Below are 243740 nucleotides of genomic sequence, written 5' to 3' on the forward strand. Positions count from 1 at the left end.
TTTCACATTTCTGAGAAATGTGTTACATATTAACAAATGGAAGGAAATCTTGCTCTTCACACGTAGAGAAGGGTGATAAAAGATTTTCATATTTTTTCAAATATCACAAACACAAAAAAGAATTACAGTAGTAAAGTTGAAATGTAAGAATTTACCTCAGCTTGTAAATTCCAAATTAATAATAATTATAATTTTAGGACTAAATAATAAAACAATTTAGCTAGATTTTAGGAAAATGAGCAGTGTAAATTCTTTCAAACATTTAGAAACAGTTATTAAAAATTATTTTAAAAGAACTGCAAATACCATACCTGGAAATTTGTCCTTAGAAAATAATTCAAGGAAAAAATTATATATACAAATGTACTCATTGCAATTAGATGCAATATAGGGTAATGGATCAATATGATCATTATTAATTAAACTACATAGTACTTGAGAGACATTTTACTCAAATTTATTTTTTTGGACTGAGTTGTCTCCTCTACCACTGAGGAGTTGAAAATCCATTACATAATCACTTTACATTGAATTTTCTTCATACAAGTTTGTTTGAGATGAATGTAGGATTTGGGTTTTTTTTGGGGGGGGTACAGCAAGAGCAATTGTCACCCCTGTAAATATCATAACAAAAGTAGTACAAAGGGAAGAGTAGTGGCAGCCTGTAGGGAAAATGGAAGAGACGTAAATAAAGCACATTTAATAAATGTTTTTAAAAGTAAAAATAATGTCTATTTGAAGCACTGTTTAGAAGTTACATAAATCATCGCTTATTTGGTTTTATAGGTATGTGTATGTATGGCAGAAAGTTTGAAGAGAACAAAAACTAATTTGAGTTAGCAGCACATGCTTTTCTTCTTAAATTTCTTTAAGGCTGCTATATATTCTTTTTTTGAAGTATCATCAACTTACAATGTTGTGTTACTTTCTGGCGTACAGCATATTGATTCATTTATATATATATATATATATATTCCTTTTCATATTCTTTTCCATTATAGGTTATTATAAGGTATTGAATATAGTTCCCTGTGCTATACAGTAGGACCTTGTTGTTTATATATTTATTTTTCTGATTTAATTCTTTTTTTTAATTGAAGTATAGTTGGTTTACAATGCTGTGTTAACTTCTGGTGAACAGCATAGTAATTCAGTTATATATATATTCCTTTTCATATTCTTTTTCATTACAGGCTATTAGAAGATACTGAATATAGTTCCCTGTTCAATATTGTAGGATCTTGTTGTTTATAAGGCTACTATATTTTTAACAAAGATATGAAATTAGTGTTTGTATTTTTTATTTTTACTTCACTACTCAAACATTGATGATATTATTCCATGAAAACACAACCCTCTTCCCTTTATTAAAAGAAAATTACAAAGAGTCGGATTCTTCTCTTTAATGTTTACAGTTTACAAGGTCAATTTCTTATGCTGGGGTAGAAGTGGTTAGTTCATCTCTACCTAAAGGACACGTAACAGTGTATTTTTTTTTAAATGATTTTAATTTTTTCAACCAAATCACAAAACTTAATATATGTTTATTATTTTATTTATCAAAGTTAATAACAAAGTTTCTGTGCTTAGTAATACATTTGAGGGATGTGTGTCACTGTACTTTAGGGAGCCACAGGCCAGAATTAAATAAAACTTCTAATGGTATTACATTTTGTTTTTAATAACTTTAATAAAACTTCATTGTTTGGGATATTATGCTTCAGTAATAAGTATAGAGAAATAATTTTTACAGAAGTATGAGTCCTTTTTGATTTTATAATCAATTTAAATATTAAATATGTTTAGGAGTAAAGAGAGCTAAAGAATGCATTTTAACTACAAAAAAATTACAAGTATATAACTAGTCATTCAATTGATACCATCTTTACTTTCTTCTTTGGCTTTATTCATAGACAATAAAAAAATAAGTTTTATTTTTCCAACTCACAAATCATTTCTTGGTTTATAGTAAATTAGTACAGAGAAAGACAGCATGCCTTCTAAAGTCTCAGAAGAAATTACTATTAAATTTTAGATCATCACTCTACTTGAAGACAAAGGATTCCTAATAGTTTACCAGTGGTCCTCCTGAAAACTTTTTCTGTCACTATTTCTCAACTGGGTACATTTAGACCTGAAATTTCTCATCTAGTATTAATATTAGTAAATTATGACTTTCATTCTCTGATACTTTTTATCCAAGAATAAGCAATCTGAGGTGCCTTATACCTTGTTAACAGTGCTTGAGATATTTGAATAGTGATTATAAAATTTGCTAAGGTAGCATGAGGGAATATTGATAATGTGGTTAGACGCACAGATTTTGGAGCCAGACTGCCTGTATTAGAATCCTGCCAGCTCTGCTTACTAGTTGTGTGGCCTTGGACTTAACCTGTCTGTGCCTCAGTTTCCTCATTTGTCAGATGGGACTAATATTAATACCAATCTCGTAGGGCTGTTGTGAGGATTAAAATCATGAGATAAATCTGTGATGTACTACAATTAGGATGACAATAATCTCATCATATGAACGAAATTTTTTTCTAGACAAAAGATTACTATACCATACATATAACAAAATGTTCTTATTGACAAGCATATACATATACAACACACAAAAAGCTGTCCAGTTAAGAAGAAATGGCTTTTTCTAAATATTCCAGTTAATATTTGCTACTTACTGATCTTGACTCTCTGTTAAAATTTTAAATTATTGAAACTTCATAAAGGTAATTAATTATTCATTATATCTCAAATGCATCCCTTTGTATTTCAAAATCAAAATGCATTCATTATATTTCAAATGCCTTGTATTTCAAATACAGTAATTAAAACAATGTGGCATTGGTGAAAGAACAATGAATCAGAAAAGGCACATAGATCAGTGGAACAGAATAGGGAGCCCACAAAGAGACTCATATAAACACAGTCAACTGATTTTTGACAAAGGAGCAAAGGCAATACCATAGAGAAATGTTCCAAATAGTGTTGAAACAACTGGACACATACCTGCAAAGGAATGAATCTAGGTACAGATTTTACACCCTTCACAAAAATTAACTCAATATGTATTGCACATCTAAACGTAAAATGCAAAATGATAAAACTCCTAGAACATAGGAAAAATTGAGGTAATCTTGGGTTTGGCAATGTTTTTTAAATATAATTCCAAAGGCACAATTCATGAAAGAAAGAACTGACAGGCTAGACTTCATTAAAATAACAATTTTATGCGTAGAAAGACATTGTCAAGAGAATGAAAAGACAAGCCACAGACTGGGAGAAAAACACATATCTGATTAAAGACTGTTATCCAAAATATATTAAGAACTCTTAAAATTACACCCTAAGGAAACAAACAACTCAGTTAAAAAATGGGCCAAAGACCTAAACAGACACCTCACCAAAGAAGATATTCAGATAGCAAATAAGCATATGAAAAGACACTCCATATCATATGTCATCAGGGAAATGCAAATTAAAACAATGAGATACTACAAGACACCTATTAGAATGGCCAAAATCTAGAACACTGGCAATACCAAATGCTGGCGTAGGATAACAGGAATTCATTTATTGCTGGTAAGAATGCAAGATAGTATAGTCACTTTGGAAGACACTTTGGTGGTTTGTTACAAAACTAAAATACACTTATCATGTGATCCAGCAATCATGCTCCTTGGTATTTACACAAAGAAGTTGAAAACCTATGTCTATACAAAAACCTGCATATGAATGCCAAAACCTGGAAACAACCAAGATGTCCTTCAGTAGTTGAACGGATAAACTAGTAAAATCCCATTCAGACAATGGAACTTTATTCAGCACTAAAAAGAAGTGAGCTATCAAGCCATGAAAAAACATGGAGGAAACATAAATGGATATTATAAAGTAAAAGAAGCCAGTCTGAAAGGCTACATACTATAAAACATTTTCAAAAAGGCAAAACTATGGAGACAAAAAAAAAAAAAAAAAGATCAGTGGTTGCCAGGAGCTAGTGGGAAGGGAAGGACAAACATGTACAGAGGGTTTTTAGGGCAGTGAAACTACTCATATGCTGCTGAATGGTGGGCACATGTCATTAGACATTTGTCCAAATCCATAGAATGCACAACACCAACAGTGAACCAAATGTAAATTATGGACTCTGGGTGATAATGTTGTTATCAATATAAGTCCATCAGTTGTAAACAAATGTTCCTTCTGGTAGGAGATGTTGATACGTGGGGGGGTTCTGCATGTGTAGAGGCAAGAGGTATATGGGAAATCTCTGTACCTTCCATGCAGTTGTACTGTGAACCTAAAACTGCTCTAAAAAAGAAAGCCTATTTAACAATTTAAAAATAAGTGGATAAAAGTAAATGTTTTTATTTCTTAAATATTTATCTTTGATTTTAGAGTCAGAAGACCTTTCTAGCCTTAATTTAAGTTGCTGCCTCGTATACCTCAATCATACTACATTACTTGAAAGATGCCTAGGGAAAACTATTATTTATCATTGAATCTTCTATTCCTATTAGTAGACTAGCATAAAGGGGCTACAAATGTCTAACAAATAAAGATCTCAGGATTTGAATGCTTGGTTTCTAATCTCAGCTCTGCCACTTAATAGGTAATTTAGGCAAATCATTTAATGTCTCTGAATTCCTCACTCACAAAGCTTACTGTGAGAATCAGATAATATGCATGAAAGGACTAAAATTGTTATAATGACACATACCTATAAATTGTTTTCATTATTCTAAGCTGTACAAACTATTTTGCTACCACTTGGAGGTCCATTTGACCAGTCATCTTACTTTACTCATGAAATTTTACTTGGTATAAAGCACTAGAGTATCAACCAGAATCACCTCCAAAGGACGCAGGCATTCTCCACAATCACGCCCCTTGCCGTGTCCCCTTTTCAGATCTTCATCCCTGAATTTTGGCCTCTAAGTGTTAAAAAAAAAAAAAAAAACTGTTCTATATCTTCCCCCATAATAATAACATTTCTATATTACTTTACAGTTTATCAAACACTTCCATATGCTTTCTCATATGTAATCTATATATACCCATGCACATCTGATGCTGAAACTAGTGATAAGATTTTTTCAATGGCTAGCAATCTAATAGTGAATTAAGATATTCTTAATACTTAACTAGACATTGTTCCAATTTTAACATAAACTTAAGGAGTACTGTGTCTGTTCTAATATTTGGCCTGCTTTTTAGATAATATCAAATTATTATATATACTCAAACTATTGGCCATCTAATAAGAGAATAGATCTTACTCTACATGTTATACTTCCCTAAAATTCCTTCAAGCACTGAAGCATCATTATCATAGATTTCTTATAGCAAATTGCTTGATTTAAGTTTGGAACTTAGACTCTATATTTTCAATCCTATGAAAAGGCTTCAGACTTTGAGCATAAGTTCTAACACCTAAAAATTTTGTCATGGTTACAAATGCAACCTTATCCTCAGGGAAAAAAATTAAAAAATTTTGAAAAGATTCATGTCTTATTCCAACTAGGTTACAAAAAAAAAGAAGTAAACTTAAGGCAAGTGTCTTTAAGACATTAAACTCATCAATTTAAAATTACATTGTTCTTGAAACCCTGTTTTTTTTTCTGACTATAAATGTCCTTCTTTAGGTAATTACAGTAATTTGGACTCATATTTGGAAGTAGGCAGTCAATAATAGCATTTGAGTGCCCATTTTATAGTAACTGATGGGTACTACAAACTTGTTTTAAAAGATGAATGTCATCATAGGGAACATTCTCCATGAATAAAGTATCTCAATCATTCAGCAAATATTTACTGAGTGCATGCTATATGCTATAAACTAAATAGACAACATCTTTGTGCTCATTCAACTCACATTCTAGTGGGAGAAGACAACCAATAAACAAGTTACTAATGAAATAATATAATTTCAGATAGTTTGAAGTGCTTCAAAGAAAAATTTTAAATGTTGCTCAGACAGAGATTTAAGTGGCTACTTTAGCCAGGGTCATCAGGAAAAGCCTCTCTTTTTAGCTCTGCCTTAAAAATTATACTAAAAATTGGGCACTAAAGTATGTAGTTATTTTGGCTAGAGGAAAAGAGGCAAGTCTGAGTATCACACTTTTTTAAAGATAATGCTTATGGAAAAAACAATTGCACTGGTAAGAAATTCTTAATGACTCTTTTGACTCTATTATCAAGAAGAAATGTATTCAGCTCTCAGCACCTTTTCCATTTATTCCCTTTCCCTATATATACAAGTCTGTACACATCCCTGCAAATCTATAGCTAACAATCAAATTAAATAGTTCAATACAAAGACAGTAAACAATTAAAGGCCAAGTAAGTGTTATGTAACTATTATAGGAGTTAAGGGATCATCAAGGCATAGAGGAAAAAGCATCAGATTTGGAACAAGAGAATTTGGTTCCAGTATTCTTAGCTTTGCTACCTAGTATTTATACAGAGTTCTGGAAAAACCAGATATTTCTCTGAGCCTCAATTCCCTTATTCCTCAACATGAGTAACATCATCCACCTCATTAGGTTGCCATAAAGAATGGGAAAATATGGAAGGGGCTTTACAAAAAATACTATGCAAACGTTAATTATATGTTCATCTTGGGCAGAGTGGTGGGAATGGAAAAGGTTTCAGGAAAAAATGTGAGCAGAGTCTTGAAAGACTGATATAATTCAGAAAAGAAGAGAGGAATGGGGAGGGTTTGTGATTTGGATCAAGAACTCAAAGCCCAGAGCATAAAATGTATTTGATACAGCAAAAAGAACGGTCAGATTACAGCACGGGATTTAGGAAGGCTCACTTTAGGAAGCTGACAGAAGAAAGTTATGGTCAGGTTGTTGAAAGCTTTGAATGCCATTTTTTTAACTTAATGACAGCTCTTTCATGTTCTTCAAAAAGTCCTAATTTGTTAGATCTTTGAAACAAACTATTTTAAAAGTTTGCTTCATTTCTTAAGCCTCAATTTACTTTGAAGCTAATGGAATTACTTTTTAATCACTATGGTTATATTAGTAATTCCCAAAGTTTTCAAGTTTTTATTCTGTGTCATTGCTTAATTTTATAATACTTTTCCTGCACAAAGCACTATAATAGAATATACACATTCAATGTGATTAAGTCTTTACAAAAAAAAAGACTTAAAATAAAATTCAAACAATTTTAGAGTATGTACCTTTAAAAATAGGTAAAATAAAATTTCTTTACAAATTTTATGAAAATTACTAGTTATCTGGAGACACACAGGTACAAGAAATATTCTATGCTTTTTAAAAAGCATCTCATTTTGGGGGAGTGTAGAACTGATTTTATTCTGTGGTGACATTAAAATGTCTCTTAATAAAACAGCCCTGTAACAACTTGCCCTTCTTTTACAGGAAGTCACTGAAAAGCTTACCAGAGGACTAGTGAACATACAGTGAGCTAACATCATACTTTCCTAACATTTTAGAATTAAAGTGTTCTGTATATTATTTTTCAATATTGAATCAGAAAGCCAAAAGAAACTATAAAATTTCTAGGTCATTTTAAATGGGTCTTGTAAATTGGTACTTGATTATGTTGAAAGATCACATAATTTAGAGCAGAGCTGTCCAACAGAAATATAAAGCAAGCTACAAATGCAAACCACATATGTAATTTAAACATTTTTAGAATCCACATTTTAATAAAAGAAACATGGGAAATTTTAATAATGTATTTTATTTAACCCAATGAACCTATTATACACTGTAACATGTACTCAATATAAAAATTATCAGTAAGATATTTTACATTCTTTTTTCACTCTAAGTCTTCAGAATCCAGTGTGAATTTTACACTTACACAGCATCTCAATTCAGATAGCCACATTTCAGGCACTTAGCTTTATGTGGCCAGTGGCTACTGTATTAGACAGTGGGGATCTGAGGTTCTTTCCAACCAGCAATGCTGTGACCCAACTTTTCAGAAATCTTAACCTATAAACTACGGATGTCACACATACACATCTCTGACATGCACATTTAGGAAAAACAAAATCTTAACAGATGAACACTAAAGAAAAGTTCATTTTTACCCATAACAGTATTCCAGTGCTCACTTCAGCTATACATATAATTAGCATAAACAGACAATTAGCATGGCCCCTATGCAAGGATGACATGCAAATCTGTGAAGCATTTCATATTTTTTAAAAAGATAAATATGTAAGGTCAGGGGTTGTCAGTTAGAGGAGAGGACTCCTTTCACAACGTATACATATATCAAATTATCACAATAAACACTTTAAATATCTTACAATACTGTCCTTATACCTCAATGAAGCTGAAAACCAAAATATCCCATTTTTCATCCACAAAAAAAGGACTTTTTTGTGGGGACTTTTTCAAAGTAATATTTTACTTTTAGAGTAAAGTAATGGGGATGGTTCTATTTACACATGCTCACTCAGTATACATCTTCACAATGACGAAAGTAAAGACAACACTAGAAAATAAGGAACTTATGTGATTTTCCCATTATTCTTTTCTAAAGTTTCTCCTCTCACAAGTAGCCAGGGAAGGCATCAGAATCACCTGAAAAGCTTAACTGGCCACCCAGAGAGGGGAATAGTCTGTTGCCAAAATGAAACCAACAGCTCCTCAGAATAAGACTAGTAGAAAAAAATGTACGTAGCACAGAGGTAAGGCAGGAAAGGAGAGGGGAAGCTGCCGTTTCCCTGAGCTGTTAAGCTCTTAGCCAACACTGCAATAAACTGATTATCCAGCAAGTATGTTTAGCTCTCCAACTGTTTACAACTCAGTAAAATGATTTATTTTAAATTTAAGTCAGTACTTAACCTTAACTGTGAAATATCCTTACAATACATTGCATCTATGAAGGCATACATAATTAAACCACTGCTACTGTAGAAACTTAACCATGATTCAAAGACTGGATTGCAACCTACCAAATAGGACACGTATAAAATAAGCCAGCCTTTTCTTTAGTATTCACCAACTGCTATAAAATTAGGCCACTGACTGCCAAACTTCAAATAAAATGAGCCCAAAGTACTATAACTGCTTAAAGGAAGATATTTATAAATAAGAGGAAAAAACAGAATTTCAAGAATAATTTAATTTTAAATGGATGGGTTTTAATGTTTGAGTTTTTAATATTTTTAAATAGAGTCTTTTTATTATCTAGGCTAAATGAGCAAGTCAAGTTATTGAGATCCTACTGTGTTACGTGCCATGAAGGATAAAACAGTACGTCATGATCCCTTCCCTCAGGAGTTTATCATATAAACATATAAAATAGTACCTATTGTCAGTTGCTGCTTTCACCAAGTAGTGGCAGAGTTGAGTAGTAGCAGAGTGTGGCCCACAAGCCTAAAAATATACTGTTTGGCCCTTAAGAGAAAATGTTTGCCAACCCCCACTTTGTACAAATTATTCGACTAGAGGGAGAGGGCAGGCTAAAAAAGCACTGAACACAATAAAATTTTATTATATCTAGCAAACTTTTTTTTTTAACTGTAGTTTTCACTTTAAATACATGGCTTATAAAACATCAGCTTGGCTGATGGTAAAATAAAACTTGTAAACTAAAATTCTCAACTGGGGCATGTCCACTAAAGGGAATATATTAGAATATTTAGGGTAATGAGGTGAGATGTTTATCAAAAGAGGGGCATTTATTTTAAAAGTTTGACAAAACTGTAATAATCATACCTCTGTATTGTTCAGCTTGACACCCAACTAAGCGTATCTGGCATTAAATGACTGGCTATTTCCCCAAATCAGATTTATACTGAAAGTAGTTGATTTATGTTATTTACCATAGTTATGTTTTATAAAGTTGCCATGAATGCTTAATAAATGAATATTGAATCACTGCCCCTAAGGGAAATGCTGGGTTAAGTCAACTCATCAATCCATCACATTGTTTCACGTGTGTTTCTGCTTGAAGACACTATTTACTATAACATTAAATTCATGGCCTAACAGCACTATAACTCATACCTGAACGAAGCGTAACACATGTATTCCCTCCAGAAGGCACAACACAGCCTTCTTGTGCTTAGGAACATTAGAGAGCACTTCAGCCCTACACTGGAACATCTCTTTAAACAGTGAAATCACCCCCTACCCCCCCAAAAAAAGGTGCAAAAATGCACTACATAGACTACAAAGACATGTTTATGAGAGCTGAAATAAGAAAGCCAGGCACTGCCTTGTTGGACATCAGCTGGGAACATAGGGCTCAAATATTTTCTTGCTGCTCTGCCATGCACATGCAAATGACCAAAAAAGCACACTGAGTACCGATTCTGGAGTTACAAGTAAATTTTAGTGAGTGGGCAAATTTGAAAGTAAAGAATTGGTGACCAATGAAGGATCAACTGTATAATGATGTACCCATTATTACTGATCATCTAAATTAATTATGATCAGTTAAAAAATTATTTTTGATTAACAGCAAAATGAATAGCTACACAGTCACCCAAAGTAATGTCTTTGAAGTGATATTTCTTTGGTGTGTATAAATTGAGTGGTATATTTCCCTCTTCCCTACTCCAAGCTCAGCTTACTGAGTTTTGAGACTCAGTCTCTAATCGGGCAAATCTAGCCCTCATCTTGGGGTAGGCGCCTCTGACCATGAGTTCTCATATTTTTTCCAGTATCTCCACTCTATCACTTATCACAACTACATAACCATTTGTTGGCTTATGCCTTATTCACTGGGCTGTAGCCTCCCTGAGAGACTCTTTTTTTTTTTTAAGAACTTTTTCTAGTACAAGTTCTTATTTATAATACATGCTGTTCAATTAACTTTTACTGAGTGAATAATTCAATGAAATGAGAAAGTACGAGGACCTAAAGTATGATGACTATGATATAAAAAGACAAATGGGTTAATGTAGTATAGAGGTAGAATACATACAATTTGCCAACCAACTTTATGTGGGGATTTGGAAGGAGTTTAGATTGCTCTTGTTTCTAGATTGAACAAAGATGTGGACACTGAGCTACTAATGAAAGTACAGAATATAGAAAGAGTCCATTTGAAGAAAAAGATGAGTTCCATTTAGTTGCCTATAGCCCTATTAATGACACCCCTTCATCTATGCTATTTGTGTACTTAGTAAATTTTATTGCCTAGTAAGACTGCATTCCTAATTACTACCTGCATTGGAATACTTGTTTCAACTAAAATGTAACATCATACAGGGGAAGAGTTTATTTAATTTTTGACTCCCAAAAACCCAGCACAACAATATTTGTTTGGATTGAATGTGGATGAAGATGTCCAGTAGACAGTTAGATATGCTAAGCTGGGGCTTAGGAAAGAAGTCTTAGCTGGAGATAAAGATTTAGAAAAGATCATAACACACGTGGCATTTTAAAGAGTAAAGGAAGAATAATTTTGAAAGAATCAAAGACAGAACTTTGGGATACCAGCATTTAGGGGGTACATCAATCAAGAGGAAACAATGAAAAACACTAAGAAGGAGCTATCAGATCAACCAAGTGAGAATGGCATGGCGGACACTACTGATTACAAACAAAACAGCCATTCCTATCTTCTTTCAGGCCAAGACATATCTAGTTTCCTCCAGAATAGAGTAACAAACTCAAGGAAGGTGGGAGCCTGGGGAATGAATCATGGTTAGTTTATGTCAATCATGGTAATTACATTTCCTTTTGTCAGTGACTGGTATAAGGGTGGCCAATGGGATGTAAGGGAAATGCTCTAGGGAGCTTTGGGGGACACTGTCTTCGCTATAGAGGTACCTACCCAGGAGAAACCCCAGCACTGCCGTTCTGCTTTTGGATGATGAAAATAAGTGCTTGCTCTCTTACAACCCTGAAAGTAAACCTCTGTGACACAGTGAGAATGCTAGAGTACAAAGAGCTTGGGTCCTAACATTGTTGATTCTCTGAATCAATCTTGGAACTGTCTTATCATTGGACTTATTGTTAAAGAGATTCTGGCTACTTGGAGCTAAAAGCATCCTGATACTGGTGTCCCAAAACCAAAAGAAGGACATTCATGAAGAATATAGGGAAGTCAAGAGGGTGATAGAAAAGCATCCACAAGAGTGGGAATGATTTTGGCTTCAGCAGTTATAGCTCATCATGGTAAGCACTCAAAAACAAATATTAACTATGTGCAAGCATTATTCTAAAAACTTAATACATATAATCTCATTTAATCTCTCACAACAATCCTGTGAGGTAGATGAAATTGTGGGCAAGGAAAGCAAAAGCCAGAATACTGTAAATTGTGCACTAACAGGAATATGAAAATGGAATAGTACATTTAAACATTTCAAGAAAGCCATCTGAGGGAAAGAAGAGAAAGCTGTAATAAAGTAAGGGTAAAAGAAGGGTTTAAAATGGTCAAGAGAGAAAAAAACAATATAGAGGAAAATGAGATATACAAAAATACATACAAATACATAAGAAATAATTGCTTAAGTATGGTCTCAGAAGATAGGGTTTGGTACCAAGATAAAAAAACAGATGAAATTTCAACAAAATTAGAAGTGGGGCTCTAAGATTAAGAAAAAATAAATAAGGAAAAAATTATAAATTTGAAGGTAAGAGGACTGGGAAGACTAAGAAGTTCATAGATGCTATCAATCCCCTTAAATAATTTTTTTTTTAAAGGACATCCACTATTCAGAAACTGAGAATAAAAGTGAGGCATCTGAAAGAGAATGGTGATGGTTTGATATAGCAGGTATGGTAAGTAGGAAGGAAACTGATCAGAAACAAGACAAGGATTACAAAATGTCACTGAGGACCCAGCCAAAATCAGAAACAATGATGTGATGAATCAACATTAATTTCATTCATTTCTTCACAAATATTTTATTAAGGATCTTCCATATGCCAAGGCAGTTTTCTAGGTACTGGGGATACAACATGAACAAAAAACTCCAGCCTTATGTGTACTTTACATTCTAATGGAGAAGACATAATTTAAACAATTTTTTTAATAATTAAAAATATTCTTCAAAATACTATAAGGAACTATATTCAATACCTTGTAATAGTCTTAATGAAAATAATATAAAAAGGAATATATATATATATATATATATATATATATATATAACTGAACCACTATGCTCTACACCAGAAACTAACACAACATTGTAAACCAACTACACTTCAATTTTTTTAAAAAAGTTACAAAACATACTGTATGAAATGTTAGATCATGGTAGGAACTAAGGAAGATAAAGTAGGAAAAGGGAGGGGAGAATTAAAATTTTAGATAGGGTAGCCAGAAATGGTTTCACAGGGAAAATGACATTTATACTATGACCTGAAAGAGGAAAGGAGGAAAGCTGTATACATATGTGGGGGTAGAACAAACCAGGTAGAGGGAAACATCAAGTATAAAAGCCTAGAGGTAAGGGAATGCCAGACATCTTTGAGGTTCAGTTGTTTAAGAATGATGGGGTAGGGTGGTGAAGGGATTGAGAGATGATCAGAGAAATTATAGGTGCCTAGATGGTACAGAGCCTTGTAGGTCATTAAAGACTTTAGCTTGAGTTGAGGGAAGATGAGAAGCCATTGGATTGTTTTATGCAGAAGAATGATGGGATTGCTTTGGTTTCTATGTTAAAAATAGAGGGGAGGAGGATGGTGGGCAAGGAAGGAAGACCAGCAAGAATGTATTGCAATAGTTCAGGTGGTTTGGACCATGATGTAGCAGTGAAGGTCCTATTTCATTTATTTTAAAGCTAGAGTCAATAGGATTTCTTGATGAATCAAGATGTGGGATGTGAGAGAAATCAATAATGACTCCAAGGTTTTTCAACTTCAACAAACAAAAACAACAGAATTGCTACTTACTAAAATAGGAAGATAGAAGAGCTGGAGGAGGAAATTGGAGAGTTCAATATTGGAAATATTAAATTTAAGATGCCAGTTAAACTTACAAATGGAAATGTCTAATTGACAGTTGGACATGAGTTTGGTACTCATAGAAGCAATCCAGAGGGAAGATAAAAAATCAGGAGTAGAGGTAATCTTTAAAACCACAAGACTAAGAGAAATTATACCAGAGTGACAGTAGATAGGGGCAAAAAAGAATTGCAAATGTAGTAGTAACAATAACTCTTACTAATAAGGTGGGGCCTCTACCTTAGCCTCAGGAGATGAATCTTAATCATTCAAAACCAAGTACGATACTTGCTAGAGAAATCCAGTGATTCAGCTCTGGTCAGCATAAGGTTAGTCCAATTGATATCCAGGAGAAGGGGATTTTTTTTTTTTGCTTTTAAAGAGAAGAAACTTTCTTTTTCCACTTTACAATCGTGCCTGCATAACACTGGGAACTGTGGCAACGATTATGCAATCATTAGGGACACTAAGCCACATGCTGAGGTTGGCAGAGGGCAAAGATGAAAAAAATATGGATACTTCATATGCTGTGGAGCTGCTAAATCAGCCAGCTCTAGAGCCACTCTGCGCCTGGATTTTGGGGTTATTATTTAACAAGGGTTTTCATTACTTATAAGCAATAGTGTCTGGTTACCATAATCTCATTTAATTTTCATAACAATGCTTAGGGTACAAGCAACAAAATGAGACTCAGAAAAAGACTAACTATGGCAAGGTTAAATAACTTGGCACTTAGGTAGCAAATGGTAAATTGAAGCTTTTCTAATGCCAAGGTCTATTTTTAGTGATTCAAAGTGAATTTAAAGAGTGAACACAACTGAAAGATAAGGCGGAATGGGATTTGAGAATTTTTTTTTAACTTTTTTTTTTTGGAAGGGAGAGGTAATTAGGTTTATTCATTTATTTTTTTAGAGGAGGTACTGAGGATTGAACCCTGGACCTCATGCATTTGCTAAGCATGCACTCTGCCACTTGAGCTATACCTTCCCCCAGGAGCTGAGAATTCTTGAAGTGACTGGCAGGTAAGGCCAGGAAGTAACAGATTTAAAGAAAAGAGAAGTGTCAAAAAGACTATAAGAACAGATGGAGGATGTTAGTAAATATGCTAAAATAATGAGAGAACATTAGAAATGAATTTTTATTGTTTGAGTAGTCTGGATGAAGACTAAATGTAGGCTGTAGCTATGAGTAGGGAGAGAATTGCATTTTGAGTAGTCAAGGATTGATTTATTAATATTTACTAGCATCTACTAGTTGGCACATTATTTTATGCACTTAGGATACAGTGGTGACTAAAATAGATCCTGTGGAGCTCACACTCTCGTGTGAAGAACATACAATAAACAAGTGAACAACTATAACTTTGGTGTGTACGGAGTTTTGGGCCAGCATTGTCAAAGGCACTCAGTGGTATCTGATTTTCAATAAAGTCCCCTGATTGTGGCCTGGCTAGCAACTGAGGCCTTTACTCAGAGTTACAATTAGAACATTTTACTCAGGGTTACAAACAGAACACAAGAATTGAATGACATGCTCAATATCACTAATTATCAGAGAAATGCAAATCAAAACTACAATGAGGTATCACCTCATACCAGTCAGAATGGCCACCATTCAAAACTCCATGAACAATAAATGCTGGAGAGGGTATGGAGAAAAGGGAACCCTCCTACACTGTTAGTGGGAATGTAGTTTGGTGCAGCCATTATGGAAAACAGTATGGAGATTCCTCAAAAAACTAAAAATACACTTACCATGTGATCCAGCAATCCCACTCCTGGGCATATACCCAGAGAAAAATAAAATTCAAAAAGACACATGCACCCCAGTGTTCACAGCAGCACTATCTACAATAGCCAAGACATGGAAATAATCCAAACATTGATCAATAGATGACTGGATAAAGAAGATGTGGTACATATATACAATGGAACACTATTCAGCCATAAAAAAGAGTAAAATAATGCCATTCGCAGCAACATAGGTGGACCTAGAAATCGTCATTCTAAGTGAAGTAAGCCAGAAGAGAAAGAAAAATACCATATCACTCATATGTGGAATCTTAAAAAAAAAAAAAAAAAGGACACTATGAGTTCATCTACAAAACAGAGACAGAGTCACAGACATAGTAAACAATCTAATGGTTACCAGGGAAAAGGGGTTGGAAGGGATAAATTTGGGAGTTTGAGATTTACAAATGTTAGCCACTATATATATAGGTTTTTTTTTTTTTTTTAAGTTTCTTTTGTATAGCACAGGGAACTATGTTCAATATCTTGTAACAACCTTTAATGAAAAAAAATGACAATGAATACGTGTGTGTGTGTGTATATATATACATGTATATATATATGCATGACTGGAACGTTGTGCTGTACACCAGAAATTGACACATTGTAATTACTTCAATTAAAAAAAAAGAATTAAATGACAATCAGGATAACAATGACTGGCAATTATGTGATTATTTCAAATAATTTTACATAGTCACATTAGGAAATAACTGTTTAAATGAATGGAATATCTGATCACTAAGCTCCCATTCTGATTCTTCAACCCGTTGCTTAATAAACTATAGACTATTCTTTTTTAGTCTGATGCAAATATCTGAAAACAAATAGTCTTTGCAAAGTGATTCACGGTTTCATTCAACATTCACCCACTAGAATAAGCTCCATGAGGGTAAGGATATTTGTCTATTTTGTTCACTACTGTATCTTCCAACACCTAGAACAATGCCCAGCATTTTTGCTGATAAATGAAAAGATTAATAAGCATTCACTAGATGCCAGGTATTACATTAATCTCAAAGGTAAGTAAGATTGTCCCTGCCCTTAAAGAGTTAATCATTTAAAAGCTCTAAGATAAAATCTCTCAATCTTCACTTACATCAAAGTACAGATAAGTGGGGGTGGACAGATAAATTGGGAGTTTTGGATTTGCTAACTACTAAATATAAAATAGATAAGCAAGGTCCTACAGGGAGCTATATTCAATATCTTACAATAGTCTATAATGAAAAATAATATGAAAAGGAATATATATATATAAAACTGAATCACTATGCTGTACACCAGAAATTAACACATTATAAACCAACTATACTTCAATTTTTTTAAAAAGGGGAAAAAGCATACAATTAAAGAAGCAAGGTTAAGAATCTAAAAGTAGTATCTGTCCTGGATAAAAGGGATTTATTGTAGACTTCATATACTTTTAAATAAAAGATAAATAAACTACCATTCTATCTTGAAAAATTAGTATTTGTATCATTAGGTACTATAGTTAGATAATCTGTTCTATACTATAATTAATCTGTTCTAAACAATATTATGATAAGTCACAGGAAAATAGTAATTTCAGATACTTCTAAAAATTTTCAATCCTTCATTTCCTTCTCAGGTCCTTTCAAATACATTTAAAAAAAAAAATGAAGTGAGAATATCAGTTAATATGAAGCAACATAAAAGAATAAACAGAATCAGAAGGCAAATTCCAAAGAGATCACTGCTATAAATAGAGACATGGAAATGTCAGGACAGAGAAGCAAAGTTCCACTAGAAACAACAACAAAACTGCATGCCAAGTGAGTTTTACACCTCACACCCACCCATCTTCATTCAAGGATTTCCTCGGCAAAGATCCTCCATCTTCTAATAATCTATTCCAAAAAGTAAATGTGAGTAAAGGTACATGTCCTGATTATAAAAATCAAGATGTTTTTGGTTCTGCACAAATTTTTCTTCCCCTTATACCTAAGAAGCAGAAAACCTCCAACTGAACCTTAACCCAATCATTGCTGCCTCAAAGAGAAGTTATTTCATGAAATAAAGAGAACTGGGTTAGGAATCTAGTCTTGGCTCCAGTCTTGGAATTAATCTTGTCACTCTGTACACAGCACTCAAGCACTCTGGGTCACAATTTCCTCCAACATAAAATGAAAGAAATGGACTAGATGATCTTCAAAGTCTTTCCAAGCCTGATACTCTTAAGAAAAGTTTGTGTGAAGCTACTCTTCAGGGCCATCTAGTCTCAAAGACCCCCAACATTCATAACCACATATCCAACAATTTGTTTTTAGCTCTAGCTCTGCAGGAAAATAATAAGTAAGATAAAACAAAAAATTCAGTTCAGTATTTATTGGGCTTTTACCAACAGAAAAGCACTAAGCCATACTGGGCAAACCAGAGTAAGATCCAATCCTTGATCAGCCTCTCTTTTACAAAAGGGAAAGATGACAGGATGAGATCTCTGTATTCAGAATACTTACTACAGTCTAGCTGGAGAATCAAATATTAATTCAGATTAATTATGCAAATATTTATTAAATACTTCTTGAAAAAAGTCAGTTTTCAAACTTGAATGAGCATAAGAATCTATGATGCTTATTTTTTTAAATGTAGATTTCCCCAAAACTGATTCACTAGGTCCAGATGGGGTCTAAGTATCCACGTTTATAAAAAGCACCCCCAGATGATGCTGGTGGCCCTGGTAAAGAAACACTGCTGCAAAATAAAAAAAGAAAAAAGAAAAGAGAAAGAAAACAGTGCTATAGCCTAGATCAACAAGAAATCAATAGGGTACAAAAACAAAATGTTTCTAGAGTTGAGTTTTCAAGACTACATGCCTATAACAACTAGAGAATAAACTGCAAGGTTATTAAAAACAAGCAAAAGTCTAACAGAGCATATACCCTTTAGTTATATTTCATGGTTCTCAAGTGTGGGCTGCAGTTTCAAAATCACCATAGGAAGTTTTTACAGATACAGATACAGACCAATTAAACTAGTCTCTGAGACCGGTAGTTGGGGCTCAGCCTTCACACTTAAAAGTGAAAGGAACTGATGTATAAATAAACGATCTAAGTAGGGGAGGAAAAAATAAACATGCCTTTGACCACAAAATAAAGGGAGACTAAGAATAGTAAATGTATGGAATTTATTTTAAATATTTTGGTTCTGAGGCAACATGCAAAATGAGTGTTGGAGTTATTTAGCTGCAGACACAAGTTTGGGAATGTATTTGGAGAGTAAGCACAGGACCAACTTACAGTAAATCATAAAACCATACATTTCATATATATTCTGCAGTTTCATTATATATGATATTCTGCAGCATTATGTATCAGCTTTATTATAAGTTACTGGAATGCATGCTACAGAATTAGCTGAAATTACTCAAGAACTGGGTGGTAAAGGTCAGTTTGAGACAGCTGCTTTCAAGCGTCTCAGATTTTCAACCAAGAATTACCCCTAAAGTAATGGGAAGCTGCAAATGTTATGGCTTACCAGCAGGCAGCTCTCAACTTTTTTCACTAAATATTGATATCCAGTTTCCTGTGTACTCTATGATGCTGTATTCTATCTCCTATCATCCCAGTAAAAGGACAGATCCTGCTTATAGACAAGATGCCAAAAGATGTGTGCAACAAGCCAAACTATGTACATTCAAAGAGGTCTTTTATATGATTCAGTAGGATGTTCTTTCTCTCATTAGATTTGAAGAACCCTGTAAAGTTAGGAATGGCACTTCAGCAAACCCCATCCTCCTCCCCCATATGCCTTCCGCCTTCTATGAAGAGGTCCTCAAGAGCAGAGAAAATTTATTACATTCTCACAAAGAACCTTTGTATCAAGCCTTTATTATTCTAAAAGATTAAACTATAAAGATTTTACTTCTTTCTCAGAAGAGTCTAATCTAAAAACTCTTGATACACTTCTTTTGGCAGATAGGTTATTTTGTAGAGGAATTCAACATGCATATAAACAGTACAAACATTATCATAGGTGCTGTATGGTAATACTGGGGAAAAAATTAAAGTTAATTCTATCCTTGCTTTAAGAAGCTTACAATCTAGTGATGTGGACTACAAACACATAAACCCCCTGAACAATGTATTTGAAAAATAACATTGATCATCATCAAATATATAAGTATATATGTATATATATACACACACACCACAAAGCATTGTACAGTAAGGCAATATCCCATCCAATGCAATTAGCAATACAGAAAAACAAGCTTCTATGTTATACAACACGTTGGTTCTTTAAATTTTGTAAGTAATCTATTTTTATTACCTTACATTAAGAGTTGCCTTCCCATGAAGAATTTTGACTTAAGTCATGATTGAAACTAATGCTAATAAAATCCAAGTAAGAAATACTAAACTGTGATCCATACCCTAGAAATTACAAGGAGATACATTTCATTACTTGACTTTTTATACATTCTTCCATTCTTTCAAGTCAGGCTGCCTGGGTTCAAATCTCAGCCCTAACATGCAACCTTGGGCAAGTTAACTTATCTGTACCCCAGCAAAATGGAGATTTTAATAGCACCTAGCTCATAAAGCCATTGGGAGAATAAATGAATTAAATACATGTAAAGCTCTTAGAACAGTGCCCAGAATAGAGTGTGCTATGTAATAAAGACACAAAAAGAAATAGCTCTCACTGTCATGAACCTTACGATCTAATGGGAATTCTAAATAAACAATAAATGATATTATGGTATTATTAATAAGGTACATGAAAACAAATAGGAATCCCTAAATTTGAGAGTTCAGATAGCATTTCTGGAAAAATGGAAAATTTTCAACAGGCAACAGTAAAACAGAAGAGGTGAGGAAGATACGTGCAAAGGCCCAGGGGTCCTACCGTTACAAATAGGTTGGGATGACAAGGATGGCAAAAGGCTGGATTTAGGGCGAATCAATGGTCATGAGCGATTACCAGTATTTGTCAATCTTCTAATAGCCCTTCAATCAAGACACACTATTAAATCTGACATTCAAATCAGAGAATACGTTTCTAATAACTGGGGGTGAGATACTATGGTAATTTCTGAAACAGAAAACAGAAAGTACTGTGTAAAAACATTAGACTTCTTATCCTTTACTGTTGACACTTTTCAAAATCAGATTAAACTGCCCTTTCTTTTTGGTATGCTGGTAAGAGGAAGAAGTTGTGTGACTTACCAAAGGGCACATGGGTCAGACTTGAATCTAGATCCTCTAGGACCAAGTCCAGAGTCCTTTTTACTATACGAGGTGGCCTCCAGTTTCAGACACTGGTCAAACTGTTCTCCACAATGTTACCAAGTTATATTTGTGTTAACAACTTTGTCCTTTATAATGCAAATATTTTCTGCTTGCATTCACACCTTAGTCTGAAACAGAATCCCAGAAACTCAATCAGAAAGCATATAAAAGTAATTAAGACCAATGACTAACCTAATGATCAAATACCCTGAAACAACACTCCGGACCACTTACTTTAATTTGAACTGGTCCCTTTCCTCCTTGTATCTAACCTGAATCTGTTGTGACTGTGCACTGAGAAAACACAGGCCTGGTTTAAATGACACACACAGTACAGCATGAAGTTATCAGATCCTTCTGACCAAGAGTTGTTAGGAGTAGGTGATGGGTATAAAGGTGAGGCAAGAAGTATGTACAATTTTGCTACTCTAAAATGCCTATTCAAAAAGCCAAAATGGACTGTTTTTTCTCCAACAGCTATAAATAAGAATCTGTTAATATTTCACACAGATTTAACAAACCCAATAGTGGAAAGTTATGCTGAGAAAAGAATCATCAGTCATTTGGTAACCAATAAATCAGAGGGTAAAATGAAGAACCTTGCCAGTACATTTAATAGCCCAACTTTTATTATTTTTACTAATCTTTTCATTCTGTTATTTATAAATCTAAATGCCTCTGCTAGATTTTTATAAGCTTGAAATTACTTTTTTTTATTCTGAGGATGAAATATGAAATACTAATTTCCATGAAAAGAGAATGATTATGAAATATAATTCAGCTGAATATTTAGCCAATCTCTCAAAACATAACTAACCAGTTTTAGATTATTAGCTATGATACATCCACTTTTAAGAGGACTTATATTGCAGAGGAATGAACTGTCAGGAAAAGTCTTATTTCATCAGTTACAATGAACTTACCTAGAGTGAAAAGCGAAGTACAAGTGACCTTGAGTAGACTGAGTGGATTCAGAACTAATTCACACACAACCAAATCAAAAGTCACTGGTTACAGTTTCCCCACAATTCAGTTGCTGTTACAAGATCCTAGATTTTACCAAAAGTAAGATTTGAACATAGATGTTTAATCCAAAAAACTTACATAAGTGGAGTACCATGAATTATCCATCCTTTCCTAATTATTAAATACCAAAAGCCAAATTCTATGGTTAATAATACTGATTTCCATTTGTATAGCACTTGCCAGTTTCTGAAGAGCTAATGGAGATACCTTATTCAAGGACAGCAAGGCAGGTTACGATCATTATGTAGATGAGAAATCTGAGACACAGAGTCTAAGTCACTTGCCCAAGGTCACAAAACTAAATGCAGAGGTGGATTTTTTTCAATATTCATTCATTCAACAAGCATCTAGAATGCCATGACTATGTGTCAGGGACTAGTTAATGGTAGAGACAGACAAGGTCCTTGCTCTCCAGGAGTTTACAGTCTAATAGGAGAGAGACAATAAACAATCACACAACATAATTTCAGATAAATGCTATAAAGAGAACATGGTAATTGGATAGAGTGATTGCAGAATAGCATAACCAGAGGTCAGAGATGGTCTGAGATGACATCTGAACTGACACCTGAATGATGAAGACAAATCATCCATGTCAGGGTTTATAAGAACATCTGAATCTGTAAGTGGAAAAAGCAAGCATAAAGTCCCAGAGGCAGGAATAATGCTGGACAGCAAGGTGGCTCAAGTGGAATGAGGAGTGTTTAGATAATAGCCTGATTATATGGCGCCCTTAGGCCATCCCAGGAGATAAGATTAAAACTGCAAAGGAAAGAAGAAATAGGTGAGATGATGTGACTTATGTTTTAATGAAATCTTTCAAGCTGCTATATGAAGGAACAACTGTAATACAATCAGGTAGAGGCACCCTTGAGCTTCAAAAATACTGGTCTATTCCTCAGAGAACATTCCTGTAGATACACCTGTAGGGTGCTTGTTACTTCTGAGCTCTTACATATATACTACATACTTTTCTATATAAAATTTCTTAATTTTTAAAAGTAAATTGTGAAGATGTAAGAGTAGAAGCAGAAAAACCACCTAGGATGCTACTGTAACAGTCCAAGACTGAAGTGACAGTAACTTGCAAGGAGTGGAGGTGAAAAGTGATGGAATTTGGGATGTACCTCTGAAGTATGGTAAACAGGTCTTCTTGATGGAAAAGCAGGGGCAGGAATCAAGGCTGACCAGTGGTTCTCACTGTGACCTTGCCTCTCAGGGGAACATCTGCAGTATCTGGAGACATTTCTGGGTGTCACAATTGGTACTGGGAGGTGGGAGTGTTGTGATATTGGCATCTATGGGTAGAGGCCAAGGATGCTGCTAAATATACTACAATGTACAGTAGTGCTACAAAACAAAGAATTATCTGGCCATAAAGTGTCAATAGTAATGATGTTGAGAAATTCTGACCTAGACAGAATCCAAACGGTTCCACTGTCTGAGAATACCCACACTTCTAGGAGAATCTACCAAAACACTAGAAATGGAGGTCCTTACTTATTTTCAATACTTAGAGACAACTAAAATTGTGGTACACATGAAATAAAGCTTTATTTCTTTTAAGATAAATTATATCATTCTGTGGTTAACACTGTGTTGACCAGGACTGATTGGTATACAAGTCTAATTATTAAATTTGGAAAAAAATCAATTACTAACAAATGCCTTTATTGGGTACTTTCTCAAAACACAATTGAAAAAATTCTATTTAGCAATACCACTCAACACTACTTTTAGTTTTTCTTTTTACCAATCATGCTTAAATCTGTAGTCCAATACATTCACTGCTTTTCCAAATACAAATTCCTCTCAAATTTAAATAGATAGCTATGCACACTGAAAAGGTAATTAGACCTATAAATACGTAAGATGGTAGGCAAAGCTCATTAGGGGAAAACGATGGTCCACTTGCATCTAGGTGCACGAAACTGTTTAGCTATCTGACTTACTTTGGGCCTTGAGCAAGTGGACACATTAATTTTTGGTATCAGGAAGACTGCAGCGCACATCTCTCTCAATTACTGAGACTAGCAATCGGAAAAGTACTCTTTTGAGACTTAATTCACAAAACAGAAAATACTCAAAGTTGGTAGAGTTCATTTTACCTCATTCTTTGTTACCTAAAGGAAAAGAATTTGCGGGAAAAAATTAACTGTGATCAACTCCTAATGCATCCTAATGAGTCTGAAACTACTATCATTAATGCAGTAAATTACGTGCCACGATATGCTCTGGAAGGTCTGAAGAAACGTTGGAAACTACCTGATACTTGAAGCAAATAGAAAATTAAAAAAAAAAAATCTGGTCCCGGGATAATAACACAGAACATTACATTTGCATTCTCACAGGTTGCGGCTGGGGAAACTAATTTCTTAGAAGCCGCAAAGTCAATTTTAGTCAAGGAATGGATGCAGTTCTTAACGGTAAGGACCTCAGTAAAACTGGCCATGGACACATACGATGAATCTAGGTTACTAGGTCTGGTTAAAACTGATTTTGCAAGAATCACGCTTTTTAAAGGTAAAGAAAAGGGCAGTCATATTGCTGCAGCCTCATCAACATTATCTACACAGAAACTTCGAAATCAGCTCGAGAACTGAGGCCTCCAGCCTGAATTCATCCCCACTTGTGATAAAAATGTAAAAATCTGACAATCTAAAAGTAAAACACAGGGACACTTTACTTCATCCCTATTCGTGATAAAAGTTTTAAAAATCGGACAATCCAGAAATAAAATATAGGACACTTTACTACCCTGAAAATCACGCCGAGTTCCCGCTACGCCGGGCGGACGGTTTCGGGAGCATCCCCGCGCGGCGACACGGGCGCTTCTCCGAGGCGCACTCCCCGCTGCAGCGCTCCCGAGACACTGTTGCGCCGTCGTTACGCCCGTTGACGTCATTCCCTTCCTCAAGGATACAAAGAATGACCCTCGGCTGAAAACCTACCCCGCTACCTCCATGAGGCTGCGACCGACAAGAAACAACTACTCCTTTTCTTCAGGCTTTCAAAAATTCACGCAAACCGCGGTCGCCGTGCCAGCCTTACCCACCACCCTAGTGGAACAACGGCACAACCGCAACCCAAGAATGCACAGAGAGGAGGCACCAAAGTAACCTCCATTCACGCGTACGCTACAAACAATTCTCGCGACAACTCGAGACTTTTTTCCAGCCCCACCCCCCCGAAACACCAACGCGTTGCTTCAAAACATCGCGAGATTTTCTTCTTCCAGTCTCCGCCCCTTTACGGCACGATGGTCGCACAAGAATGTGATACAGCCTCGACGGCCGCCATTTTCTTTCTTTCTTAGCAGTTGGCTGAGAGGTCTCTGCGAAGAAGCGGTGGTGGCCACTGTAGTGTAGGCATGGCAGACTATTCAACAGTGCCTCCACCGTCCTCTGGCTCAGCTGGTGGTGGAGGCGGTGGCGGCGGTGGTGGAGGAGTTAACGATGCTTTCAAAGATGCGCTGCAGAGAGCCCGGCAGGTAAGGCTGGAGCCCGCGGCGGGATCCCGACAGCTCACAGTAATTGGCCGCTGGCTGAGTAGGCCGCTACTTCTTCGCGTATGAGGAAGAGGAAAAAAGTGCCCTTCCGGGCTCTGAAATGTGAGGAGACTCACGTTTCCCCACGTTGGTAATACTGATTAGAGTCTGGAACTGGGTTTTGTGTTCCTGATGTCTAAACTGCTTTGAACCCCAACGCGTCTTATGCGAAGATGGCTTTAGGTTTTTCTCCCGCTTCTGCGGCACTCGCGCTTTTTCCTTCAAGGAGTTACTATTTTCCTTTTCCTCAGAGTGAACATCCTCCTCTATGGGATAAACCGCGCGTAGTTTTACACAATAGCATGGAAGGTTCTGGTAATGGGAGTTTGGGAAAGGGCTAGGGTCTGTCCTCAAGCCATAGTAAGGGAAGGGATCTGTCATTAAAGCAGCCTTTAGAGCTTCCAGCCCATTTGGGCTCTCTCGCAATTAACCTGTCGGTAGAATTCACTTTCACACCTTCAAGGAAGAGAATTAAGAGAGAACTAATATCCCGAGTTGGAATCCCTTCTCAGGGCGGGATTTACGTGTGTTCTACCGTTCCTTCCCCCTTGTTTCTCAAAATGGCTTCAGGCCCATTATACCCGAAGTTTCAATTTGAATCTGCGTCTGTATTCAGAGTCGTAAACTGACCAGACCTCTTTGTGTTACATAGGTGTGTATATTTGCCCTGAAGCCACTTTTTTCCCAAACGAAAACTGTTAAAAAAAAAAAAAAAGTACGTTGTATTCCAGAATTTAATTTGAACTTTATTTAGATAATCCTTTGATTGTAACTGAAAAGTGTATGATGTTGGTATGGGCTTGTGTTTAAGCAAAAGAATCTTACTCTCCTATGACAAGATGCATGTTAGGTGCTAGACATTTTTAGAGTATAATGTTAAGTTAATGGTAATCAGAAACTAATTTTGTGGTATGTTTTGGTTACCTTAGGAGTTCACTTCCCCAAAAATCTGAAGTGGTGTAGAAATAATTTGTATTTTTATGGGAAGACATTATAAATTAAAATGTACCTGTACTTATTTATACTCAGAAATATTCCAAGGACTCAGCAGAGTTATCATTAATACTAATTTTTCGACTTCTTCACCTAATTTTTATTACTTCTGAACATGCTTAGAATAGCGACTGAAACATTTATATGAGGACAAACTCTTACTAGATGGGTTTGGAAGACTCACCTGAATTATTTTATGCACCTAGCATATTGAATTAATTTGCTGCACACTGTACTTAGATATTGGAGATCTAATTATGTTAATTGGATGTCTGCCTCCTAGGAAGCTATGATATAGTCAAGGAACCAAATGCAAAAGAATAGTATCTGATTAATGCTTTCAAGCAGTAGACACAGTATGGGCACTGTTAATTCATTTGTTCTTAAACGTTTCTAGTTCTTCTGTGAATCAGGCACTATACCTAACACCAGGGAGTGGGGTACCTAACTGCCAAAGTAAAGGACTGATGTTCTAAGCAAGGCATTAAAGAATGAGTGAAAGTTTGACCAGTGGAGAAAGAAGCAGCATGTGCAAAGGTATGGGGTTTAGAAGATGAAAAAAACCTAAGAGTGAAGTCATTGGAGGATAGAATTGGGTAGGGGAAGGAGGGTGGAAAATGAGGTGAGAAAAGGTACAGATGGATACAACTTCTAGGCACAATTTTCTTACTAAGTTTGTCTGCTTTTTTAATATAGAAATTGTCAAAATATGGAACTTCTTGCTTTCTGTTTATATGTCAGTAGCTCAACATGCCCTTGCTGTAATATGATTTACAAATGTCTTTGCTGTAATTTGATTATTTCTACGGAATTGGTCCTAAATCTGAGATTCTCAAGGTTAGCATTTGAGTTGAATTATCCCTTCTGATTGCATTTGAGAATGCCTCCATATATCAGTTGTAGTTGCTTGTCTGATTATATAAGTGGAGTATAGGGAGAATTGCTTGGACTGAAGGAACAAGTTAGGTTAAATATATGAACTGCTTTTTTTCCTTATCTATATCAAATGGATACTGAATTATATTTCCAAAATCCCCATCTAACCTTACATTTCTTTTCTTTGTCCAGAGTATTGTGCTATGCTCTTTGGAAGGAAGAGGTGTAAGGACAGCTTCTTGCCCTCAAGGAGCTGTGTGCCAGTGGGACAGCTATTGGCATTTTAGCTGGACAGTTCTTTGTTATGCAGGAAAGCAGAACAAATAATTAGGATCCCTGGTCTCTATCTAGTAAATGCTAGTAGCATTTACTCTAGCTGATTGTTGCCATCTGGCACTTCAGGCTGAATTGTCCATTTTTTTCCCCAGAGAATTCTAATAGTTTATTTTTTTTTATGTGAAACTGCCCGATTTTTATAATATTTTGTGTGCTAAATCCAGCACACAGACATCAGATTGCTTCTCTAGTTTAGGGTTTCCAACCTGTGTACTTCAGAAATTTACGTTTGTGTATTTTACGCTGTAACTGCAGAGAGTGAGGTTGAAATTCTTAGATCTTTAGTGATCCACTAATAACAAGTTTAGTCTCTGAAACATTGGGAAATTAAAGTGTATCTACTTTTTTCCCCCTTACAGTTATATGAAGATAGAAGTAAATTAGAGATTGAGACCAAGTAGAGTGCTAAATCACAGGATAAACAAGAATATCAACCTTCATCACTTCCCCTCTAAACAACTATTATTAGTCGTTAAGTACTCAATTCTTGACATCTCTTCCCTGGTCATTGTGAAAGTAATTCAAACTGAATTATGTTGTTTGAATGCAATGAAAAATTTATAAAATAGAATTACTGACTTTTTAACTTACCATTAATCTCTTCAGTAAAAACTAGCATTTGAGTGCTGTTGCTGTTTAATGTTTGGAGACAGGGTAGCAGAGCTTGATTTTAATAACCAAAGATTCCTGGGCTGTAGAGAGGGGACAGTGCTTTCAATTAAATGATAGCCTAGTAATATTTCTAGCCTCTTCACATTTCTGGTGCATAGGAACTGAATCCATTAGGACTTTGCCCTTAGTATTCAATAGTTATTAAATTGAATCAACAGGTAACTTTAATTAAGTAGTAATGTTTTGTTTTGAAAATAACTGTTCTTCAAAGTTTTTGGCCAGGACAAAAAAAAAATCAGTTAAAAGTTTTTAAAATCAAATATTTTAAGCCTTATGGACCCTGCTTTATGGTTGAATTATAGTTTGCTGATTTGTTCATAATAACTGGCAGTTTATATGCTACATATTAGGCTCTGTGCTAAGCATATCTTGTAGTATTAATTTACTTCTCACAACTATCCTATAAGGTAAGTATAGAAACTGTCTTCTTTTGTACACAAGAGATGAGTGGGGCACAGATGCTTAAGAAGATTTGGCACAAAGCAGTAAAACTAGAATTACTGCCCACCCCAAATCACAGTCAGACCCCAAAGCCTAAGGAAGCATGTAGTGAATGTACTGAAAATTAGGAGTTAGTCATTTTTGGCATTTAGGTAATTTACTCCGGAAAATCAGCCTTTAATGTGTTGTTGTTTGTTGTTTTGTAATTGTCCTTTTAATCTCCAGAATCAGTGGTATGACTGAATAATCTCTTAAATTTCCATTTAACTCCAGAATTCTTGGATTCTAGGAATAATCTATAATGAAGAAAGGTGGAAAATGTTAAAATAATGAAAGCACAAAAAAATTTACTCGTTTAAGTATGGAGGGTCCAAACAGAAAGGTTGAATTTTTGTTATAAATTAAAATCAGAGAAATTACCTACACTTAATTCTACTAGTCTCATAAGAATTTTATATAGTTAGAGGTTGATTTTAGGAATTGTTTCTCTTAAATTAATCCTTTGTAGTGACCTAGGAAGTGTAATATTTTCTATTGATTTTTGAAAACTAGTCACATCTGTTAGTATTTTTACCAGAAGCTCTTTTCTGATATCTTTGTATTGGTTCTGAATTTTTGAGATGATGTTAACTGGTTCTTCTGAGTGAACTAAGGATCAACTATGATTTTCATTTGGATAGTTTTAGAACTATTCAGTGAACAGGGGAGTATAAATAAGTATCCTTTCTCTGTGCAGAAGTTCCTTGGAGTTGGAGGAGTGCTGCTCTGCAAACTCGTAGTGTTTATAAAAGCTAACTGCAGAAGGTATTAACGGCCTAAACATTTTCCTTCATTAATAGTACTGTTTTCTCTGACCTGAAACACTTTCCTTATAACATCAGTGCCCAGCAGTGTATTTAAGTTCCTGAGGAACAATTCAAGTGCTGAGTGCTTTAAAACTGAAGGGTAGAAAAACAGTTTCAGGGGTAATGAAGAAAACTTTCAGAAAAGAAAATAAGATTTTAATTAGATCAAAGATATGAACAGGCTTTTAAGAAAGTGAAAGATGATTAAGGTAGGTTAGATTGACCAAAGCTACAGAGAGTCAGGAAATACATAATTGTATACTTTTTTTATCAAGCATTTTTATACTTAATCCAAATATGCTTTGTGATAGGTGTTTGCATTTACAGAGGAGGAAAAGGGAAATCTAGGAACCCTAGGAAGTATAGTCAGTATGTGGGAACTGATATTTCCATATATATAGGAATTACATGATGCATATTGAATTCAAGTTATTGAATACTCTTATCCTTTCCAGTTTTCTAATTATAGTGAAGCTTGAGGCACTTGGTTTAATTCCACATCAAGATTTCTTTGGGAGAATTCCAGTTACCAAAAGCTTTATTTTCTGTTTAATTTATCATGGAAAATTCCAAACATACTCAAAATTGAAACAATAATATAATGAAGTCTAATAAGCCCATCACCCATCTTTGGTGATTACCCCTTATAGTAATTGCCATGGAAGTGTACAGAAATTGGGACTTATCTACTATTGACTTACTATGCAACCTTAGTTAAGTTACCCCTTCGGATTTTTTTCAGTTACAAAATGGATATCTATCTCATTAAGTACTTTCTACCTCACATAGTTAGGATGATTCAGTGACAAAAGGAGTGTAAAACATTTATTATAATGTAGAGTTTGGCCTTTGCTGGCATTCAGCAATATTAGTTTCATTTTCCCTTCATAGAAAAGTGCAATGAATATCTCCTAGTTATGGGGTACTTGTGACTTGAGGCTGGTATTTCTTACTTGATGTTTATTTGATCAAGTGCAAGCAATTACTTTCCTCACTCTAAAAGGTAAAAGTCTCCAAGAATGAACTAAGTTGTGGTTCTATAGCTGAGACTTTCTTAGACATACAAATTCCCAGGCTTGTCCCCACACCTCCCCATGTTTCCTTGGAAAAAGATTGTCTAGTAGAAATAAAATGCAAGTCACATATTTTATTTAACCCAACATATTCAGAATACTAGCATTTTAACACGTTCAATACAAAGATTTTTGAGATGCGTTGCCTTCTTTGTATTTGTTCTAAGTTGTCAATATCCAGTGTGTATTTTACACTTCAGCTATATCTCAGTTTGGACTAGACGTATCAAGTACTCTAACCAAATATGACTAGCGTTTACCCTATTAAGATAGCACAGCCTTAGCGCCCCATAAGGTGATCACATTCTCTGCCAACACAGATCTTTTGAAGAGCCATGGGAAAGAGCTGCAGAGAAGATAGAATTAGGATCCAGATTTTCCCCAAAGCTATTTAAGCAGTCTTCTAAAAATTTATAATTGATTATTGCTTTATTTTTACAGAGATGTATCAGAAGCTTAATTCCAGATGATGATTGTTAACTCTCTGAAGTTATTAATGGTAGTAATAAATTGAACTGTAATTTTACTTCATCTTTCTACCAAATTAATTTGCTTATCTGATAGATATTTAGCAAACAAATGTATTAGAAAATATGTGAGGAAATTTAGTGCTGAATAGCTATATAGTAGTTATGATGCTATCCTTAATGATGGTTTGTTTCTGTTTTTTTAGATTGCTGCAAAAATTGGAGGTGATGCTGGTACATCACTGAATTCAAATGACTATGGTTATGGGGGACAAAAAAGGCCTTTGGAAGATGGAGGTAAGTTATAGCAATAAATGTTTTGAATTGTTTTATACAGAGTTTAGATGAAGTGGATTTCAATATTTTTAAGTGTTCTTTTTTTGAAATACTACTTTTATCATAAGTTTCCTAAAATTGTAAGGTTTATTTTGGCTTCAAGGAGAGGGAGGGAAAAGAGACCTAGACAAGGTAGGTAAAATTTGAGTCAACCAGCCAGTTTTGTCTTACTAGAAAACATCATTTTCCCTCTTTTAGGATTATGCCAGATTCACAGTTTGCACAGACAACTTGTTAATATACTGAAGAAAACAAAAATATAAAATGCTTAGGAGACATTTCACTGGTTCTTCTCATCATACATGAATTAATCTGAGATGCTGTTGTTTCATTATTTTGCTATTTCAGATATCACTTTAAAGGTTGAAGTTGCTATAGTTTGCTACTTTAGAGTGTTGCAAGTTATACCATTTTTTGTTACTTTTTCGTTTGTTTTAGTACCTTGTTTCGTGTTTTAGGTTTAACTCAAAATGTGGCTTAAAACAGTAGATATACAGTGCCTTGTATTTTTTAAAAAACAATTGTTGAAGCTTCTGAACTTAGAAGTCTGCACGTATTTTTTGTTTTAGATTTGATATATGAATTTTGATACATTTTCTTTTTGTCATTTTCTTTTTACTTTTTTTAAAAGGAGGATTCTGAATGAGCCTATAGAATGTATTTGTAGCTTTTGACCAGGAGTATTTGGTTTCCTTTTATTTGTCTTTCACATTAATAGTGAGGTATTAATATACAAAAAAATGAGCTAATGATGCTTCAGATGTTGTATGTAATGTATTCTTTTTATTTTATGTGTAGATGGCTCTTGGACAAGTCCGAGCAGTACAACACACTGGGAGGGAATGCCCTCTCCTTTTAAAGGCAGGAGTTTTTATTTATTACCTGTGTTCAGTATGTAAACGTGAAATAAACCAGTGGATTCTTAAATGAACACAAATATTCCTTGGATTATGTGTCTGAATTTTTGCTGCACAACATTCTGATGTTTAATCATTAAGTTTGAAGGGGGGAGGAGAATGTAGTACTTTCAGCTATAGGTTGCCTACTCCAAGGTATGCATTGTATTCTGTGTAAAGGATGTAGATAAAGATGCAGTCATGTAGTTGTTTGAGTTTCTGCTGAAGTTTATGCTGTGAAATGTTTGGTTAGGAACAATAGAAGAGTTTAGATTGAGATTGCCTTGTAATGTGATTTTTTATTTATTTATTTTGCATAGCTTTGTGGTCACTGTCAGATACACTCAACTTTTGATATGTCAAATTTTCACAGTTTGATAGTTTTTTTTCCTTCCAGTCTTCAGTTCCAACAGTGGGAAGCATCATTAGACTTTAGCATGTGATATTTTGCTAGTAACGGACTAAATACTTTGTCATGTATCGTTCTAAAGTGCTTAACATACACTAAGGTCAGTGATTTGATTCAGTAAAAAAAAATTTTTTTAATGTCTGTGCATCTTTTAAACATGAAGAGAATGAAAGAAATGCAGTTTTCTTTCAATTACTAAATGTTTGGGCTGAGTTTTGGTGGTTGGGTTCAAATGATAAGCCATACCCTCAGCTTTTCAGTAAATGTTTATATTGGTATTCTTGCTTGGGCACGGGGGAGCTAAGTCTTATATTTGTGCTTATTGGCAAAAAAAAATTAAAAGACTCTTAATTTTGCAGATCAGCCAGACGCTAAGAAAGTTGCTCCTCAAAATGACTGTAAGTATTTATTTTAAATTGGGTTAAAAGCTAAAGTAATTGTGGATTTTAATCAGGGCTTTGTTTTCCTATGTTTATTGGATATCTTTGAAGTTAGTTGAAGGCCATAACTTCTTTTTGAATGAATTTCTTTATAAAAATATTTTTCCTGTATTTATAATCTCTCACTTCAGTTATGGCCATGTATATATTAATATTTGGTTGCTCAATTATTTTACATATATATTCAGTTTATTTTATACTTGCATTTCTTAATCTTTGCTTATGCCACTTGAAAAAAGACCATTTTTTAGTGTGCTGTTGCTAATGTCTGCCTTTTCACTGACTTTACTGCTCACTGTCAGTTTTAAGTATTCTGCATAAAATTTTGCTCTCTTCAAGGTGTTATCAGGGAAAGATTTTAGAATTTCTTAATATGATTGTATTAAACATGTCAACTTAAATTTAAATTTTTCATTTTACTTAATTTTTTGGTAGCTTTCGGAACACAGTTACCACCGATGCATCAGCAGCAAAGGTATAGTCAAATAACAACTTTTCAAAGAGTACTTTGCAAGTTTTAGTTGAACTGTATGTGAAACATAACCAAGTTAGTGTATAGTGAATTTGAGGGGTGGGGGTCATGTGTGTGGTTCATTTCCTTTGATTTAAACTGATCATTCTCTATCACCTATTTTCTTTTTGAATGAAATATATTTGTAACTTGGAAGGATGTGTGGAATTAGAATTCCACATTTTAGAAAAACTAAGGTGAATTAAAGTTAACTGTTAAGATGAAATTTCCTGAACTCTACCCCAGCTTCTTTGTGTTTATGCCTTCAAACTGTTCTGACTATCATATGCTCCTTATTTGATATGTCACCTTAATTAAGATTCTGACTTTAACTACTCAAGCCCCATATTTTGACTTTTGAGCGTGTTTCTAGAAACCTAATTTAAGCCATCAGATTTCCATTTTTATGTTTACCTTTTATGTAAACAACTTACCTTTTTTTGAAGGAAAATGTTCGTTTCTGTTATTTCTTAGCAGGTCTGTAATGACAGAAGAATACAAAGTTCCAGATGGAATGGTTGGATTTAGTAAGTAACCTAAGTTTTTAAAGCTTTGAAAACATAATCAAAGCATACTTAAAAATCTTTCAGCAAATATTTTCTTTTTTCTTACTAGTAATTGGCAGAGGAGGTGAACAGATCTCACGCATACAACAGGAATCTGGATGCAAAATACAGATAGCTCCTGGTAACGTTATTCTCTTGCTATTTTCATAGTGACAAGAAAACTAGCATATTTTTTAAATTGCTAGTGAAAATGATACTATTAATCTTTTCTTGACCTCAGATTTTTTGTTTGTTTGTTTTTAATTGTAGACAGTGGTGGCCTTCCAGAAAGGTCTTGTATGTTAACTGGAACACCTGAATCTGTCCAGTAAGTATGAAAATCATGTGCCAGCCCTTCCTTCTTACTGAAGAATATTGTCCCTGTGATTGAACCAGCTTTCGCCTAGACTATTAATTTTCCCCTTTTCTAGGTAGTTTCTAACACCATACAGACATGCTTGAAAATTCCTTTATTTTAACGAAAAAAAATCCCACATTTCTATTTCTTTGCTCCCTTTTGCCAAAAAAATCTCCTTAAGAGTGGTAGCTCTACTTGCTGTATCATCTGCCTCTGTTTTCATTTTGTCTTAAACTCACACCAATCAGGCTTTTAATTCCCACTGTTCCATGAAATTGCTCTTCTCAAGATCATGAATGGCCACCACATCATTCAGCCTTTTAGCTTTGTTTAACACAGTGGACCACTTGCTTAGAGATAGCCACCATCCTGGCACATCAAGCATGCTTCCCATGTGAGTCCCTTCAACTTCTCATTTCTTCTCTTTGGAACATTTTCCCCTCAGGTCATTGGTCTGTTTTGCATAAAATAACATCATTGCACAGGCGCACGCACACACACACACACACACACACACAAACATTTTGTCTTGCTTTGATTTTCTTCATAGCACTTAACAAATGACATGTTGTTTATTTAACATGCTGTTTTTAACTTAATGAAGTTAAGCCATGCCAGCAAGAACCCTGTTTGTGTACTTCAGTGCTGTAACCCTGCTACCTAGAATAGTACCTGACACACGGTTGACATTTCTTGAGTATTTGTTGAATGAACAAATAAATTTTAACATGTGAATAACCAAAGTGGAGGTTTAAAAAGTAAATACCTCATTTAATTTTTAGAAGAATCAGCTTAATTCTGAGATAACTTTAGAAGTAGGGTGTGTCTTGGAAATTTCGGACTATTCTCAAAAATATTGAAGATTATATACCTCGAAAATTTATTCCATGGTTTTGATCTTTGACACTGATGGTATCTTTTAATTAAAATCGTTATAATTTAGTTTTCAGACACCTAAACCTGAATTAGGATGGGTGAAGTATCTGATTATATTATTTTGCATTGACTATTTGTTAACAGGTCAGCAAAACGGTTACTGGACCAGATTGTTGAAAAAGGAAGACCAGCCCCTGGCTTCCATCATGGTGATGGACCAGGAAATGCAGTTCAAGAAATCATGATTCCAGCTAGCAAGGCAGGATTAGTTATTGGAAAGGGGGGAGAGACTATTAAACAACTTCAGGTATTACTATGTTTGTAAAATGATTAGTTTTTGTCTGTTTTGAAACCTGTTCCTTTCTGTTAATACATACAATTTCTATGATTAACAGGAGCGGGCTGGAGTTAAAATGGTTATGATCCAAGATGGACCTCAGAACACTGGTGCTGACAAACCTCTTAGGATTACAGGAGACCCATACAAAGTTCAAGTAAATCTAAGTTTATATTTTACAAAGAAGGTTTTGGGGTGGATGGCAGAGTGGGCAAAAACATGCATGAATGATTATAGTGTTTTGAGACATGCCTTCTAAATTGGGTAATTTTTTCTACTTCAGCAAGCCAAGGAAATGGTGTTAGAGTTAATTCGTGATCAAGGTGGTTTCAGAGAAGTTCGAAATGAGTATGGGTCAAGAATAGGAGGAAATGAAGGGATAGATGTAAGTAAAAATACCATTAAGAAATGCTTGGATGCTTATTCATAAATAAATGGGTTTTCCCTGTTTTGTGTTATATAGCCTTCTCTAACTTTGTATCGTCTTTTCCTCCTCACTTTCCACCTTAGAATACAGAATGTATATCTTGTGTCTTGTTAACCTATTTAAGTATAGTGCTTTTATGATTTGAGGGAGATTAGTTTTTCAGGAAATGACTTTCCTAATACTGTCTTTGCATAAGGTCCCCATTCCAAGATTTGCTGTTGGCATTGTAATAGGAAGAAATGGAGAGATGATTAAAAAAATACAAAATGATGCCGGTGTTCGAATTCAGTTTAAGCCAGGTAAGTCCATGTATTTAATTTTTTTAAGTGTTGGCAGCAGTTACTTTTGACACGTTTAATGTTAAATTAATCCTATTTGTTTTCTTTGCTTTGAAGATGACGGAACAACACCTGATAGAATAGCACAAATAACAGGACCTCCAGACCGATGTCAGCATGCCGCAGAAATTATTACAGACCTTCTTCGAAGTGTTCAGGTTTGATAGAATGTTAATGTTTTCGTTGTTTTGTTTTCTTTAAAAAAAACGTTTTCCTTCATTAAATCTGAAAATATATTTTTTTAACTAGAATCTGTTTGATGATATTTTATTAATAGGTAGAAAGTTTAAATTGCTTTGAGGTAGACATCTTGGAGCAGGAAAGCAGCTACATAAGTGCACTACCTTATTCACCACAGTATGAAAAGAATGAATGGTGGTTGCCACTTGCTGATTATTTGGGCTAAGGCATCTCCCAGTGTCTCTAAATTTCTGATTTTGGAAGATGAAAATAGACATGTAATAATTTTATGGTGGAAAGAAGAATATATTTCTGACTTTGTCTTTCCTTCTTGTCCTTCTTCTCTTTAGGCTGGCAATCCTGGTGGACCTGGACCTGGTGGTCGAGGAAGAGGTAGAGGTCAAGGCAACTGGAACATGGGACCACCTGGTGGACTACAGGAATTTAATTTCATTGTCCCAACTGGGAAAACTGGATTAATAATAGGAAAAGGCAATATATTTAAAACTCTTAATGTTTTAATGTGTGGTTAAAAATTAAACCTTCATCTAATTTTTCTGGATGCTATTTCTGTTGCTGTTGTAAATGAGTAGCAATAATTTTTTTCCTTGGCTGTGTTTTAGTTGAAAAGTGTTAACATCGATTCATGACAACTGAGACATAAATGAAGGACTGTATGTGTACTTAGAGAGTGGGATTTGAATTACACTGGCTTCTAGAAAAGGGGACCGATAGTTTAATTACTAGTGTTTCTTAACTTTTCTTCTGACCTAACAAGAGGTCTGAGTATTCTTACTTACTTTGCTTTTTCCTGACACATGGTTTTAAATTTTTGAGTTTTTAAATAATTGTGTTAGTTTATGTTTACATTGCTTATTAAAGCAATTTCTGTGAAGCAGGTATTTTGATGTTATCATTCATTTTAAGGTTAGGTACAGACATTAAGTTATATCTTAAAACTAAAATGTATTTTAAGAGAAGCATGAAATGCTTTATATAAATTGATCTAAACTGTGGAATAAATGGAAACCCCTTATAGAATATTGGCAAATGGGATGCTGGTCAAAACTTCCTTCTTAATGGCCGTAAGGTGACCGGGGTTCCTTTGAATAGCTCCCCTTGTTGAATCTTTAGAGAAATTACTGTGTTTTGCTTTTAGGAGGTGAAACCATAAAAAGCATAAGCCAACAGTCGGGTGCAAGAATAGAACTTCAGAGAAATCCTCCACCTAATGCAGATCCTAATATGAAGTTATTTACAATCCGTGGCACTCCTCAGCAAATAGACTATGCTCGGCAACTCATAGAAGAAAAGATTGGTGTGAGTATGCTTTAAGCTTTCAATTGATAGTACAGACCCTGTAAGTTAAATACAATGTGAATTCAGATGCTCCTGTAAGTGCTATACAGAAAAATGTCAATTTCTACTCTAAAATTACAGATCTCTTCACATACCAGATGCATGCAACATAGAATAGATTGTCCAGCTATAAAAATAACCCAGTTAAATACACAGGTACAGGTGTTCTAAACCTTTTTTATTTGAGTTTGGTAAGTAAGAGAGGGTAACATTACTTGAAGTTAAGACAGTAGGGTGGGTAGTGGGTTGTGGAGTGTACTTGAAGGAGATAGTTAACAGGAATTTAGTATTTATTAAGGGCTTACTTGCCTAACCCTGGTGAGTGAGGCAAAGGTGAATCAGATATATCCCTCCCACATTAAAAATAGAAATTTACAAATCCTAATTCTTAGACTGGCTGAGAGTCATCTGGGGAGTTTTAAAATGCAGACTACTTGGGTGCTTTCCACCTCTACAAATAACCGTTCCAATTCAGAATGTCTGCATTAGGCCCAGCATCTAATTCTAGAAGGATGTTCCAGGTGATTCTGATGCATGACCAAATTTGGAATTTTTTCCTCCAGAAGAAGTTTGCTGGTGGTAGTACCAAAAAAGTGTGAAGAGTATTGACTGTGCTTTCTTGTGAATGAAGCAAATTGTGCTTTACTGTTTTCTCTTACTGTGAAGAATTAACATGTGTGTGAGTGAGCATCTTAAATTATTAATAATAATTAGAATTTCTTAGGAAAGTTCTCCTTGATGTTTGCCATGCTGTGAATGGAGTGTTTCTTTCTGCTTGGGAACACAAAAAATAAATGTACAAAAGACACTTAAGAATATCTTATAAAAAGATACACAAGCATTCTAAGTTCTGTGGTATGGAAAGTAAGTGGAATTGTTCAAAAAAAATTAAGAAAATAATTCGTCGGACTCAGTAATGGCAGGAATTGATGCCAGAAAAATGGATGATGCATCTTGGTTTTGTATTTTACTGTTAGCATGCATGGATCAGGATTGCTTCTGGATTAATGGACAAACAAGACAGAAGGTTCTAGAGAAACATTTAGGTATAGTGGTTAAGATCAGGAACTCTGGAGTCAGGCCATTTGGGTTCAAAATACTCTGAATCATTTACTGACTGTGCGACCTTGGAGGAAGTTGTTTATACTCCTCTTTGCCTCTTGTTCCTCCTTGGTACTTTATATTGTAGGGTTATAGGGATTAAATGAATTATGTATGGGCCTGGCACAAAGCCCTGTTAAAAATGTTGCTTTTTTTTTTATTTTTCCAGTAATTTTTTTTTGCTATTTGGGAAAGATAGGTTATGGATAATAGAAGTGAGGGATAATGACAACAGTTAAAGGCTTAAAGAGACAGGTTAATAAAGGAACTTTTAAGTCATGAAGTTTAGCTTTATTATTTTATAGTGAGAAAATTGAACAAAAATACTTAATCTGTATTTGGTTGTCAGATTGTCACATGGTTAATATTAACTTCATGAAAGGAATGTTTTATTTTAAAAGTTAAATCTAGTGGTCTTTGCAAGTTGGATTATCAAAAAAGAATTAACTAAGCATTATTAATTATGATGTGGCATGAAATGGATTTGAAATATCCTGATTTGTTAAATCAGTTAAAAGAATCTTCATGGTACTTAGAAAATTATGATAAATGATAAGGGAGGAAATGAATTTAAATAAATTATTGATTCAAATGGAATTTGGTGACAGGCTGTGAAGAAGACTTTAGAGAGAGACCTTGTTACATTATTGGTGAAGTAAGTGTTCAGTAGCCATTTCACAGCATCAGACCTAAGCAATTTGTCAAGACCTAAGACTATATTGTCAAGATGGTTCTCTGATTAATGTTAGGAAGATAGATGTGGAGTAGATGCAGAAAGAGAAGAGCTAGAGATAAGGACTTGACATTTGATAAACTTTCATATTTAGATGATAAAGGGATAGTAAAAGTAGGAATTATAAAAGGAAATAATGGAAAAAGGAATAGTCTGAAAAGAGTGGAAGGTAAAAGAAATGCTTCATTTCTTTGCTGATGGTATTGATTTTAATTTTACATGTCCCACTAATACGATAGAGTTAAGAGATTTTGCGACATGAGTGAGGAAATGAAGGAAAATCATAAATTTTAGATTGCTTGTAGGTATATAAAAGGGTAGAAATGAAAGATTATTTGGCCTTTGAAATGCTTAACCATTACTGTCTTTCTGATTTTTTGTTTGTCTTTTTGCTTTTTTGCAGGGCCCAGTAAATCCTTTAGGGCCACCTGTACCCCATGGGCCCCATGGTGTCCCAGGCCCACATGGGCCTCCTGGGCCTCCTGGGCCTGGAACTCCAATGGGACCATATAACCCTGCACCTTATAATCCGGGACCACCTGGCCCTGCTCCTCAGTAAGTTTTTAGTTTGGTTTTAGGCTTCTGAAAGATTCTAAATTTTGGTAAATTGTATTTTTAAATTGATTTCTATTTTCAGTGGTCCTCCAGCCCCTTATGCTCCCCAGGGGTGGGGAAATGCATATCCACATTGGCAGCAACAGGCCCCTCCTGATCCAGGTAAAAGATGCTTATCATTTGTGTATAATCTGTGTTTTTTTGTTTGTTTGTTTTTGCCACTCCTGTTCTATGCATACGTTTTCTACTATTGATTCTATATGGTGTGCATTTTCTGCACTTGTTTCACTCCTTCAGCAGGAGTGTGAGGTACTGATTCTACCACAGTGTGTAAGACTGGTGTGAATATGGTCTGTTTCCTGAAACTTTCTATCTGCATTTGGCTTTTTCTACTTTTGAAGTGACACAGCAGAATGCTAAAAAAGCGAAAAGCAATAGGAAGAAGTCCTAGATTTTAGATGTTAGGGCCATCAAATGTATAATGTGTTAATTGTGAATTATCTATGAAAATATAGTTAATTAGTTAATGTACTTTTAAGAGTCTAATGGAGTGTTAATACGTGGGGATTAAACTCCCAAAATCTCAAATAAGGTATATAAATTGCCTTTTAATATTAGTAAAAAACAGAACTGTAATAAATACGTGCATATTAGAACTCTAAAAATTCATTTAAATATTTTCTCTGTTCAGATCTGGATTATATATGTTACATTTTCTTCTATTCATGAATCTTTTCCCACCCTGTAGTTTTCTTTCCATCATGGTCAAAGGGGGCATTCACTGAAACCAAATAACTTTTACTTAATGACCCTTTTTTCTCACTTACTACCTATGTTTTAGGCTTCTTTCACTGGAATAGTTTCAAGGAAGGTACTAAATTCCTTTTCACATTAGTATATTTATTTTTTAAAAAAACAATTTGTTTAAATGTAATTGTTTTAGTTTTATTGAACATTCTGGCATTTAAGGGTGGCCCTATATTATAATGTACTTTAATTTCATAGGAAGTTCGCTCTTTGGAATATGACACAACAGAACAGTTACCAAATAACCACAACTCTCAACACATTCAAGGAGCAAATTGTGTAAGAGTTAGTCTTTAAAAGAATGGAAGGTCTTTTCTTTCCCTCTTGTAAGCTAATTGGTATGGTGTGATTAAGTAGAAGAATCATGCCACTGAAGAGATTAGAGTTTGAGAAAAATAAGGACAGATTTATATTGGATAACTTGGACCTGCAGGATTGCACCTGTGGGCTTTGTTTGGGTAGGTAGCATGACTGAGAAGAATGATGGGAATAAGTGGTCTCTGTATCACAGTCTCTTTTTCCCACTTGGCGTAGTGGTAAAGTCACCACTGTTAAGACTTGGTTAATGACTGTGGCTTTTAGCACTGTCTTTGAGAAAGAAGAAACCTCTTTAGCTAAAAGATAACAGCTAGGGTTAGATATTGCTTATATTAGAATTAGCATTATGTAAAAATCAAAACAATTGATTTAAATGAAATTGTTGAGTGACTTTGTGTTAACGTGTTAATTGTCAGTGTCACTCAAATCTGGATGACAATTGTGTTTCCTCAGGGGTCACCTGATCCACACACTGGGCAGTCAACGTGTTTAAACGTCCTGGTACTTAAATGTGGCCCTATATTGATAATAAAAGTCAGTATTCTCTGAGATAAGATCTGTTTCTGTTAAAAAAAATAGTGGCTTGTTACAAGGTTTATGTAGTAATCAAGAACTTAGACCTCAGAGTGAAACACCTGGTAAAGTCTAGTCTTACAGCTTACTAATTATGGGGTGGCAAGCAAGTTTTAAACCCATCTCAATCTGCTTTCTTAAGTATAAAATGATCAAAGTTCTCTATGTATTGTATGTAGTTATGAGACTGGTTTTCATATATAGTCCACACATTTACAAGTACAAGTATCAATTCCTAAAGTCTGTTTAATTTCAGTTTCTCTATTCAGACATGGTCTCAAATGAAATATATATTTATTACTATACAGGTAATGATACTATTAAGATAAATATACAGCATAGAAAAGCTATACATTTATTACTTGAGAAAGATTTGGAGAGTGGTATAATGCCTTATAATTGTATCACCTTAGAAATTGTATTGCTCTAGAAATCTTTATTTTTTCCTCAAACTTCACTAACACTTGCTTTATTAAGCAGCTGAGAATTGCTGCCTATTTGGGATGAAACCTAAACAGATTACATATAGATAAAAACTCTGACTTAGGAAATTACATTATTAAGGATATAAACTGAAAAAGATAGATCTTTATTAGTATCCTGATACTCCCAGTATAAAAGACAGAATCACCAAGAGGAGTTCTGTTTCTGACTGAGAAGTCTCAAACTGTTAACCCATCAGTTGATTGATGAGTGAGGGTCAGCCACATGCAGAGGAAGTATAACATGGTGAAAGACCCAGATATGAGCATGGGGACTTGAAAAGTGCAAGCAGTTTAATTTACTATGGCCAGAACTTGAGTATTTGAAAAATATCGACAGTAGGGAGATGAGCCTGAAAAGGAAAAGTATAAATGAGAGTGTCTAAATATCTTGAAGATACTGAATGATAAAATGCTGTACTTAAAAGTCCTACTAAAGACTCCAGGAAATAATTGAAGAAGTTCAAGTAGAGCAATGACATCAAGTTTATCTTTTATAATAAACAGTGAAATATGATGAGATGAAATATGACTAATCTCTGTTTCTTTTTCCAAGATTTTTAAGTTTTCTCTTCATTGAAAGCAAGACAGGACAGAGTTCATAATTGTAAAATAATTGTTCCTTTCTTGTACAGGTTAGTCCCTAGAAATCCTTTCCTTTAGTCATCTGCCACATGGAAATGTTTTACTTGAGTCAAAAGTGGTTTGGAAAAAAACAAGGGCATATAATGATTTGAGACAAAGCATTGGATTTGAAGCCAAAGATCTTTATTCCTGTCCCAACCCTGCCACTCCCCAGTTTTCTAGGAACTAGGAAAGTCGCTTAATCTCTGAGCCTCACTTTTCTATAATAAAAACTAATGATGACAATAAAAATGCTGGAAGAATTTAAAAGTTTACACTTACTATTTATTTTTTATGCCCAGTTAATATTGGAGTCTGTATATTTGCTAGAGGGTGTGTGTGTGTGTGTGTGTGACATTGATGATGGACTAGGTGCAAATGTTGAATTTGTGTTTATTCTAGCTAAGACAGGAACGGATCCAAATTCAGCAGCCTGGGCTGCTTACTATGCTCACTATTACCAACAACAAGCACAGCCACCACCTGCGGCTCCTGCCGGTGCACCAACGACAACCCAAACCAATGGACAAGGTAACTACGGTAACTAAAGCACTTATTTTGTATGTGCAAGTGAAAACTTGAGTTTGAACGTATAAGGTACATCAATGTATAGTATCTCCCAAAGTTCTAGTATTACCCAGTTACAGCTTCTGTAAGCAGCCTTTGCTTTTTAAAACCAAGTTACTTTCAAATAACTGCAAACTTTAATGAAAGTTGTAAGATACATTACCAATAACACCCAGATAACCTAGCTGTTAATATTTTATCTCTGTTTGTTCCATTACCCTCTTATGTGTGTCCCTATCTATTATCATTAGTCTTTTTCAGAACCATTAACCAAGCTGTAGACGTAATGCCCCATTACCCTTAAATACTCCTTTCTCTATTGCTCCAAAAATACGTAACCATCACACAGCCTTCAAAATCAGTTAAGGTTAATACATCATTACTGTTGCAATGCACAGCCCTTAGATTTCATAACAGTTTCTCACCAATCAGGAATAATTCCTCGGTCTTTTTCATGCTATGAAGAGTACAGACTTCTGTGAGATGATGGTGCATCATCCTAGGTCCCTTCAGCCTTCTCTCATGAAGATAAAGCATGATCAGGGTTCCTGCTTACAATATGTCAAGAATACCTCGGAAATGAATGCTGTGCTCTTGGTGCATTACAGGAGGGGTCATACAATGTTGGCCTGTTTTATTCCCGAGGCGGTACCATGGTCACTCAATCATGTTGGTGTCTGCCAGGTTTCTATACCGTAAGGTCACCTTTTTTCTCCTTGAAATTACTATTTCTGGAGAGACTGAGATCATACCATTATCCTGTTCCTCGTTGAAATTCTGCCCATCTGCCTTAGCTGTCATTGATAACACCTGTCTGATTCCATCACAACTATGATAATTTCTACTTCCATCATTCATTCTACATTTACTGGTTGGTATTTTACTATATGGAAGAGGTTTCCTTTTCTTCCTGTTTATTGCTTTATGTCAGTGGGGATTACTGTTTTATTCAGTAGGTTGTATTTTAAACTTAACCATGTTGTCCATAGATTTGGCCAATCAGGAGTACCTTCATGATGGCTGCTGTATCCTTTGACAGATCTGTCATTCTTAAAGCACTTTCTTACTTTCACACAATAAGAAGCTTATTTTGTGCTTTCTGGGCTCCAGCCCTAGAATCAGCCATTTTTCTAAGGAGCTCTAATTCCTTTTAGTAGATGATGATATTTAGAAACCAGAATATTGTTCATTACTACTGAGGTGTTACTGCTCTCTCCTTTCAGCATACAGAGCTAGGAAATGAGTTTACATATATGCATACCTACATACACACGTGTAAAAAAAACACAAGTATCTATATGTGTATATATTTTTTAAAGTATATTCATACCACTTGCAATTCTATTCCAAGACTTCAAGGTGCTTTCTAGCTTTTCCCGTTTCCATGCCTATACATGATGAAAGAGCTGGTATCCTCAGTGTGTTTTCGTATTTGACCAGTGAATTTACTTAGATGTGCAATGTAACTGCTCTTCTAAATACATAGACCTTCTCTGTCCACCATCTCTGCCTCCAGCGTCCTGTATCTTTGGCACCTGCAGGGATGCCACTATCACACAACACCTCCCTCCTACCCTCCCTCCCCATGGCAGGCCACTCCAAACTGCTCCACACAAAAACATGGAAGGAAAGGGTCAACTTGCTTTTTGAAAACCTTAATCTTATTTTTTTTTAATGCTTTTCTTTTGAATAAGGAGATCAGCAGAATCCAGCTCCAGCCGGACAGGTTGATTATACTAAGGCTTGGGAAGAGTACTACAAGAAAATGGGTATGTTCTGTTTCTTTGTTTGTACATTTAATTAAATTGAAACATTTAGTAACTATTGCACTAAAAGGTTGAAGATTTTGATAAAAAGCATGTTTGTATCATGCTTTTATTTTATTGCTAAATGCATTTATCAACCACTTACTAATGAAGCTTAAAGTTTCCCCACTGGCACATAGGATATTGAGTGTTACCTCTACTTTTGTCAAAGATTGTTACATATGTTAATAACCTAAATAGCATAGGTAAAATTATAGAGCATCAAGCAAAAATTAGTTGTGTGTGATACTCTTTTGCTGCAAAATAAGCAGGTAAGAAATAACCTACAGTGACAGAGAAAGTTAATTACTTAAATAACATTTGCATATATGAAAAAGGAAGAACAATCACCTAAAAGGGCTGTTTTCATTCAATAACTGTAGAGCATATACTACATGCCAAAGCATAGGAATAGATACTGAGAATGTGATTGTGGGCATAACACTAAGAGCCCTGTCCTTCTGCTCATTGTATTCTAATGGAGTGCAGTTGTTAATCAAGCACTTTACAAATACATTACTCCAAACAGCTGTGAATGAAAAGAACTGTACTGTGGTCCCCCCTTATCCATGGGGGATAGGTCCCAGAACCCCCCAGGTGGGTGCCTGAAACTGCGGGTAGTACTGAACCTTACATACCCCGTGCTTTTTCCTATACTTATGTACCTATCACAAAGTTCAGTATTTAGGCTTATTAAGAAAGTAACAACAGTATTAATAAAGCAGAACAGTTATAACAATATAGGGTAATGAAAGTTACATGAATGTGATATGTAATGTCTCAAAATATGTTGTACAGATTTAATGCTTTTCCATCTTAACTAATCATGCACTATGGCCATGACTTCTGTTTTGAGATGTTACAGCAAAACTAGCATGAAGTTCTTTCTCTTCTTTCACAATATCATAGATTTGTTCTTCCTGTAGATCTTAGAACCTCAGCATACAATTTTTTTTCTTACTAAGTCAACGAATTTTTACCTTTTCACTTAAGGGAAAAGGCTTTTTCTTTGGTATATCCAAATTGCCAGCATCAGTACTCTTTCACTTTGGGGTCATTATTGAGTAAGATAATGAACACACAAATACTGCAGTACCACAACAGTGGATCTTATAATCAAGGTGGCCTGAGTGGCTACTGAGTGACTTAATGGGTAGCATATGCTCTACAAAGGGACAGCATGAGATTCCATCATGGTACTCAGGGTAGCGTGCAATTTAAACTTAATGAATTGTTTATTTCTGGAATTTTCCTTGTAATATTTTCAGACCACGGTTGACCATAGCTAACTGGAACTGCAGAAAAGAACAGTGGACAAAGGGTGGGGTACTGTCTGTTCACTGACACTTACATGTACAGATTGGAAAACAAGTCCTAACAACTACGAAGTCATGGAACCAGACTTTGAATTCTTAGAAGTTCTAAGTCCCAAGACTGTCTCCTAAATTTGCATCTTTCAGGGACCATTTTGAACCTGATGTTATACTGCCAAACAAATCAGTTTTTTTTCAGATGCTTATTTTCTCTTAGTCATTTAAAATTAACACTTAACACCATAGCCACTTACCACAAACAAAAGCTAAACAGATAAACTTGACCTTTGTTCACTGATACAAAAAGTACCTATAGATGATAGAGTTTTGTCATAAAATACAGTCTACTTGTGATTCTCAATGTAAATTTCACCATTTTCTTTGCCAAAGAATGTCATTTTCCACAGAAAGAAAAATTTCCACAGTCGTGATTATACTAATCTTCTTTGTGTAAAAGGATGTATACCTAGTGATAAGGATGTTTTACACAGCTGGTGATATTTAAAAAAAGAAAAATAATTTTTCCTGTTAGAATGACTACAGGAAAGTCATGCTGCATGTTAACTTCTAAGGTTGTAAGAGATTCATTAATTTATGTTTTTGTGACCCAGTTTATCTTGGGCAGGTCTACAAAGGCTAAAATTCTACATAAAGAAACTTTTAAAAAACTTTAACCTCCAACAGTGTACTCTAATTAGGATGATCACATAATTTATTGCCCAAATTGGGATACTTTTGAGAAGAACTTTGGGAACGCTATTAATCATTCCTTGACGACATAGTGGTCATAACCTTAGCTCTTATGGTGACGTAGCATCACCGTTTTAAAGATTTGAGCATGTTGAGGTTAAAAATCAATAGATCCAGCTTGTATTTTCACAATAGGTAGTATGTTTTAGCTGTTCCCTACATTGTTACTAAAACTGGGTGAAAACAAAGGCCTATTGGTAGACTTAGGTATTTAATAAGTATACTATTTAGCCTTTTTACATTTTACCTGCCCAGAATGAGTGGGTATGTTGAATATAATCTACAAGGTCTAACCATTTAGATTTTTACAGAGTAGACATTTCACCTTGTTTTAGAGTTTTTCATTTTCTTCCTTTTTCCTGCTGACTACTACTATGTAAAATTCTAATTTAAGTACTAATATGCTGGACTGTCTTTAATCCTTTGTGGAGAAAAGTGGTAAAGAAATAATTTAATTAGATAACACCATCTAATCTTGAAGATCTTCCTTAACCCCCCACCTTCTTTTCAGTTGTATGTTTTTCTGTAGGACTGCAATGATCAGCTGTTTTATGAGCAAAGTGAATTGGTTGATTCCCCCTTATATGTAAATCCTAAATGTTAGGTTGTCAGGTCTTTAAATGATACCTACAAGGTCCTTTTTTTTTTTTTTTTCTGTAAGTTTTTTGTTGTTGTTGTTGTTTTTAATGATTGGTTGCTTAACTATTGTGATTTTTTTTTCTAGGTGCATTACTAGTCCTTAAGATCTTTTTAGGATAACTACAAATAAGAGACCTTAAAGGATAAAACTAATCAATTCAGTTTTTGAGCTTTTTAAATGGAAGGAAAGAAGGGGGTAATAAAATATATTATAAGGGAAAGATGAAGATCTTTATCTCCAAGTCAAACTCCTTTATTTGGAGAGATTGAGTTTTGCTCTTCCAGGGGGCAGAGGTGGGATTTCCTAGGACTCTGGATGCCTGATTTCCAATCCAGTGTCCTCTTCATCAAACTAGGAAGACTGTCTCAGCTTTTGAAGCCTAATTTCAGCTTTTTCTGTTAAGAACAGAAAAATCCCCAATCACACTATAAATTTGTTAGTTTGCTTTATTAGTAAATAAACCTGCATTGAATTAATTTTGTTTTCTGAAACAGTTCTGAATTGTCTATGATTAACACAAAGAGAGAACTTAGGGGGAGAGATTGTTAAAGATGAGATTCTAGAGGGTTAAAGAAGAAATTTCATATTTTTGTCACATAAGGAATGGCAGCAATTTGGATGTGGGTGTTTTTGAAGCTAGGATGAAGGGAACTTTTGTAATAAATAAACACCCTAAAGAGAAATAGGGTTTCAGAATAAAGACAGGCAATTTCTGTTTGGAAGAGAGTAAGTGAAGGCATTTTGGGTTAAGTTTGACTTGCGGGAGGCCCCTATAATGTTAAGCACTGATGTAGTGAACCCTGAACCCTTAGCATATGATACCTTAAGCTTAAAAGAGCCAAGAGAGTGGTTGCGGGAAAGATGCAGGTGTATGGAAAGACAACTGAGGGTGAAATCTATTCAAGAGAAAGCTGTCTTTTGGGCTGAAGTAGAATGTTGCACATAAACTCTAGGGCAAGTCTTATCTCTTGAATGCGATGAAATTAAAGTAAGACTTAATTAGTCTTACTTAAAAGACTTAATATGCTGTAAAGCTATATGAAAGTATTAAGTAATATTCTACTAAAGTATAAACTGTCTCACATCAAAACACTTTCTGAACTGAGAAGAATAAAGGGAGCAAGTTAAGGACATGCCTTTATAAAGGGCAAGAGGCTAGGGGAAGAGCCAACTCGTAAATAGATGAGATAGGAAGAGTTCTTCCCCTGCTTTCAGCTGGACGGAATGAGTCACATTTGCCCTTTAGATAAGAGAAGTGGAGTGAGTTTTTCTTTGGATGCTTTCAAGATTGGAATGTCAAGTGTTGATGGGTTGATGACTTACTTAACTGAGTTTATTTTTCTTGGAGTCCGACATGTTTACTTGCAGCTTTCTACAGGGATGTTTGAGTTCAGGGGGCTGTTTTTGGAATGAGCATTTGAGTTTGACAAATTTTCTTGATGTGTCCCTGATACTGTTATTTTTATCTCTAAAATATCAGTATCTCTTAACAATGAGAGTCTGTTTGTAAACCTGAAGTGGAAATTGTTGCTGTCTTAAGTTTGGCCTCAAGTCAATGAGTTTTCAAGTGTGCATTTTATAAGAAAACTGTGTGTGGTTTCATTACTATTGGGACCTGGATATTTGGCAGTTGTCTAAATCTGAAACTGGTTTCAGATTTATTTGACTTGTGTCTCCTCATACAATCAAAATGTTAAACTCACTTCCTCTTTGAGAAGAGTTATGGAAAATGAAAATAAAAATAAGAGAATTTTGTTTATAAGTGTGTGGGATTTCTGCTGTTGCTCATAGAATTAGAGGGAGTTTCTTGCATTTGTAAAGTTAGTGGTAAATCTCAAATTCTTATTTACTCATTTGCTTTTTTTCCTTGACCAGTTTTGTTATTGTGATAGACAACATCTAACATAAGACAGCTTTCTGCCAGTATTTTTTTGTCTGGCTGTAATTTCATAAAGCCAAATGAATTATAGACTAAATAAAATTCTCTTTGAATATAGGAGCTAAATAGGAAAACACATGTCCTCTTTCTCATCAACTTACCAATTTTTTATACCTTCAGAAAGTCGGGAAAATAGTACAGCAAACACTCATACTCATGTTTTCTACCCAAAATCACCATTTTTTTTTAAGTTTGTTATATGTACTTTGTGCCTTTTTTTCCTGTGCCTGAGCCATTTCAAAGTAAGTTGCAAAATATTTGCTGTAAATAATTTCAGTAATATCAACATATTTAAATTTCCTTGGTTGTCAGAAAAAAATATCTTTCGTAGCTGTTGGGGAAGGGGTTTTTTTTTATTGGTTTTAATCTAGAGCTCATCCAAGGTTCACTGCATTTGATTATGCCTCTTTAGTTTCTTAATTCAGGAAAGTCGCCTAGGAGAACTGGTTGTAAAAGCTGTTGAGTTTTGTGTTTCATTGATCTTGTTACTTAGAACCTCTTCAGTAGTAATTATTATTGATATTCATCATCAGGTTATTTTTAATAAAATTGTAATTTGGGGACATCATACTAAGATTTTAAATGTTATTAAAAGATATCTTAAAGATTAGTATTTGTGCACATGGTTTGTAGGTTAATCAGGAAACAAAACTCTTGGCCAGATCTTAATTAATAGTCTTTAAGTAATAGCTTTTAAGTGGGTTTTTTATTTCTCAAAAATGTTCTTTTCCTTTTTCTCAGTTGAAGATTAGCATTTTATTTAAAACTTGTAGTGTAACAAATCCAAATGGATAAGAAGACCACAAAAAATAGTCCATCCATTCTCCCCAGCATCACCATGGGGCAACCATAGACTTCTTGACGTACTTTCCAGACTCAGTTTAGAAATTAGTACTTTATAAATTCTGTAATTGAATCAAGATTATGCCTAAATGTTTACCTTTCTTAGTTAAAACTGGGGGGGGGGGGTGTTTTTATTACTCATGATGCTCTAGAACTAAAAGTTATGATTAGTATAAGGCAAAACGAAAATAAAGAGCATTCGGATTTTTTTTTTAATTAGTTTTCTGACACTAATGAATATTTAAAATAAAACAAGAGCAATCCTGACCCTCTGTGCTTTTGTCTTTATAACCTGTACTTAACAGTGGATATAATTTTGTATTAAAATTTAGGGGGTTTTTTTTAGGTCAACAAGGGCAGACACAAGATTATTCAAAGGCTTGGGAGGAATATTACAAGAAGCAAGGTATTGTTTTTATTAGAAACGAGATTCTTTGAGGCTTTTAATTGCGGTTACAGCAACAAAGTTGTTCTGTTTTCTCAAAGGTCAGGCAGTTCCTGCTCCTACTGGTGCTCCACCAGGTGGTCAGCCCGATTATAGTGCAGCCTGGGCTGAGTACTATAGACAGCAAGCAGCCTACTATGCCCAGACAAGTCCCCAGGGAATGCCGCAGCATCCTCCAGCTCCTCAGGTACAGTAAACTTGCCGATGTGCTGATTTCATCTCCAGTCATGTTCTCTGCATGTTTACTGTTGTCTGGGATTATGTTTGCCTTTTAAAATTTTTATCTGGCAAAGTATAACTAAATGAAGTATTGTATGGTATATTGTTCTGGGTTTTTTGGTTTGTTTTTTTATAATGCTTTCTGGCATCTGAGTGCTGAATATTTCTATAATGCCTTTGATTTTAAAAATAAATTTTTTTCCCCCAGGGATTTGCAAATCATGCAAGAAGCCACCACCATTTATATTAACCAGTTTTTCTTTCTTAAAGGACTCACTCCTGAGTTAGCTCCGTTTAAAGGATTTTCTTTAACTTTTTGTGTATTTCTTATGTATCTCTTCTGCACAGGGCCAATAATAAGAAGTGGACAATACAGTATTTGCTTCATTGTGTGGGGGAAAAAAACCTTTGTTAAATATATGGATGCAGACGGCTTGATGAAGATCTTAATTTTGTTTTTGGTTTTAAAATAGTGTTTTTTCTTTCTTCCTTTCTTTCTTTTTTTTTTTTTTTTTTTTTTTGAAAATGTACAAAATATCTATCACTACTGATAGGAGGTTAATATTTCTGTGTAGAAATGAAAATTGGTTTGTTTTTAGTATTTAGTGTAGATGTACACATTCCAGCAAATGTATTTGCAACTATTATGTGGTCAATGCTTTGTGATATAAATGTACTTTTTCAATGTATACTTTCACTTTTAAAATGCCTGTTTTGTGCTTTACAATAAATGATATGAAACCTCCTGTGTCGGTAAGTTGGATATGTGGGTATTTAAAGGATTCGTAATTTCTTAGCAATGATAAATTAAGATACATATACACAAATATGTAAGCTTTCCCCATGAAATATTATTTGAGTTTTTAAACCACTGGCATGTTTTTTTCCCCCTTGCAGTATAGTGGTAGATTGGAGGATCTTTTCCATTTATTGTATTTGGCTGTTTCAGCACAAGTAATCCTGATATCTTCATTTTTTTTCCTTCTGTTTGATTAAAAACTGCATGTGTATACAGTGATCTTTTGGCATACTTCCATTGCATTAACAGTGAAATTTCCTTTTATACATGACCACTGTTTGAGACCTGTACTGCTGCTATAACAGTTAACCTTTCTATTTTTAATCTGATAATTACTTGATTTCCAAGACTGTTTCAGCATAACTAATTTTAAACAGTTTTCAGACAGTGAATATGAGTAGTCTATGATAAGTTTTTTTCATGTAAAGTAGTTCTTTCAATGTATACAATATTAGTGTGTTTCTTTCTAAATTTAGGGTAGAAAAAGTGAGTAGTATGCAAAAGTCTAGCTACAGTGCATCTGCCATTGAAAACATTATTGGGGTATGAAAATGTTCAAGCTTTTTTTTCCTTTTTTTTTTCTTTTTGCAGTATAGATAAGCTTTGTTTTGTAAATGCACAAGTCCAATCATTGAATCAACTTAATTTTTTTATGTACTTGAAATCATTTTATTGCTCTATAACACTCATGCTGAAGTTCTGATATTTTGTTGAAATCCATTGTTTTACTCTTTGCATATTTGTTGGCTCTTTGCATATTAATATATTAGACTACATGCAAATACAGTCTGTCTTGCCATTGTCTGTTGAAGTGCAGGTTTGATCCAGCCAGTATAGAACTAGCTCTGTAGGGGTGAGGAGGACTGTGCTGTGTATCATCCTTGATTGTGTTCCTTCAAGGAGCATTGCACTGTAAGTACATCAGAATGACAAATTGATGAACTGCAACAGTATCTTTTTGTCAATGTTCCACATAATGTAAATGCCATACTTTGTGTGAATATTATGTTGGAATACAGTGCTGATAATTCTGGAAAACCATAACTGCTTCTTAATTTAATATAGAATAATTCATAGGTCTGTATTTTTTTTAAAGTGAGCTTAATGGGTAAGTATTTTTGATATGCTTTAGCTATAGCTAAAGAAAATTGATCATTGACAAAGTTGATTAGTATTTACTCATTGGTGCTCCTAAAATATATTGTTTTTCAGTGTAAAATATGCATATCTTATATTAATATGAAAGACTTGAAATGTATCAGACAGCAGTTTTCAGTTTGCAAATATTAAGCAATGTAGCAGTTTTAACACCATTTCCTAAATATATATGCTAGCTCTTGCATTGGTGGAGAGCACCATTTGTTGTTCTTAATATTTTATAAAGAAAGATGTACAAGGACATAAATGTTGAGATTACTTTAGGGTTCATTATAGATATTTTGAAATGTTTTTTTGACTGTTTATAGTATCCAAAGTGACTTCCCTTACCCTTACGTAGATACGGATATGTAGTTCTAGTTTGAAGTTTAATAGTTAAGGAGCTAGTTATCTGTTATCTTTAAGAGTAGGGTATTGACGTGAACAATTTCAGTATTTTGCATGAATACTGTTTTATAGATGACCTTTTAGGAAAGTGGTGCATTTATTAATTAAAGAGATAGTTTAGTTGGATTCAGTATCATAACTCACAAATTGGAGGCTGTTGATTTTGATTCATTTAAGGTTTAAAATCTTTATTAATTGCAAACAGTGCAATTATTTATACTTCACAGTGCCTTCCCAGACCTTCCACCTTAGGTTCTGCTGCAAAAAGCAACAGGTAAGCACAACCTAAGGACATATATAAATAAATATTTCAGTACATTAATGTTGTCCCTGTGAGGTTTTTGTGGTTGTGTATTCAAAGGCAGTCTGCTACTGCTTCCCCAAAATGTATTTTGTTCTCTATGCTACCATTTCAGTGGAAAGTCTGTAAGTTGTTCAAACAACTGTTTACATTTCTGGGTAATGTTTTTTATTTTCTTCTTTTTTTTTTTATTAAAACAAAGAGATGATGAGTAGATTGCTGCTGTAATTGAACTACATCCAAACTTTTTATAATCTTTTCCCAAATACAGAAGAATTGTTAAAAATTAAAGGACAGTTACATAGTTTTCAAGACTTAGGAAATCATTTGGTCAGAAACGTCAACAGCCTTCACAGTCTGTCTTTGATTGACGAGACATTTACTGTGCCCTCCACTACTGTGGAGTCTTTATTTTTTTTCTTATTCTTGAACTGTAGTAGTTCAGTAAGGACATTATGGGTTAGAATCTTGTTATGACTTTTTTTTTTTTTAAGACAATTCAGTTCTCATGACTTTAATATATATACTGAAAAAGGAAAAAATTATAAGGAATACTGGCAGTATGTTTTGATAAGGCATGTGCATCAGTGAAATGTTAACTGTATAGCAAATAACCTTTCATAATCTGTATAGCAACCAATATTTTTCTGATTTATAATACTTTAATAACTGACGCTGCATTTATTTTATTTTTTTGCCAGTTTAAAATGTTTGTGTGTTCTTAATAGATGATTTTAACTGGTACATATTTTGAGTTAAGATGAATGTATTAAAGCAGCATCATACCAGTTTTGTTTTTACTCGATTTCTAAAATGTGCTGATCCTTTTAAAACTCCTGCTTATCTCTACAACAAAGAAAAATATTCAAAAATACTGCCTTCATTTTCACACACAGTGCTGAAGATGCTGCAAGCACCAAATCATAGCTCATAAAATCAGGTCCTGAGATAGTTGCCCATAAAGAGGAATCCTTTGAGTGTATGCCATTGGTGAGCCGATGAGCATGGACCATAGAAGGGCTCAATGTAGAAGGTAAAATTGGCAAATCATAATTGAGAAAAATGAAATGTTTTCCCATACATAATATGGTGTAGGGTGTAATGTACCTGCTTTTGATCACTTTTCATTTTAAAGTGCTATTCACTTGCTCTTAAATGTTCCATGAACTGTTAAATTTTGTAAGTTAATGTAGTTACTGCACCACATTTATGTGTGTGTGTATGTGTGTTTTAATAGTCAATGATAGGTATGTTAAGATTGATAATATAAAGGAGCTCTTTGAACCTTAAGAGCCTGTCAAGTTTTGGTTAGTTGTAGTTTTTGCATTTTTATAAAGAGAAAAATACATATGAATGCTAGTAAATATTGGGGCAATGTTTCTATCATGAGAATTTTTTTTTATTCATTACCATAAGCCTTCACTGATACTGCAAGCATTTTTTAAATGGCGCTAATCTTAACCTTGAAATAAATGGAAAGCAGAAAAGGTGAGCCAGTTGATTTGAATGCAGTGGATGTTAGGAGTGATAGAAACAATGTTTAGATTGAAATTGAACTGATTTATTTTATTTAGCACTTAAATTTGACAATGTGTTTTTGTTTTTAAGATATCTTACTTAGTGTGGTGATACTTAGAATTCTTATGGTTTGATGTTTTAGAATGAGAAGTATACTTTTTATTTTTAATTAATGAAAATGATTTTAATACTAAAACTAGTGATTTAATACTAGTTGTTTTTAAACATTATAAAATATATCCTTAGACAAATACTTTAGTACTTAATTCATAGGAGAGGGGTTGGGTAGGAGTAAAAGAGTACCTTAAGAGGGAAATAGGAATTTATTCAGAAGCTGTAACATTTGTTTGAATACTCTGCCAGGAGAACCACTTCTACCTGCAGAGTTACCTTTTGTCTAGCATAAGGTTGTAGAAATTACTAATTAATGAAGATGTCTTTTTATTTTCTGAAAATGCTGCCTCACTTTAAAATGTATTTTAACAATACTTAAAGATAATTTTGACTCTGAAAAATAACCTTATTTTTTGTTTAGTCACTTGAGTTTTCTTGCCACAGTATAAACTTGAGGGATTTTATATAAATTGGTGCTTTTAAGAAAGCAAATAAATCCCAGGTTTTTATTTTCTTCAGTGATACCCCTATAGAAACTCTTAAATGTATTTGCGCATATATATATTTTTTCTTATGCATGCTCAATGCATTTTCGTCCTGAGAAAAGTGTTCTCTACAGAAACTACCCGTGTAAAAAGAAGATTGGCTTAAAATGGCTACTGTGATGGGAACAGTGTCTTAGGGAGATGCAGCTTGGACTTGAGGTAAATTGAATACTTTACAAACTGTGGTTTAGAGTTTGCTTTAATACCATTGTATGTAAAAGGGTACAAGCTTGCTGTAATTTTGTATTGATTATGGTTTCCTCAATAAAAAAAAAGAATAAATGTACATTGGTGACTATTATAAGAGTGTTTTGTCTCTTTTCTAAAATACTGAAAGACTTTTTTAAAATACAGAAGTTATTTTATTATGGGTTTACATTGTAAAATAAAATTGTCTTCCAGAAAATTAAAATATAAAACAACTTGATAATAGAACATGGTAGCTGATTATTTACAAACTCACTTTAAAAACCTAAAATTGAAGATTGTGCCATTTTCCCCTAAATCTACTTCTCTTAGCTCTTGAAATCCTCAGTTGTGTTGAAATTTTTTCTCCTGCATGAACTATTAGTACAAAGTTTTCTCATTAAAATATCATTTGTTCAGGCAAGGTCATAACAGTTTGCTTTCTGAGCTGGAATATATGTTACACACATTTTGAAAAGTATATGTTTAATATTCTCAACACTCAGAACTGTGTATTAGGCAGTGGTTTCCATCACATTTTCTCTGGCAATTGTTTCTTAAGTCTTTATTTTTTGTTTGTTTTTTTCCACACAGAGGGAGGAATGACACCTCTATCCCCTTAATGTATCTGCTTCAGGAAGTCTTTGAGATGACAACAACCGAAATGATGTACTACTGAGGGGGAAGAAGCCCATTCAAATTGATAGGTTCCAAATTCATTAAGTTTCAGCTAGTTCAGACTAATTTCAGAAGTGAATAGCTCATGAACAGTATTCTCTCATGCAAAATAATGTGTTCTATTTATGATTTTTTAAAACATAATTGCTGTGAACATGGGAAATACACAGCCTTTGTAATAGGTTGATAAAATAATTGAGTAAATTCCCCACTTTGCCCCCATTAAATTACACATGAACTTCTACTACATAATATGGCGATGAATCTGGTGCTCGTTTGACAAGGAAGACGGTATTCTTTAGATGAACTTGTGTTTTGAAGACTGTTAGGGAAAGGAATAAGAAGTAAACAGTGGCACTTCTGGTTTCCTTTTTTTTGGCCCCGCCACAGAAAAGATGGATGTAAGAAAGTCGGAGAGAGAGAGAGAGTTCCAGGGAGAGAGAAGGGGACCTAGTAGTCGTCAGCTAAAAAAGAGAAGAAGAAGAGTGATTTTTTTTTCAAAGGAAAACAAATTTAAATAAAATAAAAGTTCTGTATTCAGAGGGCGATTAATTCTTACTTTCAATGGTGAGAATACAGCTACTAGCTGCAGAGCCTCTGCTGTTGACCGCTTTACACATGTACTCCCCTTCGTCCTCCGGGAAGGTCTCCGGTAAATAAAGGCAGTGAGTTTCTCCTCTTTCGATATATTGGTAGTCTTCTCCATCTTGCAGTATTTCTCCTTCAAACCACCATGTGATTTCTGGTTTGGGTTCTCCTGTTACTTTCACAGTAAACCTAACTGGCTCACTGTCTACAACTGATATGTTTTTTAGAGGCTTCTTAAACCACGGAGCTCCTGATCTGGTCTGCTCTTCATCTTCAATAGTGGAGCCATTCATGGTACCACCTTCTTCCTCTTCCTCTTCTTCTCTTTTCTATATTAAAATAAGTGTATTTAAGTTGGCATTTATACTACAGTAGTAGTTTCAGGACAGTGGTTTAGTAGTAGAATTTTGGAGGTAAATGTATTTTCCCCCAAAGTAAACATGTAAATGTGCTTACTACAAAGTATTTTATAAAACATTCCAGTGAATTGAAAGCTATTAAAAAAACTTTTTTTTTAATCCTTCATAAAACTTTGGTTTTTAAAAGATCACCTTTGGAAAATAAGGATATGTAAGCCTGGTACCTTTTGTAGTGCTGCATCAATTTCCTTTTGTTCAAACTGCATGCGTAGTAACTTTTGTTCTTCAATTCTTCTTTGTTCTTCTTCTTCTCTTGCCTTAGCCATTCGCTCAAATCTAGCTTTCATATTCACTTTATGAGTAAATGGAGCCTCACTTTTTTTTGCCGGCTTGATATCTACATCTTCTTCCTTTACAAAAGTGAGCCAAGAATAAGAATTGTTTACTACAAACCAGCAAGAACTAAGATGTTAATAGTTCTGAAGATGTCGTTTATAGGCACAAAATAATTAACATGTTTGTAATGCATATTTGTGCTACACTGAGACATGGAGATTCTTACTACCCACAAGTTTCATTTCTGAAACAGTCTCTTAATTAGAATCCTTTTCTCCCAATATAAAGATCACAGGTTGTCACTGGAGTCCCAGTGTATTTATTTGCAGAACCAAATCTCAGTGCTTGTTGATAGTACTGAGTAACAGAAAAGAGTGAGGATATAATTGTTAACAATTGTTAAAATAGTCCTTTCTCATAAGTCTCCCTTATCGCTCTTCACCGTACTACATAATACAGAAATGCAGTTTGTTGTTTCCCACTTCATGATTTCCTTCACCTCTTTTTGTTAATAACTGCATGGATTCCATCCAACAAATAATTTATTGATGGGCAAATGGCAGAGAAGAGAGCATAGAGAAAGCATAGGAAGACAACTGTTAAACATGCAATTGCTGGAACTTGGGGAAATCACTGAGGTGACGAATGGCTCTGAATCAATCTAGTTAGGGGTGAGACTTGGAAGCCATGGAAATAATTAAGGGAGTAATTTAAGAGCAGAGTTTAAACTGTCAAATAGTCTGTAAAACCAACTTTGTGATGAGGTCACTGGCCTCTGAGAGCAGTTTCAGTAGTCTTGTGGGTAGTTAATTCGTGGTTTCAAAAGTACTTTAGCTGTAGTTAATTCTCAGTTTCCAAACTATTTAGGCGCTCGTAGGTCTACCCGGAAATCTCACCATTTATGTTTCACAGTACTGTGAGGAGATTGGTTATGTGTACCACATCCAACTATAAGTAAAGGAAATTTTTAAAACAAGCTGTAAAATAATAGCCCATATAAGAAAAATCTTGGCTCATCAATGTTTTACATCAGTTTGAGGTATTACACTGCAGCTCCAACGAATGCAGAAGGAGTTAAGAGTAAGCTGGACAGTTTTTCTGGTTCTGAATCAAATTTTTATTTGACAGTGGAAAATGCTGGCACATAAAACACAACCAGAGACCTAACGGGTAAATGCTATTACTTGCGCCGTTACTTATCTTCAGTTGATAAACAATTGCCAGTGAATGGTATTGACAATGGTGTTTTTTAAATTATTATACTTAAAAGATAGGCTAAAAAATACATGAGATAATACTGCAGTTTTATCTCAACAGGATTGTCTGAGGCTTAAAAAAAAATGGACCTCTGTTCACACTAAACATTTAATGTTATTTGCTTACCAAATAAGTCTTCAAGATGAGCTATTTCAGCAGGTACAATAACATTCTGACTGAATCCCTCCCAGTTCATAACTTACCTTCTGTCTTTTAGCATGGAAGTTTGTGTAAATTCATAACTTACTCAAACCTGTCTTTAGAAAATAAATTTGGTAAGTTGAATTCATAAGCTAACTAGGAAAAAGTTTATGAAGTTTTTCAGTTACTAAGTACAGTTGCCTTTTCCTGAATCCCCAAAAAGGTTAGGTTAAAAGTGTTTCCTGGAAATGAATATATTGAGTTATGCTATATACAGAATGATTTTTGTTTTCTAAGTGTGTTCTTAACAGGGCATTGATAGTCCCCACACTTGTTAGATTCTAAATACCATCTCAACAAGGTCTGCAGGTTTTTTCACCAGTGTAGTCCCAGTGTTCAGAACAGTCCCTGGGCATTTAATATAACTTTTCATAGTGGGCATTCAAATAACTTTTCAGTGCATTAATATAAAATCATCTTTAGCTTCAGCATGATCTAGCAATGAAGATGCCTATTCGATATCACTCCATGTTTTAAAAATCCCTTCAATGAACCCCAATAAAACAAAGTTCCTTAACATAGCATCTAAGGTGGGCCATCTTGCCTGTGCTTGCATCTTCATCATCGTCTTTTGCTGTTCTTGTACTCTACTTGTCTCAATGAGTTGCTTATAGTCCTGAGAATTTGTCCATAATTTTGTCATCCTTTTTTTTTTTTTTTTGGTCATTCTTTTTATTCAGTCTCTGAAGGCCTTCCCAAGGCCTGTTTTATAGTTGAATTTTTTTTTTTTTTTAATGAGGGAGAGGTAGGTTTATTCATTTATCTCTATTTGGAGGAGATTCTGGGGATTGAACCCAGGACCCTGTGCATGCTAAGCATGCACTCTACCATTGAGCTATACCCTCCCCCACCAATAGTTGAATATTTGATGAAAATAAATTTTTATTTAGACTATAGGTTAAATGTAAAATGGCAATTCTGATACAGTAAGTTTTCCAGACCCTAATTTAAGCCAACATTCATTACCAGAAATAGTCCCCAAGCTGGAAGGGACACTACAGGACATCTAGTGAGTGCCTCCTTATTCTACATATGGAGATACTTTATGGGAGGGTGGTGAGGAGGTAATCAGGTTCATTTATTTAATTATTTTTAGAGGAGGTACTGGGGTTTGAACCCTGAACCTCGTGCATGCTAAGCATGCAGCTCTACCAACTGAGCTACACCTCCCCTTCCCACTGGGGGTACTTCAAATTCTTGTCACCTGAATTGTGATTTAGGCTCTGCCACTGAATTATTGGCATGACTCTGAGCAGATTACATAGGTTTTACTGGTCTCATCTTTAAGTAAGAAAGTAGGTATGAATAATCTCTGGAGTTTATTTTAAGTCGAATATACACTGGTCCTACTCATTCAAGGTAAAACTTGTGCCATACTTTCAAACTATTTTTGCTACAGCGAACCATTTGATGTTCACTGTAGGCTTAGTTCTGATAAAAGTCATTTTTGAAACCATGCTAGAATAAGGAAATCTTTCAAAGCATCAAGATCTTAATGTGCTTTTGCTGTTTAGTTCCCAGATCATTATACACACTGACGGTTAATTTTAAGTACCAACACTTATTCCAAAGTCAATGTTATTTCTGTTAAGTTCATCATCATTACTGTACTATACCTATGTTAAATATAAAACAGTTTACCTCATGGAAGTTTTCTGCTTCTCGCTCTTTAATTTCAAGGTCAATCGCTCTTCTTTTTGCTCGTTCTTCTTCTACCTTTTTCTGTATTTCTTTTTCAGACAATTGTCCAATTTTTTCAAACTTGCTTTTTAGATTTTTAGCTTGAATAGAGCCACTCCTTTTCAATTTGATTAATTCTTCATATTCCCTGCTCAGTTCAAAGGTTTCACTTTCTTCCTCTTCCTTCAAAAAAATTAAGGTTTTTATATATCAAACACCAGAAAATCAGTTTGTATAGTAAACCATCCAGAAAATGTTCACCATTTCTTATTTGAAGTCAAAATTAAATGTTAAGTAACTTTCTCCCTAAACACAGTGCCTAAATTTACTAATTAAAAGTAGTACTACAAATTTAAGACTTTACATCTTGCTTCATTTATTTCATTAGTGAATATGGCTCAGAACGCCAGTTAACATTCCATTATAACCTGCTAAAACTAAAATATGCATGTCAAGATTAGCTACCACTAGGAATTGTAGAAAGACCTTTGTTTAGGGGAAAGTGAAGAAATAAAATTCAAAGAACACTGGACTAGGAGTCAGCTCTAGTTCTGACTCAGATGCTGTGTGTCCTTTACCCTAGTCGCTTAGCCCACTGGACATGATTTTTTTTATGTCTACGTAGAGACAGTATTTCTAAAATTCCTCCTGTCTTTAATTTGATGGTAGTTGACAAAAGTTAAATATCACTCTTAATACTCAGCTGAATTAAGCATTTCTACACATACAGTCTGGTAAAATCCCTACATTTTGCTACATATCACTTGTACTCTCAATTGTATATTCTTCCAAGAAAGACAGAAAAGGAGTCAACCAAAATTGGGCTCCAATTCTTTTATACCATTTTATCCTGAATGCTTTTTATTCAGGTTCCTTTCCCTTGATTTTTCACAAATTATTATTATTAGTTTTCTGTATACTTCTTACACTGTCCCCTAAAGGAGCGGTAAAATATTGTAGTTGCTCCTGGTACACTTTCCCTGGAGAAGATGCAGAATGCTAGACAGGAGAAAAAAAAAAAGTGTCGGGGGTAATGGTGGCGGAGAGTTACAGTGGATAGTATGACAGGCTGCATTTTTTGGTTCAGTTAAGGGAAAAAAGAACTTTTATTACTTTATACTACCTCCACTTTGGGATTTATGTGGGTGAAAATGCAATTCCTAAGATACCAGAAACTAACAAAGTTGTGATACCACATCATATTACAATGGTTCACATATCCTTCTGATCAAAATGAATGATTGAACTAATCAGTTACAGTCTAGGTCATGTTGGAATTGGCATGCCACTTGCTTGAAAACTCTCATAGTCGAGTAAATCACTCCATACCACCAGACTGTCAGACGGTTACACCCTGCCATTTATAAGATTACTTCCCAATAGTGTATCCAAATACATTCTAATTTAGTTTGTTTTTCTAGACAGACAATTCATCTTCAGTTTCCTTTATAAAATAAATGCTGGTACATTTTTTAATCCTAAGGCTAGACTTTGCAGTATTTTCCTACAGCGTATTTACTGTATTTTTGTATTAATCATATATTCATCTAGCATTTATAATCTCTTGGTAGACTTGGGCAAGGAAGTAAATACCCCTAGAGTCCCACTGCCCCAACACATGACAACCCAAGGGGACCACCCGTAAGGGATCACAACCTCTGTGAAGGAGTTCACAGGTTCCCAGGTCGGGAGCTGGGAAGAGGCTACCACCAAATTACCTGCCAAACATGCCATATCACCACCAGTCCCAGGCTGGGAAAGCCACTGCTCCCCTACCCCAAGTAGCAGGGCTGTGCGCTCATCCCCAGCACTGCCATCTGTGCTGTTGCTAGGGCCCCCTACCTGGCCAAAGGCCTAGGGTGACGGTGGAATGCCAACCTCCTCCCTCTCTGTCCCCTCTTCTGCCTACACAACTGGTCGGCGATGCAGATGAGGTAAGCAGTGACCAGGGGTGGAAGGAGAAAGTTAGACAGGGTCTTGGGGCATCAGGAGGTAGGAAGAAGGCTGCCAAGAGCCCACCACGGGGAGGCAAAGAGACATCAGGAGGAGTAGGTAAGCCAAGGCTCCAAGATCCTTGTGCAGGACCCACCGTCCAATCAGCTTGCACTTACAACACGTAAGTTCAAAGATAAACTTAAAATTTCAAAGACAACCTCAGAGCATTAAATCCTAAGTGTGGCCCTTCTGAGCATGGAGTTCTGTGAGGGCATAAGTTGCATGCCCTTGAAGTGAGTCCTGTACAGTCTATATGTATGTATGTGTGTGTATGTATATATTTTTTAATTCATTTCAGTACTAGAAAAAACACACTAAAATATTTAATAGTATCAAAGTTCTATCTTAGAATAATTTAGTCAAATACAGGCATACCTCAGAGATAATGCAAGTTTTGTTCCAGAGCATGGCAATAAAGCAAATATCTCAATAAGGTGAGTCACATGAAAATTTTGGTTTCTCAGTGCATATAAAAGTTATGTTTATACAATAATCTATTAAATGTGCAATAGCATTATGGGTAAAAAAATGTACACACCTTAACCTTAGAATGTGGCAAAAAAACGCTAACCATCATCTGAACCTTCAGTGAGTCATCTTTTTGCTATTGGAGGGTCTTGCCTCAGTGTTAAAGGCTGCTCACTGATCAGGGTGGTGACTGCTGAAGGATGGGGTGGCTGTGGTAATTTCTTAAAATAAGACAACAGTGAAGTTTGCTGCATCGATTGGCTCTTCCCTTTGTGAACGAGGTCTCTGTAGTTTGCAATACTGTTTGATGGCATTTTACCCACAGCAGGACTTCTTTCAAAATTGGGGTCGATCGTCTAAAATCCTGCTGCTGCCTTATCAACTAAGTTTATATAATATCCTAAATTCTTAGTAGTCCTTTCAAAAATCTCCACAGCACCTTCACCAGGAGTAGATTCTATATCAAGAAACTACTTTCTATGCTCATCCATAAGAACCAACTCCTCATCCATTAAAGTTTTATCATGAGATCTCAGCAATCCATTCACACCTTCAGACTCCACTTTTAATTCTAGTTCTCTCGCTATTTCTACCACATCTGCAGTTACTTCCACTCAAGTCTTGAACCTCTCAAAGTCATCCATGAGGGATGGAATCAACTTTTCCCAGATTCCTGTGAATGTTCATACTTTGACCTCTTCCCGTGAATCACAGTATTCTTAATGGCATCTAGAAAGCTGAACCCTTTCCAGAAGGTTTTCAACTGATTTTGCCCAGACCCATCAGAGGAATCACTATCTATAGCAGCTATAGCCTTACAAAATGTATTTCTTCAGTGATAAGACTTGAAAGCCGAAACCCCTCCTTGATCCATGGGCTGCAGAACTGAGGCTGTGTTAGCAGGCGTGAAAACAACAGGAATCTCCTTGGCCATCTCCATCAGAGCTCTTGGGTGACCAGGTGGACTGTCAATGGGCAGTAATATTTTGAAAGGGGTCTTTTTTTCCTTTTGAGCAGTAGGTCTCAATAGTAGGCTTTAAATACTCCGTAATGCACATTGTTAACAGATATGCTATCATCTAAGCTTTGTTGGTCCATTTATAAAGCACAGGCAGAGTGGATTTAACATAATTCTTAAGGGCCCTAGGATTTTCTGAATGGTAAATGAGCACTGGCTTTAACTGGAAGTCACCAGCTGCATTAGCCCCTAACAAGAGACCCAGCCTGGCCTTTGCAGCTTTGAAGCCAGGCATTGACTTCTCTCCAGCTATGAAAGTCCTAGATGGCATCTTTATCCAATACAAGTCTATTTTCTCTACATTGACAATCTGCTTTAGTGTAGTCACCTTCATGGAGGACCTCAGCTAGATCTTCTGGAGAACTGGCTGCAGCTTCCACATCAGCACTTGCTTCACCTTGTACTTCTATGTTATGGCAACGACTTCCTTCCCTAAACCTCATGAACCAACCTCTGCAAGCTTCAAACTTGTCTTCTGCAGCTTCTTCACCTCTCAGCCTTCATAGAATTGAAGAGTTAGGGCCTTGCTCTGGATTAGCCTTTGGCTTAAGGGAATGTTGTGTCTGGTTTGATGGTCTATCCAGACCACTAAAACTTTCTCCACGTCAGCACTAAGGCTGTCCAACTTCCTTAACATTTGTGTGTTCACTAGAGCAGCACTTTTCATTTCCTTCAAGAACTTGTCCTTTGCATTCACATCTTGGCTACCCATCTGGTACAAGAGGCCTAGATTTCATCCAGTCTCAGCTTTTAACATGCCCTCCTCACTAAGCTTAATCATTTCTAGCTTTTAATTTAAAGTGAGAGACATGCAACTCTTCCTTTCACTTGAACACCTAGAGGCCTTTAGTTGGCCTAATTTCAATATTGTTGTGTAAGGGAACAGGTAGGCCCGAGGAGAGGGAGAGACATGAGCAAACAGCCGATCGGTGAAGCAGTCAAAACATATACAACATTCATCAAATAAGTTCACCATCTTATACGGGCGCAGTTCCTAGTGCCCCGAAACAACTACAATAGTAACATCAAAGATCACTGACCACAGATCACTGTAACAAATATAATAATAATGGAAAAGTTTGAAATCTTGCAAGAATTACCAAGATGTGATACAGAAACTCAAAGTGAACAAACGCTGCTGGAAGAATGGCACCAACAGGCACTCCACACGGGGTGCCGCAGACCTCCAATTTGCAAAAAAACACAGTATCTGCAAAGTGCAATAAAGTAAAGCACAGTAAAATGAGGTGTGCCCGTGAAATGATTCAGAGACTTGCCGAACTGATGTTCCTATGAGTATCCACGGTACTCCTGTAGTTTTTTCTCCTTTTGAATATCGGCTTAATTCGGTCTTGTGGATATATTAAGTTCTGTAGAATGACAGTTCTCAGTCACGATGTAATCACACAATTGTGAGTTATATAGGAAAAGATATTTACTTACGTACAACTGTAATATCTCAGTCACCTGGAGTCTTACATATTTTTCAAACTAGCTGGGAGAGAGCAGAGTTCCAGCAGGCTGGAAAGTGCGCTTAACTATGCTGACAGTGGTACCAAGTGCCTCACAGGAGTATGCTGAGCGTTTATGAGAATAATACTTAGAAAGTTATTGTAAGGTAACACATGTGAAATACTTCCCTTGGTAAGTATTTGTGGACTGTAAATGGATATTTCTTAAAATCTTACCTCTCCCATTTCTTGTCTCAGCTGTTCAAACTCCTGTTTTTCCATCTCTAGCTTATGCTTCCGTTCCTCCTCTGTTCGTCGTCTCTCTTCTTCCATTTTTTGTTTCAGTAATTCCTCAAAATTAATTTCCAGTTTTCCCGGTGTAAGAGACTCTTGAGAAATTGTCTTATACATCTCGGGGGAGTCATCATCTACTACCTATTTAAAATAATTATTTTATCTCTCTTACTAAACAGAGAATATCTCTTGTAGAAACTGATTACTTGAATAGAAAGGTTTCACACTGAACCAAAACCCAAAAATTCTCTTTAAAAGTATAAAACAATAAACAAGGAGGAATTATTAGAAAATATAAGACTAAAGTATTTTATAGTTACAGGGAAAATGGTGACCATCTACTCTCTGTTCAAATGAACACAAATAAACAGTCTGACTTTATACTATAAGCAATTTGAATTAGACATTAAGATGTTCTAATATTGAGAAAACTTTTTAATTGGATTAAAATGAACTCCATTCTGGTAATTAAAACAGAGCATCTCAGTTTAATCATGGTTTTGTCTGAATGAATTAGAGAGCTCATCGTGATCCCTTCATAATCAGGCAAAAATTACTATTAATGCTGCGGTTTTATTGTACTGATTACTGTCAGGCTAATTAAAAATAAACACTAATAGTTAATACTTACAGCTACCAGATGCAATTCTAAGCACTTTACATGCATTGACTTATTTAATCTGTGACACTATGAAGTAGGTGTTATTAATATCCCCATTTCCTAGATGAGGTAACTGAGGCACTGAACAGTAACTTTTCCAAAGTCAACATAAACACTATGTGGAAAAGGTGATTCAAATCTTTAGAAGTTTTTCTAATAAAATTATAAATAACTATTTAGACTACCTTTTTGTAATTTCATGAATTACATGTCTAACTGCCATTTAGTTGTGACCTTGGGGAAGTTACATAGCCTTCCTAAATCTGAGTTTCCTTACCTGCGACAGCTTTCATCAAGCTGTCATGAGAATTAACTAAAGTCTGGAAACATTCTGCAATGTGCCTGACACCATAGTTAGCTCCCAAATGGCAGTCTTCTTATTACAATGTCATTCTCTGTATATAGGCAATCTCTAAATTGCAAACAGAAGCTCTGCTTTTAAATCACTGACTTGGAATACATTTTACTATGAAAGCAATTACCTAATTCTATCCCCTGAAAGTATACACATAAACCTCTTACCTGAACTGTGTCCCTGTGGCTGAAATCGTCACAGGGGAATACGAGAGGCAAAGGGTAATTATTCATTCCAAGTTTTCTATATGACAGGCTTTACCACAGAACCAGTTCAACTCAGAAACAATGTTTATAGGGTCTTACAATCCACAGATTGCAAACAAAATTCTTATTGATATGTGAATTAACTGAGCTATAATATGAAATGATGATACTTGGCTGTGGATAAGAAAACAACATAAATGAAGGGAAAAGCTTGTTTCCTTTTCTGACACAGAAATGTCTCTAAGAAACTAGAGTTAAAGTTTAATGCAGTCTTCCTTCCCTGCACTTTTTCTGCTAGTGAATCATGGAAAAAAATGCAGACTTGACCTAAAAATCTTCCCCCAGGACTGGATTTCCTGATCTTCCCAGGTACTTCTCATCTACCACTTCTAAACCAATTAACTCTCCAAAAATCAAGTGCTTTCACAATGTTTGCAGGGTTTCTGTGTAGAAACCATTTGTGAATCAAGGATTACCTAATAATAGACATAAGATAGTTTTAATATGACCTATTCCGCAAACATTTATAGGAAGTTTATTACACTAGAATACAATGCACTGCATGCTGGAGGCAGTCTCAGTCTCCTGGATTGAGAAAGACGGCCATAAGCAACAACATAGCATTAGTACCATGCCAGGGGAGCGCTAAGTACTGTAAGAACACATCAAAGGAACACATCAGGAAAGGCTTCCAGAGGAAATGGAAAATATGAATAGGAGATAGCACAAGGAAAGGAGAGAGAGACATGGTCTATACAGCATTTATGAAATTCCAGATATGAGAGCATAGTATTTTGAAGAAATGGAAGGAAATTTCGTACATCCGGAACAAATGTGGCAAATTAAGGAAGAATCAAGAAATGAAACTGGAGAAATCTACCAGGGCAAGATTATGAAGAAATTTGTTTTAAAATTTTAGTTTTGGATTTTTGCCTAGGGAAAGTAGAAATTTGTTAAGCAAAATAGTAACATAATCAAATTTACTTTTTTTTTTTTAAAGGAAGTCCACTCCTGGTTTTAACAAGGAAGAATGGATTATAGGCAAGAAAGCAAGTTATTTAGGAGTTGGCCTGAGGCAAGAGAAAACAGTGACCTGCATTATAGTAGTGGCGGTGGGAAATGGGGAAAAAAGGATAAATTTTTAGAATGATATGAGGAATGAGGCTTAGTGAATGACTGGAATGTGAGGCATGAATGAGATGGAGGTGTTTAAGGCTCTCAAGTTTCTGATCTGCGCATCTGCTGAAGCCACACAGACACTTGGATATATGTGTCTGAAGCTCACCCAGAGAAAACTACATCATGATGTTGCTGACGCCAATTAAAATGTTTCAAGAAAGGGATACACCGTTCACATGTCAACTTACTTAAAAATAAAGCTTATCAGATAACTGTGCATTTTACAAACATTAAAATGGTATAAGAAGTATAATTTTGTAACAGAGTTAAGTTTAGTAGCAATATCCAGAAGTGACTGTAAGCATTTTGGAGAGTTAAATAATCTTGATTAAACGCCTTTGGTCATTTAATATATCCTGGATGGGATAGAAACTGAAAAAAAAAAAAAAAAGAAGAAAAGGAAGGAAGATGGGAGGAAGGGAAGGACGAAATATGGGAAGGGAGAAGAGAATGGAGAGGAGGGAAGGAACGGTGGTGGGGGTAGAAATCCCACCACCCCCACCTCCTTGCTTAACACTTAGTTCTGGAAAACGTATCTTCCCAGAGAAGGAAGTTAATACACACTCCTCTATGCCAGGCATAGCAATTTATCAGAACGTTCTCAAAACTATATTAAAGCAAATATAAATGGTGTTATGCCAAAGGAGATTTTAAAACTTATATGCTATCCCTATTTTTGGCATAAATTCCAGAAATAATAGAGTATTCCCCAAAGCTGAATGATTTCACAACATACTCTAAAAAAGCTGACTCCTAATGGCCTTCTCCAGTTACATTCTGTCTTACCATGCTTCTCCTTGCTTCAGCAAATGCCTTCTTTTCTTCCTCTATTCTTCTCCTGGCTTCTTCTTCTGCTTTCCTTTTTTCATCTTCTCTCCTCTGTCTTTCTATTTCTTCGAAACTGAGCTTGAGTTTACCAGGGCGGTATGCTTTAAAAATGTTTTCTGTGTCTTGGTTTTCCTCCTCTTCATTTACCTAACCAAGAAACAACTCATGACTACTTGAGATTCATCAAAGACAGGAATGAATTATCAATCAAAAGGCCCAGACTCAGCCACCCCACACAGGAATGTTTCTTTGCCAAAATCTCCTTCCTTCAGAATATCCTGTATGATTAAAAAAATCAGATTTGGAGAAGTTCCAAATAAAGATGTACGCAAGTTAAATAAAACTTCTCAAGCAAGCCAACTTTTTAAACAGATAAGATGAAATATTTAAAATTTTTAAGAAGTCATTTAAAAGTTTTATTAAACATTAACTCTCCCAGAACAAACATAAAACGTGTGTGTGTGTGTGTGTGTGTGTGTGTGTGTGTGTATGAAACTGAGGGTCAAGTATACATACCCAGTCTCTTAGAGGGTAAAATAAAGTTCTCATTCTGTACTTTTCATGGATTTTTTTACTATGAACTATGGTTACTAAACATAATATTATCTAGAACTATTTTATATACAATTCAAATTTTATGATTTTATAATTAAAATTCTAATGTAATAATACTAAATTAAATTAATTACTCACATTTATAATTTGATTAATTAATGATATCTCTATTCCTTTTCACTAAATTAACTACTAGTGATATCTAAAATGTGTAGGTATTATCCAACTATAATTACCCCAAAATAATAACATTTTCAAACAAATATGCAGAAAATTAAAATTTTGGAGATATAGTCCTTAGAACATCATTAATGAAAGTTAATTAAGAAATTCTGAAAGCTTAAAAAAATTACAGATGTTCCATTCTTAAATTCTTGCAATGAAATTTGGAATCAGTGTTTTCTTATTTCAATTTTATTTGCTATTGTTAAATCTATTACTATAATAATAGCAGTTACCATTTTTAAAGCACTTATTATATACCAGATACCACTTAACTGCTTTCTGTATTAAATCACTTAATGATTTAAGAAGTAGGCACAATTATTTTCACCATTTTACAAATAAAAAAACTAAACTAAGACAGAGAGAGGTTAAATAACTTGTTCATGGATACACACTTAATAAATGATAGATAACTGAATCCAGGCAGTCTGGCTCTAAAATCCATGCTCTTGACCACTTAGACTATATACATTTACATATATCTATACACATATATATTGAAACTAAGTGTACACTTACACGATAGACTTGAAAGTGTGCTGCACCCTGCTATTAAACACATTGCAGGCTGAACTAACAGATGAAGAGAAACCAGGTTGGTTGAATAATTATTTTGCATATTTATAATTAATAAAAATGAAAATTTGAAACATATTAGGTAAAATGTCCCAAAAAAGAAACTAGAAGATAATATGGATGTATTTCATATATGGGATATGTACACAGTTTCAAAATGACATCCTTGGATATAGAAAATTTCCTTAAATTTATAGCAATGAACCTTATCTAAAGCCAGCCATCTTCCCTTAATATTAAATGTTCTATATATATCATTTATATAATATACAATAATTATACATACAATTTATAAAATATAATAATGTATAAATGTTATATATCATTGTATTATTATATATACTACCATATATATAAATGTTACATATATATGTTTGTTTTACCATTTGTCGCCGTGCTTCTTCAAAAGCACGCTTCTCTTCTTCTAAACGTTTTCTTGCTTCCTCCTCAGCTTGCTTCCTTCGATGTTCTTGTCTTTGTCTTTCCAATTCTTCAAAAGTCAGTTTCAATTTTCCAGGAAAAAGTGATTCTTTTTTTGCCTCACTTTCCAGGTCATCATCCTATGAAAACATAATGAAACCCACCTATTAATCATAAAGGGACATGCTGCTAACCAACTTAACTGCTTTTTTTTATTCTTTACCAAAAAAAAAAAAAAAAAAAAACCTTACCATGACCAATGAAAGACATGTCGCTTCCTTGAGAGATCGACGTTGTTCTTCATGTCTTATTCTTTTATCTTCTTCACACTTGACCCTTTCTTTTAATTCTTGTTCTTTTTCTAGATCTTCGAAATTCTTTTTTATTTTTCCAGATGTTTTGTGTGATTTGACAGGTACTACTGTTATAAGTAGTGAATCATCTCCTTCCTAAATTATAAAACAGATAATTAGCATATTTCTCCCTAATCAAAATTTAGGTCTCGTGAGATTTTACTTCCATCATTGGTGAATTTCATTACACTGCCATCAATGTTATGATGAACAAAATTTTGGGTTGTTTTTTTTTTTCAGATTTCTGTTAAATAGCTTTCTCTGAACTCACTGTACATTATGAGTTAATCTTATTGAAATCCATTTCTGACAAGATTCAAGAAGCATCTTTCTTCCTAGAAGTTGGTGTTAATATAGCTGTTTATATAAAACTGCGTGACATTATCTGGATTTAGCTATCCGTGCACTAATCCCACAAAAGGTACTGTGCATGTGAGTGTACTCTAAATCAATTTGATGGTGGATGGATTCAGTTTAAACACAGAAGGTTTCTGTATATGATTTTTCTCTCCATGCAAGTTTTTAAATACTTAATAAAACTAACATTTAGTGAGAAAAAAACAGCATTTCCAAATGACTTAGAAAATATATTACAGACAAAAGTCTTTGGCATTTGGTCTTATTCAAATATTCTTAAACTTGTTTTTAAAATCATTTTAATTAGTTCTATTATGTAATCTATTATTGCCTCTGAACTTTTTTCAAAAACGAAGTGAAGAGTTATGTAACACATGCCCCTAAAATAAAACTGCTTCCAATTAATGTGGCTGTAGTTCTAGGCACACCATCAAATTGATTGCTCTTTAACTTTCTCTGTTAGATAAAAAGAGAAAAGTAAAGTTTTCGTGGTTGTTGAACAGTCTTTCATGGTAATAGATATTGCACTCTCTGCTGGTGTTTGATAACCAGCAGACATCAGGAGCTCTGGGGGAAGAAGACAAATGACGAAAAGAAAATGCCTTTTTTAAATGTTAGCTTTCAACAATCTCAACTATTAGAGCAGTTCAAGAAATATAGTCTTGGCAGAGTATCTCAAACTGAGACTTGTGTCTCTAATCTAACCATGAAAGCAAAAAACATACTTTTCTTTAAAAACACTAAGCTATAGTGATTGGAAGTGCAAAAGTATCATCTTGCTTTGCAAAATATTTTTGCCCTTTTGTTGTTGTTGTTGCTATATCTATAATTAAAAGAGTAAAACTTTCAACTTTTTTAATCGAAAGATTATTTGTGAACCAGATAATTTTCAGTGAGCGTTTCATTAAAGGAAACATCCATTTACCTCTGATGCTGGTTCAGTTCCCGTATTGTTTATGTCCTCAATCTATTGAATGAGAATTTCATATCATTACATTACATCAGGTTTCTGCTTTTTGCTTTTAAACATACAACTGAAAAGTGATTTAGTTGTGATTTATGGTAAATTTTCAAAGGTTCGAATTTTGGAAATATTTTTGTGTTGCTCCATGTTGGCCAATTAGGTCCTTTTAAATTATGTCCTTTTAGAACCTTATACTAATTTTTGCATTTTGATACCAATATCAATATCGAGGGAACAAAATATTAAGAAAAAATTAAAATAAGGCCTACCTTTGTAATTCTGGAATTTGAATAATGGACCAAACTCTTACAACCTGGCTGTGAGCTTACAAGCAGCAGTTATTAATTAAATAAGCAATTTAAACTGAGACACAGAAACATTTTTCCATTCTCCGTCTCTGCCACAGCAAAAGGAAAACCTATCATTAACAAATAATCATCACGACTATATTTTACAATATAAATACATGGCAAAAATGTAACTGACACAATAATAAAGTACAGTGAAAGGTACAGGCCTTCACGTTAGTCTTAATTGTCTGCTCTATATTTTGACCAGATCTATGTAGGAAAGGCCCTCATTCAAACGGCCCGAGCTCAATTTGTCCATTACTCAAAAGAAACATCATTAGGTTAGCCTGAGGGGCAGGCTGATGTACATAACAAAGTGAGAAATGACAGAAAAGTGATTTAAATAATGCAGTGTTTGAGATTGCAGGAAAAGGAAACATCAGCAATGCAAAAATGGGAGGAGTTAGAAAGTAAAAATTCAGATTGTTTATAGTTTTAACTTGATTCTTAACACCAATGAAAGGTCTGGAAGTACTTTGTTCCTCACTCAGCCTCGGGGAACTCTGTTGTACTGAGGATCATACTAGCAACTGGGCTGGCTGAGTCCCTGCTCTCTCATCATCCCACGTGTCTATATTCTGTCACAGAAGAAATAATACATTTATCAAGATACCACATTTTTTGAAAAATAAATTATTCTGAATAAATCATTTATTAAAAATAAATCTATTTTATATTTCGGTAGTTTATTTTTAACAGTTTTGCTCAGAATGATTTGCTTTGTCAGAGAACTATTACATGGATTTGCTGGGTAAATGGTGAAGGTTTTATAATGCTATACTATGAAAAATTTGAATGAATCTATAATAAAATGATTATAAAATTATTTCCCTTCAAAAGAGTGCTAACAATTCCTCTAAAATCATGTTAATCTCTCAATAAAAAGTTCTAAGAGGTATGGTGCAAAGCCAGACATTGAAACTATAGGGAAGAATAATTCTAAAATTTTTAACCCCAAATTTCTTTTTCTTGCAGCTACAACCTTCTCAATTTTTATTTGCTTACAGTAGTTCATATACTATATTTGAAGGAGTTTTTCTTTGGTTGGTTGCGTGTTTTTTGGTTCTGTGGGTTTTTTCCTTGTTTTTTTTTTTTTTTTTTTTTTTTTTTTTTTTTTGCTCATTTTAAACCATTATCAAAACAAAAGAAGAAATTGTTTTCCATTGGCTATTTTAATAAATTTTTTATCTTTATTTTTCGGAAGAGGTACTGGGGATTGAACCCAGGACCTCACGCATGCTAAGCATGCACTCTACCACTGAGCTATATCCATCCCCCTCCATCCAGTTTTAACAAATAAGGAAAAAGATGAATTTGTCTAAGTGGCCATGGTGTCAGTACATTCACAGAGAACTGAGACATTCCGTTCAATTATAGTGTTAGCTTTCAGAAGCTACCATTGAAGAGCTGCTTCCAAACTATTTCTTTTGAGAAAACTCCTTTTGCTCCTTCCCCAACATTCTTTCTCGTCTTTCTTTACAACATCTCAGTCCCCCACCTGTAACTTCTCTTTTTCTAAATTGACAGATGTTAACCTTGCCCATAAAAGTATCCTCAAAGATAACCAGATTATACCAAATACAGATTCTCCCTCAAATTTTATTGGTCTTTTGACTCCAACATCGAGTGTATGAAGTACACCTATTTTTAATTCATTATAATATCCTAGAACCTCAGAACTGCTAATTATCTTGAACGTTTCTCAGATATCCATCTAACTCAGGAATTACTTCTACAGCATTCTTGAATATGGATTTGTACAAGAGGATTTTTCAAATAAATATAAAGCCTCTTCTTGATGACCTACATGATGCTTTACTTCTTATATTCAAAGATACATTAAATTTTATTAGACTTAAGTGAAAAATGTTCTTACTTAGGTTTTAAAATTGCTTTCCATATTTGCGAGATGAAATTACTATTAATAGTTTATTTTGCTCTACCTACATAGTCTCAAAGAATTTAATAGGCCAAAAATTTCATTAACCAAGTTTCTATGGCACTCTGCCATGTAGGGTTACTAAAAGAAACTGGGTTGTTAAAGAAACTGGTTCTTTCTCATGCTTAGATTTTGTTTCCATCTCTCTCAGTATTCTATGTCTTCATCATACTCAAATTTACCTCTTCAACACAGACATATTTTCTCTTTGTGAAACCACTGCCTCCTTATTCAGTTCTTGGGGTTGTAGTGGGTCTTCAAATCTAGTATAAAATCAGTGCTTTTTGGAAAAAGATAAGACTTAAAAGAAGTAGACTAACTCCATGTGCAAACCCACTATTTCCTGCCAAACACCATATATTTTAATATAATTTGATTACCTTATTTTATAATTTATATTATAAGTATAATTACAAATCACAGTGATATGTTTTATACTTATAATATGTAACCTAAAATGTTCATTTATTATAATTGTATTCCCTTGTGAAATTTTTGTTTCAAAATGAATACTGATCTTTGACGACTGGAGGTGACAGAGGTAAAGCATACCTTCCTTTCTTCAGACAAAGAGGTACAAAGTAATACAATACAGGAAATTCCAGTTCTTTCCTGTAATTCATCTGGCATGTGACATTATTTGCCACCATACAAAAGGCTATTTGTGCCACAGAAGTGGTTATTTGCCAAGTCAGGATAAATAAATTTCTTTGACGTGCAAATATGGCATATGCTTTGCCCTCTTTGTCACTTTTTTTTTTCCAGAAAGGTAGTAGAAACTGAAAGAAGCACAGCAAACAGATTTAAGGCACTTAAAGAGCAGGCAAAAAAGAGCCAAGAAAAAAACAGTTTTTCAAGAGACAATAAACTGTGAAGACTATGTTAGAATAGTTATTAAAATATTGATAAGAGGAGGAGAAACTGAAACGGTTTCATGACATCTGATCTATATGTACTACTATTGAGGTGAAACACTCATTTACAGCCCACTTACTTTGCACCAGGCACTACTAAGTGCTTTGCATTTATTAACTCATATAATCTTATACAAAACTCTGAGATAAATACCATTATTGTCTCATTAAGCCCAATACATTGATCAATGCAGACCAGGTTAAAAGTGCATAAAGAATAAAACTGTCTTCTGTCATTTTTTTCAACTCTTTGAGTACAGATCATTTATAACATAAAATAAATATCGATAAGTTAAAGAAATTTTTGTGACTTTGGGTCAGTTCTTTACTCAACAAAATGTAATTATGACTATTAAAATTTCAAATTTCTGTATCATTATAATCATTAATCATTTTGAGACACTAGCTTTTTCTGGAAATTAGATCAGATTCTTGAGTATTTTAAAATACTTACCAGCCTCTTAGTTCTCATGCTCTGAGCTAAAATATATGAGAATTCTAAGTTCATTAAGAGATTATATAAAATCATAGTAATATGATGTTTTTCTCCAATTTGTCCTCTGCGGCTACGTGCCTCAGGAATGGCGATACTGAGGAAATGACTGTCACACATTTCCCCCTCTCCCCAAATTGCAAAAAAATTTAAGTGAGCTAATAATACCATTACTGAATAAAATGTGATTTTATTTGTTTCAAATTATTGATTAGGAAGATATCTGAATTATGCCCTAGTGTTTGGTTATAAGTATTTTCTGATTGCTGTTCAAAGAGCAGTATTTTGTTACATGCTTGTGGATAGTTTGTGTATGAAATTGTCTTACAGCTTCATAAAATTCTCTAATGTGTCAAGAAAAATAAGGAATGTGGACAATGTAAGGAATGTGAACAGAATAATAAGATGGTATATAACAAAAGCATCTCGGTATTCAACCTTGAAATAGGCACGTTCTGCCCTCATCCTTCTAGTCATTTGATGTTAAATAGTTGTGCTTATGACCTTATTTTCACGTTAGCTACTATTTAAGAGGTTTCCTTTATATTAAAATGTTTTGATTAGGCAACATACTGATTAGTTTTACTCTGTACAATTGGTTGCTGAAGTAAATGCCAACATAATATGCAGTGTATACCTGCTCGGCCCTTTTTGCTAATTCACGTTGTATCTTCCTTTTTTCTAACATATCCTGCTCAATCCGGCGTTTTCGTTCCTCCTCCGTTCTCTTCCTTTGTTCTTCTTGTCTTTGTTTCTCCATTTCAGCAAATTTACCTTTAACAGTTCCTAAGAACATATGAAACATGTTTGATATTTTGCTGTTTCCTTTTTTGCAATTTTATTTATAATTTACCCCTCAAATGTCTTACCTGTTAGCTTTGGGACATAAGCCTTTTCTACTTTTGAAGATCCCTCTTCCTCACCATCAGAAGCAAGCATTTCTTTAATCTAAATGGTTAAATAAATGAATATGAACATGTCCAAATTTTATACTAAATCATATTATATGCAGAGTTTGAACTTAGCTTATAAACACAGAAAATATCTTAATTATACTTAATATAAAACTTGGTTAATGTGAATAATAAATAAAATGTAAATTTAAAAGATGAAAACAAATATTTACACAAGAATAAAATAAAATAAAATAACCTCCTGCTTTCTCCTGTTCCATTCTCTCTCTCTAATATATTGTTCTTTTCTTCTTTGCTTTTCGTCTCTAGATCTCCTTTGATTTCTTTCTTCCCTGGCCCTCTGCATGGCTTCAAACTTATCCTTTACATCACCCTTGCCAAGTTTTGGTACATAGGATTTTGGTACAGGTTTAGATGAAGAAAGCAGAATCTTCGTTAGAAGAAAATAAAGAGAAGAAAGTTAAAAAAAATAAGATAGAAAGAAATTAGATAAAGACAGATTAGAACAAGCAATATAAGAAATATTTATTGAAACAGAATATAGAAATGAGTTTGAAACATTTATATCATCAGAATCTGATTACTTTCTAAAGTCTAAGCATGAAAGATGAAATTACAGAAAATGAGAATAAAAATTTTATTAATATATAGCAAAGAAGTCCCATTTTGTAGGTATGTTACACTGAAGCTGAAGGCTAGTAAAATATAAAAACTGATTACTGGACTCTAATTTAAAACAACCTGTATTTTATTGTCTTACTTCATTGTTAAAGATTCAGATTTTGCATCATTCTCTTAAAAGATACCAAGACTAATTTTAATAAATTAGATGAAGTTGAATGCAAAGCAAGAAGTTTAAGCCTCATTTACATAATGTTCTTGCCTGTCTCCATATCAAATATGAGCAAAACTGAAGGGTCTTTACTTCTCAGTTGTGGCTAAGGTGAGCCAGGGACTTTGCGCACAAGCAGGGATTTTTGTCATTACCACTGCTGTACCGTCCACCTAGAACTTCTTTAAACCAATATTAAAAACGTAACATAAGAATGCTGTATCATTCCAAGTAGGATAAACTCTAAGAGAAAAATATCCAAATGACAAAAGAGCTTTCCAAAGAAGGAGGAATCTACTAAAAGACTGGAGGAAAAAAATTTCCCTCCATTCTGAAACCAGGAAAGCAAATTATTTTCTTCTTTTTGAAAATTAAGCTGATCTCTAAAAGAAGTTTCAGTAAATAAAACTTCATCGCCTCAGAACACCAAATCCTTTCCCCTAGTGATAAATTGTTTAATTAATCTGTGGCATACCCAGCCTCTATTTTATTTTCTACTTATCGTGTCATTGGCCATTTAAAGTTTTTTAAAGTTTATAATTTTGGGGTATCAGCAACTGAACTCTTCTTACTACAACTCTCAGTAACTACAGCCAAGAACCAGAAAAAGGCTAAGAGAAGTTTCACTGCAGCTGCTGAAAGAAGTGCCTAAGAAGGACCCTCACCTGAGAGTGAATTATTTCTTTCTCCTAAAAGTAGACGTCAAATCCAGTTTTTTTTTAAATGCTGAAAAAGTAACTTCTAAGGTTTATCAAGATATTAGAAGTCTACTCAAGATGCTAGCCATCACGTCTACTTCACTATCATTCACAAAATTTAATAATCATGTTTCCTAGATAAGAATCCAAATGAAACTACTGGGTCCAAGAGCAGCCTGTGAATTTTATCTCTTCTTATGTTTTACATCTTGACACTGTTACTACCGTATATGACCTTCCTACCACACAGCAGCCCTTTCAAAAGCATTTCTACAGTCAACCCTCCGATTCCCCCATTTTTTTTTTAACTTACCTCAGCCTTTTGGGAAATATCATTCATGTTTGCTCTATGTGGTCTTGGGATGATTATGAAGCTCTGTAATTTTCTGCACCTGAAAAAAATATATTAGTATTGAATAAGAATTTCTTAATTTTTAAATAGGCTATATATTTTTACAAAGAGAAATAGCACCTTAATTTCTCCTCAAAAACTACTGACATAATCCAGGCAGTTAATAAATCATGATAACGCTCAGCCCCTTTTACTAAGAGTCAGGATACAGAAGGTACCATGTACATGGTGTTAAAAAATCCTTGTAAGTTCATGGCCCAAAGGAGCTTAGTGGACATACCAAGGGCCCTTGCAAAGAACCTGTATTCTGCAGTTGTTGGGTGTATTATTCTGTAAATATCAACCAGGTCAAGGTGGTTGATCATGTTATTTCTATGTCTTTACGGAAAAAAAAAATGTTTTGGCCTAGTTCCATCAGTCTTCAGTTATGTGCTATTTCTTCCTTTAATTCTGTCATCTTTGTTTCATATCACTTCAAACTTTTAAAAATACATGTACATTATGATTATAATATCTTCTTTTTGAATTGGCCCTTTCATCAGTGTGAAACTTCCCTCTTCTTATCTCATTGTCTTCAAGTTACCTGATACAAAAATAGCTACCACATCAAATTTCTTAAGTTTAGTTTGCATGGTATATAATTTTCTAGCCATTTATTTTCAACCTATCTATGCCTTTATATGTACAGTACATCTCTTGGACACAGCATATAATAGGATCTTGCTTTTTAAAAAAAATCAATTCTGACAATACCTGTCTTTTAATGCGGTATTTAGTCCATTAACAGTTAATGTGATTATTTATGTGAATGGACTTAAGTCTATTCTTATTTGGTTGGTTTTTTTGTTGTTGTTTTCCTATTTGTTTCTTGTTTGCCCCTCCTTTTTTTGATCCTCTATTACTCTTTTCCTGACTACTTCTGTTTTAATTGAACAATTTTTAGAATTTTATTTTAATTTATCTGTTGGCTTTAACAATTTTTTAAACAGCTTTACTAAGGTATAATAGGTATACAAAAACCTATACTTTTTTAAAGTGCAAAATTTGGTAAGTTCTGACATATGTCATGAACCCATGACACCATCACTACAATCAAGATATGAATATATACATTACCCCTAGAAGTTTTCTGAGACCTCCTTACCTCCCTTCTCTTCTTGCCTTTCCCACCTTCATCCCTAGGCAGATATGCTGTCACTGTAGATTAGTTTAAACTTTCTATAAATGGAATCATGTAGAATGTACTATCTGTCTTTTTTCACCCTGTGTAGTTACTTTGAGATTCATCCATGTTGTCGCATATATCAACAGTTCATTTCTTTTTATCACTGAACATTACTCCATTGTATAAATATATGACAGTTTGTTAACCATTCATCTGTGGATGGACATTTAGGTTGTTTCCAGTTACTATTACAAACAAAGCTGCTATGAATATTCACGTACAAGTCTTTGTGAGGACATATGCTTTTTCAATTTCCTTGGCTAAATAAAGTATAATGGCTAGGCCTTGAGGTAAATGTATGTTTAATTTTTAAGAAACTGTCAAGCTGTTTTCTGAGTGGTTGTACCGTCTTATCTTCCCACCAATAGTGTATGAGTTATACTTTATTTACATCTTCAACCACACTTGGTATGGTCTAATTTTAGACATTCTAAAAGTGTGTAGTGACATCACGTTATGGTTTTAATTAACATTCCCCTAATAACTAGTAATATTGAATATCTTTTCATATGTTTCTTTTCTATCTGTAAATATTCTTTGGTGGAAGTTTCTGTTCAAATCTTTCACCCATTTTATTACCTGGTTGTTTGTTTTCCCATTATAAAGTCTGAGCACACTTACACATTCTGGATACAAGACCTATATCAGATATATGAATAGAAAAGACTTTCTCTCAGTCTTTGGCTTGTCTTTTCATTTTCTTAACAGTGTCTTTTGAAGAGCAGAAGTTTGTCATTTTGATAAAGCCCATTTTATCAATTTTTTCTTTTATGGATTGCTTTTGGGGTTGTACTGTATTTATGCCAATAAATATCCCACAACAAACTTATCCTACAATTTCTTCTCCAAGTTTTGTAGTTTTAGGTTTTGCATTTAGGTCTTCAATCCATTTTGAGTTAATTTTTGTCTATGGTGCAATTTTTTTTTTCGCATATGGAAGAACAATTTTTCCAGGGCCATTTATTGAAAAAAAGTATCTTTTCTCCACTGAAATGCTTTTGCACCCTTGTCAAAAATTAATTGACCATACATATGTGGGTCTATTTTTGGACCCTCCATTCTGTTCCATCAATCTATTTGTCTCTCTTGATGCCAATAACATAGTTTGTTTTTAACTATAGTCACCACACCACAATCTTGATTGGTGTACTTTATAATAAGCCTTGAAAAGGGTAGTGTAACTTTGACTCAGTTCTTTTTCAAAGTTGCTTTGGCTATTCTAAGGCTTTTGTATTCACATACAAATTTTAGAATCAGATTGTCAATTTCTGTAAAAAGCCTGCTGAGATTTTGATTGGGATTGCAATGAAATCTTGTAGGTGGATTTGGGGAGAATTCACATCTTGATAATGTTGAGTCTTCTGATCTATGAAAACAGTGCCTCTCTCAATTTAGTTAAATCTTCTATAATTTTTTTTCTCAGAAATATTTTGTAGTTTTCAGTGTGCAGATCTTTGACATCTTCTGTGAGATTTATCCCTAAATAATTTCATTTGTTGATGCTATGTAAATATGTTTTTAAGATTTCAACTGATGATTTTTTTGTTGCTAGTTTATAAAAATATAATTTATTTTTGTATTCTGATCCTATATGCTGCTACCCTGTTAAAGTAATTAATTACTTTATTGTTGATTCCATGAGATTTTCTACATAGACGATTATATCATCTGTGAACACAGTTCTAATTTTTACTTTCCAATCTGGATGTCTTTTGTTTCTTTTTCTGGCTTGATTGTACTAGCTAGACCCTGTAATACAATGTAAGATAGAAGCAGTGAGAGCAGACATCTTTGCCTTGTTCCTGATCTTAGGTGAACAATGTTCAGTCTTTCAACATTAAGTATGATTTTAGCTGTAGATTTTTCTTAAATGCCCTATATCAGATTAAGTTATTTTCTATTCCTATTGTGCTGGAGTAATTTCAGGAATAGATATTGGATTTAATACAATGCTTTTTCTGTGCCTGTTGAGATAATTATATGGTTTTTCTTTTTATTATGGTGAATTACATTAATTTATTTTCAAATGTTAAATCAACTTTATATTCCTAGGATAAACTTCATTTAGTCATGATGTATTATCCTTTTAACATGTTGATAATTCAATTTGATAAAATTTTGTTAAAAAGCTTTGCATCCATGTTTATAAGGCATTATTTTCTTGTAATGTCTGCTTTTTTTTTAATTGAAGTATAGTCAGTTACAATGTGTCGATTTCTGGTGTACTGCATATTGTCCGAGTCATGCATATATATTTACATATATTCATTTTCATATTCCTTTTTATTCAAGGTTATTACAAGATATTGAATATAGTTCCCCATGCTATACAGAAGAAATTTGTTTTTATCTATTTTTACATGTACTGCGTTAACATTTACAAATCTCAAGGTCTGCTTTTGTAATTGAAGTACAGTTGACTTACAATGCTGTGTTAGTTTCTGGTGTACAGCATAGTGATTCAGTTATACATATTTATATATATACTCTTTTTCAGATTCTTTTTCATTGTAGGTGATTACAAGATACTGAATATAGTTCCCTATGCTATACAGTAGCACCCTGTTTTTAATCTATTTTATATATAGCACTTTGTATCTGCTCATCCCAAACTCCTAATTTATCCCTCCCTGCACTTTCCCCCTTTGGTAACCATAAGTTTGTTTTCTATGTCTGTGAGTCTCTTTCTGTTTTGTAAATAAGCTCATTTGTATTATTTTTTAAGACTTCACATATAAGTGACATCATAAACAGATGGAATGCTTCACAGATTTGCCTGTCACCCTCGCACAGGGGCCACGCCAACCTCCCCTGTACAGTTCCAGTTCTAGTGTATGTGTTGCCAAGGCAAGCACTTGTCATGTCTGCTGCTGTTAAGAGTAACACTGCCCGCATAGAATGAGTTGGGAAGTATTTCCTCCTCTTTAATGTTCTGTAAGAGTTCATGCAGAATTGGTATTATTTTTTCCTAGTTAACTGTTTGCAAGAACTTCCCAGTGAAGCCATCTGGAGCTAAAGTTTTCTTTGTGGAAGAAGACAATGTGATGGGAGGGGGATGGACATGATTCCATGCAGTTACTAACAGGGTCCTAACTTCTGTTGCTGAGTGGGTCTGCGGGTGCTTATTACACTATTAGCGATGATTACCTAATAAATGTAGGCCATGCGTGGATGAGAATGTCATTAAGCAAAGCTGACGAGTAATCTATTCTGTGTGCCTGAGATAAAAATAACAACTCTAGTCCTGTTATCTTACCTGAGCCACTGTATCATATCTAGAGTTACCTATTAGATATTTCTTATTGTATAACCAACCAAAACCTACTCTTTATTCTTATAGCTTCTCAAACCTTAGAGTTATTTCTAGTTCATTCTTTTTCTTTATCTCCTAAATTTTAACAGATTGTCAAGATTTGTTAATGGTACTTTTAAATTTGTTCTTACATGTTACTTCACTGTTTTCACAGCCCCCATACTAATACAAGCCTGCATCACTTCACATTTTAACACAATTTGATATCAATCAGACCTAAACCTAAATTCTAACTCTGTTGCTTCCTAATTAGGATTAAATGAGATAACATATGTGAAAAACTTAAGAATAATACCTAACATTAGTACATATCAATCATTTTGATTAATTTCATCACTTAGAGTCTCCCTCGCCATAATTTTCCCTTTTTGGTAAAAACCTACATTTCTCTGTCAGTAAGCATACGTTAATATATTATTTGTGCAATTCCAAAGTGTAATACCAAAAGGTATGATGAGCAATCTCACATGGGGTTATAGGAACTGATTATTTTAGCTGAATTAATTGGCCAGACAGAATTTCAGGAAGCCTTTTTTCCCTGGTGAAATGAAAGAAAGTTGTGTGGCTTGGTAATACTGAAGAATTAGCCTGTTGAGAGTAGTCCCAGAAAATAAATGAATCAGCTAGCCCCTGTCATCTAATTTTTTTTTTTAAATCTTCAAATTGTATCTTGACTTATTTGTAGATTTAGAATAAAATAATGTTGATTTTTAAATTTAGTATTAGTAAAGCCACTTAAAATAGTTTTTTAAATGTCATTTCAGTATTCTGAGCTTTCATTTTGAAAGTCTGTGAAAATTTGAACAGTACTAACTTCAACTTTTGGGGTTAAAATATAAGCAAAGTTATCCTTTGCTGACAGTTTGCTCCATTCTGCATTTTGAGGATAAAAAATTTATACCAAAAGAAGTTTATTAGCTTTTTGTATTACAGAATTGTTTTTTAAGGAACAGATTATAAACCAATAGGACCTATATCTCCTGCATAGTTTTACACTGAAGAAAAAATTTCAAAATCAATCAAATAAAGAATTGCAGGATTCTTTCACAGATAATTTTTTAAAGGCATGACTCTGCCTGGTAGAAACAAGAGTGTATATCAGTTGCTAACTCAGTTGTCTTTCTGTGCTAAACCAGGGTTAAAGGTATATATCTGACTATGGTTTATCAACTTTACAGGAAAGAACTCTGTTTCACAGTCACTGAATGTATTGTCTTATGTAAACCCCTTATCTCACTAACATATCCTTTGATCACAATATAAATAATTTATGATGATAATAACCCAAGCTAATGTTTATTGAGCCTTTACTACATGCCAGGTAATGAGCCAAGTGTTTAACAAGCATTATTTCATTTATTTCCCACAATAACCCTTTAAATACTATCATGAAATCCTCTCTCAAAAAACTTTCCAAGCCCAGGAGTTTAAGATTTCTTAAAATATTAATATGAGAACAATGTCTTAGAGTTTATCTAACAGAATTTGAAATCTTATGTAAATTGTTACAGTTGGGAAAACCAAGCCTTAAAAAAGTCAAGTAACTTGCCAAAGAACATTCAATTAATGAGTGGTGGACCCAGGATAGAAGCAGGCAGTGTGACTACTGAGTCTGCATTCTCACCCACTGTAATATGCTGATGCCAAGAAATCAGTACAACAGTTTTGTGTGGCGAGGTCGGGGAGAATAGCAACCAGCTTATAAGGTTTTACCTACTTGTGTAATCAACAGAGCTTTTAATCCAATTATTTGAGAACCACAATTCTGAGCAGCAGAAATATGCTGGAAGCTAAAAAGACATGATTAATAGTATTCTTTCCACTTAACGAATTTGTAATCTTTAGCTGGCAACTGGCAGTAGGACCTGGTGCTGGGTAAGGGAGAAATGAGCATTTTGCACTATGTGAGCAGTACAGAGTTTTTATTTAAGTCCTTTCTTTCCTTTTAAAGTGATACATGCTAGCAGTTATGCTCTTAGAATTACTTGGAGTTAAGCAAAACAGAGTTAGGTTATTAAACGATTCTTAGGTAGTGAATGAAATGCCCCATCTCAGCTGATTGTGGTTTAGAATTCATTTAGTAAACTCATTCATGTGTGATAAAGTCAGGGACTGTTTGATTTTTAAAAGTGCCCAAGTCAGCGACATGCAAGCAGCACTATTGTTTCTAATGACAGTGAAGAATCAAGTAACAATATTCACATGTATATCCTTCTCTTGATTAAGGAGCACACTGATACATCTTATCATTCTACTAAACTGCCGAGAATACAGAAGGCCTCTGAATTTCTTACCTAACAGAACTTGACTTAACAGTGTACTCCTAGGGTAACCAAATTCACTTTTATTTGTTTAGTGACTGAGAATTTTGGTTTTCTGAAGGCTTTTTAAAATATTAATTGACTCCAACAAAGTCATGACAAAGACCCTGAAATGTTTAAAAATTAGGTGAATGTCACACATTTTAGTGAATCTCAACACTAAACCATAAATCCATCCCATCAAGGAACTTCCTGTGGAATGGAATCACAGACGCTGAACTTAAGTCAAGGAATGGAGACATAATGCTCTTTAAACTGCAGCTAAAAGAATTTTCAGTTTCCTTAAACCCTGTTCTTTCTGTCTCCTGGTACCCTCTCTCCATCCTCGCTCCTCAGTGCCCTAAGTAGGCATGCCCTTTCCCAGAAAGGCACAGTGACCTTCAGCTCTGCCAAAGCTACCTGCCTCTTACCTCAGCCATCTAGGGACCACACTGTGGACTAAGATGCTCAATATGTAAATGATCATAATTATATGTGGTGGAATGTGTATTATGAAATGAAAAATTCAGAACAAATGGCACATACAGGTTCAATTTTGTCACAACTTTTCGCAAACTCTCATACCAAAATTACAAACCTGTGTATTTTTAAATTTGATAAAAGAGTCATACAAATATAATTTGAAATCTCCCATAATATTCTCCTAGAACTTGTGATGCTTAAAGACCTTTGCAGAATTCGGAATTATAAATATATCTTAATGGTGCTTTCTCAGTTAATTGTCGATTTTTCAAGCACATTAAGACAATGATGGTGGAAGAAGTACTGGAGTTAGAGCCAGAAAACTTAGATTAGGGTTTCTGTTTAGCTCATTTATTAGATGTACGGTCTTGGACAAGCCAGTTAACTTCTGTGAACTTCAGTTTTACAGGTAAATTAGGCATAATAATGCTTTTCCCATTACAGTGCCAAATAAAATGGACAGTTACCTCCTTCTGAACCTCATTTCTACACCTGATGCTCTCGGTTGCTCCTTCATTCTTTTCATCCTTCTCGCTTGGCTCCGTGACACCTTTTCTCTCCCTGTTCTTACATGTGTCTGACCATTCCTTCTCTGCTCCTCTGATGGCTTCTTTGCCTCTTTCCACTTCTCAGGCGTTGTTGGCCCCCAGGTTTCAGTTTTTGCCTTTTTCTTCTCACTCTACATTTTTTCTTCAGTGATTTAAGACACTTTGGAAGTTTAAATGACCTCTCTAGTCTCATCTCTCTCCATACCTTCCTCTGAAATACTAGCATAACTGTAGCATGTTCTCTTATAACTGCTACTCATCCTTTGGTTCTTAGATAAATTGTCATTTTTCTCCAGGAAGCCTTCCTTGTCTCCATGAGGCTGGGTTACTTCTCCTGTGTGTTTCCATAACACCCTCACGCTTACCCCAACTGTGGCATTTACTACAGTGCGTGGTAATAAACCACTTTCTTGACCACCTCCTTTACCAGAATGTGAGTGCTATTTTAAAAAAAATTTTTATTATAGTTGATTTACAATGTTGTATTAGTTTCTGATATAGAGCAAAGAGATTCAGTTACATACATTCTTTTTAATATTCTCTTCCACTATGGTTTATTACAGAACGTGAGCTCTTTGAGAGTAGAGACGGTATTTTGAACACCGCTGTATCCATAGTACTTAGCATATGCCTGGTATACAGAAGACATAATAACTGTTTATTGAATAAGTAAATTCTGCCAACTTCAAGAGGAGGCACTTTATAAACAGTTAAGTGTTGTCTGGATATAATGTATGACTATCATGAAGATCATAATTCCGCAGGAATATGATATAAATAGAACACACCATTCATTACACAAACATTTATTAAGCATCTATGATGTGCCAGGCGCTCTGCCAAGCCCTGAGAAAGGCGGCACGGAGCAGACAGACACTCTGCTTATTCTCCTCCATTATTGTTAACAGTCTCTTGGCCAAAGCTCTGAACTAAAGCCTTGGAACAGGATTTGTAATGGTTCAGTCTGCTTTGCTGTCTGCAGACACAGGTAAGGTTCTAAAATAAACCCTACCTGATACAGAATTAAAAGGCAGCATACACCACACCCACTGTCCAGTTAGACGCCTAAGGTCAATGACTTCCATTCTCGGTCCACATTTTGCACTTCTCTTACTCCCACCCAGACTTTCATCAGTACATCTGGTAGACTTTATGCTTTTTTCCCAGATTACAGAGGATTGGTTCCTTTCCAGTGCCTAGCTCAATGCCTGTTAAATCATAAATTACAACTTAAAATAAATCCCAAAAGCCATCATGGAAAGGTTTTCGACATCCATGTAGTAATCATCAAAATTGAGAAATCTAAAAGACCCCATTCCTTTGACTCAACTTTCATTCCTTTAATAAACTGCCTACCACTACATTTTAAAATCTGCTATTGAACATTTACAAAAATTTCTCAAATTAATCTTTAGAAAACATACTCTCCAATTCTAAATGTCCATTCAATCTTTGATTTATTTTATCATCTCCACCCATGTGTATGCTTTATACATATATTATTAGTCAACACTTCACCTACGGGTCTATAAGCTCATCTGGAATTTGCTGCCCTATTTAGCACAGAGGTCCCAGGGCCTCCTTCAATTTCATACAACTATGCTTACTAGAAATACTCATATATATGTATTATCATTTTGATTAGTAAACTTATAAAATGAGAAGCTATAAAATTCAAAGGACTCACTTTAACAGCCTTCTCTCCTTCAGAATACTGATAAACATTTTTGAATTATCAAAACTTTTCAGGGGGGTATAGCTCAGTGGTAGAGCATGTGCTTACCACGTACAAGGTCCTGGGTTCAATCCTCACTATGTCCATTAAAATTAATGAGTAAATAAATAAACCTAATTACCTCCCCCCAAACAACAACAAAAAAACCAAACAATAAATAAAAAATGTTGGGAAAAATCCTACTCTAGCTGCACTCACCAGATTCTAGGCACCATGCCGTACATCCTCCTGTCCTCTCAGAAGTACACCCAGAATCAAAACCCGTAACTCTTGCCTTTTATTCTCTCTTGGGAAGACTTTAAAATAACCACTCAAAGAAAACTGTCAAGTTCTTATTCGACAAAATCATTAATAAAATTGTTACATATATCAATAAAATGTAGGGACTTTTTTTTAAAGTTACAATACATTGGAGGAAAGACCTGGTATCTCTATACTAAATAAAGGAGAAAGGTGGAAACTAACAACTGAGTCCCTACGGTGTGTCATACACTAGGTGGTTTGCATGTTACTTCATAGATTTAGAGATGACAAGTATGACAGAACTAAGAATAAACGGGAAATGAAGGAATTAGCTAAAATGAATAAATATGTACTTATTAATTAATTCAAGGAACATTTACTAAACACCTTTCTACATCATGCTAGACAGTGGAAGGCGCTACATATACAAAGATGAATAGGATAAAATATCTCTTCTCATGTTGCTCATAGACCACAGAGGTTAAAAGATCAAGAAAATATAATACAGCTTAAGTTTTTAGATAGAAAAGATTTATTTTAGTAGCATCTGAAAATATGAAACACATATAAAAGTAAGCTCTGTGATGTTGAAGAAAAATGCCCCCACTGGAAGAACGGCAGTGAAATAGAGGAGTGGTCCTCAAACTTTTTGAGCTCAGGGCCTAATGTCTGGACCTATTATGGAGGAGACCAGAGAGCTTTTGTTTGCATAGAGTATATCTACAGATATTTAATGTATTGGAAATTAAAACAGAATTTTCAAATATATACTTAAGTCATTTAAAATAACAATAACAAACCCATTATGAATCTATATAAACACACTTTATGAAAGACAACTATATTTTCCAAATTAAAAATAATTAGTGAGAAGACTGGTGTTGTGTTACATTTCTGCACATCTCTTTAATATCTCGCTTAATAAAAGACAGGTGTATTCTCATACCTGCTTCCGCGTTCAAACTGTTGTGACTGAAGTATGTAAAGAAAACATGGCCTCACACAGATATGTAATTGGAAAAGAAAGAACTTCTTTGGTGCCTGAAGGGTCTTGGGGACTCCCAAGTATTCTAAAAGCACATTGTGAGATTTGCTGAATTATAGGAAAAAACATTCTATCAAATCATGTCAGTTCTCATTCTAAAAAGAAAGTAGTTAGACTGAGTGAATCCCTCACAGTGTTTTAGAAGGCCAAATGAAGACCAGTTTAACAACTTAATTCCTATAGTCAGTACCCTAAATGTCAAAGGACTTTATATCTGGGCTCTCACAGATTTTTCTTAATCTAGTTTTAAGTTACTCTTCTTCTGTCCAAGCAGGCAGATGCAATGCCTTTAGCCACCTTCAGGGGGCAGCAACAACACAACAATCAGGCCTCACCGCACTTTCAAGGGTCTAAGATCTCAGGCGAGCCAGCTGAGTTGTTATCGAGAATAAGAGAAAACACTGACCAAAGGATCAGGCTGAACATGTGGCTCCTCAACAAAAGCTTGGTCATCATTAAGGGATGACAAAGGGATTTGTTAATGTCATCCCAGCATATTAAGCGTTCATGTTAAATGAAGACAACTAAGTAACCACCACAGGTGTCAGAGGGAATACTGCAATATTACCACAGCCTGTCCACGGTTTATCAAAAAGATTGCATTTTTTCCAAATTTGACAGATTAGGTCTGTACTGACCACCTACTGTTTTTGTGAGGAGACCCTACTGTGTACCAGATGTTACGCCTGGCGATGGTACACCAAATACATGTGATAGCTTTTAAAACCAAGTAGCTTTGTTGGGAAAAACAAATGAGACTACAACTAATTACAATACGAAGTAGTAAGTGCTATATAGCAGTGCACATACAGGGCTATGGGAACGTGGAAAAGACTATGGTGGGGTTAAGGAGGGAGCTGGGATTAAGGCAGATTACTCACAGATAGACGGGGACATCTGATTTAGATCTTGAAGGATAAGTAGGATTTCACAAAATAGAAAAGAGGCTAAGGGCATCCAGCCTAAAGAAGCAACATGAACAGAAACACGAGCGCCTGACAGCCCATTCCAAGTTTGGGGAGCTGTAAGTCGTCCAGAGAATCAATGGTAAAACCAGAAAGACAGACTGGGCACAGAATGGGAAGATTCCTCCTAAATGCTATGTTGAGAAAAAGTTTAGACTTGATCCTGTAGTCAATGGGGAGACAGCAAAGGATGATTTTTCAAGCAGCAATGTGACTTAATGAGATATGTATTCTAGAAAGAAAAAAGAGACAGACTCTGATAGCAGTGCAGAAAACTGGAGTAAAATGAGGAAAGACCACAGGGAGGAGGACAAGCACAGCGATCCTGGCAAGAGAAGTACGGGCCTGAATTAAGACAGCAGCACGAGGAATGAAAAGTTGGAAAAGACATTTCAGAAGTGGAATTGACAAGACATGGTGGCCCATTCATTCACTTATTTAACAAGTATTTATTCAGCTCCTACTATATGCCAGGGACGATCCTAGGCTATGGCGACAGGAAAGTGAACAAAAAGACAAAGTCCCTCCAGGGAACTCACACTGTAGGAGAGACATTATTGGAAGAACTTTGATCAGTTAGATTTGGAGGACGGAGGTGAGGAGAGGGATACCATCAAGAATTAGCTCAAGGCTTTTAGTCTGAGCTAAACTGGGTGGACCGGGTTACCATTAAAAGCATGCTTAAGGAGTCAGAAAATTAGTTCAGTTCTGAACAGGTTTTACTGCCTGTCAGATTACGTTTGGGGTCTGGTTATACTCTGCTAAGAATTATGGATTTTTACAGCTCATTAGCTAAGGACCTTAAGGATCATTTAGTCCAACCCCTTTATTTACCATATGAAAAAAGGGAGGTTCAAAAAGATTCAGTGACCACTCCAAGGCTGCAGGCTACTCAGGAGGAGAACAAGGAACTAGACTCCAGGCTTCCTGACTTCTAGTCAACTACTCACTTCACTCTGTAATTCTCCATTTTTACCTAAAAGAGTACATATGTATACATACATTTATGTGTGTGCGTGTGTGTGTGTGTATGTGTATATGTGTGTGTACATACACACACAATATACCCAATGGTAATAGTAATACTAACTAACATTGGTAGCAGCGGGCATAGCAATTAATGAGATAGGCTTCAGGAAGTTTTTGAAAATGACTTAACGGCCTGATAAAATACGTTAGTGTATACTTTTGAGCTGTTATAATTTTCAGGTTGAACGTTAAGGTATAAACCTCAAGCTGTGAGACAACATGTAAGTCTTATAGTGGAATATAATATCAAGTAAGACAGATCATCTTAAAATACGCATGCTAATGCTTCTGTTCCAGAATTGCATTGGACCTATGTTTGGTCTCTACATTTTCTAAATTTCATTACTTTATTTGACTTTTTTTGGATCTGCAATTAAAATATTTCAAGAGAGCAAATAATGCAGGAATCAAGAAAAGAATTTTAAATTACAACTCTCTCATTCACAGTAGCTGTTTCACTGTGTTAATGTATCATCTCCTCTCTCAAGGAGAACAGAATTGTCAAGAAAATAACAGTTTTAAATCAGTATTCATTAAACTCAAGTAAATTCTTTGTCTTAACTTTTAAGGTTTTTAGACAAAACACTTAACTATATGCTACAAGTAATGTTAAAACCCACCTCTTTACAGTCTTTGGAACAAACAACATTGTTTTGAGCTTCATAAAGTGTGAGCCTACACTTTCATCATTTTTCACTTGCACAAGAAATACAAACTCACATATAATGTAACTTTATGACACTTAATGAAGCTTGAGACTTTACACTAAAAATTATATTACAAAACATCATAAACCCCATCACAATTCAAAAATGTGAAATTAGATCCTATTTTACCTATTTGAAATAATGAGATTTTTTTTCTCATACCAATACACAATTCCTCACTGATAACTAAGAATCTTATTTTCAACCTGCTTTGACATTCTTCTGTATTAATAATATATAATACTTTGCACTCCTATGACTGTATGTGTTATTCTTCAAAGAGCATTCATCATACTATGAGCCCCTGAAAGGTAAGCAGTGTGCTCTACTGGGTTTTTATCTTCAGTGTCTCACACAACAACTAGGACACAGTACAAAATCAATTCATAGTTAAGCGAGTGGATGAATTATTAGGATAGCAGGAGACAGCAGGAAAACTGTCTGACCCAAAATCAGCCCAAATAAAACTTTTATTACTGATATCTCCAAAACGAGGACTAACGAAGAGGATGCATGATGGATGAATGAACAAACAAATAAATAAAATTATGGAAACTAAAATAAAATGGAGTGAGTTTACATTAAACTGTATATGATGAAAAACCAGAAACTTGGGCTGCAGGATGTTGGCTTCCCAAGCAAATGAATGTGGTAATTTCTGGAGGAGATTGGGCCTCCTCACCCTCTCTTCAAGTGGAAGATGGCCTTTCATTGACGGACACAGCTGGGAATGGGAAGACCCATGGCTCTGGCTCCAAACAAGTGGGTGGGGTGGTGAGATGGAGAACAGTATGTAGTTAACTCTGCTTTATGGCCAATGTCTAGGGGCTGCAAAAACTCTTCTAAACTCTTCTAAGATGGGGAAGGAGTAGGATTGTTTCAGAGTTCCTAGGAAAGCCTTCTTTCCCAGAAATATCTCCCCTATGCTTTCTAAATTTCTACCAGTTAAAATATTTTGTTTTAGTTAACAATACATCATGGTTCCTTTCAGTTCAACTGACACCAGCAATTAGTGTCAATGAATGTTAACCTCTCCTTCCCATTCCCATGATCACATTATTTAAGAGAAGGATTACTAACCAAAATGTATCTGCAACACTTAAAGTCCAGGTTCCTAATGCCAAGTCCAGGAGACTTCCCATCATATCACGGCTTCAGACTTGCCCTAATACTTAGATCAGGAGCCTGTGCGGTCAAGTGTCTAGGGTTAGGAAATGTAAGCCAAGGTTATGTAGTATAATTGACAGGTAATCTGAAGGAGTGATGACTAGTTGGAAAACCATAGGGAATGGTGGAGACTATGTCAAAAGGAGAGCATGTGCCCTGTCTGAGGAGGGAGCCACAGCTTCGTTCAGGGTTTCTTGCTATGCAGAAATGTGGACCCAGTTTTGCCCAGATCTTCCAACTTTTCAAGGGAGGCTGAAAATTCACATTTTAATATAAGATATACCAATTTTTAAGCATGTCTGTGGCTGGAAGTGGCTTTTGGGCTGCCAATTTGTGGCCTCTGATCTAAATGAACAAGCAGCGTTAAGAAAAAGCAAAGAGACAAAGGGGAGGCCAGACAGAGGGAGGCAGTCAAAGGGGAGGAAAGGGCAGGGAGGAGGCACAGAAAGGAAGGTGGAAGTCAGATTTCACCAACCTCAGGACCCGGCCTAGGGAGCCCCAATCTACCTGTCTTCTAGTCTGAGAGCAAAAAAGAAGACATGACAAAAGGGAAAAAAGGAGGGGAGGGGGAAAGAGCAGCAACTACTGAACACTTACTAGACGGCAGATACTGCATTCAATTCCTTCGCACGTGTATTCGCACTGAGATGTGGCAATGCGAGAAACAAAACCCCAAGCAAAGGGAAAAGAGGAAACTACATCAAAACACTAACAGCATATGTATCAGACGATGCGAGCCCCCTTACCGTTCTCTGTATTTTTAACCATAAATATAATATGGTTGTATTAACTTTATAATAAAAAACAAACGTGACTGAAAGTTAAATAAGTTGGATTTCTGGAGTGTAAAAAGTACACTAGCATCAGTCAAGCCACTCTATGCACTGAGTATTTAAACAGAAAAAGAAAAGATAACAATTCCAAGTGTATGTAACTAATGTGTAATCATACAATTATAAAACCAGAGGAGAACAGGCAAGAAGCTACACAGGTGATATAAACCGCAGATTGATTACATAAGGAAAGAAAGACGTAAAATTGTTAAGAATGCAGCAGGTCATTTTCCTTCTAAATTATAAAGTAGACTACTAAGATGTGTGTGTGTGTGCGCGTGTGTGTGCGTGCGTGTGGCCTACACACCACACAATGTACTGAGTCCTCTCTTCCATAAAAACTTTTAGACATCTGCCCATCTGTTACATACACTTCTACATTTACTACATAGTTTTCTTTCTTTTAAGCATATATTTTTATGTAATCAATACTTTTATTTGCCTTTAGGGTGTTTCAGAGATAACAGGAGGTTTCATTTTTTTTCTTAAGTGAAATAGTATTTCATTTCAGGCCACTTGGGTTCTAAGCAATCTAAAACCTCAATTAATCTCTTCCAAATATACATACTCAGTTTTCATTTTGTTCACAAATGAAACCCTAACCTAAATACTTCAAGTGTAATTTCTGGGGAAAAATACTGTTCAAAAATCTAGATAATACATTCCTTTGTTGATGCTAAATATAGTCATCTCAAGATGACATACATTTTGACAATGATCAGTCTTACATATCAAAATTTCAAAAATAGCACAAATTCCATTTTAAGGTGAGCAGGCAGGAAAAATTGCTATTCACTACACTGGCTTAAAATGGATCTAAAAGTGTGACTCTTCCATTAAAACTGAATACATCAATACTGTATCAAGGGAAACTGGATTTAAAAGAATTTTGTTGCAGTTTTTGCTTAGGGATCTTTAAGGGAGTTGTTGCAGATAAAATACAGAATTGCCCACATTTTTCTTTAAATTATTCCAGTCAAATATATAAAATATCTTCAGAAATAGGGGACTAATAGCTGTGAGAAATAATCTTAATTAACTACATTTATCAAAGTTCATTTATACTAAATATACCTCCTCAAAAACGCTGTCCCTCAATTTGATTAACCATGCATTTTTCCACCTACCGCATCTCAAAACTCAAAAAAATTTCATAGATTTGTGTGTATTCTGAGTTTTCTTATGGCAGCTTTTAACCTGTAAAAGGATTAGGGGGGAAATAATGTGGTCCACTCAATAACGGGTGACTAAGATGTATACTATAAATACTGAAGTTTATTTTATCATACCACGCAGCACATAGCTATGCTGTGACTGGAAGGCCAGTGGGCCCATACATGAATTCATTAGCAAAATGTAGCTGATGAATGATGCTCTGCTTGCTTTGCTCATGGAACTAATTTCTTTCTTATTACGGCTTACTTCTTTCCTCTACCTGCCTCTTTCCCAAGGACAGACATTTTGTTAGGACATATCCTTATGCTATTTTTATCTCGTTCTCATTCTGTCCCCTCTGTCTCTCTCTCCCTCCCTCTCCCCGCTCCGCACCCCCCTTTCCAACTCTCTTTGTTCACATTATGGACCTAAAATAAATATGAAATGAAGGTCTTGAAGCCATTGCAAAAATCTACTAACCTCTAAACTTATTTTCTTCACAAATGCCATCAGTAATACATTTTTAGCATTTGTAGAGCGTTTCACAGTTTACAAACAGCTGGAATGGCTCGGCGTTTTCAAAAAGCACAAGGGAGGTCTCAGGAGGTGACTACATTATTCACTCCAACTTCCAGCTCTAGCTGCACAACTCCCAACATCCTACCTCGGACAGAACCGTGAAAAAATAGTTGGGCGGGAGGGGGTAGATGATGGGCTGTTAAATCACATTTCACTCCCCAGCCTCCGCAGGGGCAGATCAGGACCGATTTCTCTTAAAAACAACAGGCACTGCTGGCGGAGACGGAGACCGCGCCGGGGGCACGCGGGGGACAGGACACGGCCCTTCACCTGCCCGCACCCCTGGGACAGAGCAAGCGGACTGGCACCCTCTCCGCTCCGTGAGGGCGCATTCCCTGCAGGACTGAGAAAGCTCCCGAAACTCCAGGCAGGGCGCGAGCCGAGCTGAAGCCCCGGAGCCGGGCAAGGGAAGAGCGGCCAGACGCCCGAGGCAGGCGGAAGCGGAGGCACAGCCAGGATGACCCCGTCCGCCCTCCGCCGAGCCCGCGGGACGCGGCTCCGAGGGCCGGTTCGCTCACGCCGGGGACCGGCGCGTCGCCACAGCTGGATGGAGCCCGGCCAGGAGCCGGGGCGCGGCGCGTGTCCCCGCAGCCCCCCGCCCGCCGCCCCGGGGGAGCCGACCGCTCCGGCTCGGCCGCGCCCACCCCACGGCCCCCCGACTCCTCTCACCCGCCTGGAGCCCGCGACGAGCGAAGGTCCTGGGTGCGCGCGGGGAGGCTGTGCGCGCCCGGCGCCTGGGTGTGGGAAGGGGTCTGAGCGCTCCGGCCGCCGCCGCCGCCGCCGCCACTCCAGCCGCCACGAGCCCTCTGGCCGCCGCCGCCGTCTCCAGCAGCAAGTTTCCATAAAAGTCCTGGTGCGCAGCCTGTTCCCGCATTCCGGGCGGGCCCAGCGCCGGCTGCAGCTGTTCCAAAACACAAGGCCAGTTCCCCCAACCCCCCGCCTCCGCCGGAGCGCCCGGAGAGGGGTGGAGAGTCGAGGAGGAAGGCGGACGAGGGGGGCGGTGGCGGCCAACTTTCCGCCAGACCTGCCTGTCGCCCTGGGTCGGCTCGGGGTCCCTGAGCTTCCCCCTCCCCTCGGGTCTGCCTCCAGCCCCGGCGGGGTCCGAGGAAAGGAGGCTGCCTCGCCTGCGGGAAGCGAGAGATCCTGGAATGGGATGCATAAAGAGGCTGCAGCTGCCTCCCCCTTCCCACAGCCGGTCTGCGCCGGGCCCACCTCTCAGCCACTCTACAGGTCCCGGTTTCTAAGGAGCCGAACCACTACCTTCATCCAAACCGTTGACTCTTGGCCAACTTCACGTTTATTGCTAAGAGCAGAGGACAGCCGACGGGAGACCGCTTCATCCGTCTGTTGCTCTCGTTTACTTGGTTCTGGTTAAACTCGAAAGAGGGCCGTTGTAGAGAAAAGAGGAGGATAGAGAGGAGAAAAGGAGGTGGGGAAGGAGGAGACATTTTTTAAAAAAATATTTATATAATCTTCCAATTTTCCTTAATTGAAGGCAAATCATCTCTGGTCTTTCTAAACCTACATTAAGGCATCTTGCGAATACAACCTGGGCCACCTGCCTGTCAATTAGACCCATCAGACAACCTATATTAAAACCTGAAATACTCATCCAAAGGGGACATTTTCCTGGTCGGGGAGGATCTTCAGTTGTTCACTGCATGCCTAAGATAAATACAAATTTAATTAATGAATAAGTGAATTAGCAAAATTGAGCTACCACCCACACAGATAAACCAGGGACAACCACCTTCAACTTCCAGCCCTGGGTGGACAGTGGTGCTCAGGTTGTATTTTCAGAGATGTTGGAAGGCCTTCTGGTCTTAACCATGTAACCTTCCTTCTCCACCCCATCCCCATGCACTATCTACTCAGGATGGCAATTCTTTTAAGAGGTAAAAGTCCTTCATTCTTCAAAGTTCTAGATTGGTAATTAAAACAGCTGTTTCAGCTTCTCTAATACAGATAGTGATGGATGGCCTGGATGATCTGGCTCACTCCCTTGCTCCCTTCAATACCATCACCTTGACCTTCTTCAGTTTATGGGATTTTCCATGGTCATTCCGGCTGCAGGGACTTTGCACAAGCTGTCCCCTCCGCATAAAATTCTCTTTCCCCCAACTCTTCACCTAACTTCAACATATGCTTTTGCTGTCCACTTATGTGTTGCTTTCTCAGAGAAGCCTTCCTTTCACCCCAGTCTCTCTCGGTCCTACCTGTGATAAATTCTCATTCCACCCATTTCCTCCTTACATTTATCAATTTATAATTATACATTTATTCTTATGACTTAAAGAAGTGAGTAGAGGCTCTCTTAACTGATTTCTACTCGACAGTTTCGCCAGATACAACAAATATCTCCATTCTTCCTACTTAACTCTGAAAGTTACCCACAGCATGCAAAGCCTACTTCTGTCCTCAATTCATCATTCATTCATTCAACAAATATTCATTTCTAGACACTGAGTGCTATACAGCCATCACAAAACAAATAAAAAGCCCTGCCATCATGAGACATACGTTTGAGTAGAAGAGGGCGGACAATAAGCAAATAAATGAACTAGTAGTACTTAGTGATCAGCAGTATAGATAAACCAGAGCAGAAAAGTAGGAAATGCCGGAAATGGAGTGCGTGGCTATTGTGTTTTCAGGTAGAATTTAAAGTCTTATATGAGTAAAAGTCTTGAGGAAAGTGACGCAGTGAGCCATGGAAATATCTGGAGATGCATGCACATATGAGCTCTGGAAATTCCTGGGGCTGTGTGGGAGAAGAGTGGTACAGGAGGAGGTACAAAGGCCCCAAGAAGGTCCCTGTCTGACATGTTCTAGGAAGAGCAGGCAAAGGGGAAAGGAATATGAAGTGGACTGGGGCAGGAGGCAGACTGTGAGGAACCTTTTCGTACATTGTAAGGACTTTAGCTTTTACTCTTGAATATGATGGATGGCCGCTGGTGGATTCTGAACAAAGCAGGACATGATGTGACATATTTTTAACGTGTTCACTCTGGCTGTTTTGCTGCAAACGCACTAAATGAAGCAGGGAGACCAGTCAGGAGGCTTCCAAAATAATCAGGATGACAGGTTATGGGAGTTTGGGCCAAGGTGATAGCTCTGAAGTAGTGAGAAATGCTTAGCACATTTTTTTTTTATTAGTACACTTTTTTTTTAAAGTAGAACTGCTAGGATTCTGGTTACAGACTACATGTGAAATATGAGGAAAAGAAGTTTTTGGTCTGAGGAACTGGAAAATGGAGTTGTCATTCACTGGGATGAGAAAGTCTGGAGGGAGAAGGTTTGGGCAGGTGTGTTCAGGAGCTCCGTTTTAGACATACTAAATTTGAGAAGACTATGAGAAATCCACGAGTTGCCAATTTGTGCAAACATTCCTTGTGTATTTATCATGAATCAATTGTTCTCAAACTTGTACATCAGTTGTATGTTATTGAAATGACATAAACATTACAAAAAGGAAGAAATACAAAAGCAAAAATAGTTTTTAGAAAAGCTACACTGAATGCTTTGAAGAATTGATAAAGGCAAATAGCTTATAAAAATTACCACTAAGCTAGGTGTAGGGAAGACAAATGTGAAAGAGTGGGTAGAAAATTATGAAACCCTACAGGGATTTGGCACTCATTGCTTTTCATGTACATTTTTTCTCCTTTAAAAGTAAGGGAAATTGGAAATCCCAGATGACTGTTTAGAGGTATAGTTTATGCAAAAAAGATCTCAGAATACGGAGTAGATCCAGACTCCAAGTAGACCTTCACCCCACATTAAAAGATTGGCCAAAGAATGTGCATGAATTCATTTAAAATTAAAATGTCTATATTATCTATGTTCAATTTATTATGATTCCCTGTGTGATATCCAGCCACCAAGATGACCCCAAATGATCCCACCTCTTGGTATTTCTGCCCTTGCGTAATCTCCTCCCCATTGTGTCAAGGTTGGTCTGTGTGACCAAAAGAATATGGCACAAGTGATGGTATGTCCCTTTCAAGTCTAGGTTATAAAATATACTGTGTCTTTTGCCTTGATAGCTCTCAGATTGCTCACTTTGGGGGAAGCCAGCTGCCATGTTCTAAGTACTCAGGCAGCTCTGTTAGGAGGCCCATGTGGCAAGGACCTAAAGCCCCTGACAGAACCGTGTGACTGAGCAAATCTTGGAAGCAAATCTTACAGCCCGAGTCAAGCCTTTAGATGACTGCAGTCTCAGGAGAGACCCTAAGCCAGGACCCCCAGAGCCAGCCATTCTTAAATTCCCAATTCTCAGAAACTATCTGAGATGATGTGCATTGCTTCAAGCTGCTAAATTTGGGGATAGTTAGCAAAGATCACAAATGCACCTGCTTTAACCTACTTTTTTTTTTTTCATTATCCATCTACCACATTAAGCACTCAGTCCTTTTTAAAGTCCCGGGGCTGATTCTCTGAGAGAGGTTATTAAATAAAAGAATTAGCAAAGTTCTAGAAGTCTTAAATTTCAAGTGCTTTCTAATGTCAAAGTTCTTTATATTCAAGTATTACGGTGTTTTTCAAGCAGCAAATTACAAAAGTTCTGAAATGTCCTATATATAAGTATACTTTGTGAAAGGCTTTTGTGACACACATAGGGGACAGTTAAAAGCAAATCGCTGAGGTGGTATTTGATGTACCAGTTGCCTTGCTGTGGCTTTTAAGTAAAGAATAAAAAAGCATCATAGAAGGAAGTTTTGGTCTTTTTTTTTTTTTTTTTTCTGTACTGGAATTCAGTCCTTTCCTGCCCAAATGATAAAGGTTACTTAAGGGTTTTCACCATTCAAAGGTAGGAAAAAAAAACAAAAAAAGAACCTCAGCAGACAAAAGAGCCGTGCGGCCTGAACAAAGATGTCAGTAGCTTAAGGAGAGAGAGATTAAAGGAGAAGAAGTAGCAGGGTGAGGTATCAGAGCATACAGGGCACAGGAAGAAACGCTCCATAAAAACAGAAGTCAAAGCAGCAAAAGAACAGTGAGAAAGACAGTGGATAAACCAAGTGAGTCCACAAAGATTTCCAGCAAAGCCCTACAAAGAGTGTAACAATAGGACACTGAAATGCTTGCAGAGGAGTATTTTAAACACACATAAAAATTCAAAGAGATCTGTTTAAACTGCAAAATATTAAGTTCATGTAGCAGGGTCAAAGAGGATGGCAGATAACAAAGGAAACAGAAGATGAGACTGGGATGCAGGTCTGGTTACCCACTCCATCTCCAAGCCTGCTTCCTTGCTGGGAAAAGATTTAACTCATGTTTGTGTGGTCTGCTTATTGAGTATTATATTTAAGTTTATGTTTAATAGTTTTAAAATATAATCAGGTACATTTATCTATACTGTATATGTTTAATTCTTCGAAAATAAATCTCTTCAATGGAAATCCCAAATCAAGAATTTTTATACGCAGGGAAGCCCTTCCCGCTATCTGGTGTCTTCATCCCTCTCTGTGGCTCAGTGCATCTGAGCCCTCGCCAAGAAGTGGTGGGCAAGGGGTATGTCTGAACAGGGACAGATGCATGTACGTTGATGTGATACATCTGTACTGTGTTTGATGGAAGTTTCAACCAGAACACTTTAAATGATTGATGAAAACACAAGTATTTTGACTTTACTCATCACAAAACTGTTTTCTCTCCCAGTCAGTACAGAAAGAAAACATACACTTTTACACTTGGTTTCCAGGCCTCTGCAGTTGTCTGTGTTCTCCATGCAGATACATGTGGTCTTAAAGGAGACTGACAGCTCCTAGTGAGCAGGGTCTGACAGGACAAGTGTGACCTTGTAAGCGTTGTATAAAACAGGCAATCCAGCAGCAAGATGCACCATCACTCTTTTATTTGGCAGCAGTAGACATACATCCGGGTCACAGCGCTCACTCTGGCTAATGAGCCAGCGCTCTTCTCTTCTGCCACTGTAGTGTTTCACTTTCACAGAACAAGTGCAGTCTTTACATTTAGGAAACAGACACATCTACTGATACCAGCCAGGTAAAGCTAATACGTGGTTGTCCTCAAACTAAGCAAAACAATAACGTAACATAATCATTAGGAACAAAGAATGTATGTCCTCATTTCAGTTAATCAGAGATCAGACAAATTCTGGAGTCTCACATACAGAGATATTTCTAAATTTGATTAATCCAAGCAAAAAAAAAAAAGATTTTAATTCAGCCTAATTCTTATCACTTTGAAATGTATATTCCAAATAATTTCCTAATATACATTCACATTAAAATAAAAGCAAATTATGTTATGAACATAATTTAAATTTTTTGATTATGAAAAGTCACAGAGAAGTATATTAAATGTTACTTTGGCATTCCTATCTCACAGGTTTAAAGGAATGATAAACAAAAGAATTCTTTTTAATGCAAATAATCCCCCCTTAGGTAATCATTTAAATAGAACATCTAACATCTTAAGGCAAGAACAAGCTTGTAAATATTTTTTATAAAGTCAGTTAATTCAGCAAATTAGTAGAAACATAATAAATGGATGCAAATAAAAAATACTTCTTTATGACAGAGAGAAAGTTCTTTGGAGCTGACTATAACAGTACGAAAAACTTGCCTTTTTTAAAAAAACCCACTTTGACATTTAATAAACATACCATAAGCCTTCAAGAATCAATAACTAGGCTTTCAGTTTAACAAAAATGTAGAGAAACCAAAATAGAAAAAAAAAAATCACCAAATATAAATCACCTGAACACTTATCTTTCTCCTTCCAGAAAATAGGAGGAAAAAAAATCCATTTTCTCAGGACTAATTCAAGGCTCTCTTATAATTTATACAGGGAAGCAGATGGTAGGACTCATGGTAACAGTGGCAATTTTCTGATAATACTACCATGAAAGTGCTAAACAGGATTTTATCCTAAAAGGCCCTAGACTAGTTTAGTTCTTTTTTATTTTTTAAAACATTGCTTTAGCTGTTAAACCCATTTCAAGGCAAACTGAAATTGGTCCATATGCCTTAAGTACTCTTCTGTGCTCAGAAACATTTTTAAGAGAGGTTTCTTTAGAAAGGTCAAGTTTCTCCCCTTACAACAGAGAGGGATTTCTTTTCTGTACTTAATACCCTGCAAGTCTATTTGGTCACTCTTGTCTCTTGTCAAAGGCCACAAAGAAAGCATCTTACTAAAGCGCTGCTCCTGAACTGACCTGGAACTCCAGCACTGAATTCGACAAACCAACCTCTTAAATATGGGCAACTTTTTTTTTCAAGGTGAAGTGTAAAGGAGGAAAAAAACACCTTTTGGAAAGTCATTCATCTTATCTGATGAAATTCCCCAGGTTATTTCATAGTAGCAGCATTATTAAATAGTGCAATTCTTCAAAACAGACTTCAAACAATATCTTCCTCAAATAAAAGAAGTAATCAAATTTCCTTATAGGTTTGTTTATAAAACCACAGCCTAAAACATGAATTAAAACCGTCAGCCCCCCAACCAGGAAAATTAACGTAAGCAATAACTATCTTGCTTACACAATAAAGGGACGGGTGTGCGTGCACGTGTGGGTATGTGTGTGAATCATTCAAGGCCAGTGGCACCTCAACAAGAAGCTAAAATACAGGAAAAATTAAGAATTCTGAACAGCCAATTGTTAAATTAAGAATATAGGTAAGAAAAGTCAAGGAGCTATATAGTCAAAAAATATTAGAGCAATGTTTCATATTGTTCAATGCTGTAACCTATACATTACGGAACACAGTACGTGCAAACAGCACAAGGATTCTGAACCTCCTATTTTGTAACTAATATTACATAATATTACATACATAAACTTAAAACCTTAAAAGTTTATGCTTTTCCCCCACTTTTCATTTTCTATTCATTAATCAGAAACTAGGCACTTTAATCTAAAAATACATTTTAAAAAAATATATTTTAGATCCTTCTTGGTAACTCACTCCTAAAATGAAGAAAGCCTACTTTAGGAGCAAAATCAACAAATCCAATCCACTGATGATATACTGAGTCAGCCACTCTAAATAGTGGCATATGATTTAGACACAAAATTAATACAACTCTGAAAATATCTAATATACTCTGAAGAACCTTACTCGTGAATACCTCATTTATTCATCTATGTATCCTGAAGGACAGGAAATACACTTCCATACCATTAAAAATATTCTGTTCTATATTCAGGGCAGAAAAAACCTTCTTTAAGACCTCTGTAAGATTCAATGTATGAATATTTCTAAAATATGGGCATAATATGACAAATTCCCAGTGTGCTAAGTTCTCTGTGGAAATAATTAAAAGCCAGTTTTGTAGAAAGAGAAAGAAGAGATGATTTTACTGTATCAAGATTCATACCTTCAGTGGTTGGGAGATAGTTTCAAAACTACAATAACTGCCTGTCATAGTTAATAAATGTTCTATTTTTAATCATTATTTATTGAAGGGAAATGCTCTCATGTACACCAAGATAAAAGAAAAAGTCTTCAGTCTAACTTATAGGATCAACAGTAATGTATTTTGGGAACTGCAGTAAATCTAATATAAACTTGTAAACTTCTCAGTGGCAATTCATTTAAATGTTTTATAACGATAGCCGTTACGGTGTCTTTGATTCAAATACTTAAGCACATGCACAAGCAGTAACGTCAGCAGCACGTGTTCATCGCCACTACTGCCTGACCGTGATTAAACAATGAATGACATCACAAGTAAAACTACGTCTCCAGGCAAAGTTACGTTTGTTGACACTACGCGCAATATATTCTTGCATGTGTCGGCCACGAAAGTCTTGACTAAAGTATCTATCTTTACGGTACAAAGCACAAAAACAAAGCTTTTGAGAGTGAAACTGGACATTTCAGACAGCTTCAAGACGACAAATCCATTAATTCCCAAGTACTGGTTTCAATTCAAGCAATATTTCTGTAAAATATACAACATTTCACAACGATTATTACCTAAAGATTATAAAAAGACACTTTGGATACACTACACAGGGATTCAATGACAGAACTTCTGTGTAAGTACAGTACAGTCACTCATCCTTTACTAGATTTTTTTTTTCCCTCCCTGAGTCCAGATCGACCAATTCTGTGTCACATATGTAACAAAATCAATAGTTACCTTGAGATATTTCATAGCACACTCAAATTGTCTGACTTTTACGGTACTTATTGTACTTTGGCTTCCAGCAGGCCACTGGACATAACATGACCATGAGTACTTAGACAACTACTCGTGTGCCTCAGGGCATCGGCTCCAAGGTAGGCCATTAGGAGTTCGGTGCGGCGGATCAGTAAGTGCATGAGGTCTTCAGTCAAAGTCTCTATACTGGAATAGCGCACCTTCTCGAAATCAAAAATGTCTTTGAGGAAGAAAAGAACTTGATTCTGGAAAAGGAACACAAAAACAAATTGGCACTTATTAGATCAAAATTACATGAAATCTAAATAGTTACCAATACTGTAGCAGACACTGAATTAGGAGTCGGAAGGCCTGCGTTCCACCGCTCATTTTATATCTCACTGGATAAGGAACCCTGAACAAGTTAAATCTTTTTGGGTCCCATTTTCTTTTTCTATAAAATAAGGGATAACACTACTTGTCATTTTACTTCTCAGGGCTGACGTAACTGATGTAAAACCGATGTAACGATCAAAAAAAAAAATTATCCCCCTCTCCAGTCTCACTCCACTGATTGCTGCAGCAAAAGAGGCGACCAAGAACAATCACGAAAACTACATCACCCCAGCCTCACTGTGCCAAGCCTTCTGTGAAATAAATGCTCATTTCGGAAATTCCAACCCCTGATGCCCTCTCTTCCTTGTCGTGCTCCTCCCATTTTCTGGTCTAGTGCTCTCAAGGCTTTGGTCTTTGAACACCATGTGTCCAGCATTGAAGAGAACTGCAACTGAATAATCAGATGATGGCCATTTAAAAATAAGGAATTTGCTCCCAATTTGTGGATATAAGGATGATTTATAATTAAGGGTTTATATGAATAAACCCTTGAACTCCTTTTTCTATATAGCAGAATCCCTCTCCCCAATCAATTCTTGACTATGTAAATTTTTGGCTTTATAATATTTTCAATTTGCAATCAGTTGAGATTTCTTTAGTGCTTGCTCTTTGGTTACAAAACTTCCAAACACCTTATTGCACTGAAAATTGAAACATCTTGAGAAATGCCATGGAAACTGATAATCTGCCAAGGACATGAAATGGCTCTTCTTCCTGGACCATGACTGTGGTACAACTGATCCTGATACGGGAGAGAGACCCACCACAATTTTCTTTGTGTGTGCTTCTTGCAGCTCTTTGGGAGGATCTTGACCCAGTAGTGTTCCCTATGCTATTTCTTGTGAAATGGTCTTGGCTATGTAGTAGCTTTTGATTCCGTAAATCCCCTAGGCTGCTGCCCCCATCCTGTCCTTATTTAGAACATTAAAAAGTTTCCTAGGGCACATGCTAGGTGAGAGCAGCATGAGAAGTCAGGGAAGAAAATTTAGCTGCTTTTAAAATAAGGCTGGACATCAGCACCTGTCCAGCTATACCTACGTGATGTTTCAAGAAATCAGCCTCTTTTGGGGGGAGGGTATAGCTCAAGTGTAGAGCACATGCTTAGCATGCATGAGGTCCTGGGTTCAATCCCCAGTACCTCCTCTAAAAATAAATAAACCTAATTACCCCCTCCCCTCAAAAAAATTTAAATAATACAATAATAATAAGAAATCAGCCTTTTTTCCATCTTGTATAAGGAGCTGAAAGACTAATTCAGATCTTCTGATGGCCTGAATCTTTGGGTCAAAGGGAAAGATCTCCAAATCTGAGACTATGTGTTAATTTTTAGATGGATTTGTTAGCCTGAGATGACACTGCCAGCTTTGAGGGGACCCTGTTTTTATGATGCATGGCCAAGCTCTCTGCAAATGGAAATGCTTGCACTAGGTGCTGGGGATGTTTGCTACCTCCTTCTATCTTTGTGGTTTTGGTCCTCCCACTGTGGTAAGACCCCTGGCCATCATTGTGGCTTGTCATGTCAGCCCAGTGTCTACCTTGTCATGCTCTGAGGTACCATTGCCTCTGCAGCACAAGTTTTATTTCCTTCAATAAAAGAAGTTGAAAATATTTTACTTGAAAAAAAAAAAAAGCCTGTAAACACTGAAGCACTATGTAAATGTAAGGGGCTATTATTATTCCTTTCCCAGTAACTGAAGTTTTCAGTGTTTCCTCTGAGCACTGGTACTAGTTTGAGACAAAAGAGTAAATGATTTCCAAAAACTACAACTTATAAATTTCAAATGTATATTTTTCTGTACCAAAAAAACCCCTTATGATACATGAAAAATAAAAATAATTTCAGGTTTCAACTCAGTAGAAGATTGTGAAGGAAATGTCATTCTGGTAACCTAATACTTATGCTGAAACTCATTTTATGCAAGCTGTATACTACTAAGTATTAAGTCTCACGCCGGTATGCCGTGATGGAAAAACAAAAAGTAATTCCAAAGAACAAGAAACAGGAATATTTCATTTGTATCCTACAGAAACCAACTGTCAAGAATCACTAAGAAGGCATACTTCACAGATTTCACTGGGTTTTATATCTGGAAGAGTACTGGCAATCATGCTGTCTAGTCCCCTCACTTTATAGATGAAGAAAAGGAGAATACAGCATGATTTGCCCGCAGTCAGACTGCTCAACAATGGTAGCCTTAATTCCCAGTCAAACTCTCCCACTAAACACACACCTTACGTTTGGGAGGTCAAGTAAATTTATCAAAAATTAGTGAGTTTTAAATGACAATAAAATAAACATTTCCTAAAGTGCTACATTAACAGCACATAAACAAAACAATTTAATTTTTAAATGAAGGACATAGTGAAACATCCAAACTTGCAAACACCAAAAACTTCCAAATTCGGGGGGGAGGGCATAGCTCAAGTGGTAGAGGGCAAGCTTAGCATGCACGAGGTCCTGAGTTCAATCCCCAGCACCTCCCTCTAATTAATAAATAAATAAGTAAACCTAATTACCCCCACGAAAAAACTTTCAAATTCATCTTTGATTATGTTTACTTTTATTTGCTCCTTGAAACTCAGCCTAAACTCAAGACTATTAAATACTGAGATTTTTCTTGGCAGTGTGCCAGGCAGAAACTTCTGCAGCATGCTACAATTTGTGTTTTGATAAACTTAAGCTGCTGACACTGAGATTCAGTTTTAAACTCCCATGTTATTTCTCACAACTAGGATTTTATCATTCATATTACCTTGAACCAGAACTTATTTCCAAATTGCCACATATGTGATAGAGACAGATATTATTTGTTTTATAATTTCACAAGTGTCCAGGCATGATGAACTGTCTACAGCAGCTTGTGTTATTCTGTAACACATTTGAGAACACAGACCACTGCAGAAGGAAGACACAAGGCGGAGGGACTTGTTCAATTTTCTCCAGGATAAAGCATCAAGTCGATATAATACTGTTCTACTAGCATGGGTGACTTTTATAACTTTACCTTTAAATAACATTCTTTTTTCTGCAAAAGCAAAAACAGAATAAAACCTTATCTATTTTTTAGTTTAGAAAAGAGAAATGATTAAATGACTGAACATACCTTAAAGAAGCAACATAAATCATAGAGAGAATTTCTAGGACCCAAAAAGCCCCAGGCTAGGACAGGGCTGATGTGCTCACAGATGGCATAAAAATGGGCAAAAAATCCATCCGGGATCTGTTGGGACATAAAGGAGAATAGAGTTATTTTTATCTTCTTGCATTCGCTTTCTTATTGATCATATGACCAGCTCCTTTTGAGGACAGACCAAGGGTTGATGATAAGCCAGCCTAATAAGAAAGTTAATAGACTTACAAGTAACTTTTAGAGTCACAGAATGCTTTGTGTAAATTTCATATCCTAGCCAACACTTTCAATGTACTGAAAACATTATTTCTTCAAGGCATTTTCAACTCATGAAATACTTCATAAAAAAGCAAGCACATAAGTGCTATAATCAAGCAATAACAAGAATGCTACAATGTTCCTTAGCAGTATAATTTTTAGGATTAATGAGACTACCACGGTTTCAGCTAGCTTAGTAGAATTTAAGAAATTCTACTCAATCACTTAATTAGATTATCTGAAAAAGACTAAAATGAATTTTAAATGATTAAGCACAAAAATACACTTGCTAGAATCCTAACTTTTAGTTAAGGAACCAGATGTTACTGAAGCATTTAATTATATAATTGCCCCTTCTTGTGAAAGAGTAATACATACAGTTATGATTTAGAAAACTCGTAGCTTATTAATAACTTTCTTAATTCCCCTTGTTAAATAGCATTCTGAGGGGCCTGTCGTATACTGTCTACTGGGGATAAGTGCGCCTTAAGATTCTGACTCTCGGAGGGGTTATTTTCTATTTTACAAGCTCCAAGACATCTTCTAAACCTCAATTAAAACATACATTATGGGGGAGAGGGGATAGCTCAGGGGTAGAGCACATGCTTAGCATGCATGAGGTCCTGGGTTCAATCCCCAGTCTCTCCATTAAAAACAAATAAATAAAAACCTAATTATCTACCCCCCCAAAACAAAATGCCTACAAGTCTGTTCCTTAGCCCTAAACCACTTGTTCCCTAGTGTTTGTCCAATGTCAGAGTTTCTAATCATCATCTGAGGAGCTTGTTTATTTATTTATTTTACTGAAGTACAGCCAGTTTACAATGTTGTGTCAGTTTTCTGGTGTACAGTATAATGTTTCAATCATACATGTACATACACATACTCCTTTTCATATTCTTTTCCATTATAAGTTACTACAAGATATTGAATATAGTTCCCTGTGCTATACAGCAGAAACTTTCGTTTATCTATTTTACATATAGTAATTAGTATCTGTAAATCCCAAACTCCCAATTTATCCCTTCCCACCCTCTTCCCTTGGTAACCATAAGTTTCTTTTCTATGTCTGTGAGTGTGTTTCTGTTTTGTAAATAAGTTCATTTGTATCATTTATTTAGATTCTTGGGGAGCTTGTTTAAAACACAGGGCCCTTGGAATCATTTTTTAATACAATTTTTAAAGGTTCCATTCCATTTACAGTTATTACAAATATTGGCTATATTCCCTGTGTTGTACAATATATTTTTGTGTAACATCTTTTAAACAAGAATTATTCAAATATATGGCCTTCAGAATTATATTTTATATATTATATAACAATTATATAACAAGCACCTTCTGCAGATGCTGTGAGGACTATGCTGGGGAAACACTGCACTGGGCAATACTATCTCGAAGTAATAAGGATAAGACTTAGAAATATGGATATGATAACATACTATAGGTCAGTGGGCAAAAAATAATAACAACATTTGCATAATACACTATGCCAAGCACAGTTCTAAGCATCTTATGTTTAATCCTCTAAAAACCCCATGAGGTAGGTATTATGCTCTTTTTTAGAGATGAGGAAACTAAAGCATAGAGAGGTTAAGGAACTTGCCCAAGGGCATGGGTGGTACGTGGCATTTGAAATCAGACAGTCTCACTCCAGAGTCCATGCCCCGTACCATAGGAGTGCACGGTGAGAGCAGGGTGCAGTGGGTGAGATGGGCCGGAGGGTCTGGAGCTTGGGGGCAGGACACAAACTCTGAGATGTTTTTTGATAGGTGCTTGCAGTTGAATAAAGCAGCTAAGGTGGGAGGGTATAGCTCAAATGGTAGAGCGTACGCCTAGCATGAATGAGGTCCTGGGTTCAGTTCCCAGTACCTCCAGTAAAAAAAAAAAAAAAAAAAAAAAAAAAATCTAATAATGAATAAAGCAGCTATAAGAATCAAATCATCATTTTTCAGTTGGGTTACATGAAGTGGAATCCACTATATTAAACAATTTTTTAATCTTAAAATATCATTAAATTAAAAAAAGAAGAACACCTCTACTAGAGCTGGTTCCAACTGCAGCCCACTTCCCTGTAGCAGGGAGCAGCAGAGCTCCCATGCACGCTCAGTACTTGTTACACTGAACTCTATAAAATGTCAAGAAGAGGGAGAAGGACTTCAAAACCAAGAAGCCAAGCTGGTCCCAAGCAGGTCACTCATCTAGCTCAAGGCTGTGTGCTTGTGGGCTGTGTCTCCACCTGAGAACGGAATCGGATGTTTCTTTGACAGGAGCCTCAAATTACTATACAAGGACGCCCAACACATAATGAATTTTACCTTCATCTGTTGCCTTTTCTGTTTCAACACTGACCAGCAACTTGAAGCCACAGCCTAAATGTATACAGAAGAGAAAAAGCAAGATTTAAATTTATTAACTATATAAACTTTCCATTTAGAAAAGAGCGACTTTTATTAGAAAGGCAACATTTAAAGGTCTAAAATGTGTAAGACATTAACTACTAAAAAGAACTAGTCTATGTTCCTTCTGTTGTTTGTAAGCATTAATGAAAAGGTGTTTATAAATTTTAAAATTAAATACAAAACCATTAGAAGAAAAAGGCTGAACTCTGGTGCCAAGAACTTGGTGATTATAGTTCAAACAATATTTTTCTTCAATAACAGTCCTGCTGGAAATAGTTGTGAGTAGACCCAATATTTTCACTCAAATTAAGAAACAGAACCATAATGACAGGGACAAAAACACCCAAGTAGATTCTGAAGAAACCTGACCCTACTCTAGCAGGACCCAACTTTGATCAGGTCACTTTCCCAAATCAGTTACAGAAATGGAGAACATGTACCTTTTATGGTTAAAACATACTTTGAGGGAGAAGTGGATTTATTAAAAATGCTTCAAAGTACAATAGCAGGAATTTCCAAAGTAACTGTGAAATAGCAAACCAAAACACTTTTTAAAAAGGCATTCAAACTTCATAATGAATCTCACCTACTCTGAGGTACACACTTAAGCCCAACAACAACAGACGTTAGAGATCTGAACGTGAAACACAACAGAAACTGAAAACATTCAAAATACAGAATATCGTTTACACCTGTTTTATTTTCGTACATGCCCCTATTTTTTTCTGCCCTAATTTTTGGTAGTATTTGGGAATAAGAATCTATTATTTTCCTCCAAAAATAAATATATTTCTTTTCATTGAAACTGCTATATTGCAGTGTAGTCACAGAGCCATTTCAGTTACAGACAGTTTTTGGTTAGGCCTGAACTGGTATAAAGCCTGAGGGTTTTCTTCTGAAGAAATACTGGGTCCTCAGGGTGAAGGCAGGGACTGACAGAAGAGCCAAAAGGCAAATTTCATCTGAAGATGTTACATATCATACACATCTGATCGCAGTATCAAAGAATGAGCTCAGTTTCCACTCAGGTCATTCTATGGACCATATATATATATGTCTTATTTATCTTTCCAATTCTGACTATTTCTCATCAAATTTAAATGGTTGAGAAAGGTAAACCACCACTTACGGTTTCTTTGAAGGAGGAGTTTAGCCAGCGATTATTTACTACATTCTGTATGGATGTGGGTGGGTTTTCTAAATCTTCAAAGGAATCCATCAATATAAAATCCAGAACAACATCATAAAAATTGAGATTTTTCACCTGCATTAAATTATGAGTTAAAACAGAGATTAATACTACATAGAGCTGAAATAAAGTCTGAGGTAAGGCTTCATACATTATAAGAGCAGGGTGTTTTCAGTGGAATCAGATTGTATCTCCGACCAAAAAAGAGGAAGGGAAGAGGCAACTATGGAAACAACACACCACCAGAAGCTACAATTCACATGACGGCTGCTCCTTCCCAGATGCCATCAGGTGAAGTGAACCTCTCCCCCAACTCCATCCTGGGAGTCCTCTGTTCGTGCTTTCATTACGGTATCCACAACGCTCACTGTTCGCTGTCACTTAGTTACTGGTCTATCTGCCTGTCTTCCCCACCACATCACGACCCTCTCGCCCTTCCATTCATTCACGCATTGGCGTAGTCCAGTACCGCATTCATGCATGCTGTGCTGGACGACATGCTGTACCGGGTGCTCAGGCTTCCCCAGTACGCAGACTAGATGCTTAGAGTTTATTGGGGAAAATAGACAGCAATAAATAATCCCACAAATACACAATTACAAACTGTGATAAGCACAGTAAAAGCAAGAGTACAGGGTATCGTGAGAGTTTATAATAGAGCTTCCAATCTAGACTGAATGTCAGTGGGGGCGTTCTTCAGGGAGTGAGGCACGCCAGGTACAAGAAATACGTCGTCAGAGCCTGTAAGGTAAAAAAGAACACAGTGGCGTTGAACCAAAGGTCACTGGAAGTGTGCTGGAGCTCTCTGCAGCAGGGAGCAGGGCCAGCAGCTGGAGACAGGGAGGAAGGGCCCGCTCCTGCAGAGTTTATGGCCCACGTTAATGCTTTTGGATTTTATCCTCACTGTAGTGACGGGGGGTAGTGGTGGTGGGGGGGATGGACGATCAGATCTGTTTTATTTTATGTTTTCTTCTGGTTTTAATGAGGTACAGCTGACATACAGCACTGTATAAGCTTAAGGTGTACAACATCAAGATCTGATTTACAAACATGAAATGATCACCACAGTAAGTTCAGTGAACATCATTTCATATCGATACAACATTAAAGAACTAGAAAAAACCTTTTTCCTTGTGACGAGAACTCAGAATTTACTCTCTTAACAACTTTCATGATAGCATACAGCAGAGTTAACCACCTTTACCATGTTCTACATTGCATCTCTAGTATTTACTTACCTTGTAAGTGGGCGTTTATACTTCATGCCCTCTTTCATCTGATCCCCCCCCCTCTGGTAGCCACGAATCTGATTTCTTTTTCTATGAATTTGTTTGTTTTTGAAGTGTAATTGACATACAACACTATGTTAGTTCCTGGTATACAACATAGCAAGCCCATATTTCCATACACTTCAAAATCATTAACGTGAGAAGTCTAGTTGCCATCTGTCACCATATAAAGACACTAATTATTGACTATATTCCCCACACTGTATATTATACATTTATTTTATTTATTTTGTAAGTGAAAGTCTATACCTCTTAATCCCCCTCACCTATTCTCCTCCCTCACCCCCCTCACCTCTGGCAACCACCTGTCTGTTCTCTGTGTTTACGACACTGTTTTTGTTTAGTTATGTTTGTTCATTTGTTTTGTTTTTTAGATTCTATACATAAGTGAAATTACACAGTAGTTGTCTTTCTCTGATTTATTTCACTTAGCATAATACCCTCTAGGTCCATCAATGTTGTCACAAATGGCCAGATTTCATTCTTTTTTATGGCTGAGTAATATTCAGATTTGTGCTTTTTAAAGACCGTTTGGCAGGGATATGGCATAGAGAGCAGGAAGGGGGAATGCAGGCGGGCAGCGGTGGCAAGGAATCAGGGATGCAAACCCCCTGAGGCAGTCCAGGGAGAGACAACAGTTACTCAGACTACGTTGGGGCTGGCACGAATAAAGAAAAAACTGAGAGATATTTAGGAGTTAAATTAACAGAACTTGGGGATGAATATGATAAGGTGGGCGAGGACCAGGAAGGTGTAAAGGATGAGTCCCAGGTTTCTGGCCTGCACAATGGAGCAGGTGCTGCTTCCTTCACCGACTGAGTGTACACCAGAGAAGGAAAGATTATGCCTCTGTTTCCATATCTACTGTCTTCTCTGTCTAGAAAGACTTTCAGCCCCTTGCAAACTCATTCTTTAAACTTCCGTTAAGACAAAATATCCCAGGCTCATCATGTACCTCCCCTCTCCCAGTGTGAAATCAGCCATTTTCCCAAGGAGCCCTAGTTCCTCCAGTGGAGAGTGGTACTCAGAAGCCAAGATCTGTGTGCGAGAATCATTTCTTTTGAGGTGTTGCTGCTCCCAGACCCTCTCAGTGAATAGAGCCAGGAAATATATGTATGTCTACGTATATACAAACTTGTATTTATTTCTGTATCATCTATCCAGCTATCCATCTACCGTATGATACTGTCAACTATGAATTCACACTGACAGCTTCAATTCCAATCCCAGCTTTTTATACCTCCCTCACCTGACAGTGAAAAACCTGGCGCTGATTATTCTCAACATACTTGGTTATTGTTTGACCCTGTGTATGGAGCCAATCCCCCAGCCCCACTGAGGTGCTGCTGTCCTGTTTGAAACCAGCTGTGCACAGGCTGCCACTACCGCCCTGCTAGGGCCTGTTCATTGACTTGTGGACGGAAGACAGGAGGGAGGGAAGGAATGAAGGGCTTCTTAAAAAAACATTATTTTCAACTATTGCCCCAATGTATAAAGACTGTGGTTGCTCTGACTGTGTCATAATGACCACCACACAATTGGTTCCACTGTCATTTAACAAGGACAAGGAAACAGTGGCCTCAAATTACATAAATATCGTGTGTAAATAACTAAGGGGAATAAATACTATAAAAATTTGAACTTACTCCTCTAGCAGCAAGTTCCATTTCAGTACTATCCCAGTGATCAGTCTGCTCTAAAAAATAGATCATTTCATCAAAAACATCTTCAAACTTCTTCGGATTCTGCAGAAGAAAACACACTTTAACCCTAAACGCAACTTTAAAACAAGGCTCAATACTACAAAGTAAATAAGCTACTCTTCAAGTAAGTTTATTAGATCTTCATTCTGGAGGTAACTGAACCAAAACACATTCTCAGTGTATGCCACATTCATTTGGTTTCATATTTTGTTGATCCAACTTCTGAAGAAGCCAAGACTAAGAACGTAAGTAAAACGTTTCATAAGCAAAATATATATGCCTGTGTAGGTCAGTCCTTAGGGTGAACAGATACTATGTGATGCTTTTGATGTAGTTCTACTCCTTTTGGAAGAATTCTAGTTCAAATCAGTGGGTTTATCTGCCTTGGGAAGGCCAAGAAAGCAACATAAGAATTACACTGGGAATTGCAAATGGTTAATATCACCCTACATTTATTTTGCACTTAAAAACAAATTGCTTTCCCATTTATCATATATTGAATCACTATAAGAACTCTTTGAAATAAGATACCATAAACGTAATTCCATTATACAAATGAGAGAACTGAGGTTGAAAGGTTGGGTCTGAAAATCAGGTGTTCAAATGGCTCAATGGCCTGTTTAGTTTTGTTTTTTCTCATCGTCTGGACACACCCTGCACAAAGGAAAGTGGTTCCTTACAGTCTTTATCAAGTTCTTGCCATTGCTTCTACTTCATTCATTCCCATGAAGATGAGTAAGAGTAAGAGGCAGCTCGCTCACTTTGTATTTCCCTATTTCTTAGATCTGCACTATTTCCTGGAACTTTTTTACTGAACAGGATTGAGGCAGGTAAGAGAAGAGGTTATTAGAAATAATAATAGTGGTGGCTGTAGTAGCAGATCTGATGATAATTCTCACCATGACATTCACAGATTTCATAGCAAATTTGGAATCTTTTTTTTTTTTAATTTTTAATTTTATTTCATTTTCTTCCCCCCTTAATGGAGTCACTGGGGATTGAACCCAGGACCTCATACAAGCCAAGCACATGCTCTATCACTGAGCTATACCCCCCAGCCCCAGGAATAATTTATCAACTTGATCAAAACAGCATGAACTTTATACCTAGAAAATAAATCAACCCAAGTAGAAATCAATGGTCTTCGGGTTATTTATTTGCTTATTTATTTATTTATTTATTTGTGGGGAGTTATTTATTTATTTAATCTTTTAAAAAATTTTAATATATGAGCCTTCGCAACTACCTACAAAACATTCTCTCCTATTAAAAGTGTAATGTATTTTAATCTTCAGTTCAACTGAAACAACAGTAAAAAAACTTGCCAACAAAACAAGTTTACCTTTCGTGCTCTCACAATTAATGCTGATAAAATTTTCCTTCCACTTTCAGCAAGGAATATCCTGTTGGCTGTTTCTGAAAGAATTACCTGAAAAAATATCCATCCGCAAACAAAGAAAAAAAGAGACTGGTAATTAATTTGAATGGACAGTTGACGTTACAGCACATCTATGCATAAATAACCCTAATACAGTCAACGTATTGTATGTGGCACTATTTCAGCAAGAAAACCACAGAAAAAGTCCAAATTTACTAAAATAAAGAGTTCTTGAACCTATATTAATAAGAGAGTAAAGGGAGATAAATCTGAACTTAACAATATTAGAAAATCCAAAATAAACATTATATAGCTTCAAAACATAGAAAAATAAAGATAATTTTATTGTTAAATGACCCTATTTCATTTTAGGAAACCAATGATTTCACAACTGACTCAAATGAAAAATGTTAGAACACATACTAATTTATAAGAAAGAAGACTTCTATTTTAAGCAGCCATTTGAACACACACATCTCTAGCATCAAAACGTCCTGTTTGGCAGAATGTGGCAGACCTGGGAAGTCATAGGAGAAGACAATGACAAATGAAGACAAATGAAGGGAGAAAGCAGGCAGGAAAAATTAACTTGGAAGACTTTTTATTTGCCATTAGGAATAAGGATAATAGAAAGTAGAGAGCTGCTCTGCTTATATGCAGCTGGACTCTACAGCATGAGGGTGGGGATGAGTGGCTGGGTGAAGTCACTTAATGTAAAAAAAAAAAATACCTGAAAAGCCTGTCGAATACAGTGAAGTTTGGCAAGAAAATCACTGTCTCCTAGGCACTCCAACATTTCAGTTCTAAGTAATAAACGGGAAACAACTGTTAAACTGCATTCAGGATCAAGCAAGCCTACTACATATTTGGGCTCAGGACCTTCATAAAAAACACATGTCTTTTCAATACTGATAAAATATGTAAAAAAAAATTTTTGAGCCTAAAAACGTATTTCCCCTTTTTTCATAAACATTTTAAATAAATATCAGACCAACAAAGCAATAGTACCTTAATCCTTTTCATAAAGACAAACATGGTACCTAAGCACTCTTGAGTAAATTTTTCCTTCTTCAACTAAATGCATGGCTTCCTCGTAAAAAGGGCAGTGGCAAAGAGACTCCAGACTGTAGGTATGCCGCACTTCTCTGTGTTCTGCAAGCTAAGAATACAGTGGGTTAAAACAGACTACACTGATATAAGGAGAAAAACTAAAAGACAGAAAATAGGATCTTGCTAATATTACTATCTGGCTAATATACTCACTTTGATTAAACTGTGAAAGTAATTCAGTAAGATTTTATGGCTTATAAGATCTGAGTTCATTTTATTTCACTTTATTTTGTTGTTAAAAAAAAAAGAGTAAAACTTCATTAACAAGCTTAATTCATTTTGGATCCAACTACTTCAATTCACAGGATGCATGGAAAAGCAGTATCTTACAGTTCACCAACAAAAATAACTGTCTATCTTTTTTATTACAGCTACCCTAGTAGATGTGAAGTTGCTTAAATTTCTCTAACAACTAATAATGCTGAACATCTTTCATTTCCTTATTGGCCCTTGTATATCTTCTTTGAAAAAATATATATTCAAATCCTTGGCTCACTTTTAATTGGTTTATTTGTCCATGTATTGTTGGGTTGTAGGAGTTCTTTATATAGCCTGGATATAGGACCTTTATCAGATACATGATGTACAAATATTTTCTCCCATCCAGTCTTTTTACTTTTTTGCTGGTATCCTCTGAAGCACAAAAGTTTCTACTTTTGATAAATGACAATTACTCATTTTCCTCTTTTGTCTGTCTTAACTTTTTGTTTTATGCAGAACATCAAGGTCAGCCAGAGGTGAGAGGTTAGGGACTTCTAAGGTCTTTCCTAGACAGGTATAATAACCCTGCACATGCTTGTGGCTCTTCTAGATTCCCAAGAATATCCTGGAGCTTTTCCAAGCTCCCTATAAACACCTCATTGCCCAGTTTTTCCTTTTAAGTTTTGTGGTCAGCCCATCTTGTTAGTCCCACTGGTAACCCCAACCTCAGGCAACTGCACTGTTAAACAATTAGCACTAATTGTTTTCAACAAAAGCTCCAGGGACAGAAATTTTGCACAGAAGCAAGCTCTAAGTCAGGTCAAATAAACACAAATCCTGAGAATGGAGCTTTGCAGGGACCTGCCATACAGGTCAAATAGTGACAATTCTCTAGTGATGGGACTTTTGGGAAGCTCCAAAGCCATTTATTTTCTGCCAGGGGCGGCTGGTCCCCTGATTTTGACAGTTACCATAGTTGTGAGGCTGTTGGTTTTCAAGACTAACTGTGGAGAGAGGGATGGGAATAGAACAAACTAAAAATTCAAAGTTCACTGCTCTTACAGAGATTCAACCATTTTCTGAATAAATGCGCCTTGAATTTTTGCAAGCGTTTAATTTTCAGAGTTCTGAAAATTCTGATTTTGATGATTTTTGCCAGTGTTTTCCTTGCTTTTGTGGAGATCTCTGGAGGTTTTTACTCTACTATTCTGGAAGTGTTTCTCCATGCTGTAGTTCTGATCCTTCATGTGTACCCAGTGCTATGCTAAAGCTTTAACTTGATTATCTCATTTCTTTACAATCTCTCATAAAGTAGGTGGTCTTATTAACCACATTTTACAGATAAAGGAACAGAGATATAGAGCAGCAGGAACTTGCCCCAAGTCCCACAGCTAAATGGCAGAATTTAAAATTTATTCCAGAGCTTTTATGCACTTTTAAAACTCATTTATTTATTTTTTGTGGAGAGGTAATTAGGCTTACTTATTTATTTAGTTTTAGAGGAGGTGCTGGGGATTGAACCCAGGAACATGGGTATGCTAAGCATGCGCTCTGCCACTTGAGCTATACCCTCCCTGCCCTTTATGAACTTTTAAATACCAAACTATACATACCCTCCCATCAGCCTTATCCAAAAGTCCAAAGGAGAAGAAGTTTAAGCATTAGAAATATTTAGGATGGTATAAATATGCCTATTAGTCTACAGGCAAAAAAAAAAAAAAAGTAAACAAAAATGACAATATCTGACATTATATATTGTTTGCTTTAAGTAATATTTCCCCTCATATATTAAGAAAAATGTATTACACAAAAGAGAAAGTGTTTTTGAGGTTAAAAAAAAAGCTAACACTTTAAAAAAATTACTTAGAATGGAAATTCTTTAAATATTAAATAGTTTAAAGTTTTGTGCCACTGTCAAAACAGAATCTATGGACACCTACCAGTAGAGAAAAATTCTGAGGAGGAAACTCTCTACACAAAATAATTTATACTAATAAGAAGTGAACAAATTCAACAATGAGAGATTCCAGAGTCAAGTCTTGATTTACTAGTCTATCTTGCTCATTTGTTGATTTGGCTTCAGTGATCACCAAATAAGTCTCCTGAAATAAGCTTGCAGCTGTGAAAATACACCACATAGAAGGTCTTCTGCTAGCCAGCGTCACCAACTCTCCCCGAGACAATGACAGCTCAGAAACATTTATTTAAATCATCAGTCTTAGAATTTTTAAAGCAAAAAGCAAACCACTAAAATGATGGCTTAAATTCTCATTTTAGAATATATTTTATAGGAAGAATTTTTTTTTTTTACAAAATTCTCAAAAGCTTTTAAAAAGCTATCAGAAAAATATTAACATTTCACCAGAGCTGAGATGTTACTTCAGAAGCAGAAGTCAGTAACAGTTTAATCCCAGCATATGGAAACATGCAATTTACCGTGAAAAAGGGTTCTTTTCTTTGCTAACTGAAAACTGAAATGTCCTTTATTTCTAAATTATTCTTTTCCTAAAAGGGCATATTTCAAAAACTCTTTTTAATATTTTCAGAAAGAAAAGTAACACGAGTCACAAGTACCATAAAAATGACCATGTAAGAAATCAAACAAGTTAACAACAATAGGAACAATAAAAACAGACAAAATAGATAAAACCCATCGATGAACCAATCAGTGAAAACAACGTTCTGGGATTAGCTGAAGATTTCAAACATCCTGAATTACTTCCTCCTCGCCCTCCACGAGGGGCAAGAGGGACTGGGCCTTATCTTTCTCGGGAAGCAATGACTTTGCTGAATGTGAAATAATATTTGTAAAAGCCTTAATATTATTAAAAGCCTCTAAACAACCATAAAAGAAATGACCAAAGTCCTAAAACGACTATAAGTTGGGTCATAAAATAGGTTAAGTTCGATTTTAATATGGACTATTTTTTCACATTTACATTTTCCTTTCAAAATAACCACCTAAATTACAAATAGGACTTAACAGTTAAAGAAATCAGGCTGAATACATTTCTTATCACACTAATAGAAAAGAAATTAAACAGGAAATAAACCCATAATAACCACCTTCTAAAATGGCCCTCAAGGACCCTCCCTTCCCGGTACTTCATGCTTCACTCCAGGCTGAAGAGGGCTAACCTGTGTAACCAGTAACATACTGTGGAAATGATGGAGTGTGGTTTCTGAGGCTAGATCATGACACTCACTGCTTCTGTCCCACTCTCTCGGGGAAGCCAGGTGCTATGCTGTGGAGAGGCTCAAGCAGTCCTATTGAAAAGTCTACAAAACCATAAAAACTTAGGTTTTCTACCAATAAGGTAGCACCAATCTGCCATTCATCTAAGTGAGGCTGGGAGCAGATTCTCCAGCTCCAATGAAATCTTCAGATGACTGTGGCCCCAGCCAACGTACCTGACTACAACTTCGCAAAAGACCTCAAGCCAGAACTACCTGATAAGCCACTTCCAAATTCTTGGCCCTCAGAACAATGAGACAAAAATGTTTACTCTTTTGTTGAATGGGGAACAATGCTTTGTTTGGGGGAATGGGCAGGTGTTTCAGTCTCAGGATTTCTGGAATCACTTCTTTGTGCCAACAACTTCGGTGACCTTGAGCACACTGAACTCATAGTCTTGCCCAGGGGCGAGCACTTGCCCACTGTGACAATGGCACCAACCTGGATGTCCCTGAAGCAGGGGCACAGTGTATGGACATGTTCTTATGGCACTTCTAGAAGCGGCTGTACTTCTGGATGTAGTGGAGGTTGTCTTGGCAGACGACAACAGTCCTCTGCATCTACATCTTGGTCACCACGCCAGATAGGACCTGCCCTCAGATGGAGATGCTACCCGTAAAAGGGCATTTCTATTGCCTTCAGTGGCCTCCCCAGGTGCCCTGAAGCCCAGATCAATGTTCTTGTGTTGTGGGAGCTTCTCCTTGACAGTTTCTCTAAGCAGGACCCTCTTTTTACTTTGAATGAAGGTGTCTGCTGCTTGTGGTAGGCATGCTCAGTCCAGGAGTCACTCCTTATCTGATACATGCAACTTCAAAATTAAATACCAAAATGACAGTCTCCCTGGATATTAGCCCTTAGGACCCAGTTCTCATAGGGCTAATCCTAAGGCCCAAGACCTCCAGAAAAGCACCCCATAAACCTTGGATTTTAAGAAGGTGACTCCTAAAACGCTTGAGCCTACTTAACTCCAAGTGTGGAACCCCCAGGATTCAGAAGGCTCCACCTTAGATTAACACAAAGACACATGCCCTCTACTTGACTTAACCCCTAGGAAATTGAGGACACCAGGAATTAACCCCCAAACTGGGACAAGGAGTCCTGCTCTCCAGGACACACCTCTGAAGACCAGGACAGAATCTACAGCCTTGGCACCAGCCCCCAACCCACACCTGAATTTTATTGGTTTTAGGACACCAAGTTTGGGGTAACTTATTACACAGCAACAGATAACTAATGTAATAGTGGGAACAATACTAACAGCAAAAGAAAGATACATATATTTCCAAAAACTGGAAAGCAACTGGAAGTGTGTGGTCAGATGAAATAGATGAGGAAGCCCTAGCGCAGAATAAGTTGACGGGGAGATATGGTCAAGAGGGAGACATTTGCTAAGCAGAGCCTCAAAGAGCACCAGGCTTATAGAGGGCAGGTACGAGGGCAGGACTGAAGAAGGAGGATTGAAAAATGGGAGCTTTTAAATGAAAAGTCTGTGTCCAAACAACTGTAGTAGTCCTGTATCTTATTCTACTGTCTGCCCCTGAATAGGAAGGCAGCTTACAGAAAAACAAATTTGCAACCAAAGAACATTTGTCTTTAAAAATTACTTTAACTACCTAAGGAAAGTAAGTCTGCTAGGGTGGGTGATGAGCCTCCCAAAGTAAGGCCCTCATTCTGTACCCAGGTGTGTCCCGACCATTAGGCTATTTCCAGACCATTCATCCTAAAGAAAAGCCTGCCAATCAACACAGCTCAAAGAAGCCCCGCTAGCTTTCCCATTCCCCTATTCAAGGGACAGGCAAACATAAAACAGTACCACAAACCCACACAATCTACCTAAGAAAATCAATCCAGTCACCAAGTAAGTTCTCCAATTTGAAAAGAAAACGATCAACACAAGAATGAAAGCCCAAGATAAAGAGACAAAATCGACCCTAGAGGAAGTGAGATAATTCTGGACTGCTATAAACAACCACTATCAAGTCAGCGAGGCGCAGACACAGCAAAAGCTTTCCAAGCTTCCTTTTAGAGTATGAGCAGAGGTATTTGAATTGTAAGAAATAAAATCTGCTCTTTAAAGAGCACCCTACAATTTACATATTAAACACACAGACACACAAAACAGAGGGGTATCATTCTAAGAAAAAGTGAATACAGCTAAAAATACTCTCTCTGCAGTATTAGCTTCTAGCTATTAAATGACAATCTCCTTCAGAGATGGAAAAGTTAGGGCAGTACTCAATGCAGCGGTATCCTAACATTAAAAAGACTTCTCAGAACTTGAAAATTATGCTAAGTCAAAGGACATCCAACACAAAAGACCATGCACTGTTTGACTCTATATGAAATGTCCAGGATAGGCAAATCAACAGAGACAGAAGGCACAGGAGTAGCTGCCTAGGGCCAGGGGTAGGAGCGGAAGGGGAGTGATTACCAATAGGTAGGGGCTTCTTTCTGGAGTGACAGAGTTCTGGAATTAGAAAGCTCGCACAACTCCGTGAATATACCAAAAACCACTGCACTGTACACATTAAAAGAGTGAATTTTACAGTATGTGCATTATATCTCACCAAGGCTATTTAAAAAAGACTTTTCAGGGGAGAAAGGCTGTGGTTCCAAGCCAATGTCTGGTAAGGCATGCACAAGAAAATCTTGTTAATCACTTTCACAAATAACTGACCAAGCTTAGAGAAAAGCCTATGCCAGGACTTGCTTTTACCTAAATAGGCAAAAATTCTTCCTGGTAATTCTGAATAAAGCTTTCGAATGATCACAAACTGTTTAACTTCCCAAGGAGTTCTGATCTTATTTTCTTAATAACTTTCTGTTGGAGGACACAGCAGGCCAGTGTCGTGGGCTGTAAAAGAATTTACCAGAAACAAAGGAAAGGTTTAAGAGGTACGCTGCTGCAGGCAACAGCGGGCCACACCAGTGAGAGGTGCCTCTGTGAGAGCCGAGGGTGAATGCGCAGGGTCTTTTATCAGCAAGGGGTTGTACACACAAGGAGCAGGGGCTGCGTGATCAGCTCGTGCACAGGTACTTGACTGGTTATAAGTGAGGTAAGACTTGCCAGGGGTTATTTTAAGTAATGGGATTTATGGCCCCATTAAGGGCAAGACGTGTAGTGAGGCCTGTCCACCTGGGGTACTGTGAGATAAGCCATTTCTTGTGGTGGTTAGTTCTGCTGGGGCAAGCACACACCAAGCACACACCAAGCAAAAATGTTCTGCATCCTCTTGTGAAAGAATGCAGGCACATGAAGGGTCCAGGAGTGGGGGTTAAGGGCCTCATCAGGCACCAGCTGGCACCACATTTTCTTCATTAAATAGCCTTTCCTAAGTTATCTTTAAGTGTTTGGCATATAGTAAATGCAATTAAAAATAATTTAACAAACATTTCTTAGAAAGGAATTTACCCTGGAACATTCAGATTCTGAGATCACACATTTATGCCCTAGAAGCATCTCAGACAGTGAGCCCTTCGTGTGGTATTCATGCATTTTGTTTTGTTTTCAAGAATTTTATTTACTTACTTACTCACTCACTTACTCACTTATTTATTTATTTAATGGAGGTACTGGGGATTGAACCCAGGACCTTGTGCATGCTAAGCATGTGCTCTACCATTGAGCTATAACCCCCCACTCCCCTGCATTTTGTTTTCCAAAGGGATTTTTTTTAATTTATCAAATCTTTGTAACTTAAACCACAAATTTAAGTGAGTACAATGAATACCTTGCAAAATATTTTTTACGGCTGCATATTATAAAGAAACTTCAGAGCAATACATATGCTTTTCTTCACAGTGGAAAAAATGCAAAGTAACTAGCAATTCTCCTTACAAACCATTTAGCACTAAGTGTCTACAGAAAGAAAGATAAAAAGCTTTTGACAAAATACATCTTTTTATGATAAAAACTCTCAACAAATTGGTATAGAAGGAATGTACCTCAACATAACAAAGGCCATATATGACATGCCATAGCTAACATCATACTCAAAAGTGAAAGGTTGAAAGCTTTCTAAGATCAGGAACAAGACAAGGGTGCCCACTCTCATCACTCCTATTTAACATAGAATTGGAAATCCTAGCCAGAGAAATTAGGCAAGAAAAATAAACAAAAAAAAAAGCATCCAAATCAGAAAGAAAGAAGTAAAACTGTGTTTGTACATGATATGATCTTACATACAGAAAGTCCTAAAGATTCCACGAAAAACCATTAAAACTAATAAACGAATTCAGTAAAGTTGCAGGCACAAAAGTCAGTTCCATTTCTATACACTAAAGCAAACTATCAAAAACAAGAGAAATTAAGAAGACTCCCATTTACAACAGCATGAAAATAATAAAATACTTCAGAATAAATTTAACCAAGGACATGAAAAATCTGTATAGTGAAAACTGTAAGACTGATGAAGAAACTGAAGTAGACACAAATAAATGAAAAGATATCTGTGATGGAGGGAGGGTATATAGCTCAGTATCAGAGTGCATTGCAGCTTAGCATGTGCAAGGTCCTGGGTTCAATCCCCAGTAGTTCCATTAAAAAAAAATAATAATAATGATAATAATTAGTGCTTTTAAAAAAAGATATCCATGTTCATGAATCAAAAAAATTAATATTGTTAAAATGTCCATACTACCTAGAGCCATCTTTAAATTCATTGCAATGAATCTAGATTCAAAATTCCAATGGCATTTTTCATAGAAACAAACAAACAAAAATCCTAAAATTTGTATGGAATCACAAAAGACCCCAAGTAAACCAAAGCAATCCTGAGAAAGAACAAAACTAGAGGTCACACTTCCTGAATTCATACAATAATACAAAGCCAAAGTAATCACAAAAGACACAGACTGATGGAAGAGAGTCAAGAGACCAGAAATAAACTCTTGCGTATAAACGGTCAACCAGTATCTGACAAGGAGCTAGGATTACTCAGAGGGGAATGGACAGTCTCTTTAATAAATGGTAGTAGGAAAACTGCATAACCATATGCAGAAGAATGAAACTGGATCTCTATTTTATAACACTCACAAAAATTAATTCAAAATGGATTAAAGACTTAACCATAAGACTTGAAATCATAAAACTCCTGAAAGAAAACATAGGGAGAAAAAGCTCCTTGACATCTGTCTTGACAACATTTTTTTGGATATGACACCAAAAGCACAAGCCACAAGGAAAAAATAAACAAATGGGACTGAATTAAACTAAAAAGCTTCTGTACAGCAAAAGAAACAATCAACAAAATGAAAAAGCAACATACAAGAAGGGAAAAAATATTTGCAAACCATCTATCTGATAAGGGGTTAGTATCTAAAATATATGAGGAACCAATATAACTCAAAAGTAAAAACAAAAAAAAGACAAATCCAACCGAAAAATGGACAGAGGACCTGAACAGACATTTTCCCAAAGAAGACACAAATGGCCAACAGGGACATAAAAAGGTGCTCAACATCACTAATCACCAGGGAAATGCAGACAAAAATTATAATGAGGTATCACATCACACCTGTTAGATAGAATAGCTATTATCAAAAAGACTAGAGATAACAAACACTGGTGAGTATGTGGACAAAGGAAACCCTAATGCACTGATGGTGGAGATTTAAATTGGGGCAGAGCTACTATGGAAAAAAATATGGAAGTTTCTCAAAAAATTAAAAACAGAACTACCATATGACCCAGCAATCCTACTTCTGGGTATATATCAAAAGGAATTGAAATACTACCTTGAGATATCTGCATTCCCATGTTCACCGTAGCATTATTCACAATAGCCAAGAAATGGAAACAACTCAAGTGTCCATGGATGGATGATGGACAAAGAAGATGTGGTATACTTATATTTATACATACACAATGGAGTATCATTCACCCATGAGAAAGAAGGAAATCCTGCCACCTGCGACAATACAGACTGCACAGGACTTTGAAGGCATTATGTTAAGTGAAGTAAGTCAGAGAAAGACAAATACAGTTCACCCTTGAACAACATGGGGGTTAAGGTGGCCGACCCCTGTGCAGTTGAAAATAGTCATCTCTCAGTTTCCTCAGGAGATTGGGTCCAAGACCTGCTGGGATACAAAAATCCTCAGATGCTCAAGTCCCATTGTTGGCGCTTAGCATTCACAGTTCCACATCCTCAGATTCAACCAAGTGCAGATAATGTAGTATGTATTTATTTTTAAAAATCCACATATAAGTGGACCTGCACAGTTCAAACTCATGTTGTTCAAGGGTCAACTGTACTGTATGGCATCAAATGTGGCATCTAAAAATGCCAAACCCACAGAAATAGAGAGTAGAATAGTGGTTGCATCTTGGTGGCCTGGGGTGGGGGTGGGGGAGATGGGGAGATGCTGGTCAAAGGATACAAATTTCCAGTTAGAAGATGAGTAAGTTCTGGGGATCTAACATACAGCATGGAAACTAGAGTTAGCAGTACTATATTATATGCTTGAAAGTTGCCAAGAGAGTAAAACTTAAATGTTTGTACCAAAAAGAAAAAAAGAGGTAATCATGTGAGGTGACGGAAGTTTTAACTAATCTTATTGTGGTAATTATTTCATAATATATCTGTATCAAATCATCACTTTATATACCCTAAACTTACACAATGTTATATGCCAATTATATCTCAATAAAGCTGGGGGGAAAAAGAACAGAAAGATAAGTTTGCCTATATCAAATAGTAGAAAGAAGAGGAAACAGCTTTTCAATAAAACAAGTAGATATATTCTATGTGTTGCAAACTTACAAGTATTAAAATATAAGGAAAAATATAAACAATTCAGGAGAGGATACTGTAAGCAATAGCTAAAATATACAGAAAAATCCTGAGAGGATGGAAGATTATGATCAGTACAGCTTTAAAAAACGTAGACTCAAGGCTTAGGGTACAGGATGTTGGAATACCTAAAGCTTTCCACAGTAGAGTGTGAATTCACACATCAGTTACAGATGTGTGATACTATTTGTATGAAAAAGGGCAGCATTAATATCCAAAATCTACATAAAAATGAAATAATTCTAAGATAAAATTGGCCATATGTGATTTTGAAAGTTGTTTCAAGTAGAAAACATTATGAAAAGATGACTACTTTGCAAGCAATTCTTTTGGATACAACATTTCAATCTCAGCAGAAAACAAATGATCCACAAATCTGTCATTCAGCGATCCCCACTGCTTGCACATTAGTGTATTTATATCTAGCCTTTTTTCCCTCAGCCTAAACATTTACATAATATACCGTATAGCATATTTTTCTTAATACAAAATTACAATCTCACTCTTTATAAAGCTTTACGAACTACTCTTTCCCCTTAATATACGTTCCCATGTCATTAAAAATTATTGGAAACATGTTTATGGCACTATAATATTTCAAGTTATGGATGTTCCATAACTTGACATTAGATTGTTTCCAGTTTTTCATTATAATTAAAAACATCACAGTGAATGTTTTTATATATAAATCTTTGAATCTCATCACTTGGAAAAAATACCTAGAAGTATGATTTCTGAGCTAAACAATCTGGATATTTGTAAGACTCCTGATATAAAGTGAACTGTTTTCCATTAAGACACTTAAACACTTCACGCATAGTCCACAGTATATGAGAGTGCCCACCTAAAGTTTGTGTTTACATGTCCACCTCTCTAAAGAGACTCCAAGCTCCCGTGGGAACTTACGTTCATGGTACATTCATCTTTGTATCCTGGTATCTACCACATAGCAGATACTAAATAAATGGCTACTGAATTGAATTACTACACAACGGCAAAACTGTATTCCCCAGCTGAGAAAGAATAAGGAATCCTCATTAGGAACATACATGTCCTACCTCTGCTGCTGAAGCAAAAGAATCGGTTGATGCAACACTCAAGGTGTCCCGCAGGCCAAAGTCATCCACGTTCCCCTTCATGGTGATATCTGTATCTTTATCTTAAAAGTAAAAGATGGCAAGTTTAGAAACTGACATTCCTTGTCATTGCCATATTTCATACTCTATAGCTCGTTTTTCTTTTTCTTTTTTATTTTATTTCAGTCTCTATTTAGGATACTGGAATCTAAAAGGAAAACAATACAAATCAATGGGATATAATCTGACAAGATTCTCAAAGTGATTCAAGCTGTTTCTGAACATTGCCAAGCCGAGAAGAAAGTGCGGTAAAGAAGACATTTTTATTTTAAAAAGGGATTAACTATTTCAGATTTTAAAAACTTCTGAGTATAATGTAATTAAAGCTGATATATAATAACTGGAGTTGAATTATATACGGTAAAATCAGTATATACCAAAGATAGCCTGAAACAGAGCAATTTAAGTTGCAAGTGGCCTTGCCCAAATTGGGAGAACTGGTAGGTTCATTCAAATTGAATGAATCATTAGCATAACATGTCTGGCCAGTCACCTATGATAAGCAGATCAATTAACATAATTCCAAAAGATACCTGATTTCTTTGGTCTTTAAGACCTACTTTAAAACACTGAAAGGCCCCAAATGATCAGGTTTAGGTTCCTGATGTTCATTCTGCTTACCTGACAGTCAAATATAACTGCCCCAATGATTTTAAAAGGCTGAAAAAGTTTAAATGCATTTGCAGATGGTTAATCTGACCCTACCAGACAGGATACCTATTAACAGCACGCAGTATTCTGAATGTGGATGTCAGTATCTTCACATACCACCATCAGGGATCTAACTGTTAACATTAAACTTTCAAAAATGGAGTATTTGCTTATAGCTGTGACTGCACTGTAGCAAACAACTGATATTCTCCAAATCTTATCGCAAGTATGAAAAAGCAAAGGACAAAATATATACCGCTTTTTGTTTTGATTCTCAATCTGCTAAATTTGTCAGATACTGTACTTTCTTTAAAAAGACACCAGAAATTTTTTTTGCTTTCATTCATTGAGATTTCTACTCCATCATTTTTTCCAAAATAAACTTCATTATTTTTACCAGAAGTATACCAAGTCCTGTTTAAAAAATTCAACTACCAGAAAACAGACATTTTGTGATTCTCTACAAGAAGTGTAAAGCTTTTAAAAATCCAAACCATTAATTTAGTTGAAACTCACAAGTTTTGCAACCAATTTATATTCCAAGCTCTAAGCCAAGGAGAAGAGTGAATTGGTACAAAGTTCATTCATATTAAGTATAAAAATAACCATACAGGAGCAGCCAAGACGGTGGAGTAGAAGGACACTCTTAGCTCACCCTCTCCCACGAATACACCAAGAGAGACGTCCACGGACCCACCCATTCTTAAAAACACCTGCTGAACTTTGACAGAACATCGCCTTCTTCAAAAGACAAAATTCCTCCCAAATGCTGGATCCCAAGAGAAGCTACTTCATCCTAGTTGCTGGGGAGCCATTAATAGAATCAGTTGTTCAACATGGTCCATTTGTGATGAACACAGATGAAGAGATTTCTCAGGCGATTCTTGATTTCAGAAATGCAAAGAATGGGTTTGTAAGAGCCAAAAGTTAGAAATCAAAGACTAGAGACTAGCGACAACCCCAAGGGCAGGTCTGGCTGACTTCTAGAATTTTGCCATTGATGGCATCCACCCATTCAGTGCATCCAATTTCCAGAGCTGACTTCGCCAGTGCTTCTAAAGAATTCCACACTAAAATGATAACGTGGTTTTGACAGCAATGTCTGTGAGATAGTTCCTGACACACAAAAATAAACTGCATTGTTGCTTCTTTAAAAAACAAAAAAACAAAACCATACACATAGCATATACTTTTCTACTTTACATTTGGTGGGACCATAGTTGACATTTTAAGCACACATCTTTCAACATTAAATTATAATTGTTTTCAAATAAAGCTTACATCAATCCTTTTAAAGTACCTGACTTGTCAGTTTAAAATCCTACTACTAAATGATTATTAACAGAACAAAATCTGAGGTTAAATTATTCTATTTTCAAAAGGACATGTTCCTTTAGAAATTTAAATTTTTTCATCAAACTTAAGATCAACATAACTTTTACACTTATAAATAGTTATAAAACTGGTATTCTGGGATACTGAGTTATCCAGAAAAATTTGCAGTATTCTCTTTTCAGCACATATATGATTTTCAAAAATGCATATATACAAACTTTGACAGATCAATTAACTACAGAATTGAATCAACATTTACAACTTTCAAGCTCTTATCTTCTTAATTATTTTCCATTATTAGTATTAGTTCTGCAAAAAAGAAATGATAGTACAGTTTTCATTATGTCAAAGCACATTTAAAGTGGGGTAAGTTACAAGCGAATTAAGTTAAATCTAGGTTCCATATACCTTTTGCTATTTTCAGCATGGAACACAGACATTTATCTTGGGTCTCTTTACCTTTCAGACATTACCCATGAGCTGTTAAAAGTCTGTTTTACTTCACTCAACAGGAATCAGTCATTCAATGTCATCTAGATCAGTTACCCTGCTTGTACTTCACTTAAAAAAAAAAAACTAACAAAGAAAAACAGCTTGGAGGAACTGGAAAGTTTTATTCATTAAACCCAACTTTATAAGCGACAGACCATACCTCTCATTTCAGTAATTGTTATGATTCCTGGAATGGCAGCTTAAGAATTAAGAAGAGAAATAATACATCTGTTTTTTAGATAAGCCAGTAAGTATAAAGAAAGAATACTGGACAATATCTCAAATTAACTGCTTTCATGCACCCAATTAAAATTTAAAATACTCTTTCTAAAAGTATTATCAACTCTTGATTATTATTCAAAGACATGGACAGCACAGCCAATTGAAATCCAAAGGCTTTATCTTAGTCAATATTTCCAGAAATTGCTACCAAATTTTTCTTAGCAGGAAACAAAATGCTAAAACCACAATGAGATACCATTACACACCTACCAGAATGATCAAATTGGGGGAAAATGGCCATTTTTTAAAGGGTGTGCAGCAATGGAAATTCTCACACATCACTGGTAAAAATGTCAACTGGTAAAAACCACTGTGGAAAGTTTGGCGTTATCTATGAAAGTTCAAGACCGCCTTCTTATGACCTTGCAATTCTATTCCTCTGGTGTGTTTTACAGAAATGCATGCTTACGTGCATAAGAATGTTCATAATAGCACTGGTTATAGTAGCTCCAAACTAGAAAGAAAACAATTGTCCATCTACCACAGAATACACAAACTGTGGTATATTCATACAACGAAATACTGTACAACAGTAAAACTGAATAAACTGTTGCTATGTCCAGGAACATGAACAAATCTCATGATACGCTGAGTGAAAAATTATATGTATGATTTCATTCACATCAAATTTAAAAGCAGGCAAAACTAAACTGCAGTGATCAGGACTATTCACTTAGTTGGTAAAACTATAAAGAAAAACCAGGAATTAGCAAGAACACCAGGACAGCAGTTAATATGGGGGGTAGGCAGTAAGGGTATTGAATGGGAGCGGGTATAAAATAATCTTTTAGGGAGTCAGCAATGTTTCATTTTTTAATCTATATAATAGTCAGACAAGAAGATGTGATAAATCACTGTACTTTTTTGTTTTGTGTACTGTTTCTCTAAGGATTTTAAATAGAAGGAAAGAAAAAAACCAATATATCTACATATCTTGGCCCCAAATAGCTGAGAGGAGAAAAGACAAAAAAAAAAAAAAAACTTTCTGTAATTCAATGTTGGCAGTCAAGCTGTGAATTATTATTAGATGTGAATTTTATTTCCTGATAGAGGAAGCATCTATAATGACTCAAAAGTCAAAAGATCTGAGAAGTCTGTTAAGCACAACAGCAAACTGAAAATAATTAATCTGAACCCTAGGAAATACCAGTAGCAGTAGGAGAGTCTGATGCCATGCATATATACCACTCATAAACTTTCTTCTCCCAGCTCATCAATCTTTCTTTGCTATTTACTGAATGGTTTACAATTTTAAGTGAGAACCTTTGGCTGGAGATAATCAACTATTTGCAGGAAGAAGACATGGAAACTACGAGATGCTTGTTATCTAATGACAATAAAAGTGTGATTAATAAACACTTATTTTGCATTTACTACTTGTCAGAAACCAAATTATGTGCTTCACATACATTATCTCGTAATCCTCACAATAATCCTTTAAGGTAGGCAATTTTTTAAAAATTTACATATATAAAAAAGCTAAAGGGCAGAAAAGTTGCATAACTGGTCCCTACCCACATAGTTAAGAAATGGAATGACAGGATTCAAACCCAGCTCATCTGACACCAGATTCCATGCTGTGAGACAATGGAGCTGTGGTGTTCAGTGTGGTAGCCACATGTGCCTATCGACAGCACACAAAATGTGGCTAGACAGAATGGGGATGTGCTGCAAGTGTAAAAGACACAATGGATTTCGAAAACTTTGTACCCCAAAATATAAAATATCCTATTACTATACACTGAGTTTAAGAAAATACATTATTAAAATTAATTTCACCTCTCTCATTTTTCATGTGGCTACTAGAAAATTTAAAGTTTCTATTGGCCAGCACTGTTGGAGCATTTCTTTCTCGTATCTTATCTACTGTGCAAAGAGCTTACAAGTTCTTTAAAGGATTCAGATTCAACTCACATTTTTTGAGTGACTATTACATGCCCAAGGCATTCTGTTAAGTGCTTTCTTTCACAGACTATTTATTTCATTTAATATGTGTAACTATTAGACAGGAATAGGCTAATTATTATGTACAAGAACACTTTATTGTAACTAAGAAAAAAAATTTTTAATAAAAAATTTCACTGGTTCCTTATCTGGTTTTCAAAGCTTTCCATAATCTCTGATCATACTACGTATCTTTCCATTCATCACTAGAACACCCCTCAACTTTAGTTGAGTACATTCACAATACTCCCACTTGCCATAGAGTAAATGCAGTGGGGAAAAGCATGGGCTTTGGAGTCAGCCAGCCAGCATCTGGATCCTAGTCCCAGCTTTGCTATTTACTACCTGAGTAAACTGGGGATGATAACACTGATTTCACAGAGTTGTCCTAAGGATTACATGAGAGATTTGTGAAGGCATAGTCCTTGGCACTCAGTAAGTGCTAAACAATTTTTCTCTGCTATTAATATTGCCACAGGTATTCCTTACTCAAGCGTTTGGCTCCTCCTGCATCTTCTCCAACACAAAAACTTCTCTCCTTCTGCTCCCTTGCCCCATGCTACCCAGGAGCACATATTGTTTTATAACATGCAGTTCAAGTACTATTCTCTGCATGCATCCTCCAAAAATTATCTGATTTTTTGCTTCTAAGTAAAGCAGTACAGAAAAAGTATTAAAATTACGGGTTCTGGAGCCATACAGCTTGGATTCAAATTCTGACTCTGCTACTTACTCGCTATGTAGCCTTGAGTAAGCTTATCTTCTCCATTCCTCAGTGTTCTTATTTATAACATGGAATAAAATCTACCTCCCAGAGTTTTAAGATGAGGATTAAACAAGTCAATACAGTTGGCCCTTCATAACTGTTGGTTCCACATCTGAGGATCCAATCAACCGCAGATGGAATTTTTTTTTTTTAGTCCCAGAACGTTCCAAAAAGCAAAGCCTGAATTTGCTGAGTGCCAGCAACTATTTACATAGCGTTTACATTGTTCCTGCAACTTACGTAATATTTACATTGCATTAGGTATTATAAGTAATCTAGAAATGATTTAAAGTATATGGGAGGAGGCACAACATTGTAAAATGACTATCGCTCAATAAAAAAAATGTAAAAAAAATAAATAAATAAAGTATATGGGAGGATGTGCACAGGTTATATGCAAATACTACACCACTTTCTATAAGGAACTTGAACATCCATGGATTTTGGTATCCACAGGGAGCAGGGACGACAGTATATTTAAAATAAGCACTGGATAAATGTTAGCTATTCAAATTATTACACAAAAGATAAGAATGCACCCTTTAATACACTACCTGAATTTTTATTTATTTGTTGCCTGAATATATAACCTGTCTGTCTACCAGGACTGAAATAACTGAAGTGCATGAACTTTCTAAGTTTTCCCTTTTACTTTTCTTTCATTTTTTTTTTCTGATGGTTCCTACAGTTCTCAATAGAGCATGGAACAAAGTGTAAACTTAACTATTTATTCACATAAATTAAATAAAACTTGTTATTATAAACTGACCATTCCCATATGAAAATCTCTATTTTAAAACCTCTCATGTATTTCCCCTGGGTCATTTTGCCTGTTAAATGACTTTAACTTGTTTTCAGGGCACTGTTAAAATTCTCAGTTTTCCAATACCCAGCACTAAATTAATTAAACTTATGATACTATCTTGTAAACCTGAGATATGCGGCTTACGCCCCTTAAGGATTCATCGTTAACCTTAGAAGTGCCTAAAAGAAAGCTTTCCATATAAATGGGTGATTAAATATAAAAAATGCACCATCATACATTACCTCCTTGGCTCTCAGTGGGCCAACTTTTTTTCTAACCTTCTTAAACAGTAAATCTAAAATTTTTAAAAACTTTTTTTTACCCATCTCAATCACCCAGAACTTTTAAAACATTCATGTGTAGACATAAACTATGTTCATCTTTGGAAGAACACTGCAAGTATAATGTTTACTTTTAACCAAACAGTAATATATTTTAGGCCAAAAATCTGACTGGAGTCAAGCCTTCCTCCTTCTTTCACAATCTCATAACTCACATATTACTTAAGTTTCTTCCAAAGCAAAATTTGCTTGAAAGTTATAAAAAGAAAAAGAAAAAACTAGAAGACATTTCAACTCTTGGAACCTCAGGCCTGGATCTAATTCTTTAAACCAGTCCAACTGGGTTTTTTGCATGTCTCACCTCGCCATCCCCAGGCACATTCTATATTCTGTCACTTAGAAGGCATCAGGTCTATTTTAACTTCAGCAGATTCTAGTGGAGATTCCAAAGATGCCACTCTTCTTTTAAAATCCAGGCTGTCCACTGTGGATTTTATAACACCAGCAAGAAGAGGAAGCCTGCCAAATGTCTCAATGTCATCTGACTTCTATGTCAGCAGCTATTCTCCAGACGATTTTTAGCAGTTTAAATATGACTTGGAACCTTGTCTTTTCTATGGTTTTATTAAAAATGGAAAAGTTCCTGCTGCTAACAAGACAAGCTATTTTCCAGAGTCTGCTATAATCTGTTAAAACAATTAAGAAATTTAGAAAATTACTGCTGCTGTTTATCTTCTGACTTATCTGTTCCATCCATACTGTGAATAATTTTTTATTTTTACTTATTTTAATGCTAAAAAATAGTTTGAGAGAAAAAACAAAGTTGAACACAAAAACCAAGAACAACGTAAGGGTGGGGAAACTGGCTTAAGGTAATCAAAGGTACAAACTTCCAGTTATAGATAAATAAGTACTAGGGATGTAACATACAACATGGTAAATATAACTAACACTGCTGTACGTCATATATGAAAATTGTGAAGAGTAAATCCTAAGAGTTTGCATCACTTTAATTTTGTATCTGTATGAAATGACGGATGTTCACTGAACTTACTGAGGTAATCATTTCATGATGTAGGTTAGTCAAATCATTATGCTGTACACCTTAAACTTACACAGTGCTACATGTCAATTATAGCTCAATAAAACTGAAAGGAAAAAAATGTAATTTCAGAAAGTGAAAGAACTAAGTGAGCCAAGAGATCTACTGTACCTCAATGCACCTTAACACTGAAAAGAGCAACAGTGAAATCCACTGAAAGAAAAGAAAGGACATCTGATTAGTTCTTGTGTTGTAACTTACACAGTTTTGTCTATGGGAAATAATACATGAAAAACAGCCCGATATGGCACTACCCAAAAGAAGAGCTCCCCAACAGTTGTCTCTGGCTTTCCCTATTTATCAAAACTTCCTATATGCCAGGACTGGCCAACAATTGTGATTCCTAACTGGGAAATACAGCTCCCAATGCAACATGTATAATAAGAAAGAAAGAGAAAGGAGTAACAATATTTTCTACCTTGTCTTAGTAGAAGAACAGAAGTAACTGGATAACCCAAAGTGATGCAAAAAGTAACTTAAGAGCAGGTCTGCAGTTTTAGAGACCTTAACGGGGCCACTAGGACAGCAGGGCACTCTGTACACTACACAAAGTCCCCTGGCCAATGGGACAAGTCGGGGCAGAACTCCAGCCCACATCCTGGGCCTGCATCTTCCTGGAAGAAGGTAAACCTTCTTCTCATTACAAAGATGCCCTTCCCAAGGAGCTACATGGTCCTGTATCTAAATCAAACAAAGGCCTTGGATGGGCTAGTGCAGGTCCTAGACTTAGAAATCTAAGGGGATAAGATGTAACTTGAACACAAAAAAGGCGAAGGCGAGCAGCAGGAATTTTCCTTGTAGCTGGCACCCTCCCAATTTTCATTACTGCTTTCATCTTTGAACTTACTTTGACTTGCATATATAACACCAGTTAGACTTCATTTTGTAGTATTATTAAACACTTTGAAATTAAGACTATGAGTCTTAAGCATTGAGAGGAAATTACAGGGCAAATTTCTCATATGCTCTGCAATTTGCACTCCGTATATTTAGAGGTCTGAGTATACAAGTTAAGCCTGTAATTCATGCCACTCCCTAAAAATAAACCCTCAGGGAGTTTATCCTCTGACCACAGTGATTCTGCAGGAAAAGGAAAGGACAAGGGCTTAGAACATCAACTCTAGGCTGTCTGACATTTGACTCAAGATGATAAGTTGAGGTTATTTCCTCTCACTGCCGAGCTCTTTCAAAACTGCCAAATGTTCTAGCTGGCTGCTTACCAAAAAAAAAGAAAAATGTCTCTAAAGCGGTCAGGAGATCTCACTTTACACCTTTTCATGTTCTCTGCCAGCGAATTTGTACAGTCAGTACTAGGCTGGAAAAAACTCTAATTTTCCCTTAGAGGATGTCTCACTGTCTCAATGAAATTCTATGCATAAGAGAGCAGAAAGAAAGATGGATAAAGTACTTAAACTAGACCAGTCAACCCTTCCAGGATCTCCTGCAAACACATAAAATTTGATCATGAATTTTTATAACTCTCAGTGGCTCCCTTTAACCTAAAGATATAAAACAAGGACCTTCATGATTTATCTCCTGCCCATCTTTCTAGATGCATTTCCCTCCACATTCCTATACATACTGTCTCCAAGACATATCAAATAACCTACTGTTCCCTAAACAGTCTCCACTCTAAACCTTGACCCACACTGTTCCCTCCACTGGGAATGCCCTTTTCTCAATCATGCTCCTTTTGGGCCATCTTTCCTCAAGTGTCACGCTTTTCTTTGGTGTTTCCATAGCACCTTCTAAACACATTATGACAGCACTTACTGTACTGTGCTATATGATTTTTTAATGCCTACCTCCAAAACTAGACTCTGCCTAAAAGCAAAAATGAAATAGTCTTCATCCTCGTCTTTCTAGTGCCTTATGCCATGTTTGACATATAGTAGGCAATCACACGTTTGCTAAATAAATATTCCAGATCTAATATTCTACGAGTTCATTCTGTTCAAAAATAAATTATAAAGAGGCCTCAACACATATCTGAAATATGCAAAGCAATGCTGTTAAGCTACAAAAATTCCTGGTTTGTTTTTAAGGGCTAAATTTGTTCCTACACATCAGTATAAAAGAATCTCAAAGTCCTTTGCTTCAGCCAAAAAAACAACATTTATCAAACTTATGGCTTCAGAGTTGCCTGCTAATGCTGCTGTTGCAAATACATACTATTCTTTACAGAAAATGTAAGCTTACAAACTATAAAGCCTAATTAGTTTCAGAAGAAATCTAATTAAAGTGTAGATTAACACCCTTGAACTTTATTCATGTAAATCATATCAACTAAGTAATGTACCCAAGAAACTGTGAGTAAATGTCATTTGCTGTTAATCAGGTTTATTTTTACACAAACAATAAATTCAGCAATTTGGTCCTGCCCTAACAGCATAACCAAAGTGAGTAAAGAATAATCTTAACTCCTCAATGTACTGTTACCGGGATAAACTACCAAACCATGCAATGATGTATACTCTGCCTGATACAGTGATAACAGAAATCTCCTAAAGTATAAACCATTCCTTGGTGTTAGGTATTAATACCAGAGTCTATCAATCTCTCATTAGTTGTGACCAACTAAAGTCTAATTTTTTCGAAAATAATTCAAATAACATAAATTCCTGTTTAACATGAAAGATATGTATACTTTTATTATATGATTTGACATGTACAAAAAGTATATATATGGCACAGAAGTGCATTTTGAATCAAAATACTAAAATAAACATTTGTGAATCTATCACCCATTTACAGCCACTTTTTTAAATTTACAAAAAAATTTTTGAGGAAGGGGTAATTAAGTTTATTTATTTATTTTTTTTTTTGAAGAGATCCTGGGTTCAATCGATTGAACGCTAAGCATGTGCTGTACCACTTGAGCTATACCTTCCCCTACATAATTATTTTATTAAGGAAAAACAATGTAATCATGCAGAAAATAGTACTGTACATATCTTCTTCTTACCTGATAACTCATGAAATAAGTCTCCAGATGAATTTCAGATACTCAGATATTCAGCAAAAAACAGCAGCAGATAACCAAAGATAACCACATGTTCCAAACCAGATAGGTTTACTTTTAAGATCTTATCTTATGTTCTTAAACAGGCTGCGGCACTTCAGTTGGGAAGTGTGGGAAAAAATGGAGGTGGGAAAGAAGAGTTAAGAAGGCTCTTCTGCTTTGTGGAGGGAGCTTAGGCTCCGAGTTTCACAAAACAGCTCAGCACTGAGGTATACACTAACCGGCATGGTATTGCTTTCTAACTGCTTCATAAAAGTAAGTCTTAATTGGCCAATCAGACCACAAGGAACCTGAAAACAGACATGTTAGCCCTTATTTCATCTAAATGTCATCACGTATAAGGCATAAAGCAAACAGTAAATACTTGCAAGCTGACTTTGAAGCTATAGTTTGCCTTAGCAGTCTTCATGAGTCCCTGTCATCAACACTGTCGCACCTCACTGGAAGACCAATGTAGTGGGGCCATCTAACTCACGGTCCTCCTTTCTACACAGCTCTCTTCAGAGGCAAAAGGACTCCAAGAATCCTTCCAGAACAGTAAGATAGGAGAAAAAAGGAAGAAGAAAGCATAAGGGTTGGGAAGAAAGAAAGAAAAATAAACGTTATCATTCATAGATATGTGGCCTAGATAAAAATTCCAAAAGAACCTCTGACAAATTACTGGTGTCAGAACTAACAAGAGTTAATAAGGATTGTTGATAATATTCAAAAGCAAATATCAACATTTTAGACACCATCAACAAAAAAGTAGAAAATGTAAATTTTAAAAAGGTACCAAGTGCAATGACAATAAAACTATAAGGGACCTAGCAATAAAGATATATGAGACCTCCACAGAGAAAATTAATTAAAAATTATGAAAAACAAAGATTTAAATAAATGAAGAGCCATATCATATCTGTAGATAGAAACATTAATATTATGAAGATGCAAATTCTCCCATAAACTGACCTATAAATGCAATGTAATAATCAAAATCCCAAGAGGGGTTTTCATGAAACCTGACAAACTCCTAAACTTCGCATGGAAAAGCAAAGGGCTAAGAATAGCCAAGGCAATTCCTAAAAAGAACACAGTGAACAGACTCACCCTGTCAGGTGTCAAGACTCATTATAAAACTATATAAAGCTACAGTAATCAAGACACTTGAAACCAACGCAGGAACAGACAAACAGACTAACAGAACAAAACAGAAAGTCCAGAAAAGACACACATATAAGATAGTCATTTGACATATGACAGGGGGGCATTTCAAATTAGTGAGAAAAGGATACATTATTCAATGAATAATGCTGAGGCAACTAGTTATCCAAATTTTTTTTTAAAAAAGAGTAATAACATACATTTTAAAAAATCAGCTTAGATTCCACTATAGGCAGAAAAAAATGATTCACAGCATGTTGAATTATGCTAAGGAACAGCATCAGCAAACAAACAAACAAACAAAAAAACCAGAAAAGAAAAACAAAATTTACTAAAAACCTGGGGATAGTTATTATAAAACTAAAATCTTAGAGAGGAATTTCAGTTCTGGAAGAGACTTAGTTTGGCTGGAATATATGGGAAACAGTAAAACAAACAAGTCAGAAAAGAGACCTGAGAATCTGGGCTGATAAAATGAGAGACCTCAGCACCAAGAAGATAACTCCGGAAACATGGTGCAGATCTACCAGCGGAGAGAGAGACTGGAGGCAGGAACCTAATTAGGGGATTATTAAATCCAAGAGAACTATAACGAGGGTGCAGAGAAAAAGGAGAACGAATGAAAGTTATACTATGGAGGCAGAATTGACAGAACTTACCAGGTAATTGGATGTGCTGGCAAGGAGTATATCCATTTATCATTTTTTGTTTTCCTCCTATGCATATGGCAAGATCAGGGATGAAGGGAAGTCAATAATCTCAGTTACGTCTAGAATAAATACTTTTACAAAGTATTTGTCCTTCACAAATGCTGGAGAGGCTGTGGAGAAAAGGGAACCCTCCTATACTGCTGGTGGGAACGCAGTTTGGTGCAGCCACTGTGGAAAACAGTATGAGATTCCTCAAAAGACTAGGATTGGGCATATATCCAGAAGGAAGCCTACTTCAGAAACACACCTGCACCCCAATGTTCATAGCAGCACTATTTACAATAGCCAAGACATGGAAACAGCCTAAATGTCCATCAACAGATGACTGGATAAAGAAGATGTGGTATATTTATACAATGGAATACTATTCAGCCATAAAACCCGACAACATTATGCCATTTGCAGCAACATGGATGTTCCTGGAGAATGTCATTCTAAGTGAAATAAGCCAGAAAGAAAAAGAAAAATACCATATGAGATCGCTCATATGTGGAATCTAAAAAAAAAAAAAAAAAAAAGCATAAATAAAAAACAGAAATAGACTCACAGACATAGAATACAAACTTGTGGTTGCTGGGGGGGGGCGGGGGGGGAAGAGATAGACTGGGATTTCAAAATTGTAGAATAGATAAACAAGATTATGCTGTATAGCACAGGGAAATATATACAAGATCTTATGGTAGCTCACAGAGAAAAAAATGTGACAATGAATATATGTACGTTCATGTATAACTGAAAAATTGTGCTCTACACTGGAATTTGACACAACATTGTAAAATGACTGTAACTCAATTAAAAAAAAAAGTAAAACAAACAAAAAAAAAAAGAAGTAAACTTCTGTTATCTAAAAAACAAAACAAACAAAAGAGTATTTGTCCTTCAGGTGGCAGTTTACTAACACAGAGAAAAAGTAGATTTACAAAGAGCATCTTTTTTTTACTTTCCCAAATGAGTAACTCTGAACATGGCTTAAATACCTTGTTTTAGGAAATGCAAATTTATGTTATTATTGTAATGTGAGAAAAATCAAATTCCCAGAAAAAAAGATGCTGTCTGGAGCATATATTTGAACAATATCTTTGTAAAACAAGGTATGAACATGTGACATTCATCTACCTGTAACCATACAGTTTTTAAACAACCTTAGAAGAGGCCTCATAAAAATGCTAGAATATATATGAATGGATAATGAGTGTTTGCACGTATTACACGTTACCTCATTTCACCTTCACCATTCTATGAAGGTGATCCTAATATAGTCCTCCAGCTTACAGATGAAGATGAGTCTAAGAAAGGTCAGAACTTGCTTAGGTTTTACAGTAAGAGTGGTAGAGCCAGATTTGAATCCATGTGTTTAACTCCAAAGCATGTGTTCTTAACCACTAAGTTATACTGTCAAATCATATTAGAGTTTTTGGGTTGAGCCTTCAAAAATTACAATTACAAAGTTATAATTTAGCAATTAGAATTTTACAATTATCAGAAAAACAGAAACTACAAATAAACATAATAACACTTCTCGATGCTGTTAGCCAGAACGTGCAGGTGAATGGAAACGCACACTAATGTTACTTCAAGTCTCTGTGCATAACCTCCGTGTTCTGTCTCACTCTGAGTTACAGGAGCAGGTGTATACAAAGCATGCCAGAAAAATAGTGGTGTCCTAAATTTAACTCCCCGTGCTAGGAGCAGCACAGAATGGCATTTATGAGTCACAGACATCCCGTATGCAGATAAAATGTGCTGCCCTCTAGTGATTTCAACACCTTGCATGTAACATCAAACAGTCATGTAAGTGAAAAAGAAAATGTGCTTTTTTGATTAGAGAACTAATTCAAATCTTCATTTCATTTTAAAATAAGAATAGAACAAATAACTATCGTTTAAGCCAGGAGTAAACTTTTGATGTTTAAGAGCAAATACAGAACTACATTCATTAATAATTCACTAATTTATAATGGTTAAGGAAATATAAGTACAGAACATAACAAAAGATGAATTAAAGAATACAGAGTGATTACATTATACAAGGAATTCATGCCTTAAAACATAATTCAAATTCTGCCTAATTTAAAGCTACTTTCCTATAAAAGTAAAGACATACTGACAGACAACTACTGTACTATATTTCTTTTCTCAAGCATAGTTTCAAACCACAATAAATGACTATAATAAGGTTTGTTTCTAAGAATGCTTTAAAACACGAAGTATTTGTAGTAAAGTTTTTTTGTATCACTATTACTTCCTTCTCAGATATCAAAAATATTTCCTATTTTAACACAGATGATATTGGCTTAGGAATGCATTAGAGTGGTTGTGACTTCAGAGCCAGGCTGCCAGAAGTTTTTAAAACAAAAGGGCTCTGGGTTCAATTCTGCTCTTTTATTTTCTCAGCATTAGTTCTAATATTTCCAGCGTGCTCTGTACTAAATTAGCAACAGGAGTATCAGCAGTTATTCGAGCTTCTTTTCAGTACTTATCACATTTAATGCAATGACCACTTGGATGACAATACTACAGAATATAAAATCATTCTAAATTTGACAATAGAAGTAAAACTAACAGCACAACAATCACCAAAACCACGTGCAGAAGTTCCCATGGATATAAATAATCATATGGTTCAGAGCACACTGACACAGGATACTCAGTATTTCTGATTACCAGCTGAAGGGGTACTACCTAGAGTAAACATGGTTTACAATTCACCAGGTTCATCAATTTTGAAACTAAGAGATTCTTACTTAATTAAAATAATGTTTTTGACATTTGCATTATTTAACATTTTTAGTAATAAAGTGTTATTTTACATTGCTTCAAACTAGATCAAAATAAACAAACTAGAAAGTGAGAGAAAATTGAAAGGGAAATTAAATCTAAATCTAAAACTATCAACTCAGAATGATGACTGAATGACAATTTAGTAGGAATAATAAATATAATCTAAACCTTGGGCCAGAAAAAACAACTGCACAGGAACAAATGAGGGAGGATGTGGCTTAACAATAACAAATCTAACAATAACAACAAAGAACTTAAAAGTTTTAGTTAACCATTAGCTCAGCATTAGCAATGTTACAAAAGTTAATGTAGTCCTCAGGCTCTGTAATGATAATGTCCAGAATTTTTAGTTCAAAATGGTAGACAGAGCATAAGTATCTATTCTCTTTCCTAAAAGCCCATTAAAAATTACAAGAAAAAATTTTAATGAGGAAAATTATAGCATCACTGGAAAACATGGAAAGGGCATCAACAGACCAGAAATTTTAAAGAATTCCTTTAAATTAGCAAATACAGGATCAGGGAGGTCCTACAAAACCACAGTCTAATATCTCACAGATAAAATGATGGTCTTCCTCATAGTGTCCCAGAGAAGTCCCACAATTCCAAGCCAATAAACAGTGTTACTCTGTTCCTAGCACTTTATTATTTAATTTAATCATCATAATTATTTTGTCAAATAGGTACTATATTGCCCATTTTTCAGATGAAAAAGCTGAGGCCTAGACAAGTTATATAATCACACAGCAAATACAGGTAAAGCTAGATTTTGAACCCAGTTAGTCGGAATCTTGAGTCTGTACTTTTAGTTATTACTCAGATATAGGCCAAAGGGTAATCCATCAGAGTAACTCATTAAAGCACTACACTAAATTCAGCTGGCACAGCCGGGCCCTCTCCTCTACTTCCCTCTGGTAAGTAAAGTAGTTCACTTCTTCGGTTCTTGGATTAAACCTTGATAAGTTCCTTCTACAAAATGAGTGAAATCTGTCTAGCCTGCTTGGAGGGCCCGAGAGAGAAGGAAAGACGCATGAGTTAACTGCAGATCCCCACCTAGATACAGAGGAAGGTAAAAATTGCAAAGGAAAGGAAAACCCACACTAAATAAATTATACCACCACCAGAAATAAGGTTCCTTACTTCAGTGGCTGTAGGGTTTCCAGGCTATATTTCCTACAGGGAACTTTGTCAAAAAGAGTCAACCCTCCCATTCAAAAAACGTATCTGTCTTCTAAATGGTGAGGAAATACAGCATGGTGGTTAAGAACATGGACCCCAAAGCCAGCTGCCTGGGTCCAAATCTAAGTTCTGTCACTTAACAGCTAAGTAATTCTGTACCTCTCTCCTCATCTGAAAAATGAGGATGATAACTCTATTTATCTCATAAAAGTTGTTGTAAGGATTGAGATATTTTTACTTAGAATAGTACATAACCCAGAGAAGAAACAGTCTTAGCAAAGGGCCGGGAACATGATAACACTCAAACAATGGTAGCTGTTACATATTAAGTCCAAGCGGAAAGGAGATAAATTAGACAACTGCTAAGAAATCTCCCAACCTTGAAAACCTATTAAATTCTTAGGAGAAAAAAAATTAATTTTATCAAATAAGACAAGGCAAATTCCAAAACAATAAAGTAATCAATCAAGTCAGACCAATACTTGGTTAAAGTTCACTCTAGCCTTTTTAGCCTCTCTTTAATTATAACTGCTAATTATAACTTGCCTCTCCCTAATATAAATTAAATGTGTGAAATAAATTTGGATTTAGAGAATGAGAAGAGTTAATGATTTCTAAGCAGTTTTGATTAATATCAAATAATAGATATAACAGCGCTACTCCCCTACTAGAGTCTTGGCCATAGATTCAGCTCTGTGCACCCAGAAGTTCCAAAATGGAAACTTGCAATAACAGAACAAATTCCAAACAATTCCCAAGAAGGAACTAAATATAACAGTTTCACGTCAACTGGAGTCTCCAATAATAAGCCAAGGCACTGCTGGGCTGCACGGAAAAGCCAGCCAGCCTAGTAGCCAGTGACAGCTCATGTTAAGATGTGATAGGGGCCAGGAACTTATTATAAATCTGAAATAGCCAAATGTATGGACTGATTATGAGTCTCACTCAAGAAATCCTATCCATTTAGAGTTTCTAGAAATCCTATCCATTTAGAGTTCCAAATTAACAATAATTTCCTCAGAAACAACTTGAAGACCCCAGAAATTAAGCCATCTGCCTAGAGCAGAGAAACTATTAAAAACACTCAAGTCTATTGTGGTTACCAGGGGGGTGGAGGGTGGGAAGGGATAGACTGGGATTTCAAAATTGTAGAATAGACTACACTGTATAGCACAGGGAAATATACACAAAATGTTATGATAACTCACAGAGAAAAAAATGTGACAATGAGTGTGTATATGTCCATGAATAACTGAAAAATTGTGCTGAACACTGGAATTTGACACAACATTGTAAAATGATTATAAATCAATAAAAAATGTTAAAAAAAAACACTCAAGTCTAATGAATAATTTTTGGTGCAAATAATAGTACGAAAAAATAAAGCCCAAAATTAATACCAAGGTTTCACATTATCACGATAACGTACAGACAGTAATTCACAATTCTAATACAAGTGAAATATTTTACCTAAATTCAAAACACATAGATATGTAAACATCTCAAAACACAGCCATTTTCAGTACTTTTTGTTCAGAAATAAATGTTTTCTTTATTGGAAAACAACAGTCCTCCTCAAATAAAAAGACAATTATTTTTAATAAAAAGATACGAAATATAATTTTATTTTATTCTTTGTATTATTTAAAGAAGTCAAGGAAGCAATTTTAATCATTCTTTCCTTGAGAGGCTTCACTTAAGAAGTCTCTTCCGAGTACTTTTTTTTTTAAAGTAGGAAACAAAGGTAATAGAATAATGCATGTATTGACTACTTACATCAATATCTAGCCTGCAATTGAAATATGGTCAAGAAACAGAAATATTTAAAACATTTTAAATGTATGCCATGAGCTACACATACATTTCTGAGGTAGTGTGTCTGTCCCATTTTTATATTATTGTTTATATTTTTTCCTCCCTCTAACAGTTTAACTGGGATTCTTTCACTTAGAATGTAATTTTAAAATAATATCATAATCCTATTTATGATAAATACTTAAATTATATCAATAAGTTCACTTGAAAAATTAAACTGAAAGAGAAAACCAATAAATACGATAGAACTATTTTTCCTCTTCGCCATTTTCTAAAAAGTATGTAACCATATTAATAAACTTAAGCAAATGATTCCAACAATATAAAAGAAGAAAATCACACATTTCAAAAAAAAATCACATAAAATATCCATCTTACCAATATCATTAGCAAGGGAATTAGGATCAGCTGCTCCCAGGGTGGCTTCAAATTCCTCCTGGAGACGATAGGCTCTCTGCAGCAGAGCTTCAAGTTTATGGATAAATTCAGTACTAATAATATCCTATAAGGAGAGAAAAAGTGTACACAGCAAATATTAGATTCTAATGTTACAATTCTTTTTTTTAAATTTTATTTATTTATTATTGTATTATTTAATTTTGGTGGGGGTCAGGTAGGTAATTAGATTTGTTTGGTTTTTTTTAGAGGAGGTACTGGGAATTGAACCCAGGACTTCATGCATGCTAAGCGTGTGTTCTACTATTTGAGCTATACCCTCCCCCCTCTAATGTTAAAATTCTTAACATTTTCCACTCTTAAATGAAAGGCAGAGAAAGTGAGGGATTTATTATTAAAAAGCTACTGTCGGGTGGTGGAATACTATGATAGAAGTCAGGAAGCCTGGCTTGTAGTTGTGCCTTTGGCAAAATCATCTCAGGCCTCAGGGACTGTTTCCTTATCTATAAAATTAAGGAGCTGGACTAGATCAGGGGTTTTCAAAGTAAGATCCCTGGACAAGCAGCATCAATATCACCTAGAAACTCATTGGAAATGCAAGTTAGAAATGAATTAGAAACCCTGGGGGTGAGGCTCCCAAATCTGTGTTTTAAGAAGCCTTTCAGAGGCTTCTGATTCACCCTCAAATTTGAGAATCACTAACCTAGATGATCAATTAATTCCAGTCTAGCTCTAACTCTATGTGATTTTTATCAATATAATGGGACTTAATTAAACCCAAAGCACAAAAACAGACTTTTAAAAATTCCATTAGAAATCATATCTGCTTAATTCTATATACTCTTGGAGAATCAGGAAACTTAATAATGAATTGCAAATTCAGGATTTAACAAATAATTGAACAGAAAAGGCCCCAAAAGAAATATCCCATTACAATCCCAAAGGAGGAAAAAAAAAAGTTCTATTAAATGCCACAGAAATCAAGTACATTGAATCAACATTAAAAATAGTGCAATTCTTCCAATATTAGGAAGACCACTCCCAAGTAAATCACCCTTACATCTACACTTTCTTCTGCAATGGCATCTCCTGCACCCAATTTAATGGAACCACAGGCTTCATCTTCAGCCTGTCTATTTCGAAAGGTTAGAGCTTGCTCCCATCGACGCAATGCCTCTTCAAACAATTCCATGCCTAAAAATTAAGAACAGAACAATTTTAAATAAGCAAAATCAATGCCAAAATAAAATAATTTGGGGTCTGAAGTGTTTTTCATACAGTTAGCACCAATGGCACAGTCTGACTGTAATTTTGGCACTATAGAATAATTTTATGTTCACATCATTTCATAGTAGAACCTTAACATCCCAAAATATTCCTGGTCTACACTTCTAATCACCCAACAATAAGAGAGAAATGATGAATACATTTCGTTTCTTAAAAAATGTAACTCAGCTGGGAATTCAAAATTTGTAGACACTGACAGGCATATGCAGAATAGATAATACTGTATAGCGCAGGGAAATATATACAAGATCTTGTAGCTCACAGCTAAAAAAAATGTGACAATGAATGTATGTATGTTCATGTATAACTGAAAAATTGTGCTCTACACTGGAATTTGACACAACATTGTAAAATGACTATGTCAAAAAAAAAAAAGGTATGAAAAAATGTAACTCAAATGTATATGCTCAAAAAATTTTCAGAACAATATCACAAATTCATCAAAAGTCCCAACAATAATGGCTAATTTCTATAGTCACACAACTATATTTCAGAATACCCCCCTAAATTAAAAAGAAAACTGATAGGTAAATAGAAAAAACTAGTTGATAAGAAACTACTCGGTTTATAAAAGGTTCTCAGAAGGAGAGAGTAAAGCTGGGAGGAAAGATAATAGCACAGAAATCTAGAATAAAATTGGGCTTTGGTTTTGTGTGTTAGTTAGTTTCTATCTTTTTTTTCCACCAAAAGGTTATCTTAAACTATTATGATACCAGCTTGCTAATTTGGATGGATAAAACGCTGAGCCAGAGTTAAAAATCTACAAGAAGAACCCACAAAGGGTTACAGTCCAAGTAGGAATTTCTGATCCCTGCTGACAGAAAGCCTTTGTGGGAAAATAGGTGAAAATGTGCTCTTTTTCTCCAAATTAAAAAAAAAAAAAAGAAAAAGAAAAAAGCTTACCAAAATAATTAGGTACTTCAAACAAAACCAAAATATTTCAAAACCTTAATTTTTCTAGACATATAAAAGTAAAAGATCATTAAAAGCTGCTTAAGAATCTGGCCAAGTCATTCTCAAGATGTTTTTAAGTTATGCCTATCCTCAAAAATCAATTCTTTAATTATCTGAAGAACCTACAGCTCTAAACAAATAGCATGTCCTTTAAATGAAATGTAGGCCTTTTCTTCTTATTTAATTTTCAGCAGCAAAGAATCGTTGCCTGGGTCTTCCTTCTAAAAAATGTATGCACTTAAAGAAACAACGAAATCACTATCTACTCTCCTTTTTCCAAGCCATACAATTCTAATTCCTTCATCCTTTTCTCACTCCTTCCACTCTCTATCCATCTGACTATTTTGGTTAAACATAAGGAAGAACTATCTAACAGCAGAGCTGTCCAAAGATAAAAGTTGCCTCTCAGGAAGTACTGCGTCTCACCTCACTGCAGAACATGATCCAAACTGTCACCTATCAGCGGTTTTGTAACAGGAATTCAAACATACGTTAACAATACTTTTTTTCAATGTCACCAATATTGTAAAGGGAACTGAAACAACAGGTGGCAACTGAAACAACTCCTACCGACCCTAATTCTATGACACCGAGACTCCCTGCAGCTTCTCTAGTTTTGCTCTATTTCTCTTCAATTCTAACTCTCAATATTTCAACAGAAGTTATGAGTGTAGATTTACTAGGCACAGTTAATCTAGAAGCAAAGTGAACTTAATTCTCTCAAGACCTTAGAAAAAGCAGCAGAAGAACTACTCTTATATTTTCCCCTACAGGCAGGAGGACCTACTGTGCCACCACTGGAGAAGATACAGTCTTTAACTATTTAGAGCGCGGGAAAGCATTCCTTCTGCCGATTCATCATCCCCTTTACTGCTCTTTGGCCAGGGTTACAACACGACTTTTTGGTTCTGTTTTTCAGTTAGCATGCATTTCCATGAAAAGGAATATAGCATGAAATAGAGTAGGGAAGAACAGGAAAAAGGATTTGAAAAAGTATCTGAATCTGATTGAGTGTTAAGTTCTCTGGTTCTCATCCTGGGCTTCAGTGACACTTTCTAGACATGTTCAAGGTCAAGCTGTAAAACACAGGCTTTCTTTCTATTTAAAATCTTTTCTAGGTATAAGAAGAATAAAAATGATAGCTAAACAGAAAAATTAAGTAAGATGGATTCTGATAGATTGATTACAGAAGAATCAACAGGTTAGGTAAGTGTACTGGATTGAACACTGACCACCCAAAGATATCAGGTCTCCTGTAAATGTTACTTTATAAGAAAAAGGGACCTTTGCAGATGGGATTAAATTAAAGATTTTAACATGGGGAGATTATTCTAGATTACCTGGTAGGCCCTAGACCCAGTCACAACTGTTCTTATAAAAGAGAGGCAGAGAGAGATTTGACACACACAGAGGAGAAGGTGGATACGAAGAGGAAGGCAGAGACTGTAGTTACGTGGCCACAGGCCCAAAGGCAGCAGAAGCTGGAAAAGGCAAGAAATGAATTCTCCCTCAAGCCTCCAGAGGGAGCAAGGCCCAAATGGCACCTTGATTTCAGCCCAGTGATAATGACTTCAGACCTCAGGCTGCCTGAACTCTGAAAAAATCTATTTCTATTGTTTTCAGACACTAAGTTTGTGGTAACTTGTCACAGCAGCCTCAGGAAACTAATATAACACGTTATGTTTTGTGGACTAGATTCAACAGGTATGAGAACATTTTAAAATTATAGCTGCTTCCCTTAGAACAATTCATCATTCTTCAGTTTCACATTAAGTATGAGTACAATGTCTTTATCATGTTATTCCTACCCATCAAGTATAAGTTCTCAGGAGTGGTCACGGGAATATTAACAAGTTTAATATCATCCTCATCTGCTTTGTCCCAGGAGCTAGAATTGCCACAAGCACAGCTATGACAAGAATTGACACTCTGGACCTAAAATTAAGACAGACAGAAGTTACTTCAAAATCTCTTCTGTGATAATATTTTGTGATCTTTTATATTTACAAATTATTTATATAAATCTTATTTCTGGTTAAGAAAGAACCCATGTAATTTTTACCTGAAGAAATAAATCTGATTATATTTAATCAAATTTAGGAGTCATAAGGCCCTTAAATATCCTGAATGCTTGTTTGCTCAAAAATATACAAGTAAATATTTTGAACATAAATTAGTTATTTTCCTCAAAAATCGAAGTTATTTTTATAGTTTACTGTTTCACTAAGTATTTACCTATAAACTTTATCTACATCTATTTTAATTTTAGGTAACTAGCTTATTTTCCTTTTAGAATTCATTACAATGCTGATTCTCTGCTAGATAATAACAAAAACTAAAAAGCCTCTATCATCTTCCCTTCTCTAGCAAGGTCCCCTGAGCTAATCATTTCAGTCAGCTCTATGCAAATGACTCCCAAATCTTGAAGTTCCATCCTATTATGAAAGATTTACCCCCAAATTTCTATCTGCCTGTTTGATGACTCCTTTCTGCTGGCATCTCAAACTGACTATGTAGAAAAAAGAGCTCTGTGTCTTCCCACAACAAAAGCTTCCTCCTCCCAAGTTCACTAACGGTACTTTCATCTCAATGATTTCTCAAACTAGAGAAGTAGAAAACAGGAAGTCATCTTCAGCATCTCTTCCCACACTTCTCACATCCAGTTACCAAGTTTCGTGAATGAACCGTGTCTCCCCTTTCCCATTCCTGCTGTCATGACCCTCACTTAGGCACTCATTAAGAGGCAGAAATCTGGGTTCACAGCCCTGGCAGGAGAATGACCAGGGCAGCTGAGGCACCTACAATAAAGTGATTCGACAGTCTCCCTACTTACACTATTATCATGAAACGCCCTTTCTCTACTTCTAGTCGAGGACAGCTTCAATTCTCAATTGAGAGAATTCAAAACTGAGGCACTCCTCTGACACAGAGGACGTCCAGATTATAGAATGAGTATGTACTTCATTATCCTGCTCAGTTTCACAGAGGAACTGAAAGTCTGCATGCATTTGATCTAGATGTTCCTAGAGTAAAACTATCAAGTTTTAAAGTAAACTTTAAAAATTTAGTATATTTTTAGGCATTTAAGAATGGGGCAGCTATATATTCCAACCAAATATAGAAGCAAGATATGGAGCAGAATATGGTGTTCTACTAACTATTTTTAAAAATCGAGTACATACGAAGGTAGAGGCATACACTCCCTGAAAGCATACACATAAGAAACTGTCAAAGTTCATCTCTAAAGAGAGGAACTGAGAGGATCAGGAGCACATTTTTCACTGTCCATTTTTTTGCTTCTTCTTTATTTAGTAGCAAGTGCACACCCTACCTATTTTTAAAAGTAATTTTTAAACTATATTAGATTTAAACAAATATTAACTTCATTCCTTACCTGTCAACCAACAGTATATTAATGCTCAAAAGAAAGAGGTAAAGAACTCCACAGTTGGCTTCAGCAAGCCAAACACTGTGATCTAAGCAAGCTCAGCAACTGACTTCTGGAAACTAGTACAACGTCTGCCCGCATCTTCCAGCCTTTTGCAGAATATCTAGCTTTGAAGCAACACTTCCATACTAACATCAGTCTCACAGGACCCCATGGGACCACATCACTTCACTCAAAAAACCTGGAACCAAACTGGCTGAATATTTAGCAAAAGGATAATTTTACTTTCCTGAGGAAAACAGGGTCAACCAGATTTCTTAAGGTTCTTACCAATCTAAGAGCTATCTGTAATTGTATGACATTTAAACCAACAGATAACAATAGATATATAAATAAAGTTAAAAAGGAAAAAATTAGTAAAATTTTTTCTTTACTTACAGAGGCTAAACTCTGTGCAGAACCTGAGTATTTACTGAAGAGTCCTCCATTAGCATAGTTACAAGACTGAGATCCTTTGTCTTTGGCAGAACTTAAAGATAATGTCAAATTCTGTCTGCTACTGGAACAACTTGAACCTAATTAAAACAAACATATTAATATTAAAAGTATCATTAACTCCAATGCCAAATTTCAGATAAAATTTCAAAGTTTATATATTTATTCAGAGGGCTGATTTCCCTCAAATGTGTAAATTATTAAATGTATACCATTATTAAAATCTGTATCTCCATATAATATTTTTAACAATGCTAAAATCTGCTTCTGAAATGAAGATTAAAACATTCATCTAATTAATCAAGGCAGTATTTGAATGATCTATTATAATTGTTATAAAAATGTTGGCAACTATGAATATTCAAATACAAATTTAACAAAATATAATCACTTCTTTCCTGAATTACATCTAAGCTTTTTTTTTCATCTAAACTTTATCTACATCACATTATATTGTAATTAGTCTTTTATAAGTCTGTCTCCCCCTAACCATTGACCCGTTCATCTAGGGCAGACAATGTGCCTTAGTTTATCTTAATATAGCAGTTAAGACACTCCTCAGTTCAAATCCTGGTACTTATTAGTTATATGAACTTGAGCACGTCACTTAACTTTTCCATATCTCAATTTTCGTTGGGTATAAAACATGAACAATAAGAGAGGATTACAGTCCTAATTCACAGGGTTGTTATAAAGGTTCAATTAACAGAGTGAGTACATAGAATGTAGCATGAATATGCTGCACCTGAGACCTAATAAAACCTCAGTGAGAGGCATCATTGTTTACTACACTTGGCACAAAACAGTTATTCATTAATTATTTGCTGGGCAAACAAATCACAAAAGCATGATACACTAAATTTAAAATAACTTAAAATTCAAAAAATAAGAAATCCAGCATGCTCAAGAAGTTATTTTTATAGATACAACTTGATAATATGTACCATATCTCTAACAAAAAGCTACAGATCCTATAAAGGCTAGTAATTTTACTTCTAGAACTTGATATACTTAGGGAATAATCAGACAAGTATATGCAAAGCAAGAAAAACAACTTAAAGGAAACAAGAGGGAACTGGTAAATAATTAGAGTAATTTACACAGTAAATTGAACACTAAGTACATATTAAAAATGATAGCACAGAGATAATATTTGTTGACCTGGAAAGACATTCTTACCCAATGTCAAATATTCTAAAAGCAGGTTATAAAAGGTATGAATTTTATTTAAAATACATAAGTCACTTACTTGTCTATAATAACAAAATGTTATATCTCAACATGATATTTAAATGCAAACATAAATGGACAGATCTATGCCAAAGTATTATCAGTAGTTACTTCTAGGTAGTAGAATTTCAAGTGACTTTAATTTTTTCTGTTTATCTATACTTTCTAATCTTTCTAAAATTAACCTGTATTACTTGTGAGTTAACTATCAAGGAAAGAAATTCTGGAGACTAAACCACTGAAGTCACTGCACTCCAGTTACGATTTACATATAAAATTCCCCTTGTAGACTTAACTCAGCTATTTCTACATACCTTTGTCTGATGCTGCTCTTTTAGTGTATTCAAGTATGAGGTGCTCTGGTTCCCATGGTAATATTTTTCCTTTCTTCTTTCCACGTCTTCTTTTAAAGTGATGGGCCAAAAAAATTACAGATACAGCACTCACTGCAGTTACTACAAATAACTTTTTAGCTACCGGTGAAAATTTGATCTGGAAAAGATACAATTAAATGGAAAAAAAGTCTTTTATTTGCTCATTTAAGATAGACATAAAAACTAAAATTATTCTTAAGCTAATCTAGTTCTAAATACTACAAAGATAATATTATTTCACTCTTTCAGTGACAGCTAGCCCAATTTGAATTTTAAGAACAAACCCCACAAAATGCAGTGATCTATTATCCACTGCTCTGAAGTTCTCAGGTAAACAGTAATACCCAAAAAGTCATCAGGAGCACAAAATAACCCCATTCATATCTGTTGAACACTAATGATTAATTCATGCAACTAAATCTTCTATTTGAGCCACAGCAAGATTTTTAATTGCAGGAATGATTAAACCAGACTGTCTAAATGAACCAAATTTTTTAAACTACTGGAAATTTGGGCAAAAATTAACTCAATTTCTAAATATTACTTGAATAAGCCCTTTTATTCTTGAATTCATTAACAAATATTTATTCAGCATTCTACAATTTACCAGGACTGTGCTATGAAAATTTAAATTAACATCTTATTGTAATTCTATTCAATAAGCACATATCAAATGCCTTCCATTGATCAAGATGCACCAGGTATATAGAGGATGTAGATCTAGCTTCCCCCAGTGTGCTAGAAGTAGAAAGAGATACATTCACAAGTAATTACAGTATAGTGTGACAAATACAGTCATGTGAGTATGTACTAAGTATTAACATAAGAACAAGAGGTAATTAACTTTGCCCTGGGGAACAGACACTATTTATCACCTAAAATGCAAAAGAACTTTAAAATAAAGCTATAGGCTTGGGGATATAGAGAGCTAGAAAGTTTCGCTTCCAACCTTACAACAACAAAAAAGCCAAATGGCAAACTCACAAATTTTTCTTGAACACATCAGAATGTGGAGGTCAGAAGGTAACCAACTGGCCTCAAAACTAAGGAGACACAGATACTGGCAGGGAGAGATAAGACATGAACACTGACATACAGGGACAAGACACAGGATCTCAGTAGGAAGAGTTCAGCCAGCCTGGTGGTGAGTTGATGGAGACTGAGAGTGTACTAGTGAGAGAGAGTGAAGCACCCCTGCCAGGGGGACAGGTGTGCTACAAATGTAAGTGTAATCCACACTTTTTGCATATTTTATAATCATAAATCTCACCAAACACTCACAGGAAAGACTGCAAGAGTCCTAAGGAAGTCTCCCTAAAGATGCAGAATTGGGGAAGGGAAACAGCAGTTTTTGTGGAGGGACATGAACTGCATCAATACCCTTCTCCTTTGTCCCCAAAAAGGAACAAAAGCCTTAAACTGTAGGAGGCAGCTTTAACCTTAGAGAGAAATTTATACCATTAAAAGCTTATAGTAAGAAAAAAAAAAAAGGTATCAAATCCATAGTCTGAGCTTTGACCTTAAGAAACTAGAAAAAGAACAAATCTAATCTAAAGCAAGCAGGAAATTCGGAAGTAATGAAGACTAAACAGAAATCAATGAAATGGAAAACCAATGGAATAAAATCAAGAGCTGTTTTTTTTTCTTAAATAAATAAAACTGACAAACATCTAGTCAGTCTGATTAAAGAGAGAGACAGAAGACACATATTACCAAAATCATTAGTGAAAGAGGGGTCATCACTACAGACCTCACAGATAAGAAAAGGATAAAAAATGATTACTATGAACAACTCTATGCCCATAAATTCAACAACTTAGATAAAATGGACCGATTCCTTGAAAGACAGAAACTATCAAATTTACTCAGGAAGAAAATAGATAACATGAATATTTACATATTTACTAAAGAAACTAAGTATGTAGTTAAAACCTTCTAACAAAGAAAATTACAGACCAAATTCTACCAAATATTTAAGGAAGAAATATCAATTCCTACAAAGAGGGAACATTTCCCAATCATTTTATGAAGCCAGCATTATTACTACCATCAAAAAAGAAAGAAATTATCAAAAAAAACCACCACAGACTAATATTCATAGATGCAGAATTCCTTCACAAAATATTAACAAACCAAATTCAGCAATATATAAAAAGAATAATATATATGACCAAGTGGTATATATCCTAGGAATTCAAATCTGGTTCAACATTCAAAAATTCATCAATGTAATTTACCATAACAACAAACTAAGGAAGAAAAGTCATAATATAATCTCAATGGATTAAAAAAGACCAGCAAAAAACATGGAAATTTGGGCAAAATTCAACACTCACGATTTTTAAAAAACCTCTCAGCAAATTAGAAATAGTGTAATGGGTTAAACAGTGTCCTTGCTAAAATTTATGCCCACTCTAAACATCAGAAAATGTCCTTATTTGAAAACAAGGTCTTTATCAATGTAATTAAGGTAAGAATCAAGATGAGATCATACTAGATTAAGCTGGGCCCTAAATCCAATGATAGTGTCTTTGTAAGAGACAGAAAAGGACACACAGAGACATAAAGGAGAAGGTCATGTAAACAGGAAGGCAGAGATTAAAATTATGACACAGCCAAGGAAAGCCTGGAGCTACCAGACGCTGGAAGAGACAGGAAAGATTCTCCCCTAGAAACTTCAAAGTGTGGCTCTGCTGCACCTTAATTTCAGCCTGCACAATTATAACAGAATGAATTTCTGTTATTTCAATCCACCAAGTTTGTAGTCATTTAAGGCAATTCTAGGAAACTCATACAGAAGGAAAATTCTTTAATCTGATAAAGCACATCTACAAAAAAAAACCTATAGTGAACATCATACTTAATGGTGGAAGACTAAATGTTGTCCTCATAAGATCAGGAACAAGACAAGAATATCTTTTTACTCTCATATTAGAAGTACTAGCCAGTGCAAAAAGGCAAGAAAAAAGAATAAAAGAAACATATATTAGGAAGAAGTAAAACTGCCTCTATTTGCAGATGCTATGATTGTCTACATAAGAAGTCCCGAAGAATCTACCAAAAAAGCTCCTAGAACTTAACGTAAATAGACTACAAAGGAAAAGATAGCAATAAGCAACTGGATTTAGAAATTTAAAAAGCAGTATTGTTTATAATAGCACCAAAAAAAGAAAAAAATCGCTTAGAAATAAATCTAACAAAATCTAACAACAAAACACTGTTGAAAGGAATCAACAAAGATAAAAGGAGAGATATATTCACAGATCGTAAAATGTCCTTTCTCTCCAATTTGATCTACAGAAACAACATAATCCTAATCAAAATATTGGCAAGTTGTTTTGTAGATATTGATAACTTATTCTAAAAAAAAAAATTTAGGAATGGCAAAATTATCAGAATAGCCAAAATAACTTAAAAAGAATAAAGTTGGAGAATTCACATTAGCCGATTTCAAGACTTCACTATAAAGTTACAATAATTAAGACAGTGTAGTATTGGTGAAAGAACAGACAAGATCAATGCAACAGAACAGAATTCAGAAATAAAGCTGGACAAATATAGACAACCTATTTTTCTCAAAGGCAAAAAGGCAATCCAAGGAAGAAATTTCTAGAAGAAAACACAAAAGAAAATCTACATAACCTTATAATCACCAAAACCCAGAAACAATCTGGATGTCCTTCAATAGACAAGTAGATAAACAAACTTCAGTACATCCATACAATGGAATATTACTCAGCAATAAAAAGGGACAAATTATTCAGATACACAGCAATGTGAATGAATCTCAAATGCATTATGCAAAGAAGTCAATTTCAAAAGGCTACATATATTATGTATAATTCCATTTACATGACATTCTGGTAAAGGCGAAATTATAGGACAGAAAACAGATCAATGGTGGCCAACAGCTGGGAAATGAGCAGGTGACTACAAGGAGGCAGCACAAGGAAATTTTGGGGGTGACAGAACCATTCTGTTTGGTACAGTGGTGATAGATACAGGAGTCTGTACACTTGTCAAAACCACAGAACTATGCACAACAAAGTACAAAATGTATTATACATGAAATATTTTAAATCAGCCAGGATGTGGGGGAACCCAAAATGAACTGCAGAATGTGATCAATCAAACTGTTACAAATAAAGATACAAGCATACTGAAGAGGATGGGGAAGAAACAAGATGACCTAAGTAACAGTGAGATGACCTGAGTAACAGTGTGGTGACCAGATACTGCAAGGCTAAAGACAAAAAGAATTATACACAAACACTGTACTTGGTAAATTTGTTTCTCAAAGGGGCTTGGGGGTTAGCAATTCTGAAATTATAACTGACCCTTGAAGAACTCAGGGGTTGATTTGAATATAATTTATAGTCAACCCTCCAAATCCACAGTTCCTCCAAATCTAGGTGTTCAACCAACCACAGACTGTGTAGTAAACACTGTAGTATTTACTACTGAAGAAAATCCATGTATAAGTGGGCCCATGTTGTTCAAGGGTCAATTGAGCTTTTTATGTATATACTAGATACTGTAGTAAGGAAATACACCATAAATAATACTATATTTTAGATAATGAGAGCCAGGTGTGTCTCACTGCTGGAGAAAGAAGTTGCAAATGAGCAAAATAGGAATGACAGAATGAGACCTGACTGAAGTCAGAAGTACCAATATGAACTCATGATTTGCCTTTTCTTTTCAATATACACAGACAGACAAATTCAAAACCAGAGTTGTGTGTGAACACACTGATCAGTATGCATTCACATATTTCCTAGCTGTGTCTCCTAGGAGGGCCCAGAAACAGCAACATCCTGGTAGCAATGTGCACACCTCACATCCAGATCTTAGTTCCTAAATGCCGGACACTCAAGAGAACTAAACATGGAGACTAAAGAGAGCCAAGGATCCCTGGAGAAGTGGGTGCTTCCAGGACTGAGGCAGAGAAAATACAAAATGAATCTGGAGAGAGGGGGAAAAAAAAAGAGGCCATGTCAGGCATGTCCAAAGGACACAGGAGCCAACCAAAAAGAGGTTCCAAACTTATATAAATAACTGAATAAATAATTAAAAGGGGAAAAAAGGACAACTCTTCCTTACAGAATAATTCTAAATAAGTGTAGAAGGAACGAGGGAAATAGAAAATCATCAATAAACACAACAGTAATAACTGTTGAAGGCAAGAGTCGCTATTTAAGTGCTAAAATTAGTGGCCAAAAGTTTAAGGAGAAACAAAATATTTAAACAGTCTCAGAGCATCCGTCTCCAAATTGACTTGCAAAGAGAAAAAACAGTGGAAAAACCTTAAGTGATCAAGGTTAACATCCCCAGTGACAAGACATCACCTTGTACCCCCGATATACTGCACTGTGGTATCGTGTCCAAAATGGATAATCCCAATCTAATTCTGAGAAAACATCAGACACATTCAATTGAGGGACATTCTACAAAATACCTAATTTGTACTATTCAGAAGCACCAAGTCATAAAAGGCAAGGAAAAACTGAAGGAACTGTCACAGACTGAAGAAGACTAAGGAGACTAAAAGGGATGTGGAAACAACAATGAAACACAAGTAATTAAAAGAATACCACAGCTTTTAGATAAGAATATTATGCCTTTGTTAATTTCTTATTTTTAGTGACTATACTAGATAGAGTTATGATAGTTGTACATATTAAGGAAAATTGGGTAAAGGGTATATGGAAATTCTCTGTACAATGTTTACAACTTTTCATAAGTAAAATTCTTCCAAAATAAAAAAAAGATAAAACTCTAACAGAACCTGTTAAGAGGGTGGAAAAACATGCTACAGACTGGGAGAAAATATTTGCAAACCACCTATCTGACAAAGGACTCGTATCTAGAATATATAAAGAATTCCTGAAATTCAACAGTGGAAAAAAAAATCCAATTAGAAAGCAGGCAAAGGACAAGAAGAGACATTTCATTTTGTAGAAGATGACATACAGATGGCAAACACATACACAGAGAGATGTTCAACATTGTAAGCCATAGAGAAATGTAAATTAAGCCTACTGTGACATACGACACATCTATTACAACAGCTAAAAAATTTTTTTTAGTGACAGTATCAAATCCTGGTGAGAACATGAAGACATTGAGAACTTCTCATACATTGTTGGTGGGAATTTAAAACAGGACAGCCACTCTGGAAAATAATTTGGCAATTTCTTTAAAAACTAAACATCTACTTACCATATGACCCAGTAATCACATTCTTGAGCATTTATCCCAGAAAAATAAAAACTTAAGGCCCACACTAAACCTATACACAAATGTTCAAAGCAGCTTTATTTATAATAATCAAAACTGGAAACATCAAAACGTCCCTCAATAAGTAAATGCTAACAAACTGTGGTACATCCATATCCACTATGGAATACCACAGTAAAAAGGAACAAATTACTGAGCCTCTATTTATACAACTTCTGTGAATCTAGAATTACTTCAAGTTTTTAGAAAATAAAGCTGTATCAACCAACACAGCTGCCCATCCCAGTAAATTCAAACTAATGAACTTTTGGGAAAATTTTATGATCGGACTGTTTGCAAAACTATTCAATTTAAACCAAACTGACTCATGTTACACAGTTTGTTGTCTTTAAATATCATTTGACACTAAAGGGTTTCTTGTAGAAGGGGCGGACTCCAGGTATGGGGCATGAAAAGTAAGAGATAAGCCTGTAACAACCTCTTTTCATGCCAGACAGCAAGGAAGCTGCCAACAGGGTTGTACCTAAAGCACAAAGAAGCCACCTTGAATGGGCTCTCACTGGCCAAAAATGAGTTCACCTGAGAATAAATAAGGATAAATAAATGTAATGCTTTGAAGTACCAAATATGCTTAAATCTGTAAGGTCAAAATGATTTTTTTAAAACTCTCTTTGATCAGTTCTGAAGAATACTAGGGAACCATCTCATTATTTTACAATCTGGTCAGTAAAAAGGAAAGAAGCAATTATTCTGCCTTTTCTGTGCAAACTGCACCAAAGTGACCAAACAGTGACAAAGTTTCTCTTTACAGAGATATTTCAGCTAATAACTTAAGAAGGAAATACAGAACAATGTCACCATTTTGCAACCTCTTGAGTTAGCAGATCCACTAATAATTATGAAAGATTGCTAACACCACAAAAATTGAGTTAACCAGACATTATGTACTCCCCATGACTTAGCTTTACCACAAAACAATCTAATTGATATTCTGATCTATCAATTCATAGAACATACAGTGGAGAGAGAATAAATCAGGATTATCCAATCACAATAAAGAACCTGGTTTCTTCCATGCAGAAAATAAAAACAAAGCTTCACCCGACCACATCCACCCCAAAAAAGATGAGGGGGAACCTACAGATTAAAAGAGATCTCAGAGTGGACAGACACCCAAGAGATTTTAAAGCTATCTCAATTCTCAAATCAAACAAAACAAAAACAAAAAGTATCACAGGACAACAGAGAAAATGGAAACACCAGTTGGATACTGATAATATTAAGGAATTACTATTGTTTGCAGGGATGTATGTTATTGTGGTGATTCTATTTTAAGAGGTGAGATATAAAATCAAACCTTTATGGATGAAATAATATAATGTATTGGATTTACCTCAAAAGAATCCAGTGGGGATGGGGGAGGAAATGGATAGGAAAACAGACGAAATAAGACTGCCATATGCTGAAAACTGTCCATGCTGGGTGTCAGGTACATGAGGGTTCATTAAACTACTCTATTTTACATATGCTCGAAGTTTCCTATAATAAAACTATTTTTAAAGACAAAAATTGAATTAATATAAACTTTAAACTATAATGTAATAGTAAAATAAAAACATTTATTCATTAACATTTAAAAACACACAATCATCTAGAACTAATAAGTGAGTTTAATAAAGTTGTAGGATATAATATCAATATACAAAAGTATTTTCATATACTAGTAATATGTAATTGGAAACTGAAATTTTAAAAATACCATGTATAATAGCATCATAAAATACTAAATACTTAAGGATAAATCTGACAAAAGATGTGAAAAACATGTATCCTAAAATTAGCAAATATTGTTGAGGGAAGAGAAAGAAAACCTAAATACATGGAGAGATGTAACAGATTTATGGATTGAAAGACTCAAAGATGTCATTTAACCCAGAATGATCTGTACATTCAATGCAATTCCAATGACAATCCTAGCAAGTTTCTTTTTTTTGGTATGAACTGATAGTTGATTTCTAAATTTCATATGGAAATGAAAAGGATCTTGAATAGTCAAAACAATTTTGAAAAAGAAAAATAAAGTTGGAAAACTAACATTACCTGATTTCAAGACTTATTATAAAGCCACAATAAACAAGAATATCATATTGGCATAAAGAGAAATATAGATCAATACAACAGGATAGAAAGTACAAAAAACAACCCATATACAGATGATTGACTTTTGGCAAAGGTACAAAGGCAGTTCAGTAGAAAAAGGATAATCTTTTCAACAGCTAGTGCTAGAAAAACTGGTTATCCATATGCAATAAAATGGAATTTCAATTTATGTTTCACACCATACACAATAATTAACTCATGGATCATAGATCTAAACATAAAACCTAAAACTGTAAAGGTTCTAGAAGAAAGCATAGGAGAAAATCTTTGTGATCTTTGGTTAGGCAAATATTTCTTTGAGATGAAACCAAAAACCTGACCCTTCAAAAAAAAAGTTGACAAATTCGGCTTCAGAATTTAAAACCTCTGCTCTTTAAAAGGCACTGTTAAGAGAATGAAAAGACAATCCAAAGAGTAGGATAAAGCCATTGCAAATCATGTATCTGACAAAGGAATTGTATCCAAAGCATATAAAAAACACTTAAAACTAAATAAGAAAATAAAAAACCCAATTAAAAAGTAGGCAAAAGCTCTGAACAGACACATCAACAAAGAAGATACACAAACAGCAAAAAAGCACATGAAAGGATGTTCACATTAACTGGTCATTAAAGAAATGAAAATTAAAACCAAAATGAAATTCCCCTAAACACTTATATTAGAATGGAAAAATTTAAAAGACTGGCCATACCAGGGGGAGGGTATAGCTCAAGTACAGCGCATGCTTAACATGCACAAAGTCTCAGGTTTGATCCCCAGTACCTCCTCTAAAAATAAGTAAATAAACCTAATTACCTCCTCCCCCCACAAAAAAGAAAAAGAAAGGAAAAAAAAAAAAAAAAAAAAGACTGGTCATACCAATGGTACAACCACTTTGGAAGAAACCTGGCATTTTATTAAAAATTAAACATATACATACCTTATGATTCAGCCACTCGACTCCTACATATTTACCCAAGAGAAATGAAAGCATAGGTCCATACAAAGAATTGTATAGCAATGTTCATAGCAGCTTTATTTATAATTGAAAAAAAAAAAACAGGAAACCTAGAAGTTCATCACAAGTGGACAGGTGAATAAACTGTGGTACATTCACATGATGGAATACTGTTCAGTAATAAAAAAGAATTAACTACTGATACACACAACAACATGTATATATTTCAAAACAATTAGGCTGAGTGAAAAAAGCCAGACAAAAGAATGCACATATTGTATGATTCCATTTATATAAAATTCTAGAAAATGCAAACTAATCTATAATTACAAAAGCCTGGGGGAAAGTGAGGAAGGGGAGTTGGATGAGGAGATGCAAAAGCAGAGATTACAAAAGGGAACGATAAACTTTTGGAGGTCACAGATATGTTCGTTACCCTGATTGTGGCAAGAATTTCACTGGCATATACACATATATGTCAAAACTTAAATTGTATACTTTAAATATGTACAGCTTAATGTGTGCCAATTTTACTTAAATAAAGCTGTTTTTAAAAAATAACATCTTGTTGTCAACAGGCACGTGAAAAGATGCTCATTATTAGAGCTAATTATTAGAGATATACAAAGCAAAACTACAATGAGGTATCACCTCACACTGGTCAAAATGGTCATCATTAAAAACTCCACAAAAAACAAATGCTAGAGAGGGTGCGGAGAAAAGGGAACCTTCCTATACTGTTGGTAGGAAAGTAAATTGGTACAACCACTATGGAAAACAAACAGTATGGAGGTTTCTTAAAAAACTAAAAATAGAGTTATCATATAATCCAGCAATCCCACTCCTGGGCATATATCTGGAAAAAACTTTAATTCAAAAAGATACATGTACCCCAATGTTCACAGAAGCACTATTTACAATAGACAAGACAGAGAAGCAACCTAAATGTCCACTGACAGATGACTGGATAAGGAAGTTGTGGTATATTTACACAATGGAAACCACTCAGCCACAAAAAAGAAATAAAATAATGCCACTTGCAGCAACATGGATGGACCTGGAGATTTTCATTCTAAGTGCATAAGCCAGAAAGAGAAAGAAACCATGTATCACTCATATGTGAGATCTAAAAAAAAAAAAAAAAGACAAACAAACTTATTTACAAAACAGAAAAAGACTTACAGACATAGAAAACAAACTTACGGTTACCGGTTACCGGGGGGAAGGGGGTGGGAAGGGATAAATTCTAACTATAGATAAAATAAACAAGAAGTTCATACTGTATAACACAGGGAACTATATTCAATATCTTGTAGTAACTTGTGGTGAAAAGCATATGAAAATGAATATATGTATGTTCATGTATGACTGAAGCTGTACACCAGAAATTGACACACTGTAAACTGACTATACTTCAATAAAAATATATATACATAAAAAAAGGGAGAAAGATAAATGTCATATGATATCACACATATGTAGAATTTTTTAAAAAATGATACAAATGACCTTATCTACAAAATAGAAACAGATTCATAGACACAGAAAATCAACTTATGGTTACCAATGGGGAAAGGGGGGGTAGGCATACATTGGGAGTATGAGATTTGCAGGTATCAACTACTATACATAAAACAGATAAACAACAAGGCCCTACTATATAGCAGGGGAACTATATTCAATATCCTGCAATAAACCATAAAGGAAAAGAATGTGAAATATATAGTGTAACTGAATCACTTTGCTACACACCAGACTAACACACATTGTAAATCAACTATATTTCAAAAAAAAATTTTTTTAATAAATAACATCTTGGTTCTAGACACAAATCCAAAATAACTGCTCACTTTCTAGTATACCAGAAATGATTTATTTCTACTTGCCATCAGCATTTGGCATCAGTGACCATGATCTAACAAAAAATTTAAAACTATTCTTACTCTACTTTTCTTCCAAATCCATTTACATTCCTCCAAAATAATCATGAAAAATTGGAACATTCCAATGCCGCCTCAGATTTTTTCCCTTCACGAACTATAAAAATTATTCTCTTCAGTAATGTCTCTATTACAGGCATTGCTAAATTTTTGTTTCTTTCCATTTCTATGTTTTTCCCCTCTTGAACCATAGCTCCAGTGTTCATAGCAACCAAATGAGATTCGGGGGAAAAATAACAAAAACCAGATCTTGGAATTTGGACGCTAAACATCTAACAACGAAATGAATTCTAAAAACAGCACTATGAAGAACATCTTATTTTTCATTATATTTTATAAACTGCCATGACCTCACTATCAAAAAAATGCTTCTTAGATTAAATATAAAAATTAGTATTTCCTGTATAAGCAAATATAAGATAACAAAATTTAGACTTCCACTAAAGAAAACAATCTACTAACACAGGCCTAGTCACAGCAAAGTGATCATGCGTTCTTAAATTGTCAGGTCTACTATACCCTACCTGGGGCACTGAAGTTAGAGAACTTAGGAGACGTAAGTACAAAATTAAAACTACTCTGTCAGATATATAATGTGTCTTATTAATATGAATTCAAATATAATATAAATCAATTCACTTTTATTAAGAATCAAGTTCTATTTCTATTTTATGAATTATTTTTGCATAAAAGACCCATTGCAATTTGCAGTCATAATCTCATGAAAAAAGAAATCCTTCCATGACAAAAATAAGCAAATTTCCCAGGGAAAGATTTTATCACAAGTAATCCAGATGACAAAAGGTCTGAAAGTCTCTACTATGCCTCCCACCTATGACTTCTCATTTTGTTATTTCTTTCTCCCCCAGAGGAAAGTCAATTACTTCCTATATCATTGCCTGGGACACTGAAAATAGAGAATCTCAGAATCCCAAAGCTCCGAGCTGCTTTTTGAGATGATACAGTCCATGTCCTTATCTCTAGGCAAAATGAAAACTTTATCCTATGCATTCAACATGAATTGAGTACCAACTTATGGGCCACTGAGAATGCAAAGAAAGGAATAAGACACTGCCCCTTGTGCTCAGATTTCACAATCCTCCCCACACCATAACCGGATGCCACTGTTTAATATTCTTGTCCACTATCCCCTCCTCATCTAATGTTCTCTGGAGACAAAGTTATTTAGTCACACACAAGTCTCCTGCTCCATAAACCTTACTTCCCATTACTCAGCATAAATTTCTTACTAGAAATTGATTCCTTTAACACAGTACTTACCACACCATTTTTGGGAGGGGTCAGGGGGTGCTCTAAGAGCCTCATTGAGATTCTAAGCTCACTAAGGGCAGGGACTATGTCTAGATCCTCTCACCACTTTATATCTTGACTGAAACAGAGTAAGATACTCAATTAATGTATTTTGAATAAACATCTCTGATAACTGGAACACAACACATATCACAGGCTAACTGTAAACTTTGGACAAATGGGGGTAAATTATCTTCCTCAAGAGGTTTCTGTGAAAGGAGATAACATATGTAAAGTAATATGTGACGTACAGCAGGCGTTCAAAAATGTGCACTTATTATTTTATTTTAATTTTGTAAAACTTTTTAAACAAACACCTTATTTTGAAATAACTTTGGATTTAGTTGCAAAGATAGTAGAGAAAGTTCCCATGATACTTTTTTTCTGACACTAACATCTTACATAATCATAGTACTCTTGTCAGAACTAAAAATTAACATTAGTACAATATTAACTAAACTGGAGACTTTCTGCTACTTTCATCAGTATTTCCACTAATGCTCTTTTTCTAGCTCAGAACCAAGTCAGGATACCACACTGCATTTAGACAGATTTTTATTTTTAAGTGCTCAGCTAATTCTCAGAGTTTCCTGTTTAAAATTCTGAATTTGTAGAATCAACAAAACTACTTACCACTTCATATTGTGGTTTTCAACTGAAACACAGGGTCAGTTTGTCTTAATATGACACATAGTAATATACCAAAGTAAATCTTAAGAAAACCACAGAAGCAAAAGAGACTTAGGTATTCTGCTTAGAGTATTTATTCTTTAAATGAAAGAAAAAATATCTGGAAAATATACCATTCCTTAAATAGATGACACAGGAAAGTAAAATAGGAGTTAACATTTATTGGGGTGCTCACTCATCTTTCCTGTGTGCCAGACGCAATGCTTTTCATCCCTTTTACAGATGATACAAATTGGCTTTAAAGAGGTCAAGTAACTTGTCAAAGATCACACAATTCCATGGTGATGGAACGTGAATCAAAATGCATCACACATGTGTTTAAATTCATGAACGCCATGCATCGTATGTTGAAATTACTTCAGTCACACTGATGATAGTTAACTGTAGAAATGAATCACATCCAACAAGGATTGTCAATTTTTGGAAGCTGAACTAATGAACAAAAATTTTCATACATGTTTTTCTTCATAAAAAATGTCAGTACAATTCTAAAGCTACAGAGCTGTCCAAACAAGAACTCTGAGCTTTTCCTTCGTCTTTTCTTGGTCCTTTGATGCTATTCAAACTACAGCCTGCTCTCTTAGTACAGGAACAACCAACTTTTTTGGTAAAAGCCAGGTAGTAAATATTTTAGGCTTGTGGAACATACAGTCTCTATTGCAACCACTTAACTCTGCTGTTGTAGCACAAAAATAGTCACACATAATATATTAACAAACAAGCTTGGCTGTGTTCTAATAAAACTTCACTTACAAATAAAGGTGGTGACTTGATTTGGCCCATAGGCTATATTTTGCTGACTCATCTTACTGCATTTCATGACATGGAATGAGTTTTCAATACTCAATACCATGACAGAATAGACGATTTATCCTTAAGTTTACCTGCAATGACTCTGTATTATTATTTTTTTAATATCCCATGAAACAAAGTGGACAACAGTCCTAGCCTCAGAAAATTATTCCTAGGATTAAAAAGCGTGTAGTAGCAGAATCAGTTTGGGCAAAAGATACAAAAATAATTCATAAAAGATATAAAATGCTAGTGTCATTTTTCAAATATAATACTCTGATTTCTAAGCTGTGAAAAAACAGGTATTGCCAAATATTACTGGTGAGGCTGTCCACCAGTACAAAACAATATTGTCCTTATGAAAGGAAATTTAACACTACCTATTAAAATTTAAATGCATTTACTCTCTGACCCAGAAATTCAAAGTCTAAAAAATTTACCCTATATCTGTACCTAAGTGAAATGAACTAGATCGAGACTATTCATTATAGCACTGTTCACGATGAACATGATAAAAAAAAACCCAAATGTTCTTTTTTAGAAACATCATGTAGCCATAGGGGAAAAAAAGAAAAAGAAGATCTACATGTATTATGTGAAAAAAATCTCCAGGAAATATTTTAAATACAAAAAAGCAAGAACGTAGGTGGTACACTACCTTCTATAAGAAAGAGTAATTTGTGACAATGTGGATATACATTTAAGGCATTATGCTAAGTGAAATAAGTCAGACAGAGAAGATAAATACCATATGATCTCATTTACACATAGACTCTAAAAAAATTTTAAAAATTTAAACCTGAGCCCACAGATACAGAGAACAGACTGGTGGTTGCCAGAGGCGGGGGGTAAGGGTTGGGCAAAATGAAGGGGGTCAAAAGGCACAAACTTGCAGTTACAAAATAAAATAAGTCCTGAGGGTGTGGGAAGAAAAAAAAAAGAAAGAAAGAAAGAATATATAATTGCTGATATCTGAATAAAGAAACCCTGAAAGATATTCAAGTAATATAAATGGTTACCCACAGAAAGTGGATAGGAATTGAGATAGAATAAAACACATATATGTATGTACATATGTGTGTGTGTGTGTGTGTGTAGTTTTGAATTCTGAACCATGTAAATGTATTAGCTATTCAAATAATAAATTTTAAAGAATAGTATTACTTTAGGATCTCTGTAAGAATTAAATGAGTTTGTAAATGTACCTAATATAAAAAGTCCAACACAGTACTCAACACAGTGGGTTCTGCTATGTCCTGTTGCTGTTTTTCCTAAATGTCACCCAAAATGTATGATAACTTAAGCAAGTAAAAAAATAAATATCAAACACTTAGACTCAATATTTTCATCTCTAGGAATCTATCTTAATAAAAATCTAAAAATTGGACAAAGATTTATATATAAATAATGAACTGTTGACACAACTGCAAAACTCAAAAATAAAGAAATATTCAATAAACTATAGTACACCTGTATTTATAAAGCATTTTTAATGACAAAGAAAATGCTCAAAATATACAATTTTATAATGTCAAATGAGGGGGACAGGGCAGTGGGGATGGGGAGTGAAGGATTAGGGACAGAGACATATGCAGAAATAAAAGACCTATGGAAAGTATAGCCAACAAGCTTTTATAAAGGGATTGTTGGCAATTTTATTTTCTCTCCAATTCTCTACTGCATTTTTAAAATTTGCTTTTAAGCATGTAATCCTGAAAAAGGAAAAGAAAAAAAAGAAGAGAAAATGGGTTTTGAGATCAAAGAAATGCAAGTTCAAATCTCATATATATGCAGTTTTAGACAAGCTAATTAAGCTCTTTAAAAGTTAGCAGATCTTGTATAGCACAGAGAAATATATACAAGATCTTGTGGTAGCTCACAGAGAAAAAAATATGACAATGAATATATGTATGTTCATGTATAACTGAAAAATTGTGCTCTACACTGGAATTTGATACAACATTATAAAATGACTATAACCCAATAAAAAAAAGTTTAAAAAAAAAAGTTAGCAGATCCATAAAATGGAGATGATATCCTAATTCCAGGGTTATTTTGAGGATTAGAGACTTATGTAAAAAAGATTTAACTAATGTCTTAAACATAGTGAACACTAAGTAGTAATTACCACTCTCGTATATCTAATTTGTGTAACATCCTATCCTAGCTATGTAAAACTATATTTCATCCCTCTAAGATACTATTCATTTTAAGATGTAAACAAGTTTTAGAAATGTTGAAATGTGAAAAATGATCACCTTAGATTTGATGAAATTTAAGTTTACTGAACTAAATACTACTTTCTACACATCTTTTTATTTCTACTATGGAGTACAAATTGCATTAGAAACAAATATTAAAAATAAAAGGACTATTCCCATATGAGATATACAAATGGATAGAAAGCCCGTGAAAATATGCTCAACGTGGCTAATCATTAGGGAAATACAAGTCAAAACCACAATGAGATGCCAACTCACTCCCATTAAAGTGGCTACAACTAAAGAAACAGAAAATGAGTGCTGGCAAGCATGTGAAGTAATTGGAACCCTTGTGAAGTGCTGGTAGAAATAAAAAATGGTACAACCACTATGGTAAACAGCATGGTAATTCCACAAAAAATAAAAAATAGAATTACCATATGATCCAGCAATTTCATTTCTGGGAATATACCCAAAAGAATTGAAGCAGGAATTTTAATAGATATTGATACAGCCATGTTCACAGCAGGATTATTCACAAAACCCAGAAGGCAGAAGCAACCCAAGTGTACAGCAAAGGGTCAATGAATAAACGAAATGTGGTATATACATAAAAATCTAATGTTATTCAACATGGAAAAAGAAGGAAATTCGGACATGCTACAACATGGATGCACTTTGAAAGTATTATGCTAAGTGAAATAAGCCAGACACAAAAAGACAAATACTACATAAAACTCCATTTAGGAGGTACCTACTACCTAGAGTAGTCAAATTCATAGAGACAGAAAATAGAATGGTGGTTGCCAGTAGCTGGTGGGAGGGAGAAGGAAGAACTGCTGTTTAGTGGCACTAGAGTTCTAGTTCTGCAAGATGAAAAGAGTTCTGAAGACTGGTTTGCACAACAGTGTCAATGTACCTAATGCTACTGAACTACACATATAAAAATGGTGAAAACGGTAAATTTCGTTATGTATATTACCACAATAAAATAAAATTAAAATTAGAGGATTGCAATAGTGAGAATAAGTCCATTTGAATGACAGAATTCTCTGAAAATAATTGTAACAGACTGCATAAATTTACTGTGTAAATTCAAATTTTTAAAGTAATATAATCCCCTTTCAAGAGTTATAAATACAAAAACAACAAAAAAAATGAAATAAATAAAAATCAAGTAAGTTTTAAACTACTTTAATAAACACTTTGAACCATTTAAAACCCCAAATGAAACTTAAATACTGTAAACACAATATGCTATGAGCAATAAACTTATTATTCAACTTTGTATTTGTTTCCTTTTTGTTTTGTTTTTTTTTACCTGGCAGAGAGAATAGTACCAAGACAGAGGAAGATCAAAGACTCTTAGCGCTGCTGTCTTCAAGGAAAACTGTGATTTGCTTACTGTTTCTTCTGACATGACTCCTCTTCTAATCTTCATTAAATGAAACATAAAAATACATTAGCTGCAAAGATTTTTGGTTACTCTACCAAATGAAACATACAAATTGAAAATATCAACATTTTTTTTCCACAGATAATTAATCACATTACACTTACATGAAGAAAATAGCATTCTGAGTCAAATTTTCTTGAGCTAGAAGTTTATTTATCTCTAAAGTAGCCAAAAAGAAAATGAGTTAGATTTGAACTTTGAGTTGAAGTAATAGATTTTCCTTAGAAAACTGCAGGTTCTAGTTTCTTTTCTGGTTAACTAAATGTTTCAGCTTTTAAATAGTAATTTAAAATACTTCTCTTCTCACTTATTTTCCTCAAATAACAGCAGGGGTGGTAGGGGGTTCAGTTCTCAAAGGAATCTGATTGGAATCATGACTCCTGGGTCTAGAGAGGAACCTCAGAGCTCACTGAACTTCAGAATGCATACAGTTATTCGTCTACTGTCCCATTTTACAGCCCTTGAAAGAAATGCCACACATATGCTATGAAATTTTTAAAAATTTTTGATGCCTATTTCTACTGAAGTCAAAGAAAGAAAAGTCAGGTGTCTATAAAGGCAGCTGTCACTGAGCGAGGTCCTTACAGGTAGCAGAACCTTGATAGAAATATGATGGTTCAGGGACAGAGTCTATGTTTTGTAGAGCCAAAAACTCAATTTTATCAATATACCCTGTTGCATACACACTAAACAAATTCACAGAGCACTGATGTATAAATTAGTTCACATATTTATTCATTTATAATAAAGAAATTACACTCTCTAGTGAAAGAATACTTTTAAATGCTATCAAAACATACACTCCTTGAAATAAGACATTGTAGAGAGTTGAATTAAGTAGAAAGGCTGTGTGCTGAGCACAAAATTAATGGGTCCTGATGAATACTTCATACAGGTCAAGAAAAACCCTGAGAACTCTTGTATACAGGAGTAAGCTTCTCCACTACCCAGAATGGTGATGCCTACCAAATTTAATATTTCTTTTTCTTGGATAGTGCTGTACAGACTTTACCAAAGAGAAAAATAAAATTACCAACAATTCTTCTAAAACAGCTTATTTACTATATTTTCTTTCTTCCTTTTTTTTTCGCTATAGTTTTAGACTAACCCCTTCCGTTAACACCCGCCATTATTACAGACAAATATTAAAACCATTGACTAAGTAGTAGTTTCCTTTCACATCAAACACAATAATACCTGTTAGGATGGGTGACCGCTACTGATACGTAACCTTATTCCTTATTAGTGACAGTCACAGAGTGTAAACTTAAATCCGCCTCACGCATATCCTAATCACAATTTTTCGGCTCAGTATAATTAGTTCTAATTGAAGTACATTTATTCCAACCAAAAAACTGTGATATAGACATATTATTGAGAAATACAAAGGAAATAAAGAAGAATCAGTTAAACAAGTGAAATGGTCCTGTAGGGAATGAGACGAGGCGTGGAGGGAGGTCGGGAGGGATCCACTTTCATTATAAATGCTTCTGTAATATTTGATTTTTTTTAACAAGTGCCTACATGTATTACTTTTCTTAAATGCTACACAAAAAAAAGTGGGGGGAAGCACATTTACCCCCACCAAAAAACTGACAACTTTTTTTAAGAAATGTTTTTAGTAATTAAATAGATTCCGGATGGTTAAAGCTATCCATGCTTCTGCATTAAAAAAAAAAAAAAAAAAAAAAAACTGAAACAAATCCATCCAAAGTGATTTTCTCCATAATAGAGTTCCAAATTTTTAAGCAGAGGAGAAAGAAAAAACAGCAAACACTTCAACTTGATGCAGGGGTTTCCTTAAAAGAACTCTAACAAATGTCTATTTTTACATTGTAACCACCTCATTCCCTTTCATTTAAAATCACTGAGGAAGCGATCCAAATTTAATCATTAATAACTGAATAGCTTTTTAAAATCTAGTCATTTCAGTTGCTTTCATAAGTATTAATTAAAATAAACATGAAGTCACTTTCATGATTATTCAGATTTGCAGAGGGGGTTAAAATGTCACCAAAAATATTGTACTCCATAATATTACTCGTTTCTCTCCATTCTAATCACTGAGAGTTAAAAATAAGTGTCATAATTAGAGTTTGCTTCTTAAACACCCTAAAATTCTATCTGTAAGTTGCACTTTATAAATTCAAGCAAGAATGAAAGTCTAAAATACCCCGAAAATTTTGATGTGAAACAAAAATCTATACAACCGAACTCTGAAAAGATACTTTAAATACAGCAAAAACGCTTACTTGCAATAATGATAAATAATAATAATAAAGCTCTATGCATGAGCAAGACCTTTGGAGTCCTCTATCCAGAAAAGGTTTAAGAACAGAAGGGCTCAGACGCCACAAACCTCCCGATGCCAAATTATTCTCTGAAAGCACCTTCAAAGAAAGCATAATCTCCCTCCTCCAAAAACCACTCCCCCGCTCAAACCACTGACATTCCTGCAGAAACTTGGACCACAGTAGCTGCCCCACCTGCCGCAGGACTCCCCCACCCCCACCGCGCCCTCCTCTGCGGGCTTCCTTTCTCTCTACCAAGAGGACCAGAAAAGGGGTCCCCTCTCCGCTTGGCCGCCCAGACCCCAGCGCGGACTCCGAGCGGTCGCAAGCCCAACCTGATTTAGCGCTCTGGAAGGTCCCCCGCTCCGGCTTTCCGTGCCTCCACCCGCACTCGGAGTCCAGAGGGCCCAGGCCGGCCCTCCAGCCACCCCTCCACGCCCTGCCGCCTCTGCCCCGCGGCGGTCCGGACCCCACGCGCCCCCTCCACCCGCGTACCTGGAGCTCCAGGCCAGGTGCAACCGACCCAAGCCTCCTTCCCCGCCGCAGCCCGGCGCTCAGCCACAGCCTGGCCTCGGGGGCGGAGTCCTTCCGGGGTCAGGAGTGGGACGGTGGAGAGAAAGTAGCTGGGGCCTCCGGGCCTTACTGCGTGAGGGTCTACGTGTGAAGCAGCTCCCGCCATTTTTGTTAAGGGCAGAGGCTCCCGCCTTGCGGAATGGATACAAAACATCGAAAGGCAGAATTGCAATTCTTTAACAGCAATGTCAAGAGCTAATATCGTAGTTTGGAACCTGCCAATCTGATGAAAATTATGGAGGCTTTCCCTCCATATGTCACTTAAATATATTGTTAAAAGAAAACAAGCTCATACATTATTAAAAGAAAAAAATACATATAATATATAGAACACAAGGTTAGATGCCCCAAACCAATCCATGGATCCCAGATTAAGATCTTCTACTACAAAAAAAAAAAAAAAAAAAAAAAAACTACTACAGACCCTCAGCCCCTAAATGACTTAATGTTGAGGCATTCCAATATGCTATTAATGATAAAGTTATTATTGATTTCAATTCCTCGTTTGCTTTTTTCCATTGTTCCCACTGAATTAGGCTGCCAAAGACTAGGTCAAAGAATATGGTCAACTATGAGGGGTTAGGCAAGATATTCACAGTTCTGAGATTCTGTCTAATACATAGCAATCTAATGGGGAGAAGGAGAGAACAAAACAGTATGCTGTTTCTATGTGCAGTCCTGAGCCAAAACATTTTGTTAGAACTGCAGATTTTAAAATTCCAATTTCTGAGCATATTTGTGGTGAAAAGCCACAGTAATTTTGTAAGGACAGCTAAAACATAAGGGCAAATGTTACTATTCCTATCTAAGGAACAAGAATGAACAGTCCTTTCTGTTAATTTTCAAAATTCCCATTTAGTCAAATGAAAAACAGAGAAAATGGTAATTCCAATGTGTGATGGTACCAGATGAATAATAACTAAAAATGCACAGACTGAGCTCTATGTGAAAATATTTTACACTTACGAAGTAAATGGTGTTCTTGACACTTGAAGAACTTGGAATTTGTAAGGCTACGTTTGTTCGTTGCTCCATCTCCTCTCTGCTGCCTCCTCCCTATTTCCCACAACTTTCAAACATTCAGCCTAATGGGAAGAACAGTAATAATGATAGCTTGAAGCAACTTTCCTATGAACACTATCTCCTTTAATTCCACAATAACCATTACACACTGGGTATGGATTTTACTCTATAACAGGAGAATAAGAAATATCATATTATGTTTTTTAAATCAGTGTAATTTTCTCCAAGCCTCCATTCTCCTGTGTTACCAAAATATTCAATCTTAATCATTATTAGGTATATCAGGCAGGGTTCTGTTAGCTAGAAGCAAAAGAAAACAGAACAAACAGTAGCTTAAACCATAGGATAGGGTGGTCCACATGGATGTTAGCAACAAATAGACACAGTCTCATATTTGAACTTGATGGCTTATGCCATCCTGACCCAAGGGAAAAAATGGGGCTTGGATTAATTCTAAAGATCTGTCCCTCTCCCAGATAACCAAAGTCAACAAGTAATGCTCACCAAATCAGGGCTTGAAATTCATGGAATAATATTAGTTATTAGCGCTGTTCAAATATTGAAGTAGTTGCTATATCATCCATTAATGAATTTGGGGATCCTAGGTGCATAGAACTGAAACAGTACTGTGGAGTCAGAATGCCAATAGTTTGAATTCTTTCTCTGACACTTACTAGATGTGTGGTCTTACGCAAGGTACTTACCCTCATTATGCCTCAGTTTCCTCATTAGGATGTTGAGAAGGTAAATGTAATAATACTTGTAAAGCACTAAGATTCTTAGGTAAATTTTTAACTTGGGTTACTTGTACCTCCATGGGATTCAAGGATAAAACTCTATTGCCATGTAATTGATTTCCTTTGTAATATTTTCTTTTATACATATGGAAACATTACTTTGAGAAAGGAATCTGTTTACCTTACCAGAATGCCAAAGGGACCCATCATTGACGTCAAAAAATGGTTGACAACACCCCTGGGCACATATTTCTAATGTATGTAGCATATTAAGTGGGATTTTTCCATGTCTTTTGGCAAAATTCCGAAGCTGAGAAAAGTAGATGCCAAGTGGCCTCAGCATTCTAAAAAAAGGATGCTAAATCATCCAAACATGGCATGCTAGGATAAGGCAGCAACCCTTAGTAACACTTAGTCCTCAAGTACCTCCAGGGAATGATATGGCAGAATTGATCAAAAAATATTGGAGAATGGAAATGCCTAGGAGACAATTTTCTGGAGTGCTGTGCATTTTTCCTTCTCCTCCCCGAAGAGTGCTGCTTATTCCATCCTACTCCCATCTTGAGCCAAGTGAAAAAGCTTTAAGAAACTCAGACAACTTGACCTCTGTGGCCTGTAGTTTATGTCACCTGGAAAAATCTAAAGGCAATAGACTATCCAAGGAGGACTTTGATAGCAGAGTAGAGGGAGGGCTGCAGTGGAAGTGGCCTGTACTGGCAAACTTGCAAGAAAAGTTTTCCTATGGACTCTGTGAATGCCACAGAAGGTAGCTAGGCTTGAATTATCTTAAAAGGTTGTATCTTGAAACCAGGAGCTAAGTGGACCATCTAAATCGTTAGCCACAGATTTTTTTTTGAAGTATTAAGAAATGAAACAGTAAGAAGTACCCTGTGAGTAGTAGGGAGGGGCAGTTACCAAAAAATTCCATAAGAGCCAGCACCTTGGAGTGGGTCACATGCAGAAAGCACCAAAGTCAGATTTAACCCAACTGATTAGGTATATCTGATATTTTATTTCAAATATTTAGGATTATCACTCTAGCTAAGACAACATATGGCCAATGTACTTCCTGAATTATTGGTGAAAACAGTGCTTATCAAGTGACAACTTTCAGCCTGACCAAAGTCTAACATTTTGACAGTTAAAAACAATTACATTAGCTAAGTAAATGAATTCTTTTAGGTGATTCATATATCCAATTACCTTTGTCATTAAATGCTGAAAACTGGCAGAGTCCCCAGAAATAGCTCAGGGCCTCCTTTTAAATCTACACAATGCCATAAGGCATATGCTGGCCATTGTATCTTTGTTTTTATCACGCAGGCAAAAGCGTTTGACAAGACTCCTCTAAAAGTCAGAACTAAGCCAACCAAGGCATCTAGAACTCAGAGAATTGTTCTAGATGCTAATTTAGAACATCTTCTCTAAACACATCCAAATACTGCTGATTCAGTTCCTGAAAATATTAAACATAGAGTTACCACATGACTCAGCAATTCTACATCCAAGAGAAATGAGAACATACATCCATGTAAAAACTTGTATATGAATGTGCGTAGTAGCATTATTCATTATAGCTAAAAAATGAAAGCAACCCAAATGTCTATATATGGATGAATGGATAAATGAAATTGGTATATCCATATAACGAAATAGTATTTGTCCATAAAAAGGATTGAAGTACTGATACATGTACAACATGGTTGCATCTTGAAAACATGCGAAGTAAAGAAGGCAGTCATAAAGCACTGCATATCCTATGATTCTATTTATATGAAACATCCAGAATAGGCAAATCTATAAAGTATATATCATCGTTGTCCCAGGAGGGAAGGGTTGAGGGGACATGCAGGTTATTCCTAAAAGGTGTGGGACTTCTTTAGGGGGTGGCGAAATGTTCTAAACTTAGACTGTGGTGCTGGTTGTGCAATGTGCGAATATACTAAAAATTATTCATTTGTATACTCTAAATGTGTGAATTGTATAGTATGTGAATTATATCTCAATAAGGCTGTTACCCCTCAATAAGGCTGTTATTATTGCCACTTCTTAGGTCAAAAAAATCGAGGCTTAGAGAGATTATGAAAATGTTAAAACTAGAGATCTGAAGCCAGAGAATGATCCAGAGCAGGCTCTTCCCCGCACTGCCTCTGTAGTTATCAAAATGTTGAGCTGCTCCAGTAAGAGGCATGCATTCTATTGGGAGGTATTTACATCAAAATGTAAAATACATAGTAAACCACACAAGTGTTTTTCTAGTAAAAGCTTAGGTAAATCAGTTTATTCTAAAGTTACTTTAGCATAAAGTACAATAAAATTAAAAATAAACCCCAAGGAAATAAGAATTCTTATTGTGTACATTTTGTACATTTAGAACTCATGGCATTTCAAGTCTAGAAAACCATGGGCTATTTCTAAAATGAATAAATGAAAAGGACTATATTTGCTGTTTATATACTTAAATAATGAACATTTTGAAAAGTATAAGATAATTACTTTCTCCCCAAGTTAGAAAAGACACCGTATTTCTTTCACATTTCATATCCATTCACCTTTTTCAGTAGCATATTTGTTCATTTGTCCATTTCCTACATGTGTCCTGTACTTTTTAATGCTGGAAATACTAGGATGAGTAAGAAAAATCCCTGCCTGTATTTTGATTCAGGAGACTGAAACATGAAAAAGTTATTGCAATGTATAATAATGATATTACCCTGTATAATTTATAATCAACAGAATAATATCACTAAGGAGTGTGCCACAGGAGGAAGGAAGGGCCCTCATGGCCTGATAAAGTTAAAGAAAGCTTCTACTAGGAGGTAACTCTTGAGAGATGAGAAAAAGGGTGGCGGTAGGAGGGTATAGCTCAAGTGGTAGAGCACATACTTAGCAAGCACAAGATCCTGGATCCAGTCCCCAGCACCTCCTCTAAAAATAAGTAAACAAGTAAACCTAATTACCTCTCCTCCCAAAAGAAAACTTGAAAAACAAAAAAAAGAAAGAGGGCAGCAGTTATGTATACATCAGTGGTATAGTGTATGCTTAGCATGCATGAAGTCCTGGGTTCAATCCCTGGTACTTCCATTAAAAAAAAAATAGTAAAGGAAAAGGACAAAATGGCATTCTACAAGTAGACTTCCTTAGTTTATGATGGGAGAGGCAAAAGCAAACGCTATGCCTTTCAGGAGAATGGGGTGTAGATTAGAATAGCTGGAAGGCAGGGTGCTTCATTAGGTGTAACAAAAGATGACACAGGAGGAGTGAACCTGGGTCATGCTAAAGCCAAGGAGGACTGGGATTAGGGAAGCAGGTGCCTAGAGCACACAGTTTGAAAAGATAGTCTCTGGTTCAGATAAGAAAGATCCTTAGGTATTAAACCCAGTAAGCCCATTTGGGGGGATTTTTTTTTTTTTTTTTAATTAGGAACTCTGCTCGTAGAACTGTAAGATGGCAAACTTAAGACATGAGTGGTAAAGAGATCATGAGGGAGTCCTAGGAATGTTTGAGTCCCTGATTCTAGCTGTCCTTCCCTGGATTCCATGAGCCAGTAAATCCCATTTTGCCTAAGAGCATCCCAACTGGTATGCCCTAGCTCACAGATTTGCTTCAGGTGGCTGACAGGTATGCCCAGATAATGATCCCTGCTGGAAACTTCTACAAGCATGTGGGTCTGCTGATCTCAGTGTATTATTATTTTCTGAATGATCTGATCTGATAGCTTGAAAAAAGTTTGAGAAGCATCAGCCTAAAACAGAGCTATAACTCTCAACTGGGGGAGATTTTTCCCTCCCCGGGGACATTTGTTAACATACAGAGTCATTTTTGTTTGCTGCCACTAGGAGGAGGTGCACTGGCATCTAGTGGATAAAGGCCGTGAATGCTGCTAAACATCCCACAATGCGCAGGAACCATACCCCGTAACAAAGAATTCTCCAGTCCAAGATGTCAATAGTGTCCTTCTTAGAAATTCTGAGCTAGAGTAACCCAAACCCTTACTAAGATGGAACAGATGATAACTGAGATTCTTGGCGGAGGCCCCAAAAGTCAGTGCCAAATAACTCCATACCCAAATCAAGGTACCACTATGGAGGGTGGGAAGATAGGTACTTCCGCCTCATCTCAAGCCAAGTCTGTGGGCTTCGAGAAGACTATTTGGAAAAGATGATATATGATCTCTGGCATCTTCGAGAGACAAGAATTGATAATTGAGTCACATGTAAAAGTCCTAAGTTAAGAGGGAGAGCCTGTCTCCAAGCAGAAGATGCACACGGCTGATTGGGAACAGCCCACACTTCTGTGCAGGATAAAAAGTGCTTTATGTGGATCAAGTGAGGACCTCATGTAGGAGAGCTGGACTGGGTCAGCCTGAGAGAGGCTGCCCCATAGGACTGCCTGCATGGGTGAGATGATCCCAACTAAGGGATGGATCCCTGGAAACCAGAGGACCAAGGTGTATGTCATAAGATAAACCAGAAGATTCATTGCTAAGCTAAGAGACTGGAAATAAGGTTACCCTAGTCATGCGTCTACAAAGGCACTCCACAAGAGACAGGGTTGCCTTTAGACCTCAGCTACACCCAGAGGACACTGGCACCAGGCTAAAACTATTCTAGTCAAAAAGGAGCTTTTCTAACTGTAATTGTCTTCTCCAACCCTGGAGGGGCCTCAAATGAAAAGCCAGCCAGGGAGAAGGCAGACAAAGCCAGGGGTTGAGTGGAAAGGGAATGGCAGAGAATTTGTGAACTGTATGAGTCTGGGGTTTTGACATTGCGCTACACAGGATTTTTTAATGCCAGGTAAAAAAGATCATTTACTTGTTATTAGAAAATGACTGGAGAACTTTTTAGTTACTTGAGGGACTAGAAAAGCTAAAGGCTTTGGCTAAGATTTTGTCCAAGGTATTTGTCCAAGGTATAGAGAGGGATCCTCAGATATTCAGGGACAATAATGAGAAAGAATAAAATAGGTTTCTGCTTTCCCCCTACCAAGTCCTGCTTGTTCACCAAATTAGGAACCGCAGTTTAATTTATAACTAAAAACATATTATAAAGCCTTAGTTTAAATCAGGGTTTCTCATCAGGGGCACTAATGATGTTTAGGACTCTTCTGTCATATTAATGCACAGAAATGTGGCTCTTTCTTCCTCCAGTCCTCCTCAGGGATATTGTCAAATATCCATCAGGGGGCTAATATTCACTGCCCCCATTTAAGAACCAACAAATACTTGAATCCTTCAATGCTTATGAAAACACTGAGGTGAATAGTGGTACTTTAAACAAGGAATATCCAGGTAGGGGTTAGGTGAATAAGGGATAGGAGTTGGGAGACTCTGGCCAAAGAGTATCTGACAAAGGGAACAGCGTTTGCAAAGGCTAACTCAGTTTCAAGTATGTGAGCATCGAAATGTATGTTTTGTGCTTTGTTATTTTTGCCCTACTCAGTTGCAAAAATGAGAAGGTATTTGTTTTGATATTCATTCTCTCCCCCTCCCCTCCCCCATTTGGAAAGCCTTCACTACCTGGCCTGATGCACAACTCCAGGGCCTACAGTTCACATCGTATTTGACACAAATGGCATCTCTAGAGTCCCATAACAGAATCAGTGTGATTCAGCTGGGTGTCCACACTATGGAATGTATAATCTCTCCTCTCTGAAAGGAGAGTCGATAGATTGATTTCCCAATGATAGCATCTTTCCTTACAGCCTGTTGTTGAGATACTGTATGAAGAAAAGTTTGAAGGGATAAGAATTCTAGATGAAGGGATAAAAGGATAATTGTAACTACCCATGGATTGGTAGTTACAGGGAGGGTGGGACTCCATGAAAGTTAAAAGTGGGAGAAAGAGTGCACTGTCAGAGTGTATTTGCTTCATTTATAAGGACTGATCGACAGCAAAGACTTGACCTGGTGCCCATGAGAGGCACTTGCCTGCTGTCATCTAGGCAATGAGCCACACCTGCCTTGAACAGTCACATCATTTGTCTTTCCTGTGCCCTAGGACCCCTGAAGGACAGGTAAGCCAAAGAGGATCTTGGTTACCAAGCAGGTTGGTAGGATTGAGCCACATTTGCTCAAACTCTGCAATAACAGAACATATCTCATACATTTTCAATGCAGGAGTTTCTGGAGTAATGAATATTGCCTTTTGTCTATTTAGATGTCTTATCGATTCATGGAAATACATATATACACATATTTATATATGAGCTCTTTATTAGTTATGCATATTCCAAATATCTTCTCACATTTGCTGGCTTGACTTTTCATCTCTTAATGTCATCTTTTGATGCAGAGATGAGTTTCTATAGGTGACACAATTTTTGCAGCAATATTGCTTAATAATGGAAACAGTTTCAAACCTCCTTTTTCAAAATGCTCCCTTCATTACAGAAGTTTCTTTCAAAAAGCAGTTCTCACTGGTTTTTGAAACATCACTTTTACTTTGAGGCCATAGGTTATATGTATATACTAAAAAAATTTTTTTTATAGTTAGCATATTGCTGACAGCCACTTGCTATCACAGTCAAGGTCAGAAAATTTAGAACACTTGTCCTTTTCAAATAAACCTATAAAACTCTCCTTCAAGTCAGATGGTACTTTGCTACAAGACATTAGGGAACAAATGATTTTCATGATCATTCTCTTATCTCTGTAAGAGGACTATAAATATTTTAAAACATTTAGACATTTGATTCTTTAAAAATAAAAACTAACCACATTGTTGACATCCTGTAGCATGTAAACTGCAATGTTTTGAAATATGCTGATGCTCAGTAAACCCAGGATAGGTGACCATTTGTGGTGCAAACTGAGGCCTTGGTGTCAATGTCAATTCTTACATAGGATGTTGGCAGAGGTTCATTTCTTCCATTTTTTACTATACCAAAAGAACAAGAAGCTCTCATATTTTCTATTTGTTTGTGATCAGGATTGAGCACCTTACATAACACTGTGTACATGCTCCCATTTGGGAGACCAAAAAGTTAGAAGTAAACAGACACACTGAAACTGGCAATTTTAACAATTAATTTATATTAATTTAACTTTTTATTGTTTGCATATCAATAAACTGAACTGATTTTTAACAGATCCCTAAATTAGAAGGCAGATCTCTTCCAATACTCTAGTCACTAAGTAGATACTAAGGTTTTAATAAATATTTGATTTGATCTCAATTTTGGCTTAAGGGAAAATGGGAGATTTTTATTTTTACTCTGCAGATGTGGTAAAGGAAACACAATGACTTTCACAGAATCTAGGTCCTAAGATGTTGGGAGAAGAAGGAGGAAAGGAAGGAAAAAGTGTTGAATTGAGATAAATAGTCTAATATTTCTTTGCACAGTGTCAGAAACCTGAGGCCCTTCAGTGGGGAGCCTCAAGGTAATTCTGTAATGCATCGAGACAAGAGCTGCTAATGGTCGTAGAATGACTGTGGAAGAAGGGGAGAATAGGTGTAAAAACGAAAAGTGCCCCAAATCTAAAACTACTCCGCCTGTACACGGTCCCCGTACCACTAGCTACTCTGGAAGTCCCAGCGGTGAGAGAAGGCCTGGGTCTCCGCACCTGGACCCGGCCGCCGCGGCCACGCCCCAGGGGCGGGGCGGTCTCTCCCAGCAGCCCCGCCCCTCCCCGCCCTCCCGCGACGCCCGAGACGCCTGCGGCGGCCGCGGAAACACCGGAAGGAGCGGCGGCGGCTGCGGGAAGTGGCCGGCTCGGGAGGCGGGGACCCCGCGGGCTGAGCTGCGGAGCCGTTTTCCGGCCCTCCAGACGCGACGCCGCCCCTCTCCTGGGCCAGGAGAGGAAAAGAGGAGCTTGTGGCGGTGCGGCCGCAGGCCATCGTTGGCCGCGCTGGCGGGGCCCGTGGGGAAGGCCGTGGAGGTGAGTGCGACGCTGCTGGGAGGGGCGCGGGGCCGAAGGGCGCCTTGCCTGCGGCGGGGGCGGGTCTGCGCTCTCGCTCTTTCTCTTGTCCCGCACGCCGGGGCTCTGATAGCTGTAGCGGCCTCTTTTTCTTGGGGGTGGTGGTGGGTGCGCGGGCGGATAGAAGGCCTAGGCCGTTCCAGTACTCTGCTCTGCGGGGATGAACTGGTGGCCGCTCCGGTAGGGGTCGGCGGAGGACGCAAGTCAGTCGCTGATTTGAGGAAGGGGACCCAGGGGGCGCTCCCTGGGAAGCGGGAGGTAGGAGGGGTGAGGCGAGTCCCTGAAAGGGGCTCCGCTCCTTTCCTTGGTCTCCCCATTCCGGCTTGCCATTCCCCCACGGTGGGCGCAGACGACTGAAAACCCCGCAGCGCGGTGGCTCCCGGGTTGTGGTTTCGCTTTGCGGCGCAGTTAGGGGATCGAACTCATTCTTGCATTCTCAGGCGCCCCGTTATTCATTGTTGTCAGCTGGAAAACCTAGGTGTCATCGCCGCTAGAATTGTCTTCTGACGAATATTTGATCCTGACTGTTTCTGAGGTTACCCCTTACGGTCTGTCCATCTGCAGCTTTTGTTTGAATCCATTTCCATGGTGTGTGGTTTCCCAGACCTTTCTTCTTACATATTTACCTACTACTAAACGCCCTTCATTTGAATATTTACAGTGTGCAAGTTGAGCTGTTGGTTGACTCTAGATGTTTTGCACTCAAGTATTTTTAGGGTTTACCTTCTCATATAATCAGTATTAGACCGGGAAAACTGGGCTAGAGGGGAATGTACTAGCAGGAGCATAGCCTCTAAAGTGACGCCAAATTTTACCACAAGCATCTCTAGACTTACTACTTAACAGATGTATAGAATTTTTTTAGTTTAATCAGATTGCATTTCCTTTAAGGAAAACCTGTTTCAAAAATTAATGAGGCTGTCCTAGTTCCGTTTCTGGTTTGGGCAACTGATCATCTGGAAAGGTCTGACCAAATCAGATAATAGGCTATTTGATTTGAACGTCATACAAATATTGTTTGTCTTCATGCTATTAATATAAACATGTGGAAAATTAGGAATCTTATTGAAAGACAATGCTGATTTTAAGAAAAAGTGGTAATAATAGTCACACTATGCCGAGAAGCTTTATGCTATTTAATTTACTTTGACAGAATTAAAAAAAAGGACCGTACAAAAATATTCCTAGCATAAAATATTTGACCTCCTGCTATATGCAAGAGGGAGGATCTACTTAAGATTGCTTCTTATTTTTGGTCTGGTTTATTGCCGGCTTTTACTTTTTTGTTTTTTGTGAGCTCTTTATAACCTGCCAATAAGTGAATAACAACAGTGAAGTTTAATGGCATTCGAGTGTAGTAAATAGATGATTTTAATCATTTGAAACTCAGAATTAAGGCGATAATTCTTACATTCATGTATTGGTGTTAGAATTTTCAACGACCTTTCACATATACAATCTTATTTGATCTTCATGCCAATCCTCTGAGTTAGAAAAGCCAAGAAATAAAGTCTTTTCCCATGACAGAAGCATTGCGAGATTGTGTAAGGATCAAAATTTCCCTGAAGCCTGAAATAATCTTACTGAAGTAACCTTTGATATAAATTGGAATTCAGCTAGATATTGGAGCACTGTGAACTATTACGTGTGATAGGCTGTGGACCCTTTGCAGGAGAATGAAGTACATAAGATGGCAAGAGATTTTTGGTGAGAAATGTGAAATGTCATTTCTAAAAAACAATGGAATAAGTAACAGCTTTTTTTAGTGTAGTTTTTTAAACTTTAAAAGGTAAAGTCTACATGTGATTTCAGGAGCATTTTGATAAGTAGCACAGTTCCAAAGAGTCTGATAAGTACAGTTGGTTTGTCTATAAAAAAGAGCATGCATTTTGTGCAATATAGTATATATTGTATATTGTGTATATACTATATTGTATATATATATCAAGAGAACTAATATATAAGAAAATTCATATAGCAAAATAAATATTCCTTTCAAAAGTTACTTTAGAAGGTTAAGTAGGTCAGTATCTGTGAGTCTACCAGAGAAAGCCCTTTGGAAAATAAAAGAATGGAACATGGCTTTTGCCCTCTAACAACTTGGAGTCAGGCTTGTGGTCAAGTAGGGTAGTTTTTTTACACAACTGCAATAAAATGTCTTATGAATATTATAATCGGGAATTTAGGTGAGGGAAACATTACTGGTGACTGGGTCCTGGCAGAGATGGTATTTGAGATGAGGGAACTTTGCAAGGTTTTCAGCAGGGGAATTGGAGGACATTTCTAAAATGAACAGATGATTGCGTTCTTGGAAAGCTACAAGTTACATTTGAGAAAAGATCAGTAGAACAATTTGGTGATAATAAGTTATGGTTCATATGTTAGTTAATAGGAGATGGAAAAAAGAAATTATGAAAGACTTCATTGAAAATGTTTCACTGGAAGTGATCCACATGAATGCAGAATGAGCTGTAACTGGCAAAGATTGAGACCAAGAGAACACTTGGGCAGCTTTAGGTTAAGCTAGGTCTTGATAGAGTCACTTTTGTGGTCCTTGTAGTTTCTCTGAAGTGCTGTCTTGAAAGCAGACCTTGAGATAACGTGGGTGCAGGTGAGATGCCGGGAAGCACAAGTGAGAGAGTGGACAAAGAGTCAAGGAAAGGAAAAAAGGCCAATGGATGGGCACCTAGGAGCTTAATCCTGTGGAGACTTTTGTAGAACTGTCTCCAAATTGCCCTAGCAAATGAAGGGAAGCTGAGGGGTTTTTCCACCTAACCCCAGTCCTCACTGATTGAGATTGTCCTTGAAATGCCTTGAGCACTTCCTCTTCCTGTAGCTAGAATTGGGCAAGCTCCTGATAGGCTGGAGAACTTGAGAAGCAGAGACTTGATTGAGGTGGAAAGGTGTCAGGATACTATCTGTACCACCTGCAGGGTGAGCTGAAGAGGTAGGGGGAGCCAGATGTCAACTGTGTCAGTTAATAGGCATTCTCATTAAATAATCCAGAGGTGAAATAAAAGCCTCAATTTAGGTGGAGACCTAGAAGAAAAGTGAATTGAGTGAAAGGGATGGAATAAAGAAGCAAGCAGGCGAATTTGGTAATTGAGAGAATATAGGAAGTGAGGAGGGACTGTAAAATGGTGTTGAGGTTTGAGAGTTAGATAACTTGTTATTGAGGAGAGTTGACAGAGGTCACTGACATTCGAATTGGTTACTTGAGGAAAATAAAGGAACTACAGGGTGTTGAAGAGTGTTGATAAAGTGGGTGTAGTTGACCAGTCATTCAAAATGGAAAGTAGGGTGGAGATTTGAACAGTGCTGCCACTCTCACTAGACATACAGTGTCTGGCTCATACTTTATTTTGCCTTGTTAAATTAGTCTCTATATTCCTAGGGCCTAGCACAGTCCTGAAATACGGCAATATGGTGAAAATATGAGACTGAATGTGATGTAAAGTAAGACCATTTCCTATAATTTTTAACTATTTATAAAATCCTGAGGGAGGAATTTACAGTATTATTAGTAGAGGCATTATTTAGATGAATAAATTTTGATACTTTTTTATAGTCAACAATATTCTGGTAAAGAAAAACAGACAAAATTTCTTGGAGTGGTTCTCATTTGAATATGGTGGTTACATTTATTTTTCCATGATTCTACATGTTTTACTTAAGTAGTTTTAATGATTGTCCCGTAATGTTCTGTTAATTTAATTACCTCTCCATTCTTGCTTTGAAGTGACTTGGGGTGAAAATTACCATCAACTGGTTTGAGCCTCTATTGGAACTCTATTATATTCGTTAATTCTTGTTCTCCCTCTCCGCGTCCCTGCCCCTCCCCTTAGTGTCTGTCACAGTTATTTCAACTAGATAAGACTACAGTTGACTATACTTTGCCATTGTCGGACAGATTATTTTTTCTTTATAGGAAATGCTAATTAATGTTTACACATCTCAGTGGGAGTTTATATTTAGAGTGAGCCTGCCAAATGGAAGCTGTTCTTTTGGATGATTTATTGTGGCAGTGCTACGAATAGATTCTAGATCAGATAGATTGCAGGTAGAGAAATCAGGAGATTATATAGTTCTCTTAATAGACTTAATGACACTCTCATTAATTAGACTGTTAAGGGTCTAAAGGACATGTTTTCTAGGAAGAGGGAAAATGGAAGCTTAGTACTAAATTTATTTTTCTGTGTTATGGTTTGAATGAAAATTAAGAATAATTAGGGGAGGATTTATAGGACTGTGAGATCTGTGTGAAGATTTGAAAAAAATATTTGTTTAAAGGACAAGAAACACAGTTCTTTTAGTGCAGCAGACTTCATAAATTAAACGTCTCCATGGCCTTCTGCTGTCTAAACGTCAGTGCTTTCAATTTTTCCATATAATAGTTAACATTTATTGAGTGCTTATTGTCATTCTGCTTTAAGCACTTTATGTATGTTAACATATATATGTTATGTAAACCTCCCCCCTACCCAAACTCCATGACATAGATATTTGTCATTATCTCAGCTTTATAGATGAGGGAATTTAGGCACAGAGAAGAAACTTAATTCTGGTCACAAACCTAGGACACAGTGGAGCTTGGATTTGAACTCAGGTGGCCTTGCTCCCGAAACTTTACTCTTAGCCACAGTGTTGTCTTTATCAGAAGATACAGTTTTCAGTTTAAGACTGTGTGGAAGGCATTCTTATTCTGTAGTTTTAGTATTCTTCATAAATAAAATATTCAAGATATAATCTACTTAGTTAATCAGTACAATAAGACTGGCTTTTTTTATTCTGAAATCTATCCCATTGATAAATTGAGTAATAATTGCAGTTGTTTTATGCATCTTCTAGCATCTAGAATCTAAATACCTGAAACTCTTTTTTTGGCCTTACTTTAGACAGTAGATTTGTTTAATCCCAATATAGCATATTACACCCATCCTTGTTAATTTTAGCTCACTTTTCTAAGTAAATTATTTTTCTTTAAAAACTTATTTTTATGATTTTATAGTTAGATTTCACTAGCCTGCCTTATGTGTCTTTATCCGATTTGGTTAAAAATATTGAACAGTTCTTCTAACTGCTAGTACAGACTTTCTTATGGATTCATATTAATTTTCTGTTTAATAAATTAGCTACCAGTTCTGACATAAATTTTTTCTCAGTCACTTGAACTTGATTCTTTAGATATCTTTACTTTTTGAAATAGACTAGATAGTGTAGTGTGGGCAGTTTTTCAATATTAAAAGGTTCTTAGGTTACCAACTATGTCTTGATGTATAGTGAATATTAATAACACTGGTCTCTATGCTTTTTCAGTATTAAAATTTGACTGTCTGTTAGTCTGTTATTAGGATGACGGTCAGAATTTGGGGCCTGAAACTTGGATACAGCTAAAGTATCCCACCCCCCCACCCCGCCCCCTTAAAAGTAGTATCTTCAGAAGCAGTTTTGAATCTACAGATGGGCAGTTGAGCCTCCCCAAAGCTGTACATCATGCAACATGAATGCAATTGTTTCAACCCAGAAAAATTTTCAGTTGTTATTACCATCATTATGGCTGAGGAAATTTCAAATAGTCTAGATAGGTAGATAGAGAAAAAAGTTGCCTGATAAAAGATTGCAAAGGTAAGGACAAATTGAGGTGAAATTATGGAAAGCCTTAATTTTCATGCAAAATTTGAATTGTTTTGTGCTCCCTAGTAATTCCCAACCTGTGATTCACAGGCTTTTAGAGGAGTCTCAGAGTTTTGTGGGAGCTACTTCTGTAGACTGAACAAATAGCATTTTCATATAAAACTATTATTATTACTATTTTTTTTTTTTACTGCTTTCATGTTGCCTCTTTTTTCTAATATCCTGAACCTACCTCCTGTGAACAGACTTTCAGACCAGAATGGAAACATGCATGCCTTCTTTGTTTTGGTGTACACTTTGAGAGGAAATTCAAGTAGCTAAAGGCTACTATTGTCTTATCCTCCTATATTTGAATGCCCTTCTCTCAATAAATATCAAAGGAAGGAATAAAAGAATGATCCTGTTACCATAGTGAATTAACTGAGTAAAGCTAGGTAACTAGAATTTTACAGGCCTTCTGTTTTGATGTGTTGTGTTTAATTATAGGAAATGCTAAATAGCCCTAGTACAAATTGTTAGTTTTTGTTTATATGCATTAATTCTCGTTATGTTGCTTGAATACCAGAAAATTAATAGCAGAACAGAGAGGGCTTATTTGAGTCTTTCCCTAGTCCGCCTTTCTTCTTTGCTCTGAGGACATAACCTTCAAAGCTGTATTTTTATGCTTTTACAATGGATGTTTACATCCAGATACAATGTGCTGTTTAGCATGTTTTACATTTTAATTTTAGTGGTATCACAGAGTATGTATGTATCATTCTGCCTCTTTTTTTCCCACTTAACATTATGTCCTTTAGATATATCCACGTTCATAAATTATCCATCTAGTTCATGAAGTTACACTGTCTATAGTATTCAGTCGTGAATATACTGTTTATATATCCATTCTTCTGTGGATGGGCTTAAGAATATTTTAAAATCAAAGGTGAAATTGTATGCTATCTAGAAAGCATTAAGAAGGAGAGCATTCCACTGGCAAACATTGGTATTTAGAGGACAATGTATAATTTAAATACTTTCATTATTAAGTAAACAAAACTAAGAGAATTCAATACCCGTATTTAGGGATTAAGAAAATAAAACCAAAACCAAGTAGGACGTGGGGATTAAAGATAAAACTGTAATTAATGGAATTAGAAACAACAAAACAAAAATAATGGAAAGAATAAATCCCAAAGCTGGTTCTTTACAAGGACCAATGAACTAGATAAACCTCATATAGATGGGGGAAAAATTACATAAAAATACGCAATGTTAGAAATGAGAAAGGAAACATCATAGATACCCAGCTATAGGAGAGACTAATGCAATCTTAGGCAAACCTTCTTAAGAATATTACATGCTATGGCACGATGCCAAAGTTGAAAATCAAGATAAATGGATAATTTACAGTAAAATGTGTATAAATTAGTAAAATTGACCCAAGAAGTAAAAAAAACTTGAATTGACCAATTCCCACTTAAGGATCTTTCCTTGAAAGAGGCAGCGCAGATAGTTTCACAGCTGACTTTCGTTTAATTTATGAACACCATATATATATATATATATATATTTTTTTAAACCTATGGTATAGAAGATGTAAAGCTATTGATGTTTTCTGTGAAGCGCACACACACTTTTATCCCTGATTAAAGTGCTGCCAAAAAAGGTCAGTCTCACTTATACCTAGAAATGCAGAATTTCTAAATACAATATTAGCCAGTAGAATCTAGATATGAAGCAATGGACTAATAGTACATTTTGACCCAATAGGATATATTACATCAATGCAAGGATCATAGTATCAAATCTGTTATGATAATAGATACCAACAAATGAAACAAGGAGTAAAGTAAGCCATCAGTAGCTGCTGAAAAGACATTAAATAGAGTTCATTAAGACTATTTCTAATTAATATAATATTGTAAATCAGCTATACTTCAATTAAAAAAGAGACCATTTGTAATTTTTAAAATGTGGTAAATTAAGACTACAAGACAATTGTAGCAAATAACCTAAATGGCAGAACCGTCAATAGAAGAACCATGACATGATGCTTTCAATCACCTTTATATTCAAGATTGCCTTTAGAGATTCTAATAAATGTGTTAAAACAGTAAAATTAAATAACTGGTATTAATATTAGAATATAAAAGATAAAACTATCAAATTTTCTAGAGTATTTAGAGTCTAGCCAAGGAAACTGAAAAGGAACAGTGAAGGAGGTATGTCTTACAGTTATCAAAATATTCTATATAGAATATGTAGTCTCTGAATCAGATTAATATGGTATGGGCATAGACAGAGTGGTAGAACAAAATAGAATTCAGAAATATATTATGTGTAAATTTAATAAAGGGTAAAGATAGTATTAAAATTCAGTGGGAAATGGGTAGATTATATAACAGATGGTGCTGCTACAAATGTCTGCCCATCTGGAAAAAAATGAAATTGGATTCCTGTCTTAAGATAAACTCTAGATTAAAGCCCTGTAAAAAGAAAAATTAAGGTTATTCAGCTTTAGCTCTGTAAATTAGGGTAAAGGAAGCCTTAAAGATGAGAAACTTAGAAGCTATTATGAAGTAAGGTGTGTTTGATTTTATAAAAATTAAAACCTTTAATGATAAAGCATACTGTAAGAAAGTTAATAGTATTGCCACTAAGACAGGCATAGAGACCAACGTATAGAGACCAAAAATAATATGGTCACATATGCGGTCAATTTTTTTTAAAAATCCATTTTTGGCTTTACTGAGGTATAATTGACAGAAATTGTATATATTTAAGTTGTACAGTGTGATGGTTTCATTACATACATTGTGAAGCAATCACCACAGTCAACCTAATTAGCATTACTTCACATAGTTACCTTTATTTTTGTTTTTTGTCATCCCCTCATCCCTTCCCCTCTGGCAAATACCTGTTTGTTCTCTGTGTCTATGAGTCTTTTTCTGTTTTGTTATGCTCATTTGTTTTCTTTTCAGAGTCTATATATACGTACAATCATACAGTATTTGTCTTTTTCATGCTGGCTTATTTCACTTAGCATAGACCCTCTAGGTCCATCCATGTTGTTGCAAATGGCAAGATTTCATTCTTTTTTATGGCTGAGTAATAGTCCCCCCCCACCTCTCTCTCCCTATATATATACACACACACACGCATGTGTGCACACACATGCACACACACACTCCATCTTTATCCATCCATCTGTTGATGGACATTTAGGTTGCCTCCATTATTTTTGCTATTAGTAGATAATACTGCATTGAATGTAGGGGTGCATTATATATGTTTTTGAATTAGTGTTTTTGTTTTCTTAAGAAAAATACCCAAAAATGGAACTGCTGGATCATATGACAGTTGTATTTTTAATTTTTTGAGGAATTTGCATGCTGTTTTCTATAGTGGCTGGACCAGTTTACATTCCCACCAACAGTGTATGAGGGTTTCTTTTTCTCCACATCCTCGCCAACACTTGTTGTTTTTTTGATAACAGCCATTCTTAGGTGTGAAGTGATACTTTATTGTGGTTTTGATTTATGTTTACCTGATGATTAGAGATGTTGAGCATCTTTTCATGTGTCTGCTGGCCATCTGTATATCTTCTTTGGAAAATGCCTATTCAAAATACCAATTTTTAAAATCAGATTTTTGGTTTTTGGGGGGTTTCTTTGATGTTGGGTTGTATGAGTTCTTTATATATTTTGGATGTTAACCTTTTATTGAATATATCATTTGCAAATATCTTTTCCCATTCAGTAGACTGACTTTTCATTTTGTTGATAGTTTCCTTTGCCATGCAAAAGCTTTTTAGTTTGACATACTCCCATTTGTTTATTTTTGCTTTTGTTTCCATTGCCTAAGGAGATAATAATCAAAAAAATATTGCTAAGACCAGAGTCAAAGGGCATACTCCCTGTGTTTTCTTCTTGGAATTTTATGGCTTTTAGGTCTTACACTTAAGTGTTTAATCCATTTTGATTTTATTTTTGTGTATGGTATGACAAAGTCCAGTTTGATTATTTTGCATGTGCCTGTCCAGTTTACCCAGCACCATTTATTGAAGATACTGTCATTTCCTCATTGTATGTTTTTGTCTCCTTTGTCATAGATTTGCTGACTGTTTTTGTATATATGGGTTTATTTTTTCACCTTCTCTTCTTTCCATTGACCTATGTGCCTGTTTTTGTGCCCCTGTAATACTGTTTTGATTACTGTTGCTCTGTAGTATAGTTTGAAATCAGAGTGCGTGATACCTCAAGCTTTGTTCTTTCTCAAGATTATTTTGGCTATTTGGAGTCTTTGTGCTTCCATATAAATTTTAAAATTATTTCTGTGAAAAATACCTTTAGTATTTTCATAGAGATTGCATTGAATTTGTAAATTTCCTTGGGTAATATGGTTATTCTAACAATATTCTTCCAATCTGCGAGTATGGTATAGCTTTTCATTTATTTGAGTCATCTTCAGTTGTTTTTTTTTTTTTTTTTTTTCATCATCTTATTACAGTTTTGTGAGTACAAGTCTTTTACCTCCTTGGTTAGATTTATTGTTATGTTTTTGTGCCATTGTAAATAGGATTGTCTTCTTAATTTCTCTTTCTGATAGTTTATTATTAGTGTATAGAAACACAACAGGTTTCTGTATGTTAATTTTGTATCCTGCAACATTACTGGATTAATTTATTCTAATAGTTTTTTAGTGATGTCTTTAGAAATTTTTTATATTGTGTGTATCTGTGATAGTTTTACTCCTTCTTTTCCAATTTGAATACCTTTCATTTCTTTTTCTTGTCTGATTGCTGAAGCTAGGACTTTCAATTTCTAGGTTGAGTAAAAGTAGTGAGAGTTGATATCCTTACCTTGTTGCTGATCTTAAAGGAAATACTTTCAAATTTTCACCATTGAGTGTGATGTTAGCTATGGGCTTATTATATATGGGCTTTATTATGTTGAGGTATGGCCCCTTAATACCCACTTTGTTGAGAGCTTTTATCATAAATGGATGTTGAATTTTGTCAAAGGCTTTTTTCTGCATATATTGAGATAAGTGTACTATTTTTATTCTTTGACTTGTTAATGTGATAGATCACATCGACTGAGTTGTAGATATTGAACCATCCTTGCATTCCTGGGATAACACCTATTTGATCATGGTGTATGATCCATTTAATGTATTGTTGAATTCGGTTTGCTAAAAATTTTGTTGAGATTTTTGTGTCTGTTTCGCATCAGTGATATGAGCCTGTAAAATTGTCTTTTTTTGTGGTTTCTTTATATGATTTTGGTATGGGTGATGCTGGCCTTGTAGAATGAATTTCTAAGGATTCCTTCCTCTTCAATTTTTTGGAATAGTTTGAGAAGGATAGATATTAACTCTTTTCTAAATTTGGTAGAATTCTTCTGTGAAGCCTGGACTTCTTTAGGGGGGAAGCTTTTTGTTTTTCTTTTTCTTTTAATTACTGATTCAGTTTCATTACTGGTAATCAACAAGTTCATATTTTTTATTTCTTCCTGATTCAATCTTGGGAGAGTGTAGGTTTCTAGGAATATATCCATTTCATCTAGGTTGTCCAATTTATTGGTGTATAACTGTTTGCATTAATTTCCTCTGATCCACTGAATTCTGTAGTGTCAGTTATAGCTTCTCCTTTTTCATTTCTCATATTTATTTGGGTACTCTCTTTTTCTTGATGAGTCTGGCTAAAGGTTTATCAATTTTGTCTGTCTTTTCAAAGAACTAGTTCTAAGTTTCATTAATCTTTTCATTGTTTAGTTTCTGTTTCATTTATTTCTGCCCTGATGTTTATGATTTTTCCCTTCTACTAACTGGATTTTGCCTGTTCTTATTCTAGTTCCTTTGGATGTAAGCTTAGGTTGTTTATTTGAGTTTTTTTTTTTCTTTCCTGTGGTACACTTATATCACTGTAAGTTACCTTTTAGAACTGCTTTCACTGCATCCCACAGATTTTGGATTGTTATGGTTCCATTTTAATTTGTGTCCAGGTATTTTTTTATTTCTTCTTAGATTTCTTCAGTAACTCATTGATTGCTTAGTAATATATTGCTTAGCCTCCTCGTGTTTGTGTTTTTTTTACTTTTTTCTTGTAGTTGATTTCTCATCTCAAACCGTTGTGGCTGGAAAAGATGCTTGATATGATTTGAGTTTTCTTAAATTTATTGAGATTTGTTTTGTGGCCTAGCATGTGATCTATCCTGGAGAATATTCCATGTACACTTGAAAAGAATATGTATTCTGCTTTTGGATGGAATATTCTATGTATATTTATTAAGTCCATCTGGTCTAAGGTATTCATTGAAGGCCATTTCTCCCTTATTGATACTCTGTCTGGGTGATCTGTCCATTGACATTAGTAGGATGTTTATAAAGTCCCCTACTATTATTGTGTTAATGTCAGTTTCTTTTTTATGTTTATTAATATTTGCTTTATGTGTGTATGTTTTCCTATGTTGTGTGTGTGTATATTTAAAATTGTTGTATTTTCTTTGTGGATTAATCACTTTATCATTATGTAATGTCCTTTTTTGTCTCTTGTTACAGTTTTTGTTTTAAAGTGTGTTTTGTCTGATATGAGTATTACTCCAGGTTTTTTTTTTTTTTTCATTTCCATTTGTATAGAATACCTTTTTCCATCTCCTCACTTTTCATCTGTCTTTTTAGATCTGAAGTGAATCTGTTGTAGGCTGCATATATATGGGTCTTATTTTTGTATCCATTCAGCTACTCTGTGTCTTTTGATTGGAGCATTTAGTCCATTTACATTTAAAGTAGTTATTGCTAGATATGTGATTATTATCATTTTGTTAATTGTTTGAGGTTGTTTTTATAGTTTGTTTTTGTTCCTTCTTTTGCTGTCTTGTAATTTGATAACTATCTTTAGTATTATGTTTGTATTACTTTCCCTTTTTTGCTGTGTATGTATTATAGATTTTTGGCTTGTGGTTACTATAAGGTTTATATATGACAATCTGTATATGTACATGTTTGTTTTAAGTTGCAGATTTCTTAAGCTTGGCACATTCAAACAACCCTATATCTTTATTCTCCCTGCCCCACCAAGACACTTCTTTTGACATCTTTTATATTTTTGTTTTGCATATCCTTTTTTGTGGATTTGGACTTTACTACTTTTGTCTTTTAACCTTCATAGTAGTGTTATAAGTGATCTACTATGTTTACTGTATATTTGCTTTTACTGGTGAGATTTTTTACTTTCACAATTTTTCATATTTCTACTTGTGGCCTTTTTCCACCTAGAGAAGTGCCTTTAACATTTCTTGTAAGGCCAGCTTAGTGGTGCTGAACTGTTAGCTTTTGCTTGTCTATAAAACTCTTTACCTCTCCTTTGAATCTGAATGATAACCTTGCCAGGTGGAATAGTCTTAGTTGAAGATTTTTTCTTTTTATCATATTAAATATATCATTATATATATGCCTCTCCTTTATGGCCTGCAAAATTTCTGTTGAAAAGTCTGCTGACAGTTTTATGGGAGTTCTGTTGTATGTAACTAGTTGCCTTCTTACTACTTATAAGATTCTCTCTTTTTAATTTTTTTTTAATTAAAAAAGTTTAAATTTTATTTTGTTTTTAAATTTTTTAAAAGGTTATTTTTAATTTTTTTGTTTTAATGTGTGTTACAGTGTGTCTTGGTGTGGATGTCTTTGTGTTGATCTTATTTGAAACTCTCTGTGCTTCCTGGACCTGAATGTTTCCTTTCCTAGGTTAAAGATATTTTCAGCTGTATGTCTTCAAATACACTCTCTCTCTTCTTCTGGGAACCCTATAATGCTGATGTTAGTATGTTTGATGTTGTTTTAGAAGTCTTAAATTGTCCTTATTTAATAAAATTGTTTTTACTTTTGTTGTTCATCTTGGGTGGTTTCCATACTCTGTTTTCCAGTTTGCTGATCCATTCTTCTGTATCATCTAATCTACTGTTGATCCCTTCTAGTGTAATTTTAATTTCATTTATTGTATTCTTCAGCTCTGATTGGTTCTTTTTACTTTCTAACTCTTTGTTAAGCTTCACTCTGTGTTCATCCATTTTTCTTTGTTAAGCATCTTTAGAGTCATTATCTTGAACCCTTTATCAGGTAGATTACTTATTTTCACTTCCCTTAGTTCTTTTGAGGTTTTTTTTTTTTTGGAATATAATCCTCTCTTTCCTCTTTTTGACTGGTTTTGTTTTTATTTCTGTGCATTAGGTTGGTCAGTTACATTTCCTGACCTTGGTGAAGAGGTCTTATGTAAGAGATGTCTTATGGGGCCCAACAGCCCAGTCCCCTCTGGTCATCAGAGCTATATGCATTAGGGGTTGTCACCTACGTGGGCTGTGTGCAGCCTTCTGTTGTGTCAGGGCTGACTACTGTAGGTGTGCTGGTGGGTGGGGGATGGGGCTGGCCTCTGGCCTGTTTGGCTGCCAGGTCCTGCGTCTTGTGGAGGTTGCCAGTCACTGGTGGGCAGGTCCAGGTCCTGGCATGGTTGGCTGCAGGGTCTGGGGTTTCCCAGGGCTGATGCTGATTGGCAGGTAGGGACCCCTCAGCTCTAATAAGCTAGAAGGAGGACTTGAAAATGGCTTTGTCAGCACTAGTGTCCTCATGATAGAATGAGCTCCCCAAAATGACTACCACCACGTGTCCGACCCAAGGGGAGTCCCAGTTGCCTCCTGCCTCTCCAGAATGCTCTCCAAGATCAGCAAGTTGGTCTGATCCAGGCTCCTTTCAAATTAATGCCTTTGTGCTAAGTCTTGAGGCATGTGAAATTTTGCATGTGCCCTTTAAACGTGGAATTTTGTTTTCTACAGATCTCCAACTCTCCCATCCTCGAGTCTTGCTGGCCTTCAAAGCTAGATGTTCTGGGGGCTCATCTTCCTTGGGCAAAACCCTCAGGCTGGGGAGCCCAGTGTAGAGCTCAGACCCTCACTATTGGGGAGAACCTCTGCAGTTGTGGTTATTTTCCTGTTTGTGGGCTGCCTACCCAGGTGTGGGTCTTGACTATACTGCATCTGTGCTCCACTTATCCATCTTGTGATTCCTTCTTTATATCTTTAGCTCTAGAAAATCTTTTCTACTAGTCTTTAAGTCATTCTCATGAATAGTTGCTCTGTGTATAGTTGTAATGTTGGTGTGCCTATGGGAGGAGGTGAGCTCAGGGTCTGCCTACTTCACCATCTTATTAAAGTGTCACCTGATCAAGTGTTTTATTTTGTTTGTTTGTTTGTTTGTTTGTTTTTAAACTGGCATGGCTTTATTAATAATATCAAACAAAATTGACCTTCAAAAAAATGTCTCCTTAATGTCTCCCATTTTTCTCCTGAACCCATTTCAATCAGGTTTTTGTGGACAGTATATTATAGAATCATCTTGGACAAGGTTATCAATGACTCTCATTGGTATTTTGATATTTTCCAGTCAGAAGGAAAGAAGAGGGGCCGAAGAAGGCTGGGGAGGGGAAGTCTGAGACCTCAGTGTAGTCTAGCCAAGTTTGGGCCAGGCCAGTGGGAGTTCAGGTGTTTTTTGATGAGAGTGCCAAGACCTGTCAATGGAGAAAAAAGTCTTTTCAAGAAAGAGTATTAGGCAACTGTGTATCTGTATGCAAAAATATGACATTGGACCCTTACCTTATACCACATACGAAAATTGACTTTAGTAGATCAAAGGCCTGAACATAAGAACTAAAAATCTTATAAGAAGACAAAGAGGGAAACTTTGTGACATTGGATTTGGCAGTGAATTCTTGGATATGACACTAAAAACACAGGCCACAAAAGTAAATAAATTTGGTCTATATCAAATTAAAAACTTATGTGCATCAAAGGACACAGTCAAAAGAGTGAAAAGGTCACCTTTGGAATGGGCGAAAATATTAGCCAGTTATATATCTGATAAGGAGTTAAATATCTAGAGTACATAAGGGACTCCTACAACTCAACAAAAAAGAAACAACCCAATTTAAAAAAAATAGAGAAACTATTTTGAATAGACATTTCTCCAAAGAAGGCATTTAAGTAAATGACTAACAAGCACCTGAAAAGATGCTTAACACTACTAACTGAAGAAGTGCAGATCAAAACCACAATGAGATATCACCTCACAGGTATTAGGATGGCTACTGTCAAAAAAGCCAGAAAACAACAGAAAAATAAGTATTGATGAGGAAAGATGTGAAGAAATTTCAACCCTCATGCACTGAAATGGAAATGTAAAACGATATAGCTACTATGGTTGGCAGTATATATATATACATACATACATATACACACACACACACACACACACACACACACATATATATATATATATATATATATACACACATACACACATATATGTGTAGGTGGTGGTTTCTAAAAAAATTTAAAGTAGAATTATTGTATGATCCAGCAATTTCACTTATGGATATCTATCCAAAAGAATTGAAAGCAGGGACCTGAACGAATAGTTGTACAGCCATGTTCACAGCAGCATTATTCACAATAGCCAAAAGATGGAAGCAACTCAAATATCCAGTGATGGATGAAATGATAAAGAAAATAACGGTGTACACATACAATCAGATGTTATTCAACCTGGAAAAGGAAGGAAATTCTGGCATATACTGTAAAAATCAGTGAACTTTGAGGACATTATGCTAAGTAAAATAAGTAAATTACCAAAAGAATACTGTATTATTCCACTTGGGAAGTACCCTGACTAGTCAAATTCATAGAGACAGAAAGTAAAATGGTGGTTGCCAGTGGCTGGTGAGAGGGGGAATGGGAAGTTACTGTTGAATGGCTGTAGAATTTCACTTTTGCAAGATGAAATGAATTCCAGAGATTGGTTGCCCAACGGTATGAGTGTACTTAATGCTACTCAACTGTACATTTAAAGACGGTTAGGGTGATAAACTAATGTGTATGTCATTAAAGTAAAAAATTAAAAATGTAATAAATAAATACTAAGTTTGAAAAAGTGATTACAGTATGAGAGACAGGATTCTTTTTATAAGAAAAGGCTGTTGACCCAGTTGTGAAAAGGACAAAGATTTTAAAAAATCAGTTAATGAAATAGCAAATCTAGGAGGCCAAAAAAATTCATGAAAAGACATTCAGTTTCACAGGTTGTCCAGGTAATGCAAATTAAGAGTCTCATACTCTACCAACTGAGCTAGCCAGGCATGTAACGGCAATGCAAAGTAGAGTACTAGTGAAATATAGCAGTATGCTCATCAAGTGACAGAAGTAAAAAAAAAAAAAAAAAAATCATACCTATTGCCGGTGGAGAAAATGGTATTGCTGTGCAGAAAATGGTATTCCCTTATATTACTAGTGGAAATGTTATAGCATTTTTGGAAAGTAATCTTGAAAAATCTATTTTTATAAACTGTCCCATTTAATATAAATATAATGGCCCATGCATTATGTTTACATGGGTTTATTTGTTTTGTTTTTAACCTTAAAAGGTAAATTTTTTTACATGGATTTATTTGTGTATGATTTATATGAACATGAAAAAATACTGAAGCATACATACAAATTTTATAGCGCAAGTATGCTGATGATAACTTCTTTCAGCTTTTGCCTAAAGAAGTCTTTATTTTGCCTTTGTTTTCCTACCTATGGGATTCCTGGTTGACAGTGTTCCTTCAGTAAACTGTAAAGATGTTGCTCCAGTCTTCTGGCTTGCATTGTTTCTAGTATACATCGGGTCTTTTGGGGCTGCTTGTAAGATGTCCTTTTTATAACTGGTTTTAAGCAACTTGTTTGATATGCCATGGTATAATTGTTCTTATATCATACTTTGAGTTTGTTTGTATTGCTTCAATTTGAAGGATTTTAGTTTTCATCAAATTTGGACTTCCATCTAGCTAAGTGATGCTCTTTTTTAATTCAATCTTTGTGATTCAATTTGAACAGTTTCCTTTTTCTATGTCTTCAAGTGCATCATTCTTTTGTATTGTCTTCTCTACTGTTAATTTCATCTCAGATTTTTTTTTTAACATTAGAAACTTGATTTGGGTCATTTTTTCTTCCATGTCTCTCCTTAAAATGTGTATTCTTTATCCTATCATTTGTGTTGTTTTTGGGTCTCTTTTTTTCCCTCCTCACTGTGGGTGAGATTTTCCTTCTTTGTATGTCTAATGATTTTGAATTGAATTCCAGAAGTTTTTATTTTTATCATCTCAGATGCTGGGTGTTTTCATTCCTTCTAAATGTCCTTCATCTTTGTTTTGGGACACTGTTAAATTCCTTGGAAACAGTTTGACCCTGTAATGCTTGCTTTTGAGCTTTTGAAGGCAGAACCAAAGTAGTCTTTCGTCTAGGGATAATGTTTCCCCAGTACTGAGACAATACCTTCCCCAGACAACGTTTTGTTCCCGCTGTATTATGAAATCTTTCAACTCTGGCTCATGGAAACAAACAGACCCGTGTTGCCTTTGAGAATTGTCCTACCAACTCCTTTCCAGTACTTCCTCATTACTACTCAGCTGAAAACTTAATTGTAGCCCTTTACAAATCTCCAGAGTTCACTTGCTCTCTATTCATTTGTTTCCTATTACTCTGCCTTGTGAATTCTAGCCACCTTGGCCTCCCTGAATTTTCATCTATGTATCTCAACTAGAGACCACCAACATCTGTTTGGGTTTTCTTCTATCTGTATTGTGACCTGGAAATTCTCTTCAGGCAGTAAATCAGGGGCAGTTACCTTGTTTTAATTTTCTTAGGGATCGGTGTCCTTTACTGCCTGTTGTCCAGTGTCTGAAAATCATTAGTTTATGTATTTTGTCTCATTCCTTATTTATTTAAGGTAAGAAGGCAGATTTGATCCCTGTTACTCCATTATGGCTGGCAGTGGAAGTAACTGGATAAGAGGAAAGAGGTCTCTAACCACAAAGGGAAGTAAGAAGTGGGTGGGAAACTGTCTTCCATACATAAATTAAAAATGGAAAATATTAACAATTACTTTAACTGCATGCTCTGAAAGTCAGGAGTGTGGGTTATTTAATATCACATAATAATGTACTATTTAGAAATAATGACTTATTTGCTGTTAACCCCAAAGTGATTCCTGTTGTATTTTGTAGGTTGTAGTATAATATTGGACTTACTATTACTTGACTTGATAGAACCTTTTTGTTTAATGTGTTTACTAATGTTTTAGTATTTTAGCATATTTATAACTGTTTATTCTTTCCTAGAAAGTCCCTTAATTTTTTCCAAAATAGTGTTCTCAAACCCCAAAGATGAATGAAGGGCGTGAAAAACCTGTTTGGGGAATGTACAGTCCAAAGAAGACATAGAAATCCTTACTGAGTTAGACTTAAGACTTCTACTTGGAGATGACTCACTTAAACCATTCGTAAGATAATCTGTTCTTTGAATGCTGTGTATCAGTTAGCTCTGTGATTCATAAGATTTGCAGTGGAGATAGATAAAATTTAGTGACATTGCAGTACATTGTGATGTCTTGGAGAAAACTAAGTGTCCTAGGATTGTAAAAATACCTTGCCCTCTGTTTACCGTAATGGAATTGAGGAAACTCCTGAAGAGTGTTAGGAAAATTATAATTGATTTGGGAAATTACCTCATTTCTTAGTTATTTTCTCTCATTTTTTAAACTGGTTGTCTCCTAAGGGAGGGAGGTACGACCTTTACTGGTCATATGAAAAACTATATAAAGGGGTGATGCAGAGTGCCTAATAAAATTTTATGTATATGTTTGGTATTGTGTGCCACACAAATGACATGTACTACTTCATTTAATTCTTACAATGCCTGGTAAGTCAGGTACGATACTCTGCTCTTAGTGGTATCCTTGGGTGTATTTGACTTCAGAGTCCTTGCTCCTACGCATGAGATTCCGATCCTAATTCTGCCAGATGTTAATAATGTAAACTCAGATTTTCCTCTCTTAGCCTTATACGCAAATGAAGATAATAATACCTATCTCAGGGTTGTTGAAAGGACCTTATAATAATGTGTTTCTCAGCTTGCAATGACTTTCCCCCTAGAGGACCAAATTTTACACTGTCTAGTGACATTGATTGTCAAGGTCACGGTGGTAGTGAGGGTGTTCTGGCATCTAGTAGGTAGAAGAAATGTTGCTAAATATCTTACAATGCACAGGACAACCCCCACAACAGAGAATTACCTGGCCTAAAGTGTCAGTGGTGCCAGGGTTGAGAAACTTTGATAGAAAGTGACTATTCTGGTTTATTGCTCGGATACCAAACTATTTCATTTATAGCATCAGTGAGGGCTGCTAGTATGAAAATGAAGGTTTCCATTTGAATTTTTTTCTTTTCAATTTCCATTCTAGCTTGAGGATTAATCTTTTAAAAAATAAGAAAGGATAAAAATACTTAAAACGAGTAACCTGATGTTTTCCCCTTTTATTTAAAAAGTGAAATGGGAGAAAGAGTAAAAAGCAGTGAAAGTAATGGAAAAACAAACTTACATTGACTCATGGGTATCAATTTTAATAAAATGATTATTTAGTAGAGAAATTTCCAATGTTCAAATTAACTTTAATTGTGACAGTAACCTAGGCATATTTGAAAATACACTTTTTGTAGGGCAGTTTGTAAACATGTATGGTTCTTTCTTTTATCTTGTATCTTAATAATTTTTAATATATTAGCACTTTTAAAATTAACTTTTCTGGTCAATTTTTCTGTAGGTATTACCTCATTTGGAAAGCATTGAGAAACAGGAAAACATTTCTAACAAAATGTCAGCTTTTCGAAATCATTGTCCACATTTGGATTCAGTTGGTGAAATAACGAAAGAAGATTTAATACAAAAATCTCATGTAAGAGTTTTTTTCCTTCATTTAAAAAATCATATTCATTTTTCTCCCAAATATGTGTTTTTGTATAAATTACTGTCATATTCTGTGTTCCTGAATCTCAAATTTTTGTCTATGATATTAGTGAATATTTGTGAGTATTTGTTTGATGTGTCAGTATAGTGGTGATGTTATTTATGTGATTTTCATTTCATAGGGTTCTTGTCAGGATTGTAAAGTTAGAGGACCAAACCTTTGGGCATGCTTGGAGGTATGTCTATGTTTCTTCTCAAACATTTGATATTATAAAAGTTTGTATCCAAATAAGGATAACTAGAAGATTTTTTTGACACTCTAGAGGGTTTCATAAATGAGCATACTTTTAAAAGATCATTATTGATTATAAAAATTAAACTTCAGACTTTGAATTTTAACTTACAGTTTTTGCAGAGTTTAGTAAGTCACTAAACTCTTTTATGCTCACCTTTTGTTAGAAGTGACACAACTTTTAGCTTAGAAATATTCTGGTTATATTCTTTTGTGCCTAGTATCTTTTGATTAAAATAACTGACTTTTGAAGTTTAATCATTAAGTTAAAACATGTGATCAAAACTTAATTGAAAATGTAATTGTAATGCTGCTATTGTGAATTTATACATGTTATAAAATACCTTATTTTCCTTTTTGTATAATTATTTGTAGAATAGATGTTCGTATGTTGGCTGTGGTGAATCACAAGTAGATCATAGCACCATACATTCTCAGGTATGTATATAGAAAAATTTCATGCAAGACATTTTTTAAAGAGAGCCTGAAGGAAAGGAAAAGTAAATACAACATTATTAATTCAAGTTGTAACTGAGATCAAAAATTTTGCCTCCCTCCTTTTTTTACATAAAAGACGTTAAGCCTTATCTTATAAAAAGGTAGGGAGAAGAATTGCTAAGAAGACCAATATTAGAATGAGGTTGTAATTAAGAGAGTAGAGATTTAAGAAGTGTACATCCAGATGTGTAGAGGTGATAGCTGGAATATTAGGAAGATATGGGAGTTGAAGTCAAGAGTGGATGTCTAGGCTTATGACAGTACCTGGCTAACTTCAAGTCTCAGCTTATATTACCTTTTCCTGTACATCCTCTTATCTGGTGTCCCCTTTGTACTTCACCCTGGTTGTTTGGTGTTCCTGTGCAATTCGGGCATGCCTCTTCTATAGTATCAGATAGATCTCCCATTCTAAAGTATCCATTTATTGAGAATGAGCTGTCTTTTTCATATTGATCTCTATGGCATCACCTGTCCTCATCCACGGTTCCTCAAGAGAATTAATTAAGCCTGAATACACCAAGGCTCTCAGGCATCATTGTACATAGTTAATTTATTTCTCTTTGGTGCATCTAGACTGGTGGTACTATGTACCATTCTTGGGAGAATTGAGAAAACAGTCAAGTCATTTTCTATACGGCATTGTTCTCTTGCAGAACTCTACTTGAGAAAGGCTAGCGTTTCACATATCCAAGATCACATTCACTGTTGCTTGAGCTGTTTTGTGCTTTGATTTGTCATTTGTGTTTTTTTGCCATTCTGATCTCCTAGAATAGTTATTGTGCTATTGTCAGTTATTGTCTTGTATTGTTAACTGCAAGGCAAAATCTTAAAATAACTCTTGTGTTTATCTTTATAGTGAATAGTGGTGAAAAATGATGATAGAATAACTTCTAGAGTAGGCTTAGATATTGTTACTGTTCACTATGCTTTAGCAGTCTATCTAAATAGTGTTTCTTTAGTACTCCAGTTTAAATCTTCTCTTTTGAGTGTATTCATCAAAGGCTAGCAGTTTATCTTCTATAATCTTTTGAAATGTTTTCAGCTATAACTAATTTTGGTTCCTCTTCTCCCTCACCCATGAAACTGTACAGGAGACAAAGCATTACCTAACTGTGAATCTTACTACTCTTCGAGTGTGGTGTTATGCTTGCAGCAAAGAAGTATTTTTGGATAGGAAATTAGGAACCCAACCTTCATCACCTCATGTAAAACCGCTTCAAACACAAGAAAATAGTGTCCAGGTAATCATCTAAATCTATTATATAATTAAAATACCAAATATCTTCAGGTAATAATTTCAGAATCTGTCATGTAGTTGAGATTTAAAAGACTCCTACCAAACTCGTAGTTTAATTCAGCTCTCTTTTCCTTATATCCCTCTCCGCTTCACCCCCACTGTGAACATTTTACTAATTTATTGAAAACCAGTTAGAATATATTAAAGCTTAGCATCAATCTTTGGTTACAAAATATATGTAAGCCTGCAAAGATGGGTCACTTAATTTTGGGAATTTCTAGTCACATAAAATAGGAAAGGGAAATGTGAAAATAAGAATAGTTGGCTTCTAACTTACTCTAATCATCAGTTGCTCTGTATGGTTTAATTAACCCATAAATTAATTTTTTTCCTCATGTATGTTATAAAAATCACATTGTATTTTTAAACTTGTGTTCTTTGATAACAGTTCTCTTAGATTTTTTCTGTTGTATCTTTGTATCACATTCTGATGGTAGATATTTGTGATAATAAACTTGCTTGTCTCACACATTATATAACTTAAAGTGACTAGATTTTAGACAAGGTATACTCGTTGCATTTTAGTTTCAGTTGAATAACTCTAGTTAATAAATCACCATTATTATATTTCACCCACTGACACCTATTTACCATTCAGAAATGTGGTTTTTTTTTTTTTTTTAATGCCCTGGTAGTTTGAAAATAAACAGCTATCTGTTGCCATTTCTGCACAAATAGATTATGATTGCAAACTCTTAATGAGTGCTGAATCTGGTTAAATGAATATACTGATGCTTTTCTAATGGCTTATGAGTAATTTTATGGTGAGTTATATTTATAACTCATAAAAGGCATGAATTTAATTTCATGCAATTTCCTGATGATCCCATTGTTGAAGAAATTACTCCGAAGAAAAAAAGTTATTTGTACAAATTTCTTTAGAAATTAGGCTGTTTGAACTCCCTGTTCATCAGAGCATTAATTATGAAATTAACAATATTGGTAACCATTCAGATGTCATTAAGATTTTTCAAACAGTTTTCTAGGAGGTAAGATTTTGAATGATTTTTTTTTTAAGCCTCTGTATTTCTCTGTACTGAGAAATGAGAAGATGGGGCCAGTCCAAATGTCTAGTATCTATAGATGCCAGGAATGTACATGTATAAAGTGGGTGTGTGTAAGTGCATATGTATGCCTTGTGGAAGTGGAATAAGGCTGTAATAAGCTGGAGAATCAGCACATGGTAAGTCCGTGCTGCTGTTCAGTTTCCTCTTCCCACTAATTGTTGCTAAGTTGGTCCAATATACTTTGATCTGCTATTACAAGAGAACTTGCAAAATCTGATTTTTATGTGAGCTCTCCCAATTTTTAAAATATTAACTCAAAGTTTTGCTTTTGTTTTGTTTCTGTACTTTTTTTTTTTAAAGTGTGGACTAATATTTGACCAACAGGTGACCAGTTGCAACCTCTTGAATTAATCCAATTCTCAGGAATTAATATTGGGTTTTTTTTTTTATAATTTAAAACTACTTCATATGTATAAAAGGATGCAAACTAGCTTCAGTAAGAAGTATCAGGAGAATTACAGATACAAATAAGTTGGTGTATTATGATGGAGAAACTTCAGTATTTTTTTTCCTGTAGAAAGTTGGCAAAATCTGTAAAGAATATAGGATATGTGCTCTTAGGTCTTTGTGGCTGTAATGTGATCTCACTAAATTGGAGTTAATTATGTTTAAATTCAGGAAAGTCACAAGGGGCTTTGTTATTCAAGTGCATATGTTAGTAAAAGTGACATGCTGGTACCTAGTATAGTACCTTCTTACTTTCAAAATATAAACATAAATTTTATTCTAATACTTTGATTTCTTGGAGTTGTATATAATCATTTAATATTTAGAGTGTAGATAAACATATGAGAAAACATTTTTTTTTAGAATTTTAATTAAGGATTTGTTCAAATTTGCTATCTTTTCTGTTATCAAGGATTTTAAAATACCCAGTAACACAACACTAAAAACTCCTCTAGTTGCTGTATTTGACGATCTGGATATAGAAGTGGAAGAAGAAGATGAACTTAAGGCCAGAGGTAAAATAATTCTCCTGTATAACACTCTCTTGTCTGGCACTGCCCATGTCTTTAGAAAACTTTTTACTAAAGCCTACGGTTCTGAGTTTAAACTATCTGTATATGATTTAGTACAGATTTTTTCTGGTCTGTAATTGATATAAGGGAATTTTAACCCTTTAGGTGTGTATTTAAATAGTTATTTGAAAATTAACACTTTGGTATAACTCTGGCTTCTCTGAGTTGTTCAAGTTGCTGTTTGTATTTCCATAATGTATTTTGTATTTCCTGAGCAAGTTTGGGAACGTAATGATTACCTAGTTACATATTCAGTAAACACTCCCAAAATTGAGTCATGGTATTGTTGAATAATGACATAACCTAAAATTTTTCTTAATAGGTCTTACAGGTTTGAAAAATATTGGAAACACTTGTTATATGAATGCAGCTTTGCAGGCTCTTTCTAATTGGTAAGTAGAGAAATTAATTTTGTTTTGTTAGTATAGCTTTTTAAAGTTACTCTTGGAGCAGAAAACCATGCTGCTATAGTATGCTCAGGGAAAAAAAAGGAGGAGTGAGAGGAGAAAGAGGAGAAAAGAAAGTAATAGTAGTACTACTACTATTAATATTAACACGAGAAAGAGATAACAATTCTGTTCATTTCCCCTAGCCAACAGGGTCTGATAAATCCCTTTTTGTATCTCTTCCCTCACCCCTCTCAATAAATGTCACTCTCCCCCTTTCTGAAATGTCCCCACTTAGAAAATAACTAAAACCTAAATGTGTAACTATTCCTGGAAAAGTTATTTCTTCTTTCTTGTTGAGTAACTCCTAAGGTAGAGCTGGCAAAAAGCTGGGTTGGGACACGATCCGTTGTTGTCCCACTGGAGTTAGTCTGTTCATGTCTGTAGTTGTCTAAGACTGCTGACCCTGGCTCAGATCCTGGGTCATTGTATGTCTTTGAGGAAGTTAGTTGTTTGTCTTTGAGGAAGTTAGTTGTATTTACATCTAGTGAATAAGGAGCTTGAACTAGTTAATTCCCCAAATCACTTTTAGTTCAGAGATCCTAGGAAAATATTTTCTATTTTTCAGTACATGGAGAATCTCTAATAAAGTATTTGGATTTTCTTCTGTCTTAATCCTGGTCCTGTAAAGTAGGTAAGGGCAGGCTGGACTGTTCTGTGGGCGATCACCCAGGGAAGAGAGGAAGTCATAGGGCCAAGTCCTAAGAAAACGTGATATTTAGATATCTGGTAAGAGCAGAAAAAATAATAAAGAGGGGAAAATATTGCCAGAGGGTAAAGAAAAAAAGTAGAAAAGTGCATTACATGGGTCAAGAGAAGGGAGTAAATCACTTTTGACAAATGCTGCTGAGAGGGAAATGAAAGGTGCTGACTGGATCTGGCAGCGTTGCAGACTCTGTGATGGGTCAAATCTGGTTTGATGGGTTGAGCAAGATTAGGAAGAAATGAATGTGAAGTTGTAAAAGGGAGCAAAGAAATAATAGATACAGGGCTCTATGTGCTGTCAATTCACTGAATGACTAGAAGTCAATCAATACTAAGCTTTGACTCTGTTACAACATTTTTCTTTTTTGAAACTAGCCCACCTTTGACACAGTTTTTTCTTGATTGTGGAGGACTAGCCCGAACAGATAAGAAACCAGCTATTTGTAAAAGTTATCTCAAACTGATGACAGAACTGTGGCATAAAAGCAGGTATGTACTTGTACTTAATAGGTTTATTTTCTTTATTATATTTTTAAAATGAATATCATAAATACTAAACATTTGCAGGTGCGTCTATAGAGATAAAAAAAAGGAGAAGAGAAGCATATATGAGACAATTCAGTTTTGGGCATGTTACGTTTGAAACTGAACATCCAAAAGAAGTATCTGAACTGGAGATAAAATGTTGAACTGCTGAAGCTGCTGTTACTGACGCTTTTGAATTTTAATTCAGGAATAGGCATTGTCACAATGCTAAAATCTGACCATAGAGACATATATAAATGTTTATGTTTCTGCTTATGTTTATTTGCATCAAAGTATAGCATTAGAAGAATAATTGTTTGCTGTAATATTTTACTGTTTTTGTATTAGAACTATTGAGAAAATTGCTTTTGATGGTTTCTAAGAACTGCTCACCTTTACTCCTAAGAAAATAATCAACAAAGCTTTGACATTGTTATATTCTTAAGTGCCTCAGTTTTCTTTGAGATATTTGACTCCCTAATAAAGAGTATCTCTTAAGTTAAAAATTTGTTATTAACTGTTACTTCAGTATGCTAGGAAAAGAGGATTTTTTTGTGGAGGGGAAAGGGGAGATAATTAGGTTTAATAATTTATTATTGTTTTTTTTTCATGGAGGTACTGGGGATTGAACCCAGGACCTTGTGCATGCTAAGCACACAGTCTCTACCACTGAGCTTTATATACCCTCCTTTAGAAAAGAGGGTTTTAATGAGTTCTTTTGGAATGTGAAGATAAATCTCATTCACATCTCTAACATTCAAGAGCCAGAATTGTCTATTCTCATTTATCCCTATTAGATATTATGCACTGCTGCCACAGGCTCTGTTTCTAAATTCCTTTCTGCAAAGGTAGAGCTAGCCCTTAACTACTATATTTAAGCTTCTTTGCCCTGAAACTATGGTTTAAACTTAATATTCTTGGAAATTTACTAACTTCAGAAGTGTCGTAGTACAGAATTCTAAGCAATTAACTCTCACATCTGGTTAACTTTTCATTTTTGTTTTCATGGGTACTTGGTTGGTTTAAATTTTTTTGTTGTTTAAGTATAGTAAGTTTACAATGTTGTATCAATTTCTGGTTTACAGCATAATGTTTTAGTCACACATATACATACGTATATTCCTTTTCATACTTTTTCATCATAGGTTACTACAAGATGTTGAATATAGTTCCCTGTGCTATACAGTAGAAACTTGTTTGTACATTTTTTAGTGTACTATGTATACTTAATTATCCCAGACTTTTATGTAATTAAAATATTATTTTAAGCAATTAGAAGTATTTTTGAAAAATTACATTGTACAGCATGATCATTTCATTAAGGAGAACTATAAAGTGTAGCTTAAATATCAGAAATAAGTTATTTAATGAGCCTATGAAATGTACTACTGGAATTTAGAATGATTCTTTGAAACACAAATAATTTTCACCTTAACTCTTTGAATTCTTTATGCTCATTTCTAAAATAAAAACTAAAAATCACAAATTTATGAAAAATGTTTTCTTCCTCAGGCCAGGATCTGTTGTGCCTACTAATCTGTTTCAAGGAATTAAAACTGTAAACCCAACATTTCGGGGGTATTCTCAGCAGGTAAGTCTTTATTGCTTTGTATTCATAATATTAATCTGTAATGCATTTGTAAAATACTATTATGCATTATGCCATTATATAGTCATTTGTATTTCTTCCCTTATAATTTATTTTACTTGTCTATTTACTTTGGGGGGTTATCACTAATAATGTCTTTATTTGCTAAAAATAATAACCCATTATATTTTTTGCTTATATTCTTCTACCTTTCTCTTAACTTCATATTTTTCCAGAAATTTTAAGTTTGGGGGTATGTAAACATGTCAGTGTACTCTAGTGCTTTTAGCTTTGAAAAGTTCCACATCCAGAGATAAATTTTTACCTATATTTTCTGTATTTATGATTTAATTAAAAATTGAATTCTTTAGTACATCTGTCATATATTTCATATCATAATATGATCCAAATTTAATTTTTCACAGCTAACAAATTGTACCAAATTAAAGAATTTTCTTATCTGATTTTAAGTTTCTTCTTCATTTTTATGCTTACATTGATATATAATTGAGTCTTTTTCTGGACCCTCACATATTCTTTTTCAAAACATACCTGTACCCTGTTAACTTTTTTCTGGCACAAATTCTTGGGTCACAGAGACTGATTTGGTAGATATGAGAGATAAGTTGAGGCCTATGGATTTGTATTTTTAGTAAACATTGCAGGCTGATCAAGGATTTTTCTTTGAGATATAGTACAAAATTAGATAAAGCTTTCAAAAAGTTATTAAAATTTTTAAATTTCAGTTAATTTTTTATTTCATGAAAAATTCCTTAAATTCTCTAGTGCTTTACAATTTTCAAAAGTTTCACATACATGATTTCATATAATCCCATATTAACTCTTTTTTTCCTCCTTACACTTATATTGCCCGCCCCCCTTTCCTTCTCACAACTGGTAACTACTAGTTCTCTATATCTTAGTCTGGTTCTTTTTTGTTTTATTCACTAGATTGCTGCATTTTTGAGATTCTGTATATAAATGGTATCATACAGTATTTGTCTTTCTCTGTCTGACTTATTTCACTTAACATAATGCCCTCACAGATCCATCCTTATTGCTGCAAATAGCAAAATTTCATTCTTTTTTATAGCTGAGTAGTATTCCATTCCATACACACATGCTCATGCACACACGCACACATGTACATCACATCTTTATCCATTCATCTGTTGATGGACCCTTAGCTTGCTTCCACATCTTGGCAATTATAACTGATGCTGCTATGAGCATTGTGGTACATGTATCTTTTCAAATAAGTTTTTTTTTTTCTTTTCAGATATATACCCAGGAGTGGAATTGCTGGGTCATATGGTAGTTCTATTTTTAGTTTTTTGAGAAACCTCCATTCTATTTTCCACAGTGGGTGTAGCAATTTACAAACCCAAAAGTATACGAGGGTTCCTTTTTTCTCCACATCTTTGCCAACATTTTTATTTATGTTCTTATTGATAATAGCTGTTCTGACCTGTGTGAGGAGATAATCTCACTGTGGTTTTGATTTGTATTTCCCTGATGATTAATGATGTTGAGTGTCTTTTCACATGCCTGTTGGCCATCTGTGTTTCCTCTTTGGAAAAATGTGTGTTCAGGTTTTTTAATTGGGTTGTTTATTTTTTTGGTGGTGTTATATGAGCTGTTTATATATATTGGATACTAACCCTCATATTGGTCGTATCATTTGCGAGTATCTTCTCCCATTCAGTAGGTTGTTCATTTTGTTGATGGTTTCCTTTGCTGTGCAAAAGCTTTCAATTAGGACCCATTTGTTTATTTTTGCTCTGTAGATAAAGCTTTCATTTTATATTTGAACTTAGGCCATCTCTCTGAATTCTGATTGTTAGATGAGGCATGTTTTCTTTATACCTAATACTTCTCCAGTTTTTTAAAATGGCAGCAGCACCAAAAGCTGACCTCAAGATCATCTTCAGTTTTTTAAATTACTTTTGTTGTATTTAAACAACTTTTTAGAACTTAGTACTTCCTATCCTTCCAATGCCCTAGATTCTACAGAGTTGTATTACCTCAGTATAATGCTACACATTTAGAAATCAGTTGCTAACCACATTTATATATTCTCCCTCAAATTTCTATATACACATATTTTAAATGAAATAGTAATATCTATGTTGCTTATATATTAGGATGCTCAAGAATTCCTTCGGTGTTTAATGGATCTGCTTCATGAAGAATTGAAAGAACAGGTCATGGAAGTAGAAGAGGATCCTCAAACTATAACGACTGAGGAGACCATGGAAGAAGACAAGAGCCAATCAGATGTAGATTTTCAGTCCTGTGATTCTTGTAGCAGCAGCGATAAAACCGAAAATGAAAATGGCTCTAGAAGCTTCTCTGAAGATAATAATGAAACAACAATGTTAATTCAGGATGAGGAGAACAATTCAGAAATGTCAAAAGATTGGCAAAAAGAGAAGATGTGCAATAAAATTAGCAAAGTAAATTCTGAAGGAGAATTAGATAAAGATAGAGACTCTTTGTCTGAAACAGTTGACTTGAACAACCAGGAAACTGTCAAAGTACAAATACACAGCAGAACTTCAGGTGATAATTTTTATAATTTGCAAGTGATAGTGTTTCATTTCTAGACAAGGAGTATGAGATATATTTATATGTAAGATTATATTTGTTATTTTACCATTTTCTGATTTTGGGGGGGGGATTAACCTAGCATGTGACTAAAATTAGAACACATTTCTAATTTACATGTTAATGTTCACAGTTTATATTTGTCATAATAAAAATGAAATAGAATAATTGATAGCTTTAGCTTAATTTTTGTGTGTAGTATATGACATTATAGTTCAACCATACTGATTTGAAGAAAGAGGGGTGTTACTTTGGGATTTTTCTAACTAGTAGAGTTTAGCAGTATTTGCATGTGAGTGTTTAGTTAATGTCAATTAAGGCAGATTTGGTTGAGATCTGCAGAATTGCAAAATAACCCAAATTGTAGACTATTAGATATAGATTGCTATCATTGAAGTTACATCAGCTATGAAATATTTGTTATATGTTTTGATGTAGGAGTTTAATTAATTATAATGAACCCTGTTACGATAGATTATACTGTAATACTGGTCAGTGTTTCTTTGAGAAAGAGCAGGTAGCCAAATGAAAGATAGTTGAGCTAGGTTGCTTTGCAGTGTGCATTTGTTTCTTCTAGGGTTAACTTATCTTGGCCTAATGTGTTATTTAATTTAACAAAGCACATAAAATTAAACCATCAGAGGTTCAGATTCTCTGATCTCAATATAAGTGGCAGACAAGGAACAAAAAAATTATGTTCTGTAATTACTGAAGAGTGGGAACTACTATACTATTTAGGCTTTTGAATGAACCCCCAATTTTTTCCTTGGGAAAAGGATATTTCCTTAACCACAGGACCACTTGTGGTACAATGCTTAAATGTCTTCTAGTTAGGAAAATGTGTTAGACTCCTTCATTAGACTGACCTTATGTTTGGAAGTTTATATGTGTTGAGAAGTTGTTTAGTCCATAAATATGTGAAATTTCCATGTTGAAACACTTAGCAGTCTAGGCTAAGCCTGATTAAGCATGACTGAGAGACGTACTAGTTCTTTATTATTCCATAGCAGGTTTATTCTTACAATTAGTTACTAATTGATGACCTAGATCAAGGATCTGAGCTTTTACATTTTTTTAAAGACCTAGCTTAAAAATGTCACAAAGATCATTTATGACATGCAAAGCCTGAAATATTTACTGTCTGGTCTTTTATAGGAGACATTTGCCACTCCCTGACCCAGATCATATTTACTTTATTCCCTTCTGAAAGGCCTAGAGTGAGTCTCCTTGTCTCTCCTACCCCAGTATAATACAGTCTGCTTCTAGTCATGGTTGAGATAGTGAGAAATGCCTCTGTGAAAGTAATAAAAATCATTTATTTTGCATTATCTGGAATAATCCTTGAAATCATTCTGTTTCAGGGTCTTTTATGAACAGTCTCTTTTCTTCGCTCAAATACTTTTGAGCAGTCCCTTGCCCTGGAATGTATGTCATGTATTAGGAATCCAACAGGAAGTTGTCAAGATAGCTCTCATGGAGCTTATATTTTCTTGATTTATAATTTAATTTCAAAAAGGCATTTTTCTGACAGGGGGGTATATTTTCTTTTATCACAGTAAGAATAAAATATTTATGATTATTTTATCCCTAAATTTCTTCTTAGGTTTTGATTACTATGTTAATTTGGGAGAATAATTTCTTTTTCTCCCATAGGGTTTTAAAACTTTCTAAAAACTGTCCTAAATAGCTTTTGTTTTTTAAATACTAAATTAGGACAACTGTGATCCTCTTTGGCTTCATATTTACACTGCGCACTTTCTGAATTGCCTACAAAAGTAATGTGTTATAAACATTAATTGGATTCCTAAGGTAGAAAAAAATCAGTTACTTTGCTTAGTAGGCATATTGTCTATCAAGTATTTCACTTGACATAACGTGAATTGTGGTCAAAATCTCAAGTGAAGAAAGCTTTAAATTAACATTATTTGACAAGTGGAATAATTTTACTATTTAAGGTAATAATACAAATTTTAAATATTACAGAATATATTACTGATGTCCATTTGAATGACCTGTCTACACCACAGATCCTCCCATCAAATGAAGGTGTTAACCCACGTTTATCAGCAAGCCCTCCTAAATCAGGCAATTTGTGGCCAGGATTGGCACCCACACACAAAAAAGGTAGAAGTTTCAGTTGTTCAGGTTCCTTTGCTTTGATAAAGTGTTAATTATGAAATTTTATTCAAGCCTTTAAAATTGACAGCATAATTTTACCCAACAATGATTTAAAATTTTTTGTGTGTGTGGCACAAGTTTAAATACAATAGAATTCACTCTTTTGGTGTAGAGGTCTGAGTTTTAACACATGCATAGGTTCTTACCACCACCTCCACCAGAATCAGGATATAGAACAGTTCCAACACCCCAAAGAATTCCCTCACACTACGCCTTTGTAATTAGAACTTCCCACTACCCCTCCCTAAGCCCCAGCCCTGTTGATCGCTATTCCTATTGTTTTGCCTTTTCCGGAATATCATATAAATGGGATCATATAGTATGTTGTCTTTTGAAATAGGCTTCTTTCACTTAACATCATGCGTTTAAGTCACGTTACATGTCAGAGTAGTTCCTTTTTATTATTGAGTAGTATTCCATTATATGACTGTGCTACTGTTTATTCTCTCACTGAAGGATGTTTGAATTTGTTTCCAGTTTTTGGCAGTTATGAATAATGTTGCTATAAATATACATGTTCAGGTTTCTGTATGAACATAAATTTTCATTTATTTAGGGTAACACCTGGCTGTGGGGTTATTGGGTTTTTATTGCTTAGTTTTATGTTTAATGTTGTATGAAGTTGTTTCTCGGAGTGGTTGTATTTTGCATTCTGACCAGCTGTGTATGAGAGATCCAGTATTATAAAATGTAAAACTATAAAACTCCTATAAGAGTCTTCATGACCTTGCGTTAGAATTCTTTAAAGATATCAGAAGCATGATCTATAAAAGAAAAAAATTAAAATCTTTCTTGGCAAAAGACACTATTAAGAGAATGAAAAGATAAAATTGGGAGAATATTTGCAGATCACATAGCTGACAAAAGACTCGTATCTAGAATATATGAAGAACTCTCAAAACATAATAGAATCTTTTCTTCAAATAACACCTTACTTTGAAGAAAAAACAGACAAGTAAGTAAAAGCAAAACTATTCTGGTTGAAGTCAAGGTGGAGAGACTAAACTCTTCCTGTTTCATCATGGTTTCTCTTTGGTGGTTTGTTTTTTGTGGGGGTTTGTGTGTATGTGTGTGTGTTTTTAAAGCTAATGCTCTTGAAAGGTATTTTGACAAATTTCTTCAGCATAGTAAATTTTACTGTTAAAGATCCCAGAAAAAAAAATGCCAGAGGAACTACTTTGATTTGTTTTTTTGCTTTGAATTTTTAAAAAATGTTCTCTACTTGTTTTTCAGTCTCAGCTCAATCTGCATCATCTCCAAAGAGAAAAAAACAGCACAAAAAATACCGAAGTGTTATTTCAGACATATTTGATGGAACAATCATTAGTTCTGTGCAGTGTCTGACTTGTGACAGGGTGAGTATGAGGGATTTATAATACATAGAAAACTTCTGTCAAATGCTCTTTTTAAAACAAACCTGACAAAATGGTGTGAAAAGTTTAATTCCTTCTCCTTACTGTTGATGATTATACATGTATTTCTTGTGTTTACTTCAGTATAAATTGATTCTAGGAGTTGAATTTGTTTTTTGAAAGTAATAGCAGCATACTTTTTTTCCCCTTTCTTTTTGTTACAAAAACATACTTTTTAAAAGATGAGTCTGACCCACCATTGGACAGGCATACGTTAACAGAAAGAATTAACTCACTTCTTCATCTCTGGTCACATGTAAAGGAGATATGTTGCTTAGCAACAAGAATTGGTAACACATGCATATTCTCCCAAGGCTGATGAAATTAGTATGCTGGGAAACCGTTGTTATTCACAGGCACAAGGCTGTGAATGTATCTTCTCCACTTGGTTGTATGGCTTGTAAATATTTTTCCATGTTAAGATTGGGTTCAGATAATAAAAGTATTAAGATTCATACACAAGAGCATAAATTAAAATCATCATGAGTTCTTTGGTAATACCTCTGTTTCTGAGTTTCTTTGAGGCTTTTTTGAAGAATGGTTTTACTTCAGTGCCTTGATGAATATAATTAATGATATAAAATGACATTAAAAAAACCCAAAACCCAAAGTAAGCTTTCAATTATTGTGTTAGAATCTAAGTCAAATCTAAGGACTTCAATAGGATCATTTTAATGTAGGCTATTTTAGTACCAGATATTTAAGTGGAATTTCTTCTGAAATGTTTTCAGCTACTTAAAAATTACATGCCAGGTTCTACATCTTGTTTTTAAAACTATCTAAAAACTATCACTAGAAGTTATTTTGAAAAAGAAAAGCAATAGTGCTTAACAGTTCAGACCTCAAGCTACAGTGGGTGGATGTGAGGTACTTCTCTTGGCTGCAGTGTCCTCAACTAATGGGAATGTTAGCAGTTAACCTCATAAGGTTTATGGGAGATTAAATTTAGAACAGCACCTGGTTCTAAGCAATTTTGCTTTTGTTATTAGTATCTTTGCTGCTGTTAGTACTTAAAAGCAGTTTGATTGTGTTTTTCTTGTTACGATTTGCTTTGATCTTTGCAGTCTAAAATCTGTCCTCGAGTATTTGTGCTGGATTATTTTCATCCCATTCTTAAAACACAAAACAATTTTAGGTGTCTGTAACTCTCGAGACCTTTCAAGATCTGTCCTTGCCGATTCCTGGCAAGGAAGACCTTGCTAAGCTGCATTCATCAAGTCATCCAACTTCTATAGTCAAAGCAGGATCATGTGGCGAAGCTTATGCTCCACAGGGGTGGATAGCTTTTTTCATGGAATACGTGAAGAGGTATGTGTGTGTTTTCTTTGTATTAGTTGGTTCTTAAAACTGCTGTTTCTGCTGCACTGGCAGAACATTTCCTTTTTTTTTTTTCTGTCAATGATGTTTCAGGTTTGTTGTCTCATGTGTCCCTAGCTGGTTTTGGGGTCCAATAGTAACCTTGCAAGATTGTCTTGCTGCCTTCTTCGCCAGAGATGAACTGAAAGGTAAGAAATGTGAAATAGTTTTCATCTATGACTGAATTGTTGTGGTGATCTTAAATATTAGTGGGACTAAGTTTAAAATCTGTTTATAAAAGCTTAGTTTTCAGGCAGTTTAAGTAGTACTTGCCCGTATTGCCACTGTGCCAATGTCTACCATGGCAATATAAATACTATAAATACCCTGAAATAATTTACACAGATTCTTAGAGTTCTAGACAATATTGTGCTTGAAGTGCCTTCAGTCTGCTCTGGGTTCAAAGAAGGGAAAATTTAACCAGTATAAAAGACTTACTTGTGTATCTGGATTAGTCTGTGAATTCCTCCATAGTATTTAAGAGCCTTTACTATTTTTGTGTGTCTAGCACTTTGCTTGGACTTATAATGGTCAGTAAATTTTGTTAAGTGAAGAAATGGGCAGGATGTTATTTACATTACGTTATTTTAGATAGGCCTGCAAGGTTGGAAAGAAGGAGTTCAAGGGTGTTGTAGGCAAGGTCACATCATGAGCTGACTCTTGAGCAGAGACTAAAAAGTGTGAGCCTTGTGTTGCTGTGCTACCAGGTCAGCCTGTGGCAAGCTCAAGGAATTGCAGAACCAAAAGAAAATAACTTGCTTTTAATTTGAGAGGAATGACCAGATCTGTTCTATTTTCAGGTGACAATATGTACAGTTGTGAAAAATGCAAAAAGTAAGTGCCATTGGCAGTGCTTTCAACTGCACATTTTGTATTTTAAATGGTATTTTTCTTGGTTATTTGGGCATGTGGGGTTAATTTTCCACTTTATTTAGAAAAATTAAGGTCAGTAAGCTTTGTCCTAGTGAAACTGAAGAGACTGGTTGGTCAGTAAAACAAATCTGTGGTAAAAATTTAAGAAAGTTAATAGACTAGCTAAGATATGAAAGTGTATTTTGAAATATAAAATAAATATGTAATTTTGCATAAACCATTTTGTAAATGTGTTGCAGACATACTAGAATATATAACATTTTCATTACATAGGTGAATTTTGTCATCATAAATAAAGCAATGCTCTCTTCTGGGTTACCATTTGAACAGACAAGATTTAGAAAGTGAAAGTGACTCTAAAGGTACATAGTTTCAAATCTGCGTAAAATTCAGAAAGCTTTATACCATCTCTAATGTTACCTGCTGTCTGATGGCAGAATAAAAAGACAGTTAAGTATGATTTTGTTTCTTTGTATCTACTATTAGTTACCTTCTTCTGTCTTGTGATGAGTTCTGGCTTCTTGGTGATAAGTTATAAAAGAAAAGTAAATGGAGAATTGAAAACAAATATGTTTGAGGCAGACTAAACTGGAAATTTTTCTGAATCTCTCTAATAGAAGAACAGTGGCCTCCTAATAAGATCTGGAATCTTCATAATACAAACTTCTGGCTTTTGTCAATAATCCAGGGAACGTTGATCTGCAGCTGTTGGTCTTCTCCCTGACAAAAAGGAATGATATATTGTTTGGTCTATGAGGATAAAAGGCTGCCTTGTACATTCTAGGAAAAAATATACCCCTAGTGAATTGGAAAGTATTTATTATCATGTCTTTGAAACCATAGCTGATAGCTGAAAAGGGAGCTGGCCTAGAGGGAGAATCTTTCTTGAAAAACAGTGTCAACTAGGAAAAAGATAATCATGAGGATGGAAAAGAACTTGCATCTACCTCAAAATCCAAACTGGAGATCTATCAAGTGTATATGAATATTTATTGTCAGTAATAACCACTCTTTATCTCAAATTATTTGTTCCCACATTTAAGAATAAAGGTTGTAGATTTTATGTTACCCAGTTTTACTTGATATCTGGATGTTATAAAGGCATAACCAGGCCATAGATAGTAGAAGATATTCATCAAAGAATTATACAACTCACTAAATTTTTATTACTAATATCTTCATTTAAATAATTTTTATAATAAAGGATTCCTATGTTTCAATAGTATATATTTTTAAATGGGGTAGCAGGTAATTCAGTAGTGAGCATTTTTAGTCTGATAACCTCTTGTTTCTGCATTTTTAAAAAATTTTGCTGTATATTTGAAAATATTAAAGGTTTTATAAATTCATATGAGAAGCAGGTTTATTAAAATTGGTTTTCTCTTTTTACCCCTTAGGTTGAGGAATGGAGTAAAGTTTTGTAAAGTACAAAAGTTTCCTGAGGTATGGACTTTATCATAAATTAATTGATATGGTAGGAACATATGGCATTTATATAACACGGTGTAGTAAATTCTTTAGCATTGGTTGAAGAATGGAATGGTTTTATTGACCAGTTATTGTGTACACCCTATTAAGATTATCCATTTTTAAAATCCTGAGTTGCATACCAAGTAAATGCTCTTACCAGTAAAACTACGTTGAACATAATTTAATCAGACACTGTTGGATCTTGCAGGTATAAAATGTAAAGTTTGAAAGCCAATACCTGTGAACTTAGGATGTACCATGTTTCACTTTTTCCACATTCTGACATCTGCAAAATCAGGTTATCAGAATTGCAGGATAATGCTTACTTTTGACAATATGTATGTTTAATAGAGTCTTTTATCTAGCATATAAAACAATAGAATTTTAAATAATCTTACCTCTCTTCTTTTAAAAAGATTTTGTGCATCCATCTTAAAAGATTCAGACATGAACTGATGTTTTCCACCAAAATCAGTACTCATGTTTCATTTCCACTGGAAGGCCTGGATCTTCAGCCATTTCTTGCTAAAGATAGTCCAGCTCAAATTGTTACCTATGATCTTCTGTCAGTTATTTGTCACCATGGAACTGCAAGTAGTAAGTATAAGAGTTTGAAATATGTTCTTAGATTTAAAAAAAAAAAGGGTATAAACATCTGAATTGATCTCTTAAACAACACCTGATTGAACAAAAGGAAAAAAATGGAAAGTTAGATTTTTATTAATTTTTTTTTAACTTTGGTTACTGAAAACATGTCAGAAATTTTAGGAAATTGAATAATTTTACTCTGAAGTGTTAAATACTGGAAATTATATTTTGCGTGAAGATAAATAATAAAGACTAACATGATTTTCTTTACACTAGGTTGTTAAAGATTATATTTTCTGTCTTAATATTCATTTCCTCAAGTGGTGGTGGTGAGGATACATACTGGAAAAAAAATACAGGTTCTTGCTGTATTTTATTCAGTCTGTGCTAGGAACTGATGATACAGAAATAGTTTTATTTTCCATTCTTGTGTTAATTTTGTATTAGTGAAATGATTTAAAATTTTTTTCTACTTAAATTCAGGTGGACACTATATTGCCTACTGCCGAAACAATTTAAATAATCTCTGGTATGAATTTGATGATCAGAGTGTCACTGAAGTTTCAGAATCTACTGTACAAAATGCAGAAGCTTATGTTCTTTTCTACAGGTGAGAAAATAACTCTCATGGATAGTCCATTTTGACAAATAAAGAGAACATCTCATGTTGAGGTTAATAGTGACTTCCGAGGCTTTCAGAGTAGATTGCTGAGTAAAGATTAGAAGTTATTTTATTCTCATTTCATTATACAAGTAAAAATAAAGTGAAAAGTTCTATGCAGAATGATGTTTGGTTAAGAAAATGCTAACTCATTTAGTCGAAGGGCAAAGGAATATATTTTGTTTTAGACAGATTGGTTTTAATTTAAAAAAAAATTAGGTATTGACCGTAGGGATTAAGTACCATATTTTCTCCTAAAATAGCAAATAAAGGAGGTGTTAGTATAAAAATAAATCCTTGGTACTTTTTAGTATCTTATAAAAGATTGTACTAGCTACTAAAACAGGAAAGCAGATTAACTATTTAGATTGCTCTTATTAACAAACATTTGAATGCCTGTTCAATACCAGTAGTTATGTGGCTACCAGTAGTTAAGATACAGTATCAGACCTAGGGGTGTATAATGTACTTGGGGGGGGGCAAGGGGGTGGTGAATCAAAGTATGTTTCTCCTGAATAGTTTTCAAAACCTAATAAAATTTGTAGTACAGTCCATTCTCCAAATCCATGGGTTCCACATTGAGGATTCAATCAATTGCAGATCAAAAATATTTTTGGGGGAAGGTCCCAGAAAGTTCCAAAAAGCAAAACTTGAAGTTGCACACCAGCAACTGCCTATATACCATTTACATTGTATTTACCACTATTTACGTGGCATTTACATTGTGTTAGATATTGTAAGTACTCTAGAGGTGATTTAAAGTATATGAGAGGGCACACATTGCACTATTTTACATAAGGAACTTGAGCATTTGCAGATTTTTGGTATCTGCAGGGGTCCTGGAACCAATCCCCCATGGATTCGGAGGGACGACTGTATTAATGCATATGCTAAATCTAACAAGTGCAAAAATTCACTTACAAGCCTGATGGAGTAAAATGCATTAATGAATCATTGTCTTTAATAGGAAGAGCAGCGAAGAAGCACAGAAGGAGAGGCGGAGGATATCAAATTTGTTGAACATAATGGAACCAAGTCTCCTACAGTTTTATATTTCTCGACAGTGGCTAAATAAATTTAAGACCTTTGCTGAACCTGGTCCTATTTCAAATAATGATTTTCTCTGTATTCATGGAGGTAAGAAACTCTGTAATGGAAGTAGTGGTAAGCGTTTGCTATTAAATAATTTACAAGTAAGAAAAGAGCCAAGAGTTTCCCTTTTAGCTTTATTTCCCACTTCCCCATCTGGAGTCCAAAGTTAATTGCGTTTAATTTGCTGCGGTTTCAGAAATAAGTTTTTTTTTTTTTTTTTCTAATTATAGGCAACCTGTAGCCTCTTCACAGAACAGATGTTTTTTGAGTACCTGTTCCAGACCCTCTCCTAGAGCCTGGGTTTATCAAAGACACTATATCTATTCTCAGAGCTCTAATTTCATAGTAGAAAGAGATACATAAACAGCCAATTACAGTACAATGAGCCAGTTTTATTACATATTATTTTTCTCTGCTGAGAGACATTCAGCTCCAGCCGTATCCATGGCTCTTATTCCCTTTGTCTAAATGAATAGCTGGCTCTTTTCCGAAGTATGAAAATGTACTTGGAATTTAACAAAAAAGCCTCATGTAGTTATTTGCTAAATATAACTTATGCCTTTGTGATTGGCTGTGTTAGTGTTTGTTCCCACGATACTTAACACTTTAGTGTTACACTTTAATTAAATTTCATGATTAAAGACTTGATATTATCATTAATTATTTTTGCTTGAAACCACAAGAGATAGTAGGATTGTCCCTTATTGGATTTAGAAATCTAAACCTTGAGAATATTTCTGTATGTGAATTTTTTTCTTACTATTTCCTTACTTGAACTGCTAACATAAGTCTCTTCCTGTTCCAAATGTTCCCATAAACCCACAATGATCTGTGTCTGCCTTTTATTATAGTTACTTATATAAATGCTTCATTTCTTCTGCTAGCTCATAAGCTCCATGAAGGAAAGATTGTCTCTTGACTTATCTCTGATTTGCCCCAATGCACAGTCAAGGCTTAGTAAAGATTTATGTAAGTTAAATACTTGAAGATCTTGGTTAGCTGATTTTTCTCTATTTTAAGAAATAAGTTCATCTTTAGGAACATATGCTTATACTTAACTTTTTGGGGAGGAATTTTAAGAATAATGATTGAAAAATGCAAGTGATTAATTAGTTAAAAGCAATACAAAGGAATTTAAGAATGAGACAGACCCATTTAAACTTTTTTAGGTGTTCCTCCACGAAAAGCTAGTTATATTGAAGACCTGGTTTTGATGCTGCCTCAGAACATTTGGGATAACCTATATAGCAGGTTTGTTTTTTAAATCAGACAGTATGGTATTGTGAAAATCAGTTTGTGAAATTCGTTAAAAGGGGATTGGATTATTTTATATATGCTACTTGTGCTGTATGCTGCTTGTGTAGAATACTGCCTTTTTCCTTCATTTATTCACTCTGAAGTGTGAAGTTGACTTGTAGCTAGTGTGGCCCTAGTCTGGATAATTAATTCTAATTTTTATGTTCTGATTATCTGTACCTGTAAAAGTATGCTGTGATATTTAAGTCTTAAATTTTAAAGTTTTAAATTTTATTTTAAAATATTTCACACATAATTTCCTCATTATATTTTTCTTGGTTAATATTGAAAATAATTTATGTCATGAATTCTTACCTGAGGGGCCAGGGGTAGCCTCCTTATGATTAAAACTATGGTTATGTATAACTTAAGATTTATATGTTGTATGCTAATTCTTGAAAGCTGCTTCTTTTACTTAATGTTGGTGTTGCGTCACACGTATTTTGTAACAAAAGTAGCTATAAGGGAAAGTTGAAATATAGATAAAGCAGGCAAATCAATAAACTGATAAAATCATTGACTCTAGTAAACATAAAATCAAGTCCTTATGGTAATCTGGTTTTTACATTTTACAAAAAATTGGAGACATTTTCTTAGAACATCAGCTTTTTTCAAAATTGTCATACTTATTCAATTCTTCATGCTTTAGGTATGGAGGAGGACCAGCTGTCAACCATCTGTACATTTGCCACACTTGCCAAATTGAGGCAGAGAAAATTGAAAAAAGAAGAAAAACTGAATTGGAAATTTTTATTCGGGTAAAGTGATGCTTTTCAAATTATAAAAATGCTTTAGGATAAAGAATTGACCATTGGAAGAACTATATTATGTTAGTGAAATGATTGGATGAAGGAGTTGTAATAGAGTTTAGGTGTTATGAGTGCATAACAGTGAGAGACCAGTCAGGTCACTGTAGTTCTGGTGAGTTAACTTCTCCTGCTGTAGATTTTTGTTTTTCATGGACTGGTAATAGATTTTGTTTTATGTATTTGTGCTGGCAAGAAATCTCCTTACTGATATGCTAAAGTATAGGTTTCCATAAGTTAGTGTTTTTTTCTGAAAGCATGTACCCAGTGCATTCTGTACTCCCACCTCTTTATGGAATATGGTATTTTTGGTGGAGACTCTCTGTACTTAAACCTAGTTTCCACACAGTGGATATATTACAAGGTATTCTTTGATGGCAAGCAACAGGAAGTCTGGTCACAGAGTCAGTAGGAAGAACTGAATAACCAGGTTTTATGGGCAAAGACTGGTACAGTTCCATGTATCTAGGCAAGATGTAAGTCTCTTCAAAGTGCTTCTGTGAGTAATACAACTCTAACTGTGTATTTATTACTCAGATTCCTAGTAGGGAATACTAGTAGAGTTTGGATCACCTGAGAGGCATGTTCATTGATAATCCTACTAATATTATATTGGTGGAGGGATAATTCTGTAAGGGAAAATGAAGATCTTCTGGTAAAAGAAGGGGAGAATTTATTTAACAGACGTAATAGATGAACAGTATATTCCATGGTGTGGACACATTACATACACACACACAGAGACTTCTGCTTCTCTTCATAGATTTAGGGGGTTTTCTGTGTATCCTTGCCTAGAAATTTTCACATACACAGGAAGATATCATAGGTAAGGATTTATTTATTGTGCCTGAGCCTCGTTTGCTTTCTAAATATAAGGAGGCCAATGAACATAGTTCATTCTGTGAACGTTCAAATAAGTGGCTAATGACTGTATCCATTAGAATTTAATCAGCAAAAGCCATTCTAAGTATTTTTAGTAGAACAGGAATACAGGCAATGAAAGATTTAAATAACTACTAAAAGAACTAGGCAGTGAAGATGCAGAAGACCACAGCTGACTTTTAGGAAATCTGAAAGTGGAGTAGGCTGCCATACTGGAGGTAGGAGTTGGGGCAGTGGCCCGCAGTGGGGTTTCAGAGCCCAGAGAGGGTAAAGAAAGCTTCTGTGTAGTGGTGTGGTCCTGGTCAAGGATGTTGGAGCAGAGGCAGGGTGAGAATGGATGCCCACGTTGGCTGGAGATCGGGTGTGAGGGGACACAGCTCAGTGGCAGTGGTAGAGTTGAGGGATTGTTTCTGTGTATAGAATTGATCAAATAATAAAAGTATAATGAGAGCCAGATTTCTCATTGTCAGATGAGGGAGCTACAAATATGGAAAGAGAGAAAACTAAAATGGACTCTGTTATTGGATTAAAATTGTCGGTATCTTTGTGAACTCATTGTCATATATTTATACATACATACATATAGAGGTTTAAACGTGTGTATGTGTACACGTGTATAGAAAGAAATGGTGTACATATACTGATTTCCTAACTCTGTCACTGAAAGGGCTTAGGAGCGATGATAACTCCAGTAGGGTTGAGCATACCTAGCTTTTATCAGACCTTGGCTTCTAAATATCTTTCTCCAGTAAAAGGAATCTGCCCTCCTTGGAGAAATGGGCCAGGGCAAGGGAAATTACAAGATGAGCTTGGAAGTTCTTACTGTGCCAAAAATTAAAGAAGTTTTTGAAGAATGATGGAGAAATTTCAAAAGTACACAGAAATTAGCTTGAAGGGACTCCTGCTTGTCAAATTTGGGACAATTGGAGCTTCAAAATAAATTACAATAATATTATAACCCATTAAACAAAATAGGAGATATCTTCTTGTCTATACTGACATAAATAAGTGAATAAATTGAAAGATTACTGAGGAATGGAATATTAACATAGTTTCAACATACTCCTCACAAAATATTTATTAATTGTGAAGAAAAAAGACTAACTTTAAGCAAAGGAGCCTGGCACCAACTCAGTGAACTTACTAAAGAGGACATCAGTAGAAATGGAACATAACAAAATCACGTGCCAAGGTAGGATACAGTGAGAAAAAAATAGAGCATCACTTGTTTGGTACACAATGCGTAACCTGAATCTAAAATGGGAAAAGACAGACAAACCAAAATCGGAAGATGTTTTATAAAACAACTGGCCTGTAATCTTCAAAATTGTCGAGGCTGTGAATGTCAAGACTGAGGCACTGTGCCAAATTCAAGGGAATATGAAGTTAAATGCAACAGGTGATTCTTAAATGGATCCTTTGGCTATAAATACATGTATTGAATCAATTAGAAAAACTTAATGGAGTCTGAGGATTAGATGGATTAGGTGCTAGTATTATAGCAGTGTTAATTTCCAGATTTTTATCATTTGTGTTAATTGTGTAGGAAAAAGTCCTTGTGTGTTTAGCAACTTACTCTGAAATGGTCTAGGAAAAGAACATTTCTTTGTGTTATGCTGGTACTGGAGTTTCCTGTAAGTCTGAGATTGTTTCAAAGTTAAAAAAATTTTAAATTGCACAAAGCTTCTGGAAGTTACCTATACTGCTTGCCACTGATGAGTCTCTGGAAAATGCCTAGAAACCTGATAGACTTGATGAGCCACTAATCTCAGGACCCTGGTGAGTTCTGTTCTGAGGATGTTGCTATAAAAGATGTTAGCTGCCAGGGTAGGATATAGCTCAGTGGTGGAGTGTGTGCTTAGCATGCATGAGGTCCTCAATTCAGTTCCCCAGTAGCTCCATTACAAAAAAATTAACAAATGATCCTAATTACCTCCCCCCCAAAACAAACAAACAAACAAAAATTTTGTTTAATTAAAGAAACGGTGTTAGCTTCCTGTGACACCAAGTGAGGGATTCTTGAGAACATGCTTGGAAGTGGTGGCAAAATATTATTTGTGGATGCCTCAGTCCTGCCCACAGCAGCCACCAGAGAGGGTGGGGAAGTTTCTCTTTTTCTTGTACTTTCCATATACTGCATATATCATTGGCAGTGCCTAATCTGGAGGTATCCTGGAAAATGTAGTCTTCCCTTTTATGGAAGAGTGTAAGAATGAATGGAGATGACAGCTTAATGAACAATTAATACAGTACAGTCTGCCCCCCTTGTCAGCTCAGCATTGGCATGCATTCACACTTCTGAGCAGCAACAGTAGCAAAAGTATCATGTTCCTGCTTAATATGGTGCAGCTAGCTCATCTACCAGTAGGTGCAGCATTTACCCTTTCCCTAAACTTGAGAGACCCGAAGTCCCATCAGTCACTAGTCCATTTCTGGATAATGGTCATTCATCCTTAGTTCAGTCAGTTTAGTCAAAATCTCCCTTTTAGATTCTGTAATCTAAAGAATAAACCATAAGGTTAACCAATAATAACATACCTTATATGAATTAGTAGAGGAATGAAAGAAAGGAAAAATAAGTTGGTAATTTTTCACAAATTTACTAAATGCTTATAAATGTGTACATTGGACAAGGGAGAAATATGTGTCTATAGCTGATAACTACCCTTTCCATATTCCCCATTTTCTCAGCCAACACTTCAGCTGATTATGGCTGTGTTTACCTGGTAAAGTAACCCAGACCTTCATTCCTGAAGAATCTGAATGGTGCTTGTAGTGGGTTGAATGGTGTTCCCCCCAAAAAGGTATTTCTGTGTGCTAAGCCCTGTGAATTTGACTTTATTTGTGAAAATGGTCTTTGCATATATAATTAAGTTAAGGATTTTGAGATGAGATCACCCTGGGTTATCTGCATGGACTGTAAGTCCAATGATAAGTGTCCTTATCAGAGAGATACACAGGAGAGATACGGAGATGAGGTCAAAGCCATATGAAGACGGAAGGCAAAGATTGGAGTGTATGATCACAGAACTGAAGCTTAAAGAAGCAAGGAACAGAATCTCCCCTGTAGTCTCTGCAAAAAGCATAGTCCTCCCCACACTTTGGCTTGGACTTCTGAGCTCCAGAACTTTGAGAGAATAAATATCTGGTTTCAGCCACCAGGTTTGTGATCATTGGTTATAGCAGCCCTCTGGTATGGATACAGTAGGTGCAATCTGGTTTTCAGACATAATACTTCTTGTTCTTAGTAGTTACTTTATTTTACCCTTTATATAGCCCCTACTGTAACCTCCCCACTCCTTTTGCCTTAGTTCAGTGACATGAGGAACCCAGAATGGCCAGAGGAGTGTCTCATCTTCCTATCCAGTAAAACCACTGTTAGTCCCTTTGAGAACTAATACCTCTAAACTAGTAGAGACCAAAGTTGTGACAATGAGGAGCAAAGCCTTTGTGAGTGTCAGTGGGTAGTAATAAATAACTCCTCCTGCGTAAGCTGTTCTGTATCCTTTACTTGGCACCTAGCCTCAGGTTTTCTGGTTGTGAGAAAAGCAGCGCCATACATGGTTTCTGGTTTGGAACATATACCACATCATAAAGGACAGTACCAAACCCAACAGAGTTTTGTCACTCAGGTACAAAAACAGTCTTCCGTAGGCCAGCAGCTTTTAGGTGATGCCACGTGGTAGTCAGTGAATGCTAAGGATGTGAGCCCATTTCTTCATTTGTTTTGTGTAAAATTAGCTCCATAATCAGAGGAAATGGGGAATATTATCTCAGTGAATGAGACACAGTAAGACCAAGAATGGTGATACTTGGAGAAACATTGTGGGTTAGGAAGGTAAACCCAAATCTAGTGTAAGTTCTAAGTATTTGTAAATAACAGATCATCAAGGGACTTATATCTAGACTATATAAAGAATTTATACAACTAGGGAAGACAAATATTCCAATTTAAAAATAAGCAGAAGATTTTAATAGATATTATCCTTAAGAAGATATGACTGATAAGCACACGAAGAGGTATACCGTGAGGAGTCATCAGTAAAATACAAACTAAAACCACAGTGAGATACCACTACACAACTCTTAGAATGGTTAAAATAAAGCAGTGGACAATATCAAGTCTTACAAGAACGTAGAGCAATTAGAATTCTTGTATAAACACTTTTGGTGGGCATGTAATGTTTGCAAAGACTTGTACACAAATGTTCATAGCAGTATTGCTCATAATTGCCCCAAATTGGAAATAAGTGAACTGTCCATCAGCTGGCAAATGGCTAAACAAAATGTGGTAGATGCATACAATGGAGTACTGCTAAGCAATAAAAGGACTGAGCTACTGATTCATGCAACAATATGAGTCTCAAACATTATGCCAAGTGAAAGAATACAAGACATAAAAAAGACTGTAATGTCTAATTCCATTTACATGAAATTTCTAAAAAATGAAAAATAAAGTAGGTCACTGGTTTCCTAGGGCTGAGAGAAAGGGATTGATTGCAGTGGCACAGGGGAACGTTTTGGGGTGTCAGAAGTGTTTTAAATTGGATCTGGTGGTGGTTGCACAACTATAAACACTGAAAACCATTGAACTTTACATTAGTAGTGGGTGGGTTATACTTTAATAAAGCTGTTTTCTAAAATGCAAGTTTATGATTATTCTGTAACACTAGAGTTTTTAAGTCTTATTCCACCATTACCACCCCTTTGTCAAACAAAGCAGTGTGTTAGTATAAAAAATAACACTGGAGTACAAAAGTATGTGAGCTTTATAGACTGGGCATTTTAAGTGGAGTTTCTGAAAAATTGAAAAAGCAGGTAGGATCACTTTGAAGAAGCAAACCAATGTCACAGGAAATGAGCACACAGGCTTCATGCTTGGAAGTGGCAGATACCAACAATGACCTCAGCACTCTGCTGCCCGCATTGTACTAGACAGTAAGCAAAAAGATAACTGCTTGGATTGAGCAGTGAACTTGGACTCTTGGGTCAGTTAAAAAAGGCATTAGATAGCTTGTAATACCTAGAAAGAGTTGTGTTTTCCTAAATTATTCCTTGAAATAAATAGGACTGATCCTCAGGGATATGCATAAGGATATTGTATCCTAAAAACAAAACCCAGGTCAGTAGAGGGGTTGATTGAATGACAGAACAGATACTGCTGGAGAGCAGATCAGTGTGCTGGAAGATCTAGTGAAGGGTGTCTCCTAAAATGAAGCACAAGGATAAACAGAAGGAAAATAAAAGTTTCAACATGTTTGATAGATACAGAATCCAGTGTTTTTCTAATAGGTATTTAGGAGAGCATGAAGGGGAGGAACTCCTTTTAGAGCAGCAGTTTAATAGAGTAGTTTCTGAGAACTAAAGAAAAACAGATGCCTTTAAATTACTGAGGTGATTGTACTTAACTAAATTTTAAAAAGCCCCCACCTAGATACATAAGGAAGGAATATCCTAATGTCAAAGATGAAGTTCTAAAAGGGTCCAAACCTGGTAATGCTATGAATTAAATGGATTCATCTGACAGAATCAGCCTAACATTACATTTCAGAAATCTCAGTTCTCTAGGGGTAAGTTGTGCATCACAGAAAGTGCCTTGAGACACAAAAGCCTTGATTTCTTTGTTAACCATCAGAGACAGTCACAACATTATTCATTGCCTTTCATTGTTCTATGGAAGCAGCTACCCTGTGTCCCAGGAAGATCCTTGTCCTCAAAGAACTTACATTTATTAGATAACTAATACATTATATGTCAAAAGGTGATGAGTTCTATGGAAAAGGAAAAGATATCCTTATCTAACAGGATAAGCAGAATCAGGAGTACAGTGATGAGGGCAGGAGTGAGGTCCAGCTTTAAACACGGTAATCAAGATAGGCCTCACTGAGAAGGTGACATTTAAGCAAAGACTTGAAGAAGGTGGGGGAGATAATTCAGATTCCTGTGAAAAGAAGGGATAGCCATGCAAAAGCTTTGAGAAGTGGTAATATATCTGCTTGATTCTGGGAACAACAAAGAAGTTTGTCTGGCCACCAGTGAATAAATGAGGAAGCAAGTCTTAGAAGATGAAGTCAGATCATGGAGTCAGACCACGGAGGTACTTCTGGGATGTTTGTTCTCAGGCTCTCTGGGATCAATGGCAGGGTTTGGATTAGATTTGATTGTAGGAGGGAAGTGATCTGAACTTGATTGTCTTTGTCCACAGGTAATATGTACTGTGGGCATTTAGTTACCCATCGTGACGTATTTTCAGGAGTCTTACTGTCTTTTCACATTTTACAATTAGGTAATTTTTAAATACCCTTCATTTTCCTCAGGCTCTGTTGCTATTCCTTTCTTTCTATACCAGTTTTTCAATCAATTCAGTTTCTTTAGTTGGAAGTGGTGGAAGTCAGATTGGCTAACTTAAGCAAAAAAATTTATTGAAAAGAAAAATTGCATAATCAGACCTCCAGAAGTTCAGGAACCAAGGTATTCCACTACAGCTAACAAAATTGACATTGGAATGACTCCATTCCAATTAGGTTACTCCTCTGAAGATTTCTATTTCCTGTAGTTTTGCCTAGTTTTAGTCACATACCCATTCCTTGGGCCTTAGGACTAGAGGAGGGAGTAGAACCTCTTCAAGGACTGTCCCACTGCTTTTGAGAATTTATCATACACATATGTATGTTGTCTGTGCAGTGGCTTGTGCAAGATTATTCGTTGCAGCATTCTGTTTGTAATAGCAACATGTTCACCAATATTTTAAGTGAACGGAAAGTAAGATGTAGACATTGGGTATGGTATGTTTAAATGAGATTTACACATCAGATTTTTAATAAACGTGTGGAGTGTTTATTGTTTTGAAGCCTTTACTTTGACTGTTTTCGCTTATCCAATCTTTTATGCCCCTTTTGTGTGCACTTGCTAAATTTTGGGATATAACCGAGGATTGTTTGTTAAGTGTTACCATGTATCCTGGTACTAAGATGACTTAACATCAATGTACATTACAGTCTTTGTGTGTGAGGAACTGGCCTCATTAGACGCTTAAGTAGAATGGTTGTGTTGTTTTGTTACAGAGCAAGTTCTAAATATTAGGTGACTGATTTTTTCCCCCCTGTAGCTCAACAGAGCATTCCAAGAGGAGGACTCTCCAACTACTTTTTATTGCATCAGTATGCAGTGGTTTAGAGAATGGGAAAGTTTTGTGAAGGGTAAAGATGGAGGTGAGTGTTTAACTGAAAAATGAAATTCTTTACAGATATTTTATTTGACGAATGTTATTTGAATTTCACTATGCACTTGGGACTACACTAGTGAACAAGATCCTGCCCTCGGGGAGCATACATTCTAGTTTATAATTTTTTAATTATTATTATTATTTTATTTTGGTGGGGGGAGTAATTAGGTTTATTTATTTTTAGAGGAGGTGCTGGGGATTGAACCCAGGACCTCGTGCATGCTAAGCATGCGCTCTACCGCTTAAGCTATACCCTCCCCCTATAATTTTGTTATTTTTAATTTTTTAAAAACTTCCATGAATTATAGCATGTTTGTAGAGGAACTGAATAGAATTAGTCTGCAGTCTTAACATTGAAAAATTAAAAGAAAAAAAAATTCTTCCTACAATAAAATTGGTTAAATTATGGTTTATCCATTATCATGGGATACTACGTGGACTTCAAAAATAATTTGTGTGACTGTTTAATAATTTAAAAATAAGATGTTCTTTTTTGTGTGGGTAGAGGAGGTAATTAGGTATGTATTTATTTTTATATATGTATAGAGAAAGAGAGAAAGAGAGGGAGAGAGGGGTACTGAGGATTGAACCCCAGACCTCATGCATGCTAAGCACCCACTCTACCACTGTACTCTCCCCACAAGATGTTCTAAGGTTGCAATACAATATACATAGTTTCAACGTCTTGTATTTAAAAAAAAAAAAAAAAAGACATAGGCAAGAAGACCACAAAGATATTAAAACAGTTTGCCTATCTTTCTGTAGTGAGATAACGGTATTTCTTTTCTTCCTTGTGCCTTCTATTTTTTAACGGTTTTTGAAAACATACACTATACTTTTGTATTCAAGGGGAAAACAAGGTTTTTTTCCTTAGATGGAAAATGGGTGTATTTTAATATTTCACTTGTAATGCTTTTATTGTTTTTAGTTTAATGACAAGCTGAACAAGTCAAGAATAGCATAATTTCTTTTTAAATTACAAAGGAATTGTTATTTTCTAGCATTAAAAGTGCATTTTAAAGCAGGGAGGGTGTAACTCAGTGGTAGAGTGCATGCCCAGCATGGACAAGGTCCTGGGTTCAATCCCCAGCACCTCTATTAAAAATAAATAAATAAATAAAAGTCTAATTAACTCTCCCCCAAAACAAAAAAATAAAAAAGTGCATTTTAACCTGTAAGCCTCAAATGGGTAGTTAAGAAGTCATTTCTTTTTTCTTTTTTAAAAAAATTTGTATCTAGTTACTTATTTTTGTTAGGGACAGGTAATTAGGTTTGTTTATTTATTTATTTATTTATTTTTACTGGGGATTGAACTCAGGACCTTGTGCATGCTAGGCATGCACTCTACCACTAAGCTATACCCTCCCCCGGAAGTCATTTTTATTACATTCTGGGTAGTAGTGAGAAAACCTCTCTCACCTTATTTCCTGGTTCTGTTTTGAGGGAAGTAAGACCCTAAAAGGAAGATGCTTAGAAGACAGTTAAAAATTGACTATAATAATCTGACTGAAAAATAATCTGACTATACATTTCCAGCCTTCAGTTATTTCAGGCACAGAAATGTGCAGTTCTTCGGTACACGTCTTTGAAAAGTATACATTTTGATGATTTGTTTTTCCTTTTGACTTAGATCCTCCAGGTCCTATTGATAACACTAAAATTGCAGTCACTAAATGTGGCAGTGTGATGCTCAGGCAAGGTAAGCCTTTACTTGTTAATGATTTGTCACTGTGAAGAATATATCATCACTAGCCATCTGTGCCACTTTTTTTACCCATTTCAATGATGTCATTCATCCATGAAGTAGGACAAATACTGGAAAAGTTAACAATATTTAATTTTTATCTGAGGAAAGGTTTTAAGGTTGTTGATGGGAGCTAGGGAAAAGGATATATAACTTTTTAATAAAGTTTCAACTTATAACAGTATGGGATGGTAGTCTGAAGATTCATGTTCCAAAAGCTCTCAGTTATTCGCAGAAGATTCATACTGGAGGGTACATTATGAAAGATTTTACAACATGAATATGTAGGTTTGTAAACAATATTCTTTCTCTACATATACTTAATTTTAGGAGCAGATTCTGGTCAGATTTCTGAAGAAACATGGAGTTTTCTACAATCTATATATGGTGGAGGGCCCGAAGTTATCCTGCGACCTCCGGTTGTACACATTGATCCTGATGTACTACAAGCAGAAGAAAAAATTGAAGTAGAAACTCGGTCTTTGTAATTTTGAGGATATAAAGAGTTCTGATGAGAAATCATTTTCACTTCCCCTGACATACACACATGCAGAAACATTCCTAAAAGCATGTTTATTTTCTTGACTTTTAATACTTTATCTTTTATTCCTTCTTACTGGGCATTATGGAAGAATGTGTTAAAATGTATAATATTCTACAGGTTGGTATATTTAGTGCTAGATTACTTACCATAAAGTCTTTCAGTGTAATATTTTTGAAAGAGAAGGGGTAATTGTGATCATTTGGTAATCAGTAGGTTATCTTTGGTCTTTATACTACATGTACATCCATAGTATCCTTTGTAGCTTTGTAAATACTTTTGCTTTGAAAACTTTTTCATTACCCTGAACCACCATAACTGACCAATCTTTTCAGTTCTCCAAAAACCTAATTTAATTGTATAGTTTTGACATGGCTTCGTATAATAAAGAGCCTATTTTAAATTGAGAGTTGTAGTCAGGAAAATGTTAATTTCCTCAAGCTCAGGAAACTGGTAGGGTGTCACTTTGCACTGCAGCATATAAACTAGCATATTAATATTTACAGAATGTCTTTTTGAATGTATCAAGGATGTATTTAGTCTGAGTGGAATTTGTGTCAGCAGACATCAGTAATTTATTGCCTCTCATACTGTAAAATGTTAAACTTCCTATAACCCTGGATAGTATTCATAATATCACTAAAAAACTTAGAGTAGGTTTTAGGGCACTTTTTATTTTGAGAGCATGCAATATAGAATGTGTCAATGAGATTGTTAATAAAGCTGAAGCCTCTTGCAGAATGATTTTTTAAATTAAATGCGTAAAAGTCTTTTTGAATATAATTGTATGCACTGCTATTTGCTTGATTATGTGATGTCAAAAGTTTAACTATATTCCAAGTATAAAAACAAACTGGATTACTTTGAGAATGTTAAATAGCATTCACAATGGCTTTGTTTTGGTTTGGGGCACTTGCCACCAGCTAAAACAGTGTTATTAAAATTAGTTCAATAAAAATGATTTAAAAATGTATAACTTGGTTGTTGAATTTATTTAATAGATGTTAAGAGTGAAGGGTATAAAGTTTATTAATATTAATATCTTCTTATTTCCTAGTCATAAGTATGCAAAATAAGAAGGCATTTGGTATAGTATGTAAAGTTTTGGTATTTAATGAAATTAAATAATCCATGATTAGACTCTATTTGAATTTTTAAAAAATATATAGTTTTTAGTTTTCTTCTTTCTCATGATTATACTATGATCCTCTTCAAGGATTGAATGATGTTATTGATCTGTCTTGAATCACAAGAGCTTAGTGTAATGCCTGGCATTTAGGAGATAATCAAAATAGGTTTGTTTTTAATAATGCTTGCCATTTATTAAATATTTATGGTGTTTCAGCCACTCTACTGAATTGCTTTACTAACATTTAATCCTCATTACAACCTGTGACTTAGGTCAAGTGGCTTGCCCAAAGTCATAAGCAAAGAAGTAGCAGGTATGGGACGCCAACTAAAGTCACTGTACCTTTATACTAGTGTTCTTAATCACTATGATATATTGTCTCATTGAATTCTTTTTAGAACATACTTGGTCATATTGTTGTATTCTGTATACCTAACATAATTGGCACTTGATGGTGTAATGCCTTAGTCTCTTTCTCCCTTTCAAAATGTGTAATTTTTGAGGATGTATCTATGTAAGAAGGCTGCCAAAAATATTTATTCTGAGTTTAATCATTAAGGGGAGAAAATGAAGATAATTGTTCTAAAAAGGCACATTATATAAAACAGCTTTCCTGGAATCTTCAAAAAATTAGTGTTATGAGAGACAAAAAAGACTAATGAAGATTGAGAGAACATTACAACAAAATATAATGCGTAATCCTTGGTTGGATCCTGGATTGGAGGAAATAATTTATAAGGAGTGATACTGGGACAATTGGGGAAATTTGGATAGGGAGTATATATTACATAATAGTATTGTATCAGTGTTAAATTTCTTGAATGTGGTAACTACTGTAGTAATATGAAATAACCTTGGTAGGAAATACATGGTAAAGTTTTTAAGGTTGAGGTCATGCTATATGAAATAAACATGTGAGAGCTAAAGCAGGGAGAGGGAGTGCAGAGGTGGAAAGAGTTAATAATCAGTGAATCAAATCAAAGCCACAATGAGATACCACCTCACACCTGTCACCTCACACCTCACACTTTTGATGAGAATGGCTCTTATCAAAAAGAACAAATGTTGGCAAGGATGCGGAGAAGAGGGAACCCTCATAAGCTGTTGTTGGGAATGTAAACTGCTGCAGCCACTGTGGAAAACAGTATGGAGGTGTCTCAAAAAACTAAAAATAGAACTACCGTATGACCCAGCAATTCCACCCTGGGGTATGTATCTGAAAAGAACAAAAACACTAATTCAAAAAGATACATGCACCCCAATGTTCAGAGCAGCACTATTTACAATAGCCAAGATATGGAAGCAACTTAAGTGTCCATCAACAGATGAGTGGATAAAGAAGATGTGGTATGTGTGTGTGTATACATACATATACACACACACACACACACACAGAGAATGGAATACTACTCAGCCATAAAAAGAATGAAATTTTGCCACGTGCAGCAACATGGATGGACTTGGAGGGTATTACGCCAAGTGAAATAAGTCAGAGAAATGTAAATACTGTATAATATCACTATGTGATACCTAAAAAACACAACAAACTAGTGAATATAACAAGCAGACTTAGATATAGAGAACAGACAGAAGTGGGAGGGGCAATGTAGGGTTGGGAATTAAGAGGTACAAACTATTAGGTATAAAATGAACTACAACAATATGTTGTACAACAGGGAATATTGTCAGTATTTTATAATAACTACAAATGGAGTATAACCTTTAAAAATTGTGAATCCCTATATTATATATCTGTAACATAATATTGTACTTAACTATACTTTGATAAACAGTTAAGGAAAAAAATTGATGAATCTAGGTGAATGGTATAGGGATTCATTCTATTCTGAGAACTTCTATAGGGCTGAAAAATTTCAAAATAAAAAGGGGACAAAAAACAATTATTACCAACACTACACCTCCCCCCCAACACACAACACTTAAGAAGTTTAATCTCCCCTAATCCTCACATTAACTCCATTGCTCAGAAAGGTGTTGATTTTTGCATTGTAAAATTATGTATCTGGGTTAATTACAAAGTATTTATCCTAATACTCATATTCTGAATTATCACTAAACTACTTCTAGTTTTAAAATGTAGTTAGAAAGCATAGGATTTTAGAACCACTTAGAATCATTGAACTTAATAAGGCAAGATGGGAAAACTATATACCTTTACATGGTAATCA

The 243740-nt window shown here is 35.3% G+C and overlaps 4 protein-coding genes, 1 non-coding gene and 2 pseudogenes across 36 annotated transcripts; 3 read left to right on the plus strand and 4 right to left on the minus strand.

The window, feature by feature from the left end:
• The first annotated feature begins 8092 nt into the window (after positions 1–8092).
• Positions 8093–8189, plus strand: LOC123619275 (U6 spliceosomal RNA; annotated as a pseudogene).
• Positions 8190–25231: 17042 nt separating this feature from the next.
• Positions 25232–57077, plus strand: FUBP1 (far upstream element binding protein 1). Of its 23 annotated transcripts, XR_835900.3 has the most exons (24): positions 25232–25465; positions 31432–31522; positions 32360–32422; positions 33226–33264; positions 33742–33781; positions 34292–34344; positions 34433–34504; positions 34633–34690; positions 35741–35903; positions 35992–36090; positions 36217–36318; positions 36557–36659; positions 36756–36856; positions 37229–37370; positions 38038–38198; positions 40475–40626; positions 40709–40788; positions 43833–43970; positions 45692–45766; positions 51634–51693; positions 51774–51919; positions 53563–53662; positions 54523–54569; positions 55493–57077. XR_835900.3 is itself a non-coding variant. In XM_010963360.3 (22 exons), exons 1-22 carry the CDS (start codon positions 25346–25348, stop codon positions 53599–53601), a joined length of 2097 nt encoding a protein of 698 aa, XP_010961662.1. In that variant the 5' UTR covers positions 25232–25345; the 3' UTR covers positions 53602–57077. The 23 variants fall into 23 exon arrangements, 18 of the variants coding, with proteins under 18 accessions (XP_010961662.1, XP_045378841.1, XP_074232273.1 ...); XR_006727769.2 differs by having other exon boundaries at positions 53563–55629; positions 56848–57077; XR_012511159.1 differs by having other exon boundaries at positions 53563–54569.
• Positions 57078–57485: 408 nt separating this feature from the next.
• NEXN (nexilin F-actin binding protein) lies at positions 57486–98583 on the minus strand. 5 transcript variants are annotated; one of them, XM_074376183.1, is made up of 14 exons: positions 98452–98583; positions 80417–80495; positions 78812–79003; positions 78529–78607; positions 78297–78445; positions 73925–73966; positions 72541–72738; positions 72253–72429; positions 70472–70660; positions 67228–67425; positions 62020–62241; positions 58809–58994; positions 58197–58554; positions 57486–58101 (listed from the first exon to the last, which is right to left on the minus strand). In XM_074376183.1, the coding sequence occupies exons 2-14, from the start codon at positions 80441–80443 to the stop codon at positions 58088–58090; spliced, it is 2031 nt and encodes a 676-aa protein (XP_074232284.1). In that variant the 5' UTR covers positions 80444–80495; positions 98452–98583; the 3' UTR covers positions 57486–58087. The 5 variants fall into 5 exon arrangements, with proteins under 5 accessions (XP_074232284.1, XP_074232287.1, XP_074232286.1 ...); XM_074376186.1 differs by lacking the exon at positions 78812–79003; XM_074376185.1 differs by lacking the exon at positions 73925–73966.
• LOC123619274 (U6 spliceosomal RNA) lies at positions 84429–84535 on the minus strand. The gene has a single exon (XR_006727837.1). It is a non-coding gene; the product is annotated as a U6 spliceosomal RNA (small nuclear RNA).
• A 5033-nt stretch (positions 98584–103616) lies between the features above and the next one.
• On the minus strand, positions 103617–178214 carry MIGA1 (mitoguardin 1). Of its 3 annotated transcripts, none has more exons than XM_010963372.3 (16): positions 178058–178214; positions 175137–175250; positions 157485–157662; positions 155884–156020; positions 153866–153992; positions 150877–151010; positions 149799–149922; positions 131035–131135; positions 119677–119795; positions 119367–119439; positions 118601–118687; positions 117202–117300; positions 114207–114341; positions 112994–113047; positions 110391–110507; positions 103617–107156 (listed from the first exon to the last, which is right to left on the minus strand). In XM_010963372.3, exons 2-16 carry the CDS (start codon positions 175233–175235, stop codon positions 106938–106940), a joined length of 1803 nt encoding a protein of 600 aa, XP_010961674.1. In that variant the 5' UTR covers positions 175236–175250; positions 178058–178214; the 3' UTR covers positions 103617–106937. The 3 variants fall into 3 exon arrangements, with proteins under 3 accessions (XP_010961674.1, XP_074232290.1, XP_074232289.1); XM_074376189.1 differs by having other exon boundaries at positions 175137–175245; positions 178058–178127; XM_074376188.1 differs by lacking the exon at positions 178058–178214 and adding an exon at positions 165178–165334 and having other exon boundaries at positions 175137–175238.
• On the minus strand, positions 123511–131028 carry LOC105075566 (small ribosomal subunit protein uS17-like; annotated as a pseudogene).
• A 9327-nt stretch (positions 178215–187541) lies between the features above and the next one.
• Positions 187542–241398, plus strand: USP33 (ubiquitin specific peptidase 33). Of its 4 annotated transcripts, XM_074376194.1 has the most exons (25): positions 187654–187774; positions 206631–206791; positions 208112–208243; positions 208437–208490; positions 208922–208984; positions 210136–210285; positions 212268–212370; positions 212750–212819; positions 213954–214067; positions 215616–215694; positions 217836–218253; positions 220282–220422; positions 221710–221831; positions 223024–223196; positions 223299–223393; positions 224045–224078; positions 225515–225560; positions 226004–226184; positions 226659–226785; positions 227804–227973; positions 229098–229179; positions 229874–229982; positions 238021–238123; positions 239768–239836; positions 240212–241398. In XM_074376194.1, the coding sequence occupies exons 3-25, from the start codon at positions 208163–208165 to the stop codon at positions 240367–240369; spliced, it is 2742 nt and encodes a 913-aa protein (XP_074232295.1). In that variant the 5' UTR covers positions 187654–187774; positions 206631–206791; positions 208112–208162; the 3' UTR covers positions 240370–241398. The 4 variants fall into 4 exon arrangements, with proteins under 4 accessions (XP_074232292.1, XP_074232293.1, XP_074232294.1 ...); XM_074376191.1 differs by lacking the exon at positions 206631–206791 and having other exon boundaries at positions 187542–187774; XM_074376192.1 differs by lacking the exon at positions 206631–206791 and having other exon boundaries at positions 187542–187774; positions 223323–223393.
• The last annotated feature ends 2342 nt before the right edge of the window (positions 241399–243740 follow it).

Source organism: Camelus bactrianus, chromosome 13 (genome assembly GCF_048773025.1).
Source record: "Camelus bactrianus isolate YW-2024 breed Bactrian camel chromosome 13, ASM4877302v1, whole genome shotgun sequence".
Classification (NCBI taxonomy): Eukaryota; Metazoa; Chordata; class Mammalia; order Artiodactyla; family Camelidae; genus Camelus; species Camelus bactrianus.

Bases quoted from the DNA above. Each gene is read 5' to 3' on its own strand.
- FUBP1 (XM_010963360.3), top strand. From the start codon at position 25,346: ATGGCAGACTATTCAACAGTGCCTCCACCGTCCTCTGGCTCAGCTGGT. The intron at 32,423-33,225 runs GCAGGAGTTTTT...TTAATTTTGCAG, and splicing joins AATGCCCTCTCCTTTTAAAG to ATCAGCCAGACGCTAAGAAA. The intron at 34,691-35,740 runs GTAAGTATGAAA...ATTTGTTAACAG, and splicing joins GGAACACCTGAATCTGTCCA to GTCAGCAAAACGGTTACTGG.
- USP33 (XM_074376191.1), top strand. From the start codon at position 208,163: ATGTCAGCTTTTCGAAATCATTGTCCACATTTGGATTCAGTTGGTGAA. The intron at 215,695-217,835 runs GTAAGTCTTTAT...CTTATATATTAG, and splicing joins TTCGGGGGTATTCTCAGCAG to GATGCTCAAGAATTCCTTCG. The intron at 220,423-221,709 runs GTAGAAGTTTCA...CTTGTTTTTCAG, and splicing joins GGCACCCACACACAAAAAAG to TCTCAGCTCAATCTGCATCA.
- NEXN (XM_074376183.1), bottom strand. From the start codon at position 80,443: ATGAATGATATTTCCCAAAAGGCTGAG. The intron at 70,661-72,252 runs GTAAAACAAACA...TTTCTTGGTTAG, and splicing joins AAGAAGCACGGCGACAAATG to GTAAATGAAGAGGAGGAAAA. The intron at 58,995-62,019 runs GTAAACTGTTTT...ACTTTTGTAAAG, and splicing joins AAGCAGAAAACTTCCATGAG to GAAGAAGATGTAGATATCAA.
- MIGA1 (XM_074376188.1), bottom strand. From the start codon at position 165,279: ATGTACCTGACACCCAGCATGGACAGTTTTCAGCATATGGCAGTCTTA. The intron at 118,688-119,366 runs GTATTTTTTTTT...ATATTTTTTCAG, and splicing joins GTATTCGACAGGCTTTTCAG to GTAATTCTTTCAGAAACAGC. The intron at 117,301-118,600 runs GTAAACTTGTTT...TTTCTTCTGCAG, and splicing joins TAATTGTGAGAGCACGAAAG to AATCCGAAGAAGTTTGAAGA.